General features: G+C 42.8%; 5 protein-coding genes, 1 long non-coding RNA gene and 2 pseudogenes across 25 annotated transcripts; 5 read left to right on the top strand and 3 right to left on the bottom strand.

The window, feature by feature from the left end:
* Positions 1–2,818: 2,818 nt before the first annotated feature.
* slc26a6l (solute carrier family 26 member 6, like) lies at positions 2,819–12,263 on the top strand. Its single transcript, XM_035779421.2, has 19 exons — positions 2,819–3,174; positions 4,376–4,515; positions 4,698–4,808; positions 4,997–5,172; positions 5,452–5,616; positions 6,042–6,194; positions 6,754–6,836; positions 7,197–7,344; positions 7,609–7,722; positions 7,906–7,983; positions 8,187–8,282; positions 8,788–8,894; positions 9,196–9,265; positions 9,395–9,487; positions 10,185–10,295; positions 10,532–10,966; positions 11,169–11,223; positions 11,312–11,454; positions 11,555–12,263. The coding sequence occupies exons 1-19, from the start codon at positions 3,035–3,037 to the stop codon at positions 11,579–11,581; spliced, it is 2,445 nt and encodes an 814-aa protein (XP_035635314.1). The 5' UTR covers positions 2,819–3,034; the 3' UTR covers positions 11,582–12,263.
* Positions 12,264–12,353: 90 nt separating this feature from the next.
* p4htmb (prolyl 4-hydroxylase, transmembrane b) lies at positions 12,354–29,449 on the bottom strand. 2 transcript variants are annotated; one of them, XM_035778198.2, is made up of 10 exons: positions 28,996–29,449; positions 28,301–28,707; positions 23,467–23,548; positions 23,007–23,197; positions 18,901–18,997; positions 18,582–18,768; positions 17,023–17,208; positions 16,653–16,743; positions 16,006–16,129; positions 12,354–14,964 (listed from the first exon to the last, which is right to left on the bottom strand). In XM_035778198.2, exons 1-10 carry the CDS (start codon positions 29,003–29,005, stop codon positions 14,720–14,722), a joined length of 1,620 nt encoding a protein of 539 aa, XP_035634091.1. In that variant the 5' UTR covers positions 29,006–29,449; the 3' UTR covers positions 12,354–14,719. The 2 variants fall into 2 exon arrangements, with proteins under 2 accessions (XP_035634091.1, XP_052383014.1); XM_052527054.1 differs by having other exon boundaries at positions 18,582–18,744; positions 28,996–29,446.
* A 3,252-nt stretch (positions 29,450–32,701) lies between these two features.
* On the bottom strand, positions 32,702–47,961 carry LOC118388759 (myosin heavy chain, fast skeletal muscle-like). The gene is made up of 39 exons (XM_052527053.1): positions 47,946–47,961; positions 47,674–47,727; positions 46,520–46,732; positions 46,258–46,401; positions 46,012–46,168; positions 45,882–45,909; positions 45,639–45,759; positions 44,023–44,115; positions 43,875–43,938; positions 43,683–43,781; positions 41,541–41,644; positions 41,171–41,309; positions 40,762–41,030; positions 40,504–40,674; positions 40,109–40,421; positions 39,907–39,977; positions 39,618–39,705; positions 39,412–39,529; positions 39,164–39,287; positions 38,586–38,722; positions 38,219–38,474; positions 37,860–38,102; positions 37,599–37,775; positions 37,333–37,478; positions 37,145–37,235; positions 36,650–37,039; positions 36,448–36,574; positions 36,240–36,358; positions 35,936–36,132; positions 35,660–35,843; positions 35,402–35,567; positions 34,881–35,005; positions 34,455–34,763; positions 34,043–34,372; positions 33,766–33,936; positions 33,544–33,648; positions 33,367–33,462; positions 33,011–33,145; positions 32,702–32,892 (listed from the first exon to the last, which is right to left on the bottom strand). The coding sequence occupies exons 3-39, from the start codon at positions 46,718–46,720 to the stop codon at positions 32,872–32,874; spliced, it is 5,829 nt and encodes a 1,942-aa protein (XP_052383013.1). The 5' UTR covers positions 46,721–46,732; positions 47,674–47,727; positions 47,946–47,961; the 3' UTR covers positions 32,702–32,871.
* An 18,161-nt stretch (positions 47,962–66,122) lies between these two features.
* Positions 66,123–78,687, top strand: LOC118388758 (myosin heavy chain, fast skeletal muscle-like; annotated as a pseudogene).
* Positions 78,688–91,991: 13,304 nt separating this feature from the next.
* On the top strand, positions 91,992–95,207 carry LOC118389350 (myosin-8-like; annotated as a pseudogene).
* Positions 95,208–96,376: 1,169 nt separating this feature from the next.
* Positions 96,377–140,662, top strand: kiaa1328 (KIAA1328 ortholog). 4 transcript variants are annotated; one of them, XM_035778177.2, is made up of 11 exons: positions 96,377–96,772; positions 97,349–97,378; positions 97,488–97,744; positions 99,787–99,887; positions 100,019–100,134; positions 105,488–105,627; positions 106,523–107,199; positions 109,324–109,410; positions 109,546–109,655; positions 109,785–109,905; positions 140,199–140,662. In XM_035778177.2, exons 1-11 carry the CDS (start codon positions 96,718–96,720, stop codon positions 140,422–140,424), a joined length of 1,920 nt encoding a protein of 639 aa, XP_035634070.1. In that variant the 5' UTR covers positions 96,377–96,717; the 3' UTR covers positions 140,425–140,662. The 4 variants fall into 4 exon arrangements, with proteins under 4 accessions (XP_035634070.1, XP_035634068.1, XP_035634072.1 ...); XM_035778175.2 differs by having other exon boundaries at positions 97,343–97,378; XM_035778179.2 differs by having other exon boundaries at positions 96,379–96,860; positions 97,343–97,378.
* Positions 114,087–120,907, top strand: LOC127932221 (uncharacterized). 4 transcript variants are annotated; one of them, XR_008144621.1, is made up of 3 exons: positions 114,087–114,131; positions 120,543–120,608; positions 120,650–120,907. It is a non-coding gene; the product is annotated as an uncharacterized LOC127932221 (long non-coding RNA). The 4 variants fall into 4 exon arrangements; XR_008144618.1 differs by lacking the exon at positions 114,087–114,131 and adding an exon at positions 115,567–115,618; XR_008144620.1 differs by lacking the exon at positions 114,087–114,131 and adding an exon at positions 116,303–116,347.
* A 294-nt stretch (positions 140,663–140,956) lies between the features above and the next one.
* celf4 (CUGBP, Elav-like family member 4) lies at positions 140,957–258,033 on the bottom strand. Of its 13 annotated transcripts, none has more exons than XM_035778188.2 (14): positions 257,353–258,033; positions 215,392–215,474; positions 167,546–167,594; positions 165,016–165,144; positions 159,954–160,054; positions 159,567–159,707; positions 159,229–159,370; positions 158,851–159,003; positions 155,971–156,075; positions 155,069–155,149; positions 154,790–154,867; positions 153,577–153,660; positions 148,947–149,140; positions 140,957–147,155 (listed from the first exon to the last, which is right to left on the bottom strand). In XM_035778188.2, the coding sequence occupies exons 1-13, from the start codon at positions 257,588–257,590 to the stop codon at positions 149,013–149,015; spliced, it is 1,512 nt and encodes a 503-aa protein (XP_035634081.1). In that variant the 5' UTR covers positions 257,591–258,033; the 3' UTR covers positions 140,957–147,155; positions 148,947–149,012. The 13 variants fall into 13 exon arrangements, with proteins under 13 accessions (XP_035634081.1, XP_035634082.1, XP_052383010.1 ...); XM_035778189.2 differs by having other exon boundaries at positions 154,790–154,870; positions 155,087–155,149; positions 257,353–258,032; XM_052527050.1 differs by having other exon boundaries at positions 154,790–154,870; positions 155,087–155,149; positions 159,975–160,054; positions 257,353–258,032.
* Positions 258,034–284,386: the final 26,353 nt, after the last annotated feature.

Raw genomic sequence — 284,386 nt, 5'->3', positions numbered from 1 at the left:
AAAGGTGCTTCTATAATGTAAATGAGATATTTCTGTATTTCATTTTCAATACATTTGCAAACATTTCTAAAAATATGTTTTAACTTTGTCAGAATCGGATATTGTGTGTAGATGGGTGAGATTTAAAAAAATATTTAATTCATTTTGAATTCAGGACACAACAAAATGTGGAATAAGTCAAACACAAGCAAAACAAACAACAAATGCATCCAACAAGTAGAGATGTAGTCTTTGCCCGTTAGGAATATGGGACCATATACAAAACTTTGGATGACTTTATTACACATGTAAGTGAATTTGTCCCAATACTTTTGGTCCCCTAAAATGTGATGACTATGTACAAAAAGTGCTGTAATTTCTAAATGGTTCACCTGTTGTGGATGAAAATACCCTCAAATTAAAGCTGACAGTCTACACTGTAACCTTATAGTTAGTGTGTCATTTCAAAAGTGCTGGAGTACAGAGCAACAAAACATTTGTCACTGTCCAAATACTTTTGTGGTGCCTACAGAAAGTATTCACACGCCTTCACTTTTTCCACTTTTTGTTGTGTTACAAAGTGGGATTAAAATATATATAATTTAAAAAAAAATGTTTTGTCAAAGATCTACACAAAATACTCTGTAATGTCAAAGTGAATTAAAAATTCTAACATTCAACCCCATAATTAAACACGTTAGAATCGTCTTTGGCAGCGGTTACAGCTGTGAATCTTTCTGGGTAACTCTAAGAGCTTTGCACATCTGGATTGTAAAATATTTGCTCATTATTCTTTAAAAAAGTCTTCATGCTCTGTCAAGTTGGTTGTTGATCATTGCTAGATGACCATTTTCCAGTCTTACCATAGATTTTCAAGCCGATTTAAGTAAATACTGTAACTAGGGCACTCAGGAACATTCAATGCCATCTTGGTAAGCAACTCAGTGTATATTCGGCGTTGTGTTTTAGGTAATTGTCCTGCTGAAAGGTGAATTTGTCTCCCAGTGTCTGGTGGAAAGCAGACTGAACCAGGTTTTGCTCTAGGATTTTGTAGTTGCATAGCTCTATAACATGATGCAGCCACCACCATGCTTGAAAATATGAAGAGTGGCACTCAGTGATGTGTTGTGTTGGATTTGTCCCAAACATAACACTTGGTATTCAGGACATAAAGTACATTTCTTTGTCACATTTTTTCACTTTTTTTTTTTTTTACCTTAGTGCCTTATTGCAAATAGGATGCATTTTTTTGAATATATTTTATTCTGTACAGGCTTCCTTCTTTTCACTCTGTCATTTTGGTTAGTATTATGAAGTAACTACAATGTTGTTGATCCAATCTCAGTTATCTCCTATCACAGCCATTAAACTGTAACTGTTTTAAAATCACCATTGGCCTCATGGTGAAATCCCTGAGCGGTTTCCTTACTCTCCGGCAACTGAGTTAGGAAGGTTGTGTCACGGATCCCCCCGGTACTGCTGCTCATTCTGTTCACCAGTTCCGAAGGTCGACGTCACCGGCCATCTAGACTGACTGAACTGTGTTATTACGCATACCTGGTTTCAATTCCTCGCTTATTGTGTTTGTATAAATGTGCCCTTTGTTTCCCAATTGGGCTGTGGATTATTGTTCCCACGTCCGTTGGTCGTGTGAGTACCTATGTGTTGTCTCAGCCTGTGCTGCATGTTTTGTGTATTACAGGTCTTGTGTTGTTCTACGGGGTTTACCCTCGCTCTTTTGTTTGAGTACATCCCAGTGTTTTGTACACGTGTTTGTTTTTGGTGTATTAAAAACCCAGATGATGTATTCATGCGCCTGTCTCCAAATCCTTTACACCAGCGTGACAGGTTGCCTGTATCTTTGTAGTGACTGGGTGTATTGACACACCAACCAATGAATAACTGCAACGAACAACTGTGAAATGAATAACTGCAACATGCTCAAAGGGATATTCAACGTCTGCTTTTGAAATGTTTGCCCTTCTTTGCGAACCATTGGAAAACCTCCCTGGTCTTTGTGGTTGAATCTGTACTTGAAATTCACTGCTAGACTAAGGAAACTTACAGATAATTGTGTGTGTGGGGTACAGAGATGGGGTAGTCATTTAAAAATCATATTAAACACTATTATTGCACACAATAAGTCCACACAACTTATTTGACTTGTTAAGCACATTTTTACTCCTGGGTTTATTTAGTTTTGCCATAATGATTGAATACTTACTGACTTGAGACATTTTAGCTTTCATTTTTAAAATAAATTTGTAAACGTTTCTAAAAAGACAATTCCCACTTGACATTATGGGGTATTGTGTGTATCTTAGTGACACAAAAGCTCAATTTAATCCATTTTAAATTCAGTCTGTAACAACAAAATGTGGAAAAAGTCAAGGGCGGTGAAGTCTTTCTGAAGGCGCTGTATGTACATTATGTTGTCTTCCACCTTTAAGTCAATAATAATTTCCCTGATGTTGCTTTTTCCATATCCTGTGTTTGTCTATCTTTCCACTGTACCAGATCTGCCTGTAATAGATGACAGGGCTAGTATGTCATCAGCTACAGGCTGCCTGGTGTTGTCATGGTTCATTAGCATCACTTTTGCAGTGTAAGGAATCTGGTGGAAACACCTCCTTCCTATGACTAGAGTGCAATCCGGACATCCTGAAATGGGGCTCTTGATGACCTTGAACGACCAAATATGAGGTGGAGAAATGTCTCTTAGTTAGCCATTATAGGCTATGCCCTACACACGATCAACCACTGACCCCCCACCTCACACAGACACACACATATAAAGGATGATTTATTGAATGTACCCTTATCTTTGATCGTGATAGAACCTCAGTCAATGGTAATGCCCAATGTGCTTTGGGTGAAAAAGTTAACTTTTTAGTAAACCTGTTTTATTCGGTGTTTGGAAAAAACGTCTCTTTCACCTGTCATATTGTACAAAAGGGGGACTGACAGGCACTTCACGCGGCTTACACGGGGAGGACGAAATATCCCACCCAACCTGGTTCTTATATACTGTTAAGGACATATTGGACGAGGTGGTATGGGTACGGGCCGGAAGGCTAGGGGGTACAGAGTGGAGAGGGATGTGCTGGATGAGCAGAGGCTGGAGGAGCTGGCTCAGAGAATGGACTACTCTGACACTCACCCTTCCCTGACCAAGCAGCTTAAAGAGTCCTTCAGGTAAGGCACAGACGGGGTGTGTTTGTGTGCACGCACTAGTCTAAGGTGTGTGAGTTTCTTATTTATTGCAAATAGACGGAGTAAATATTTTATGGAAGGATTTAAGCAGTAGGCTCAGACCCACGTGAACCTAACTCTAGGTTCGGATCAAAATCAAATCAAATATTATTTGTCACGTGCGCCGAACACAACAGGTGTAGACTTTATCATGAAATGCTTACTTACGAGCCCTTTCCCAACAATGCAGTTAAAAAGAAAGAAACATTTACAAAAAATAAAGGAAATAGTAACAGAATAAAATAACAATAACGATACTATACACAAGTAGTACCTGTAAAGAGTCAATGTGCAGCGGTATAAGGCAGATGAGGTAATATGTACATGTAGGTAGGGGTAAAAGTGACTATGCAATCAGGATAGATAATAAACAGAGAAGCATCAGCGTGTGTGTATGTGTGAGTGTGTGTCAATATACATGTGTGTGAGCGTATGTAGTGTGTGTATGTGTGTGTTGGAGTGTCAGTGTAGTTTGTGTGAGCGTGTGTATGTGTGTTGGAGTGTCAGTGTAGTTTGTGTGAGCGTGTGGGTAGTGAGTGTAGAGCCGGTGCAAGAGAGTCGGTGCAAATTAAAACTGGATCAATGCAAATAGTCAGGCTGGTTCAGCAGTCTATTGGCTTCGGGGTAGAAGCTGTTCAGGAGGCTTTTGGTCCCAGACTTGGCGCTCCAGCACCGATTGCCGTGCGGTAGCAGAGAGAACAGTCTATGACTTGGGTGGTTGGAGCCTTTGACAATTTTTTGAGCCTTCCTCTGACATCGCCTGGTATAGAGGCAGGGAGCTCGGCCCCAGTGATGTACAGAGCCGTATGCACTACCCTCTGTAGCGCTTTATGGTCAGATGCCAAGCAGTTGCCATACCAAGCGGTGACGCAGCCGATCAAGATGCTCTCAATGGTGCAGTTATATAACTTTTTGAGGATCTGAGGGCCCATGCCAAATCATTTCAGCCTCCCGAGGGGGAAGAGGCACCGAGTGATATGGCCACCGAGGAACTTGAAGCTCTCAACCCAATCCACTATCCACCCCGGTTAAACCTTAACCCTAACCCCAACCCTAATTTAATGTCCACATCCCAGTTTAGCCCTAGCCTCAACCCTGACCCTATCCCTCTTCTGTCTGTCACCCCACTGCCCCCCTTTTCAAGATGTACTGTACCCAGGCTGAAACGTAGTGTGGTGGGCTGTCTGCCTGTACTCTACTGGCTGCCCCGCTACTCTATCTGGGACTATGGCATGCCGGACCTCATCTCTGGTATCAGTGTGGGCATCATGCACTTGCCACAAGGTACAGTAAGACCACACCCTCATGGGTTTATCACAAAAACAAAATTATCCTCAATAACAACATGCATTTCAATGATCGTAATGTGAACAACCTGCACTTCATATACAGACCCAGTGGAAAATAGTTGAATGATTTATTGGCAAGCGAGGCTGTTTAACTAGATTTCTCGATACTCTCTGCAGGTATGGCATATGCATTGCTGGCCTCCTTGCCCCCAGTGTTTGGGCTATACACATCCCTCTACCCTGCATTGGTCTACTTCTTCTTTGGGACGTCCAGACATATTTCCATAGGTAAGTGGACAGAAATATGTAATATGTGATTGGTTGATAAGGAATAGGGTTAACACTAGGGCTGTTACGGTGACCGTATTACCAGTGGTTGATAAGGAATAGGGTTAACAACACTCCCAGTCAGTACAATTATTTTTGTGCATACAAATGTACATACACAGATGTCGTTATGTTGTGTTTGTGTGCAGGTACGTTTGCAGTGCTCAGTATCATGGTTGGAAGTGTGACAGAGAGGTTGGCTCCAGACAGGAACTTCCTGGTCATGCTGAATGGGACTAACCTGACTGAGGTGAACATCACTGCCAGGGACTCCTACAGGGTGCAGGTCGCTGCTGCTACCACCGTCCTCGGAGGACTCATCCAGGTCATCAAAATAATAGAACAGTTAGCTGCTACTGGAAAAAACTATACAATACAACATAACACAAGACAACAACAATGTACTAGACCATGCTTTAATCCAATGCAATCCAATACAACATGACACAAGACAATACAATATGTTACACTGCACTTCAATCCAGTCAATACAATTCAAGAGCTATGACACATAGCACAAATCAGGCATTCGTAGCTAATTTATCCTTACTATGACTGACAGTAGGAATATGTTGTGTTCGAATGTTCATGCTTCCACTTGTAGGTGGTGCTGGGACTGGTGAAGTTTGGGTTTGTGGGTACCTACCTGTCGGAGCCACTGGTGCGAGCCTACACAACAGCAGCTGCTGCTCACGCTGTGGTTGCTGTGATCGCACAGCTCTTTGGGCTGTCCACCACACGCTTTAGTGGGCCCTTGTCACTGGTGTATGTGAGTACCGTGTGTGTGTGTGTGTGTGTGTGTGTGTGTGTGTGTGTGTGTGTGTGTGTGTGTGTGTGTGAGAGATACTATAACTCAACTGACACTATAACTCAACTGACACTATAACTCAACTGACACTGTAACTCAACTGACACTGTAACTCAACTTACATTATAACTCAGCTGACACTATAACTCAACTGACACTTTAACACTTTAACTCAACTGACACTATAACTCAACTGACACTTTAACTCAACTGACACTTTAGCTCAACTGACACTATAACTAATTCAACTGACACTTTAACTCAACTGACACTTTAACTCAACTGACACTATAACTCAGCTGACACTATAACTCAGCTGACACTTTAACTTAACCCCAGCACAAAACCCTGAACTCATATACTATTGGTGTAACTCTTGTCCACAGACCCTGGTGGAGGTGTGCTCCAAGCTACCTCAGACCCATCTCCCCACACTGGCGGTCAGTGGTGTATCCATGGTGTTTCTCATCGCAGCCAAGGAAATCAACTCTGCCATCAGCGCCAGACTGCCTGTGCCCATCCCAGTGGAGCTCATCACGGTCAGTTACTATGATACTCTGTCCGCTGTCTCACCGTCCTGTCGCTCTGTCAGTCTCTTCCTTATGTTTCTCTACAAAAATCTATTCTTTCTTTTTCTACCTTGGTTGGTCAAAGATACATTTGAACTTCAAATATTTGACATTGGTTATATTCGTTTTGGGTAGGTCAGAGATTTCTTTCTTCTGTCTAGTCGAGTTTGTGTTGACAAGTTTTGGCTCCTGCATAGAAAAACAGAAATGTAGAACAATGGCCCTAGTCTGAAACACAAGAGCTGAGTCAACTATATGTGACCATTCCAATGTACTGTATTAGTGTCATACACAGCAGAAATAAGGGATTCATAACTAATGATTAGGCACACTTCTGGCTTCTGATTCACCTAACCTACAGTATGTTCACTAAATGATTGACGTGATGTTTTCCTTGCAACATACCCATTATTTGTCCAGTTGTATTGAGAAGATTGTGACTAAGTTGAATTGGAAAGCATGTGTTTCTATTTTGATAAAGATTGTGACTAAGTTGAATTGGAAAGAATGTGTTTCTATTTCGATAAAGATTGTGGCAGCAACGGTGATATCGTCCTACACCCACCTAAACGGCAACTACACAATCTCAGTAGTGGGGGAAATTCCCAGCGGGTGAGTATTTAAAGTGTTTGTTTTTTTACACTCAACTGTGTGTGTGTGTGTGTGTGTGTGTGTGTGTGTGTGTGTGTGTGTGTGTGTGTGTGTGTGTGTGTGTGTGTGTGTGTGTGTGTGTGTGTGTGTGTGTGTGTGTGTGTGTGTGTGTGTGTGTGGGGGGGGGATAGAGAGACAGAGAAACATGTAATAATCATTAATACCTTGTTTGTCTGTCAAATTGTAATCCTCGTGACTTTATCTTGACCTCTTCTTGTTGACCGCTTCTCTTGCTGGTATGTTGTTCATTCTTATTACCGACCCCTGCATGGTTGACACCTCTGGTACTACCCTGACCTAAATGTCCTCTGCTTTATTCAGCCTGGCTGCCCCCAGGTTACCTGATGCTAGCCTGTTTAAAGAGGTGATGGGGGATGCGTTTGCCTTGGCTATTGTGGGCTACGCCATCTCCATCTCTCTTGGGAAGACGTTTGCACTAAAACATGGCTACAAGGTGGACAGCAACCAGGTGAGACAGTCCCTCCTATCATACATTGTTCCAACACCATCAAAGCAACGGAATCCCTCACAATCTACACAAGCTGCACCATCTTCCCATGAATTCATTTGATCTAGTCGCGCCTCATAGGCCACCGTAACTGAACCGGCTCGTCAATGCAGTCCAAACAAACCTCTGTCTGTTACACTCCCTCTACACGCACTCACCTCGTCCATCCTCTCCTATCGCCTTTTCACCTGTCTTTCTCCTCTCCATCCCCTTTCCCTGCTGTAGGAGCTGGTGGCGCTGGGTCTCAGTAATGCCGTGGGGGGATTCTTCCAGTGCTACGCCGTCTGCTCCTCCATGTCCCGTAGTCTCATCCAGGAGAGTACCGGAGGCAAGACACAGGTGGGAGGAACGCTGCGGGACTCCTACTGTGCACCATTCTGAATAGTGTTTGCTATGTTAATGCCATAGTCGTGCATGTAAATGCATACACACAACGAATGTGCGAAGGTCATGTAAAAGCAGCATGAATCTATGTTTTGTGACCACTGAAAGATGCATTGATATCCAATGTCTTTACTCCAGATGGCTGGAATGGCCTCTGCTGTGATTGTGTTGGTGACTGTGCTGAAGCTCGGGCCTCTGTTCCAGGAGCTGCCAAAGGTACGGCTCTACTTCAGCTATATACCGTCTGTGTGTGTGGGACATTGTGATAGGAGACAGAATGCTGTTTGTATGCATTCGTTCTACATCGTTTACATGAGTTAGTCTGTTCGGGTGTTTTTAAAGGGTGAAGTACGAGGTTTTGAAAGTGCACGCGCGTTCTATACTTGTTGTAGCCACTCTTATGTTTGTGTGTGTTTCAGGCTGTGCTTGCAGCCATCGTCTTTGTGAACCTGAAGGGCATGTTCAAGCAGTACTATGACGTCATCACTCTGTGGAGGAGCAGCAAAGTTGATCTGGTGAGAGGAGAAAGGAACTTCCTGATACACATTACACACGTCTTCTCTGGTTGTGAATGGTCGATATAGTTGAATATAATTGAAAAACACAGTGACGCTTTGTTTGCAGGGTATCTACATAGGGGGGCGTCATCACACGTTCATAACCCATACATAACCCATGCATAACCCATTCATAACCCATACATAACCCATGCATAACCCATACATAACCCATTCATAACCCATACATAACCCATGCATAACCCATACATAACCCATACATAACCCATACATAACCCATACATAACCCATACATAACCCATTCATAACCCATACATAACCCATGCATAACCCATACATAACCCATTCATAACCCATACATAACCCATACATAACCCATTCATAACCCATACATAACCCATACATAACCCATTCATAACCCATACATAACCCATGCATAACCCATACATAACCCATACATAACCCATTCAGAAGTAGTACATAAGAATGGCCCTGTTCCCAGGTGGTGTGGCTGGTGACCTGGGTATCCACACTGCTGTTCAACCTGGACATGGGCCTTGGTGCCTCCATCACCTTCGCTGTGCTCACTGTTATCTTCAGGACCCAGCTGTAAGACTGCTCTTCCACTTCTTCAACACTGCATAGTTTTCATTTGGCTGTGTGTTTTTACAAACAAATCAAAAAGCTCAGCATCAACAGGTGCCAGGTGGCAATTCATTCTTGGCACTTTTAAACAGGTCTTTCTGGCTAAAGTCAGTGATTGATTAAAAAAAGTGGAAGCCAAAAACCAACATTTGATAAAGAATTCAGAACAACAAAAAAACTGCATCGATTTAATAGTTACACAGTAGCTCTGACTGAGAACTGGAGTGCTCTGGTGGTGAGCCAACCCTGCTGTCCTCTCTTTCAGCCCGAAGTACTCAGTTCTGGGACACGTTCCAGGGACAGAGCTCTACTTGGACATGGAGACCCACAGAGAGGTGAGACACCAGAGAATAGAATCATTCTATTTCTATGGGTGAGAGAGCAGACCTTGGGAGGCAGCAGGAAGGGAGGTGGCCCAGTCAGCGGTTAACCATAACCTTGTCGTTTGTTTGTGTGTGTGGCAGGTGAGAGAGGTCCCTGGCATCACTATCTTCCACTCCTCTGCCACCGTGTACTTCGCCAACGCTGACCTCTACCTGGAGGCTCTAAAAGGAAAGGTGCCCTTTTCCATACAACTCTGACAGTGACACTCATTTGCACTTCATGTGATACTCATTTGCACCTCATGCTCTACAGGGTGTTCGAAAGCGTTCCCCATTCAAAGGCACTTACATTTTTTTGTCTTGCCAATTCACCCTCTGAATGGCACACATACACGATCCATGTCTCCAGGGGCGCACCTTTGGTTTTAGAAGTGGGGGGGACATAATATATATATATATTTTATCCAGTCGGATAAACACTCCAAACAGCCTACCCAACCGCTCAGAGGAGTCCGCATGCTCCTAAAGCACACTGTTGCCAAGTTTTGTTACACATTCCAATGATAAAACTGGGAGGACAAAAATGCAATTTCAGAATATGAGGGGGACATGTCCCCAGTGAAAGTTGCTCCCCTGCATGTCTCAATTGTCTCAAGGCTTAAAAATCCTCCTTTAACCTGTCTACTCCCTTTCATCTACACTGATTGAAGTGGATTTAACAAGTGCCATCAATAACGGGTCATAGCCTTCACCTGGATTCACCTGGTCAGTCTAAGTCATGGAAATAGCAGGTGTTCTTCATGTTTTGTACACTCAGTGTTTAGGGAATAGGGGGCCATTTGAGACCCAGACCTTGCGTTTCGTGACTGCAGGCCTATATTTGGGGCATGTGTTGGACGTGACGATAACAGATGGAGTGTCTGTGTCTTAGAGCGGGCTTGATATCAGCAAGATGATCATCTACAAGAGAAGACAGGAGGCCAAGCAGAGACGCAGAGACAAGAGAGCTGAGAGGAGAGCTAGGAGGGAGGCCAAGAGACAGGTGAGACACTGTCGAGCCGCCATTCATATACATTTGAATAACAAATTCCAAACTACTCAGGAATCCTTCTGTACATGCATAAACTTGTACAGTATAAATCTACGTCATATCTCAACGAATCTATGCATTATTTAGATGACAGACAGCCATGGTGCTGCTCTTTCTCTATGTCTTCATAAGGCGGGTTTTACAAATGTGTTGTAAACTAACGTGTTGTCTGTGTGTGGACTGTGCAGAAGCATGCTCTGAGAGTGGCAGAGCAGAAGACCGGGGTTTTCTCCGTAGAGGAGGCGGCGGGGCAATGGAAGGAACCGGGGGGCGGAGATGGAGACAGGGAGGAGTCACTGGGAGAGGAACTAGGTTGGTGCGGCCGCGAGAATGGCACCGTGTTCGTCATGCCAACAACGCCCCGCACGCCCGATGACCAATGCAGCTGGGAGTACCTGAAGGGCAGTAAAGACCCAGACTGTGCCACCCTGGGGGCAATGTCGGAACTGCAAGACGGGGACACCACCACTCTGGGGTCCAGTAGTGAGGATACCCTGAGCCGGGAACTGGATAAGGTCTCGCTGGGATCGCTGGGCAAGTGGACCTGGGACATCCACTCCATCATCCTAGACCTCTCCACGGCTAACTTTATCGACACCGTGGCCATCAAGACCATGAGAAACGTGAGTGGGTGATGTTGACGGCATGGAAATGAGGACATACGAGAGATGGCCTTGTATTGAGAGAAGAAAATCAGAAATGTAGGCGCCCTCAATGAAAGAAAAATATTAGGATGACAACGGTTTGTTAGGTGGAGATAAAGAGTTTAGGATGTTAAAAGTGGAAAAGTACAGAAGTGCTTATCCTCCTGTCCCGTTTTGACAGATATTCCACGACTTTGGCGAGATTGATGTTACTGTCTACATGGCTGGGTGTCAGAGTAAGTAACCCCACTATCTTTAGCTAATACATGAATAGCTCATTAGTTTGAATAGGATGCGTAAATAACTGTTACTTGTTCTATCCAGTGTCTGTGGTGGAGCAGTTAGAGCTGGGAGGGTTCTTCTCGGAGTCCATCACTAAAGGACGTCTGTTTGCTACTGTCCATGATGCTGTGCTGCACTGTCTTGGCCACCAGGGAACATCAACGCCCAGCTATGAGTATTCTCTGGTGAGAGACGTGCACGTCTACAGTTCAATAGAAGATATAATATGGAAGACTGTATACTGCTTTGAACAAATGAACCATGTCTGTAAATATGTCATTGCAGGAGATGCAGTGCAGCACCAAACTCTGAGATCCCTTACTGAAGTCTGACGTCTCTGTATATTCTATTTTATGGGGCGGGGCCCTATCCTTTTGAAAAGTGACTTTCAATTGGGAATATAGTATACAGGTATATACTGTGTATATATATATGGTAACTATAATGCCTTCAAAAAATGAAAGGTACACTAAACCCCAACATAGGGTTGCAAAACTACTGATAATTTAACAAAGTTTCCGAAATGTTCTCTGGTCATTTATATTTACATAACTTTTATAAAATGTACACATATGACCTAAAAAAAATATATCTTTATATGTATTCATATTGTCTACAGGTTTCTAGTGGATAGACCATATGATTCAAGAGAAAACAGCCCAATTAATGAAAAAAAGCATCTAATCAACAATGAAATCATTTCCTATTAACTCGGCAACTCTTCCAACTTTTTACTTTTTTCACAACTGCCAAGTTTTGCCCCAAAACACATATTAACAGAGTAAAATAAGTAAAAGTGGAAAAAGATGTAAGGATATTATATGCTGAAACCCTCATATTATACACCAACGGAATTCACTTAGTTTATGGGTTATATTAAGGATAATGTTTTACAGCTTTGTCATTTAATATATTTTGGATTTTTAAATAGTTGGAAAGTATTCATTTATATACTTTACATTTGATGAAATTTCAATAAAATCCTGAAAGTTTTTATGGGTGTGCCAGTGTTGTCACGAACAGCTTTGGCAATTGGCCTCACTCGCTCCTCTGTGACTCCAATGAAATGAGAGAAATAACTCTCTATAATTCAAAATCTAAAGTAAACTTTATTTGGAGCAGAGGAAAGTGATTCAGTGCATTTGGAAACAAACACCAAACAAGGTGAACAACACAACATGGAAAGTGAAACATTTGGAATAAATAAGTAATAAATAATACTTCAAATAAATAGAAATTCAATACCTGTAGTAGGACAAGAAGTAATGGATGCAAGTGACACAAGCATACATATATACATTACCAGTCATATATTTTACATTTTAGATTTTTCAAAGTAGCCACCCTTTGCCTTGATGACAGCTTTGCACACTCTTGGCATTCTCTCAACCAGTTTCACCTGGAATGCTTTTCCAACAATCTTAAAGGAGTTCCCACATATGCTGAGCACTTGTTGGCTGCTTATCCTTCACTCTGCGGTCCAACTCATCCCTAACCATCTCAATTAGGTTGAGGTCGGGTGATTGTGGAGGCCAGATCATCTGGTGCAGCACTCCATCACTCTCCTTCTTGGTCAAAAAGCCTTTACACAGCCTGGATGTGTGTTGGTTCATTGCCCTGTTGAAAAACAAATGATAGTCCCACTAAGCACAAACCAGATGGGATGGCGTATCTCTGCAGAATACTGTGGTAGCCATGCTGGTTAAGTGTGCCTTGAATTCTAAAGAAATCACTGACAGTGTCACCAGCAAAGCACCCCCACACCATCACACCTCCTCCTCTATGCTTCAATTGGGAAACACACACGCAGATATCCGTTCACCTACTCAGCGTCTCACAAAGACACGGCGGTTGGAACCAAAAATCGCAAATTTGGACTAATCAGACCAAAGGACAGATTTCCACCAGTCTAAAGTTGCTCGTGTTTCTTGGCCCAAGCAAGTCTCTTCTTCTCATTGGTGTCCTTTAGTAGGGGTTTATTTGCAGCAATTCAACCATGGGGGCCTGATTTACACAGTCTCCTCTGAACAGTTGATGTTGAGATGTGTCTGATACTTGAACTCCGTGAAGCATTTATTTGGGCTGCAATTTCTGAGGCTGGTAACTCTAATGAACTTATCATCTACAGCAGAGGAAACTCTGGATCTTCCTTTCCTGTGGCGGTCCTCATGAGAGCCAGTTTCATCATAGTGTTGATGTTTTTTTTGGACTGCACTTAAATAAACTTTCAAAGTTCCTGAAATGTTCCGTGTTGACTGACCTTCATGTCTTAAAATAATTATAGATGGATGTTTCTCTTTGCTTCTTTGAGCTGTTCTTGCTATAATATGGATTTGGTATTTTACCAAATAGGGCTGTCTTCTGTATACCACCCCTACCTTGTTGCAACAACTAATTGAAATGCATTCCAGGTGACTACCTCATGAAGCTGGTTGAGAGAATGCCAAGAGTGTGCAAAGCTGTCATCAAGGCAAAGGGTGGCTACTTTGAAAAATGTAAAATATAAAACATATTTTGATTTGTTAAACACTTTTTTGGTTACTACATGATTCTATTTGTGTTATTTCATAGTTTTGATGTCTTCACTATTATTCTACAATGTAGAAAATAGTCAAAATAAAGAAAAACCCTTGAATGAGTAGGTGTGTCCAAACTTTTGACTGGTATTGTATATACATAAAGAATGTTGAATAAATAAACAAACTAACAAATAAAAGAATTAAGTAAATTTGTGCAACACTTAAATAACAGTTAACATGCTTCATCACATGGATGGGGGGGGTCTTTGGGTGATGACAGACATCGTCAGGCTAAAAGAAAACGAGGATTACAGCTGACAGTCTATAAAGACTATGGCTATCATGACACACTAATAATATGTATAAAGTCTAACCTAACAGCTCATACGAAGGTACGTACATGCAAGTAGTAGCATAGTCGACCCCCGCCCCCCCCTCCGCAATGTGTGTATCAGAGCGTCAGTCTCACTCACAAAAAAATATAACACTAATGTTTTGTGACACACAGAAGGTAAAATTGTGCATAAGTATATAACGTAAACAAAGTTTGGATGTATGCATGAATTCAGCTGAGTAAACACAACTAATAGTGAACAAACAAGAACATCTGAACAACAACATTAGACCCCTTCTCAGTTGCATAAATCCAAAGTTACCACAGTCCCTGAATATCAACTATCTCTCTATGTCCTGGCCGCAGATGTGTCGTCATGGGAGGTTGTGCACAGCATGGCAGAGTCAAGTTAGGTTGGGGAGGTGGGTAGAGAGGTATCTTTGTGGTAGCTTTAGGCTGAAGAAGAGGGGTGGGGGAGGTCTAGGCCCACTAACTGCAATGTCTGGACCACCCATAACTCTTCTGAGATTGGAACTAGTGTAATTAGTGGACCCAAGGAGAGGTCATTGTTTTTCGGTTTTGGCTACAGCAGTACAGCTACAGTTCCTGATGGGAGTCAGCAGTTTGCAGTTGTTCAGGGCGGGGCTGAGACTGCTCCCCCTCCCTCTCGTCCTCCCCCTCCCCCTCTTTCTCTTCCCCCTGCTGTGACACCAGCTGCTGGTAGCGAGCCTGGCGCTGGTAGTCTGGGTCGATGTTGATCCAGTTATTGGCCACCCACTTAGTGCCGCGGGTGACCACACAGCCGCCGTGCAGAGAGTACTCATCCTGCTCCCCCACCCAGCCTGTGTAACAGAAAGCAGTGAGTACAGTATTCAACAGAAGCTCTGATAACAGTAGAACTGATAACTACCATGTGGACTAGCAGGCGGATTCTCTTTCAATGTATTTCTACAACAGTGGGCCTAACCTTCATCAAAACAACACGGACTACAGTTTTTAAACAAGGACCTGAACAGCAGTGAATGAATGAAATGGGGTCAATTGCTATGTGTGTACAATAAGTTGAGTAGGCTGTCTGAGGGGCAGTAATTAAGCTGTATTAGTGTGTTGATATACTGACCTAAAATATAAATGCAACAATTTCAATGATTTTACATTAACAAGGAACAGTCACATGGAAATCAGTCAATTTAAATAAATTCATTAAGCCCTAATCTATGGATTTCACATGACTGGGCAGGGGCGCATCCAGAATTAGTTTTCCCCCACAAAATAGCTTTATTACAGACAGAAATACTACTCAGTTTTATAAGCTATCCGGGTGCCTGGTGTCAGACAATCCCGCAGGTAAAGAAGCCAGATGTGGAGGTCCTGGCCTGGTTACACGTGGTCTGCCGGTTGGATGTACTGCCAAAATCCCTAAAACGATGTTGGAGGTGGCTTTTGGTAGAGAAATTAACATTATATTATTTGGCAACAGCTCTGGTGGACATTCCTGCAGTCAGCATGCCAATTGCACACTCCCTCAAAACTTGAGACATCTGTGGCATTGTGCTGTGTGATAAAACTGCAAATTTTAGAGGCCTTTTATTGTCCACAGCACAAGGTGCACCTGTGTAATGATCATGCTGTTGAATCAGCTTCCTGATATGCCACACCTGTCAGGATTATCTTGGCAAATGAGAAATGTTCACTCAAAGAGATGTAAACAAATTTGTGAACAAAATCTGAGAGAAATAAGCTTTTTTGTGCGTATGGAACATTTCTGGGATCTTTTATTTCAGATCATGAAACATAGGACCAACACTTTACATGTTGCTATATTTTTGTTTAGTATAGAAGGGCCGTGCTATGTGTGAGGGAGTACTGTGTACAGTCTGTACCTTGTCCGTCAGAAAGGTAGTTGTACCAGAACACGGCTGTCCCTTTAGTAGGCTTTACCCTCAGGTTGCTCCTATCACAGTTCTTCCTCGTGTCCATTAGATCCACATTGTTCTGGATCAGAGACTGAAAACACAAACACAATCACTCATTAATACCGTTGAGAAAAACATATCGGTACACCGACAAACATGCAAATGTTTAATATAGATACATAAACTAATGATGGGGGGGATCGATACAATTACATATCGATTTTGTTAACGCTATATCGTATTGTTTTGACAATACTGCAATATTATTTTTGCGCTAGTTGGCTATACCTGCACTAAAACTCCAGGTTTTTTCCTTCATAGCTTGTCCTCCATCTTCTTTTTTAAATAGGGAGTCAATTTATTTCCAGCACTTTTATTTCCATGACTGATCAAAACGTGTTCTCTCATCCCTCTGCAGCAGACATATGGTTAACAATACGTTTGGAACGTTGAATCGCAATAAAATAAATGTATTGAATCGAAATTGAATTGCAATACATATCACATCGGCACCTAAGTATTGTGATAATATCGTATTGTGAGGTTCCCGGCAATTCCCAGCCCTAATATAAACACACAAGAACACACACACACACAGACAGACCATAACGCACCACTTCCTCATAGGTCCTGTTGTCTGCCACAGGGAACGCGGTCTCCCCGCCCCCCTCAACCGAGTTCAGGTAGAAGAGAACGGTGATGTACCTGGGTGTGCAACACACACATTTAATACCGACACACCATGGAAATGTAAGCCTTAGTCACAAACTACCTGATATATTGATATGTGCTAAGTTACACAAAGCCATCCACCACAGTCTATCACAAACACATCCACCTAAAGTACACAGATGTTACACTACATTATCACTCAATCTAACCATCTTAATCTGAAGGGTGTCTATCCAGACTCTCCCCTATACAGCATCGTCAAAACAAGGCCACGGACGAGGCCCTGCCTGACTCAACACAACTCTCTCTCACCTGCAGGAGGTCTCGAAGGGTGTGGAGGTGTTGGCAGCGAGGCGCGTGTGCGTGCAGGCGGTCTCAGGGTAGACAGGGCCGCTGTCGTGGTGGGCGTGGTAGTGGCCTCCCTGCTCATAACGTACCACCTGGAGGGGCTCACTCAGGTCCACCAACGCAGAGGGCATCCGGGTCAGACGGGCCACCCTATGGAGGACAAATGGAGGGGGAGAAAGAGGGACAAAAATCCTTAACATCAGATTCTGATAACCTTGGCCATGGTGTTTGACTCTGACCGTTTATTAATGTGTTTGAACACTTTACAACCATCTAAAAACAAGTGACCCCAAAACATTCCATCACACAGCTCTACAATTTCAAGAGATGAAAAGAGTCCCCTCAGCCAGCTGGTTCTGAGGCTCAGTTCACCAACCCAAACCAAACCCAAAGAGCCTCAAGACAGCACTCAGAAAATCTGGCCCAACCAAATCATCACAAAACAAAAAGAAAAATATATCACCTATTGGAAAGACACCACAAAAAAATCTAACTAAACTTCAATGCTATTTGGCTCTAAACAGACAGTACATGGTGGCAAACTATCTGACCACTGTGACTGATAGAAAACTGAGGAAAAAATGGACTAGGTACAGACTCAGTGAGCACAGTCTGGCTATAGAGACCGGTCATCACAGACAAACCTGGCTGCCCAGAGAGGACAGGCTGTGCTCACTCTGCTCCAGGGGAGAGGTAGAGACAGAGCTGCATTTCCTATTACACTGTGACAAATACTCAGACCTAAGATAATATTTCTTTCACAAAATTATAATTCAATACAAATATTTTGAAACTATAAAAGATGAAGAAAAAATCTAATATTTATTGGGTGAAAAGCCAAAATGTGCAGTTTTGGCAGCCAAATATGTGTACTCCTGCCACAACCTGAGGGACGGCCAGTGAAAAGTACAAAGTAATGTCGATAATATTTCCCATCTTGTTTTGTTTTGTCTTTCATACCACTTCATGTCATATATCTCAGTCATGTTGACACTGGTCTACTACCATTGCTTTAATGTATTGTTGTTCTCATTAATATTGTTGTTGTAGTTGTTGTTAATGGTAATCCCATGTCCACTACTACTATTATTATTGCTGTTGGTCGCACCATTTATTTATATATCAATATAAAAAATATATTTTTTTCACCCCCCGATATGTATACTTTGACAATGTAAGTAATAATGAACTTGCCATGTCAATAAAGTCAATTGAATTGAATTGAGAGAGAGAGAGAGAGAGAGAGAGAGAGAGAGAGAGAGAGAGAGAGAGGGGCCAGGAGAGAGAGAGAGAGAGAGGGGCCAGGAAAAGAGAGAGAGAGGGGCCAGGAGAGAGAGAGATGGGCCAGGAGAGAGAGAGATGGGCCAGGAGTGAGAGAGGGGCCAGGAAAAGAGACAGAGAAGGGCCAGGAGAGACAGAGAGGGGCCAGGAGTTAGAGAGGGGCCAGGAGAGAGAGAGAGGGGCCAGGAGAGAGAGAGAGAGAGAGGGGCCAGGGCAACAGTTGACAATGATGTTCTCCTCACCTCTTCTTGAGGTCTCGGAGAACCTGGTGTGCCCCCTGTCCCTGGTACAGCCAGGTGTGTCTGCTGTTCCTGACCAGCTGGCTGCTCTTCACTCCGCGCTGCTGCAAGAAACGCTGGAACGCATCACTGCCCAGACGCCTGAACTCCTCCAGGCTCAGCAAGCCTAACACAGACACAGAGATGTCACCTACAGGCACAAAGTGGGTCACATAGAGATGCAGATATCCAATATGAGCAGCCTGAAAAGATGAGCTCTGTATGCATAGAGACAGAGGTGTCTACCTATCACAAAGAGGCCCGTGTCGAGAATGACCCTTACCGTTACCGTCAGGGTCAGCCTTCAGTCCAGCATAGATCTCTTTCAGATTCTCTGGTGTCAGCCAGATCCCATCCCTCACTCGTGAATGTGTCAATATCTGTAGGAGGCCCAGGAACATGAATAAATCACACATAAAGAAAAGAATACAATACATGTTTATTGATCCATTACAAAAAAGGAACAAAATAAATGGATACATTTGCTGCTCCAGTACCACCACACTATGATTAATGATGTGTGTTCACTCCACTCAGTGGCCTTGTGGTTAGAGTGTCCGCCCTGAGATTGGGAGGTTCAGGTGTTCGTTCCCTGGCTGAGTCACAACGAAGACTGATTAAAAAAAATGGGACCCGATGAGTCTCTGCTTAGCACTCAACATTAACACGAGAACCGCTGGGCCTCGAGGGACCCCCCCTTCAAGCCATTCTGACTCCAACACTAACAGTATAATTAATAAATGTCATAAACGCTATCGCAAAAACACAATAGCATTTTCATTAGTTTATGTTACTGTAAGCTGTTACTTTTAATGTAAAAACCAAAACATTTGAGTGTTCCATTTTATTTGTGGAGAGCCTTTCTTACAACAATGAAAGAGAAAGCATGTGTGTTGGAACACAGTAACAGCTTCTTTCCATAAAGACAAAATAAAAATACCTCAACCGCGCGGTCAACTGACGAAAACACCAGTAGCTTAAACATCATTATAAGTGCGCGTGATAAATAGTGAAAATCAGCACAACAGCAAAAATGTCATTATAATGAATAGAAGTGTGGATATGACAGCAGTAAAAGAAAAAGAATAAATGATTGTCATGAGCTCTTGCTCACATGGTGTGTGTCTTCACGCAATGGCATCAGTTGGATTTAATGAACTGTTATCGCTTTTCCTAACAGTCAACACAAATCTTCGCCACTTTCACTTGCTCGACACACGTAGCACAAACACGTCGCTTGCAGGCAACACAGGTGTCTTAGATTCTGGTCTTAGTACATCAGGCCACCTGGTACTGTCTCCTCCCCTGGAGCTGTGCAGACAATTGTTAATCAACAGCGATGTCGTCTCCTGGTTTGTAACATGTAATGCGGTTCTGTACAAACTAGTTCTGAAACGTTGGCTACCATGGCGCACGTCTGTTTTCCAGGTGTCGCGTTCTTGTTTCTTTGTCTTAAAAAAAAAACGGAGGTAACGCTGAACCGATCCCGTGACATGGTTTCTCCAAAGAAAGTACTGGTCTTTTTGCCATGGTAAATTATGCATGCTCTCACTGTGTACTCCAAGTAGGCCAGTCTAGACTGATCCATCTGCTTGGATTTGGAGGACTGACACATGGCACACACCATTTTGAGATTATAATTGGAATTAGAGGTCGACCGATTAATCGGAATGGCCAATTAATTAGGGTCGATTTCAAGTTTTTCATAACAATCGGTAATCGGCCTTTTTTGGACGCCGAATATGGCCGATTACATTGCAATCCACAGGAAACTGCGTGGCAGGCTGACCACCTGTTACGCGAGTGCAGCGTCAAAAGGACCTTGTGGCTGCAATGAGCCAAGGTAAGTTGCAAGCAAGCATTAAACTTATCTTATAAAAAAACTATCCATCTTCACATAATCACTAGTTAACTACACATGGCTGATGATATTACTAGGTTAACATGCTTGTCCTGCATTGCATATAATCAATACGGTGCCTGTTAATTTATCATCGACTCACAGCCTACCCAAACGGGTGATGATTTAACAAAAGCGCATTCGTGAAAAAAGCACATTCGTTACACAAATGTACCTAACCATAAATATCAAAGCCTTTCTTAAAATCAATACACAGAAGTATATATTTTTAAACCTGCATATTTAGTTAAAATAAATGCATGTTAGCAGGCAATGTTATCTAGGGAAATTGTGTCACTTCTCTTGCGTTCATTGCACGCATAGTCAGGGTATATGCAACAGTTTGGGCCACCTGGCTCGTTGCGAACTGTGTTTCTTCCTAACAAAGACCATAATTCATTTTCCATAATTTTGCATAATTATGACATAACATTGAAGGTTGTGCAATGTAACAGCAATATTTAGACTTAGGCTTGCCACCCGTTCATCAAAATACGGAATGGTTCCGTATTTCACTGAAAGAATAAACGTTTTGTTTTCAAAACGACAGTTTGCGGATATGACCATATTAATGACCAAAGGCTTGTATTTCTGCGTGTTTATTATAATTAAGTCTATGACTTGATATTTATGGGCGGTGGAAGGCAGCAGCAGGCTTGTAAGCATTTATTCAAACAGCACTTTACTGTGTTCGCCAGCAGCTCTTAGCAATGCTTGAAGCACAGCGCTGTTTATTTATTTTTATTTTACCTTTATTTAACTAGGCAAGTCAGTTAAGAACAAATTCTTATTTTCAATGACGGCCTAGGAACAGTGGGTTAACTGCCTGTTCAAGGGCAGAACGACAGATTTTGTACCTTGTCAGCTCGGGGGTTTGAACTTGCAACCTTCCGGTTACTAGACCAACGCTCTAACCACTAGGCTACCCTGCCGCCCGGCTTGAAGTTTATGACTTCAAGCCTATCAACTCCCGAAATTAGGCTGGCAATACTAAAGTGCCTATAAGAGCATCCAATAGTCAAAGGTATATGAAATACAAATGGTATAGAGAGAAATAGTTGATGTGTCATAATTCCTATAATAACTACAACCTAAAACTTCTTAACTGGGAATATTGAAGAACTGGGAATATTGAACCACCAGCTTCTATATGTTCTCATGTTCTGAGCAAGGAACTTAAACATTAGCTTTATTACTTTCTTCTACAAAACACTGTGTTTTTGCATTATTTAATCCAAATTGAACATGTTTCATTATTTATTTGAGACTAAATAGATTGTATTTATGTATTATATTAAGTTAATATAGGGTTCATTGTTCATTCAGTATTGTTGTAATTGTCATTATTACAAATATATATAAAAAAATTGGCCGATTGATCGGTTTGGTCCTCCAATAATCGGTACCGGCGTTGAAAGATCATAATCGGTCAACCTCTAATTGGAATATACCAATACAATAGAATGACCCGCCCTGTTCTTCATTCATGATTGGTGATTACATAATTATTCATTGTTCGCTTCCCCTAACTCATCAACTCCCCCATCATACTTTACTTCATTTATTTCATCTGTTGTTTGTGTGAAATTCATTTCGGTATAGTTTCGGTTCAGTTCCAAGGCGATTATCAACTGGGCACGGCACCTTCCACTGTCGGGAGATGGAGCGAGGCAGGATATACTGTCAGGAGGAGGCAACACAGGGAAATTATTTTTTTAAATGACACGCCCTACTATAGTGGTTATAACTCCAGTTCCGTTTGTGATTTTAAGATTTTAACAATGGCAGTGTGTTATATACTTATTTAGTAAAAGTCAAGGACGAAGGGGGGAATGACTTTAAAAATGAAGGAGTAATATACAGCTCTTTGGTCTTGGCCATAGTGGAGTTTGGAGTGTGACTGTTTGAGGGTGTGGACAGGTGTCTTTTATTCTGATAACAAGTTCAAACAGGTGCCATTAATACAGGTAACGAGTGGAGGACAGAGGAGCCTCTTAAAGAAGAAGTTACAGGTCTGTAAGAGCCAGAAATCTTGCTTGTTTGTAGGTGACCAAATACTTATTTTCCACCATAATTTGCAAATAAATTCATAACAAATCCTACAATGTGATTTTCTGGATTTTTTTTCCTTCTCATTTTGTCTGTCATAGTTGAAGTGTACCTATGATGAAAATTACAGGCCTCTCTCATCTTTTTAAGTGGGAGAACTTGCACAATTGGTGGCTGACTAAATACTTTTTTGCCCCACTGTATATTTTTATTCATGAGCAGTCAAAATGACTGCTTTAATGGTTCTAGTGTTAAGGAGATCTATTGGGCTTGAGGCCTTATGATAGACTAGCGTCCTGTCCAGGGGGTGTACTACATCAAACAACCTCATGCTACAGAAACAGGATATAGGCTCCTGCTCCTATGAGCCGTTCCGGCTCGCACTTGTGCAAGACTACTACTGCTCACAGACACACATCCTCGCTTGCCCACCCACACACCTCCTGGAGTTGTAGCTGTCCGTCCTGGTTGAGGTCTAGCAGGTTGAAGATCTCCTCAGGGCTGAGGTTGAGCTGCTCCGTCAGCTCCTCCTGTCCCTCAGGCACCATCACCTGGCTCTCCATCAGGCCCTTCAGCTGGGCCAGCTGCACCACCACACGACACTCCTCTTCAGACAGGAACCCTGGGATCTCTGGAGAGAGAGGCCCACCGTAAACACCCGTTTGAATGCATGTACGCACCCAAACACACGTATGAATGCACCCGCACACACACACACACACACACACACACACACACACACACACACACACACACACACACACACACACACACACACACACACACACACACACACACACACACACACACACACCCTTGGAGAGCAATGACAGCATCAACCACTAACATGGTGCAGAGGGGTGCAATGCAGAGCAGAAGTTTAGTAGAGAGAGCTCTCACCAAACAGCAGGGGCTTCAGACTCAGGGTCCGCATCTCATGCACCTTGCCTGGCACCAGTGACAACTTCTGGACATGGCCCACCTGTGAAAAAAATAACACTGACTATAACTTCATACCATCAAGATGGCACGGAACACACCATTCACATAGAAGAAAAGCACAACAGACACTAGCCCACCGCTGAACTGTACAAACCACTACTGTCTGTAAGGTTCAGCTCTGGGCTAAACAGAGACAGAACTACACAGGAACACTTACGCATTGATCACACCGGTAGCGTCATTTCACAAAATATTACACACCATCATCTGGATATGTGTGGTGGAAAAGTTCAACATTCACCTTCTGCTACCATTTCTGTCAAGCTGTCTTCTTACACAGTTTGACGCATACGTTGAATAAATCCAATGTATTACACCACAGAACACACTGCAACTGCCTCTGCAATGCAATTCTGTTGAAGTCTGAAGTTTTCATACACCTTAGCCAAAAACACGTGTTTAAAATGTATTTCACAATTGCTGACATTTAATCCTAGAAAAATTCCCTGTCTTAGGTCAATTAGGATAACCACTTTATTTTAAGAATGTAAAATGTCAGAATAATAGTAGAGAGAATTGGTTATTTCAGCGTTTATTTCTTTAATCTCATTCCCAGTGGGTCAGAAGTTTACATACACTCAATTAATATTTGGTAGCATTGCCTTTGAATTGTTTAACTTGGGTGAAACGTTGTGGGTAGCCTTACACAAGCTTCCCACAATAAATTGGGTGAATTTTGGCCCATTCCTCCGACAGAGCTGGTGTAACTGAGTCAGGTTTGTAGGCCTCCTTGTTCACACACGCCTTTTCAGTTCTGCCCACAGCTTTTCTTTGGGATTGAGGTCAGGGCTTTGTGATGGCCACTCCGATACCTTGACTTTGATGTCCTTAAGCCATTTCGCCACAACTTTGGAAGTATGCTTGGGGGTCATTGTCCATTTGGAAGACCCATTTGCGACCAAGATAAAACTTCCTGTCTTGAGATGTTGCTTCCATATATCCATATCATTTTCCTGCCTCATGATGCCATCTATTTTGTGAAGTGCACCAGTCCCTCCTGCAGCAAAGCACCCCAACAACATGATGCTGCCACCCCCGTGCTTCACGGTTGGGATGGTGTTCTTCGGCTTACAAGCTTCCCCCTTTTTCCTCCAAACATAACAATGGTCATTATGGCCAAATAGTTCTATTTTTGTTTCATCAGACAAGAGGACATTTCTCCAAAAAGTACGATCTTTGTCCCAATGTGCAGTTGCAAACTGTAGTCTTGCTTTTTTTATGGCGGTTTGGAGCAGTGGCTTCTTCCTTGCTGAGCGGCCTTTCAGGTTATGTCGATATAGGACTCGTTTTACTGTGGATATAGATACTTTTGTACCCGTTTCCTCCAGCATCTTCACAAGGACCTTTGCTGTTGTTCTGGGACTGAGTTGCACTTTTCGCACCAAAGTACGTTAATCTTTAGGAGACAGAACGTGTCTCCTTCCTGAGAGGTATGATGGCTGCGTGGTCCCATGGCGTTTATACTTGCATACTATTGTTTGTAAAGATGAACGTGGTACCTTCGGGTGTTTGGAAATTACTCCCAAGGATGAACCAGACTTGTGGAGTTTTTTTTTCTGAGGCCTTGGCTGATTTATTTTGATTTCCCCATGATGTCAAGCAAAATGGCACGGAGTTTGAAGATAGGCCTTGAAATACATCCACAGGTATACCTCCGATTTACATTTACATTTAAGTCATTTAGCAGACGCTCCTATCCAGAGCGACTTACAAATTGGTGCATACACCTTATGACATCCAGTGGAACAGCCACTTGCATCTAAATCTTTTTTTTTTTTGGGGAGGGGGAGAAGGGGGGGTGAGAAGGATTACTTACCCTTACTTACCCTATCCTAGGTATTCCTTGAAGAGGTGGGGTTTCAGGTGTCTCCGGAAGGTGGTGATTGACTCCGCTGTCCTGGCGTCGTGAGGGAGTGTGTTCCACCATTGGGGGCCAGAGCAGCGAACAGTTTTGACTGGGCTCGGGAACTGTACTTCCTCAGTGGTAGGGAGGCGAGCAGGCCAGAGGTGGATGAACGCAGTGCCCTTTAGGGCCTGATCAGAGCCTGGAGGTACTGAGGTGCCGTTCCCCTCACAGCTCCGTAGGCAAGCACCATGGTCTTGTAGCGGATGCGAGCTTCAACTGGAAGCCAGTGGAGAGAGCGGAGGAGCGGGGTGATGTGAGAGAACTTGGGAAGGTTGAACACCAGACTTGCGGCGTTCTGGATGAGTTGTAGGGGTTTAATGGCACAGGCAGGGAGCCCAGCCAACAGCGAGTTGCAGTAATCAAGACGGGAGATGACAAGTGCCTGGATTAGGACCTGCGCCGCTTCCTGTGACTCTGCGGATGTTGTAGAGCATGAAACAGGAACGGGACACCGCCTTGATGTTAGTTGAGAACGTCAGGGTGTTGTCCAGGATCACGCCAAGGTTCTTAGCGCTCTGGGAGAGGACACAATGGAGTTGTCAACCGTGATGGCGAGATCATGGAACGGGCAGTCCTTCCCCGGGAGGAAGAGGAGCTCCGTCTTGCTGAGGTTCAGCTTGAGGTGGTGATCCGTCATCCACACTGATATGTCTGCCAGACATGCAGAGATGCGATTCGCCACCTGGTCATCAGAAGGGGAAAGGAGAAGATTAATTTGTGTTCTGCATAGCAATGATAGGAGAGACCATGTGAGGTTATGACAGAGCCAAGTGACTTTGTATAGCGAGAATAAGAGAGGGCCTAGAACAGAGCCCTGGGGGACACCAGTGGTGAGAGCGCGTGGTGAGGAGACAGATTCTCGCCACGCCACCTGGTAGGAGCGACCTGTCAGGTAGGACGTCCAAGCCCGCCGGAGATGCCCAACTCGGAGAGGGTGGAGAGGAGGATCTGATGGTTCACAGTATCGAAGGCAGGATAGGTCTAGAAGGATGAGAGCAGAGGAGAGAGAGTTAGCTTTAGCAGTGCGGAGCGCCTCCGTTACAGAGAAGAGCAGTCTCAGTTGAATGACTAGTCTTGAAACCTGACTGATTTGGATCAAGAAGGTCATTCTGAGAGATTTTCCCTGGTCTGTAGTTGTCATCGGAGGGATCGAGTGTAGGTTTTTTTCAGAAGGGGTGCAACTCTCGCTCTCTTGAAGACGGGAGGGACGTAGAGCGGTCAGGGATGAGTTGATGAGCGAGGTGAGGTAAGGGAGAAGGTCTCCGGAAATGGTCTGGAGAAGAGAGGAGGGGATAGGGTCAAGCGGGCAGGTTGTTGGGCGGCCGGCCGTCACAAGACGCGAGATTTCATCTGGAGAGAGAGGGGAGAAAGAGGTCAGAGCATAGGGTAGGGCAGTGTGAGCAGAACCAGCGGTGTCGTTTGACTTAGCAAACGAGGATCGGATGTCGTCGACCTTCTTTTCAAAATGGTTGACGAAGTCATCTGCAGAGAGGGAGGAGGGGGGAGGATTCAGGAGGGAGGAAGGTGGCAAAGAGCTTCCTAGGGTTAGAGGCAGATGCTTGGAATTTAGAATGGTAGAAAGTGGCTTTAGCAGCAGAGACAGAGGAGGAAAATGTAGAGAGGAGGGAGTGAAAGGATGCCAGGTCCGCAAGTTTTTTTCTCCATCGGCTGCCCGGAGCTGTTCTGTGAGCTCGCAATGAGTCAGTCGAGCCACGGAGCGGGAGGGGAGGACCAAGCCGGCCTGGAGGATTTCAAAGGATGCAGTAAGGGAGGAGAGGAGGGTTGAGGAGGCAGAATCAGGAGATAGGTTGGAGAAAGTTTGAGCAGAGGGAAGAGATGATAGGATGGAAGAGGAGAGAGTAGCGGGGGAGAGAGAGCGAAGGTTGGGACGGCGCGATACCATCCGAGTAGGGGCAGTGTGGGAAGTGTTGGATGAGAGCGAGAGGGAAAAAGGATACAAGGTAGTGGTCGGAGACTTGGAGGGGAGTTGCAATGAGGTTAGTGGAAGAACAGCATCTAGTAAAGATGAGGTCAAGCGTATTGCCTGCCTTGTGAGTAGGGGGAAGGTGAGAGGGTGAGGTCAAAAGAGGAGAGGAGTGGAAAGAAGGAGGCAGAGAGGAATGAGTCAAAGGTAGACGTGGGGAGGTTAAAGTGCCCAGAAATAGAGGTGAGCCGTCCTCAGGAAAGGAGCTTATCAAGGCATCAAGCTCATTGATGAACTCTCCGAGGGAACCTGGAGGGCGATAAATGATAAGGATGTTAAGCTTGAAAGGGCTGGTAACTGTGACAGCATGGAATTCAAAGGAGGCGATAGACAGATGGGTAAGGGGAGAAAGAGAGAAAGACCACTTGGGAGAGATGAGGATCCCGGTGCCACCACCCCGCTGACCAGAAGCTCTCGGGGTGTGCGAGAACACGTGGGCGGACGAGGAGAGAGATTGACTCAAATGATGTCAATTAGCCTATCAGAAGCTTCTAAAGCCATGACATCATTTTCTGGAATTTTCCAAGCTGTTTAAAGGCACAGTCAACTTACTGTATGTAAACTTCTGACCCACTGGAATTGTGATACAGTGAATTATAAGTGAAATAATCTGTCTGTAAACCATTTTTGGGAAAATTACTTGTGTCATGCACAAAGTAGATGTCCTAACCAACTTGCCAAAACTATAGTTTGTTTACAAGAAATTTGTGGAGTGGTTAAAAAACGAGTTTTAATGACTCCAATCTAAGTGTATGTAAACTTCCGACTTCAACTGTACTTGAACACACTTCTGGTGTACCAAAATGCAAAACCTTGTTTGTGTGATCAAGGCCTTAACTCACCCGTATGCCCTCTAGGCGTGGAAGGTACATATGCTGCTGAAAGCCAGAATCTGACTGTTGCTGATCGAACTCGGGGGGCTTGTGATAATTGCTTCCACCGCTTGCCTTCGGGGTGGCCAGTACCTCTCCAGGGCTGTTGTTGTAGTGCACGTAGAGGAGTAGCGCAATGACATTGATGATGTATACATGGAAAAAGACCATTACCACCATGAAGTAAGAGCGGGAGCACACGTTGCTCCTCTGCAACGGGACTCGCTCTCGTGGCATAGGGGGTAGGGTTGGTAATGGAACGGCTTCATCATGTTCATCACTGTCGTCGCAGTCCTGTGGTTCAATCATATTTGACCTGATATGATGATGGACCATAAGCTTATCACTGGTTTGTTGTTCTGAGTACCTTTTGGACCCTGGTACCGAGAAAGACGTCAATTGACGTGTTAAATAATGCAGTCGGTTCTTTCTGGTAGGTTAAGTCATAAAAGTTACCGCATGAGTGCACAATCCATACTGCACAGACTCAATCATCATCATTGCATAGTCATACAACCCACATTCTCCGCTACAGTACCTGTCAACTAGCAAATTAATGTTATTATTTTTCTGTAAAATAAATCAATAAGCGACGAAACGTGAGGCTTGGCAGTACTTTGGTTGAATTCACAGTAACGTTAGCTAGCTACACACATCACACTTACAGGACTGCATCCAATGTCTCAGGTTCACGTTGCGGTTTCAACAGTCCGAGCTGCGCACCTCCAACAATAGAGGGAAAAGACCCATATCAAAAGGTGTGCGATTTATACATTCGAAGGTTTTTGGTGCAGTGATCATCTATTTACATTGAAAAACAAAAAAAAATATTCGTCCGACTTCTCATTTCTGCCACAAATATCTTCGTGGCGTTTGTTTTGAGACGGACAACACACCATTCCCCTGACAACTACTGTACACTACTATTTTGCTAGCAGCACTAACGATAATGTCACCTCTCTATGGTAATGCGAACCACAAAAATAAAAGCCCGCATTTCCAAACATTGCAAGGTGGTTAAACTAATTTAAAATATACAGTATGTAACGGATAATTCATGAATGGAAAATAATGAACGATGTGTTCCACAACGCGCTAGCGGAGTGGTACTGACCTTCGGCGGCGTTGCATTATTTTCCAGAGAATGCATCGAGCCCCGAGTTGAATATGCCTTTATTACCATGGCTATAATTTTACACATTTGACACTATAAACGTGTTCATTCAAATGTGTTCATATTTAAAATAATTTATACAAATACACATACATATACAGTACTAGTGAAAGGTTTGGACACACCTTCTCATTCAAGGGTTTTTCTTTATGTTTTACTATTTTCTACATTGTCGAATAATAGTGAAGAAATCACAACTATGAAATAACACATATGGAATCATGTAGTAACCAAAAACGTGTTAAACAAATAAAAAAAAATATTATTTTAGATTCTTAAACTTATCCACCTTTTGCATTGATGACAGCTTTGCACACTCTTGTCATTCTCTCAACCAGCTTCACCTGGAATGCTTTTCCAACAGTTGGCTGCTTTTCCTTCATTCTGCGATCCAATTCTTCCCTAACCATCTCAATTGGGTTGAAGTCAGGTGATTGTGGAGGCCAGGTCATCTGAAGCAGCACTCCATCACTCTCCTTTTTGGTCAAGTAGCCCTTTACACAGCCTGGAGGTGTGTTGGTTCATTGTCCTGTTGAAAAACAAATGATAGTCCCACTAAGCACAAACCAGATGGGATAGTGTACTCTATCGCTGCAGATTGCTGTGGTAGCCATGCTGGTTAAGTGTGCCTTAAATTCTAAATAATTCACTGACAGTGTCAACAGCAAAGCATCCCCTCACCATCACACCTCCTCCTCTACGCTTCATGGTTGGAACCACACATGCAGAGAGTAATAATGTACTGTTGTTTCTCTTTGCTTATTTGAGATGTTCTTGCCATAATATGGACATGGTCTTTTACAAAATAGGGCTATCTTCTGTATACCACCCCTACCTTGTCACAACACAACTGATTGGCTCAAATGCAATAAGATGGAAAGAAATGACACAAATGTACTTTTAACAAGACACACCTGTTAATTGAAATACAGTCCAGGTGAATACCTCATAAAGCTGGTTGGGAGAATGCCAAGAGTGTCAAAGCTGTCGTCAAGTCAAAGGCTGGCTACTTAGAAGAATCTCAAATCTGGCTTTTTCAGTTCTGCCAACACATTTCCTATAGCATTGAGGTTAGGGCTTTGTGATGGCGACTCCAATAGTTTCATTTTTTTGTCCTTAAGCCATTTCGCCACAACTTTGGAAGTATGCTTGGGGTCATTATCCATTTGAAAGACCCATTTGCGACCAAGCTTTAACTTCCTGACTGATGTCTTGAGATGTTGCTTCCCCGTGCTTCACGGTTGGGATGGTGTTCCTCGGCTTGCAAGCCTCCCCCTTTTTCCTCCAAACATAACAATGGTCATTATGGCTCAACAGCTCTGTTTTTGTTTCATCAGACCAGAGGACATTTCTCCAAAAAGTACGATCTTTGTCCCCATGTACAGTTGCAAACCGTAGTCTTGCTTTTTAATTGCGGTTTTGGAGCAGTGGCTTCTTCCTTGCTGAGGACTCATTTTACTGTGGATATAGATACTTTTGTACCTGTTTCCTCCAGCATCTTCACAAGGTCCTTTGTTGTTGTTCTGGGACTGAGTTGCACTTTTCGCACCAAAGTACGTTCATCTCTAAGAGACAGAACGCGTCTTCTTCCTGAGGGGTATGACGGCTGCGTGGTCCCATGGTGTTTATACTTGTGTACTATTGTTTGTACAGATGAACGTGGTACCTTCAGGCGTTTGGAATTTACTCCCAAGGATGAACCAGACTTGTGGAGGTCTACCATTTTTTTCTGAGGTCTTGGCTAATTTCTTTTGATTTTCCTGTGATGTCAAGCAAAGAGGCGCTGAATTTGAAGCCTTGAAATACATCCACAGGTACAGTATACCTCCAATTGACTCAAATGATGTCAATTAGCCTATCAGAAGCTTCTAAAGCCATGACATCATTTTCTGGAATGTTCCAAGCTGTTTTAAGGCTCAGTCAACTTAGTGTATGTAAACATCTGACCCACTGGAATTGTGATACAGTGAATTATAAGTGAAATACTCTTCGTGTAAACAATTTTTGGAACAATTATTTGTGTCATGCACAAAGTAGATGTCCTAACCGACATGCCAAAACTATAGTTTGTTAACAATACATTTGTGGAGTGGTTGAAAAGCAAGTTTTAATACTCCAACCTACGTGTATTTAAACTTTCGACTTCAACTGTATATAGCTGACAATAACAATGCTTAGTCATGGTTGGTTCAACCCCTCCCATGCAGACCAAGGAGCATAATAAGCCACTCTGGGTTCATCCTGTCGTTATCTGCACGGGGCTGTTATCTTAACTTAGTTTCCCAGTTGCAAGGATGATTTTGAGACAATTAGGGGTTTTTCTACTCCTAAACTATCTCTAGTAAAACGTATTCTTGTCTATGTAATGCAGTCTTTAATTAATTTGTCAGCTCAAGCCATCTCTAGTGACAATATGCCCAGATTAGCTGCAGGGAACTTCAGTGGAGACCATATAAACACAGACACTAGTAGGACAGAAATGTCTTACTATCAGTTAAATATTTATTGTTAACCATTAATATCAAATTGATCAGGTAAATACGTATTTTTCCTCTTACACCTTCTAGAAGGTTCTCCCATCTTCACAGAGGAAGTCTGGAGCTCTGTCAGTGACCATCGGGATCTTGGTCACCTCCCTGACCAAGGCCCTTATCTTAGTTTGGCCAGGCGGCCAGCTCTAGGAAGAGTCTTGGTGGTTCCAAACTTCCTCCATTTAAGAAAGATGGAGGCCACTGTGTTTTTGGGAACCTTCAGAGCTGTAGACATTTTTTGGTACCCTTCCCCAGACCTTGACACAATCCTGTCTCGGGGGTCTATGGATAATTCCTTCGAGCTCATGGCTTGGTTTTTACTCTGACATGCACTGTCAACTGTGAGACCTTATATAGACATGGTTGTGCCTTTCCAAATCATGTCCAATCAATTGAATTTACCACAGGTGGACCCCAATCAAGTTGTACAAACATCTCAAGGATGATCAATGGAAAAAGGATGCGCCTGAGCTCAATTTCGAGTCTCATAGCAAAGGTTCTGAATATTATGTAAATAAGGTATTTCTGTTTTCTATTTTAAATACATTTGAAAAAAATGTCTAAAAACCATTTTTCACTTTGTCAAAATGTGGAAAAAGTCAAGGGATCTGAATACTTTCCGAATGCACTGTATGACTTGTAACTGAGAACGAAACACACAGGAGGGATGATAACAAGCTATTTTTATTGACTGCTGCATGCAGTGTTCACACCCAATGTGCCATTGTTCACACATAGGGTAGGCCTACTAGTTACAGTATGTAAACATTTCACAAGAAATTCATATTGTATGGTTGCTTGTGAATGTCTCGTTTCCTCCATTCCTCCAAAGCTGATCACTCCATTGTATCCTTGGACTAAAAGAAACATTTAGGGAACAATAATTAGAAATGAATCACATGAATCTAATTCCTAATCTCAGCCATATTTGTTGAATGGCAACAAAATGACCTATTAATAAACGGTTGATCGTACCTTGCCGCCAATTTCACGGTTCTTGGCTCTCATCTTGCTGACCTGTGACTCAGCGATGTCGGCACGCTCTTGAGCTTCCTCCAGCTCATGCTGTACCTTCCTGTACCTGGACAGGTGAGTGTTTGACTGCTCCTCCTGTAAGACAAACCAACTGGTCAAATGTAACATATATACTGTAAGCCTTATTATAAGACATTATAAAGTCTCAAACCTGCTTACAAGTTAAGTTATGGAGCGTTATATCCGCAGGCCATAGGTAAAGTGAAGTAAATGTTACCAAAGTAAATCTAGAATTCATAGTTGAAACTATGCCGTTTTATGGTATTTCTACGATAATACGAATTCAATTTACTTACAGCCTCCTCAGACTGTCTCTTGTAGGCTTTCACTTTCAGCTGCAGCTTGTCCACCAGATCCTGGAGCCTGTTCGCATTCTTCTTATCCTCCTCAGTCTGTATAAATTAAAGGACGATTATGGCTTCGGGGTCAAGATGACTCTTTACAGAGTACTTCTCATCAGATGTTGAAAGTACCTGGTAGCTGAGCTCCTTGACTCTCCTCTCGTATTTGCGAACACCTTTAATAGCATCAGCTGAACGTCTCTGTTCAACATCAACTTCACTCTCCAATTCACGGACCTGGAATGAAATCATTTGATTATAACCAAGTTATTACAGTGTATTTCCTTTGTCATTGGTGGAGTCATTAGTAGTCAGTGTGAATGTTTTCATTAAGATGATGTAGTTAGAGTTTACCCTAGCCTCCAGTTTCTGGAGTTGCTTCTTTCCGCCCTTCATGGCCAGATTCTCAGCCTCATCCAGACGGTGCTGCAGGTCCTTCACTGTGACCTCCAGGTTCTTCTTCATCCTCTCCAGGTGAGAGCTGGTGTCCTGTTCCTTCTTCAGCTCCTCAGCCATCATGGCAGCCTGCCACCATGGCATTTCATGTAGAAATGGATAGAGATGTTACTTATCGGCATTTACATTTTGCTGTAAGAGTTTAAGATTTATATTATATGCTATAAGGACTCACATCAGTAATAGCCTTCTTGGCCTTCTCATCTGCATTTCTTGCTTCCTGGACAGTGTCTTCCATTTCACCTTGGATCTGAGTAAGGTCAACTTCCAGCTTCTTCTTGGTGTTTATAAGGCTGGTATTCTGAGAATGCAGCAGTCCAACACGCTCACTGGCATCAACCAGCTCCTGTTCGGCCACTTTGCGGCCTCTCTCTGTCTGCTCCAGGGCAGCCCTCAGTTCTTCAATCTCAGCCAGCATCAAGTTATTCCTACGCTCCACTATGGCTACTTGCTCCTTCATATCATCTGAGGCGCGGACAGCATCATCAAGGTGCAATTGGGCATCCTGAGGTCAAAGGAAGAAAACTCAATGATATCATATTTGTTTCACAGCCTTCCCGAGTCAAGTAGATGTTTAAAATCCATACCTTGAGTGCTCCCTGGATGTTCCTCAGCTGTTTTTGGCTTTCAGCAGCCTGGCGGTTGGCATGGCTCAACTGAATCTCCATCTCATTGAGGTCTCCCTCCATCTTCTTTTTGATTCTCAGGGCATCATTCCTGCTCCTGATCTCAGTGTCCAGAGTGCTCTGCATGGAGTCCATCATCCTCTGGCTGTTCCTCTTGATCTGCTCTGTCTCCTCATCCTTCTCTGCCAGCTTCCTGTCAACTTCACTTTTAACCTGGGTTAGCTCTAGCTGAACATGGAGAATCTTGGATTCCTCATGCTCCAGCGTAGCCTTAAAATGTATCAAAATCGCAATTAAGTTATAGATGAGTAATAGACAACAGAATATATTGTACCTACTTCCCCTTCCCCTTTTTAAAAGGGGCATCTTATCTGTATTTTCTTTTACCTCTGCTTCCTCCAGGGCCGTCTGAAATTCTGACTTCTCAAGCTCCACTGTCTTCTTTCCCTTCTCCAGCTCATGGATGGTCTTTCCAGACTCACCAATATGTTCAGTCAGGTCAGCGATTTCCTCTTTGAGAAACATGGAAATAGTGGTTATTACACAAGATGGTCAATTAGATTGCTTAAAGACTATTTACTCTAATTGGAATATTTAAAGAAAATGTTAAACTGCATGTATTGTTTTATTGCATGTAGACATTAAAGTGTTCCCAGATTTCTATTAAATTTGACCTATAATTAATTACAACATGAGTGAAATAGATTTCCTTTCAATTTGTTTTAATTAAGTATGTTAAATGACAGCTTATCTGTGTTAGAATGATGTGGGCATACCCCAATAACAGAATGGTGTGGGTATATACCGGTCATTAAACATATTAATGTGAGTTGACTGCTGATTGGCCAGCTTATGGGATGTTCACTGGACAGTTACTTTAAGTTTGATTTAGAATGTTTGGAACATACGTTGCAGGTTCTTGTTCTCCCTCTTCAGTGTCTCCAGGTGGTCCAAACATTCTTCATAGGAGTTCTTCATCTTGAACAGCTCGGTGCTGAGAGAGCGGGCCTCTTTCAGAGACCCCTCTAGCTCTGCCTGGCCCTCCTCATACTTCTGCTTCCACTCTGCCAGAACCTGGAAGTGTCATTAACAGGTTCATGAATAAATTAGTGACTGAATCGGTGGATTTCATTCATTTTTCCTTGCCATCTTGTCTTTCATGGTACCTTGTCAAAGTTCCTCTGCTTCTTGTCAAGCTGGGCAGCTGAAGCATTAGCTCGCTCCACATCAATCATGAGATCCTCCACTTCACCCAGGAGTCTCTGCTTGGTCTTCTCCAGAGAAGCACACTTGGAGTTTGTTGCCTCAATTGTCTCTTGTGCGTCTTGCAGACGCTGTGCAAGCTTTTTCCTGTAAAGGTATAGAAACATGTTTGTTTTTCTCTGATGTTTGCCATTGTATGTATTTTGGTCATTATGAACATGTTCAATGTCTTTAATTACTTGGCATCCTCAAGCTCCTCAGTGCGCTGAATGGCATCAGTCTCATATTTGGTTCTCCACTGAGCCACCTCGCCGTTGGCCTTGGACAATCCACGCTGCAGCTCAACTTTGGCCTCCTGCTCCTCTTCATACTGCTCCCTGAGCAGGTCACAGTCATGGCGGGCTGATTGAACAGAATGGGCCAAGGCATTCTTGGACTTTCGGTTGATTTGTAGAGAAAGAAACCTTTCTTTAGAAATTGTTCAAAATGATTTGTACACATTTGATGCATTTCTTTGCAAACCTATTAAGTGATTCATCCTACTTTCACTTCTTCCTCGATGTGCCTCTTGAGTTCCTCAACCTGCTGTGTGAAAGCTTGCTTGCCCCTGGTCAACTGGGAAACCAGAGCTTCTTTTTCCTCCAGCTGACGCCCGTATTCACCTGATTGAAGATACAATGTAGGAAATATGTTTCTAGCAGATATATTGATGATGTTTGTTTGGGTAAGTAGTGTTTCTTTGCACACTAACCATTCTCTGTCAGCAGTCTTGCCCTTAGCACACCTATGTCATTCAATTGGCGCACATGTTCATCGTTCTTGGATTTGAGCTCACTCATTTGATCCTCAAGAGAGCGGCACATTTTCTCATAGTTTCCCTGAAACAAGTACAGTTTTAGAGTTATTTGATCACGACTTGTTCTTTGACTTCAATATAAACCTGTTGTTTTTACCTTTGATTTGGAAACAGACTCCAGGTTGCTGGAGAGGTCATCAATCTCCATTTTGAATTCGCTCTTCTCCTTCTCCAGCTTCTGCTTGACACGCTGGAGGTTGTCTATTTGTTCTCCCAGTTCTGCCACAGTGTCGGCCTGCTTCCTACGGAGTGCAGCAGCCGTGGCCTCATGCTGCAGGGTGGATTCTTCAAGATCACGACGCAGCTTCTGGAACTCAGCCTCACGCTTCTTGCTCATCTCAATCTGGACAGATGTTGCACCTCCAGCTTCTTCAAGCCTCTCACTGATCTCCTCAAGTTCCCTGGAGAGATCAGACCTCTGCTTCTCAACCTTGGCCCGAGCAGCACGTTCAGCCTCAATCTCCTCCTCCAGCTCCTCAACCCGAGCCTGAAATACATGGTCGTATATATTCAGGCCTTGCAAAGCCAACTTGAAAATATTCATTCTTATAGATTTGAATCACTTTAGTTAAGTTCTACATCTTGAATCAACCTGGAGCTCCTTGATCTTCTTCTGGAGCTGAAGACCAAGTGTCTGTTCATCCTCAACCTTGTTAAGAAACTGGCTTAACTCAAAGTCCTTCCTATGTACAGTTGAACACAAGAACAGGGAATGGAGATGAAGTTGAAGTAATTTTGGTAAAATATACGAGCTTGCTTTATTATTGGTCAGCAACTTACTTCTTAATCTTCTCCTCTGACTGCTGCCTGTCATTTTCCAGATCCATTACGGATTCCTGGGACAGTTTCAGATCTCCTTCAAGCTTCCTTTTGGCTCTCTCAAGGTCCATGCGGACTTTCTTCTCTTGCTCCAGAGATCCTTCCAGCTGTTTTAACAGAGAGAAGGCATTATTGTACTGTGGTTCCATCTACATGTGCATACGGATAATGTACTACTAGTTATAACCTCTTTTTACTCCCTCAATTCAGTTTGTTTTTTTGCTCACATCATCCACTTGCTGTTCAAGCTTGGTCTTGGCTTTGGTCAGAGTGTTGACTTTGTCTTCCTCAGCCTGGAGATCATCAAGGACTTGCTGATGCGCCTCTTGGAGGGCTTTCTTCTCCTTGGTCAACTTGGCAATGGTTTCATCTTGGGAGGCCATCTCCTCCACTAGGTTTTTAACCTAAGTAGAATCATGTAATGCTTCATTAACATGGTTGCCTGTATCTATAGAGATGCACAAAGGTTGTATTGAAAAATAGATAACCTTGTTTTCGGTGGCATGTTTCTCCTTCTCTACTTTGGCCAAGGTGAGCTCCAAGTCATCAATGTCTTTCTTTAGCTCAGAGCACTCGTCCTCCAGTTTCCTTTTCTTGGCAGTCACCTCAGCATTGAGCTCCTCCTCATCCTCCAGCCTTTCAGTTGTCTCTTTGAGTTTGGCTTCAAGCTGGATCTTACTCTTAATGAGTCCCTCACACCTTTCCTCGGCATCATTGAGGCTCTCACCTTCCTAGAGTTATGATTATATGATATTTTATTATTTGTTCCACAGTTATACTCTCAAATATAAACAAGGGTCGATGCGCATTGTACTAATCCACTCCTTCAGTTGCAGATGCTACTTACAGATGCTACTTGTAACGCCAAGGCATTTCTTTCATTCAGTATAGCAACCATCTTCTCTTCAAGCTCTTTCTTCTTGGACAATGCCTTTGTCAGATCCTCCTTTGTTTTTTCAAAGGTCTCCTTCATTTGGGCCATCTCCTTCTCAGTTTCAGCACTCTTTAGAAGAGGCTTGATCTTGAAGTACAGCTTCATCCATGGCCAGGTTTTGACGTTCATGAAGGAGCGGATGTTGTATTGGATGGCGAAAGTAGACTCTCTGTCAAAATCCAAACAAATAAAAATATAGTTGGATCAAGTCAATTATAAACGCAACAACTGTGTAAACCAATGAGGATGGATAGACACTTCTTTCCAGCAAAGCCTTTACCTCCTCTCGATCATCTTCATATACTCCCTCCTCATGAGGAAACCTCTGCACAGGGCCTGAGTCATGGTCACCAGAGAAGCCAGTTTCTCATCTCGCATCTCTTCCAGAGTACCCAACAGACCAGCTTTGAAGAACACCTGCAATTTAGTGTTTATTAGAAAAGTATTCTAAACTCAGCGGTTCAAAGAGCATTTTAACACCTTTTAAAGGAGTAATTTCGGAAACCCAGAACTAAAATATTATGTAACTGCGTCACATGCTCGATTAGGTTCTGGGGGAAGATGTACAGTATATGAGAAAAGATACTAATGAGAGAAACAGTCTCCACCTCACTAAATGGAAACTCTAAGCCAAAGCCCCCCCCCCCATTAAGAAAACGTTCCATTTGAAATCATTGCTTAAAATTATTGCTTCAAATCTCTGCCCCCACTTTCCAGTGATGGAAAACTAAAGTACCGGAAGTACCGTTGCTCGTTAGTAGTTGGATGCCACAGTCTTTTGACAGACGTTAACATTACAATACCATTTATGTTATGTAGTCTGTCAACCAGAGATTAGTAAGAGGAACAATGTTTTACCTTGGTGTGCCCAAACTTGTACTGAGTGTGGTCCACATCAATGGACCCCAAGAGCTTCTCTGAAGCCTTCTTGTTGTCCATGAACTGTCCCTCAGGGATGACTTTGGCATTCAATACTTTGTATCTGAAAGAAGAGATAGTTCAACTTCATCGATCAATACCACGCAGTATCCACACAGTGGTGTTGGATGCCACAATATCTGCAACCACTGACGATGGCTGACTTTTCAAGAGTACTGTGTAATTACCTCTGCTTGAAGTCACCATATTGGATTCGGCTGGGGAAGCCCTTTCTGCAGATTCTTATACCTTCCAGTACACCATTACACCTCAGCTGGTGGATGACCAGGAAGTTTTCCATCAGACCTTGTAGACAAATGTAATGTTTTACTCGTTTATTTTCATAAAACTTCTTCACAGGGTTAAAAACCATTTCCAGATGTTTAGCACTTACCTGGTGTCTTTGATTCATTGGGAATCAAACAGCGCACAAAGTGCGGATGAGTGCTCCTCAAGTTGGTCATCAGCTTGCCCAAGTTTTCCTGAAAGTTGAAACATATTTAAACCAACAATAAACATTTCCCTTGCAAACTCCAAACTCAATTGTTGAATCTCAAACATTTTGAACAAAAGCTATTTCAGATCCACGCACACCTTAAACATATTATGATATGAATACAATTATAATATTTCCCCTCTCCCATCATAAAGGAATATCCTCTCAATTTTTGATTAACACACACCCTGAACAGAGCAGACACTGTCTGGAAGGAGCCACCCTTCTTCTTGGCGCCACCCTTCTTGCTTGCAGCCTCTATTTGTATATTCAAAAGATACATTCCAGCATTACAGGGATGCAAAATGTGTTAGTATTTACTGAAGTAATGCCATAACTAGGCTTTATGTAAATATTTGTAAAAACTCTGTGTGAACAGTGAACACTACCATCGGCTGCTGGAGTTACATAGAGATAAGCCAGCAGTTTGACTGTAGACTTCTGGTAGAGTTGCACAACAGAGTCGTTCAGGGGGTCCTTGTTCTTGTCCAGCCAGCCTGTGATACTGTATTCTACAATACCAGCATAGTGCACAAGGGCAAAGTGGGCTTCCTTCCCTGCCTCCTTTCCTTTGGTAGGCTTTGGCTTTTGGAAGGCGGCAGTTTTGCCAAGATGCTGTTCATTCAGCTTGGTCTTGAAGGTAGTGTCAGAAGCTTTGGGGAACATGCACTCCTCTTCAAGGATGGAGAAGATGCCCATTGGCTGTTGAGAACAGAATAATTTTAATAGAGACCAGGCTTTTTTACAGTAAAATATTGATTTAAAAAAATGTTATTATGCATACCTTCTCAATAAGCTCAATGCAGGCAGCCAAGTCCATACCAAAGTCAATGAACGCCCATTCAATTCCTTCTTTCTTGTACTCCTCTTGTTCCAGTACGAACATGTGGTGGTTGAAAAACTGTTGCAGTTTCTCATTGGTGAAGTTGATGCAAAGCTGCTCCAAGCTGTTGTACTGAAGAAAAGAAAAATATTTAGGGTAGTGATTTAAGTCAGCTAGTTAGTGTAAATTGGAAGGAAAAGCGATTTGATTACCACTCACATCAAAGATCTCAAATCCAGCGATGTCCAGCACACCAATGAAGAATTGTCTGGCCTGCTTTGTGTCTAACATCTCATTGATACGGACGACCATCCACAAGAACATTTTCTCATAGACTGATTTACAGAGGGCCATAACTGAGTTGCCAACCTGTGGTACAGTCTGCCCCTTGGTCACCATCTCATTCCCGACCTTCACTCTGGGGTAGCACAGAGCTTTGAGCAAGTCAGCGGAGTTCAGGCCCATGAGGTAGGAGATTTTATCAGCCACTAAGATGGAAGGTAAAATGGTACTCTTTTTTTTTTTTACAAAGATCAGATATTTCAATCACCAGGTTGAGTAAATATTGATTTGATTTCATGCATGTAATGTACACCAGTTTGACAACGCCAGAGATTCCTGATTTTACCTTCTGTGCCATCAGGCTCGGCCTGCTCCTCACGCTGCTTCTGCTTGAACTTCATTGCCCCATGATGCATCACAGAACCAGTCAGCTTGAAGATGCCAATCTTCTCATCAGCAGTGAAGCCCAAAATGTCAATGGCCTCCTGTGATTTAAAGTAGAGGTGGGCTATGTTTACACAAAATGGACTTCCTTGAAAAGCAAGTTGATTTCCCTCTTATCCTGGAAGAACACTACACATCACTTCTTTCGAGAACACTTCCAGAAAGAAAGACACGATTCTGTGCAACATCAATCAAAATACTATCAAAATATGATTCATTATGGTAAGAACAAACAATTATGGCATGAAATAACATATGTCATTTTGACTTGCGTCAGTGGCAATGAACTCGTCCACATCACAGATACTCTTGACGGTGATTTCACCCTGACTGAGCATGGGATAGTCGTAGGGGTTGGTGGTGATCAGAAGAGCATCTGGAATATAAACACATGTTTAACAGTGACGTTATTAACCTGTTCAACTCTGCCACTCTTTGGTGGCATTTTCTAAATGACACATAATATTGTATACTACCCCTCATACAGTACATTTTGGTTACAAAACCATAAGTCTTAAGAACTGTGGGATTCTGATAAAGGTGTCAGAAACAATGTGACTATTACAGAGCCCAAGATATATTTTGTTCAATGTTGGGGAATAAAATATTTGAAAGTCTAGGTTTGACATAAAATATGTCACCAATTACTGTTCCAAAAGGATATATTTTATATTTAATTTTTATTAAAAAGTCAGATCTTTTACTTAATGTTGTCACTTCAAACATGCTCAAATTTCCATAGGAACACAGACATTTTAAAAACGCAGGACAAAGTAATCTTTCGTCTCACAGGAATCCTTTTTCGTCTTAGAGGAATGATATACTGTCACGTCCTGACCATATAAAACCTGTATTATATTTTCTATGTGGGGTTCTAGTTTTGATACTCTATGTTGGTGATTTGTATGATTCCCAATTAGAGGTAGCTGGTTACCTTTGTCTCTAATTGGGGATCATAATTAAGTAGCATTTTTCCCACCTGTGGTTTATGGGATATTGTTTATGTTTAGTTGCCTGTTAGCACTGAATTGTCGTCACGGTTAGTTTATTCTTTATTGTTTTGTATTTGTTTAAGTTTCACTTTTTTCATTAAAATATGTGGAACTCTACATATGCTGCGCCTTGGTCCACTCCTTGTAACGATCTTAATATACATAATTTATGAGGAGAAAGCTGAAGTGTCTATCTATCCAGTGTGTAAATATACCCCCTGTCTGATTCCCAGTTCGTCCACTAGATGGGAGCAAGAAATGATATGACGTATCTTGGCCACTGTTTGGTTGGTTTGGGTAGTGAGTCACAGTGCCAAAATGGCTGAACAGATTTTCAAGCCTGACATCTTACAATGACCCAAGAAATCAGGCCTTTGAAGTGATACTTAAAAAAAATAAACAAGACACAGACAGGTGAAGAAACTTCAAACTTATTTTCCCAATCACTTTTCCTATTATAAATGAGTGAACTAGATCAACGGTCAGTGGTGGAACAAGTATACTCAGACTTATGTCATACTCATGTCATACTTGAGTAAAATAATAGAAAATGACTCAAGTAAAAGTGACCCAGTAAAATACTAATTGAGTAAAAGTCTAAAAGTATTTGGCTTTAAATATACTTAAGTATCAAAAGTATAAATCATCTCAAATTCCTTATCTTAAGCAAATATTTTTACTTTATGGATAGCCAGGGGCACACTCCAACACTCAGACATATTTTACAAGCAACGAATTTGTGTTTATAAGACAGTAGTTTTGGAATTGTTCGTTAGATTACTTGTTGGTTATCACTGCATTGTCGGAACTAGAAGCACAAGCATTTCGCTACACTCGCATTAACATCTGCTAACCATGTGTATGTGACAAATACAATTTGATTTGATTTGATTTGATGTGATTTGTTTTGTGAGTCCGTTTGTCCGCCAGATCAGTGGCAATAGAGATTACCAGGGATGTTCTCTTTATTAGTGCGTGAATTGCACAATTTTCCTGTCCTGCCAAGCATAAAAAATGTAATGAGTACTTTTGGGTGTCATGAAAAATGTATGGAGTAAAATGTAAATAATTGTCTTTGGGAATGTTGTGAAGTAAAAGTAAAAGTTGTCAAAAATATAAACAGTAAAGTAAAGTACAGATACCCCAAATAACTACTAGTATTTTTTACTTAAGTACTTTACACCACTGTCAAGGGTGCATGTGGAGGATGCATACAAGGTAATGTGGATGGAGAAGGAAATGTATTGCTTTGCAATGACCATCAGGGTGTACCCTATTTGGGGGTAACCCCCAAACTCACCAGACCCAGTACAGAGACCAGAACAACTTCTCAGAGTTTAACAGGCTTTTATGTAGCCCTATTGGCATTATGTAGCCCTATCGGCATTATGAATCCCATGTCATATTTCATATTTCTCTCACCCAGCAATTGTGGCTGGTGTCCAGTCATGAGCTGATAGAAGATGTGGTAGCTTCTCTCAGCAGACAGCTGGAATGTCACTCTAGACTTCTCCAGCAGATCTGTAGTTCAAGTATAGCATGATTAAGAGTGTGTTGTATAACATACATTTTTTAGATGTAAATAAAAAGTATGAAAAAAATGAAGATACTTACAAGTTTCAATATCGGCTGAAGCCAGCTTTCCGGTAGTTCCAAAATGGATTCTGATGAATTTACCCTGAACAGTCGAGACATTGTAAGTAGTTCTTCAAGTTTTTAACAGGCAGCAAGTAATGTGAAGCGGCATTTTAACATTACTTACAAAACGGGAGGAGTTGTCATTCCTCACAGTCTTGGCATTACCATAAGCCTCCAGCAGAGGGTTAGCTGCAATGATTTGATCCTCCAGCGAGCCCTAGAGATGACATGATACAGCAAACTTTATAAATGAAGAGTTTCATTCCAAAATTCTATACAATATATACATTTTCAGAAACATTGGTAAATTCGATTTTATTGTTTAAAGAAATTATTAAAGATCTAATCATGACATGGGGTTGTTCAATGATATGTATTTGTGTAAAATCCATCACTTGGGCATCCCGGGTGGCGCAGCGGTCATGTCTGTCATTGAAAAACCCCATGCCATGGCGTCACTACAGACTCGGGTTCGATCCCAGGCTGTGTCACAACCGGCCATGCCCGGGACTCCCGTAGGGCAGCCCACAATTTCCCCAGCTTCGTCCGGGTTAGGGGAGGGTTTTGGCCAGAGGGGCTTTACTTGGCTCATCACGCTCTAGCGACTCCTTGTGGTGGGCCTGGCACCTGCAGGATGACTTTGGTCGTCAGTCGAAGGTGTTTCCTCCGACACATTGGTACAGCTGGCTTCCGGGTTAAGCAGGCGGGTGTTAAGAAGCGCGGTTTGGCGGATCATGTTTCGGAGGACGCATGACTCGACCTTCGCCTCGGCGATGAGACAAGATCGTAATTGGGTCGCAATTGGTTATCACGAAATTGGGGAGAAAAAGGGGGAGAAAATACAATAAAATAATAAATAAAAATCTATCACTTGATGGTTTCATTTCATAGAGACAAATACGTTTTTTCTTTGCTAAATGCTCTAAATCCATCTCTTAGAGAAATAAGTAGTACTGCTAGGTTTTACACAGTCAAATGTAACAAATAACTAGACTTTATTTAAGGTGCCACCAAAAATATCAAAGATTAGCCTATGTTGATGAGACAATAAAGAGGCCTTCTCTGTTTCAGTTCATTTAAATTGCACCAGTAAGTGAGCATACCAGTGAGCATGTGCTGATAGGCATTATCAGAGATAGAGAAGATGTGGGGTGGGGCCTCAATTCTCTTTTTCCTGTGCCCTAGACCCTAGAACGCAATTATGTAGATCTGAGATGCAATAAGCGACATGGTGAGACCTGGCCTATGAGAGCGCAAAATGACGCGATTACCATATGGATTACTCCTGTCAAAATGCGTAGGGTTTCGTGATCCATTTTGGATTGGGCCATGGCCTTTGAAACTGATGGGCGTTGTGGAGAGCCGTAAGTGTACAAAGCTCCCCACTGGAGCCAGGGGTTTAATCCCTGCATCCACCCTTCCCACTACATCTCCCACCTGCCTGTATGGCACTTTCGTTTCAGATACCAACACTAAATAAAGTGTCAAAATATCCTTAAAATATACATTTTTTAATGAATAAGGAAGCGCACTACTTTTCAGTTTTCTGCATTTGTACTGAAACAAATATAGACCTAAACAATATTATTTATTTTCTGAATAATACATTTAAAATATAGCAAATTTGGTCATCAGTACCCACACAAAAAAATAACAATAGCATGATGCCTCTGCCTAAAATCAACATACTTTAATCTTGACATACTGTATTTGCACAGTATATACAATAATGTGTCTCACCTTTATTTTCCCAGAAGCAGCAGCTGCTGCTTGCTCCTTCTTGCCTCCAGCCACTGCGATTGTCGCAAAGTACTGGATGACACGTTTGGTGTTCACAGTCTTTCCTGCACCGGATTCTCCGCTACGGGGAGGAAACACTCAAAATAAACACTTTACACAGTTGTTTTCTGTTCAAAATGACTGAAGACTAAAGACTCAATGAAGTTGATACGGTCATTAGGCTGCACAGACACAGGTGCTTACGTAATGAGGATTGACTGGTTTTCACGATCTGCAAGAGGGAAAAATATCAAAGATTAGCCTATGTTGATGAGACAATAAAGAGGCCTTCTCTGTTTCAGTTCATTTAAATTGCACCAGTAAGTGAGCATACCAGTGAGCATGTGCTGATAGGCATTATCAGAGATAGAGAAGATGTGGGGTGGGGCCTCAATTCTCTTTTTGCCTCTGTAAGCATTCACAACCGACTGGTCGTACACTGGGAGCCACTTGTAGGGGTTCACAGTGACACAGAACAGCCCAGAGTAGGTCTGTAATAGAGGGGAATAATGTTTGTTAACATTTCAACTCTCCATTGATTCATGTCTTGACCGCTAGATTATCTTTCATTTAAGCTCACGTAGATCATCCATGCTGCGTAACGCTCTTTGAGGTTATACAACACCGTGGCCTCATTGAGGTGGGTCATCATGGCCATGTCCTCAATTTTATCGTACTTTGGAGGGTTCATGGGGTGGATATCATCCTCTTTTACAGTGATGGTCTGTGCCAAGAAAATACACATAAAAGAGATGAATTATTAATCTAAAATGTTACTTACCTTATGTGTACTAATCCATTTTTATTAGAGTGCTGAGATGGAGATACATTATATCACTTACTTTGTTACACAGTGTTTTGACAGTGGCTTTGCCACCCTCTCTACTCTGGAGAACCCCTTTGAGGTACATCTCTTTGGGCTCAACCACAAAGAAAGCTGATTTGGCATCAAAGGGAGCGGCCTGGGCCGTGATCCTCTCCCTTTCCGGCTTGCGGAGGTAGATGGCCGCCGCGCCAAAGCACTGCATCTCTGAGTCCCCCATGGTGGCTCTTTACTATTAGAATGTAATGCATTGTTGTTAACAAAGACTCAGATACCTACAAAATATAAACAATGGAGAAATACGACTTTAGATTTTTTACTTATGATAGGTTACGTCAGTTGTACTAAGCTCATGCGGCATAAGTTATAGGCTTTTCACAGAGAATCACTGGGTTGGTGGCACCTTCATTTGGGAGGATGGGCTTGTGGTAATGACTGGAGAGGAATTGTGGAATGGTATCAAATACATCAAAAAGCTGGTTTCCATGTGTTTGATGCCATTCTATTCGCTCCGTTCCGGTCATTATTATGAGCCGTCCTCCCTTCAGCAGCCTCCTGTGGTGGGTACATTAGTTGAAATGATCATTGAACAAGGTGTTACAGATGATGCCTTTAGAGAGTTGGAATCTTCCTCATTATTAACGTCTTAACGGACTTGAAATCATTTGCCACTTTATTAAATGGAACACTAGTCACTTTAATAATGTTTACATATCTTGCATTACTCATCTCATATGCATATACTGTACTCTAAACTATTCTACTGTATTTTAGTAGATGCCGCTCTGACATTGCTCGTCCAAATATTTATGCATTCTTAATTCCATTCCTTTGCTTAGATTTGTATATATTGGGTATATGTTGTGAGATTGTTAGATATTACTTGTTAGATATTGCTGCACTGTCGGAACTAGAAGCACAAGCATTTCGCTACACCCGCAATAACATCTGCTAAACACGTGTATATGACCAATACAATTTGATTTGATTTGAACTGCAGATACACAAACTGAAGGTAACTGAAGGTACACACAACAATTATTAAATTGTAATGACAGGACCTTAGCAAAATTAGTAACTAATAATTAACATTCTTGGTACTGTATATGTGATAACACAAAAATGTAACATTTTACAACTACATGTAATGCTTGCAAAGTAAAATGTTTTTACCTTGTTAGACACCAACAGTGCAGGTAGGTCTCTGGCAGCCGTTGAACAGAATACCTAAAAAGACAAAACATTGATTTAGTATTTTACAGCTTCCTCTACATTTTAAAATGTATAATATTAAATCAGATAATGCAATATAGAGAGACTCTAATAATTAAGATATTAAGATTATAATCAAATAAATAATCGGAACGTTTCATTTAAATGTGCTTGTTATCTATGAGCGAAGCACGACTAAACTGAGGTAGCATCTGTGCTGGAGCATGACTTACCTTAGCTGGGTCCCTGTCTGTCCCGATAGGAGTGGTGTCGCATCTTATATAGAGGGACGAGTGCCCTCAGGAGATTACTACTTGATCTCATTGGCCATGTATTTTGGCTTTGTTTGGCAGTAACCTCTAGACTGCTAGTTGACGTGTGACTGCTTCATGAAATATCCCATGATTCATCTCACATATAACCATGGGCGTCAGTGGCTGTCATTGTTTTGAATGATTTATTTAATTGGTGTTGACATTAAATATTGTAGCATATAGAGTATATATATAAATCTTATTTTATATGTTTTTACAAGATATGTAAATATGTGCTTTGTGGTGTGCAGTAAAAACATTGACTCAATCTATGATGACATCTCTACAAAATGTCAAATGAGGTGTGAAAGGTTTTTTGTCAAGCATTTTTAACACTCAAGCTTTGTTTCAAGTAGTGCACAGAACATACTCGACTCAAGGTTAGGTCAATCTCTGGTTCTTACTCTTTCCTTTTTAAACGTTCACTGGCACAACAGAATATCCTCATTTAGCCGTGACATCTTGAAATGTCATTGGTATACGGTTGCAGTAGCCTTGCAAGTCCTAAATTGTTATAAAGAAATAAAATGGGTAAAAAGCCAATGAGCTTGAAGTAAAGTAAGGTGGAGGGTTCCAAGAGATTATTGTTCCACACAACAGGGCCAACAGCTGTGGTCATACCAGCTCATCACATGAAGGAGGATGAGACAACCTCCCAATACGAACCCTTCTTAAGTCATTGAGTGTTTAATCTCGTTGCGTTTCTGCTCCCTCGAGATTGAAAGGTTTTCCCTTTGCGAGTAAAGTCACATTGCACATTACGTGTTTGTTTTATTTTTGTAGGTGTTAAATCTTCTACCAAAGAGTGTTACTTTGAGACGGGGCCAGTTGTTTTTCCACTTGGCACACACTGGTTGAATCAACGTTGTTCCCACGTCATTTCAATGAAATTACGTTGAACCAACATGGAATAGATGTTGAATTGACGTCTGTACCCAGTGGGTTGTAGCAGACACTAATATTGTACTGTTGAAAATGTATCCTGTGTCTTGACAATAGATATTACAAGTAAACACAGTGGAGTACCATTATTATGCTAAGAACACACAGCTCAGAACATTAAGCTAAAATGAGATCTCAATCTGAAGATGTACTGTAGAGATTGACAGTTGTCTAAGAAAGCAACAGGGTGACCTTCCTCCCACAGTTTTGCCAAGAATGTGCCATCGGCACGATTTAAAACCAAGAGAAGGCTGCCAGAAGGATATGTTTTTTTTTTCTTCCATTGGAAAGGTGATCTGAACAGTGGATAGGAGGGTTAAGACATTCTCAAGTGGTTACCCACAGGATATAATGGTCTCCTGTATTCAAGTAGAAATGTGATACTTGATATCTCCTTTGAAACACTCATTTTTTATTAGGACATATTCCATATGGCTGTGTACTGCCAAGTTTCACATGTTTGACATTTAGAAGGTGTATTGTGTTTTCAGGGACCTTGACGTGGCTACTGTCAAATTCAGCCAATTGAGCTTCCTTGTTTGCCAAGCAGCAGCAACTGTGCACAGGGCAGCAGACCACAGTGTCAAGTAAGTAACAACAATAGCATTTTGTTAAATTATTTAGGGTTTTGTTAATCCACGTGTTATTGCTTTGAATTACCTTATTATACCTGCTTATTGTAATGTGCGATTTGAAAGTTTGACATACAGTTGAAGTCGAAAGTTTACATACACCTTAGCCAACTACATTTAAACTCAGTTTTTCACAATACCGACTGTTTAGCCCAGGTTAAGCTCTGGGCTAAACAGAGACAGAACTACACAGGAATCCTTACGCCGGTAGCGTCATTTCTCTAAATATCACACACCATCATCTGGATATGTGTGGTGGAAAAGTTCAACATTCACCTTCTGCTACCATTTCTGTCAAGCTGTCTTCTTACACAGTTTGACGCATACGTTGAATAAATCCAGTGTATTACACCACAGAACACACTGCAACTGCCTCTGCAATGCAATTCTGTTGAAGTCTGAAGTTTTCATACACCTTAGCCAAAAACACGAGTTTAAAATGTATTTCACAGTTCCTGACATTTAATCCTAGTAAATATTCCCTGTCTTAGGTCAGGTAGGATAACCACTTTACTTTAAGAATGTGAAATGTCAGAATAATAGTGGAGGGAATGATTTATTTAATCTCATTCCCAGTGGGTCAGAAGTTTACATACACTCAATTAGTATTTGGAAGCATGGCCTTTAAATTGTTTAACTTGGGTCAAATGTTTCGGGTAGCCTTCCACAAGCTTCCCACAATAAGTTGGGTGAATTTTGACAGAGCTGGTGTAACTGAGTCAGGTTTGTAGGCCTCCTTGCTCGCACACCCTTTTTCAGTTCTTCCAACAAATTGTCTATCGGATTGAGGTCAGGGCTTTGTGATGGCCACTCCGATACCTTGACTTTGTTGTCCTTAAGCCATTTCGCCACAACTTTGGAAGTATGCTTGGGGTCATTGTCCATTTGGAAGACCCATTTGCGACCAAGCTTTAACTTCCCGACTGATTTCTTGAGATGTTGCTTCAATATATCCACATAATTTTCCTCCCTCATGATGCCATTTATTTTGTGCAGTTCACCAGTCCCTTCTGCAGCAAAGCACCCCCACAACATGATGCTGCCACCCCCCTGCTTCACGGTTGGGATGATGTTCTTTGGCTTGCAAGCCTCCCCCTTTTTCTTCCAAACATGGTCATTATGGCCAAAAAGTTATATTTTTGTTTCATCAGACCAGAGGACATTTCTCCAAAAAATATGATCTTTGTCCCCATGTGCAGTTGAAAACCATAGTCTGGCTTTTTTATGGCGGTTTTGGAACAGTGGCTTCTTCCTTGCTGAGCGGCCTTTCAGGTTATGTCGATATAGGACTCGTTTGACTGTGGATATAGATACTTTTGTACCTGTTTCCTCCAGCATCTTCACAAGGTCCTTTGCTGTTGTTTTGGGATTGATTTGCACTTTTTGGACCAAAGTGCATTCATCTCTAGGAGACAGAACGCGTCTCCTTCCTGAGCGGTATGACGGCTTCGTGGTCCCATGGTGTTTATACCTGTGTACTATTGTTTGTACAGATGAACGTGGTACCTTTAGGTGTTTGGAAATTGCTCCCAAGGATGAACCAGACTTGTGGAGGTCTACATTTTGGCCTTGGCTGATTTCTTTTGATTTTCCCATGATGTCAAGCAAAGAGGTACTGAGTTTGAAGGTAGGCCTTGAAATACATCCACAGGTACACCTCCAATTGACTCAAATGATGTCAATTAGCCTATCAGAAGCTTCTAAAGCCATAACACCATTTTCTGGAATGTTCCAAGCTGTTTAAAGGCACAGTTAACTTAGTGTATGTAAACTTCTGACCCACTGGAATTGTGATACAGTGAATTATAAGTGAAATAATCTGTGTGTAAACAATTGTTGGATAAATTACTTGTGTCATGCGCAAAGTGGATGTACTAACCGACTTGCCAAAACTATAGTTTGTTCACAAGACATTTGTGGAGTGGTTGAAAAACAAGTTTTAATGACCCCAACCTAAGTGTATGTAAACTTCCGACTTCAACTGTATATATGAGTCCAGGGATGACTTAATTTATAGATACTTACAAACAAATCCACCTGTGCAGGATGCTCCAACTCTACCTACCTCCTTCAGGTCAAGATATCTGTCTCGTCTCCTCCACTGTGACAGTACTTTTATTGTTTAACTGCTTCCTTACAACTATATGATGTTGATTAGGTCAGGCATATGAAGAGATGTTCCCCAAATCAAATGGCAAAAGGAGTCGATCCCATTCCTTGACTGTCTTTAGCGCACGGTGAGTCTTTCCCACAGGCTAGTCCGCATGAACATTTCGAAGAGCTGGGGATATCCCCTTGATTTTGAATGGTTTCCCTGTTAGTGGATGGTTGAAGTTGTGCCCTTCTAGGTACTACTTTACCGTACATAGTTGCTTTCCATCCAGATACTTGATTTTTAATGTTGCACTTTGCTACATACATTTTTTTTAATTGTAAATGAATTGATTAATTGATTCTTGAAGAATTCAACTTATTAATGCTTCATGAGCTTAGGTCAACTGTCTAAACATGTAATTGTAAACAAACACTGCATATCGTCAAAACATGGCTAATCATTGGCAACTGGGTTGAACTGATTGGCCAAAAGTGTTGACCTGGTTGAAAAAATATCCGAATTGGACTGCCTGTGTAAACACAGCCTTAACTGTTGACACAAAAAGGTGGTGGGGTGGCCACTTTGTCATTGTTTGAACTGCAGATTGCCCCTCGAAAGGAGTTTGACATTGGTTTGTATGACTGAGTCCACAGGAAACTTGTTTTAATTGGCAGCGTGTATTGTATTGTAAGTCCACAAATCAACCACTGCATGGTGCTCCAGATCTACCTGACTCCTTGAGCTTCAGTCTCTCGTCTGCTCCGCTGGAACCCTACAGCCATTCAGAAATGCCTAAAAATGGGAACTCGTTCAAGACAAATATATTGATTTCCACACCAGCAGGTCATGTCTTTCATCAAGTAGTTCATTTGATTTCTTCAAGAACAAATTAGCACTTCAAGCAGATTTTTTTTAAACCCCAGACCAGGTTTCTGTGTGCACCTGATATTTCCACAAGGAACAACTAGGTAAAGGATGAAAACATTATGTTGTCATTCTATCTTAAAGCTGAAATTTGCATTAGGTGAAAAAGCGCAACACTCGTCGCCCAGCGCCCAGCGCATTGTTTTTGTTTTGTTGATGAAACGGAGGAGAGGAGCACTCAGTATCGTGGTAAGAAAATCATTGTAGTACATACTATGCTGTTATGTCGCACGTGCAATGATGTCCGAGGGATAAAAACAGTGTTCGTTGTTTGAAGTAACTTCTTTGTTCTTGTTATATACAGTAGCAAATGGACGTGGCAGTTCCATCAAATACGGATTCCAGCTTTAAGCTCTCATAAGATATTTGTGGAGAGACTTTTCAGAGGAAGATCATTCTCAAGTGCAGAGATGTAAATGTAATCTAAGATGCCATTGTCGGCTGCTTTGTGTGTTTGATGACAAGCACCTAGGTATTTCTAGGTGCTAAATTCCAGAAAATGTCAGCTTCATCCATCACTGGCATACTGTAAGCATCTATCCTGTACTGTTCTTGCTATATAAATTCTCAACCCCTTACATGACCACTATCGTAATGTTAGATGACAATTCCTGTCTGCCGTGCACTGTTTTCTATGTGAAATGTAGGAAATTGAAAGAGCGAGATGCTGCTTATAAACAGGGCAAGGTGACCGGGGACAATAGTTTTTGTTAAACAGTTCAAATATGACTTATGCAGATTGATCAAGATGGCGAAACACAAGTATAGAGACAAAGTGGAGGATCAACTCAGCAGGTCCGACACAAGGCGTATCATGGATTACAAAAAGAAAGCCAGCCACATCACGGTCACCAGATGAGCTGACCCGCCCGAGGAGAGCCCCAGATGACAACGTGGGCTACACACTTAGTCTCTACTGAGGACGTATGGAAGCCAGTCTAACGTGTTAACCCTCGCAAGTCTGCCAGCCCAGATGGCATCTCTCGCCTTGCCCTTAGAGCATGTGCAGACCAGCTGACTGTTGTGTTCTCTGACATTTTCAATCGCTCCCTAGCTCAGGCCTCTATACCCACCTGCATCAAGATGTCCACTATCATCCCTTTGCCCAAGAAAGGGAAAGTAACTGAACTGAATGAATACTGACCATCATCATGAAGTGCTCCGAGAGGCCAGTCAAAGACCACACCACCTCCTCCCTCCCCAACACACTCAACGGTCTCCAATTCGCCTACCGCACTGACAGGTCAATGGACAACAAAATCTCCATTGCACTGCACACTGCCCTCATCCACCTGGACAAGAGGAATGCATATGTGAGAATGCTGTTCATCGACAACAGCTCGGCCTTCAATACCATGGTGCCCTATAAGCTCATTATAAAGCTCACAGCGCTGGGTCTGAACTCCTCCGTATGCAACTGGGTCCTGGACTTCCTGACAGGCCGCCCCCAGGTGGTGATAGTATGCCGCATTGCCTCCTTGACACTGATCCTCAATACAAGGCCCCCACAAGGGTGCGTCCTCAGTCCCCTCCTATATTCTCTGTATACCCACGACTGCGTGGCCTCACACAGTTCCAACTCCATCATCAAGTTCGCTGACTACATGACAGTACTAGGCCTGATAACCAACAATGACGAGACAGCCTACAGGGAGGAGATAGGCACTCTGACGGTGTGGTGCCTCTCCCTCAACGTTAGCAAAACAAAGGAGCTGATTGTGGACTTCAGGAGCAAACAGGCTGGACATGCCCCCATCCTCATCAACGGGGCCACCGTGGAGATGGTTAATAACTTCACATTCTGAAATGGTCTAACCACACGGACACCGTAGTGAAGAAGGCACGACAGTGACTCTTCAACATCAGGATGCTGAAGAAAGCTGGCCTGTCCCCGAGGGCCCTCACAGTGTTCTACAGGAGCGGCATCGAGAGCATACTGCTGGCTGCACCCCAGCCTGGTTTGGGCAACTTAACTGCCGCTTATCAGAGGGTGAAACGTGCAGCCGAACGCACCATTGGTTGCACACTGCCTGCCCTACAGGACACCTAGAATATCAGATGTCACAGGAAGGCCAATAAGATAATCAGGGACACCAGCCACCCAAGCCATGCCCTGTTCCCCCTGCTTCAATCACTCAGAAGCGGGAAGTACAGGACTGGCGAATAGTTTCTACCTTTCTACCTATTCAGGCTGCTGAATAGCCACCACTAGTCAGCTACCTGCTCCCCCCCAACCTCAACTCGCTTACCTTACCTGCTACTCCCCCTATGGACATTCTTTCTCCTGTTGCTCCCCCTTCTGCTCCCCCTTCTACTCCCCACATGGACTTTCTTCCTCCTGCTGCTCCCTCCTTCTACTCCCCCCATGGACATTCTTCATCCAGCTGCTCCCTCCTTCTACTCCCCCCATGGACATTCTTCATCCTGCTGTTCCCTCCTTCTACTCCCCCCATGGACATTCTTTCTCCTGCTGCTCCCTCCTCCGACTCCCCCCATGGACATTCTTCCTCCTGCTGCTCCCCCTTCTGCTCCCTCCTCCTACTCCCCCCATGGACATTCTTCCTCCTGCTGCTCCCTCCTTCTACTCCCCCTATGGACATTCTTCCTCCTGCTGCTCCCTCCTTCTACTCCCCCTATGGACATTCTTTCTCCTGCTGCTCCCTCCTTCTACTCCCCCTATGGACATTATTTCTCCTGCTGCTCCCTCCTTCTACTCTCCCTATGGACATTATTTCTCCTGCTGCTCCCCCCCTTCTGCTCCCTCCTTCTACTCCCCCTATGGACATTCTTTCTCCTGCTGCTCCCTCCTACTCCCCCCATGGACATTCTTTCTCCTGCTGCTCCCCCCCTTCTGCTCCCTCCTTCTACTCCCCCCATGGACATTCTTCCTCCTGCTGCTCCCTCTTCCTACTCCCCCCCATGGACATTATTCCTCCTGCTGCTCCCTCCTTCTACTCCCCCTATGGACATTCTTCCTCCTGCTGCTCCCCCCCAACCTGCTCCCTCCTTCTACTCCCCCTATGGACATTCTTTCTCCTGCTGCTCCCTCCTTCTACTCCCCCTATGGACATTCTTCCTCCTGCTGCTCCCTCCTTCTACTCCCCCTATGGACATTCTTTCTCCTGCTGCTCCCTCCTTCTACTCCCCCTATGGACATTCTTTCTCCTGCTGCTCCCTCCTTCTACTCCCCCTATGGACATTCTTTCTCCTGCTGCTCCCTCCTTCTACTCCCCCTATGGACATTCTTCCTCCTGCTGCTCCCTCCTTCTACTCCCCCTATGGACATTCTTTCTCCTGCTGCTCCCTCCTTCTACTCTCCCTATGGACATTCTTTCTCCTGCTGCTCCCTCCTTCTACTCCCCCTATGGACATTCTTTCTCCTGCTGCCCTCCCCCTTCTACTCCCTCTATGTGTATTCCACCCCCAAACCTCCCACCACAATGACATGCATCACTGTAGAAGTTGTTAATATGTCTAGTATTACTTTCTTGTTTTTGTTTCATTCAATGATCATGCTGCTTCTCCCCTTATGTTCATCCCCCCCACCCCCTCAACAGTCTTTACATTGCCTCCACCCCAATCGGCATTTACTCATTCCTCACTGCCACAGTTACTATTATGTATATAGTGCTATATTTATATTGTTTTTATGACCATTTTCATTGTTTTATTTCACTGCATGTTGGAGCTCGAAGCCTAAGATTTTCACTGTCCCCTGCAATCACGCCTGCAACCCTGCAATCATGTACATGTGTCTATTAAACAATCTGAATATGAATCTGAAATGGTGCGATTGTTCTTGGTTCTGAAATGTTCTGGTCATTATGGTTGTTTCTCCGTGATTTTACACACTGTATCAGCTGGTTATCAGATAATCACCGGTTATAAAACAAAAAGGCCACCAATGTAGAACCTGCTGAAAATAAAGTCCTGTATAGATTGTATTTCCAGCCAGCGACACTCGTGGAATTACGACGATGATCACACGTCCACACTTTTAGTGTTAGTTTAATCAGCGAATGTACAAAAAGGATATAAAACACAGGAAAAACGGACTTGATTTAACTGCATAGTTCCTTTTTATGTGGCTCATTGTTTTAAACAATCTGTTTTTGGATTCCAACTCTGCCCACCACCATTGGATCCAAACAGGCTATTTACTGTGTAGGCTACTCTGGAGACCACATGACAGATCTAAGACTCTACTCCCACACATAGGGATTAAATGACACACAGGGTTTATACGGTAGATAGATAGGAGATCCTGACACTTGACATGCGACACAGATGGCACTCCTTGTCTTCACACGTAGCTAAGATAATAGATTGTTCTCTGTGGAATCCACAAAGATGGATTAGATCAGCTGTTGTGAACATTATTATGTTGAGATAAAGGTAAACATTTTTAAAACACATGTTTAAACATGTCAAAACACAAGTCAACTTGGGATTCTTTGCAACCAGTGATTACTCAGGCAAACAGCACGATATTCCATTCAGAAACAGATCAAGATGTGTCACACCGCCTTCGCCTTTAAATAGCTCATCTATTTGTATACATGAATAGTCTGTAAGAAGTGTTACACTTGTATTGACTATGATCCAAATGAAACCCTGTGATTCTAGTGGAGAGAGACTGGAATATGATAAGACTTGCATGCTAAGACCAGTGAAAGATGATAGAGGTTTCCAAACTCACTATTGCCACACGTACTGTGCAGCTAGCTTGTCCTTTTCTGCAGTCAACAATGCACTCATCATTGTCCTGTAAAACAACACAACATATTGGTTAAAACAGACTGGCACCCAGGCTCCTGGGACAGAAGAGTGGACCGTATTAACAATAAGCAATGTCTTGCTTTTTGAGATCTTTTGGCCTACTGCACTTTGTCAGACAGGTTCTGTTTAAGCGATTTCTTGATTCAACAGGTCTGGCAGTAATCGGGCCTGGGTGTGGCTAATGAAATTGAACTCAGCTTTCCAAAAAAATGTGATTAACCACAGTAAATTCATGATTTAACAAGGGGGGGCCACATAGGGCCATGAAGGTTCGGAGAGATTTTTTCCCATAATAAATCAAATGATCACTTCAAAACTGCATTTTGTGTTCACTTGGGTTATCTCTGTGTAATTATAAACATTTGTTTGATGATCTGAAACATTTAAGTGTGACAAATGTGCAAAAAAAATAACAAATCAGGAAGGGGGCAAATACTTTTCCACAGCATAGTATTTCATCTCTCTCCCCCTCTCTCGCTCCCCCCTTTCTCTCTTTCTCTCACCCCACCTGCTCTCTAGCTCTCGATCCTTTGGACCAACAAATATGTACTTCACATTGCAGGGAAGATCAGCTGTTTACGTTCACTGTCAAGTTGGAACAGAGCTATTAAAGTTTTTTTTTAAATGTCTGACAGTTAATATTTTGCTGTCATTCTATTACAAAGACATTTTATTACAACTATATTTCAGTGAAAGAACTGTTGTTTTAGCATTGGTGTTTTACTTAGCATGTCAAACCGCTTAAACAGCTCCTGGAAGATATAGTTACCGTTCAAAAAACTAAATTACCAGGAGAAACAACAATTCACATATTCCCAACCCTAAATGTGCAGCCATCACTGAGTTTGAGCCTAGGGTGTTCTACAGCTGGATAGAGAAAGGTACCTCACACTTACGTTACAGTGAGGCTCAATGTATTAGGCAATCCCAATCGTGGGGAAGCATGAAAGAGCAAGATGCTCGACTTCTCCTAATAAGAACATAAAGTGAAACTTTTATTATTGCGACTTTATGCTATGTGGGATGAGTGCACAATACTTTTTTCTACACATGATCCTATTTTGGAAAAAGCTAAAGTGCAACAGTATTATACATCTTAGCTTAAATTCCCATGAATTGTTGTCTTTTACTTGGACTGGAGTTAAGCAGTATCTAAGTGTGTGGAAAAGTTCAGGCCTGGTTAAACATGGGGAAATAGATTGAGATAATATTGTGTCAATATTCCAGGTGCATGAGCTTGAGAGTGGCATATCCCAGGAGGAGCAGGCCAACACTCTCCTGTCCAGGAACAGGAAGGTGCCGCATGAGCTGCAAGAAGCTTGGGAGCATGCCGACATAGCTTTGTCTCAAGCCGAGGGTAAAGAGCCGTAATACTGGAAAGGAGAAGTGTTACGGTTCTGTATTTATTTTCTTAGTCAACCTTGTGTTCTGTTTCGTTGTGTTCTTGAACGTAGCCCTGTTTCTTTGTGTTCTTGAACGTAGCCCTGTTTTTCATTTTTGTTCATTGATTTCACCTGTGTTAGTTACTCACCTGGTCTCCTCAGCTCCTTATTTAGTTCAGTTCATTCTGTTTGTGCCTTTGTGAGGTATTGTTCGTTTTGACTCTACTAAGCCTTTTCCTAGCTCCTTTGTTGAGAACCAGTTATAGCCTTCAGTCCTAGTAATGACTCGCCTGCCTGTTTGCCTACCTGTGTATGACCATTGCCTGCCTGTGACCACGATTCCTGCCTTCTGTGAAGGCGAAATAAACACCTGCCGCGCTCTGCGTGTGAATCTACACCTTTTTCTCCCTGAGTATTCATTACAAGAAGACACTTCTCTGGGGCGTCAAAACATATTGCTATAACTGATTCACTCAATAGAACTAGAATGTCATTTATATTCTTTGATACATTTGTATTCATATTTTATTCTAACAGATTAATCCCATTGATATGAATACTGTATTTATACCTTTAATTGAAATCATTATAGACAAATCACATGTTAGAAGCAAGCCAAAATGTATTAGTAAATAGATGTGATATTTTATATTATTTTTCAGGGCAAGGAAGCAGCTGAATGGGAGATGTGCCACAGATGAGACGCACTTCTAGGCAGTCATATAATATGATCTTCTTGTGAAATGTCAACATTGATCTCTTAAAGTCTGCTTTCAGAAAGTATTCAGCCCCCTTGGCCTTTTCCACATTTTGTTACGTTACAGCCTTATTCTAAAATTGATTAAATTGTTTTTCCCCTCATCAGTCTACACACAATACCCCACAAAGACAAAGCAAAAATAGCTTTTCAGAATAAAAAACATTTTATTACAAATAAACTGAAATATCACATGTACATAAGTATTCAGACCGATTACTCAGTACTTTGTTGAAGCACCTCTGGCAGTGATTACAGCCTCGAGTCTTCTTGGGTATGACGCTACAAGCTTGGCACACCTGTATTTGGGGAGTTTCTCCCATTCTTCTCTGCAGATCCTCTCAAACTCTGTCAGGCTGCTTGTTGAGCATCGAGGCACAGCTATTTTCAGGTCTCTCCAGTGTCATGATGTTGGCCTGGGAGGTAGGTTTATGACAGTCATAAATACCTCTTCCCCCCTTTTTCCTCTCTCTACCCTACTGAGGTTACATTTGCAAAACCCTTGGTTAACATAGAGATTCTGGGAACATCAGTGGTAGGTGGGGGAAAATGAACTATATTCTGGAAATCCGAACAATTGAACATATGCGGTGGTACTTAATGAATATGATGTCATTTCGGTTGTCATCTGAGACATTCTCATCAATGATAAGATGACATAAACTCTACAGTGGAAAGTCTACACATCAGAGTTATCGGATTCACATGGAATTGTTGTTCAATTTAAATGTTTGAATATGAAATTATTTGTGATGGGATGAAATGTGATTTTAGCTTCTAAAATGTGAGATGTGGGTTTTCATAAGATAGGGCTGCTCAATCAGTGGCCCGCTCTGTGAAGGGTCATGGGCTATAAAGCTTTTCAAACGCGCCCTCCTCTCCCTTCCTAGATAAGCCCTTGACGACAACAGAACTACCTGTTCCGGGGATGTAGGAAGACAGTCCTATGTCAGAATGGTTCAGATAATAACTACAGAATGAAGCCAACATCAGCGTGAGCTTTGGTTGCGAATGGTATGAACATTGAACTCTTATTCACTACAGAAGTGATGCCTCCTAGCCGTTGAGTTAGCAACCGCAGCTGCAAACACAGGTTAGGAAGGAACAGACAGAGTATCCCTTCTACCACATAACGACGTTACTACAACGTATCCATATGACCACCAGAGACATTCTTCAAACGACTCGGTTGGGCAACACGGCCTTCCATCTACCACCAACCTACCGAAGCGCAGCTCGGAGTAAATATTTATTGCATTTTCCTTTTCCAAATGGGCGGTAATTTAGAATGCATAAGATACTGTATTTACGATAGCACAGCTTCTTCCCTTTGTTCCTCAGTCTTCCCGCTCTTTCACTCAAACCCAGCCCCCCTTCATTTTCCTTTATGACATAATTTGTAATCAAGTTATGATTAATTGTGTGTGTGTAATTCTGTGTGATTAGTTAGGTATTTAGTAAATAAATAATTAAACCCAATTTTGTATTGCTGATTCAACTTGTTAGCCAGGATTCGTGCAGATAAAATAATTTACAACTTTCAGATGAGACTGAATTAAGGTGACGATTGATATTGACTGCTATTGATGTAAAATATTACTAGGTCTTTAAGAGTTTATTCGGAAGTTAACAGCTCTATAAATATTATTTTGTGGTGCCCGACTCTCTAGTTAATTACATTTACAAGATTAGCTCAATCAGGTGATATTAATTACAGAGAAATTATTTTATAGAATAGCATGTCATATCACGTAATCTGGCATAGCCAAAGATACGACACAGAGATGTTCGATCTGGGCTCTAGCTGGGCCACTCAAGGACATTCAGAGACTTGTCCCGAAGCCACTTATGCGTTGGCTGTGTGTCTTGGCTGTGCGCTTAAGGTCGTTGTCCTGTTGGAAGGTGAACCTTCACCCCAGTCTGAGGTCCTGAGCACTCTGGAGCAGGTTTTCATCAAGGATCTCTCTGTACTTTACTCGGTTCATCTTTCCCACGATCCTGACTAGTCTCCCAGTCCCTGCTGCTGAAAAACATCCCCACAGCATGATGCTGTCACCACCATGCTTCACTGTAGGGATGGTGCCAGGTTTCTTCCAGACATGGCGCTTGGGATTCAGGCCAAAGAGTTCAATCTTGGTTTCACATCAGAGCAGAGAGTCTTGTTTCTCATGGTCTGAGAGTCTTTAGGTGCCTACCATAAAGGCCTGATTGGTGGAGTGCTGCAGAGTTGGTTGTCCTTCTAGAAGTTTCTCCCACAGAGGAACTCTAGAGCTCTTTCAGAGTAACCATTGGGTTCTTGGTCACCTCCCTGACCAAGGCCCTTTCCCCCGATTGCTCAGTTTGGCCAGGCAGCCAGCTCTATGAAGAGCCTTGGTGGTTCCAAACTTCTTCCATTTAAGAATGATGGAGGCCACTGTGTTCTTGGGGACCTTCAATGCTGCAAAAATGTTTTGGTACTCCTCTCCACATCTGTGTCTCGACACAAACCTGTCTCAGAGCTCTACGGACAATTCCTTCGGCCTCATGGCTTTGTCTTGGCTCTGACATGCACTTTCAACTGTAGGACATTTACATTTACATTTACATTTAAGTCATTTAGCAGACGCTCTTATCCAGAGCGACTTACAAATTGGTGCATACACCTTATGACATCCAGTGGAACAGCCACTTGCATCTAAATATTTTTTTTTGGGGGGGTGAGGAGGATTACTTACCCTTACTTACCCTATCCTAGGTATTCCTTGAAGAGGTGGGGTTTCAGGTGTCAGGACCTTATATAGACAGGTGTGTGCTTTCCATATCGTGTCCAATCAATTGAATTTACCACAGGTGGACTCCAATTAAATTGTAGAAACATCTCAAGGATGATAAATGGAAACAGTATGCACCTGAGCTCAATTTCGAGTCTCATGGCAAAGGGTCTGAATACTTATGCAAATAAGGTATTTCTGTTTATTAATTTTAATACATTTACTAAATTGTCAAAAACAACTGTTTTCACTTTGTCATTATAAGGTATTATGTACAGATTGCTGAGGATTTGTATTTATTTATTTAATCCATTATAGAATAAGGCTGTAACGTACAAAATGTGGAACAAGTCAAGGGGTCTGAATACTTTTCGAAAGCACTGTATCACAAGGTGACAGGTTCTAGGTCTGGGTTGAGCAGGCAGAGTGAAGCAGAGGCAGACAACGAAGGAAATGTTTCTTACATTTATTTTAAGGCATCATTTTCCATTTCAGTTTCACATTCCAGCACATTCCAGTTTCTAATTTCCATTCAATTGCTTTGTTTTACATATAGTAATATCATTTATTTTACGTTTACTCTAAAACCATGCTAGTTAAAATCATCATACAAACCAAAACAAGGAAAACAAAGTGTCACGGGAACTGGTGCAGCCTGGAAGGTCCATTTTGTTAAGACTTCAATGTAATCTTAAATAACCTCCATTAGCCATGTACTCACCAAAACAAAGCCCTACAAGCCCTAGAAAAACCTGGGCTCCACCACACCTCCGGACTGCATTCACCTACTGTGGGCGGCCACCTAGAACACAAAAACAATTCAAATCACATGACTCAATTCTTCTTCTAGATTGCATGCAAACACGTGACAGCTGTGATAAGCCTTGGTCAGCATATTGTTACTATACTATATTGTTGACTTGAACAATATAACATTTTGAAAAGAGAGGTGTCTTGAATGACCAATGACCACTGAAGCAACACCTTAACTATTATGTTTTGTACATCTCACGCCACGAAACACTATAATTGCATATGAAGTATTTTAAATTGCTAAATAAAAATAGCACTCCTTGGGGCTCGCACGGATCTATGAAATCTTCTGAACATTAAGTCTTAATCATAATGCCACACCTAATATTACTCAGAAGACAAATTTAGCCCGCCATGAGTCCATGTGATTCCCTGTTGGCTACATATGAAATGATTGCAAAGTAGCTAATGTGCAAAGAAATCATGGTTCACCACTTGCTCAAAATAGGTCTTTGACCTGCTAACAGTCCTTGATCTAAATCCACAGAAGTGTCTAAGGCTTATATTGCTGTAATGAACTATTCAAGTCGAATTTGTAAACCCCAATCGAGAATTTACAACGCCCCATGTTCACTCCTGAGAATCGTTTTATTTCATCTGGCTTGATATCTACACTGTTGACCAATATGGTTATTTTTGATTCATTAACTCACCAGGTCTTAATGTCTTCAGCACCAAAAACCTTTCTCCCCACATGTTAGCATTTACCTGCAGAAAGAAGAGCAAATAACATAAACTACCCAACCTTGGAGTCTGTACCGTGCTTTCTCTCTCACTGCCACAACTCCCCCACACGCGTGCGCACACACACACACACACACACACACACACACACACACACACACACACACACACACACACACACACACACACACACACACACACACACACACACACACACACACACACACACACACACACACACACACACACACACACACACACACACACACTGGCGACTGCAGCTGTGGGCTAAGGCTGCTTTGAGCTGACAGATTTTATAATGTAAGAAATATCAGCTGCTGGCTTTAGCTGCCATATGACCTCTGGCATGTTTGAATAGCTTTGTCATAAGGTCAATATAACAATGGACACACTGCTAATACTTTTTCTTATGCGAATACTATATAAATGCGAATACTATATTATGTTTGACATGTTAATAATACATCATGTATTTGAATCATGTTAGGCCTGTATTAATAAGCTAATAAATAATCAATATGTTTTATTATCAAATAATTAAGACGTTACATTTTTATCATAATCATTGCTATGTATTAGCAGTATGTAAACTCTGCCCTTTAAAAACTCTGCCCCACATTTTCAAAAGGCATGCACTTTGATTAATGTGCTTACAGTGCAAGTAACATTCCAATGAAATATATAATAGATATGTGTTCTATAATCACAAATACAGGTTCATCTGCACACCGCTATGAACATAAATCAATCAATCAAAAACAATAATTGAAATAAATGCCTCCTTCCAAGTGTCAAGGTAAATAAATGAATCATACAAAACATTAAGAACACCTGTTCTTTCCATGACAGAGACTGACCAGCTGAATCCAGGTGAAAGCAATTATACCTTATTGATGTCACCTGTTAAATCCACTTCAATCAGTGTAGATGAAGGGGAGGAGACAGGTTAAACAAGGCTTTTTAAGCCTTGAATCAATTGAGACATGGATTGTGTATGTGTGCCATTCAGAGGGTGAATGGGCAAGACAAAAGATTGAAGTGCCTTTGAACGGAGTATGGTAGTAGGTGTTCCTAATGTTTGGTATACTCAGTGTATATTCACATTTTACAAAAGTGAATTGTTTGAATGACAATATCTATAAAAAAAATATGTATATTTTTCTGAACCTGAAGTGGCTACAGAGCAATCTGAGCGTATCAAATCTAATTTTATTTGTTACGTGCGCTGAATACAACAGGTGTAGTAGACCTTACAGTGAAATGCTTACTTACAAGGCCTAACCAACAATGCAGTTTTTAAAATAAAATAAAAAATACCTAAAAAAATATATGAATAAGAAATAAAAGTAAAAAATAATTGAAGAGTGTGAGCCTACATTAGTGTTCTCTAGAGTTAAATTGTCAACAATCTCAAAAGTGTCTGCATGAATGAGCTAGAGGCTATATTTATTTTAAGTCCTAATAAGAACCTAAGAGGAAGCCAAAGATATTGTGTATCACATTTCTATTGCAACTTTATCGCATGTGGGACCACTAAAGAATACTTAAGACACTGTCCCCATTTGGACATAGCGTATCGTATGAGAGCATAACTGGCATCAGATGATCTCAGGAGACCTTTGGAACAATGTCTTCCGTAAAGGTCAGTGTGTGATGATCCTTTGGGCATTCCGTTTATACCCAGTGAAAACTACTACTTATTGGAGACGCATATTTGATTCAAGGTACTTTATACACAATGAACTGTGAAAAACAAATCAAGCTTCTTATTTTGTTATCAGATATGCACAATCCCATCTTTTCAAATACCGTCAGCTATTCAATTTAAGTGAACAAACCTCCGGCTGTTACGGCACTTAACTTGTGGCACCACTCTTACTGTCGGCGAGAGACAAAACAAGCACAGCTGAGATGACAGACCTTTTGGCATCTCTCCTTCTCTTATCCATTGTGATGTTTCGTGAAACATTTTAACATGATTACAATTCAACACTGTCGTGTCACTAAAGACGAGGGTGAGACAAATGACGGTCTGCACCAATTTGACCAGTTTTGACACGTGCAAAGACCTTCAGATATCCTCCACAACACCCTCTTAGCAAATCCCATTCATCATACCATGCATCGTTAGAGGACAGGCTTACAATTGTAACCAGAATGATTTATCAATATAATTAGCTTATGTTGCACAGGTTCTAGACAACGCTGTTAACACTATTAGTTCCCATATAAACAGTGACACAACAAGTAAGGATGCTGAAGTGAGAAGGGGCAGACGTACATGACCAAATAAAGAAGAAGTACACGTCCCAAAAGGGTGGGCTGCTTCTGCTCAGTGAACACAAATCTCTCTATAAAAGAAGCCATCTATGACCACCCTTGGACTGACTGAAGGCCACCCAGCAAAGGTGAGTAAGTGCCACAGCTTTCACAACGATGTACTAGTGACCAGAGAGATGCTTATTTGCTCCTTTAGAGATACATTCTTGTCTGGTTTACTTATGGAAAAAACTCCTGCAATCACAGATGACTCATTTTGTACTAGCTTCAGTTGTGTATATTTACATTTTTACACGTTTGTCATTTAGCAGACGCTCTTTTGCAGAGTGACTTAGAGTTAGTGCATTCATCTAAAGATAGCTAGGTGAGACAACAACTCATCACAATCATATCAGGTACATTTTCCGTCCACAAAGTACTTATCAGCAAAGTCAGTGCTCGTAGGGAAAGACAAGTGCTTTAAATTACATATATAATAACGTTATGGAAACTGACAAAACTCTTTCTTTTCAAGTATCGACATCTTACCAACTTGGTCCCAGCAACATCCTACGAACTTGGGCAAAAAAAAGAGGTACATTGTGTTCACTGTATCTGGCATGTACAATGTTAGTCCGGGGAAACACTGACTGGGGAGCACTTCAATTGTTTAATACAAAATATAGCCTTTACCAAGATAAGTCAAAGGAAGATGCTTAACTAGATCTTATTGATACAATTATATAAAGAGTTCATTACATTTAGTAAAGGTTTTCAGAGAAATAAGTGTAAGTAAGAACATGGGACATTATCACCAAGATCTAAAAAATCATTCAGATTCTTGTTTGTGGAAGATAATGATTAGCATTGGTATGTGTCATTGTAGATAAAGCAACTGTGTCTTTTCTTGGCAGAGGGTAATCATGAGCACGGACGCAGAGATGGCGGCATTTGGCCCGGCGGCCATCTACCTCCGAAAGCCTGAAAGAGAGAGGATTGCAGCCCAGGCCGCTCCCTTTGATGCCAAATCAGCTTTCTTTGTGGTTGAGCCCAAAGAGATGTACCTCAAAGGGGTTCTCCAGAGTAGAGAGGGTGGAAAAGCCACCGTCAAAACACTGTGTAACAAAGTAAGTAGACGTCAACAACAGTGAGAATTCTGTAGGACGGAAAATAGGACAGTGAAAAATATTTTATTGACATATTCTAATGCGGTGATGGCTATGCTGTTTTCTAAGCTCTAAACTGTGATATGAGTTAATTAAAACCATCATCTAATTGTTTGAGTAACCAGTCATTTACAAAATGTTATTCCTGTCATAGGTTCTCACTGTGAAGGAGGATGATATCCACCCCATGAACCCTCCAAAGTACGATAAAATTGAGGACATGGCCATGATGACCCACCTCAATGAGGCCACGGTGTTGTATAACCTCAAAGAGCGTTACGCAGCATGGATGATCTACGTGAGCTTAAATGAAAGATAATCTAGCGGTCAAGACATGAATCAATGGAGAGTTGAAATGTTAACAAACATTATTCCCTTCTATTACAGACCTACTCTGGGCTGTTCTGCGTCACTGTGAACCCCTACAAGTGGCTCCCAGTGTACGACTCTGTAGTTGTGAATGCTTACAGAGGCAAAAAGAGAATTGAAGCCCCACCCCACATCTTCTCCATCTCTGATAATGCCTATCAGTTCATGCTCACTGGTACACAAATAACCATGCTACTAAAATGACTTAATGTACAGAATTGCACAATATGTTTGTAACTTATTCACACATGCTTTTCCGTTTTCAGACCATGAGAACCAGTCAATTCTGATCACGTAAGTCCAAATCAATGAGAAAATGAGGGTAAGATTATGGTTAAAAAACACAATCAACTTGCTCACTGATGGATGTTCAGTAAGTAATATTGCGGTTTAGTAAAAATAAAAAAGTCGGTGAGATTATTGAAAAGAAGAATGATAGGAGTTTAACTAATCTCTGTCTACCCACAGTGGAGAATCTGGTGCAGGAAAGACTGTGAACACCAAACGTGTCATCCAGTACTTTGCGACAATCGCAGTGGCTGGAGGCAAGAAGGAACAAACAGGGGCTGCTACTTCTGGGAAAATAAAGGTCAGAAACATTACTGTAGCCTAACATATCTAGTATAAAGGGGTTGTATGCATCAAAGATCCAGTATGTAGGCATCATCAAAACATGACTAAATGTGATGACATCTCTAGGGGTCGCTAGAGGATCAAATCATTGCAGCCAACCCCCTACTGGAGGCTTATGGTAATGCCAAGACCGTGAGAAATGACAACTCCTCACGCTTTGTAAGTATAAAAAAATGCATTTTTGTATTTGTGAGCTTTCTTGGTTTCGAAGGGTTGTAAATACTGATGGATATCTAATGAACCTTTTAGGGTAAGTTCATCAGAATCCATTTTGGAACAACTGGAAAGTTGGCCTCTGCTGATATTGAAACATGTAAGTGCTTCATGATCAGTGTATCTTTATCCAGTTGTGATTGACAAGTGTAAAAGACTCCTGCTCATACAAACACATATGCTACAGATCTGCTGGAGAAGTCTAGAGTGACATTCCAGCTGTCTGCTGAGAGAAGCTACCACATCTTCTATCAGCTCATGACTGGACACCAGCCACAATTGCTGGGTGAGAGAAATATGAAATATGACATGGAATAAATAAGGTCAACAGTAAATACATTATACATTCGTAATAGTAACTGTGCAAAATAGTTTTTTCTAATTATTGTATTCATTATTGTATTCCAGAGGCACTTCTGATCACCACCAACCCCTATGACTATCCCATAATCAGTCACGGTGAAATCGCTGTCAAGAGTATTGATGATACAGAAGAGTTCATCGCCACCGATGTAAGTTTAAATAAAAACAACAAATGTAGGAAAAACATCATTGCATGATATAACAGAATATTAGAAGCCAACGTTTCTCTAAAAAACATGAACATGTCTAAAAAGTAGATAAAAAGCAACTTGTATAAGGACTGTATGCCTTCGAAAACACATGTTAACTGATATCGTAGCTTATATTTTAATAAAGCATGACAGTCAGTTACATTGCATTCCATCAAGATTCCCTTAAACTTTTCCAAAGAACATTTTACCAATCTGTATCATTGTGTTACTGAAAACATTAATCAAACATTTCTTAAAATCTCCATAGACGGCCATTGACATTTTAGGCTTCACTGCTGAGGAGAAGATTGGCATCTACAAGCTGACTGGTTCTGTGATGCATCATGGGGCAATGAAGTTCAAGCAGAAGCAGCGTGAGGAGCAGGCCGAGCCTGATGGCACTGAGGGTAAATATCAGAATAAAATTAGAAAATTCAATGGACAACTAACCTACCTTATCTCTTGCCATATCAACTGTACTCAACTGTTGGAAGCCTTTGAAATGGTCACGGTTCATTTTCTAGGTTCTTCCAGCCTAATTTAAATAGCCTAATTTACAGGTTTAAGCAATGTATCAAAAAAATAATGTTTAAAGAGCATAACATTTTCTCTCCTAACCAGAGGCTGATAAAATCTCCTACCTCATGGGCCTGAACTCCGCTGACTTGCTCAAAGCTCTGTGCTACCCCAGAGTGAAGGTCGGGAATGAGATGGTGACCAAGGGGCAGACTGTACCACAGGTAGAATCTTTTAGACTATTCTCAATTATTGTTCACAAGGGAGATTTGCAAAAAGTAAAATTAACGTGAATTTTATGCAGGATAAAAACAAACATGTTTTTTTCTGTAGGTGAACAATTCAACTATGGCCCTCTGTAAATCAGTCTATGAGAAAATGTTCTTGTGGATGGTCGTCCGTATCAATGAGATGTTAGACACAAAGCAGGCCAGACAATTCTTCATTGGTGTGCTGGACATCGCTGGATTTGAAATCTTTGATGTGAGTATTTGTATACTGTAAATTCAGCATGTTGCTGTTCAGCTCATCCTGCTACTTGAAAACAAGAGTAGACATTATGCCTGTACAATATCTACTGATCGAAATATGAACTAGCAGCCATGTTGGGTAACTCTTGACTTTCAACGTTTCTGTATTTAAACATTAGTACAACAGCTTGGAGCAACTTTGCATCAACTTCACCAATGAGAAACTACAACAGTTCTTCAACCACCACATGTTTGTACTGGAGCAAGAGGAGTACAAGAAAGAGGGAATTGAATGGGAGTTCATTGACTTTGGGATGGACTTGGCTGCCTGCATTGAGCTTATTGAGAAGGTAGGTGAAATCTTAAGAAAGCAGACAATACAATAAAAGGCATGTCTGCTTAACAGTTTAATATTTCACATCTTGTCACCCACAGCCAATGGGCATCTTCTCCATCCTTGAAGAGGAGTGCATGTTTCCCAAGGCTTCAGACACTACCTTCAAGAGCAAGCTGTATGACCAGCATATTGGTAAAACCAAAGCGTTTGAGAAGCCTAAACCTGGGAAAGGCAAGGCTGAGGCCCACTTTGCCCTGGTGCACTATGCCGGTACTGTGGACTACAATGTCACAGGCTGGCTGGACAAGAACAAGGACCCCCTGAATGACTCCGTTGTGCAACTGTACCAGAAGTCCTCAGTCAAACTGTTGGCTATGCTGTATGTAGGAGCAGCAGCTTCACAAGCAGACGGTACATCCCATATTATCTAGAACTGCTCATACTACAAGATGAGACTATATCTACCCCTTCCCTTGTTATATAGTTTATGATTATAAAAGCATTGCGGTTGAAGTGGTAATTTGAGTTAAACTGATGGCATTGGTATTACTGGAAATCTCAGTACACTGGATTTATTTATGATTATATATACACACAATACACAATATCTACAATACAGTATTATTTAATGACCCACTGTATATAATGTACATTTGTGAGTCAATATTATTGTTCAGTCAGTGAAATCATGTAAAAGTCTAATTGGAATAAGAATATAACTGGCCTAACACATTTGTAAACAGATGCAGCACGAGGAGGAGGAGGCAAGAAGAAGAAGGGGGTTCCTTCCAGACTGTGTCTGCTCTGTTCAGGGTATCTAAATATATATTATCCTTTATTATGATGATGCACTACAGTGCAATACTTTGTCAAATGAAAATTTTGGGGGCTAGTTGGTCATTATCATCTTGTATTTCATTTTTTTGGTTATGATAAGGTAAGACAGGTGTACTGTATAACATCTCTTTAAGTTGTTCATAGTTGATATTCTTTAAAATCCATAGGTATATTTCATTCATTGAAATGACTGGACATCTTACAGAATGTGGCTTGAAATGTAAAAGTGTCAAACACAACTTTGTTTATTATAGAATCTCACAACTCACACATTTTCCAATCCCGCAGGAGAATTTGGGCAAGCTGATGACCAACTTGAGGAGTACCCATCCTCACTTTGTGCGCTGTTTGATTCCCAATGAATCAAAGACGCCAGGTCTGGGCTCATTGTCAAGTATTTTAATACACATTTATAAAGATTCGGAGAAAATAAGGCTCCTTTGTTGTACTGGTTAACTTGAGGACAGTCGTAGAACATGCTACTTTCTTGTCGTTAGGTCTGATGGAGAACTTCCTGGTCATCCACCAGCTGAGGTGTAATGGTGTACTGGAAGGCATCAGAATCTGCAGAAAGGGCTTCCCCAGCAGAATCCAATATGGTGACTTCAAGCAGAGGTAATTCATGTTCATTAAGGGAAAATGCCAACAAGATTTTCAAGTACTTCTTTCATAGGCATGATCACATCAAATACACATTTATTTGGTTATGTATTGTTTTTATATCTCCCTTAATCATAATTTCAGATACAAAGTATTGAATGCAAGTGTCATCCCTGATGGACAATTTATTGACAACAAGAAGGCTTCAGAGAAGCTCCTGGGATCAATAGATGTGGACAAGAGTCAGTACAAGTTTGGGCACACCAAGGTAGAGCAATAGACAGCACCATCACTTTTCCCACAAAAGACAAAAAAAAAACGTTGAGCTCCATCAAAAAAACAACAACTAGTTCTTTATTTTCTATAAATATAATCAAGATACATATTCCTACAGGTGTTCTTCAAAGCTGGTCTTTTGGGTACTCTGGAGGAGATGCGAGATGAGAAACTGGTTACTCTGGTGACCATGACTCAGGCCCTGTGCAGAGGTTACGTCATGAGGAAAGAGTTTGTCAAGATGATGGCGAGACGGTAGCTACACCACACATTTTAAAGAGTACATGTTATTGAGCCAGTGAAGAGAATCCCCCCCCACTGAATCCCCCCCCACTGACTTTTTTATTTTATGATTATTATTAACAGAGAAGCAATTTACTCCATTCAATACAACATCTGCTCATTTATGAACGTAAAACACTGGTGGATGAAGCTGTACTTCAAGATCAAGCCTCTTTTAAAATCAGCAGAAACTGAAAAAGAGATGGCCGCAATGAAGGAAAACTTTGAGAAAATGACGGAGGATCTGGCCAAGGCGTTGGCCAAGATAAAAGGGCTTGAGGAGAAGATAGTTTCTCTGTTGCAGGAAAATAATGATCTGCAGCTACAGATAGCAGCGGTAAGTTAATAAATTGCCTGTTTAATACAATTCTTGTTCACGTCATTTTATTGGCCTTTTGACTTCCAGTGTTGTTGCCTCATTTATGTTGTGCCTGTTGTAGGAAGAGAATACTCTCTGTGATACCGAGGAAAGATGTGAGGGACTCATCAAGAGTAAGATCCAGATGGAAGCCAAACTCAAAGAGACGTTTGAGCGGCTGGAGGATGAGGAGGAGCTCAATGCTGAGCTGACTGCCAAGAAAAGGAAACTGGAGGACGAGTGCTCTGAACTAAAGAAAGACATTGATGACTTGGAGCTCACCTTGGCCAAAGTGGAAAAGGAGAAACATGCCACTGAAAATAAGGTTTACCATTTATTATAAGCCATGATTTTTTTGCATTCATTTTAAATGTAAAAGACAGAGCATTGATGATTTGAGATTAAATTATTCAATTTAGGTTAAAAACCTGACAGAGGAGATGTCTTCTCAAGATGAGAGCCTTATCAAGTTGACGAAGGAGAAGAAAGCCCTCCAAGAGGCGCACCAGCAAGTCCTTGATGATCTCCAGGCTGAGGAAGACAAAGTCAACAATCTGACCAAAGCCAAGACCAAGCTTGAACAGCAAGTTGATGATGTAAGAGATGTGACAACCTTAAAACAGCTTAATATGACCATCACAGGAAATACAATAAATGAACAGTTAACCAAATATTGTGAAACTGTTCTTGTGTGGTCTAGTTGGAGGGTTCCCTTGAGCAAGAAAAGAAGGTCCGCATGGACCTTGAGAGAGCCAAGAGGAAGCTTGAAGGAGATCTGAAACTGGCCCTGGAGTCCTTGATGGACCTGGAGAATGACAAGCAGCAGTCTGATGAGAAGATCAAGAAGTACATTTAAAATATAAACAGTTGTTGAACCATTCTCTCAGAAGTGATCGCCTGAAACATCTTTTAATATATATGTTTTATTTCAAACAGGAAGGACTTTGAGACAAGCCAACTTCTCAGCACAATTGAAGATGAACAGGCATTGGGTGCTCAGCTTCAGAAGAAAATCAAAGAACTCCAGGTGAACTGTCGGTTCAACATACCACACTGAATAAGATTCATGGGATAGATTCACTATCTTCCGAATTGCATGTTTTAAGCAAATAAACATTTAAATACATTATATATTTCAGGCCCGTATTGAAGAGCTGGAAGAGGAGATTGAGGCTGAACGTGCTGCACGGGCGAAGGTTGAGAAGCAGAGGTCTGATCTCTCCAGGGAACTTGAGGAGATCAGTGAGAGGCTTGAAGAAGCTGGAGGTGCAACATCTGTCCAGATTGAGATGAGCAAGAAGCGTGAGGCTGAGTTCCAGAAGCTGCGTCGTGATCTTGAAGAATCCACCCTGCAGCATGAGGCCACGGCTGCTGCACTCCGTAGGAAGCAGGCCGACACTGTGGCAGAACTGGGAGAACAAATAGACAACCTCCATCGTGTCAAGCAGAAGCTGGAGAAGGAGAAGAGTGAATTCAAAATGGAGAGTGATGACCTCTCCAGCAACATGGAAGCTATCGCCAAGGCAAAGGTGGGAGATGATGTGGTTGCCAGAATATATATATAAAAAATACATAAATACACTTGTCAAAAAGCATGAAAAATTGCTCGATAACCTGTTGAACATTGTTTATAGGGTAATCTAGAGAAAATGTGCCGAAGCCTTGAGGATCAACTGAGTGAATTGAAGACAAAGAATGACGGGCATGTCCGCCAACTTAATGACATAAATGTTCAGAGAGCAAGGCTTCTGACTGAGAATGGTGAGTTTAAAATGGAAAGATTGTATTTCTGTTTGTTTTCCATAATACCAAAAAAGCTCACTTCCAACTTTCTCTGTCTCAATCAGGTGAACTTGGTCGTCAGATGGAGGAGAAAGAATCTCTTGTTTCCCAGTTGACCAGGGCCAAGCAGACTTTCACACAGCAGATTGAGGATGTCAAAAGGCAGATTGAAGAGGAAGTGAAGGTTCAATGCCATCTTCTACTATACTGCATTTTTGTGATTCATATAAATGTTATATTTGGCTTAAGTGCTCAATTTGACTCCCCCATACTGTTGACCATTAGGCCAAAAATGCCCTAGCCCATGGTCTGCAGTCAGCCCGCCATGACTGTGATCTGCTTCGGGAGCAGTATGAGGAGGAGCAGGAGGCCAAGGCTGAACTGCAGCGGGCATTGTCCAAGGCCAACAGTGAGGTGGCTCAGTGGAGATCCAGATATGAAATTGATGCCATTCAGCGCACTGAGGAGCTTGAGGATGCCAAGTAATTGAAAAACATTCTACCACTCTTCATACTCACCAAAGTACCTACAATAGCTCAAATCTGAGTTTTTTTCTTTTGACAGGAAAAAGCTTACCCAGCATCTGCAAGATGCACAGGAGGCTGTTGAAGCAACAAACGCCAAGTGTGCTTCTCTGGAGAAGACCAAGCAGAGACTCCTGGGTGAAGTGGAGGATCTCATGATTGATGTGGAGCGAGCTAATGCTTCAGCTGCCCAGCTTGACAAGAAGCAGAGGAACTTTGACAAGGTAATGTTTTGACAAAGATGTGAATGAAATACAGTAAAATCTATGCATTTAATCTTGCGTATTCATTTACTTAACTGTTTTCCCAGGTTCTGACCGAGTGGAAGCAGAAGTATGAGGAGGGCCAGGCAGAGCTAGAGGGGTCTCTGAAAGAGGCCCGCTCTCTCAGCACCGAGCTGTTCAAGTTGAAGAACTCCTATGAAGAATGTTTGGACCACCTGGAGACACTGAAGAGGGAGAACAAGAACCTGCAACGTATGGGGAAATAAAAATGACGACAACAAAACATGTCAGTGCACCGTTTATGCTGTGTGGATACAAATCTACAATGTTGTTCATTTACCTCCCCTTTTCATTTCAATAGATGAGATCTCTGACCTGACGGAACTGGTCAGTGAGTCTGGAAAGAGCATCCATGAGCTGGATAAGGCAAAGAAGACAGTGGAGAATGAGAAGGCAGAAATCCAGGCTGCGCTAGAGGAAGCAGAGGTAGACCCCACAAGAGTTGTTATGTCAACAAAGTCATCATGATGATATACATGTCATACCCTACATACCCTACATCCCTACATTACTTTGGTCATTGTTCAATTCTATTATTTAGGGCACACTGGAACATGAGGAATCCAAGATTCTTCGTATACAGCTGGAGCTCAACCAGATCAAAGGTGAAGTTGACAGGAGGCTGGCAGAGAAGGATGAGGAGACAGAGCAAATCAAGAGGAACAGCCAGAGGATGATGGACTCCATGCAGAGCACTCTGGACTCTGAGATCAGAAGCAGGAATGATGCCCTGAGAGTCAAGAAGAAGATGGAGGGAGACCTCAATGAGATGGAGATTCAGCTGAGCCATGCCAACCGCCAGGCTGCCGAAGCCCAGAAACAGCTGAGGAACGTCCAGGGAGCACTCAAGGTATATATACTTTATTTTTGTACGGAGTCCCAAATGAATTGTTCTTTCTCTTTAGATGATGTTAGAATACATTTTCCTCTAAACCTCAGGATGCCCAACTGCAACTTGATGACGCCATCCGTGTCGCAGATGACATGAAGGAGCAAGTAGCCATAGTGGAGCGCAGGAATAACCTGATGATGGCTGAGATTGAAGAACTGAGGGCTGCCCTGGAGCAGACAGAGAGAGGCCGCAAAGTGGCCGAACAGGAGCTGGTTGATGCCAGTGAGCGCGTTGGACTGCTGCACTCTCAGGTACATATAAAATATGAACTTTCTCTCAGTTACAAATCGGGAGAGGTACAATCAAGTGTTGGCATGTGATTAAATGCCCCCCATTCATTCAGAATACCAGCCTCATCAACACTAAGAAGAAGCTGGAGGTTGACCTTAATCAGGTCCAAGGTGAAATGGAAGACACTGTCCAGGAGGCAAGGAACGCAGAAGAGAAGGCCAAGAAGGCTATTACTGATGTGAGTTTCATTTTCTTCCTTCTGTATCTATTTTGTTCAGATCCATTAGAAATGTCTTGAGTAATAATTTCAATATCTCAGAATGAAATCAAAATGAGTTTGGACATTTAATTTACATACACAATCAGCAAGTATTACATACTTTACCCTTTACAAGTATTGCAGAAGTGTTCATATAATCAATCTACACAACATGTTATTCCAGGCTGCCATGATGGCAGAGGAGCTGAAGAAGGAGCAGGACACCAGCTCTCACCTGGAGAGGATGAAGAAGAACCTGGAGGTCACAGTGAAGGACCTGCAGCACCGTCTGGATGAGGCTGAGAATCTGGCCATGAAGGGCGGAAAGAAGCAACTCCAGAAACTGGAGGCTAGGGTATGTACTATACATTACAGTATATACGGATCTAGAGCAAGTTACATTATATATGAAACCTTAACTGATAAAAAAATGGAACTCCTATATGTAAGGTCCGTGACCTGGAGAGTGAAGTTGATGCTGAACAGAAGCGTGGAGCTGAAGCTATTAAAGGTGTTTTAAATATGAGAGGAGAGTCAAGGAGCTCACCTACCAGGTACAACCATGAATCTTGATAATAAAAAACAAGATATTGTATACTGCACTGGACCATTTGAAATCGAAATGTCAATCTCTTGTAAACTGTGCAGACCGAAGAGGACAATAAAAATGTGAGCAGGCTGCAAGATCTGGTGGACAAGCTTCAGTTAAAAATGAAGGCCTACAAGAGAGCGGCTGAGGATGCTGTGAGTATGATACTCAATGACAGATTTTTAAAGTAAAGGTGACATAATAAAAAAACAGAATTTTGCTACTTATTTCAAAATGTTCAAACAAATGAATAACTAACTATATGTTAGGTACTTATACGTACTTGTTTCAAGGAATCCTTAATAAATCAAGTCTGGTATTAGGTAATAATAATGTAACAGAGGAAGTTGTTACTAATTAAAGCAGACTGTAGATAAAGTAAAGTAGTGATCCTGTGCGGCTCAGTTGGTAGACCATGTCGCTCGCAATGCGAAGGGTCGTGGGTTTGAATCTTCTGGGGCCACATTTTACATATGGGTGGCCTCAGAAGATTCAAACCCACGACCCTTCGCGTTGCGAGCGCCATGGTCTATTACCTAATAGCAAACTTAATTTATAGATTGACTGTTAATTGCTTTGGATTAAAGCATCTGCGCAAAGGCATATATTATAATATTATAAATAGGCCTAGTAAAATAATGATGGAAAAAGAGATGGAGACGGAAAAGATCCAAAAGATGGAAATATATTTTGTACATATAAAATCGTATCTAAGGTGCAGCTTGCAGTAAAAACAGAAGCACAATATAAAATGGGATATGTAAAAGAATCAAGTTTACTGAGACCTTTTACCGTGTAGTTGGTTTCTGTTGTACTTTTGGTACGATCATTACTTCTTTATTTATAAGATTTTGATGATGACAAGGTAAACGATTCATAAGAAGTTTGAACTTTGCATGTTTTGCCAAATTAAAATGCAGCATCATTGTTGAAATGTGTATTTGCGAATCCTACAGGAGGAGCAGTCCAACATTCACCTGTCCAGGTACAGGAAGGTGCAGAATGAGCTGGAGGAAGCTCAGGAGCGTGCCGACATCTCTGAGTCCCAGGTCAACAAGTTGAGAGCCAAGAGCCGTGAAATTGGTAGCAAGGTACGAATACATTTAACGACAGTTATAAAAAACTGTGTTTTTGTTTGTTATCAAAGAATTTGTGGAGTGGTTGAAAAACGAGTTTTATTGACTCCAACCTAAGTGTATGTTACTTCCGACTTCAACTGTATACTGTAATACATTGCAACGCAGCAAATGGTTAATATATAAGCTATAGAAATCCCATTATGGTAAAGTATAAGCAAGATGTTTTTTTAAATTATTTTCACATTCTTTTCCAGGGGAATGTGGCTGAAGAGTGAGGGACGAAGTCCAGATGAGACACATTATCAACAGGTCATACAATATGATTTTTGGTAAAAATGTTCTCATGAATCAAAAATAAATCTGCAAACCATATCCATACCGTGTCAATTGTTTTCATAATTTATCATTGAAATGAATTGTGTCACACAAACACCTTCTTCCTCCGATATCACTGATTGAACCACTAATGCATGCCTGATGATGTCGTATTCCTCCTAAACATCGTCACACAGTTACATTAGTCAGTGCATTATCACCGCTCCTGCTGCTGTATTGACATTTGATGAATAAAACTGTAGCTATTATTGTTTTGACTTCTTGTAATTTAGCTCCACATGCATAAATTCAGCATTTGTCTTTTCATATACAGTATAACAGCCTGTGAACAACAGACCACCTGGTGTCCCTGTCAGCGTATAGCTGAGCTATGCCAATATGGGGTCTTTCTCAGTGCTTTGACAAAACGGGTATTCCTTTGTTTTCCCTCAAATATTCTGTCAAAGTATCATACATCTGTAGGTCTGGGGGAGGGGGGGTCATTTCTCCTCTAAAAACCTCAAGATAATTCGGATGTATTTTACTGCCCCCTTATTTTAACGGCACAACATATCATTCAGGAAAATATGCTCACATGAGGTTGGTTGAAGTGGCTATTGCACCTATCTGATGGTGAAAACTACACGAAGGAAGAAAGACACTGAAGAAAGGCACGGAGAGATCCTCATCATACCACAACTTGCACTACAGTCTCATCTTCCACACCACATTCTTAGTGTTATACAGTATGCACGCCTGTATGAGGCCAAGTGCAGATGCTGCAACGAATAACTGTTTCTGAAAGGAACTAACTTTGCCAACTTCATCCCATTGTTCTACTAAGTGTCATGTCAATTCCTTGGCCATGTTAAAAAAAAAAAGTTTGATAAGGTGTTTTACCAATTAATCATGCAAGCATTTGACCAAATGTTAGTCATACTGTACTCAGCGATCAAGGACATGCACTGTTTTTCTAATTTGTCATTTAATTAATTAACTGGGAAGAAATGGTCCAACACATAAATCCATTTACTTACCACAAAGCAGCATTGCAAAAGAGTGCAGGCTACCTGCAAAACTTAAACGGATAGTTTTAATACATATCTACTTGACACAAAATATAAAAATGAAAGAGGTACAACATCAAAATGAACGTGTTTGCTCAAATTTGGACTTACAGTACCGTTGCCAAGGAGGGGCTAAATCACCACTGAAGAGAGTGAGCGAGACAGTTTTATACAAAAGGTTGTAGCGAAATAAGGTTTAAAACACTTGGTGACAAATATCGAGGCTGTGAGAGCATTGCTGAGCAGGCAGCTATGTTTGTATTCCATCCTAATCAGAACACAGGGGAGGGTATAGGAGATCAATTATCACATGTTGATTGAATATATGACCTATTTTATACTGTGCAAACTCCTCAGAAGTGTTCATCTTGACGCCATCTCTGAGTCTTTGCCTGTTTAATATCATCTTTCCACAAGGAAAGAATGACACCATATCATCTGATTCCATCCTTACTTCATATGGGGAACAAACACGTAAGGAAAGGTCAGCCGGCAAGGTTAGCCTTGTCTCCAGTTCATGTATCAGGTAAAAGTAGAGCAATTGGGGGTCATTAACTCCCTACAGTGCCTTCAGAAAGTATTCAGACCCCTTGACTTTGTCTACATTTCATTGTGTCACAGTCTGAATTGAAAATGGATTAAATTGAGTTTGTTTGTCACTTGCCTACACACAATACCCCTTAATGTCAAAGTGGAACGATGTTTTTTAAATGTTTACAAAACAATTTAAAAAAATATAAAGCTGAAATGTCAATTGAGTCAATAAGAGTCAATAAGTATTCAACCTCTTTATTAAGTTAATGAGTAAAATGTGTTTAACAAGTCACATAATAAGTTGCATGGACTCTGTGTATGCAATAATAGTGTTTAACATGATTGTTGAATGACTACCTCATCTTTATGCCACACACATACAATTATCTGTAAGGTCCCTCAGTCGAGCAGTGAATTTACAGATTCAACTACAAAGACCAGGGAGGTTTTCCAATGCCTCACAAAGAAGGGCACCTATATGGGTAAAAAAAAAAGAATCAGATATTGAATATCCCTTTAAGGATGGTGAAGTTAATAATTACACTTTGGATGGTGTATCAATACACCCAGTCACTACAAAGACACAAGTGTCTTTCCTAATTCAGTTTCCAGAGAGGAAGGAAACCGCTCAGGGATGTCAGCATGAGGCCAATGGGGGCTTTAAAACAGTTACAAAGTTGAATGGCTGTGATAGGTGAAAACTGAGGATGGATCAACAACATTTTAGTTACTCCACAATACTAACCTAATTGTGTGAAAAGAAGAAAGCCTGTACAGAATACAACTATTCCAAAACATGTATCCTGTTTGCAACAATGTACTAAAGTAATACTGCAAAAATGTGGTAAAGCAATAAATATTTGTCCTGAGTACAAAGTGTTATGTTTGGGGCAAATTCAATACAATGCATTACTGAGTAACACTCAACATATTTTCAAGCATAGTGGTGCCTGCATCATGTTATGGGTATGCTTGTAATTGTTAAGGACTGGGGAGTTCTTCAGGATAAAAAAAGAAGCAGAATGGAGCTATGCGCAGGTGAAATTATAGAGGAAAACCTGGTTCAGCAGTCCTGGTTCAGATTGATTGACTTACAGATGCATAAATCAGCTGCATTGTTATGCATTATCAGAGTTTTTTTTTAAACAGTTACCTCAGAAAGGGTCACTCAAACATACAGTGTGTAGTAGCCTACAGTCTTTCATTCAGTCTGGCACACTGCCTACATACAGTCTTACAAAAAAGGTTTCCGAAAGGGTTGTCCAGCTGTCCCCATAGCATAACCCTTTTTTTGTATCAGGCATAACCCTTTTGGGTTCCATGTAGAACCCTCTGTGGAAAGGGTTCTACATGGAACCAAAAAGTGTTCTACCTAGTACCAAAAAGGGTTCTACAAAGGGTCATCCTATGGGGACAGCCAAATAACCCTTTTAAGTTCTAGATAGCACCTTTTTCTCTATGTGTATGAACACTGATCACCTTAATCCGTGTCACATCAACTGAAGTATGGGCCTTTCTCCATCCTAGATGGTTTTAGGAAGTTAATTGAGGATCCTCAAGTTCAAGTACATTTTTTTATTATAGTGGTATGTACCAGATACCCCGATGTACAATGTCCAACGAAATGCTTACTTGGAGGTCCCTTCTCGACAATGCAACAACAATGAGAAATGATAAGAAATGAATACGAACATTAAGTAAATGGCTCAGTAGAATAAAATACACATGTTAGTATAATACAGGAAGGCACAATTTATATATGATTGTTTTGGGGATTTGGGGCAAATGTTTAAATTGTGCAGCATTTAGCAATCATAAGAGTCTGGTAGCACAAGTGGTGATGTGTATGTACCATGAATATATGTGTGTGTGTGTGTGTGTGTCCTAGCTGGTATTATCACTATTCAGAATGGTGCAAAAATAATAAGAGACTGGTAGCAGAAGTTGTGATGTGTGTGTATCAGTTGTGTGTATGTGTGTGTGTGTGTGTGTGCATACAGTGGGGAGAACAAGTATTTGATAACCTGCAAAATCGGCAGTGTTTCCTACTTACAAAGCATGTAGAAGTCTGTAAGTTTTATCATAGGTACACTTCAACTGTGAGAGATGGAATCTAAAACAAAAATCCAGAAAATCACATTGTATGATTTTTAAGTAAATCATTTGCATTTTATTGCATGACATAAGTATTTGATACATCAGGAAAGCAGAATTTAATATTTGGTACAGAAACCTGCGTTTGCAATTACAGAGATCATACGTTTCCTGTAGTTCTTGACCAGGTTTGCACACACTGCAGCAGGGATTTTGGACCACTTCTCCATACAGAAGTCCAGGTCCTTCAGGTTTCGGGGCTGTCGCTGGGCAATACGGACTTTCAGCTCCCTCCAAAGATTTTCTAGTGGGTTCAGGTCTGGAGACTGGCTAGGCCACTCCAGGACCTTGAGATGCTTCAGAATGATGTTTCCACCTCCATGCTTCACGGGATGATGTTCTTGGGGTTGTACTCATCCTTCTTCTTCCTCCAAACACGGCGAGTGGAGTTTAGACCAAAAAGCTCTATTTTTGTTTTATCAGACCACATGACCTTCTCTCATTCCTCCTCTGGATGATCCAGATGGTCATTGGCAAACTTCAGATGGGCCTGGACATGCGCTGGCTTGAGCAGGGGGACCTTGCGTGCGCTGCAGGATTTTAATCCATGACGGCATAGTGTGTTACTAATGGTTTTCTTTGAGACTGTGGTCCCAGCTCTCTTCAGGTCATTGACCAGGTCCTGCCGTGTAGTTCTGGGCTGATCCCTCACCTTCCTCATGATCATTGATGCCCCACGAGGTGAGATCTTGCATGGAGCCTCAGACCGAGGGTGATTGACCGTCATCTTGAACTTCTTCCATTTTCTAATAATTGTGCCAACAGTTGTTGCCTTCTCACCAAGCTGCTTGCCTATTGTCCTGTAGCCCATCCCAGCCTTGTGCAGGTCTACAATTTTATCCTTGATGTCCTTACACCCTCTCTGGTCTTGGCCATTGTGGAGAGGTTGGAGTCTGTTTGATTGAGTGTGTGGACAGGTGTCTTTTATACAGGTAATGAGTTCAAACAGGTGCAGTTAATACAGGCAATGAGTGGAGAACAGGAGGGTTTCTTAAAGAAAAACTAACAGGTCTGTGAGAGCCGGAATTCTCACTGGTTGGTAGGTGATCAAATACTTATGTCATGCAATGAAATGCAAATTAATTACTTAAAAATCATACAATGTGATTTTCTGGATTTTTGTTTTAGATTCCGTCTCTCACAGTTGAAGTGTACCCATGATAAAAATTACAGACCTCTACATGCTTTGTAAGTAGGAAAACCAGCAAAATCGGCAGTGTATCAAATACTTGTTCTCCCCACTGTATATACCTTTGTGGCTGTTTCCTAGCTGGTACTTTCACGATTCAAAATGGTGTACAAATGCAAGAAGCTTTTACATTGACTGTGCAGTGTCATTCAATTTGCCTGCAGTAGCCTATAAATACATTAAAGGCAAAATACATTTTACATATGTTCGAAGATATTTTGTAGAAATATGAAAAGAAACTAAACAATTAAAACACCACAATGTACCAATTATGTGTATCACTTGTGTTGGCAACTTTTAAAAGGGATGAAAGCCCAGAAGATAATCACAATAATGCAAGTTGGGGTGACACGTAGCCTAGTGGTTAGAGTGTTGGATTAGTAACTGAAAGGTTGCGAGATCAAATCCCTGAGCTGACAAGGTAAAAGTCTGTCGTTCTGCCCCTGAACAAGGCAGTTAACCAACTGTTCCTAGGCCGTCATTGAAATAAGAATTTGTTTATAACTGACTTGCCTAGTTAAATAAAGGTAGAATAAAACTTTCACAATGAAGATGAAAGCTACAAAGCTTCTATATTTATCATTAACCTAAATAAGAATACAACTTTCTAACACGGCTTAGGAGAAGACCCAGATGCAGACAGTTTGAAGAAACAAAAGTTTATTACAAAAACAGGGGGCAGGCAAACGAAAGGTCAAGGGCAGGCAGAGGTCAGTAATCCAGAGCAGAGTCCGAAAGGTATAGAACGGCGGGCAGGGTCAGGGTCAGGGCGGGCAGAGGTCAGTAATCCAGAGCAGAGTCCGAAAGGTACAGAACGGCGGGCAGGGTCAGGGTCAGGGCGGGCAGAGGTCAGTAATCCAGAGCAGAGTCCGAAAGGTACAGAATGGCAGGCAGGCTCAGGGTCAGGGGAGGCAGAAAGGTCAAATCTGTGAGAACTAGAAAACAGGGACTAGAGAAAAAACAGGAGTACGTGAAAAACGGTGGTAATGACACCTAGACTCCTATCTGAATGTTTGGCATTTCTCTTGCAATTCAAAGATGATTTAACAAAACAAAAAGAATATGCATGTTTTTCTTGTTTGTATTATCTTTTACCAGATCTAGTGTTTTATATTACTCTACATTAACTTCACATTTCCACAAACTTCTAAGTTTTTCCTTTCAAATGGTATTAGGAAAATGCATATCCTTGCTTCAGGGCCTGAGCTACAGTCAGTTAGATTTGGGTATGTAATTTTAGGTGAAAATGTTTTTTAAAAAGGTACAATCCTTAGGTTAGGTCAAAGCTACATCACTTCCTATTAGGTTATATAATCTTGCCCCTGAAAAAAACACCTAAGATAAGAGGCTATTTAGAAGCAAACTTCAATTTTAGTTTTTGGTCAATTAAGTTTGGTTTCCCAACTAAATAATATTTCATTTCTTAGAATGATAGACATTTTACAAAGGAAAAGCTAGTTACAGAACATTAGATTTTAAACTAGAGTATTCTACACTATTTTGCTAAATACATGTATTACAAAGAGTACTGCCTGCACAAACTATAGCTTTAAACTATATACTGTATATACACTGTATATATCATATATACAAAACAATTCTGCAGTCCTTTATATTTCCTTTTCAAGGAGATAAGCCGTTTTCCACTGTCATGAGTTATCATCATTCTCAGAAGCCCAGCTTTGCTACTTTGTCACATCAAAGTCTTGTCACATCAAAGGATTCAGGAACAGTATGCTAGTGACATTTGAGAGCTTCTCCACAGCTAAACTGCAGTGCCAAGGTGAATTAGGGGAGACTAGTGTCAACATAAGACCAAAATAATGTCTAAACTTCAGTAACTGATATCCTTCGCAGATCAACATTTACACAACGTTAAGAAATGGTCAATCACAAGTGACCCAATTCTATAAATACATAATGAAATTCAACCCACAATTTTGGGAGGCTTAATATCCAATGTGACCAGGCCGCCATTCAATCTTCCAATACTGCATTCTGTTAGAGAACAGAGGTCTTCATCTAGAATTACATATTATTGTCAGGAATAACTTCATAGTTTACATAGTTACATTTATTAGATCATCCTTTTTGTGTTCAACAATGCTCACAATAGCTTTACTAAATGTATAAGTATTAAAACAATGTAACTGATCTCTGTGAAACCACAGAAATACCAGTGGCATGTTGAGTATCGATACGTGTTCTCATAAAATGGGAGTCATACTCATATAGCCTTGGAAGAGCCGACAGCTCAATCAGTGATGTTAGGTATTTGTATAGGTACTTTGTAGTGGCATTTTAATGTGTCTCTTTCTGCTTTTTCAGTGTCTCACACTTATCATGCATGTTTGACCTGTTGCGTACTTAGAAATGTGCCTGTTGTAGACAGACAGGGTGTCTGAGGTTTGCTCTCACAAGGTCGGTTCATCAGGAGTGGAAGGATATTGTCTGAACGCCCAGACTGTGGTTGCCAGGTGTTCTCCTCCTCTGCAGCCGGTCTCTGGGTATCTTTCTGTAACCCGTAGCGATAGTAGAAATATGCTGAGGGGGAAATACCTCGTCAGAGATTCTGACTAAACTCCACATTAAATCCTGTTTATCTGTAATCTCCTCGCTGGAGTGAATAAACATACATTCACTTAAGCTTGACTTTGTGGTCCTTAGTGGTCATTTCCACAACAATCTGGCGTGACGACCAAGGATGTGTGATTCTGTCTGAGGAAGGCATCGGTGAGGGTCTGCGAAGGAGACACCGGTGACACTCTTCGTGGGAAAGTGAAGGAAATTCCTGCCCGACCAAAGACGACTAGGACCCACCCTGACTAGACCACCACTGGAGACTACCTGGGGGGAAACACCACATTCACAAATCAGAACAGGACAACCCAATGAATTTCAGTAAGTCATTTAAATGAATTTGTAGCAAAAATAAAAGTAGTGACAAGGATCCTAAATCCCAGAGAGAGGATTTTGCGGGTCGAGTGAGAGCCCTATTGGCAGTACTGTTTATATGCATAATATAAATGTCTATGTAGCCTGAGAGCTACAAGTAGTGAAAATAGCATCAGGATAAATGCCTATGTTTAAAAATACAATTTTTTATTTTTAACCTTTATTTAACTTGTTGGGGATAGGGGGCAGTATTTTCACTTTGGATTAATTGTGTGCCCATAGTGAACTGCATCCTACTCTGTCCGAGATTGCTAATATATGCATATTATTATTATAATTGGATAGATAACACTCTGAAGTTTCTAAAACTGTTTGAATTATGTCTGTGAGTATAACAGAACTCATAGGGTAGGCAATCTTCCAAACAGGAAGTGAAATTCTGAATGTGGGTCAAATTTGACGTCATCGCCCCTTCCCTTCCAAATAAGATATGGATATGTTAGCACTTCCTACTCCTTCCACTAGATGTCCTCATTCAGTAGAACGTGGAATGGAGCCTCTGGTGTGAACTTTGACTGAATGGGAGGGGAAATAGTCATTGTCTTAGCAGAATGCAATTTCCCTGTTGATGTCACCGTCGTTCCATTTGGCTGCAGATGAAAACGTATGATCCGGTTGGAACGTTATTGGATATATATGAAAATAACATCCTGAAGATTGATTCTCTACTTATTTTGACCAGTTTATTCGACCTGGAATATATCTTTTTGAAATTTTCGTCCGAGTTCTCCTGGACCAGCGTCAGCTTTTCAGAGACAATCCCCTGACATTTTCTACAAAGAATCTACCTCAAGAAAAAAGCTTCGCCCAGGTGGGTGTGACACCTACTCCCATTTCCAGCTGCACTGCTGCTTTGATTCCACCCAAGGCGATCTGTTCACCGTCTGCTCTGGCCTGTCTTTCCCTGGTACAGGTACCCCCACCACACTCCCACCTCTCTCCCAAACTTTCACTTGCCTCCAGCAAACAATCATTGTTTGTGCGTGACTCTGAACTTACAATGACAAGCCCCGAGTCGTTATATTTTTTTCTTGTTCTTTATGCTATTTGCCTCATGACTCCTGCATGCTTTGTTGACTATGAACTTGCTTGTTGATCCAACCGTGGGACAGACTATGTGTGTTACCACACTCGGAACTCTGACTCTCTTTTGGTTACAAGGACTCTTGGCCTCCCATCCTATTCCCACCACCTCTCGCCGACTTTGTATTCATGTTACCTGATGAAATTGCTGTACAATATGATCTTTTTACCTAATGCACATTCAAATGTCATAGATCAACACTGCAGAGCTCTCCCTGTCCTCTGCTGTGCCCTGATTGTGTTACTGCTGATAATATCTGGAAATGTGCATGTACACCCTGGCCCATCTACTGTTGCTAGCCCCAATTCTGACTTGTGCTCTGATATCTGCTTCAATGATTTCGCTCTCGTAAAAGCCTGGATTTTCTGCACGTTAACACAAGAAGCTTATTACCTAAATTGGATCAATTGAACGTGTGGGTTCACAGCTCCAATCCAGATATGTTGGTCATTACTGAGACATGGTTAAGGAAGAATGTTTTCAACACTGATGTTAACCTGTCTGGTTATAACCTTTTTTGGCAAGACAGATCCTCCAAAGGCGGTGGAGTGGCAATCTTTACCAAGGAATACCTTCAGCGCTCGGTTGTCTCCACCAAGTCTGTCCCCAAACAATTTGATTTGCTGGTTTTAACAAATAAAATGTCAAATAGCTCTTTGTTGACTGTTGCTGCGTGTATCGTCCTCCATCAGCACCGGCCTGTACCCTACCTGCCCTGAGCTCTCTCCAGGCTCCTTATGCTAAATCTGAATTTGTCCTGCTTGGTGACCCAAACTGGGACATGCTTAAACCACCTGACCAAGTCCTAAAGCAATGGGACTCCCTAAATCTTTCTCAGATTATTACCAATCCCACAAGGTATGACTACAATAAAAAAAAATACTATAGTAAGTGCCTATTAAGTGCTGAATAAAGGTTTTTTTTATCTTAAATCAGCGATAAATCCCCTTCTGCTTGTTGTGTGCAACAGGCAGTGGTGTAAAGTGCTTACGTAAAAATACTTTAGAGTAGTACTTAAGTAGTTTTTTATTTTATTTAGCATCTTGAGATGGGAAAACTTGTTTTTTTATGAAGATGAACATGTGCTCTTTATGACAGAATGTTAAAAGTTGGTGAAATCCAAAGTTTTTTATGACCAAGTTACACATCTCACAAGGCACCGAATTGGTGAAACGACCCACCTAATTAGCACTCACCAATTTTGCTGTGGGTGATGAATTCAGTCTAGCATGTTTCTGCACTTAAATTCTGCTTTTGATTATGCCGATGATGATGGTGATGATGATGAGGGTGATGATGATGATGACGGTGATGATGAGGGTGATGAGGTTGATGATGACGATTATGATGGTGATGATGATTATGATGGTGATGATTATGATGATCATCATGATGATGATTATGATGATGATCATCATGATGGTGATTATGGTGATTATAATGATTGTCATAATGATGAGGGTGACGATGATCATGATATTATGATATTATGATGATTTTTATGATGATGATGCGTAGCATAATGATTATGATAATGGTGATGATGATTGTCATAATGATGATGGTGATTATCATAATGATGATTATGATGATGGATGATGATGATTAGGATGGTGATGATGATTATGATGATGATCATGATGATGATGGTGATGATGATTATGATGGTGATGATGATTATGATGGTGATAATGATAATGATGATGGTGATGATGATTGTCGTAATGATGATGGTGATTATCATAATGATGATTATGATGGATGATGATGATTAGGATGGTGATGATGATGATTATGATGGTGATGATGATGGTGATGAGGATTGTCATGATGATGATGATTATGATGGTGATAATGATTATGATGATGATGATGGATGCTGCTGCTGACCTGGTCTCAAGCATCTATTTTGCCTGTTCATTTATGAAAAGGTTATATCTACACACACACTGCCAAGTTAGGTGGTGTTTGAATGGCCTTGCTGTAAAGTTAAACTGACAAGGATATAATCTTTAACACTTTGCTTGCATGTAGTAGCACTAATAGTACTATTAGTACTACACTGACTATGAAGATGGCATAACAGAATGAATAATAATGAATCAAGCTTTGTTCAATTTTATATTTGTGATGATACAATATAGAATGTACCACATAATAATAAGGTTGATTTACATTTATTTCCCCATCCCAGAGTAAGGTGCCATCATGACGACTGACACAGAGATTGTGGTCTTTGGCACAACGACCATTTGCCTCTGGAAGCCAGAAAGGGATAGAGTTTTGGCCCAGGCTGCTCTCTTTGATGCCAAAATAGCTTTCTTTGTGGTTGAGCCCAAAGAAATGCACCTCAAAAGAGTTCACCAGGGTAAAGAGGGTGGCAAAGCCACTGTCAAAACTATGTGGGCAAGTAAGTATGGCCACCTTATGTGTTTTAATAACTAGCAAGCATTAATTTTGTAAAAATGAAGCACTGACTCTGTGATCATACTATAGAAAGAATATCTAATAAACTCTATAAATGATAGTAACATAATAAATGTTAATTTTCTTTCTGTCACAGACCATCACTGTAAAGGAGCATGATATACACCCCATGAACCCTCCAATGCATGATATAAATGAGGACATGGCCATGATGACCCACCTTAATGAGCCCACTGTGCTGTATAACCTCACAGAGCGTCATGTAGCATAGATGAGCTACGTGAGTTTAAGGCCAGGCACCACAGGCTAATAGGGATTTTTTTCTTTACTCTCATCAGACTGAAACTTTACCAGTGGAAAGTATAGATAAATACAAGATATTAATGTATTCCAACTTTTATTTATAAAAAATAATATATAATTAGCATATTACAAGAATCTGTTTTAACACATTGCTTCAAGGCAGAATGTTTTTGTTTTGTTTTATTGCGATACGACACTCAATGGACAGACTTTTACAGATCAGTTAGGGTTATTATTATTATATTATCAGTTATTATATTATCAGTTCATCAAAATATTGTCATGTCATGGAATTATTTAAAAAACACTATTCACTTGTATGACGGATGCATATTTGCATATATTTACACATAAAATGACACTTCAAATCAAAACGACACAAGTTATAAAAAAAAAACTCTGGAAAAATCTGACTATAAGACCTAAGAACCTGTGTGTGGAATAATGGGAATGAACATCCTTTGAAGGCTGAGAAAAATGAATTGGCGCCCTGGGAACATGTCATTTTGAGAAAATGGCCGATAAAGATAGGCTAATGCAATTAAAATGTACTTTCCATAAATATGACCATTTATGTCACATTAAACTTCTATTCATATATCACTTCTAAACTGACAAATAAACATTAATTATACATTTTACAAATACATTAGCACGTTTAACACATTGGTTTCAAACAATAGAGCATATGCTTTGAATACTGGTCTGATAGGCAAATATGTAGTTTTGGGCAAATTCGCATATCACTTTGCTCAATTTGTTTACATACAAGGATTTTGTATGGCTGTTGAAACGTGCAGAACAGCTATGCCTGTCCCATATGTAAGGCCCCTTTGAATTGTTACTGTTGACGCTTCACTCTCTTGACTGTGTCTTGGGACCTGCGCCTACGCTTGGCACACTCCATTGAAGCAGCATCAGCTCTCACAACTCCTCTCTGATTGCTCCAGTGTCACCAAAGTTCGGTCAAGCCACAATTTGTTCATCACATTCGTTATAGCAGTGGCTCCCTCATTGAACGTGGCTACTGCCATACTGGCTGCTCCGTCAATGCGGCTTTTGGGGCATCGCGACCATATTACAGAGTTCAGACATTCATTTGCATTGTGGGTTCCTCCGTGCTACATTCTTTTGAGGGCATTATAATTTGGCATCCTATGATATACAGGTACCATTTTCTGTGCAGCCTCTCTATTAAAAAATGTATGGCCTCCAAGGTTTTTGTGACAGGGTGGATCTTCACCATTTTCTATGGCTCGCTGGTACCAGCACCAATGCACATACCTAACCCGTAGTTGGAAGTGAATCCTCTCTTGTGCCAAGTGCCATCAAAGGATACATGGATGTCTATGATGACATCCTCATCCTCCTTCAGCAACTCTGCTCTGTCTGGGTCTATATCTGCGTATGCTCTTCTAATTATCTTTGCAGCGCTTTCCATTGACTGTAGCCCTCTGAATCTCTGCAACTAAAGTGTGTGTGTGTGTGTGGGGGGGGGGGTACTTATTATGTCTGTCGACATTACAGACAAAACTGCAGGACTAAATATCAGCATGTTACACTATGTAAATATTAGCATATCAGCATTGTATTTACTTTACGTAAAGCTAATTTCTCACTAATCGCATTAGGCTACAGCCCTATGACACTGTAGGCCTATGTGACAGTCTCATGGTATAGTTATGGTTTCCTATCACTCTGTTTTGTTAACATTGAATACATTTCATGGAGCAAGGAAATACATATTATTTTACACAGCAAGTCACCTGACAATAATGGGCTACTCTCAATTTGTATTTACCGGTCATTCTCCTGTCATGTCTCTGATATGAGCTGAGAAGCAAGGCAGGAATCCCTAGGATTTTGCTTATTCTCTTTAGGGCTGCATAACCAAGTTCAAGTTCGTGGGCTAGAACTTGGACTTCAATGAGATGGAGATTCAGTTGAGCCATGCCAACCGCCAGGAAGCTGCACGCCAGAAACAGATGAAGAACCTCCAGGGAGCGTTCAAGGTACGCTTTAGTTTATCATGGAGTAGGAATAACCTGATGATGGCTGAGATTGAAGAACTGAGGGCTGCCCTGGAGCAGACAGAGAGAGGCCGCAAAGTGGCCGAACAGGAGCTGGTTGATGCCAGTGAGCGCGTGGGACTGCTGCACTCCCAGGTAAAGTCTACAAAATGCCCAATTAAAGATGTGCTTCCCATGTATTACTTTTAACATAAGCACGTTGTCATAACTTGTTTCGAACATAAGCCTCATCAACACTAAAAAGAAGCTGGAGGTTGACCTTACTCAGGTCCAAGGTGAAATGGAAGACACTGTCCAGGAAGCAAGAAATGCAGAGGAGAAGGCCAAGAAGGCTATTACTGATGTGAGTCGACATACATTACATAACTATAAGTAGACTAGGATAGCCGTCTTGGCCATTAATGTCTCATTATTTGTCAGCACAATCAAGTTTCCCCAACAAGTGTGTGTAACAATGCCATCTTCGTTTGGAGCCAAACATTGCCAGTGCTATAATTATGTGCACATTAAGGACATTACTTTCATTTGGCAGTAATCGAGCCTGAAGAAGAAGGAGCAGGACACCAGCTATCACCTGGAGAGGATGAAGAAGAACCTGGAGGTCACAGTGAAGGACCTGCAGCACCGTCTGGATGAGGCTGAGAATCTGGCCATGAAGGGCGGAAAGAAGCAACTCCAGAAACTGGAGGCTAGGGTAAACTCCTTAGCTATGTATAGTTCATTAATTTGAAAGAAGGTTGACTCCATAATTGAAAAAGGCAACACTTTAGTTATAATTTAGTATTACCATCCCATCTGAGAACAAAACACACAAGTCTTCTATTTCAGGTTCGTGAGCTGGAAGGTGAAGTTGACGCTGAACAGAGACATGGATGCTATCACAGGGGTCTGCAAATATGAGGGAAGAGTCAAGGAGCTCACATACCAGGTTAAGATTATTTTCTTAGTAATTATAATAACAGTCTATTTATAAAGCTACACATGATATAATACCTACAGTATATTATTTTACAACCTACAGACTGAAGAGGACAAGAAAAATGTGAACTGGCTCCAGGATCTGGTTGACATGCTGAGGATGCCGTAAGTACACTACTTGGTTGACTTGACATCTTGCTTTATTGAGATGTATTTATGTAGTGTTACAAGGTGCAGAAACTTTGGCATTAGTGTATTAGTCTTTGTTTTAGCTTTATCGCAGAAGGGACAATCACTGCAAGTAGTTTCAATATATATCAGGGATGCTTCTGCAATTGAAATGATTGGGATTATTTGAATTATGTATTATTTCAAAATACAATCTTTGAGAACTAACAATCACCTAAATAAAAGCTAGGCAGTCAGAGAATATAGAAAATTCCTGAAATATTGAATTTAGCAGTATTGCTTTTGTTATTATGTTTGACCAAAGGAACACATCATTAGCCATGGCAAAATTCACAGATTTGAAGGAAATTAGCTTTAAACTGCAACATTTTCTCTGAGCTCCATAGCAAAATGTTTAGAATTACAGGAAATTGGATTAAAAATGCAAAAATCTCTCTACACCACCACTTAGCTGCTTTTAGCAATGCTAGTATTTACACACTAGCATCGTGGGAATTAGCTTGCAAAAATTTTTAATTGTCCGCTGGAAGTTAAATAAAATTGCATTTCCACTTACTATTGATTGTCTGTAGCCTTGGAGGGGGGAATGTGAAGAAAAAATAAAATTAACGGAATGTATAATTAAACAGAATTTCTAAGGGTGGGTCTGTTGTCGACCTATGCAGTATACCACAGCGAGGTCAGTTCCTCTCTACCTCATGTCAAAATAAGTCCCCCACAAGTTATTGCTTTATTGTGCAGGTATGGAGCATGTGCATGACTTATTTTGACATGAGGTAAGCAGAGAGGAAGTGGTTATACAACAGACCCAAGTGTGGAAAGTCTGTTTAATTTATTTTCGATTCAATTATTTTTCTCAATTGTTCTCAATTTCCCCCCTGCATAAGGACCAAGCCTACAGACAATCAACAGAGTAAGTTGAAATGTTATTTTATTTATGTTTTTTAGCAAGCTAATTCCCAGCACCACTAGTGTGTAAATACTAGCGGTACTAAAAGCAGATAGGGGCTGCTAAAGTTTTTTTTTTAAATTCAGCCACACTAACCGTCTGACCGCGCCCATTGCCATGCCCCCTGCCACGGCCTTTTATTTTCCGGAAAAAAAACCTGTATAAAATATAAACTCCTTCCTTTCATTGTAATGCATGCATGAGTCTCAATAAATAAATAACAAAATAGTGTAGTTATGGTACCAGATCTGTCAATCAATCACACACACTCATTACTTTGACTCTATCATTCAGTTATTCTACATGATTTTAAATGTTTTTTGTTTATTTTAATGTAATTTTATTTACATTATATGAATATTAAATAGTGTTTTGACACCCCCACAGGAAGAGCAGGCCAACACTCACCTGTCCAGGTACAGGAAGGTGCAGCATGAGCTGGAGGAAGCTCAGGAGCGTGCAGACATCTCTGAGTCACAGGTCAACAAAATGAGAGCAAAGAGTTGTGAAGTTGGCAAGGTATAATCAAATATTTTGTTCTCCGATTTCCTTAGATATGTCGACTTTAATGAATCCAGATTACAGATGAATGATGTGCAACTACATATAAAATAAACAAAAAATACATGATCCTTTTTCTTGTTAATCCATTTAGGGAAAAGAAGCTGAAAAATGAAGTGCAGCCCTGAAGAGAGACATCGACAAGGAGTCATACAATATGAGTTCCCGATGAAATGTTCTCGTATAAAATAGTCATTCAATAAAGTGAGCTGACAAAGCCTGTAAATCTCCTTGTTTTTGTGATTTCTTCTTATCATTATGCTGCAATAACGTATCGTATTGATAGTTCATGTTTTGTTTTAGCTAATGGGTTGTGTACTTGTATGCAATCTTCCATTATACTTTCTACAATGTTTATAAGTTGTGAAAAAATAAATATGGTTTTAAGGGTTTAAGGATAGGCAACACACCCCATAAAAATTATCAGTGGGAGAATCTCAAATGGTTTTGCTCACCTCACCTCCTTCCTCTCTCTGGAAACAAATGCATTTGCATGAAATGAGACTCCTCCTCTGCTCACGAGTCATCAGGTAAATTATGTTTACAGGGGTGGAATCCCAAAATAAATGTGTAAAGTGATAAATACAAATGTAGCTAGTTGTGCAAGATATGTTATAGATAAAATGATAAGTAGAGAATAATTTAAAACATGTGGATTATAAAACCATTCCACGCTACCTGCCCCAAGGATTATTTTGTACATTCCTCTGTCAAAGAAGGTCATCCTAACGAATTGCCATTCTCCTCGATCCTCAGTTTCCAGGTCATGGAGGAGAGGAGAACGGAGGAGTCTGGGAGAGCACAGACATTTTCCAATTGGGAATGTCCCATAATGTACGGAAATGCTTAGACGTTCCTTGGTTAATGACAAAACAAAAAATGGAGCACAATGCCCGGAAGACGGTTTTGCTCGATGAACTATTATATCAGACTTCTCAAAGCCATATATGAGATGTTCTGGGCTCTATTTTGTAGATTTCGATTACACTGAAGTAATATAGAAAATTCCTATCAAATACATTGGCTTATAATTTGTTATATATTTCACTGCATTCAATACCAAATGACTATTGATACTCACACACAATTCAATAGTTAAAACGTATCCATTGATCTAGGCCTGAAGAGAACGTTTTGATTTAACCAACCGCTCCCAATGATGGATTTGATGTACATAACTTTACAGATAACGACAATGTCTATTACTAAAAAATAAACTTCACCTCTTTACTAAAGGTGAGAGACAAGCATGAAATTATATGTGCTTTTTGTTTTACTTAAACTTGTCGCCTGCCTTCGCGCGACTCAGATAGTTTGGATGCAGATATGAGCATCAAGTCTCATCTACAGATGTCTGTTTACAGTCACGTAGCGCATTTGACACGCAATCACAAGGGTGTGGTACTGTTGATGTCAATGCCGCGTTTAAAACGTCAGCGATCTTCAGGTCGGAAAGACGGAGCTCTAGAAATAGTTGGAATACCGAGTTGGATAACCGTTCAAATAGATTTTTTTCCCAGTCGGAGCAGTTTTTCCCCCCGAGAACCCAGTTGTTTGGAACGCACTTGAGTCGGAAGTAGGAGCTTTTCGATTACCCAGTTGTTCTGAACGCAGCATCAGTCCACTTTCCTCCCACCCCCCAACAAGTGTGTCTTTCATCCTAACAAGAGCCAGTTTCTACGCAACTTGGCCATACTTGGCATCCTGGGAGTGGCGGTTGATTCAATATGGCCGCAGCAAAGGAAGGAAATAACAACTCAGGATTTTGGGGGACTAATGACAGTATCCTTTTACATGGTGTCCAGAAAAGACAGCCCCCCGTATAAGGAAACGTTTTGAAGTCGAAATTGTCAGTATGCTTTCGATGACGGTAGGATACGTTTTTATTAACAAGTCTGTGGAGTTGGTATGAAGCTAACAACGTTAGCTAGCTGTTATGCATACACACCGCTAACTACATGTAATTAGCTTGCTTACTAGTTGTGGAGCCTTTCTAGCTAACGTTAACTAGCTAGCTAGGGGTTCCTCACCTGGCTGGAAAACTATCATAGCGAGCTAGATTGTTTGCTATGGCCGGGGATGTTAAATACAATGTTAGCAAGCTAACTTACATTTTTGTAACTAGTTAACGGTAGCCGGATTCTCATGGGAAGTTAGCTATTCCTTAACGTACCATGTTCAAAGCAAGCCTTACCAGCTAGCTGGCTATAAAGTTATCAACACATGCCAGGAATTTGATGAACCCACTTCAGTAGCTTGCCTTAGCCAACTTCAACATGGTGCTTTTTTTTTTTTATTGAAGTGAGGGTCTTGTTAGAGACCAAATATATTTTCATAATTAAATTCACACAGCATCAGATGAAGACCAACCTGTGGTGTTAATTCCGGGTGAGGACATTATTAGACTTCTCAAAGCCATGTGTGAGATGTTCTGACCTTTTCCTATTGCTGACTGCTAACGCTACTTTATTTATCACCATGTCTCTCGCTCTCTCAGGAGTCAGCAGAGAGGGACACTTGCGGACAGCCTTTAAGTCAGAATCAGGCGCCAGCAGCAGTGAGAGAAAGGTGAAGATGAGGGCCAATTATAGTAGTGCGATCCGAAGACAGGCTCCTCTGAGCCGGGGCAATAAGAAGCAAGGCCAGCGTCTTTCCCTGTCCTCGATGGGTAGAGGGCAGCTCCAGGCCACCCCTGCACCTACAGTCCCACCCCCCAACCCAGCCACCCAGCAGCATCTCCTCACCACTCCACAGGTAGGTCTGCCAAGAAGGGCCACTCTATCAACACCAACTAGTTATTAGCTATTATAAACTGGGTGGTTCGAGCCATGAATGCTGATTGGCTGACAACCGTGGTATATCAAAACACATATTTTTACTGCTCTAATTAAATTAGTAAACAGTTTATAATAGAAATAAGTCACCCCAGGAATTTGTGATATATGGCCGGTATACCACGGCTAAGGTCTGTGTCCAGGCACTCTGCGTTGCGTTGTGCGTAAGAACATACCTTAGCTGTGGTATATTGCTTAAATAACCTCTCCAGTCGGACAGGGGCACATGCAAACACAAAGCCTGGGTACTACACAGCTATTTCTGATTGACTCCAGCCATTTATACATAATTGAAATGTACTTAGGCCTACTCCCAAGCCCACCCTCTTTTCTCAGATTTGCAATGTTTTTCTGATGCTGATCACAATCCTGATTCATTAGTGCTAACTAATTTGTGAAAAATAGGCTGAAATACAACAGGCTAGTAACACATAGAATGTCAATATACCGTACTGTTGTGCAATGCTTGCCAAAAAAATGGTCTCTCTTTTGTTCTGATTTAAGGCTTTCTATTTTGTGATAAATTAAATATCCTACACTACATGGTCAAAAGTATGTGGACACCTGCTTGTCAAACATCACATTCCAAAATCATGGCCAATAATATGGAGTTGGTCCCCCCCCTTTGCTGCTGTAACAGCTTCCACTCTTCTGGGAAAGCTTTCCACTAGATGTTGAACTTTGCTGCAGGGATTTGCTTCCATTCAGCCACAAAAGCACATTAGTAAGGTCAGGCACTGATGTTGGGCGATTAGGCCTGGCTCACAGAAGGCATTCCAATTCATCCTAAAGGTGTTTGATGGGGTTGAGGTCAGGGCTCTGTGCAGGCCAGTAAAGTTCTTCCACACCGATCTTGTCAAACCATTTCTGTATGGACCTCGCTTTGTGCACAGGGGCATTGTCCTGCTGAAACAGGAAAGGGCCTTCCCCAAACTGTTGCCACAAAGTTGAAAGCACAGAATTGTCTAAAACAGTGTTTCCCAACGCTGGTCCTCGAGTACCCCCAACAGTACAGTTTCGTTATAGCGCTTGACAAACGCACCTCATTCAACTCATTGAGGGCTTGATGATTATTTCACCAATTGAATCAGGTGTGCTTGTCCAAGGTTACAATAAAACATCTGTACTGTTGGGAGTAATCGAGGACCAGGGTTGGGAACACTAGTCTAGAATGTCATTGTATGCTGTAGCGTTAAGATTTTCCTTCTCTGGAACTAAGGGGCCTAGCCTGAGCCATGAAAAACAGCCCAAGACCATTATTCCTCCTCCACCAAACTTTACAGTTGGCACTATGCATTCGGGAAGGTAGCATTCTCCTGGCATCATCCAAACCAAGATTTGTCTGTCGGACTGCCAGATGGTGAAGCATTAGTCATCACTTCAGAGAATGCATTTTCACTGCTCCAGAGTCCAATGGAGGCGAGCTTTACACCACTCCAGCCGGCGCTTCGCATCGCGCATGGTCATTTTAGGCTTGTGTGTGGCTGCTTGGCCATGGAAACTCATTTCATGAAGCTCCCGACGAACAGTTCTTGTGCTGATGTTGCTTCCAGAGGCAGTTTGGAACTTGGTAGTGAGTGTTGCAGCCAAGGACAGACAGGAGACTCAGAAATCTTGGCGGTCCCTTTCTATGAGCTTGTGAGGTCTACCACTTCGCTGCTGAGCCGTTGTTGCTGCTAGATGTTTCCACTTCACAGTAACAGCACTTACAGTTGACCGGGGCAGCTCTAGCAGGGCAGAAATGGGACAAACTGACTTGTTGGAAAGGTGGAATCCAATGACGGTGCCACTTTGAAAGTCACTGAGCTCTTCCGTATGTGCCATTCTACTGCCAATGTTCGTCTATGGAGATTGCATGGCTGTCTGATCGATTTTATACACCTGTCAGCAACGGGTGGTACTGAAATAGCTGAATCCACTAATTTGAATGGGTGTCCACATACTTCTGCATATTTTGTTCAGGCGATCTCTGAAGTGACCCAGGCTACGAACAGGACCTCTCTGAAGGACCTCTGTCCCCAGGATAAGCGGCGCATCGCCAACCTCATCCAGGAGCTGGCCAGGTAACTGCTCATCCAACATAAGTGTCTATTTGGCAGGGATTTGGGATTTTTAGGTGTGTGGGTTTTCTCAAGAATTAAGTTAATGTACACAGTCTGCTATAATCCCTGACCCTCCATCTCTTCTTACCTAGAGTGAGTGAAGAGAAGGAGTCATCGGTACAGAGGCTGAGGGACGAACAGGAGACCTTTGAGCGCAAAATCCTACAGCTTGAGCAGCAGAACCAGCTCATTGTACAGGAGAGAGAGAGTATCCTTTTCCCCATGGACGCACACAGATATACACACACACACACAAGGGTGTCTCTTAATGACATTGTCAGCCCTGTGGTGTCATTGTCTGTCTGAAGTATCCTCAACCCCCGTCCTTGAGGCCTGCCGTGCCTGCTGATGTTTTCTTGCTTTTCCGGACTTGTATCGGTCAATGATTTATAAGACAGCCTTGAGTGGGCAGCAGGTAGGCTAGTGGTTAGAGAGTTGGACTAGTAACCGAAAGGTTGCAAGATCGAATCTCCGAGGTGACAAGGTAAAAATCTGTCGTTCTACCCATGAACAAGGCACTGTACCTCGGCCGTCATTGAAAATAATAATGTTCTTAACTGACTTGCCTAATTTAAATAAAGGAAAAAAAAAAAACCCTCAGACACTGCAGCCCTACTATGCCACTGAAGAATTTAAGGCTTTTCCTGTATTCTGGCAGCAGGGGGCAGCATTGCCTTGGGCTTGATGTCACCACTGCCAACCTCAGTGTCTGCCAGATACTCCATGAGCGTTATAACATTCACACGTACGTTCATTCCCCCCTGCTTTTTCACGATTTTGCTTCTTGGCCACATCTTGACATTTAATATGACATTTGCACTCTGTCTGAGATCACTGTGGATTACGTTGTTTGAAACCATCACCGTCTATGACGTTTTACCTTGTGGGACTGTGGCATTTGCTCTTGTCTCATGTTTTGGTAATCATGCACTGAATTTTGTCATATCTTACCTTTTTCCTGACCTGTCAAAGGCTTTCAGATGCAACTCTACCAGTTAATTCTAAACAAGCTTACTGTCTCTTCGCATGACCTGGCAGCATTCCTGTAATTCCAGCAGCATACCAGAATTACTCTGTTTCCTCCCCTTTTGCATCCCACCCCTCCTGTCGTCCTCCTTAACGATTCCGCTCAGGTCAAACCGACGTGGGGAGAGCCGTCAATTTAGGGGGGGAAACACAGCGAAATATGAAGAGTAATCGTTGGCTGGTAAATTGCACAATTGGCAGCGGAGCTGGGAAATTAGGAAAGCACAACTCAATTAAAGGCACTTAGGCTGCGAGACCTGGCATTTATACTAAACTTCCAAACTCCATTAAAACGGAATTTGAGCTGGAAAAACTCTGATTAAAGCACCTCGATGGGATAACCAGTCTTTTAAAGCGCACACACAGTCGTAAAGAGACTTCTGAGACGTAGGGTTCTGAGACGTAGGGTTCTGGACTGATCTTTTTAAGGTTAAGGAGACACCAAAGGCAAACGGGCTAAAGGGAGACTTGTAAAGTCTAATTCCATTACACCCTCTGCCTCACCTTCAGTCTTATCTACCAAGAGCCAGGTTATCAAGGGGAGGATGTATATCTCTCTGTCTAAAGACCTGAGATGAGAGAAAAGCAATTCTTGTTGAAATGTTGTCTGTCAGGACGATTTTGAAGCTCAAGTGCTGAATGAAATCTACGATTTGAATAAGGTTGTGTTTGGTTGTTTCCCCTTGGCATGTTGTTTTGGAGAGGTTAAAAGCTAAATGTCATTTCTGAGTCTGCTCCACAGATCACATTTTTTTTCATCAACCTTGGAAGTTAGTCGGCGACTTTTATACCACTGCTGTGGTTGAAATATTAAGTGACACTACCCTCCTCTCGGAGGCAATGGATAAAGGGCTAAACTTTGAGTTGACTTTGTTCTTATTGTATTTATGTTAGACCTTTAATACCATCAAAAGACAGTCAACTTTGGGCTATAGCGTTTGATGCAGCTATTTATTTGGTTGGTTGCTTGTAAACTGATTTGTCCTCGCCAGGAACATAAAGTTATGCTAACTGTCCCCTTCCATCAATTCTTCATCACCAGGCCCCACACACACACACACTGAAAGAGAGAGACTGCATACACACTCATTCACACACCCAGTCGATTTGGCACAGAGCTCATAAGGCAGGTTTTAAAATATTCCTTTCCTGCGCAAATTTGTTTCACCTTAAGGTGGATTTCATTATTTCATTTGTGCACGGCCTGACATTTTGACAGGCATTGTCTGAAGCCTCGATTGCAAACTCTTGATTTTGTATATTTTTGGTTTAAGGAGCGTACAAATTGAAGCTTTGATTGGCTCATGGCCAAGACTCAGAGAAGCGGTTTTACTGTTTTCGGTGTGTGAAGAGATCCTTATCAATTGCACTTCAGTCGCCCCTATAGATTACCAGGCGTTGAGCGTCAGGGCTGCTTTGACCCATCAACCTTTTTAATGTAAGTGTGTTTACGCTCCCACACTCTAGTTAGGTTAGGTGGTTGTGATGACTTTTGGTTGGAGCATGATGCTTGCAATACCAGATTTGTGTGGGTTACTTCGACTCCTTTTGAATAAAAGGAATCTGATGATAACCCAGAGGATATTATACTACCAACATTAAAGGGATAGTTCACCCAAATTACGCTTTATTATTTTTTTTAGCAGTCTATGGACAAGGTATGACAGCAATCCATGCTTTGGTTTAGTTTCCAAATGCTAATGTTTTAGTATTTATGGCACGAATCCCGTTCAAGTCATGGGACCGATATTAGTATTTTTCGCGCTTCATGTTCAAATCGTCTATATGTGACTTGAGCTTCACGGGTAAACTTTCGAATGATTTGGACATGATGAAAATCTAATATCTGTCTCATGACTTGATTGGGATTTGTGCCACAAATGCTCAAACATTTGGAAACAGTGCCAGGGAAACTAAACTAAAAAATTGATTACTGTCATACTTTTTCCATAGACTGCTTGCATGTTTAAGGAAACCAATATGTCATTTTTTATTTATTTTCTGACCTATCCCCATAATCCATTGACATGGAAATTGCCCCTGAAGTGTTTGGTCGATTCTGTCAAATTTTGTCATGACTGAATTCCGTCATCAAATTATTTGTCACATGCGCCTAATACAACAGGTGTAGATCTGAAATGCTTACTTACAAGCCCTTAACCAACAATGCAGTTTTATGAAAAATAAGAGTCAAGAATTTTTTAAACTAAAGTAAAAAATAAGAGCAACATCGGTACAGAGTCAATGTGCGGGGGTACCCCTTAGCCGTGCCCGAGCGAACAGTCTGACTATGGTGGCTGGAGTCTATAGCAATTTTTAGGGCCTTTGACACCACCTCTTATAGAGGTCCTGGATGGCTGGAAGCTTGACCCGAGTGATATACTGGGCCGTACGCACTACCCTCTGTAGCGCCTTGCAGTCCGTAGAGTGTTTAGTGTTTATGAAAGAAGCCTTTCTCTTCCCATGCTCTGTTTCATTTCCCAGGCTTGGTTGAACTCCTCCGACACCAAAGTGTTTTCTCCTAGCGTATCTTCATTATGGCTTCACTTTGAAAACTTTTAATTTGCTCCAAAATCGAGGACTTTTAAAAGGTGATGTGTTGAGAAAGTCATCAGCCTGGGGCTATTGCCCATCCATAAAAGGATATGGCCTGCAGCAGGGAGGTTTATGGGTGTTGGTTGGTAGGAGTGTGTTTGGGACTGTGTGTACCCATCTTGAGGAGTGACTAGAGGTGGTAATGTGTTATTGTTGGTGCAATGCAAATTCTCTGTGGGTCTACCTACAGTGCATTCGGAAAGTATTCAGACCCCTTGACTTTTCCCACATTTTGTTACAGCCTTATTCTAAAATTGATTTTATTGTTATTTTTTTATCCTCATCAATCTACACACTACCCCATAATGACAAAGCAAAAACAGGTTTTCTGAAATGTTTGCACATTTATAACAGAATAGAAATACCTTTTAACTTAAGTATTCAGACCCTTTGCTAAGAGATTTGAGATTGAGCTCTGGTGCATCCTGTTTCCATGGATCATCCTTGATGTTTCTACAACTTCATTGGAGTCCACCTTTGGCAAATTAAATTGATTGGACATGATTTCGAAAGGCACACACCTGTCTATATAAGTTCCCACAGTTGACAGTGCAAAAACCCAGCCATGAGGTAAAAGGAATTGTCCGTAGAGCTCCAAGACAGGATTGTGTTGGGGCACAGATCTGGGGAAGGGTACTGCAGCATTGAAGGTCCCCAAGAACACAGTGGCCTCCATCATTCTTAAATGGAAGAAGTTTGGTACCACGAAGACTCTTCCTAGAGCTGACACCTGGCCAAACTAAGCAATCGGGGGAGAAGGGCCTTGGTCAGGGAGGTGACCAAGAACCCAATGGTCACTCTGATAGAGCTCCAGAGTTTGTCTGTGGGGATGTGAGAGAATTCCAGAAGGACAACCATCTCTGCAGCACTCCACTAATCAGGCCTTTATGGTAGAGTGGCCAGAAGGAAGCCACTCCTCAGTAAAATTCACATGACCGCCCGCTTGGCATTTGCCAAAAGGCACCTAAAGGACTCTGACCATGAGAAACAAGATTCTCTGGTCTGATGAGACAAAGATTGAACTCTTTGGCCTGAATGCCAAGTCTGGAGGAAACCTTGAACCATCCCTACGGTGAAGCATGGTGTTGGCAGCATCATGCAGTGGGGATGTTTTTCCGTAGCACGGACTGTGACACTAGTCAGGATAGATGAACTGAGCAATGTAAAGAGAGATCCTTGATGAAAACCTGCTCCAGAGCGCTCAGGACCTCAGACTGGGGTGAAGGTTCACCTTCCAACAGGACAACGACCCTCTGCACACAGCCGAGACAAGGCACGAGTGGCTTCGGCGCAAGTCTCTGAATGTGCTTGAATGGACCAGCAAAAATTTCTCGACCTGGTTTTTGCTTTGTCATTATAGGGTATTGTGTGTAGATTGAGGGAAGAAAACGATTTAATCAATTGTGGAATAAGGTTGTAACGTATTTGAAAAGTCAAGGCGTCTGAATGCTTTCCAATGCACTGTGTATGTGATCTGATGCTTTGTTAATAAGGTAGGGGTTGCAATGGAAGTATGTTTCTACCTCACTCAGAGGCCGGTTGTGTGTACGAGCGTTGCTGTCATTAGCAGGCCCCTCATGCTCAGCAGTGGTTTTGCTCCAGATGAGCTCTCTTGTCTGGCATTCAGCCTGGCACCCAGATCTGGCATCACTGCCCAGCTCTGCTCAGCCTGGCCCGACCCAGATGGAGAAATCTGGAAAGCTCTACCCGCCCAACATTATTATCATGCTCTTTCTTTTCAGTTTTTCTTTTTCAACATCTTGAGTTGAAACTCACTGTTGTCTTTAACTTTGCTGGCTTAATGATGGGGTGGTGGGTGGGATGCTCTTTTGGGCTTATGTTATGTGACATGTCTGCAGAATGTAAATAAAAACGTATTACAAGAAAGGAAGAAAAATGGAGACTAATATGACCCTTAACCCCAGCCCCCTGTGGCCCAGGCCTGCAGCAGCAGTATCGGGAGTGTCAGGAGCTGCTTGGGCTCTACCAGCAGTACCTCTCTCAGCAGCAGGAGAAACTCAACCAGTCCATTGCCCAGCTCAGCCACATCCGCAGCTCCCACTATAACTCCCAAAGCAAGGTACTCACTGTGTGTATGTGAACGCCTGCAACATGCAGGCGTTCACATACAAGATTGTACAAGATTGTGATACAGATGCGCATCTGAGAGATGACGAAAGTGTGAATGTGTGTGAAAGAGCATATTTGTGTGTGTGAAAGAGCATATTTGTGTGTGTGAAAGAGCATATTTGTGTGTGTGCGCCCGTCATCTTCCCTAGTGAGCCATCTCCAAACAACAGCGCTGTTCACCATCAAACGCAATACCCCCAACTGGGAGAGATGCACATACACACTCACATTTTCTTTTCGAAGGACCTGTCCTAAGACTTAGACAGCACATCAAATGTCATGACAGCTAAGGAAAAGTCCACTATGACCGCGTACAGTAGCACAAACCATTTCTCAAGGTAATCATTTAGACAACTTCGTCATCCTCCGTGGCCTACGGTGGGGCTGAGTAATGCGTGTTTGCGTGCTCTGTGACCGCACACTGGATTAGTCAGTCGCTCTCTTGTCTTGCTGAAGGTGGGCACTTTTCTCTTCTCTCCTCTAAGGGTTTCTTTTTCGCTTCAGAGACCTTGGTTTCCCTGTGCTCAGCACTTTTTTTTTCCAGAATCTCTTGCCCAAACCAAATTGAAGTGAAATATTCCATACCTCTTACTTCTGCGTTGTCGAGTATATCTTGGCTTAACCATTGCTCTCTCACAGAAAAGTTGAAACGGGTAAAGGAAGGAGTGACCCCTTACTCTTAAACACTTGTAGAGATTGGAGATGAATACATGACAAGTTTCAGATTTTATTGATGCCTACTTACTGTAGCAGTTAATACAGGCTGAAATCCAGGTGCATAATATATTGACAATAGATACCAATAGAAATGTATATTTGACTGGGTGGCTCTCTTGTCTCCACAGGCCCCCAGCAGTGAGGGAGCCTTCACCAAGCTTAGCAGGGGAGAGAGGACCACCGCTTTGGACGGCTCCTACCTAGACCTGCCCACTCTTGGAGGAACGGGGACAAACAGAGGAGGAAGAGAGCGAAATGGTGGAGGAAGAGGAGCGGGAGGAAGAGTCCCATCCCTGAGTCCTGCCTCTCTCTCGGACGACCTTCACTCAGACACCCCCCCTCCCTATTCCTCCAGCGACCAATCCCAGGGACCAATGAAACCACTGGGCTGCCGAGGAGGGGCCCATAGCGAGCTTCGTCTAGCGTCTCAACGCAGCAGACCGGAAAGTCTGGTCAACGGGAGGTTCCCCCATAGGGGGGCCACAGAAGCCCCTCTACTGGGCAACACCAGCCCGCTGCTCCACAACGGCCCTGGTGAACTACTCAAAGACAGCAGAGGTCTACTTGGACCTGGAGGGTTACTACTCGGAGAAGATCCATCGGGGGAGGGAGTAGAGGCAGAGGGGGCCCTCACAGCACCCCTCCTGGGCCCGGAGGACTGGGAGGAGAGGAGGCACCAGCTGTTCCTGCAGAAGCTGCAGCTGGAGGTGGAGAGAGAGCGGCTGCAGGCACGGCTGGCCCAGCAGGAGGAGCGTCTGATCAGACAGAACCAGCATCTCCGACACACACGCCTAGACTACAGCAGGTATTAAATTGAATGACATTTTATACTGAACAAAAATATTAATTCAACATGCAACAATTTCAAAGATTTTACCAAGTTACAGTTTGTATAAGGAAATTCGTCAATTAAGGCCCTAATCAATGGATTTCACATGACTGGGAATACAGATATGTGTCTGCAACAATCTCAGAAAATAAAAAGTAAGTAGGTGTGGATCAGAAAACCAGTCGGTATCTGGTGTGACCACCATTTGCCCCATGCAGTGCGACACATCTCCTTCGCATACAGTTGATCAGGCTGTTGATTGTGGAATGTTGTCCCACTCCTCTTTAATAGCTGTGCGAAATTGTTGGATATTAGTGGGAACTGGAGCACGCTGTCGTATACGTCGATCCAGAGCATCCCAAACAATGCTCAATGGGTGACATGTCTGAGAATGCAGGCCATGGAAGAACTGGGACATTTTCAGCTTCCAGGAATTGTGTATGGGGCCGTGCATTATCATGCTGAAACATGAGGTGATGGTGGTGGATGAATGGCACTACGATGGGCCTCAGGATCTCGTCACGGCATGTCTGTGCATTCAAATTGTCATCGATAAAATGCAATGGTGTTGGTTGTCCGTAGCTTATGCTTGCCCATACAATAACCTCACCGCCACCATGGGGCACTGTGTTCACAACGGCATCTACAAACTGCTCGACCCACACGACTTCATGCAGATGATTTGTGGTTGTGAGGCCGGTTTGACCTACTGCCAAATTTTCTAAAATGACGTTGGTAGAGAAATTAACATTTTATATTATCTTGGAACAGCTCTGGTGGACATTCCTGCAGTCACCATGCATCCTGTTTCCATTGATGCTTATGTAAATGTAATATTTCACTTTTATTTTTATAAATTTGCAAACATGTCTCAACCTGTTTTTGCTTTGTCATTATGGGGTATTGTGTGTAGATTGAGGGGGACAACTATTTAATCCATTGTAGAATAAGGCTGTAATTGAACAAAATGTGGAAAAAGTCAAGGGGTCTGAATACTTTTCCGAATGCACTGTAGATCATTGATATAGGACCTGCACGTACTGCACACAGCAGGGATCGACTTTCAGGTAAATTTGCCAGTGGCACACCGGGCCAGTGCCAACTCAAAGGTAGTGGCCGGAATGGGAAGAAAAAATATATATATACATGCATACTTGCACAAGATCTGACAGGAATTGAATGATGCATGCATAATTTCAGGTGATTTTTATCTTTCGTTTGCGGGCTGAGCAAGAAGCCTATACAGGGTTCATACAGACATTGGCAAGTCAAATTCAAGGACTTTTTCAAGCATTTAATTGTAATTATTAAGGCCCTACAATGTATATTTAATTGTTGTAATATCTATAGAACCCCCCCCACACTTCAAGAATGTTTTTTTAAAGGCCTACCAAATGGCATTATGCATTGACATTCACATTATTTTTACATTCTAAAATATGTCAGAATAACGTGGGCATTGCCTGACTAAATAGACATGGTCTCGACACAAACACACTAATGGAGTCTGCATTTGGTAAATAGTCAGTCTTGCCATTCCAAGATGTTGAAGAGTTACTGAGAGGTTATTATATCATATTTTAAAACGAGAAAGCGACCAAAAATCGGGTTCCCTTTGTAATGTAACGCTTTGAATGGAAAACCAAGTTGAAGCCAAACATTGGAAGTTGTTTTGCCAATAATAACCGGGACATGGTTATCAACATAATGAACAGCTTCGAGAATCCTTCCGTTTTTAAATTATATAAAATTAAAAAAAATCAGTTATGTTGCCTAGCGTTATTAAAATATTTTTGATGGTGGTGATCGACTGGGCCAGAAGATTTCCAAAACCTCCCCAGTATGCCGAGACAGACGGGGGCATTCCCGTGCTGTACTTTCCTCTTTAGAAAGTTGGTTTAGTTTTTGGTCAATTGCACATTATGTTAATAAATCATAATGACATTTAACATTATTAACAAAAAGCGAAGTGTGAACCGAAAACGAACGTGATCAGGTGAAAACGTTTCACTGCCACAAGTCAAACGGTGCAGTATTGAAGCCTGGTCAAACATGATGTGAACAATATTTGGGGCCTGTACTTAATGTTGTGTCTTACAGGTTCCAGCAAGCCACTTTAGACCAACTCAGCCACTCAATGTCCAGAAATGGGACCGATCCTTTACCCAACAGCCGTGCACTACTCAGGTAAAGCCTTGGAACCACCTCACTCGTTTTCTCAAACAATCTTTCCTCACCATCTCTCGCTCTCTGAGTAACTGGCATTTTTGTATCTAGTAATCCAACCTTTAGCTTACAAAGCTTGACTCTGTGTCTCTGCAGTGAGATGAGAGGGTGTGACGATGCAGAGGACTTGGCAGCGGAGCAAGAAGTACCTCCACACAAAGACAATACTGCACACATCCCCCTGCAAAACTCCATACACTCCCCTGGTAGGTTGTGTGCATTTGTGTGTGACAGCTCTGTATCCATTGGCTGCCAGTTAGCCATCCCTGCTTCATAGTCTCCTTCATTAGGGTTCTGAAGTCCATTTTCTTATTTTTTTTGTCCTCCATATGCAGAGCCCTGTCATAACAAGTCCAGGAGGGATATAGCCACCTCTCCTGTGGTGCCCCAGAGCATTCTCAAAGCCACCCCAGCACCGGTGATGTCCCCCACTCTACCTAGGACCCCCCACGCTAGGTAAGCCACAGAATTTGGTGTCCCAATCACAACCCTATCCCTTACACCATTGCTGTTTCCCAATTGACTGTACTGCACCGCAACACCGCATCTTAGCCTTGATCCAAGGAGAGCTTAGCCTAGGTCATCATTATCAGCACTTTTTCAAGGTCAAAATAAAGTGTGTTGTCAATTTTCTTTGGGCTGTGATGACATGAATACGCTATTGTCCAACTTAGTGTACGCATGTCCAGGAAGTTGCAGTTGCTGGGTACACAAAGTAAACCAAAAATAGAGAATAGATCCCTGTCCACTGAGTGCTCCTGCTGGGTTGAAATGATGCACAAAAAACATTGGGAGCATTCATCAGTGTGTGGATATTTGTATTTTATTAATGATCCCCGTTATCTGTATCGATTTATTTCATATGGCTAAATTTAGAGTCTTAATTAAGCATTGAGCACTGAATAAACAAAGCGTTGTTAAAAGCTGTGCTGTATTTTCATCAAATAACATTTTGTGGGTGTGGCGAAATGCTTGTGGTGTGTTTTCTACCATATCTAGAAACATTTAGATTAGAAAAATACTATAATACTATATAAAATAAAATACTATAATACCTGTTCATTTATTTCATGAACAGGTCAGGCAGGGTGGAAGTGCAATGCAACATGTCGTCGAACGGGTGTGGAAAGAAAATAAAAAGAGGGAGGAAAGAAGGGAATGGGGAGCATGAGGCTGAGGTGGGCCTGGTCGGCACTGGGACTTGGCTTGGCGTTTGATGGGCTAAATGAAGCTTTCTCCCGGGCTAGCGGCAAGGCTGACAGGAGTCAAGCTGCGTTCCATTAGTTGTCCTAGCAGGGACCCAGCAGCAGGTGTAATTGAACAGACTTCTGTGGGGATGCACAGTCTCTGTCTCTGAGAGGAGAGAGAGAGAGAGAGGGGGGTGATTGAGAGAGAGAGGGGGGTAGTATTGATAGAGGGTGGAGCCTTGAGAGAGAGGGTGGAGCCTTGAGAGAGAGGGTGGAGCCTTGAGAGAGAGGGTGGAGCCTTGAGAGAGAGGGTGGAGCCTTGAGAGAGAGGGTGGAGCCTTGAGAGAGAGGGTGGAGCCTTGAGAGAGAGGGTGGAGCCTTGAGAGAGAGGGTGGAGCCTTGAGAGAGAGGGTGGAGCCTTGAGAGAGAGGGTGGAGCCTTGAGAGAGAGGGTGGAGCCTTGAGAGAGAGGGTGGAGCCTTGAGAGAGAGGGTGGAGCCTTGAGAGAGAGGGTGGAGCCTTGAGAGAGAGGGTGGAGCCTTGAGAGAGAGGGTGGAGCCTTGAGAGAGAGGGTGGAGCCTTGAGAGAGAGGGTGGAGCCTTGAGAGAGAGGGTGGAGCCTTGAGAGAGAGGGTGGAGCCTTGAGAGGGGGAGCTTGAGAGAGGGGGAGCCTTGAGAGAGGGGGAGCCTTGAGAGAGGGGAGGTAGATTTGAGAGATGGGGAGGTAGATTTGAGAGATGGGGAGGTAGATTTGAGAGAGGAGGTAGATTTGAGAGAGAGGGGTGGAGGTAGATTTGAGAGAGGGAGAGAGGGGGTGTAGATTTGAGAGAGGAGAGGTAGATTTGAGAGAGGGAGAGGTAGATTTGAGAGAGAGAGGTGGAGATTTGAGAGAGGGAGAGAGGGAGGTAGATTTGAGAGAGGGAGAGGGTGGAGCCTTGAGATTTGAGAGAGGGAGCCTTGAGAGAGGGAGGGTAGATTTGAGAGAGGGGGAGAGGTAGATTTGAGAGAGAGAGGGGGGAGGTAGATTTGAGAGAGAGGGGGAGAGGGAGAGGTAGATTTGAGAGAGAGAGGGGGAGAGGTAGATTTGAGAGAGAGAGGGGGAGAGGTAGATTTGAGAGAGAGAGGGGGGAGAGGTAGATTTGAGAGAGAGAGGGGGAGAGGTAGATTTGAGAGAGAGAGGGGGGAGAGGTAGATTTGAGAGAGAGGGGGGAGAGGTAGATTTGAGAGAGAGAGGGGGGAGAGGTAGATTTGAGAGAGAGAGAGGGGAGAGGTAGATTTGAGAGAGAGAGAGGGGAGAGGTAGATTTGAGAGAGAGAGAGGGGAGAGGTAGATTTGAGAGAGAGAGAGGGAGGTAGATTTGAGAGAGAGAGAGGGGAGAGGTAGATTTGAGAGAGAGAGAGGGGAGTAGATTTGAGAGAGAGAGAGGGGAGAGGTAGATTTGAGAGAGAGAGAGGGGAGGTAGATTTGAGAGAGAGAGAGAGGGGAGAGGTAGATTTGAGAGAGAGAGAGGGGAGAGGTAGATTTGAGAGAGAGGGAGGTAGATTTGAGAGAGAGGGGAGGAGATTTGAGAGAGAGAGGGGAGGTAGATTTGAGAGAGAGTGGAGGTAGATTTGAGAGGGGAGGAGAGAGGAGAGAGAGATTTGAGAGAGGGGAGGTAGATTTGAGAGAGAGAGGGAGAGGTAGATTTGAGAGAGGGAGAGAGGGGAGGTAGATTTGAGAGAGGGGGAGGTAGATTTGAGAGAGGGGAGAGGTAGATTTGAGAGGGGAGAGGTAGATTTGAGAGAGAGGGAGAGGTAGATTTGAGAGAGAGGGAGGTAGATTTGAGAGAGAGGGGAGGTAGATTTGAGAGAGAGGGGAGGTAGATTTGAGAGAGGGGAGGTAGATTTGAGAGAGGGGAGGTAGATTTGAGAGAGGGAGAGGTAGATTTGAGAGGGGAGGTAGATTTGAGAGGGGGAGGTAGATTTGAGAGAGGGAGGTAGATTTGAGAGAGGGGAGAGGGGAGGTAGATTTGAGAGAGGGAGAGGGGGAGGTAGATTTGAGAGGGGAGAGGTAGATTTGAGAGAGGGAGAGAGAGGTAGATTTGAGAGAGGGAGAGGGGGAGGTAGATTTGAGAGAGAGAGAGGTAGATTTGAGAGAGAGGGAGAGGGGAGAGGTAGATTTGAGAGAGAGAGGGAGAGGGGAGAGGTAGATTTGAGAGAGAGAGGGAGAGGGGAGAGGTAGATTTGAGAGAGAGAGAGAGGGGAGAGGTAGATTTGAGAGAGAGAGAGGGGAGAGGTAGATTTGAGAGAGGAGAGGGGAGAGGTAGATTTGAGAGAGGGAGAGGTAGATTTGAGAGAGAGGGGAGAGGTAGATTTGAGAGAGGGGAGAGGTAGATTTGAGAGAGAGGGAGAGGTAGATTTGAGAGAGAGGGGAGAGGTAGATTTGAGAGAGGGAGGGAGGTAGATTTGAGAGAGAGGGAGGTAGATTTGAGAGAGAGGGGAGGTAGATTTGAGAGAGAGGGGGGGAGATTTGAGAGAGAGGGGAGAGGTAGATTTGAGAGAGGGAGAGAGGGAGAGGTAGATTTGAGAGAGGGAGAGAGGTAGATTTGAGAGAGAGGAGAGGTAGATTTGAGAGAGAGGGGAGAGGTAGATTTGAGAGAGAGGGGAGAGGTAGATTTGAGAGAGAGGAGAGGTAGATTTGAGAGAGAGGGGAGAGGTAGATTTGAGAGAGAGGGGAGAGGTAGATTTGAGAGAGAGGGGAGAGGTAGATTTGAGAGAGAGGGAGAGGTAGATTTGAGGGAGAGGTAGATTTGAGAGAGAGTGGAGGTAGATTTGAGAGGGAGGTAGATTTGAGAGGGGAGGTAGATTTGAGAGAGGAGAGAGGGGAGAGGTAGATTTGAGAGAGGGAGAGAGGGGCAGGTAGATTTGAGAGAGGGAGAGAGGGGAGGTAGATTTGAGAGAGGGGGAGGTAGATTTGAGAGAGGGAGAGGTAGATTTGAGAGAGGGAGAGGTAGATTTGAGAGAGGGAGAGGTAGATTTGAGAGAGAGGAGAGGTAGATTTGAGAGAGAGGGAGAGGTAGATTTGAGAGAGAGAGGGAGAGGTAGATTTGAGAGAGGGGAGAGGTAGATTTGAGAGAGAGGGGAGAGGTAGATTTGAGAGAGAGGGAGAGGTAGATTTGAGAGAGGGGAGAGGTAGATTTGAGAGAGAGGGGAGAGGTAGATTTGAGAGAGAGAGGTAGGAGAGGGGAGGTAGATTTGAGAGAGGGGAGAGGTAGATTTGAGAGAGGGGAGAGATTTGAGAGAGGGGAGGGGAGGTAGATTTGAGAGGGAGAGGTAGATTTGAGAGAGGGAGAGAGGGAAGGTAGATTTGAGAGGGAGAGAGGGGGAGGTAGATTTGAGAGAGGGGGAGGTAGATTTGAGAGAGAGGGGAGAGGTAGATTTGAGAGAGAGGGGAGGTAGATTTGAGAGAGGGGAGGTAGATTTGAGAGAGAGTGGAGGTAGATTTGAGAGAGAGTGGAGGTAGATTTGAGAGGGGGAGGTAGATTTGAGAGAGGGAGGTAGATTTGAGAGAGAGTGGGGGGAGAGGTAGATTTTTGAGAGGGGGAGGTAGATTTGAGAGAGAGAGAGGGGAGAGGTAGATTTGAGAGAGAGAGAGGGAGAGGTAGATTTGAGAGAGAGAGAGGGGAGAGGTAGATTTGAGAGAGAGAGGGAGAGGTAGATTTGAGAGAGAGAGGAGAGGTAGATTTGAGAGAGAGAGGGGAGAGGTAGATTTGAGAGAGAGAGGGGAGAGGTAGATTTGAGAGAGAGAGAGGGGAGAGGTAGATTTGAGAGAGAGAGAGGGGAGAGGTAGATTTGAGAGAGAGAGGGGAGAGGTAGATTTGAGAGAGAGGGGAGAGGTAGATTTGAGAGAGAGAGGGAGAGGTAGATTTGAGAGAGAGGGGAGGTAGATTTGAGAGAGGTAGATTTGAGAGGGGAGGTAGATTTGAGAGGGGAGGTAGATTTGAGAGAGAGAGGGGGGAGGTAGATTTGAGAGAGGGAGAGAGGGGAGAGGTAGATTTGAGAGAGGGAGAGAGGGGTGAGGTAGATTTGAGAGAGGGGGAGGTAGATTTGAGAGAGGGAGAGGGGGAGGTAGATTTGAGAGAGGGAGAGGTAGATTTGAGAGAGGGAGAGGTAGATTTGAGAGAGGGAGAGGTAGATTTGAGAGAGGGGAGGTAGATTTGAGAGAGAGGAGGAGGTAGATTTGAGAGAGAGGGGAGGTAGATTTGAGAGAGGGGAGGTAGATTTGAGAGAGAGGGGGAGGTAGATTTGAGAGAGGGGAGGTAGATTTGAGAGAGAGGGGAGGTAGATTTGAGAGAGGGGAGAGGTAGATTTGAGAGGGGAGAGGTAGATTTGAGAGAGGGAGGTAGATTTGAGAGGGAGAGAGGGGAGGTAGATTTGAGAGAGGGAGAGGGGGAGGTAGATTTGAGAGAGGGAGAGGTAGATTTGAGAGAGAGAGGGAGAGGGAGAGGTAGATTTGAGAGAGGGAGGGAGAGGGGAGAGGTAGATTTGAGAGAGGGAGGGGGGAGAGGTAGATTTGAGAGAGAGGGAGGGGGGAGAGGTAGATTTGAGAGAGAGAGGGAGAGGGGAGAGGTAGATTTGAGAGAGGGAGAGGTAGATTTGAGAGAGGGGAGAGGTAGATTTGAGAGAGGGGAGAGGTAGATTTGAGAGAGGGGAGAGGTAGATTTGAGAGAGGGGAGAGGTAGATTTGAGAGAGGGGAGAGGTAGATTTGAGAGAGGGGAGAGGTAGATTTGAGAGAGGGGAGAGGTAGATTTGGGGAGAGGTAGATTTGAGAGAGGGGAGAGGTAGATTTGAGAGAGAGGGGAGAGGTAGATTTGAGAGAGAGGGGAGAGGTAGATTTGAGAGAGAGGGGAGAGGTAGATTTGAGAGAGAGGGGAGAGGTAGATTTGAGAGAGAGGGGAGAGGTAGATTTGAGAGAGAGTGGAGGTAGATTTGAGAGAGAGTGGAGGTAGATTTGAGAGAGTGGAGGTAGATTTGAGAGAGAGAGAGGAGGTAGATTTGAGAGGAGGTAGATTTGAGAGGGGAGGTAGATTTGAGAGAGGGAGAGAGGGGAGAGGTAGATTTGAGAGGGAGAGAGGGGAGGTAGATTTGAGAGGGAGAGAGGGGAGAGGTAGATTTGAGAGAGGAGAGGAGATTTGAGAGAGGGGAGAGGTAGATTTGAGAGGAGAGGTAGATTTGAGAGAGAGGGAGAGGTAGATTTGAGAGAGGGAGAGGTAGATTTGAGAGAGGGAGAGGTAGATTTGAGAGAGAGGGGAGAGGTAGATTTGAGAGAGAGGGGAGAGGTAGATTTGAGAGAGAGAGGGAGAGGTAGATTTGAGAGAGAGGGGAGAGGTAGATTTGAGAGAGGGGAGAGGTAGATTTGAGAGAGGGAGAGGTAGATTTGAGAGGGGAGAGGTAGATTTGAGAGAGGGGAGAGGTAGTTTTGAGAGAGTGGAAGGTAGATTTGAGAGAGGGAGAGGGAGAGGTAGATTTGAGAGGGAAGGTAGATTTGAGAGAGGAGAGAGGGGGAGGTAGATTTGAGAGAGGGGAGAGGTAGATTTGAGAGAGGGAGAGGAGGGGGAGGTAGATTTGAGAGAGGGAGAGGGGGGAGGTAGATTTGAGAGAGGGGGAGGTAGATTTGAGAGAGAGGAGAGGTAGATTTGAGAGAGAGTGGAGGTAGATTTGAGAGAGAGTGGAGGTAGATTTGAGAGAGAGGGAGGTAGATTTGAGAGAGGAGAGTGGAGGTAGATTTGAGAGAGAGGGGAGGTAGATTTGAGAGAGAGAGGGGAGGTAGATTTGAGAGAGAGTGGAGGTAGGAGAGAGTGGAGGTAGATTTGAGAGAGAGTGGAGGTAGATTTGAGAGAGAGTGGAGGTAGATTTGAGAGAGAGGGAGGTAGATTTGAGAGAGAGAGGTAGATTTGAGAGAGTGGAGGTAGATTTGAGAGAGAGTGGAGGTAGATTTGAGAGAGAGAGGAGGTAGATTTGAGAGGGGAGGTAGATTTGAGAGGGGAGGTAGATTTGAGAGAGAGAGAGAGAGGGGAGGTAGATTTGAGAGAGGGAGAGAGGGGAGAGGTAGATTTGAGAGAGGGAGAGAGGGGGAGGTAGATTTGAGAGAGGGAGAGAGGGGGAGGTAGATTTGAGAGAGGGAGAGAGGGGAGGTAGATTTGAGAGAGGGGAGAGGTAGATTTGAGAGAGGGAGAGGTAGATTTGAGAGAGAGGGGAGAGGTAGATTTGAGAGAGAGGGGAGAGGTAGATTTGAGAGAGAGGGGGAGAGGTAGATTTGAGGTAGATTTGAGAGAGGGGAGAGGTAGATTTGAGAGAGGGGAGAGGTAGATTTGAGAGAGAGGAGAGAGGTAGATTTGAGAGAGAGAGGAGAGGTAGATTTGAGAGAGGGGAGAGGTAGATTTGAGAGAGAGAGGTAGATTTGAGAGAGAGGAGAGGTAGATTTGAGAGAGAGGGAGAGGTAGATTTGAGAGAGGGAGAGGTAGATTTGAGAGAGAGGGGAGAGGTAGATTTGAGAGGGGAGGTAGATTTGAGAGAGAGAGAGAGGGGGAGGTAGATTTGAGAGAGAGAGAGAGAGGGGAGGTAGATTTGAGAGAGAGAGAGAGGGGAGGTAGATTTGAGAGAGGGGAGAGGTAGATTTGAGAGAGGGAGAGAGGGGAGGTAGATTTGAGAGAGGAGAGAGGGGGAGGTAGATTTGAGAGAGGAGGGGGAGGTAGATTTGAGAGAGGGAGAGGTAGATTTGAGAGAGGGGGAGGTAGATTTGAGAGAGAGAGGGAGAGGGGAGAGGTAGATTTGAGAGAGAGAGGGGGAGAGGTAGATTTGAGAGAGAGAGGGGGAGAGGTAGATTTTGAGAGAGGGGAGAGGTAGATTTGAGAGAGAGAGAGAGGGAGAGGTAGATTTGAGAGAGGGGAGGTAGATTTGAGAGAGAGGGGAGGTTAGATTTGAGAGGGGAGGTTAGATTTGAGAGAGAGGTGAGGTAGATTTGAGAGAGAGGTGAGGTAGATTTGAGAGAGAGAGGGGAGGTAGATTTGAGAGAGAGAGGGGAGGTAGATTTGAGAGAGAGAGGGGAGGTAGATTTGAGAGAGAGAGGGGAGGGAGATTTGAGAGGGGAGGTAGATTTGAGAGAGAGAGGGGAGGTAGATTTGAGAGAGAGAGGGAGGTAGATTTGAGAGAGAGAGGAGGTAGATTTGAGAGAGAGAGGAGGTAGATTTGAGAGGGGAGGTAGATTTGAGAGGGAGGTAGATTTGAGAGGAGAGAGGGAGGTAGATTTGAGAGAGAGAGGGGAGGTAGATTTGAGAGAGAGGGGAGAGGTAGATTTGAGAGAGAGGGAGAGGTAGATTTGAGAGGGGGGGAGGTAGATTTGAGAGAGGGGAGGTAGATTTGAGAGAGAGGGGAGGTAGATTTGAGAGAGAGAGGGGAGGTAGATTTGAGAGAGAGAGGGGAGGTAGATTTGAGAGAGAGGGGGGGAGGTAGATTTGAGAGAGAGGGGGAGAGGTAGATTTGAGAGAGAGGGGGAGAGGTAGATTTGAGAGAGAGGGGGAGAGGTAGATTTGAGAGAGAGGGGGAGAGGTAGATTTGAGAGAGGGGGAGAGGTAGATTTGAGAGAGAGAGGGGGAGAGGTAGATTTGAGAGAGAGGGGGAGAGGTAGATTTGAGAGAGAGAGAGAGGGAGAGGTAGATTTGAGAGAGAGGGGAGAGGTAGATTTGAGAGAGAGAGGGGGGAGAGGTAGATTTGAGAGAGGGAGAGGGGAGAGGTAGATTTGAGAGAGAGGGGAGAGGTAGATTTGAGAGAGAGGGGAGAGGTAGATTTGAGAGAGAGGGGAGAGGTAGATTTGAGAGAGAGGGGAGAGGTAGATTTGAGAGAGAGAGGGAGAGGTAGATTTGAGAGAGAGAGGGGAGAGGTAGATTTGAGAGAGAGGGGAGAGGTAGATTTGAGAGAGAGAGGGAGAGGTAGATTTGAGAGAGAGGGGAGAGGTAGATTTGAGAGAGAGGGAGGTAGATTTGAGAGAGAGGGAGGTAGATTTGAGAGGGGAGGTAGATTTGAGAGAGAGAGGGAGAGGTAGATTTGAGAGAGAGAGAGGGAGAGGTAGATTTGAGAGGGAGAGGGGGAGGTAGATTTGAGAGAGGGAGAGAGGGGAGGTAGATTTGAGAGAGGGAGAGGTAGATTTGAGAGAGGGGAGAGGTAGATTTGAGAGAGAGGGGGAGGTAGATTTGAGAGAGAGGGAGAGGTAGATTTGAGAGAGAGGGGAGGTAGATTTGAGAGAGGAGGTAGATTTGAGAGAGAGGGGAGGTAGATTTGAGAGAGAGAGGTAGGAGAGAGGGGAGGTAGATTTGAGAGAGAGGGGAGGTAGATTTGAGAGAGAGGGAGAGAGAGGGGAGAGGTAGATTTGAGGTAGATTTGAGAGGGGAGAGGTAGATTTGAGAGAGAGAGAGGGGAGGTAGATTTGAGAGAGGGAGAGGGGAGGTAGATTTGAGAGAGAGGTAGATTTGAGAGAGAGAGAGGGAGAGGGAGAGGTAGATTTGAGAGAGAGAGGGAGGGGAGAGGTAGATTTGAGAGAGAGAGGGGAGAGGTAGATTTGAGAGAGAGGGAGAGGGGAGAGGTAGATTTGAGAGAGAGAGGGGGAGAGGTAGATTTGAGAGAGAGAGGGAGAGGTAGATTTGAGAGAGAGGGGAGAGGTAGATTTGAGAGAGAGAGGGAGAGGTAGATTTGAGAGAGAGGGGGAGAGGTAGATTTGAGAGAGAGGGGGAGGTAGATTTGAGAGAGAGAGGGAGAGGTAGATTTGAGAGAGAGGGAGAGGTAGATTTGAGAGAGAGGGAGAGGTAGATTTGAGAGAGAGGGGAGGTAGATTTGAGAGAGAGGGGAGGTAGATTTGAGAGAGAGGGAGGTAGATTTGAGAGAGAGGGGAGGTAGATTTGAGAGAGAGGGAGAGGTAGATTTGAGAGAGGGAGAGGTAGATTTGAGAGAGAGAGAGGGAGAGGTAGATTTGAGAGAGGGGAGAGGTAGATTTGAGAGAGGGAGAGGTAGATTTGAGAGAGAGGAGAGGTAGATTTGAGAGAGAGGGGAGAGGTAGATTTGAGAGAGGGGAGAGGTAGATTTGAGAGAGAGGGGAGAGGTAGATTTGAGAGAGAGGTGGAGGTAGATTTGAGAGAGAGTGGAGGTAGATTTGAGAGAGATGGAGGTAGATTTGAGAGAGAGGGGAGGTAGATTTGAGAGGGGAGGTAGATTTGAGAGGGGAGGTAGATTTGAGAGGGGAGGTAGATTTGAGAGAGGTAGATTTGAGAGAGGGAGAGAGGGGAGAGGTAGATTTGAGAGAGAGGGGGAGAGGTAGATTTGAGAGAGGGAGAGAGGGGAGAGGTAGATTTGAGAGAGAGGGGAGAGGTAGATTTGAGAGAGGGAGGGTAGATTTGAGAGAGAGGGAGAGGTAGATTTGAGAGAGAGGGGAGAGGTAGATTTGAGAGAGAGGGAGAGGTAGATTTGAGAGAGAGGGGAGAGGTAGATTTGAGAGAGGGGAGAGGTAGATTTGAGAGAGGGGAGAGGTAGATTTGAGAGAGGGGAGAGGTAGATTTGAGAGAGAGGGGAGGTAGATTTGAGAGAGGGAGAGAGGGGAGAGGTAGATTTGAGAGAGGGGAAGGTAGATTTGAGAGAGGGGAGGGGTAGGTGAGAGTGGAAGGTAGATTTGAGAGAGGGAGAGAGGGGAGAGGTAGATTTGAGAGAGGGGAAGGTAGATTTGAGAGAGGGAGAGAGGGGGGAGGTAGATTTGAGAGAGGGGAGAGGTAGATTTGAGAGAGGGAGAGAGGGGAAGGTAGATTTGAGAGAGGGAGAGAGGGGAAGGTAGATTTGAGAGAGGGGGGAGGTAGATTTGGGAGAGGTAGATTTGAGAGAGGGGAGAGGTAGATTTGAGAGAGAGTGGAGGTAGATTTGAGAGAGAGTGGAGGTAGATTTGAGAGAGAGTGGAGGTAGATTTGAGAGAGAGGAGGTAGATTTGAGAGAGAGGGAGGTAGATTTGAGAGAGAGTGGAGGTAGATTTGAGAGAGAGTGGAGGTAGATTTGAGAGAGAGTGGAGGTAGATTTGAGAGAGAGTGGAGGTAGATTTGAGAGAGAGTGGAGGTAGATTTGAGAGAGAGTGGAGGTAGATTTGAGAGAGAGTGGAGGTAGATTTGAGAGAGAGTGGAGGTAGATTTGAGAGAGAGTGGAGGTAGATTTGAGAGAGAGTGGAGGTAGATTTGAGAGAGAGAGGAGGTAGATTTGAGAGAGAGGGGAGGTAGATTTGAGAGAGAGAGAGAGAGGGGAGGTAGATTTGAGAGAGGGAGAGAGGGGAGAGGTAGATTTGAGAGAGGGAGAGAGGGAGAGGTAGATTTGAGAGAGGGAGAGAGGGGGAGGTAGATTTGAGAGGGAGAGGGGAGGTAGATTTGAGAGAGAGAGAGGTAGATTTGAGAGAGGGGAGAGGTAGATTTGAGAGAGAGTGGGAGAGGTAGATTTGAGAGAGAGGGGAGAGGTAGATTTGAGAGAGAGGGGAGAGGTAGATTTGAGAGAGAGGGGAGAGGTAGATTTGAGAGAGAGGGGAGAGGTAGATTTGAGAGAGAGGGGAGAGGTAGATTTGAGAGAGAGGGGAGAGGTAGATTTGAGAGAGAGGGGAGAGGTAGATTTGAGAGAGAGGGGAGAGGTAGATTTGAGAGAGAGGGAGAGGTAGATTTGAGAGAGGGAGAGGTAGATTTGAGAGAGGGGAGAGGTAGGGAGAGGTAGATTTGAGAGAGAGGGGAGAGGTAGATTTGAGAGGGGAGGTAGATTTGAGAGAGAGAGAGAGAGAGAGAGGGGAGGTAGATTTGAGAGAGAGAGAGAGAGGGGAGGTAGATTTGAGAGAGGGGAGGTAGATTTGAGAGAGGGGAGAGGTAGATTTGAGAGAGGGAGAGGGGGAGGTAGATTTGAGAGAGAGGGGGAGGTAGATTTGAGAGAGGGAGAGGGGGAGGTAGATTTGAGAGAGGGAGAGGTAGATTTGAGAGAGGGGGAGGTAGATTTGAGAGGGAGAGGGGAGAGGTAGATTTGAGAGAGAGAGGGAGAGGTAGATTTGAGAGAGAGAGAGAGAGAGGGGGGAGAGGTAGATTTGAGAGAGAGAGGGGCGAGAGGTAGATTTGAGAGAGAGAGAGGGGAGAGGTAGATTTGAGAGAGGGGAGGTAGATTTGAGAGAGAGGGGAGGTTAGATTTGAGAGAGAGGAGGTTAGATTTGAGAGAGAGGTGAGGTAGATTTGAGAGAGAGAGGGGAGGAAGATTTGAGAGAGAGAGGGGAGGTAGATTTGAGAGAGAGAGGGGAGGTAGATTTGAGAGAGAGAGGGGAGGTAGATTTGAGAGAGAGAGGGGAGGTAGATTTGAGAGAGAGAGGGGGAGGTAGATTTGAGAGAGAGAGGGAGGTAGATTTGAGAGAGAGAGGAGGTAGATTTGAGAGAGAGAGGGAGGTAGATTTGAGAGAGGGGAGGTAGATTTGAGAGAGAGAGGGGAGGTAGATTTGAGGAGATTTGAGAGATTTGAGAGGGAGGGGAGGTAGATTTGAGAGAGAGAGGGGAGGTAGATTTGAGAGAGGGGGAGAGGTAGATTTGAGAGAGGGGAGGGGAGAGAGTAGATTTGAGAGAGGAGGTAGATTTGAGAGAGAGAGGGAGGTAGATTTGAGAGAGAGGGGGAGAGGTAGATTTGAGAGAGAGGGGGAGAGGTAGATTTGAGAGAGAGGGGGAGAGGTAGATTTGAGAGAGAGGGGGAGAGGTAGATTTGAGAGAGAGGGGGAGAGGTAGATTTGAGAGAGAGGGGGAGAGGTAGATTTGAGAGAGAGGGGGAGAGGTAGATTTGAGAGAGAGGGGGAGAGGTAGATTTGAGAGAGAGGGGGAGAGGTAGATTTGAGAGAGAGGTAGATTTGAGAGAGAGGGGGAGAGGTAGATTTGGGGGAGAGGTAGATTTGAGAGAGGGGGAGAGGTAGATTTGAGAGAGAGGGGGAGAGGTAGATTTGAGAGAGAGGGGAGAGATTTGAGAGAGAGGGGAGATTTGAGAGAGAGGGGGAGAGGTAGATTTGAGAGAGAGGGGGAGAGGTAGATTTGAGAGAGAGGGGGAGAGGTAGATTTGAGAGAGAGGGGGAGAGGTAGATTTGATTTGAGAGAGGGGGAGAGGTAGATTTGAGAGAGGGAGAGGTAGATTTGAGAGAGGGAGAGGTAGATTTGAGAGAGGGGGAGAGGTAGATTTGAGAGAGGGGGAGAGGTAGATTTGTAGATTTGAGAGAGGGGAGAGGTAGATTTGAGAGAGGGGGAGAGGTAGATTTGAGAGAGAGAGGGGAGAGGTAGATTTGAGAGGGGAGAGGTAGATTTGAGAGGGGGAGAGGTAGATTTGAGAGAGAGGGGAGAGGTAGATTTGAGAGAGAGAGGGGAGACGTAGATTTGAGAGAGAGGGGAGACGTAGATTTGAGAGAGAGGGGAGGTAGATTTGAGAGAGAGGGGAGGTAGATTTGAGAGAGAGGGGAGGTAGATTTGAGAGAGAGGGGAGGTAGATTTGAGAGAGAGAGAGGGGAGGTAGATTTGAGAGAGGGGAGGTAGATTTGAGAGAGGGGAGGTAGATTTGGGAGAGGTATTTTTGAGAGAGAGATGGGAGAGGCTTGAGAGGGGAGGTTGATTTGAGAGAGAGGGGAGAGGTAGATTTGAGAGGGGGAGGTAGATTTGAGAGAGGGAGAGGTAGATTTGAGAGAGGGGAGAGGTAGATTTGAGAGGGGAGAGGTAGATTTGAGAGAGGAGAGGGGAGAGGTAGATTTGAGAGAGGGAGAGAGGGGTGAGGTAGATTTGAGAGAGAGGGAGGTAGATTTGAGAGAGGGAGAGGGGAGGTAGATCTGAGAGAGGGGAGGTAGATCTGAGAGAGGGGGAGAGGTAGATTTGAGAGAGGGGAGAGGTAGATTTGAGAGAGGGGAGAGGTAGATTTGAGAGAGGGGAGGTAGATTTGAGAGAGAGGGGAGAGGTAGATTTGAGAGAGAGAGAGAGAGGGAGGGAGAGGTAGATTTGAGAGAGAGAGAAGGGAGAGGTAGATTTGAGAGAGAGAGAGGGGAGAGGTAGATTTGAGAGAGAGAGAGGGGAGAGGTAGATTTGAGAGAGAGAGAGGGGAGAGGTAGATTTGAGAGAGAGAGAGAGGGGAGAGGTAGATTTGAGAGAGAGAGAGGGGAGAGGTAGATTTGAGAGAGAGAGAGGGGAGAGGTAGATTTGAGAGAGAGAGAGAGAGAGGGGGGAGGTAGATTTGAGAGAGAGAGGAGGTAGATTTGAGAGAGAGAGAGAGAGGGAGAGGTAGATTTGAGAGAGAGAGAGGGGAGAGGTAGATTTGAGAGAGAGAGGGGGGAGAGGTAGATTTGAGAGAGAGAGAGAGGGAGAGGTAGATTTGAGAGAGAGAGAGAGGAGATGTAGATTTGAGAGAGAGGGGAGAGGTAGATTTGAGAGAGAGGGGAGAGGTAGATTTGAGAGAGGGGGAGAAGTAGATTTGAGAGAGAGAGAGAGAGGGGGTGGGTAGATTTGAGAGAGAGAGAGGGGATGGGTAGATTTGAGAGAGAGAGAGGGGATGGGTAGATTTGAGAGAGAGGGGAGAGGTAGATTTGAGAGGTAGATTTGAGAGGAGAGGTAGATTTGAGGAGGAGGCTAGAGAGGAATAAAGGGAGGGGGGAGGGAGAGAGGAATAAAGGGAGGGGGAGAGGGAGAGGGGGATCAGGAATAGAGAAATGGGGAGGGGATTAGGGGGAGGGAGGATATGGGGGGGGGGATAGGGAGAGGGAGGGGGAGGGGGAATAGCGAGAGCGAGTTAGAGAGGGAGAGACTGAGGGGGAGGGAGAGACTGAGGACTGAGGAGGAGGGAGAGTTTGGAAGAGGGAGAGGGAAGGAGAGAGCATGGAAGAGGGAGAGGGAGAGGGTGTGAGGGCGAGGGAGAGGGTGCGCGCGAGGGAGAGGGTGCGCGCGAGGGAGAGGGTGCGCGCGAGGGAGAGGGTGCGCGCGAGGGAGAGGGTGAGGAAGAGGTTGGAATAGGGAGAGGGCATGGAATAGGTTGAGAGGGAGAGGAGTGAGGAAGAGGTTGGAATAGGGAGAGGAGTGAGGAAGAGGTTGGAATAGGGAGAGAGCATGGAATAGGTTGAGAGGGAGAGGAGTGAGGAAGAGGGAAAGGAGTAGGGGGAGAGACAGAATTGTTACGAATGCCTCCCCATCGCTTGTGTGGAAAGGTAATGTGTGTGTGTGTGTGTGTGTGTGTGTGTGTTGCTTAGCTTGTATGAAATAGTGTGATTTCATTTTTTAAGGGAACATGTTTCCTCCTTTTTTTCCATTTTATTTCTGTTAAGTGTCTTTCTGTCTGTGCATATGAATATTACACATTTCTTCAAGTGTGAACTTAAAATGTCCTACTGGGAACATGGTCGTCCATAGCCTAGCAACATGAAGCATCAAGACAGCTTGTCTCTGACTCAGCCAGAAGGAAAGCTCTTCACAATGTTCTGACAAATTGTTTGTACATCTTAAACAATGCAATATGGTCAAAGTAACCACCACCATGCCAATCGAACCAACTCCAGCAGATGGCCATTAAAACCACTAAGGGAAATCATGGATACAGGTAATTAGTAATATGGAGTGCCTGCGGTTTTGGATTTTCTGGAATCCAACATGCTGTTGCTTTAAAAAAAAAAAAACGTAGATTTCTGCTCATGCGGGGTCTACGAGCCTCCCTCCTGCTTAGTGCTCACTTACTCGTGATGCTACCACTTGTACACAAACCAGCAGTCAATAGCGATGTAATGTTATTTTCCATCATTAACCATGTTTATGTGAGTAAAGTCACAGCGTATTTAGAAAAATATTAGCACGGCTGGGATGGAAACAGGTCGTTTCGGTACAATTTTATAAATGCAGACAGATCATTTGTGCTTTCGATATAGTGGGATCCTTTTGTGTCTGTAAAATGTATAAGGCGAGATGGGGTGTGTGTGTGTGTGTGTGTGTGGTCCTCCCACTATGACTCGGGAAACCATGCAGTTTATTAGGCTACAGGTGAAATACGTTATGATGAACTTCACAGGGTGTGGAAAGTGCACGGTGATCTTGATGCTCCTTTCCAATAAATATCGAGCCTCTTATTCTGATGACGTGATTGATGCTTGACATAATACAAATATTATGGATAAAACGTATCCATAATAATCTCAGCATGTAGACACAGCCTACCCGCACTGTATCTGCCAGCTGTTGGCTAAATTGCAGAGAGGCACATTTGCTATTTAACGCAACGTTTTGTGACCGTGGAGATCGGTAGAGTTGAAAATGCGATGGAAACACATGGACCTTTAGATGTATTTATTTGACCTCCTTTTTCTCCCCAATTTTGTGTGATCCAATTACGATCTTGTCTCATCGTTGCAACCTCCCAATGGGCTCAGGAAAGGCGAAGGTTGAGTTAAGCGTCCTCTGAAACATGAACCCAGGTCTGTAGTAAAGCCTAAAGCAGGGCCTTAGACCACTGCTCCACTCAGGAGGACCTGAACTTTAGATTTATATTAGTTACATTAAAACTTTGTGTATAAAATGTACTTTTATTTTATTTTTTATTTTTTTCTTCATATTTGCATGAAAATCTGTCAATTGGATGAACCTACAGTGGCAAGAAAAAGTATGTGAACCCTTTGGAAATACCTTGATTTCTGCATAAATTGGTCATCAAATTTGATCTGATCTTCATCTAAGTTACAATAATAGACAAACACAGTCTGCTTAAAACTAATAACACAAACAATTATACATTTTCATGTCTTTTTTGAACACACTGTAAACATTCACAGTGCAGGGTGGGAAAAGTATGTGAACCCTTGGATTTAATAACTGGTTGACCCTCCTTTGGCAGCAATAACCTCAACCAAACGTTTTCTGTAGTTGCGGATCAGACCTGCACAACGGTCAAGAGGAATTTTGGACCTTTCCTCTTTACAAAACTGATTCATTTCAGCTATATTCTTGGGATGTCTGGTGTGAACTGCTCTCTTGAGGTCATGCCACAGCATCTCAATCTGTTTGAGGTCAGGACTCTGACTGGGCCAGTCCAGAAAGTGTATTTTCTTCTGTTGAAGCCATTCTGTTGTTGATTTACTTCTGTGTTTTGGGTAGTTGTCCCGTTGCTTCACCCAATTTCTGTTGAGCTTTAATTGGCGGAAAGATAGCCTTACATTCTCCTATAAAATGTCACGATAATCTTGGGAATGAATTTTTCCGTCTATGATAGCAAGCTGTCCAGGCCCTGAGGCAGCAAAGCAGCCCCAAACCATGATGCTCCTTCCACCATACTTTACAGTTGGGATGAGGTTTTGATGTTGGTGTGCTGTGCCTTTTTTTTTCTCCACACATAGTGTTGTGTGTTCCTTCCAAACAACTCAACTGTAGTTTCATCTGTCAACAGAATATTTTGCCAGTAGCGCTGTCGAATATCCAGGTGCACTTTTGCAAACTTCAGATGTGCAGAAATGTTTTTTTTTTGGACAGCAGTGGCTTCTTCCGTGGTGTTCTCCCATAAACACCATTCTTGTTTAGTGTTTTACGTATCGTAGACTCGTCAACCGAGATGTTAGTATGTTCCAGAGATTTCTGTAAGTCTTTAGCTGACACTCCAGGATTCTTCTTAACCTCATTGATCATTCTGCATTGTGCTCTTGCAGTCGTCTTTGCAGGATGGCCACTCTTAGGAAGAGTAGCAACAGTGCTGAACTTTCTCCATTTATAAACTATTTGTCTTACCGTGGACTGATAAACATCAAGGCTTTTAGAGATAATTTTGTCGACAGATTTATTTTCTTCGAGTCGTGGTTCACATCAGGCAATGCTTCTTATGAATAGCAAACTCAACTCACATTTTTTTTTTTTTATAGAGCAAGGCAGCTCTAACCAACATCTCCGATCTTGTCTCACTGATTGGACTCCAGGTTAGCCTATGGGTTTACATACTTTTTCCAACCTAATGATGTATTCAATATAGACAAGAAAAATAAAATAATTTGTATTAGTCATTTATATATTTGTCTATTGTTGAGACCTAGATGAAGATCAGATCAAATTTGATGACCAATTTATTCAGACATCCAGGTAATTCCAAAGGGTTCACATGCTTTTTCTTGCCACTGTCGCTACTGCAAACACTGGCTAAACAGGAGGCTGACAGCTGGCTGTATGGCGGCATAACTATAAAGATTACATCACACAAAACCCAAATTGTTTTCCCCCAATACAATGTGTAGATTGTATCTTGCTTGTGCTACCGCAATATCTGTTACAACAGATGAGAAGGTTGTATCCTTCATATATATCTTTGGAACGTTTTCCAACACAAAGCTGCGACTTGAACGATGTAAATTATTGCAATAAAAATGCATGTTCGCTAACTGGACAGGCAAACTCGGCTGAGTACTAAACTGTAAACCAATGAAAACGTGTACCGTCTCTGCTGATCATTGTCTGCAATCACATTCTCCATATCTAAGTACTAAACGCAGCTGGTGACCGCTCAAAGCAAATTTATTTATATAGCCCTTCTGACATCAGCTCATATCTCAAAGTGCTGTACAGAAACTCAGCCTAAAACCCCAAACAGCAAGCAATGCAGGTGTAGAAGCTCGAGATCTCCGTCCGACAAACTGCTTTCAGGTAAAGTTTTACATTTATTTGTATTCAACTATTTATTTAGTTATAGAAACGTGATACCGTCGATGCAAGCTGTAAAATGACTCCCAACATAGAATGCAGCAACCTTAGTAATGTAGCTAGCTTGCTAGTTAGCTAACTAGTTACAACAAGTAGATCTGTTTGCTAGCTAGCAGGAGCAGATGGCTTTAATCACTAGCTTGCATGTCATTCCTGGACCAGGAGGGTTTTAATGATCAGTTTATTCCAATTAATCTACAACTACAAACATCTATAGGACAAGTAGTGTAAAGGAAATATATTCATCTAGGAAGGATTCACTGAGTTTAATTTAAACTGACAAATAAAAAAGGCCACAATATCCCTGTCAATAGTTTGGCTGTCAGGATGTTCATTTTCTAGCACAAGCTACATTCCTTTGCGGTGATTAATTTATTCATTCTTGTCTCTCCCTTTTGTCTCGTGATCTTTTCAGCTCTCCTTTGTCCTGCTCCCAGAGATCAACCTTCATGGGGCGGCAGGTAGCCTAGTTAGTGTTGGGCCAGTAACCAAAAGGTTGTTAAATCGAATCCCCGAGCTGACAAGGTAAAAATCTGCCGTTCTGCACCGGAACAAGTCAGTTAACCCACTGTTTCTAGGCCATCATTGTAAATAAGAATTTGTTTTTAACTGACTTGCCTAGTTAAATAAAGGTCAAATAAAAACCAAGTGCAATTCAACAAGCGTGAGCTGATTCCCTCCCCTGTGAGGAGAACCATCCTACTGCAGTTTGGACTAGCCCTGCTGTCTCTATTTAGACATTGGGACCACATGCTGTATGTCTTTGCCTGTTGTCTTTCTTTGTGAGTTTTGTCTTATAGTCTAGTGCATTTTAAAGTTGAAGAACACCAACTACAGATACATGTGCTTGTTTGAGCATTTCGAAGACTAAATTCAATGTATACTGAACAAAAATATAAATGCAACAATTTCAACGAGCTTAGTTCAAATAAGGAAATCGGTCAATTAAAAAAAAAAAATAATAATAATAATAAGTCATTAGGACTGACTATGGATTTCACATGAATGGACAGGGGCACAGCCATGGGTGAACCTGGGAGGACATAGGCCCACCAACTTGGGAGCCAGGCCAATCAGAATACGTTTTTCCACACAAAAGGGCTTTCTTACAGTCAGAAATACTCCTCAGTTTCATAAGCTGTCTGGGTGGCTAGTCTCAGACAATCTAGCAGGTGGAGGTCCTGGGCTGGTGTGGTTACATGAGGTCTGCAGTTATGAGGCCTGTTGGATGTACTACCAAATTCTCTAAATTGGCGGTGGCTTGTGGTAGAGAAATTAACATACATTTCTCTGACAACACCTCTGGTGGACATTCCTGCAGTTGGCCAATTGCACACTCCCTCAACTTGACAGATCTGTGCCATTGTGTTGTGACCAAACTGCACATTTTAGAGTGGCCTTTTATTGTCCCCAGCACAAGGTGCACCTGTCTAATGGTCATGCTGCTTAATCAGCTTCTTGATATGCCACACCTGTGGGGAGAAATGCTCACAGCTGCATATGGAAAATATTTGTGTTTTATTTAATGTTTGTGTATGTATTTTTGTTCAGTATAGAATCAATTTAACAGGTGACAGATTATTATACTATTGGAACCAACATTATTTTCCAATAGCTTGGTTCTGTTCAGAACTATTATTTTTTTTCATTCCGTTCCACTGTTCTGACCAGCAAAGTAAAGTTCTGAACCGGTTTAAACCGCCCAAAAGTACCGCTTTATATCGTTCCTTTCTGTTCCTTTTTAAACCTCAAATCTTTTTTTTTTTAAACATTAAATTACTTAACCAACCAGAAAGCTATGGAGTGGATAAGCAATTTAATCTGTATAGGAAAGTCATTAAGACCAAATTGTATTTAGCCTTAACTGCATGGTTTAATCATAATGAAAGACACACTGTGCTGCCAGTCACTATGGACAGACCAGTGTAGGAGCTTGAGATGCAACGGTCATTTTGCGGGTGTAGAGAGAGACAGAGTGTGACGGAAGCTTGCCTTGAAGCGCTGGATATCGTATGACATGGATCATCAAAATAAGGCCCACCGAATTATACAGTTAATTTGGAAAGTAATCAGACCCCTTGACTAAACACTTTGTTACGTTACAGCCTTAAAATGTATTAAATAAAATAATCCTCAATCTACACACAATACCCCATAATGACACAGTGAAAACAGTTTTTTTGTGTGGTTTTTTTGCACATTTTTATAAAGAATTCAACATTATTTTCATAAGTTTTCAGACCCTTTGCTATGAGACTTGAAATTGAGCTCCGGTGCATCCTTTTTCCATTGATCAACCTTGATGTTTGATCAACCTTGATTGGAGTCCTCCTGTGGTAATTCAATTAATTGGAAATTATTTGGAAAGGCACACACCTGTCTATATAAGGTCCCACAGTTTACAGTGCATGTCAGAGCAAAAACCAAGCCATGAGGTCGAAGGAATTGTCCGTAGAGCTCTGAAACAGGATTGTGTTGGGGCACAGATCTGGGGAAGTGTACCAAAAAATGTCTGCAGCATTGAAGGTCCCCAAGAACGCAGTGGCCTCCATCATTCTTAAATGGAAGAAGTTTGAAACCACAAAGACTCTTCTTAGAGCTGGCACCCGGCCAAACTAATCAATCGGGGCATTGGTCAGGGAGGTGACCAAAAACCCGATGGTCACTCTGTCAGAGATCCTCTGTGGAGATGATTGAGCCTTCCAGAAGGACAACCATCTCTGCAGCACCACCAATCAGGCCTTTATGGTAGAGTGGCCAGACGGAAGCCACTCTTCAGTAAAAGTCAGATGACAGGTACCTAAAGGACTCTGGTCTGATGAACCAAGATTGAACTTTTGGCCTGAATGCCAATCGTCACGTCTGGAGGAAACCTGGCACCATCCCTACGGTGAAGCATGGTGGTGGCAGCATCATGCTATGGGGAAGTTTTTCAGGGACTGAGAGACTAGTCCGGCTTGAAGGAAAGATGAACGGAGCAAAGTGCAGAGGGATCCTTGATGAAAACCTGCTCCAGAGTGCTCAGGACCTTCGACTGGGGAGAAGCACACAGCCAAGACAACGCAGGAGTGGCTTCGGGTCAAGTCTCTGAATGACCTTGTGTCCCAGCCAGAGGCCAGACTTGAACCCAATTGAACATCTCTGGAGAGACCTGAAAATAGCTGTGCAGTGACCCCCCATCCAACCTGACAGAGCTTGAGAGGATCTGCAGAGAAGGATGTCAGAAACTCCCCAAATACAGCTGTGCCAAGCTTGTAGCGTCATACCTACCCAATAAGACTCGAGGCTGTATTCACTGCCAAAGGTGTTTAGAAAATTGCACTGAGTGAATGTTCTGAATACTTACATAAATGTAATATGTCCTTTTTTAAAATTCAAATAATGTGCAAAAATGTCTTTGTTTTTTTTGTTGTCATGGGATAGTGTGTGGAGATTGAGGGGAAACAAAACATGTCATATTTAGATCAAGGCTGTAACGCAAAGAAAAAGTGAAGGGGTTTGAATACTTTCCAAATGAACTGTGTGTGTGTGTGTGTGTGTGTGTGTGATGGGATGTATAGACATTTTAACGGACAGTGTGGATAGAATAAATTAAATTAATAACATAGGCTCTGTCATGAGTGTCCTGTGAGGATCACAATGGGTCAGATAAGCTTGGCAATGGCTGACAATAACCAGACCCTCTCCCACCCGCAAAGGGGGAGGAGAGAACTGCTGGGTTGACGGCTCACACTCGGTTGTAAATTAAGCCGGAGAGGGCTCTCTTGCTTTTTAGTATCAATTTACAGACACTTTTGCCCGCCCAATACTCTTAACGTCCACAAGTGGATAATGGAACAGTAATTATAACATGGGGAATGTGGCTAATGGTCAGTGTTGAGATGTAGAAAACGAATGTCATATTGTTTTTCATTTTGTGATGCTATTAAAAATCTGTACCAAATACTGTAACTTGTAAAGGATACCCCCTTTATCTGTCAAGTTTCCATCCAATACAAATTATATGGAAAATGATGAAAGTATCATATCCTTTGCACATTAACTTCTTACGGCTAGGGCACCCATCGACAACATTCCGCTGAAAAGGCAGCGTGCGAAATTCAAAAATATTTTTCCCGAAATATGTAACTTTCACACATTAACAAGTGCAATACACCAAATGAAAGAAACTTCTTGTTAATCTACCCATCGTGTCCGATTTCAAAAAGGCTTTCCAGCGAAAGCACAACATATGATTATGTTAGGTCAGAGCCAAGTCACAAAAACACACACAGCATTTTTTCCAGCCAAAGCGAGGAGTCACAAAAAGCAGAAATATAGATCAAATTAATCACTAACCTTTGATCTTCATCAGATGACACTCATAGGACATCATGTTACACAATACATGTATGTTTTGTTCCATAAAGAGCATATTTATATCCAAAAGTCTCATTTTACATTGGCGTGTTACGTTCAGTAATCTTTTGCTTCCAAAACATCCACTGATTTTGCAGAGAGCCACACCAAATTACAGAAATACTCATAATAAACATTGATAAAAGATACAAGTGTTATTCACAGAATTAAAGATATACTTCTCCTTAATGCAACCGCTGTGTCCGATTTAAAAAAAAAAATATATATATATATAATCCTTGACGCAAAAAGCAAACCATGCAATAATCTACGAGAGTACGGCGCTCAGACGAAAAATCAAGCCAAACAGATATCCGCCATGTTGAAGTCAGAAATAGCATTTATAAATATTCACTTACCTTTGACCTTCATCAGAATGCACTCCCACGAATCCCAGTTCCACAATAAATGTTTGATTTTTTTCAATAAAGTTAATCTTTATGTCCAAATACCTTCTTGTTGTTAGCGCTTTCAGCCCAGTAATCCAAATTCATGGCGTACGAGCAGACAGTCAAAAAGTTCCGTTAGTCCATAGAAACATGTCAAACGAAGTATAGAATCAATCTTTAGGATGATTTGAATGTAAAACTTCAATAATGTTCCAACCAGAGAATTCCTTTGTCTTCAGAAATGCAATGGAACTCCAGCTAACTCTCACGTGAACGAGCGTCACAAGCTCATGCCAGACCACTGACTCTGAGCCCTTATGAGCCCCCACTTTACAGGAGAAGCATCAAACAAGGTTCTAAAGACTGTTGACATCTAGTGGAAGCCTTAGAAAGTGCAATTTGACCCCATAGACACTTATCGATAGGGCAAGAGTTGAAAAACTACAAACCTCAGATTTCCCACTTCCTGGTTGGATTTTTCTCAGGTTTTCCCCTGCCATATGAGTTATTTTATACCCAGACATCATTCAAACAGTTTCTTTAGAAACTTCAGTGTTTTCTATCCAAATATACTAATAACATGCATATATTAGCAACTGGGACTGAGTAGCAGGCAGTTAACTCTGGGCATGCATTTCATCCAAATGTGAAAATGATGCCCCCTATCCCAAACAGGTTAACCACACCCGAGGGAGGTCAGAGAGCTCCTTTTTACCAAGAGTGCATAAAGGCTTGGAAGAGGAATCAACCTTTAGACCAGGAAATGTGAGGTGGAGCTACGTATTTTAAATTGTTTAAACTCTGAACCTCAACACGAGGTGAAGAAGTATTCATCCCCCTTTGGCATTTTTCTTATTTTGTTGCCTTACAACCTGGAATTAAAATATATTTTTTTGGGGGGGGTTGTATCATTTGATTTACACAACATGCCTACCACTTTGAAAATGCTAAATATTTTTTCTTGTGAAACAAACAAATAAGACAAAGAAATAGAACTTGAGTGTGTATAACTATTCACCTCACCCCCCAAAGTCAATACTTTGTCCATTCTTCAAGGCAGAATTGCTCCGGCTCCATCAAGTTTGTTAGGTTCCACTTGTATACAGCAATCTCTATGTCATACCACAGATTCTCAATTGGCCCGTCAGAAAGTCCAGGACGGGGTCGAGACCCAGGGTCTCGAGCTTAATGACGAGTTTGGAGGGTACTATGATAAATGCTGAGCTGTAGCCAATGAACAGCATTCTTACATAGGTATTCCTCTTGTCCAGATGGGATTGTGTAGTGTGATGACGATTGTGTCATCTGTGGACCTATTGGGGCGGTAAGTAAATTGGAGTGGGTCTAGGGTATCAGGTAGTGTGGAGGTGATATGGTCCTTGACTAGTCTCTCAAAGCACTTCATGATGACAGTGAGTGCTACGGGGCGATGGTCTTTTAGTTCAGTTACCTTAGCTTTCTTGGGAACAGCAACAGTGGTGGCCCTCTTGAAGCATGTGGGCACAGCAGACTGGGATAAGGATTGATTGAATATGTCCGTAAACACAGCAGCCAGCTGGTCTGTGCATGCTCTGAGGACACGGCTTGGGATGCCGTCTGAGCCGGCAGCCTTACGAGGGTTAACACGTTTAAATGTTTTACTCACGTTGGCAATGGTGAAGGAGAGCCCACAGTCTTTGATAGCGGTCCGTGTCAGTGGCACTCCTCAAAGCGAGCAAAAAGTTGTTTTAATTGGTCTGGGAGAAAGACGTCGATGTCCGCGACGAGGCTGATTTTAAAACCTTTTTTAATTTTTTTTTTTTTTAAATCTGTGTTTTACTCTAGGCCCTGCCACATGCGTCTTGTTTGAGCCGTTGAATTGCGACTCTACTTTTGTCTCTATTACTGACGTGTTAACCACCTGAGCCACGGCCTGTTCACCCCTGCTATCATCCAGAAGGCGAGGTCAGTACAGGTGCATCAAATCTCAATGCTATCAGCCTGAATTTCTGAATCACTCTTGTAATGTCGTCAGTAGGCTACAGTAACCTATGCTTCAGAGGGGAGGGGCAGGTAGCCTACATACATGCACACCCACCTGGCAAAGATTTCCAGCTGGCAGGCAGAAGCCGGAATACGTTTCTGTGTGACAGTGAGGGCTTTGCATAGGCGTTTTGTTGCAATTTGTTTTTTGTGGGACTGGGAAAAAATGCCCAAAATGTAATTAACCGGTTCCCGTGCTTTTAAAATAATGGTTCTGTTCTGGGACAGCATAGATCACTTCAGTTTCTGGTTCTGATTCAGGTTATCGGTTGTTCGCTGAACCAGTTCCAACCCCTGATTGTAACATACAGTGGTGAGAATTCTATTGTCCCTGTCATGAGACCAGGCTTTTGCCATAGAATGTAGAGTTCTTGTATCTGGACCACTCAAGCTATAGATTGCATTCTGCTAAGGCACTTAGCACATTGGTGACCGTTTCGATGCATCTAGGGGGGGGCACTCAAAATGCTCTTAGAGAGAAGGGGAAATACTGAAGCATGCATTGATAACAGTTCTAGTTTAGAGGCCCAAGCGTTTGTCATAGATGGTACTGCTCTCTTTTCTGGACTGTAAGATTGTGCCCTCCATAGCACTTGATGTACATTGATTGGTAGGCTACACTATATTTAGATACTTCCAATACGGCCTGAGACACTTGTAGAAAAATTTAGACTGCCTGAGAAACCTTTGCTATTTGTCACCGTTTTCAAATTGTTAAACACCATTTGTGGTGATCTTGCATTTCGCTACACTCGCATTAACATCTGCTAACCATGTGTATGTGACAAATAAAATTTGATTTGATTTGTTTAAATGTATTTGCAGGAAACATGCATTATGGAAAATATGTCTCACACTCAGTCATAGTTAGTAGAATAATGAATGGATTGGCAAGATTTTGCCACTGTCAACTTTTAGAAAGTTAGTAGGAAAGTTAATAATCTAAACCACCAAAATATACTCGCATTCACTGAACTTTTAGTGTTTAAAACTCAAACATTTATTTCCCAACTGCTTTTTCTATAATCTTACAGGCTCTTTATGATTCTCCATACTTTATATTCCAACACATCCAACATGATGCATATTAACCAACTCAGTGGCCCTGTGGTTCGTGTCCGCCCCCGAGATTGGAAGGTTGTGAGTTCCATCCCTGGCCAAGTCATACCAAAGACTGTAAAAATGAGACCTGGTGCGTCTCCGCTTGGCACTTAACATTGAGGAGCTAGATTGGGGGTAAGGCCCTCCGGTCTGTCCTGTCTCGGGGGTGTACTTGTACATCAAGCTGTCTCACGCTACAGAATCAGGAGTTTGGCTCCTGCTTATGAACTGTTCCGGCTCACACAAGCCGAGGCCCGCGCCAGGCTACTGACTTTCTGTACACCATGGTATTGGGCAGCTCCATATGGCAAACTCTGGTATCTTATTGCAGAGCGCACTCACTGTACAACTGTTTTTAGAGAAGATTGTATTGCAAGGTTTGCCATATGTGTTGACTAATATGTATATGCAGCTGTCATACACATCTGACACACGTGACACACTCTACATGCTTTTATTTGGGTTTCTATGCAAATTTTATTATGATTGAATGTTTCTTTATACCTGCTACTTGAAATGAGAGATCCATGCCAAAACATGATTCAAAATTAAATTTGAGAGAGTGCGAATGAAACACTAGCTTCTTGAGCAGTCACATTGATGTTTACATTATTAGCTGGTTATGCTAGTCAACTGTGACGTTGGCTAGCTTTCAATACATTGGCTAAATGGTCAGGCGATTTGCATCTTCATATGATAAAGCCTATTCGTATTGCATTCTACATTTTTAAGTGCACTCACAGATATTTAACTTATTTCAGTCTTTCAGAGCTAGCGTTAGTTCCTCTTAATAAACTGACAGCGGATCTGAGGCTGTGTTTACATCATAGAAGCATACAGCGTTGAAAAAATACTTTTTCAGAAAAGATTTGCAAGAATTTAAGCTGCCACCAGATTTTACAATAATCTGAAGAATTTTTCATTGCCGTATACAGAAAATCAGCTCCTCGACGTAGATATAGGTGGTGGGCGTCGGCCCACCACCTATAATGACTGAACTTTGAAAGCATTTCATTAGGGCCTTTCTGAGAGGTTTGCTCTTAACAGCGACAAACGTGATCATTGTGATAAAGTGTTGTCTTCACCGTTCAATTTGTCTTATTATTATGAGCTTCTAGCATGTTAAAGTTTCAGTCAGACGATGTAAAACGTTATACTGTCAACTTTAGATTTTTTTATAAAAAGTTTGAACTGTCAACTGACCTCAGTTTTGGCCTCCTAAACCACTCTCCAACCAGCATAGTAGCCAAGAGTTGATTTTGTAGTCAATATTCACTGGATTTAGGAGTCCCCTTTGTTCAGAAGCAGAAGGTCGTTTGGACAAGCTTAGTAGCCAAGAGTTACCTCAAAACCCTGGTCAGAACTTCTTCTTTAATGAGGAAATGTGGAGTAAAAACACCCTCTCCTCTCTTTTCCCTTCCAACAGACAGACCGTAATCAGCCCCTCTTGCCTGCTCTGCTCTCACCTGCCCTTTAATCCAGACAATGCCAAACCCCAGCGACGCAGGGCTGCTTAGGCTAACAAGCACCGGCGAATGCTAGCTTATGTATGGACAGAAATATTTTATCGTAGTCTGCTGTTCGAGATCAGCTTCCTGCATTATTCAGACACCCAATCTGATTTTGTGTGTGTGTGGAGGGAATCAAAGAAGCATGTCATTTTAAGGGTTTTTGTTTTGCTGGGAGGTTGGTGAGGGTCGTCCTGGCCCTTTGTAGACTTTTTGCAGATGTTATGAGAGTGAGGGGTAAGCCCTACCATACCCATGCATCCCCCTTAATGTATGCCTGCCACCAACCACGGCCACTCAGGAATTCCACACTAACATTGGATGAGTGCCACGGTATAGCAAAATCTGACACACTATACTGTGGTCCTTACCCTAATGGTAAACCACCTCTTTTCATTCAGCAGCAAACCCCAACAACTAACATTTAACCAATGTATTCTTAGTTGAAAATTGCAAAATAGGGCCGGGTTAAACATGAAACGAGAAGTTAATCCCTGGCCTCCTGCGCTAGTTAGTAATCAGAGTTCCATTGCATCCTCCTGCCTCCCTCTTTCCCTCCTCACCTTGCCCGCCTGCTATTGATTGGCTGGGAATTGACATGTGCGATGTACACGCCTGCCATTTTATAGGATTTTTATCATGCTGTTTGGACTGCAAATGAAAGTGGGCGCTAGGGCGAGACGGACATCTTTAATGAGAGAAGAGCGGAACAACCTGAGGAAGTTGTGAGAAAAGGGGAGGGAGCAAAGAGTGGATAGACTAACTGCAGATCTTGGAGAGTAGAACCCAGGAATGTATAGGCTCGATATGTCTGTAGAATGTAGTGACGAGTCTGATATGGAGGGTAGCAACTTTGAGTAGCATGTTTTTCTAATGTGAAATGTATTAATTTATTTCTGTGTGACTTATCTGTGTGAGCATGTAGTCAAGCAGATTCATAAAGAGCCCCCTTGAGTGATATTAATACCTGCAGGCCATTTGCAACTGAACCTTGCGTAAAACAACGAAGGCCTTTGGTATACATGGCCCCTCCAAACCATTAGCATTCTCCCCACCCGGCCTGTTCTCTACCCATCTCCCTCTCTCACTTCCCCCTCACAACCTTTGAATTCCCCCTTTCTCAAACTGTACCCCCACCCCATCACCCCCTGTATCTTGTTATAGATTGTGACCGCCGGTAAGTGATGCATTATTCATTACGGAAATGTCGTCCGTTGATGGATGGCTGTTTGAGAGGCCTGTCCGTTAAATAAATCCACAAATGAAAATGCAAATTCTCACATTTCAAGAGGGAGCCCTGCCAACGTTTCACCCTGACACTCCCTCCCTGCACTCTGTATTTCTCTCACTCACTCTCACACATTCTCTCACACACTGTCACTCTTCTCCCCACTAACTGCTATTGACAGTCAAAAGGAGACCAAATGAAGAAGACGGATTTACTTAAGCTTCAATCTTGTTTCCCCCCCAGCGGGTGTTATCCCCTATAGGTGTCCCCTTTTTGTTTACCTACACACACTTTTGTACAGATTAATTCAAAGTCCATAGATTTTAAGAAATGGATGGAAAACTACAATGATTGTTATTTCTTAAACCGCATCGATTTGCATCTGCGCGCTTCCAAGGTTCTGAGAACCAATGGTTGGCTTACGGCGCTCGTTGGCATGTGCGTGGGTGGTCAGCGACGCTGGCTGCTGATACCCATCTTGAGTCTTTTTCTGTGTAACAAAATATTTATAGTGATACATTTTCTGTGTTTTAACTTTGTTGCTTTAAAACAAGCAGCGAATTATGTTAGCAACATCGATGGAGCGTGCTTTAAGAATTGATGTTTTGTATCTGGAATGCACTCGTCCAACTGTGTGTACACACTGAATAATTTATCAAGCAGCCAGACTGAAGGATTGAATCTCTATTAGCTTAATCTGTCGCTTTGGTTTATTTATTTCTTCCCTCATTCTTATTCTGGAAGAGAAGGCCCCTGTGCGCTCTCGATCTCTTTCTGTTGCACCTGTAACATCTCATGCCCTTCTGCTTGTCCACCCCAGGGCTTTATACATTTTACACTGGTTGTGTTACGCTTCAATGGACACTACAGAACAAAAACATTGAGTTAACAATTCATCCGTATATGGATATCCTTTCATATCTTCTGTTGAACAAATACGAGGTGCGCTACACATTTGCACTACAAGCTTTGTGCCACAGTCATGCTTTGGCCTCGTGCCTTGTCGATTTCCTGTTAAGCAATAGGATGGCACGAGTGCTGGAGAGATTCAAGAAAGGACAATATTACATAGGTAATATTGTGATTTATGTTAGCAAGTATACGTATCGTGCAGTAATCAAATGGGTTTTCATTCATTGACTCCTCTTCATCTGTGTTTTTGCTCTAGGCTGGACTCCTCATTAATTGAGTTGTTGGAGGTCTTCAGTCCCATCTCTCTGCCCGAGCGAAACAGCCCCTCCGCCTATCGAGGCAACCCTATCCGATGCCAGCCCCCCCTCAGTGTCCCCAAACCAGCCCGCCAAGCTCTCCTCTCCCACCCTGGCCCTTACCGGACCCCCCAACAGGACCTGGAGGAGAGCCAGATACTTGAAGAGATTTTCTTCATCTGCTGATTCGGGGGTCCGGAGGTAGTTACCCGAGGGGGACAAAATTACAATTCTTAATAATTTACTTGGTATTTACCATTGGCTCCTAAATTGAGTTCAGTGCCTTCTGTTTGTTTTGGTTTGAAATGTCCAAATAAGACAATCATGATTTAGGTAATTGTACGATTGTATTTTTATAATGCAATTGTTTTTATATTGATTGTTTTTTATATTAAATGTAAATAAATGTAAAGCATTTTGTGTAGTGGTCTCCACATTTTTGTGACATGGTCACTGACAATGTAGCTAAATGCACTTTAATTCTTCTCATGTGGATTTCTTATCACTTCAATGTAAATAGTACAATTCTTGTGAATCTTCTTAGTTCGTGACCACCTTGGTCACATTATCTCAGAACTGAAGGATTACAAGAACTGGGTCATATTCATTATTTTTAATATGAAATGCAATACATTTTATAACGTTTGCTGCCTAATGAATACGACCCTGGTCGAGGCGCTGTTAGAATATGCAGTAAGTTTGAGTCACAACACGGGTGTATTCTAGACTGTGCTTTATTATTGGGCTAAGCTGAGACGCATCATTCATTAAAATTACAAAATAGTCCAGGGATCAGAGAATGGTGCAGTCTGGAGAGACGAGGGCGGGAGCCTAAAGCGCACTAACCAATGAGAAGCCTACCTCATCAGACAAGGTAAAGCGCTACACGCAACATTCAATTCCCCATCCCCTTCGTGTGCTGAAGTCTTCAGAATACTTTTGAATCCATTGAAGAAGTAGAATGTAGGAATAAACCCATGATAACAGCATTGAAGGTAGACCACATGATCGGAAATTGAGTAACTGAATATTTGATGAAATAGTGCAGTTTTTGATAGGTATTTTACCCTTGATAGAACTGAACACTTGTACAACATCAGAGCTCTATAGGATGTTACAAAAAACATATGATAATTGAGACAAAATAAACAACATTTCTCTGATTAATACAGAACTCTTAACACTTCAGAATAAGGGACACATTGTATGTGGGATTTCTAAGCAGTAATTATCACTAATCAGCTAATTATGGTTTCAAATCCTACATTAGCAGCAATGTTTAGCAAGAGGGAATTCCTCTCATGGATAGACATATATTTTAGCAACCTTGTCCTAAGGAGAAGTGGTAAATATTAACCTAATGTTTATCCCATATTTCCAAGAGCTTAGATGGTCAACAACAGAGCAGTTATGAAACAGAATGACAAAACAGCGAAGGTGCATTCAAATTGTTGACCACAATCACAGCGAACAAGGTTTTTATTTTATTCTGGAAAGGTTTCATTTGTATTTTAATTTTGAAACATGAAATTACCATGTCATTGCAACCTATACGCTGCCACATTTAGCTGAATTTGGAACTTGTATGTAGAAGTTCACAAAAAAATACTGCAATTTGAATGCACTTTGTAGCTTTAATCATCTAGATCGATTGAACAGTTGAGGTGCATTGAAATATTAAGAGCGGGGAAGTGAAATGTAAAACAGTTCAGAAAACAGCAGCATAACGCTTTAAAAGAACAGTAGAGCTCTGATATTGAATAAAACCATCACAAATGGAAAAAAGAACAGATAAACCTCTGAGAAAACGTAACAAAACAAACTTGGCAAATATGAGCATAATCTCCATTTCTCAAAGAACTGTTGCAAGTTGTGATCCTGTAGACAATAAGTGGTCAACAATGTACCACAATGTAGGCCTATACATGAATATAAAAAACTATTTGGTCACATACCAACTCATAGAAAAATAATGCCATGAAATCATGCATATCATTTGTAAACAGAATAAATAAATAAATACATAAATGAAAGAAACCCAAAACACTTGTATAAAAAGGCCAATGCATGTCTATGCTCTAATTGAGTTCAATGCTCTCCCTGACTGTTTTCTGGTTAAATGCCTAGGTCAGGTCATACAGTTGTACCATATTCCTATGGACTCCTTTTTTTATTTTTTTTTATTTTTTTAAACCTGGTTTCATTGATTATTATGTTTTCGTTCATCTTTTTGAAGTAATTAAAGTTTTGTTTTATTCAGTCCTTGTAGATAGAAGTAAAAGTCCTATAAAATATGCAAACCTATGTACAGAGGAAAACAGAGCAACAAAAACATTTACAGTATATTCATTGGTTTATGTATATATTTATATATATTTATATTCAAACTTCTGCTCTGTTTCTCATTGTTTTTGAACTACTATGTTTTTTTTTTCTCAATTTATATGTAAACAGTTGCAGCTGAAAGTTATAGCATGTGAAATAGATGCTCAATTCCAGTCATTCCTCTCCCTCTGCCTTCATTCACTCAATTGGAAAGCATTGGGAAAGGTGTAAGAAATGCACTAATAGCTCTATAGCCTATTTGAAAGGCTAAGGGAGTTTCCACCAAATTGCTGACACCAATCCAGTACTCTCAGGCCTTGGAATGCGGGTTAAAGTAGGCAGAGAGAGGGGCGCAAGCAGGGAAATAAACCTAAACACAGAACAAAATGGAGAGTGAGGGATGAATTTCATTGGGAAAGTGTGACTGAGAGCGTGAGCTGAGTGAAAGGTGGCATTCGCAGAAGTTAAGGGGACTTTGAGCAGTTCTGAACCAGTTCCAACCGCCATTTTTGTATACAGAGAGCCTTGTGGATGGCGCAACATCAAATGCTGTGCACTCCGTGAAAGCTCTGGTTGTCCCGCTTCACATACTGCTCTCTGCTCTCATTGAGATGCAGTATGTAAAATCTGACACCTGATTTGCATAGGGAGTGGCACGTCACATTTTCTGGCCTATCCAAACAAAGGGTCGATTTCCTCTGGCTGTGAAACTCTCAGCTCCACTTACAATATGGTATATGAAACGGGAGCCTCGCGATTTGCAGCAAAAGCATAATCATCTCGCTGTGGTATTCTCGGATTTAAGAGCTCTCTACATGATCAAATACAAAATTATTTTGTAGAATTGAAACAAGACCACTTTGTCTTGGGTCACAGCACGTTGTGCGTTAACAGGCATTTCAATGGAGTCTGAGTTGTTCAGAGTACACTGGGCAGAAAATTGTTGTCAGTTATTTGAAATGGTGCCAGTTTTGTAGTCACTAAGTATGATCAGCTATAAGACAGGTTAATTATTATATTGAGTTGTTTATTATTTGATTGCTACCATATTTAGAAAGTATGGCATGCCATATTCTCCCACTTTTATTGAATAGGACACATTCTGTATGATTTTTTAAAATATTTCTATCATATTTGTACTGTGTACTTGAGCTTGTGTCCTCAAGAGTGACAACACCTCAGCAATTTAAAACTACTTTTACCCGGAAAGGGTAAAAGAATAAGCATTACTATGTATTGTTCATGGCCCTCTCTTGATAAATAATTACTTTTGGCTATGTCTATTTAGGCAGAAATCTAGATTTTTACATGACATTTAACTGGTTTGGGGGGACACATTGACGTGACTTAGAAGCCGAATCCGAACTTACGCACAACTTTGCATTTCAAGTAAATCATAAATTGGTTGATGTCAATGGGAAATTTGTGCAACAAGAAACCGATCTCAAGATAGGGTGGACCTTTGATAAATAATGGGGAGAGTCATTTCAGAACTTTCCTTGACAAACCCAGAGAAAGAAGGGGGTGTAAAAGAGTGTTAATGACATCTTTAGGCCTGTTTGCATTGCGGTAGACTGGGTCACAGTCTAGACCACAGACACAGACCTTGTAGCAGGGATGCAATTGAGGCTAAATCCAGGTAAACACAGTTTTGATATGATGCATAGCACAGAAATAGATTGAATAGAACGGTCTCGGAACCTCTAACCCTAGCAATTTGACTGGTAAACTTGGGTACATTCACAATGGCTGGCTGGTATTGGGATGCAATCATTTCCATAGTAATGTAGAATGTTAATTCAAATGATGTTAACTAATGTGGCTCATGCAATGGAATGTAATTTCAGTTGAGTTAAATCAACAAATCACACATATTTTAGCACATATTTTACTTCCGGCTTTGCTCCTAAGTCTAAAATATACAGGTTAAGACCACGATGTCACATCTGGGACCAGCGCCGTTGCTAACTACCAGTGCCATTGCTAACTGGTATAGCTGGTCCCATTGTTGCAAAGAGTTATGTTTTTTTTAGAATCCCATAGAGGTTAACGTTTGTCATCTTCAACCTGGCTTTGCACCTATGGGTATACTCGCCATAGCCGCCAGTCCACCCATTATGCAAACATTGACTTGAATGGGGATGTATGTTCTAGTCATTCTATTTCTATAGCATAGCAGTTATGCACCTAGTTCGCTAAATTAGCACTGTTAGCATTGCCGTTGGGAACAGCCTGGCGCTCTCGACCGGCGTTCAGTGTTTACCCACCTTTTATTTAACATTACATCCCTGTCTGTTAGTAAAGGTTGGACGCAGGCACTAGGGGAATGGTCTGGCGAGGAACAGTTAGAGAGAGCTCCATACAACAATAGCTGAATTGGCGCTGGCTGTATACATTACAAAACACTTCCTGGTTCCTTTGTGTTTTAGTAGACAAACCACTTCCTAGGTCTGCAATGTGTTAACATGAAATTTCACCTATAAGTTATAACCATACAATACGCAATGTCAGACCAAACCCAGTGGAACCAAGCCTCAAGGGTTCTTATACTTGCACAGCATTTCCAAGTGCTCCCTTTAGTTCGTACCTGTATTAGCAGAATATATAATACCCACTTTGATTTAAAATGTAATGACAAATACACATCACAATGAGTCTGTGACTGTCAGAGTACTTGATGCTAATTTCCATGTGTGAGAGGACCACAGTGAATCATCAGAACGATTCGTTAGCTTTGACATGCTTTACTGCTAAAGCTCTATGGAGATGTGAAACGACATGATGGAATGCGACTGCAGTTTTGACATCATCGTAGCGCGTTGGCTGCTTGCAGTAATGTTTTGAAAGCACAGTGCTTGATGGCAGATTCTGCAGGTGACAAGGCACACCTTGTGTTGACAGCCCATACGCTACATGCACTTACTTACTGAATGCAATTAAGAGAGAGAAAAGGTCACGGTATTCATCCATTTTGGTTCAAATGTCAAAGAGAATGTTGTTTTTACTTGTTAAGTTTGTGTAGAGTGTACTTTGAAGCTGAAAAGTTATGTTTGGAATCAAGTCAAAGATCTTTGTCCTACCTCTAAAATTAATTTAGCCTGATTCTCTTTAAGCCTGCTACTGAGAAGTGGCTTTTTTTTGCATTTTTTAAATGGTATGTACACGTACATACAGTGTATGTGAATCTTCACACATATATTCAGGAATATGTGTGTATCAGCATATATAGTTTATTAGAGAGAGGAATGCCTGCAGTTCTGGGAGCTGCCAGATTTGCGCCTCTTCCCAAGCAGAGCAGTTTTTCAAACTCCAGCTAAAATCTACAAAAAAATGACAGCTCATCATAGTCGATAGCTGTTCTATATACAGACACACATAAAATATGTGCATATACTGTAAATACATATATTGGTTTGATTAATATCTATTTATCCATATATACTGTATATATGTATATATATGAATACATTAGCTTGAATGCGTGTTATACATATACATATATATGTACTGCAAATATAAACAAGTTCATGTATTTCAAACATTTTTGATGTTCTTTTAACTATGAGGTTAGGATGTCAAGTTAGAAAAGGTAAGGCTGCAGTATGGAACAACCCTTCCCATGCACACTCCATCCCATCCCCCAAGAGAAAATGAGAAGAGGGGGAAAAAAATAAACATTTTGAATAGTTAATTGTAAACTAGCGAAGTGAGCGACCCCATTGGTCATCTGAAATAGTGTTGCCTGTATTCAAAAAGCATAACAGCAATATATATGTATATATACATATATTGTATATATATTCTAAATGTACACATCTTTTAAATGCAACTCTTTAATCGATTAACAAAGATTAAAAGAGATGCAGTGGTCCGAGTATATTAATAGAGCTACAAGTCCTCAGCAATAAAAATGTTTGGTCTTTTGGTCCCTAAAACAACTAAGGAATGACAGGTAAGACTCCCTGGAGACCGTTGCTATGGCTCTCCTTGGCAACGGTATCCCCTGGAAACCGACAGGCACTCCAAGCTAAAGATGGCCATCCCGAATCAAAGTGAGTTTGGGTCATGAAATATCGCATTCCCTACAAAGTTCTCTCCTCCTAGTCCTGTAAAAGTGTTCTTTAAAAAGTTATTTCCCCATACCCAACAACTTTACATAGATATCTCCTATGGCATTCCCCCATAAAGTATTTTTTAAAAGTTTGTTTAGTTCTTGGAACTCTTGGCATCCATACTTCCTCCATCTCTGTTCCGTGTTTTGTTTTTTTTTCTTCTTTTTTTCTTCTTCTTTTATAATACTTCCCTTGTGGTCCTGTAAGGTAGCTGTCATTCAGGCAGGTTTAGGGAGAGAGAAAGAGAGGAGGGGAGGCGATAAAGAGAGTAAGCGTCCTGGAGCTACCCAGGCTTGCATGAGTTCTCTCTGAGGTCCAAAAGGTACATCCAACAGAGGTGTCCATTACTTGGTCATTTAATTTGTTCATGTTCAGCCCAGTATATGATCCAGTTTCATACCAGCCTCAAATAATTCCTGTGGTCTTTCAGTTCAATGACGTTGTTCATTTAATCAACATGTGTTCCAGCTCAATAAAAACCTGGAAAGTAAGAATATGGTCCTTCATTCATTGCTAACAATAAAATCACATTGATCTATTTGCCCTAGCAAAACATATTTTCACATAGTCAAATACAATATATTCTTATTTGTGTATGTATGTATATATATATATACACTGCTCAAAAAAATAAAGGGAACACTAAAATAACACATCCTAGATCTGAATGAATGAAATATTCTTATTAAATACTTTTTTCTTTACATAGTTGAATGTGCTGACAACAAAATCACACAAAAATTGTCAATGGAAATCAAATTGATCAACCCATGGAGGTCTGGATTTGGAGTCACACTCAAAATTAAAGTGGAAAACCACACTATAGGCTGATCCAAATTTGATGTAATGTCCTTAAAACAAGTCAAAATGAGGCTCAGTAGTGTGTGTGGCCTCCACGTGCCTGTATGACCTCCCTACAACACCTGGGCATGCTCCTGATGAGGTGGAGGATGGTCTCCTGAGGGATCTCCTCCCAGACCTGGACTAAAGCATCCACCAACTCCTGGACAGTCTGTGGTGCAACATGGCGTTGGTGGATGGAGCGAGACATGATGTCCCAGATGTGCTCAATTGGATTCAGGTCTGGGGAACGGGCGGGCCAGTCCATAGCATCAATGCCTTCCTCTTGCAGGAACTGCTGACACACTCCAGCCACATGAGGTCTAGCATTGTCTTGCATGAGGAACCCAGGGCCAACCGCACCAGCATATGGTCTCACAAGGGGTCTGAGGATCTCATCTCGGTACCTAATGGCAGTCAGGCTACCTCTGGCGAGCACATGGAGGGCCATGACTGACGCACCGCCAAACCGGTCATGCTGGAGGATGTTGCAGGCAGCAGAACGTTCTCCACGGCGTCTCCAGACTCTGTCACGTGCTCAGTGTGAACCTGCTTTCATCTGTGAAGAGCACAGGGCGCCAGTGGCGAATTTGCCAATCTTGGTGTTCTCTGGCAAATGCCAAACGTTCTGCACGGTGTTGGGCTGTACAACCCCCACCTGTGGACGTTGGGCCCTCATACCACCCTCATGGAGTCTGTTTCTGACCGTTTGAGCAGACACATGCACATTTGTGGCCTGCTGGAGGTCATTTTGCAGGCAGTGCTCCTCCTTGCACAAAGGCGGAGGTAGCGGTCCTGCTGCTGGGTTGTTGCCCTCCTACGGCCTCCTCCACGTCTCCTGATGTACTGGCCTGTCTCCTGGTTGCGCCTCCATGCTCTGGACACTACGCTGACAGACACAGCAAACCTTCTTGCCACAGCTCGCATTGATGTCCCATCCTGGATGAGCTTCACTACCTGAGCCACTTGTGTGGGTTGTAGACTCCGTCTCATGCTACCACTAGAGTGAAAGCACCGCCACCATTCAAAAGAGACCAAAACATCAACCAGGAAGCATAGGAACTGAGAAGTGGTCTGTGGTCCCCACCTGCAGAACCACTCCTTTATTGGGGGTGTATTGCTAGTTGCCTATAATTTCCACCTGTTGTCTATTCCATTTGCACAACAGCATGTGAAATGTATTGTCAATCACTGTTGCTTCCTAAGTGGACAGTTTGATTTCATAGAAGTGTGATTGACTTGGAGTTACATTGTGTTGTTTAAGTGTTCCCTTTATTTTTTTGAGCAGTGTATATTTATACATACATCAACAAATATAAATATATACACAAATGTAAATAAATACATTAAACTATATATATACAGAATATAAATGTGTGTTAAACATATTTTCTATAATTTAGGGGTCTAATTGCAGGCGACTCCTCTCACCTGTGTTGCCCTGTGTGCAGTGACTGCCATATCCCTCAGGGCAGGGGTGGCTGATAGGGGGAGGGGCTAGTAGGGGCGGTTGGCGTCCTTCGGCCTCTTGAGCTGCACCTTGAGTCTCTTCATGCCGATCTGAAAGCCGTTCATTGACTGGATGGCAGCATGGGCACTACCTGGGTTATCGAAGCTCACAAACCCTGGGGGATGGGCCGCACAAAGAGCGAGAGAGAAAGGGAGACGGAGAGAGAGAAAATGGAAAGAGAGGAAGATGGAAATATCGTGGAAGAGAGAGAGAGAGGGGACGAGGTTAGGTAAGTGCAAGACCAAAGAGAGGACAGTATGAGTGACAGTTGAAGTTTTATGAAAGGAAAGCGTGAGATGGAAGGAAAACAAGATACAGGCAAGGGTAGGGATGAGGGGAGGGATATGAGAAAAGTTACTTCAGATTTCAAGTCGGTGACAGACAGTTCAACATGATTCTTACATTTTCCCACATTTGCAACACACAAAGAATACACTGACTTAAATTAATACTTAATCATACTGCTATCTATAAAGCACATTTTCTGCCATAGCCATTCAGTTTATAACGCTTTAAAAACACATGCCTTAACACTTCACTTCAATTGCAGTTCTCTTATAATATTATCGTGGTGGACATCTTAACATATAATGCATGTTAAAGTTACTGTACATTTAGACACAGTTTGACACATCAAATGCCCACATCAATAACAAGCCTAACGACATGCAATAGAAACACAACACCAGGTCACTCAAATCGAGGGTAGAAACCATAGAATTAGAACAGACAGAACAGACACCACTCGTCAAAACGACACTTAAATATTTGTCGGACTCTCAATAACCCAAAATAACATCACCTCGAGGGTGCAAGAATAAATACCAATTGAATTCTGCCTCTGTTAAAAGGCCCATGAAAGTTATTCATAAATATTACTGTGTTATACTTATACTATTTTGATTCCGGATATTGTAAATCTATGTTAAAGACTACTTCTCAATAAAAGATATGAACTAGTCCTATCATGATTATCACCATAGAGGGAGTGTTTATGGGTTAACACTTTACTAGTGCTCTGCATCATATATATGTCATAAGCCTGTCATTAGCATATGACATCTGTTATAAGCAGTCATTATACGTCCTTTTATGCTGCAATACATTCCTGGTAGCTTTCAGTGATATGCCAATTAACCATGGCAGTTACACTTCCTATGGATACCTTCTTCATAATGCATTATAATGCATTTAGCATATCTCATAAGGCTTTATACATATATATATATGCCTATAAAGCATTATGAAGAGGGTATTCATAGGAAGTGTTACGACTAAATTATTAGTGTCATGTATCATATTGTAGCAACCATTTGGCAACTTATTTTCAGATATCTTCGAAACTACCCACAAGCACTATTTCTCAACATCATATGGAGAATCTACTCTGCGTTAGCAAGCTCGAGATGGCTAACGTTAGCCACTAGCTATGCAGACTGAGTGTTGGCAGTGGTGAGCTACAATCCACCAATCACGAAGAGGTGTGGTTTAAACAACCAATCAGATTCCCCACATGTGGGGGATGCCTGTTTTCTGTGAAATATGCTACTAGAGTTTTTCAACCTTGGTTTAGTACTAGTGTGCTACAGTAGCTGACTGACTGCTGTTGTGATCATTTCCATCTGCCTGGAGCCTTCCTCCAATCTCCGTCTTAATCTTGACTCTTCCCTCGTCTCCTGTGCCCTCTGGATTATAGCCTCTGGAATCAATCTATTTTGGATTTACCTCAATATATCCCCATTGGATTACCTGACTCTCCCTCGGCCGGTGAAACGGCCTCTCCTTCTGAACCTCCTCTCTCCTTGACTCTTCTTTGGTAGCTAACTCAGCCATCAATCTGTAAGTCTCCGCTCTCTCTACTTTATATCTGCTGTCTTTTTTGATGTTGTGTTCTGTGGGTTTCCTGCCTGTTCTCGACTAGTTGGTGTTGTTATCTGTCTTACTACTCAGCTTTGTCGACCATGGAGGTTGGCTAGCCAGGCTAGTTAGCTGGCTAGACTAGCTGGCTAGCCAGGCTAGTTAGCTGGCTAGGCTAGCTAGCGGGCTAAAATAACAACCTTTATCTGGCTGGCTTGCTGGCTAAAATAACTGCATTTGCCGGTAACATTATTTGATAACTGGTTAGATGGGGTTATGTATTTAAAAACCTTGGTTTACTTTAATGTAGCTGTTAGCAAGGTGTTGATAGCAACTGGCTGACTCATGCAGTGCTAATGTAACGTTACCAGGCTGGTAGGGTTATTGTTAGCAGGCTAATTGGCTAGCAACCTGGTAAGCTGATTTGTAACAATTTATTCATAAAGTATTTGCTTGTAAGATGGCTGGATCCTCCATATTACGCCACGCAAAAACATTTTCCGGCATGACTTAAGTATTCTTCGGAATTCTGATCGGTTTATGTAGCTAACAACTGGAAAAATAGAAAAGTTAGGTGTAACTTTGCATTGGGACTTTTGATGTGTATACTAATGCAAATCCATTTGTTACATGTGGTTAAGTTTATGCTACCTACCCTTTGGTTCGGACCTCTTGGTGTAATAATTCACTACAATACAGTGCCTTGCGAAAGTATTCGGCCCCCTTGAACTTTGCGACCTTTTGCCACATTTCAGGCTTCAAACATAAAGATATAAAACTGTATTTTTTTTGTGAAGAATCAACAACAAGTGGGACACAATCATGAAGTGGAACAACATTTATTGGATATTTCAAACTTTTTTAACAAATCAAAAACTGAAATTATTTCAGCCCCTTTACGTTCAGTGCAGCAAACTCTCTCCAGAAGTTCAGTGAGGATCTCTGAAGGATCCAATGTTGACCTAAATGACTAATGATGATAAATACAATCCACCTGTGTGTAATCAAGTCTCCGTATAAATGCACCTGCACTGTGATAGTCTCAGAGGTCCGTTAAAAGCGCAGAGAGCATCATGAAGAACAAGGAACACACCAGGCAGGTCCGAGATACTGTTGTGAAGAATTTTAAAGCCGGATTTGGATACAAAAAGATTTCCCAAGCTTTAAACATCCCAAGGAGCACTGTGCAAGCGATAATATTGAAATGGAAGGAGTATCAGACCACTGCAAATCTACCAAGACCTGGCTGTCCCTCTAAACTTTCAGCTCATACAAGGAGAAGACTGATCAGAGATGCAGCCAAGAGGCCCATGATCACTCTGGATGCAGAGATCTACAGCTGAGGTGGGACACTCTGTCCATGGGACAACAATCAGTCGTATATTGCACAAATCTGGCCTTTATGGAAGAGTGGCAAGAAGAAAGCCATTTCTTAAAGATATCCATAAAAAGTGTCGTTTAAAGTTTGCCACAAGCCACCTGGGAGACACACCAAACATGTGGAAGAAGGTGCTCTGGTCAGATGAAACCAAAATTGAACTTTTTGGCAACAATGCAAAACGTTATGTTTGGTGTAAAAGCAACACAGCTCATCACCCTGAACACACCATCCCCACTGTCAAACATAGTGGTGGCAGCATCATGGTTTGGGCCTGCTTTTCTTCAGCAGGGACAGGGAAGATGGTTAGAATTGATGGGAATTTGGATGGAGCCAAATACAAGACCATTCTGGAAGAAAACCTGATGGAGTCTGCAAAAGACCTGAGACTGGGACGGAGATTTGTCTTCCAACAAGACAATGATCAAAAACATAAAGCAAAATCTACAATTGAATGGTTAAAAAATAAACATATCCAGGTGTTAGAATGGCCAAGTCAAAGTCCAGACCTGAATCCAATCGAGAATCTGTGGAAAGAACTGAAAACTGCTGTTCACAAATGCTCTCCAGCCAACCTCACTGAGTTCGAGCTGTTTTGCAAGGAGGAATGGGAAAAAATGTCAGTCTCTCGATGTGCAAAACTGATAGAGACATACCCCAAGCGACTTACAGCTGTAATCGCAGCAAAAGGTGGCGCTACAAAGTATTAACTTAAGGGGGCTGAATAATTTTGCACTCCCAATTTTTCAGTTTTTGATTTGTTAAAAAAGTTTGAAATATCCAATAAATGTTGTTCCACTTCATGATTGTGTCCCACTTGTTGTTGATTCTTCACAAAAAAATACAGTTTTATATCTTTATGTTTGAAGCCTGAAATGTGGCAAAAGGTCGCAAAGTTCAAGGGGGCCGAATACTTTCGCAAGGCACTGTATGTTGTCATAACCTGACATAAAACATTATGACAACTTATAACATTGGATCTGTCATACTATTGAGAGTGAGGACCTCTTCATGATGCAGTTACAGGTGTGACCCACCGCGACATTGCATTACATTTATCTGTAACAGAAGACCCACAGGGCACATTCACCCCCCATCCCACCCGCCAGGGCCCCAATTTTCAAGCAACTCCGGAATTTACAATTTCTCAAAAAAGGTTGCGTCTGCGGTAAAGAAAGTAATTAGTGAAAGAAGAATAATAAGGATAATAATGAAGAATAAATCATCTTTACAGGTGTTTTATCATTTTTACCCACCAAAGCATTTACTTTGGTTTGTCGCCCGATCCACAAACACTTTGGAGGAGATGACATTACCGAAAGGCAGGAACATCTGCATCAGCTCGCCATCCCCAAACTCCTGAGGGAGGTGGTAGATGAACAGGTTACAGCCCTCCGGCCCTGCACAGAGAGAGAGGAGAGGGGGTGGAGAGAGGAGGGGAGGGGAAGGGTGGGATGGGGGAAGAGAGTGGGAGAGAGGGAGGGGTGGGAGGGTATGGGGAGAGATTGAGAGAGGGGTAGGAGGAGAGGGAAGGGGTAGAGAGGGAGAGAGCGAGAGATGAAAGGGGTGGGAATGAGGCGGAAGAACGGGACAGGGTGGGACAGGGAGAGTGGGGGAGATAGAGTGTGTGTGGGGTGAAAGCAAAGGAGTGATACAGGTGGTGGTATAGAGGGGGAAGGCAAGAGAGAAACAAAAGGAAGGAAGAGTTTTCGGACCAACCAACATGATGAAGGAACTGAACTGATACACAACATCTGAGATCAGAAAGAATATGTAGAACAATTTCTGATCTCAGATGATGGCTGTGTCTCAAATGGCAACCCATTCCCTATACAGTGCACTACTTTTGACCAGGGCACTACTTTGTCCCATAGTGCTCTTGTCAAAAGTTGTGCACTGTGAAGGGAATAGTGTGACATTTGGGATGCATGTATAATGCCCATACATTTCATCTACACTCCACAGGGGGGAGCCAGAGTCCCAAGCCTGAGTCATCAAGCACACAGGTCAATGAGTTCTCCCTCCACGGGCTGATTCTAGCCAGTCTACCGGTGTGCTTCTCTGTCTCACTTGTTTTCTCTGGCTTTCTTCCAGGGCAAAAATGAACTGTTAAATGCAGTGGGTGGCTGTCCCATTGCCACTGAATATAGAACACTGTCTATTTCCCAACGATTCTACATGTTGAATCACCACCAGCAGGTGATCTACTGCAGACGTCCGACATTCGAGTTATGGTATGTCCTTTCCTTGTGTCCTTTCCTAGGTGATGACTCCTCTTCACATCAGTGTGGATGAAGGAAAGAACACAAGGAAAGGAAGCTATTGAGGTGCACACCTCATATAAAATTGAGGCAGATTGGCATGGAAATGCAGGTATGTCAGGCAATGCTTATTAACACACTATGAAAGACTGGTCATTTGCTAGCAATGTACGAGCCTGGAGACAAGCAAAACATACCAGCCACTTTAACACAGAATTCTATACGATTTGTATAGGCCAGGGCTGGCGTATGTGTGTGTACGCCTCACCTTCTCTCTGTTGTTGTGGGATGATGGGAGGAGGCTGGGGAAAGGCCTGGCTGATCTGGCCATATGCAGCAGGGTAGGCTGCTAAGACACACACACAAGCAGATCAGATAACACTCAAAGGCTGGAGAGCGCGTGCACACACACCTACACCCACTCTCACTCTATGCACAGAAATATGTACACACACACACACACACACACACACCAATTGATTAAATAACAGGCTCAGACACCTACGTATCACATTATGTATGTACGCACGCACGCACACACACATACCATGTGAAACTGACAGACCTGCATACTGCTGAACTCCTGTGTAAGCCTGCTGTAAGTGGTCTGCTGCAGTGGGACTCTGAGCTGTTGAGTCGGAGAGAGAGAGAGAGGAAGAGAGAGAGAGGCGGTGGAGAAAGTGGGAAATAGAGAGAGAGAGGACGAGAAGAGCAGGAAAAAAACAGTAAGGATGGGAAGGGGCAATAAAAAAGGAGGGAAATAGACAGGGGGGAGATATAAAGTGGTTAGAGAGAGACTAAGAATACTAGTAAAAAGAGGAATTTGAACTTAACTCCTCCCGTCTCTCACCATGTCCCCTCGAACGACTGAGCAAAAAGGACGGCGTCTGAGACTGACTACATTTCTACACACACACACACACACACCAGTTTGCATGGGCAGATTGAGCACTGAAGCACACCAAGGATAATGTAGATCCACCACCTCCACACAAAACTCCTGGCTTTCCTCCCCCAAAACCACAGGCATTACAGCACATCCCTGTGTGGTGCACATTTTTGGACCAAACAACATTACAGATACAGTACACAGAGACTTGGAAACATTACAGCTAAATAATAACCAACACCAATACCATGCTACTACACACACCACACACTCGTCACAACCAAGCTGTCACACACATGCATGGAAACACACACCCACATTTCCATCGTGAAGCACCACACATATAAACACACACACACAATCATTATACAGCACACATGCGCAAACACACTCTCACACACATACCACACTACCATCACCACCAAAACCATATGACCACACCGACCAATTAACACTAAGACTTAACAGGATCGTTCTGATTGAACGAATTGGGGGAAGGGCAGGCAGAATGGGTACCATTCTGATAGAAAGAAAGGGGAGAGGACGGGGGTAATGGGTACCTTCAGAGAGAGAAGAGAGGAAGCAGCCACCCTGAACCCCAAAACAACTCCGATGAGCCAAGCTGTTTTTTTCAGAGTCCTCTCTAAAAACCACCTCCTGCAACACTGGAAAGAGATTGGAGAAAGAAGCATTTCCTCCCCTCTTCACAAACCCAAGGAAGTCGACACACGTACTGGCTAACATTGGAATATGACACAAGTGCATACTATACATAAGCAACCTTTTATAGTTTATAACCTTCTCTAAACACCTCTCTTACCATTCATAACACAGCGGTTTGTTTAATTGTCATTTTTCAAGACCCGTCGACTACACAAACAAGTTTTTCTACAGAGCCAGCCCTCCTGACAAGAATCCATTGGAGCAAAATGGACCTCCTGCACAAATTACCCTCAGTCTCAGATTTGCTCCAAAGTCACGTCCTCTTTACACGTTACAATGGCCTTTGGGGACTCAGGTCTATTAGAACTTACCTGGTGTTCTACCCAGACTCATATTTATCAATGTTACATTAAATGAGTAAAATTGGGGAATATATTATGAAACATATATGATATACTGTCGTCTCTGGATCTACCAGCATACCACCCTGCATCCTACTGCTGGCTTGCCTTTGAAGCTAAGCAGGGTTGGCCCCTGGATGGGAGACCAGATGCTGCTGGAAGTGGTGTTGGAGGGCCAATAGGAGGCACTCTTTCCTCTGATCTAAAATAATAATATAATATACAGTGGGGAGAACAAGTATTTGATACGCTGCTGATTTTGCAGGTTTTCCTACTTACAAAGCATGTAGAGGTCGGTAATTTTTTATCATAGGTACACTTCAACTGTGAGAGACGGAATCTAAAACAAAAGTCCAGAAAATCACATTGTATGATTTTTAAGTAATTCATTTGCATGTTATTGCATGACATAAGTATTTGATCACCTACCAATAAGAATCACCAACCAGTAAGAATTTTGGTTCTCACAGACCTGTTAGTTTTTCTTTAAGAAGCCCTCCTGTTCTCCACTCATTACCTGTATTAGCTGCACCTGTTTGAACTCGTTACCTGTATAAAAGACCTGTCCACACACTCAATCAAACGGACTCCAACCTCTCCACAATGGCCAAGCCCAGAGAGCTGTGTAAGGACATCAGGGATAAAATTGTAGATCTGCAGAAGGCTGGGATGGGCAACAGGACAATAGGCAAGCAGCTTGGCGAGAAGGCAACAACTGTTGGCACAATTATTAGAAAATTGAAGTTCAAGGTGATGGTCAATCACCCTCGGTCTGGGGCTCCATGCAAGATCTCACCTCGTGGGGCATCAATGATCATGAGGAAGGTGAGGGATCAGCCCAGAACTACACGGCAGGACCTGGTCAATGACCTGAAGAGAGCTGGGACCACAGTCTCAAAGAAAACCATTAGTAACACACTACGCCGTCATGGATTCAAATCCTGCAGGTCCCCCTGCTCAAGCCAGCGCATGTCCAGGCCCGTCTGAAGTTTGCCAATGACCATCTGGATGATCCAGAGGAGGACTGGGAGAAGGTCATGTGGTCTGATGAGACAAAAATAGAGCTTTTTGGTCGAAACTCCACTCGCAGTGTTTGGAGGAAGAAGAAGGATGAGTACAACCCCAAGAACACCATCCCAACCGTGAAGCATGGAGGTGGAAACATCATTCTTTGGGGATGCTTTTCTGCAAAGGGGACAGGATGACTGCACCGTATTGAGGGGAGGATGGATGGGGCCATGTATCGTGAGATCTTGGCCAACAACCTCCTTCCCTCAGTAAGAGCATTGAAGCATGACAACAACCTGAAACACACAGCCAGGGCAACTAAGGAGTGGCTCCGTAAGAAGCATCTCAAGGTCCTGGAGTGGCCTAGCCAGTCTTCAGACCTGAACCCAATAGAAAATCTTTGGAGGGAGCTGAAAGTCCGTATTGCCCAGCGTCAGCCCTGAAACCTGAAGGATCTGGAGAAGGTCTGTATGGAGGAGTGGGCCAAAATCCCTGCTGCAGTGTGTGCAAACCTGGTCAAGAACTACAGGAAACGTATGATCTCTGTAATTGCAAACAAAGTTTTCTGTACCAAATATTAAGTTATGCTTTTCTGATGTATCAAATACTTATGTCATGCAATAAAATGCAAATGAATTACTTATCACATATAATGTGATTTTCTGGATTTTTGTTTTAGATTCCATCTCTCACAGTTGAAGTGTACCTATGATAACAATTACAGACCTCTATATGCTTTGTAAGTAGGACAACTTGCAAAATCGGCAGTGTATCAAATACTTGTTCTCCCCACTGTATATCCCAATGCACCAGGGCAGTAATTGGGGACATTGCCCTCTGTAGGGTGCCATCTTTCGTCTGAGATGTTAAACAGGTGTCCTGACTCTCTGTGGTCACTAACGATTCCATGGCACTTATCATAAGAGTAGGAGTGTTAACCCTGGTGTCCTGGCTAAATTCCCAATCTGGCCCTCATCATGGCCACCTAATCATCCCTAGTTTTAGCTAATTCATCTCCTCTCCCCTGTAACTATTCCCCAGGTTGTTGCTATAAATGAGAATGTGTTGTCAGTCAACTTAACTGGTAAAAAATACATGAAAACAATTCTATCCATCTACTGTATGTAGATCATTGGGTGTACTGTGTGCCTTATGGCGAGTGTGTTTCACGCAGGTAGTGAGTGTGTGTGTTATATTGTCTCTATATATCCTTAAGCAAGTGTATGTTGTGCTGAATCCAGAGCAGACTAGGTGAACAGTCTGTTGATGTACCCTTGAGCAAGGCACTTAACCCTATTTGCTCCTGTAAGTTGCTTTGGATAGGAGCGTCTTCTAAATGACTAATATGTGTGGTTGTGGGAGGCTCACCAGGATAGGGGTGTATCCCGTTGGTGTACACAGCTTCGGCAGGGGGCTGCCCGTTAGCCTGAGGGGGTGGCATTCCATTGAAACCATTCACACTGATGGGCGAGGGGATACTGGTCACCGTGGGGCCGCTGATACCAGGGGGGGTACTGCCACCTGGCAGATAGCGATGACGAAAGAGAGAGAGAGATGAGCAGGTGACATTGCTCGTTGTCAGGCCAGTTAACTGGCAGAGTTTGGTCTGACAACTGACGGTGTTCTCTACTGACAACTAAGGGAGATGTATCTCACAACTAAGTCCAGGACCCCGCCCAAGCTGATAATGTCCTAACATGGTTGCCTTACATGTGGAGAAGTTGAACCCTTGAATGCTGCCCTCACCTGAGGTGGGGGTCATGTGCCCTCCTGGGAGTCCGTTGATGGTGGCCATGTGCTGCATCTGTGCGGCGGCGAAGGCTGCCATAGGGCTGAGGTAGCCCCCCTGCCCTACTGACGCCATCAACGCTGCTTGCTGCTGCTGCACCTGCATGGGGGGAGAGGGAGCCAGGGGAAAGGAGGGAGATATGGGGAGAGTGAGAAAGAGAGTGTAACTTTATTTTGTCAAGTTTTGTCTGCACTGTTTTTGTGCTTCAGCTCATACCCTACTTTGTATGTGCGTGTGTGTGTGTGTGTGTGGGCGTACTTGCGCGTTCGTGCGTGCGTGTGTGTGTGTGTTCTACCTGTGCGTAGGCCCCGTAGGCCCCAAACTGCAGGGCCATGGGGTTGAAGATGCCCATCTGACCAGCCATCTGCTGCATGCGCCGGATGGTGCGCTCCTTATCCGTGTCGGCAAACTTCACCACCAGACTTGAGGACGCACCCTGCCGCACGCGCACACACACACACACACACACACACACACACACACACACACACACACACACACACACACACACACACACACACACACACACACACACACACACACACACACACACACACACACACACACACACACACACACACACACACACACACACACACACAGAGCGAGAGAGACGAGGAGTACATGTGTTAACACATACAAACATACACTACCGAGGACACACACTAGCTGATACACTCACCATATTGAATACTGAACTCACAGGCATTGTCTGGCTGCCGTGTAGCGCACTGATAGCTGCCTGAGCTTCAGCGTGAGAGGAATACTTTACGAACGCACAACCTGAGAGAGAGAAGCAGAGAGAGAGACAGGGCAGAGAGGGAGAGAGAGACACACAGAGAGAGATAAACCGAGGAAAACAGAGAGAGTGAGGAGAGAGAGAGAAAAGGCAATCAGTCAGACAGTCTGTCACTATCCACATAATTTAAACCCTCTTCCATAAGGAGTTGACTGATGAAGCCCAACGATAATTATTTCACTTACAGTACTATCGATAAAACTCAGTGATGAATCTGAATGATCAAGCTCAGTGATTATTGGGCGTCCCCATCGTTCCCATTCAACTCAGACAGAGTTCCCTGATGAGGCTTATTGATGAATGTGAATGATAAAGCGTACAGTATTCATTGGGCTTAGATGCAATGAAGCATATTGATTAGTGTAAGCCCGCTGATGAACAACATGAAGTAAAGCAATGAAGCGGCACTGACCAACCTAATGAGGTTTACCACTAAAGCCTGCCAATGAAGAGCACTGATGAAGGGTGTAAGGTGAAGTTGCCCCTAGACGCTGATCTTGGGTCAGTTTAGTATTTCCTTGGTGCATTGGTACCGCTTGCCGTGTGGTAACAGAGAGAACTGTCTATGACTTGGGTGGCTTGAGGCTTTGACATTTTTAGTGCCTTCATCTAACACCGCCTGGTATAGAGGTCCTGGATGGCAGGGAGCTCGGCCCCAGTGATGTACTGGGCCATACGTAGTAACGTCTGTAGCGTCTTGCGGTTGGATGCCAAGCATGTGCCATACCAGGTGGTGATGCAGCCAGTGAAAATGCTCTCAATGGTGCAGCTGTAAACCTTTTTGAGGATTTGAGGGCCTATGCAAAAATCTTTTCAGCCTCCTGAGGGGGAAGAGGTGTTGTCGTGCCCCAACACGGCTGTGTTGGCGTGTGTGGACCATGATATATCCTTAGTGTCACAAGTTACGGATTCAATTGAATATAAGAAACAACTGCAGCTATCACAAACAGTGTTGTCGATCAGAGTCTTAAAAACAGGCAAGGACACTAACTCCCCTAACTTTAATATCTTTTGAAGCATGTTCGAGGATGAAGGGGCATTATGGGAAAAATATTGTTTCCCCATCTCAGTTCTAGCCTTAGGTACCGACAAGGACAGCAGCGACTGTGAACGAAGACTGTATTGAGTGACTGATCTGGTCAATAAGGAACAGAGATACAAAAGGAGTTGTCCCATCAGTGCTTTGTAACAGTGCTTCAGCCTCCTGTTGGAGTGAAAAGTCCATTGCACAGTGATGTGTAAGTGATCTAGCATTTGTAATAAATCTTAAAACACCATGTTCCCGGAGTTTGTAAGGTATTTGCTGAGGCCTGCATAGACAATATCACCATAATCCAGTCTCTGGTGATTTGAACAAGATCCTTTCTGACTTACATTGAAAAGTGAGATTTGTTCCTAAAATATAATCCCAATTTCAAATTCAGTTTCTGAGTAAAATTATTAATGTGCTGTTTAGAATTCAGCTTTTCATCTAACCAAATCACAAGATGTTGTAGGTGGTGACCCTATCAATTTGCTGGCCTTTTATAGTTCAAATCTGCAAGTGACTCCATCTGTTTACTTTCAGGGAAGAGAAAACCATACATTTTTTTGCCTTGCATTAAGCACAAGTTTCAATTCGAATAGCTGCCTTTTTTCGTGGTATCCAATTGTTAGTAGTTAATATATTGTCTCATCGCTACAACTCCTGCGATGCAGTGCCTCAGACCACTGCGCCTCCCGGGAGGCCGAATAGCTGCCTTTTGAATAACATCAAAAGCCAACTGTAAGTCTTGAAAAGTCTTCTCAATTTTAGATGCTCTAGAATAAATAATTGTGTCACCGGCATACAGATGGGGATTTGCAGGGTCAACAGACTTCCCTATGTCATGTATATACAGTGTAAAAAGGATCGCACCTAAAATTGAGCCCTGGGGAACTCCTTTTGTAAGCCTTCGAAACTCAGATTTCATACCCTTCTGTGCTACATACTGTGTTCTGTTAGAAAGGTCGTTTTGGAACCAATCCACTGCATCAACACTTAAACCAACCTGTTCTGGCACCACACTGTCAGGTCTCTGATCTCCACCCTATAGGCTGTCTCATCATCATCTGCGATCCGTTCTGCCACCGTCATGTCGTCAGCAAACTTAATGATGCTTCTGCAGTCATGCGTGGCAATGCAGTCGTGGGTGAACAGGGAGTACAGGAAGGGACTAAGCATGCACCCCTGAAGGCCCCCCGTGTTGACGGTCAGTGTGGCAGATGTGTTGTTGCCTCCCCTCACAAACTGGGGGCGGTCCGTCAGGAAGTCCAGGATCCATTTATAGAGGGAGGTGTTCAGTCTCAGGGTCCTTAGCTTAGTAATGAGCTTGGAGGACACAATGGTGTTGAACGCTGAGCTCCAGTCAATGAACAACATTCTCACATAGGTATTCATCTTGTCCAGCTGAGAGATGGCAGTGTGGAGTGCAATAGAGACGGCATCATCTGTGGATCTGTTGGGTCTGTATGCAAATTGGAGTGGGTCCAGGATGTCTGGGATGATGGTGTTGATGTGAGCCATGACCAGCCTTTCAAAGCATTTCCTGGCTACAGATGTGAGTGCTACGGGTAATAGTTGTTTAAACAGGTTACCTATGGTGGTCTGCTCGAAACATGTAGGTATTGAACATTTCAGTGAAGACACTTGCCAGCTGGTCAGCATATGCTTTGAGTACGCGTCTGGCCCTGCACCCTTGTGAATGTTAACCTGTTTAAAGGTCTTACTCACGGTTCAGTGTTACTTGCCTTGAAGCAAGCATAGAAGGCCTTTAGCTCATCTGGAAGGCTCGCGTCACTGGGCAGCTCATGGCTTTGTTTCCCTTTGTAATCTAAGATAGTTTGCAAACCCTGCCACGTCCGACGAGCGTCAGAGCCGGCTTAGTGGGATTCGATCTCAATCCTGCATTGATGCATTGCCTGTTTGATGGCTCATCGGAGGTCGTAGCGAGATTTCTTATAAGCGTCCAGATTAGCGCCTCACTCCTTGAAAGTGGCAACTCTGGTTGGGATATGTATGTACGGTCACTGTGGGGACGATGTCGTCAATGCACTTATAAATGAAGCCGGTGACTGATGTGGTAAACTGCTCAATGCAATCGGATGAGTCCCAGAACATATTCCATTCCTTGCCAGCAAAACGGCCCTGTAGTTTAGCATCTGCTTCATCGGACCACTTCCGTATTGAGCGCATCACTGGTGAGGGAGAGCTTTGTATGCGTTTCTGTGTGTGGGGTAAAGGTAATCTAGAGTTTTGTCTCCTCTAGTTGCACAGGTGATATGCTGGTAGAAATGACGTAAGACGGATATCAGTTTCCCTGCATCAAAATCACTGGCCATTAGGAGTAACACCTCTGGATGACCATTTTCTTGTTTGCTTATGACCCTATACAGCTCGATGAGTGCAGTCTTAGTGGCAACATTGGTTTGTGGTGGTAAATAGACAGCTACGAAAAATATAGATGAAAATGTCCTTGGTAAATAGTATGGTCTACATGAGGTATTCTAACTCAGGCAAGCAGAACCTCAAGATTTCCTTGTTATTAGAGATTGGACACCATCTGTTGTAAAAAAAAAATACAAATAAAAAAGAGACACACACATCTCCCTCCTTGAGCTTACCCGACCGAGGCTGTCGTTTGATTCTTCCGATGCATAGAAAAGCCAGCTGAGTGTACTAAACATTAGGAACACCTGCTATTTCCATGTCGTAGACTGACCAGATGAATCCAGGTGAAAGCTATGCTCTCTCATTAATGTCACCTGTTAAATCCACTTCAATCAGTGTAGATGAAGGGGAGGAGACAGGTTAAATAAGGTTTTTTAAGCCTTGAGACAATTGAGACATGGATTGTGTATGTGTACCAGTCAGCCATTGAATGAGCAAGACAAAACATTTAAGTGCCTTTGAACGGGGTATGGTAGTACCGGTTTATGTGTGTCAAAAACTGCAACGCTGCAGGGTTTTTCACACTTAACAGTTTCCTGTGTGTATCAAGAATGTTCCACCACCAGAGGACATCCAGCCAACTTGACACAAACGTGGGAAGCATTGGAGTCAACATGGGCCAGCATCCCTGTGGAACGCTTTTGACACCTTGTAGAGTCCATGCCCTGACGAATTGAGGCTGTTCTGGGGGAAAAGGGGGGGTGCAACACAATATTAGGAAGGTGTTCCTCATTTTTACCGACACTCAGTGCATATTATCCATGTCCTTGCTCAGCCATGACTCCGAGAAAAATAGGATATTACAGTTCTTACATGTCCTGTTGATAGGATCGTCTCGAACGGAGCTTGTGCAGTTTGTTTTCCAGGAGGGTAGACACGGTTTATTTACTCGCCAACGTAGTTTCGTCAGGATGCCTGAACGTCGGCCTCTCTTACGCCGTCTCTTCCTTTTCCGAATCTCTGGGATTAGGGCCTTGTCCGGGGTGAGCAGTATGTCCTGGGTTGCCGAATCACTAAGGTAGAAATCTTCATCCAAATCGAGGTTAGTGATTGCTGTTCTGATGTCCAGAAGCTCTCTTCGGTCATAGGAAACGATGACAGATCAGACCACTAAATAGCAGAATTGGTCAGCGCCATTCTTGAGGGAGGGGAATCTGATCCTAGATCTGTACCTAGGGGAAACTTCACCCCGGATCCTGATGAAGAGTATGGTGACGCTTCCTAAAAGGTCATTGTTAGCCAGGCATAGGCTAAATGCCAAATAACATAAATCCCGGAAATGAAAGCACGCTAAAGTGTGATGATAGAATACAATGCATCTGGCTATTGTTAGGTCAAGGTGACAATGATTTAATTGCTTAAATCCCAACTCAAATAAATACAAATAAATAAAGACATGTTTGAAATGTCCTTAATGCTATGGTGTGATGATGAACATTACATAGCTGTGGTGGTGGTGGAACCACACACACTGACCTTTGCTGTTTCCATCAGGACCTCTAAGGATGGTGCACTCTTCAATGCTGCCAAACGACTCAAAGAGACGTCGCACATCATCTTCGGACTGCTGCTTGTTGAGCATTCCCACAAATAGTTTTCTGTCTTCTGAAACAAAGAGGAACTGGTCATGAACAGGTATGTGTGTGCACACGTGGGTGTGCACTTGTGACGAGTGTGTGTGTGTGTGTGTGTGTCTGTGAATGTTTTCAAGTGTATCGAGTTTTCAGTGTGCAAGGCTGAGAGCGTGTGTGTTTGTGTGTGTGTTTAGGGTCTGCTTCACCCTCTGCCTTTGCCTGACAGGCTGTCCTTGCAGAGTCAACAAGACTAATCTCAGCTCTGGCCTTGCACAAGGGGGAATGTTTACAAGTGTGGCTCGGAGATCAGGGATGGAGGACACACACATTGACTGCCAAAGTCTTCACAGTTCCCATGGGATGGCACCAGTAATCGTTCCATCTCTCAGAGGGAAACAATGCTTAACACAACACACTAACATATTCATTTTGAGATTAAATCAATAGGAACCAATACGTCTTTGACTCTCTAGGGCGGGGGACGTTTGAAGTGATGCAATGTTTACAGACCAAGTCTATAGGACCATAAAGAGGTATTTGACTAGAGAATGTCCATCGAACCAACTATATGGTGAGGCCGTTCTGGGGAGAGTTTCACTGTTTCCCTGACACTCCTGGATTAAAAACTATGCTCATTGGAGAATCTCCATTTAAATCCTGTTTTAGTCCAGGACTAGATTTCGGGCGATTTCACACCAAATTGGTTTGGAGCGGTTTTTCCCAACTTTGGCACGTTTTCCCTTTTTAGTTTGGTTAGTTTGGACTGGTGTGCACACTCTAAACAATGCACTGAGGTTCACTCAAAAAGGGTGGTCTCAGTCTGATTCCATTTGTGTGGTTGTGCGGTTCGCTGCAGATGAGAATGCAGTCCAGACCAAACACAGGAAAATAACAAGAGGTATTATTGGTTGTTTGACTATGAACATTTGATCCACACAGTACCATAACTTGATCTCTTTGAAACATTGTAAATCGCAGCGCATTTATGAGCGCATCCGATGCAGTTTAGGGGAGACGGGCCACTGAAAGTAGCCCATTTTAAGGTGCAGTTAGAGAGGCGCTGTTTCCTCCCGCGTGTTGTTGGAAGACCCAGAAAAGGAAGTAACATGAAGTTTGGGACATACATTTGTATTTTTTGATAATCATAGATGGATTGAATGTGAAGATTTCTCTCCAATAAACAAATGACTTGCATTTAACATGTGGTTTTGTTCAGGCATTTTAGTTCGTTTGACATTTGGCAATGTGAAACCGGCTGGACCGAATGAAAAAAAAAAAAATACAAATGTAACAAATAATCAAACTCTGATTTGAACTATTGCTCAGGACTATGTGTGAAAACGCCCTTAACCTGTGTCCAGGAAACTAGTCATGATACCTCCATTTCAAATAAGCTAAAATGCCTGAATGTGTTTTCAGGGCCTAATCAGTCCCTGGTTTGAGGGGAAGAATATAAACCAGCAGTGGTGCGAGGCCCGGATTTGAGGAAGAGGGATTTAGAGAAAGAGGGGATGATAGAGAAAGAGAAAAATAAGGTGGAGAAGAGAGAGGGAGAGAGAGACGTGGGAAATTGGGGATTGAGGGAGGTAAAGGAAGAGAGAGGGTGAGGGAGAAAGGTAAGAATCCTTCTCTAGCCCTCCCACCAATTGTTTCTCTCTCCACTCCACAGCTCCATCAATCACAGTTAGAGAGGACCGGAATAAACAGGGAGGAAGTCATGCAATCCCTCAGTAACTCTCTCTCTCTACCTCTTCTTCTCTCCTCTCTTTCTGTCCTTCTTCCCCTCACATGCTCTCTACTTGTCTCTCTCTTTCTTTCTCTCCTGCTCCCTCTCCTGCCTCCTCCCCCCATTCTCCACCTTTATCTCTCTCACACGATATGATTTTTTCCTCATTGCATGCTCTGCTTCTTTTCCTCCTCTCTCTCTCTCTCTCTCTCTCTCTCTCTCTCTCTCTCTCTCTCTCTCTCTCTCTCTCTCTCTCTCTCTCTCTCTCTCTCTCTCTCTCTCTCTCTCTCGCTGATGCTATTCAAAACTTGCTTATGCTTAATTCCCAACTAAATTGGTGTTGGACAGAGAGCGTTTATTTGAAGAGAGTTGAGCAATACAAAGAGAGAGTGTGACCAATGTTTATGTAACACATTACAAATGTTTGAGAACCCTGTGGGGGCTGGCTGGGATTCTGTCAGTTCCCGTCTAGGTAGGGCCATTAAGCGTGACATGTTGGGAGTGTGACTGTGTGTGTGTGTGTGTGTGTGTGTGTGTGTGTGTGTGTGTGTGTGTGTGTGTGTGTGTGTGTGTGTGTGTGTGTGTGTGTGTGTGTGTGTGTGTGTGTGTGTGTGTGTGTGTGTGTGTGTGTGTGTAAGAGAGGGGAGAGGGGTAATGGTGACACTGATGTGGGACGGCAGCCAAGTTTAAAGAAGTGGAGCACTACCTCCTCGACTCTCGCTGTCCGCAGGCTTCACCTGGATAGGCCTGTTCATCTGGAGAGAGAGAGAGAAGAGGGATAGGGAAAGATGTTAGGTTTGCTTACTCCACATCAAGTAGTTACACACCATTTACTAAATGTTGATGACCAGTTTGGCAAATAAGTAACACGTCTTGTAAATGTGTTTTGTATAATGTAATTGCGTAGGGTGGGAGAGAAGGACTTGAGATTTGATAGTACAGGTGCAGTAATTTAGAGAGGGAGATGAAAAAGGATGGCGAGAAAAGGGAGAGGCTTCGTTCTTACATGTTTGGCAGTGTGATGTTGTTGTGCAGGCTCTGTTTAAGTACATTGCAGTTCACCAGCCCCTATATACTGTAGATACATCATTTTGAATTGGTCTGGCTATGTCCGTCTGTCCATATATCTGCCCGTCTGTCTGTTTAAATGCTCTAGACACCCAGGTTTTCTATAAGGCCTTGTCACCCTGCATGTGAGCCTTCTTTAGCTCTCGCTGGCCAGCCTAGACACTCCTCCTTCCATTCCCCCTCGTTCCTTTACACTCCTCCTTCCATTCCCCCTCGTTCCTTTACACTCCTCCTTCCATTCTTCCACTGCCTTTCTGTCAACCCTGGCTGCTTTCCCAATGCTCTCAGTCTCAGTAATACACGCCACAAAACGCTCGCTGCCAATCAATGTTTTAATATGCCAATCGCCACGCTGCCAGGAGGGAAGGGAGAGGGGGGTGAGCAGGAACGACGTGCCACAGAGGGGAAAGAGAGAGAGCGAAGGGTGTACGTGTGTGGATGCGCGCATGTTGGTGCGCTTGTTTGTGTCTGTGTGTGTGTTGTCGGGTAGTGTACGAAAGGGTGTATGCGTCACGGTTCTTACATTCTCCCAATTTGTTGCAATTACAATGCACAGACTAACCAAAACAAAAACACTGTTGAGTGATACACCGTAATGATTTAAATTCATGGTTAGAAGACTGGCCAACACTCTGGATTAGATGGAGCTCAATAAAGCCATGTTTGGCTCTAACGTTAACGACCTGTAAACACAGTAAACAACAAGAGGTTGACAATATTAGGGGAACAATTTCGTATATTACTGTATTTTTTACCATCTCTTCCTCAGTGTAAAAAGTCCAGGCCTGCTAAATCTCTCCATGCACAATAACACTCCTTCGTCTAAGACTCAATCACCCTTTCCCCTTCTCTCTCTCCTTTCCTCCCTCTTTCATCGCCTTGCTAATGTTTTTAATGTACTTTGATGCATTATTTATATCACCCTGGCTGTTGATATCGAAAGAGAGAGAGGGAAAGCGAGAAGGAGGTGCGGAGAGAACGATAGAGGGAAAGAGTGGTGGAGAGACCGAAAGACAGAGAGAGAGAGAGAGAGAGAGAGAGAGAGAGAGAGAGAGAGAGAGAGAGAAAAGGGAGATAAAGAGTGAGGATAAAAAAAACATGGGACTAAAAGAAGACAGCTGGATGGAAGCATTGAGCAACATTAAACATCATTTAGAACAGCCTACAACTATCTAGCCCACATTCTCCATTATACACTTCCCTCAGAGAGAAAATACCATCTCCAGCTCAATTTCACAAAAAGGAGCACCATTAAAACGCACACACGCACACACTCGCATGCATGCACACACACACAGGCACACACACACACACCCTTTGCACATCCACCCACGGTGTCTTAGTGAGAAACAGACGTTGTGCGGTTTGCATGTGAGTTGAGAATTCTCTGCTTCATTCACATTTGCACACACACACACACACACACACACACACACACACACACACACACACACACACACACACACACACACACACACACACACACACACACACACACACACGCACACGCACACGCACACACACATCAAAAAACACCTTTCTGGGAGCATGCTTCTTCTCCTACTAGCAGAGGCACTCACACACACAGAGCTCAGCCCATTGTTGCTCCAGTGATGACAGTCCACTCCTGCAGCTCTTTTTGTGTGGCCTTTGAGAACATGATATACAGCCACCTTCAAAATTATTGGCACCCTTGATAAAGATGAGCAAAAAAAGACTGTATAAAATAAAGAATACAGATACTGAGCCATATTGTATGCAATTTAATGAAAAAAAATATGATTTTATACAAATACAATTTCTCAAAGAAAGAGATGTTGTTTAAAGGTCCAATGCAGCTGTTTTTATCTCAATATCAAATATTTTCTGGATAGCAATTAAGTACCTTACTGTGATTGTTTTCAATTAAAATGGTCAAAAATAAACAAAAATAGCTCCTTAGCAAAGAGCAATTTCTCAAGTGAATTTTTGCTAGGACTGTGTGGGAGTGGCCTGAGTGAGTTTACCACTGTTCCAGTGGTTTTAACCGTCTTAATTATTGCCCTAATAGTGGTAAGTGGAATAGATTATTATTATTATTATATATTTTTTTACCCATTGTTGAATTTATGAAGGTCAACCACCATTCATCTCTTTTCGTTTGTGAGTTCTTTGCCTTTCCTCAAGGTGATGGATGTAATTGCGTGTTACCTCATTTTTTATATATCCCAGTGAAACAGGACACCTTGAATAGCCACAATACAGTTCCTTAAGCTGAATGAACATACAAAAGTTGAATGTTAATGCAGATTTGACTTTGTTTGATTTTATTTATAAGAATCTTTAGGGGTGCCAATAATTTCGACATCTAACCTTTTTGAGATTTTTTTTTATGACTCTTTCTTTGAATAATTGTATTAGTGTAACATAATTTCATTTTCAGTATTTGTATTAGTCATTTAATAAAGATTAGTCTTTTTTGCTCATCTTTATTAAGGGTGCCAATAATTTTGGAGGTTAACTCCAAACACCTGAACACACAAGCAAACCGCACGCATGCACACACACACACACGGCAGGTAGCCTGGCGCTTAGAGAATTGGGCTAGTAACCGAAAAGTCGCTGGTTAGAATAGCTGAGCTTACAAGGTTAAAATCTGTCAATTTTTTTATTTTTTATTTTTTAAATGAACCTTTATTTAACCAGGCAGGCCAGTAGAGAACAAGTTCTCATTTACAACTGTGACCTGGCCAAGCAAAGCAGTGTGACACAAACAACACAGAGTTGCACATGGAATAAACAAACGTACAGTCAATAACACAATAGAAAAGTCTATATACAGTGTGTGCAAATAAAGTAAGAATAGGGAAGTAAGGCAATAAATTGGTCATAGTGGCGAAATAATTACAATTTAGGAATTAAACACTGGAGTGAAAGATGTGCAGAAGATTAATGTGCAAGAAGAGATACTGGGGTGCAAAGGAGCAAAATAAAAAAATAAAAAAACAATATGGGGATGAGGTAGTTGGGTGTGCTATTTACAGATTGGATGTGTACAGGTAAAGTAAGCTGCTCTGACAGCCGATGCTTAAAGGTAGTAAGGGAGATGAGTCTCCAGCTTCAGTGATTTTTGCAATTCGTTCCAGTCATTGGCAGCAGAGAACTGGAAGAAAAGGCGGCCAAATGAGGAGTTGGCTTTGGGGGTGACCAGTGAAATATACCCGCTGGAATGCGTGCTACAGGTGGGTGCTGCTATGGTGACCAGTGATCTGAGATAAGGCGGGGTTTTACCTAGCAAAGACTTATAGATGAACTGGAGCCAGTGGGTTTGACGACGAATATGAAGCGAGGGCCAGCCAACGAGAGCATACAGGTCGCAGTGTTGAGTAGTATATGGGGCTTTGGTGACAAAACGGATGGCGCTGTGATAGACTGCATCACATTTTTTGATAGAGTGTTGGAGGCTATTTTGTAAATGACATTGCCCGAAGTCAAGGATAGGTAGGATAGTCAGTTTTACGAGGGTATGTTTGGCAGCATGAGTGAAGGATGCTTTTTTTGCTAAATAGGAAGCCAATTCTAGATTTAATTTTGGATTGGAGATACGTAATGTGAGTCTGGAAGGAGAGTTTACAGTCTCACCAGGATACCTGGGCCAGGTCGATTAGAAAGGCCTGCTCAAGTGTTTTAGGGAGCGTTTGACCGCAGACCCATTACGCACGCAGGCATTGAGGCAGTGATCACTGAGATCCTGTTTGAAGACAGCAGTTTGAAGACAGCAGAGGTGTATTTAGAGGGCATGTTGATCAGGATGATATCTATGAGGGTGCCCGTGTTTACGGATTTGGGGTTGTACCTGGTAGGTTCCATGATAATTTGTGTGAGATCGAGGGCATCTAGCTTAGATTGTAGGAAGGCTGGTAGGAAATTAGGCTTGTAGGAAATTATATATTATATGTCGAGTTAACTTGTCGAGTTAAGCATATCCCAGTTTAGGTCACCTAACAGTACAAACTGAAGATAAATGGGGGGCAATTAATTCACATATGGTGTCCAGGGCACAGATGGGGGCTGATGGGGGTCTATAACAAGCAGCAACAGTGAGAGACTTATTTCCGGAAAGGTGAATTTTTAAAAGTAGAAGCTGTTTAGGCACAGCTCTTGATAGCATGACAGAACTCTGCAAGGCTGTCTCTGCAGTAGATTGCAACTCCACACCCCTTGGCAGTTCTATCTTGGCGGAAAATGTTGTAGTTGGGAATGGAAATGTCAGAATTTTTGGTGGCCTTTGGTGGCCTAAGCCAGGATTCAGACACGGCTATGACATGGGGATTGGCGGAGTGTGCTAAAGCAGTGAAAAAAACTAACTCAGGGAGGCTTCTGATGTTAACATATATGAAACCAAGGCTTTTACGGTTTCAGAAGTCAAGAAAGGATAGTGCCTGGGGAATAGGAGTGGAACTTGGGGTTACAGGGCCTGGGTTAACCTCTACATCACCAGATGAACAGAGAAGGAGTAGGATAAGGGTACGGCTAAAGGCTATTAGAACTGGTTGTATAGTGTGTTGGGGACAAAGAATAAAAGGAGCAGATTTCTGGGCGTGGTAGAATAGATTCAATGTATAATGTACAGACAAAGATATGGTAGGATGTGAGTACAGTGGAGGTAAACCTATGCGTTGAGCGTTGATGAGAGAGGTTTAGTCTCTGGAGGCATCAGTTAACCTAGGTGAGGTCTCCACGTGTGTGGGGTGGGACGAAATATCTATCTAAGGCATTTTGAGTGGGACTGAGAGCTCTACAGTGAAATAAAACAATAAAAACTAGCTAAGACAGCAGTAAACAAAGCCCATTGACATTAGAGAGAGGCATAAAGCAATCACAGGTGTTGATCAGGAGAGCTAAGACAACAACAGGTGATGAATGGGCAGAGTGGGTCAGTTAGGTACATACAGGACCTGAGTTTGAGGCTGGGGCCGACAGGTTGACAAAATGAGGTACTGTGTTATTGAAACAGTCCAGGGGGCATCAGCTGTGTAGCCGAGTGATCATAGGGTCAAAAGAGCAGCAATAGGTGAGTCAGGGTGCTATTTGGTATTCATTACTACGCTAGGCGGGCAGGGGACACAGCGTTCAGAAAATCTAGCGGGTCGGGGCTAGTAGATGGTTCTTCGGCAATATCGTAACAGAATAGCCTGTTGAGACCACATCGGGCGATCACATCGGCAGTCCAGTCGTGATGGATCGGCGGGGCTCCGTGTCGATAATAAAGTGTCCAGGCCTGTTTGGCGAAGGAGGTATTGTTGCCCTAGAATTAGCTGGTTTATGGGCCTAGCTTGAGGCTAGCTCAAGGCTAGCTGGTGCTTGCTTCGGGGCAGAGGTGCTAGCTAACAGTAGCCACTCGTTTGCAGCTAGCTGTCTGTGATGATCCAGAGTAATGATCGGGTGTAATGATCCAGAGCGGCAGGAATCCGGTGATATGGTGGAGAGAAGCAGTCCGATATGCTCTTGGTTGATATCACGCTGTGCAGACTGGCAGGTGATTGTCCGAGCTAAGGCTGGCTGATGCCGGGGGGAAAAGGGCGAGGACTGCTAGCTGTGGCTAACAAAGACTAGTAGCTAATTAGTTGGCTAGCTCCTGATGGAAGTTCCAGTTATAAGAAATAAAAATAGCAGATCCATACCACATTGGGTGAGGCGGGTTGCAGGAAAGTATATTTAGTTTGTAGATAGAAAGTGAGATTAAGATATATACGAAAAATACCTGCTATTTACATGGGATAAGACATGGGATAAGACATGGGATAAGACAAAGACAGATATACAAGTCCTACTGCGTTGCCATCTTGGTTAAGATGTGCCATTGAGCAAGGTACGTAACCAAAATGTGCTCCATACTACTATGGCTGACCCTGTAAAACAACACATTTCCCTGCACCTATCCGGTGTATTTGACAATAAAACATTTAAACATACAGTGCCTTGCAAAAGTATTTATCCCCCTTGGCGTTTCTCCTATTTTGTTGCATTACAACCTGTCATTTTGTTGCATTACAACCTGATTTTTATTTGGATTTCATGTAATGGGCATGCACAAAACAGTTCAAATTTTTGTGACAGTTTTGTGTCGCGCCTGCAGGGTTGAAATATGGTTTCTCTCTTTGTTTACGGAGGCTGCTATCCTCAGAAAATAGCATCGTTTGCTTTCGCCGAAAAGCCTTTTTGAAATCTGACATGTTGGCTGGATTCACAACAAGTGTAGCTTTAATTTGCTGTTTTACATGTGTGATTTAATGCAAGTTTGATTTTTATAGTAATTGTTTTGAATATGGCGCTCTGCATTTCCCCTGGCTTTTGGCCAGGTGGGACGCTAGTGAGGTTAATCAGAGAGGCAACAAAGAGACCAAAGATAACCTTGAAGGAGCTGCAAAGCTCCACAGCGGAGATTAGAGTATCTGTCCATCGGACCACTTTAAGCCATTCACTCTACAGAGTCGGGCTTTACGGAAGAGTGGCCAGAAAAAAGCCATTGCTTAAATAAGCAATGACATTTGGTATTTGCCAAAAGGCATGTGGGAGACTCCCCAAACATATGGACGAAGATACGCTGGTCAGATGAGACTAAAATTGAGCTTTTTGGCCATCAAGGAAAAAGCTATGTCTCGTGCAAACCCAACACCTATCATCACCCTGAGAACACCATCCCCACAGTGAAGCATGGTGGTGGCAGCATCAAGCTGTGGGGATGTTTTTCATCGGCAGGGACTGAAAACTGGTCAGAATTGAAGTAATGATGGATGGCACTAAATACAGGGAAATTCTTGAGGGAAACCTATTTCAGTCTTCCAGAGATTTGAGACTGAGATGGAGGTTCACCTCCTAGCTGGACAATGACCCTAAGCATACTGCTAAAGCAACACTCGAGTGGTTTAAGGGGACACATTTCAATTTCTTGGAATGGCCTAGTCAAAGCCCAGACCTCAATCCAATTGAGAATCTGTGGTATGATTTAAAGATTGCTGTACACAAGTGGAACCCAACAAAGTTGATGGAGCTTGATGCACGCTCAAGTTTTCAGATTTTTTTCTTATTTCTTGTTTGTTTCACAATAAATAATAGTTTGCATCTTCAAAGTGGTAGGCATGTTGTGTAAATCAAATGATACAGCCCCCCCCCCCCAAAAAAAAATATATATTTTTATTCCAGGTTGTAAGGCAACAAAATAGGAAAAATGCCAAGGGGGCTGAATACTGTATATATAAAACACACACATACACACACTGTCTGCTGCTGCCCTCCATTATGTAATCCAATTACACCACTCTGCCTCATTCACTGCTGCCATAGATTCACTGCTAAATAGAAACGCAGGGGTTAGTCATTTCTACATTGACTTGGATTTTTATGGGAACACACACACACACACACACACACACACACACACACACACACACACACACACACACACACAACACACACACACACACACACACACACACACACACACACACACACACACACACACACACACACACGCACACACCTACTTTTTCATCATAGCAGTAAGAAAAAAGTGAATCACATTTATGAGAAAGTCTGACACCGGAGGGGAGGTCATTTCATTATTAAAACGAGAGAGCACTGCTGGAAATTCTTACAGTGAGAAAGAGACTTACTTACTTTCATAGTCCTTCTTCAGATTGTAGCAGTAGTCTTTTGCTACCGTATTCAATTTACCTGGTGTTTACTTAGACATTGCATAATGTTATGACATTACTATTACTAATAGCTTACTTTTGGTTTCTTCTGTATTCATTGAAAGAAGTAGCACTTAAGTACCTTTTGATGCTTTAACATAACATACAATTGTATTGGCCATCAAACGAAACGTGTATTTTTGTTGTCTGTTGTTTAATCCCCACAGATACCACACGCACTGTGGTGGCAATAGTTAATTTGATTTATCCATTTTAAAACTTTACCAGAAAGTATAAATTATTACTGTTGTTTTCTAACTACCATCTGTGATGGGACTGTAAAGTAAATTGTTACCAATCCTTGCTTCCTCTCCCACCCCTCATCACGGTGGTCAGACAGGGCCAGTCATATTCTTTCACATCTCGTAAATATGGGAGAGGAGAGACAAATTCTCCAAGAATGTAATGGCCTTACCTACTTTTTTGGCCATGGATTGTGTAGCGAGTCAGTCATGGGGGAGGAAGCAAAACAAATACTGCATTAAAAAAACATCTTGATAAATGATGAATTTGCACAGTCAGTCTATGCTTCTCTGGTCGTTTCCTTGCAGCCAGCCAACTACTCAAACTCTGATATGGTCGTACACTGCTTCACTAATGAGGAGTCATGCATTTCAGGTTACATGTCCACACACACACACACACATACACACATACATACATACATACATACATACAGTGGGGCAAAAAAGTATTTAGTCAGCCACCAATTGTGCAAGTTCTCCCACTTAAAAAGATGAGGCCTGTAATTTTCATCATAGGTACACTTCAACTATGACAGACAAAATTAGAGAAAAAAATCCAGAAAATCACATTGTAGGATTTTTAATGAATTCATTTGCAAATTATGGTTGAAAATAAGTATTTGGTCCATATCAAAAGTTTATCTCAATTTTTATTTTTATTTTTTTTATTTCACCTTTATTTAACCAGGTAGGCTAGTTGAGAACAAGTTCTCATTTGCAACTGCGACCTGGCCAAGATAAAGCATAGCAGTGTGAACAGACAACACAGAGTTACACATGGAGTAAACAATTTACATTTACATTACATTTAAGTCATTTATCAGACGCTCTTATCCAGAGCGACTTACAAATTGGTGTATTCACCTTATGACATCCAGTGGAACATCCACTTTACAATAGTGCATCTAAATATTTTAAGGGGGGTGAGAAGGATTACTTTATCCTATCCTAGGTATTCCTTAAAGAGGTGGGGTTTCAGGTGTCTCCGGAAGGTGGTGATTGACTCCGCTGTCCTGGCGTCGTGAGGGAGTTTGTTCCACCATTGGGGAGCCAGAGCAGCGAACAGTTTTGACTGGGCTGAGCGGGAACTGTACTTCCTCAGTGGTAGGGAGGCGAGCAGGCCAGAGGTGGATGAACGCAGTGCCCTTGTTTGGGTGTAGGGCCTGATCAGAGCCTGGAGGTACTGAGGTGCCGTTCCCCTCACAGCTCTGTAGGCAAGCACCATGGTCTTGTAGCGGATGCGAGCTTCAACTGGAAGCCAGTGGAGAGAGCGGAGGAGCGGGGTGACGTGAGAGAACTTGGGAAGGTTGAACACCAGACGGGCTGCGGCGTTCTGAATGAGTTGTAGGGGTTTAATGGCACAGGCAGGGAGCCCAGCCAACAGCGAGTTGCAGTAATCCAGACGGGAGATGACAAGTGCCTGGATTAGGACCTGCGCCGCTTCCTGTGTGAGGCAGGGTCGTACTCTGCGGATGTTGTAGAGCATGAACCTACAGGAACGGGCCACCGCACCACCAACAATTAGCAAGTCAATAACACAGTAGAAAAAAATGATACTAATCAATACTTTGTTATATACCCTTTGTTGGCAATGACAGAGTCAAATGTTTTCTGTAAGTCTTCACAAGGTTTTCACACACTGTTGCTGTTATTTTGGCCCATTCCTCCATGCAGATCTCCTCTAGAGCAGTGATGTTTTGGGGCTGTTGCTGGGCAACACGGACTTTCAACTCCCTCCAAAGCTTTTCTATGGGGTTGAGATCTGGAGACTGGCTAGGCCACTCCAGGACCTTGAAATGCTTCTTACTAAGCCACTCCTTCGTTGCCCGGGCGGTGTGTTTGGGATCATTGTCATGCTGAAAGACCCAGCCACGTTTCATCTACAATGCCCTTGCTGATGGAAGGAGGTTTTCACTCAAAATCTCACGATACATGGCCCCATTCATTCTTTCCTTTACACGGATCAGTCGTGCTGGTCCCTTTGCAGAAAAACAGCCCCAAAGCATGATTTCCACCCCCATGCTTCACAGTAGGTATGGTGTTCTTTGGATGCAACTCAGCATTCTATGTCCTCCAAACACGACGAGTTGAGTTTTTACCAAAAAGTTATATTTTGGTTTCATCTGACCATATGACATTCTCCCAATCTTCTACAATTTTGTTTCTGGTGTCCTTTGACACCTCTTTGGTCTTGGCCATAGTGGAGTTTGGAGTGTGACTGTTTGAGGTTGTGGACAGGTGTCTTTTATACTGATAAGTTCAAACAGATGCCATTAATACAGGTAACGAGTGGAGGACAGAGGAGCCTCTTAAAGAAGAAGTTACAGGTCTGTGAGAGCCAGAAATCTTGCTTGTTTGTTGGTGACCAAATACTTATTTTCCACCATATCTCTCATCCTGTTAATATGTCTGCTCCCTTTCTCTTCAAGTTGCAGTTTGTTGAAAGTTTAAGCATCTATAAACAATTTACAGGGGACTATTCAAATAACGTGTGGCTGAACAAAAACATGCAGTCAACAGTTTGGACACACCTAGTCATTCCAGGGTTTTTCAACATTTTTACTATTTTATATATTGAAGAATAATAGTGAAGATAACAAAACTGAAATAACACAGATGGAACTTCATTTATCCTTCAAACACATTTGAAATGCAACCAGCATCATATTACAGCTAGATAATAATAGAATGTGGAGATGTGTCGTTTGGATGAGAATAACTCTACAACGCACACACACACAAGCGCGCGCACACTCACGCACACACACACACCCCACGCACACACACAGATTGCTATAAAATTAGACATACAGTATGCCGGCAATCAACAGCCTCTGTAACATTTTCATGGGGATTCTCATAATATATGCTATTTAGCTGACACTTTTATCCAAAGTGACTTGCAGTCATCCTTGCAGACGGATGTTTTGTAATATTACAAGGTAAAACGATTATTTTTGTAATTGTAATTTTTTTGATCAACGATCTACACAAAATACAATGTAATGTCAAAGTGGAATAGAACTATTAACATTTGTCAAACATTGATGATAAATGAAACACTAATATATCTTGATTGCATATGTATTCAACCCCCTGAGTCAATGTGTGTTTGAATCAACCTTGGTAGAGATGTCACGGTTTTCTAATGGTGAAGGAGAGTCGGACCAAACTGCAGCGTGTATACTGCGATCCATGTTTAATCACACAACGTAACACGAATCCAAAACACAAACTCTACAAAACAATAAACGTAGTGAAAACCGAAACAGCCTTAACTGGTGCAAACTAACACAGACTAAGGACATCAAGACACTAAGGACAATCACCCACGACAAACTCAAAGAATATGGCTGCCTAAATATGGTTCCCAATCAGAGACAACGATATGCACCTGCCTCTGATTGAGAACCACTCCAGACAGCCATAGACTTTGCTAGATAACCCCACTAGCTACAATCCCAAATACATACACACCAAAACAAAACACACCACAATACAAAAACTCCATGCCACACCCTGGCCTGACCCAATACACGAAGAAAAACACAAAATACCTAGACCAGGGCGTGACAGAACCCCCCCTAAGGTGCGGACTCCCGAACGCACCTCAAAACAATAGGGAGGGTCCGGGTGGGCGTCTGTCCATGGTGGCGGCTCCGGCGCGGGACGTGGAACCCACTCAGTCAATGTCTTAGTCCCCTCTCCTCGCGTCCCTGGATAGATCACCCTCGCCACCGACCATGGCCTAGTAGTCCTCACCCAGAACCCCACTGGACTGAGGAGCAGATCGGGACTGAAGGACAGCTCGGGACTGAAGGACAGCTCGGGACTGAGGGGAAGCTCGGGAGTGAGAGAAAGCTCGGGAGTGAGAGAAAGCTCGGGAGTGAGAGAAAGCTCGGGAGTGAGAGAAAGCTCGGGAGTGAGAGGAAGCTCGGGAGTGAGACGAAGCTCGGGAGTGAGAGAAAGCTCGGGAGTGAGAGGAAGCTCGGGAGTGAGAGGAAGCTCAGGCAGGTTGATGGATCTACCAGATCCTGGCTTGCTGGTGGTTCTGGCAGATCCTGGCTGACTGGCGGATCCTGGCTGACTAGCAGATCTGGCAGGTCCTGGCTGACTGGCGGATCCTGGCTGACTGGCGGATCCTGGCTGACTAGCAGATCTGGCGGATCCTGGCTGACTGGCGGATCCTGGCTGACTGGCGGATCCTGGCTGACTGGCGGATCCTGGCTGACTGGCGGATCCTAGCCGACTGGCAGATCCTAGCCGACTGGCAGATCCTAGCCGACTGGCAGATCCTAGCCGACTGGCAGATCCTAGCCGACTGGCAGATCCTGGCCGACGGGCACTTCTGGCGGATCCTGGCTGACTGGCACTTCTGGCGGCTCCGGCGCGGGACGTGGAACCCACTCAGTCAATGTCTTAGTCCCCTCTCCTCGCGTCCCTGGATAGACCACCCTCGCCGCCGACCATGGCCTAGTAGTCCTCACCCAGAACCCCACTGGACTGAGGAGCAGATCGGGACTGAAGGACAGCTCGGGACTGAAGGACAGCTCGGGACTGAGGGGAAGCTCGGGAATGAGAGAAAGCTTGGGAGTGAGAGAAAGCTCGGGAGTGAGAGAACTCGGGAGCGAGAGGAAGCTCAGGAGTGAGAGAACTCGGGAGTGAGAGGAAGCTCAGGAGTGAGAGGAAGCTCAGGCAGGTTGATGGATCTACCAGATCCTGGCTTGCTGGTGGTTCCGGCGGATCCTGGCTGACTAGCAGATCTGGCAGATCCTGGCTGACTGGCGGATCCTGGCTGACTGGCGGATCCTGGCCGACTGGCAGATCCTGGCCGACGGGCACTTCTGGCGGATCCTGGCTGACTAGCAGATCTGGCAGATCCTGGCTGACTGGCGGATCCTGGCTGACTGCCGGATCCTGGCTGACTGGCGGATCCTGGCTGACTGGCGGATCCTGGCCGACGGGCACTTCTGGCGGATCCTGGCGGATCCTGGCAGACTGGTGGACATCAGTCCACTAAGGACATCAAGACACTAAGGACAATCACCCACGACAAACTCAAAGAATATGGCTGCCTAAATATGGTTCCCAATCAGAGACAACGATAAGCACCTGCCTCTGATTGAGAACCACTCCAGACAGCCATAGACTTTGCTAGATAACCCCACTAGCTACAATCCCAAATACATACACACCAAAACCCCAAGACAAAACACACCACAATACGAAAACTCCATGCCACACCCTGGCCTGACCCAATACATGAAGAAAAACACAAAATACTTAGACCAGGGCGTGACAAGAGATTACAGCTGTGAGTTTTTCTGGGTAAGTCTCAAAGAGCTTTGCAAACCTGGTTTGTACAATGTCTGCACATTATAAAAAAAAAAAAATATTCTTCAAGCTCTGTCAAGTTGGTTGTTGATCATTGCTCGATTTTCAAGCCAATTTACACTACCATTCAAAAGTTTGGGGTCACTTAGAAAAGTCCTTGTTTTTGAAAGAAAAGCTAATTTTTTAAACATTCAAATAACATCAAAAGTGTCTAGTTTGAGAAACAGACGCCGCACAAGTCCTCAACTGGCAGCTTCATTAAATAGTACTTGCAAAACACCAGTCTCAACATCAACAGTGATGAGGCGACTCCGGGATACTGGCCTTCTAGAAAGAGTTCCTCTGTCTAGTGTCTGTTCTTTTGCCCATCTTAATCTTTTTCTTTTTTGGCCAGTTTGAGATATGGCTTTTTCTTTGCAACTCTGCCTGCTACAATATTAATTTACAACATTAACAATGTCTACACTGTATTTCTGATCAATTTGATGTTATTTAAATGGACAAAAAAAGTGATTTTCTTTCAAAAACAAGAACTTTTCTAAGTGACCCCGAAGTCAAAACTGTAACTAGGAGTCTGGAGGACAAAGAAATGCACACCTGTTTAGGCGAGGTGCTGGCTAACGGAGCAGAACACTTGAAAAAGAAAAGGAGAGCAGCACACTCTAGGAGCTCAGCTGCAATAATGTAATAACCTAATAACCAATGTTTCGACATATAAGATGTCTTCATCAGGGTATAATGACAAACACTGCGCGTCACTAGTTTCTATAGTATCAAAGGACACACACAGGGGTCTGTAATCATGGTCGGGTGTGGTTTGATATCATTGGTTCATTTACAGATATAAATATAACATAGAAAATCATGAATGATAGCATGCGATCATAGATACAATTTGGCGACATAGGCCTACAAACATTTACAATGAATAGCAAAATCACAATATCCACAAGAATGGCTTCAGATCAAAGTCTATGTTGAGACCGAAGGGAGCAAGGGTCTTTAAATTAAAGATCCAGGCAGCCTCTTACTACAGGGAGGTGTGCTTTTCCTCCACCCTAACCACTTTTGACCCCAACCTTTCCCATTCCCCTCCAACTCACAAGCAGGTAATACGCTTGACCTCATCTTTACTAGAGGCTGCTCACCTACTAATCTCACTGCAACCCCCCTCTAGGTCTCTGATCACTACATTGTTTCCTTTTCCTCCAACCCTAACCACTCAGCCCCTACCCAGATGGTCATGCGCCGTTGCAATCTTCTCTCTCTCTCTCTCTCTCTCTCTCTCTCTCTCTCTCTCTCTCTCTCTCTCTCTCTCTCTCTCTCTCTCTCTCTACTCTCTCCTCTATCCTATCCTATCTCCTATCCTGCCTTCTCTTCCTCAGTATCCGCTGCTAAAGCCATTTTCTACCACTAAATATCAAGCTTCAGCCTCTAACCCCCTAGGAAACTATTTTTTACCTTCTCCTCCCTCCTTAATCCTCCCTCCTCCCGCTCTGTGGACGACTTTGTCAACCACTTTGAAAAAAAGGTTGCTGACATCCGTTACTCATTCACTCAGCCTATTGGTTCCACTGGTCTCACTCACATGGAACTACCATGTGACCTTGACCTCTTTCTCCCCTCTCTCTTCAGATGACATCCTGCGACGAGTGAGTTCTGGCCGCCGATAACCTGCCCGCTCGACCCCATCCCGTCCTCCCTTCTCCAGAACATCTCTGGAGACCTACTCCTATTCCTTACTTCCCTCATCAACTCATCCCTGACCACTGGCTGTGCCCCCTCGACTTCAAAATGGCCCGAGTTGCTCCCTTCCTCAAGAAACCAACACTCGACTCATCTGACGTCAAAACCTATAGTCCTGTATCCCTTCTTTATTTTCTTTCCAAAACACTTGAGCGTGCTCTGATCTCTGATCAACTTTCTTGTTATCTCTCAGAACGATTTTCTTGACCCTAATCATTCAGACTTCAAAACAGGTCACTCAACCAAGACTGCTCTTCTCTGTGTCATGGAGGATCTCCGCACTGCCAAAGCTGACTTTCTCTCCTCTGTTCTCATCCTGCTAGATCTATCTGCTGCCTTTGACACCGAAAACCATCAGATCCTCCTCTCCACCCTCTCAGGGCTGGGCGTTTCAGGCTATGCACACTCTTGGATTGCATCCTACCTGACAGGCTGCTCCTACCAGGTGACGTGGAGAGGATCTGTGTCTCCTACCAGGTGACGTGGAGAGGATCTTGTTCCACATTTTGTTACGTTACAGCCTTTTTTCCCGTCATCAATCTACACACAATACCCCATAATAACAAACCAAAAACAGATTTTTAGAAATGTTTGCTAATTTATTTAAAAAAATATATAAAAAAAAATATTCAAACTCTTTAGTCAGTACTTTGTTGAAGCAACTTTGGCACCGATTACAGAATTGTGTCTTCTTGGGTATGATGCTACAAGCTTGGAACACTTGTATTTGGGGAGTTTCTCCCATTCCTCTCTGCAAATCCTCTCAAGCTCTGTCAGGTTGGGTGGGGAAGCATGGGCTCTGTCTGGGCCACTCAAGGACATCCAGACTTGTTCCAAAGCCACTCCTGCATTATCTTGGCTATGTGCTTAGGGTCGTTGTCCTGTTGGAAGGTGAACCTTCGCCCCCCATTCTAAGGTCCTGGGCGCTCTGGAGCAGGTTTTCATCAAGAATCTCTCTGAGATTCTTAGAGTCTTTAGGTGCCTTTTGGCAAACTTCAAGCAGGCTGTCATGTGGCTTTTACTGAAGAGTGGTATCCATATGGCCAATCGACCATAAAGGCCTGATTGGTGGAGTGCTGCAGAGATGGTTGTCCTTCTAGAAGGTTCTCCCATCTCCAAAGAGGAACTCTAGAGCGCTGTCAGAGTGGTCATCGGGTTCTTGGTCACCTCCTTGGTCACCTCCCTTCTCCCCCGATTGCTCAGTTTGGCCGGGTGGCCAGCTCTAGTTAAAGTCTTGTTGGTTCCAAAATTCTTTCATTTAAGAATGATGGAGGCCACTGTGTTCTTGGGAACCTTCAGTGCTGCAGAAATGTTTTTGTACCCTCTCCCAGATCTGTGCCTCGACACAATCCTGTCTCCGTCCTCTACGGACAATTCCTTTCGACCTCATGGCTTGGTTTCTGCTCTGACGTGCACTGTCAACTGTGGGACCTTATATAGACAGGTGTGTGCCTTTCCAAATAATGTCCAATCAATAGAATTTACCACAGGTGGTCTCCAATCAAGTTGTAGAAACATCTCAAGGATGATCAATGGAAACAGGATGCACCTGAGCTCAACTTCCAGTCTCATAGCAAAGGGTCTGAATACTTATGTAAATAACGTATTGCTGAGGGGGGAATATTTAATCAATTTTTTAATAAGGCTGTAATGTAACAAAATGTGGAAAAAGTCAAGGTGTCTGAATACTTTCCGAAGGCACTGTAGGCCTTCTTTTCTTCTCTCTACACACCAAGTTACCTGGCTCTGTCATATACTCACATGGTCTCACCTATCATTGCTATGTGGATGACACTCTACTACTTTTCTCCTTCACCCTTCTGACACCCAGGTTGCGACACGCATCTCTGTATGCCTGGCAGATATCTCAACTTCGATGTCGGCCCACCACCTCAAGCTCAACCTCGACAAGATGGAACCGCACTTCCTCCTGGGGAAGGCATGCCCGCTCAAAGACCTCTCCATCATGGTTGACAACTCTACAGTGTCACCCTCCCAGAGTGCAAAGAACCTTGGCGTGACCCTGGATAACAACCTGTCTTCTATGCAAACATCAAAGCAGTGACCCTCTCCTGCAGGTTCATGCTCTACAACATCTGCAGGTCCTAATCTAGGCTCTCCTATCCCGTCTGGACAACTGCAACTCTCTGTTGGCTGGGCTCCCCGCTTGTGTCATCAAACCCCTGCAACTTATCCAGAACGCAGCAACCCGCTTGGTTTTCAACCTTCCCAAGTTGTCTCATGTCACACAGCTCCTCCGCACACTCCACTGGCTTCCAGTTGAAGCTCACAGTCACTACAAGACCATGGTGCTTACCTACACCATAGCAAGAGGAACTGCCCCTCCCTGCTTTCAAACTATACTCAAACCCTACACCCCAACCCGAGCACTCCATTCTGCCACCTCAGGTCTCTTGGCCCTCCCACCCCTATTCTTTGTCCTGGGACCAGAGTCCCTGCCCATCTTCTGAAAACATGTCTCCATTATAAGGTGCACCTGTGTAATGATCATCCTGTTTAATCAGCTTCTTGATATGCCACACCTGTCAGGTGGATGGATTATCTTGGCAAAGGACAAAATGCTCACAAACAGGGATGAAACATGGGACCAACACTTAACATGTTGCATTTATATTTCTGTTCAAGATATAAATAAGCTTTGTATAAGAAAGGCAGAAGGTGTTGGAGATGGAAGTTGAGCATGAGAGGAGGGAGAGAGAAGAGAAGGAGAGAGCAGAAAGAGAATATGACCGTGTTAGAAAGTAAATTGGTGTGAGAAAAGTGTAGATAAGGCCAAAGAGAGGTGTTTATTGAGAAGTGTGTGTGTGTGTGTGTGTGTGTGTGTGTGTGTGTGTGTGTGTGTGTGTGTGTGTGTGTGTGTGTGTGTGTGTGTGTGTGTGTGTGTGTGTGTGTGTGTGTGTGTGTGTGTGTGTGTGTGTGAGAAAGAGAGGGTGTTGTGTGTGTGTGAGAAAGAGAGGGTGTTGAGTATTTGCAGGGCCTCTTTCTAAACCCATTGACACAGAATGCATAGGCTTTGCAGTGTCGATTGGATGGCAAGAGAAAGCTATAAATTATATTTTCTCTCCCCAGAAGTGGACATAAATCAAACAGTGTGTCATCACTTGATTTTACTTATCTAATGAAAAAAAAGCATTCCAATTTGGAACTGGGAAAAGTCTTTCTCTTCCTCCCTCCCTCTCTTTGTCCCTTGACTAGCCATCACTGAGGTAGAGAGAGTGGGAGGAGTGGTCTTTTGGTAATTGCCCCAAGGGTATTTATGAGCTTCATAGACTGAGTTTTGTGTCATAATCCAGGGCATCCATGCATCCATACATGCGCAGGTCACCGGTGATACAAGTCAGTATTTGATGTTGATCCATGTCTGAGGAAGTCAGGAGAAGACTTGGAAACCAGCCACTAGGGGCAACAGTGAGCACTGTTACCTTCATGTAGGTTTCAGTTTCACTTATTTAACTAGGCAAGTCAGTTAACTTTTTAGGGATAGGGGGCAGCATTTTCACTTTGGATGAATTGCGTGCCCATAGTGAACTGCCTCCTACTCTGTCCCAGATGCTAATATATGCATATTATTATTACTATTGGATAGAAAACACTCTGAAGTTTCTAAAACTTTTTGAATTATGTATGTGAGTATAACATAACTCATATGGCAGGCAAGCTTCCAAACAGGAAGTGGAAATTCTGGGGCTGGTTGATTTTCAACTCATCGCCTATTCACATCCCAGTAAGATATGGATCTGTTCGCACTTCCTACGCCTTCCACTAGATGTCAATAGTCAGTAGAACGTGAAATGAAGCCGCTAGTGTGATGTGGGACCGGATGGCAGCTATCTGAGTCAGTGGTCTGGCAGAATGCCAGTTCCTGGTCAGGCGCATTTGTCATGATATTGCCATGCGTTCCATTACTCTGTAGACAAAAATGAATGCTCCGGTTGGAACGTTATTGGATATATATGATAATAACATCCTAAAGATTGATTCTCTACTTAGTTTGACCAGTTTATTCGACCTGGAATATAACCTTTTGAAGATTTCGTCCGAGTTCACCTGGACCGGTGCCAGCTTTTGGACATGTGAACTAAACGTGCTAGCAAAAGTAGCTAATTGGAGACTAGTAATAGACACTATCGAACAAAACAATGATTTATTACTGTACTAGGATTCCTGGCACTGCATTCTGATGTAAGATCATCAAAGGTAAGGGAATATTTAGGATGTCGTATTTCTGTTGACTCCAACATGGTGGAGATATGTTGTGTATTTCTGAGCGCATCTCAGATTATTGCATGGTATGCCTTTTTGGTAAAGTTAAAAAAGAATCTGACACAGCGGTTGCAATAAGAACATTTGTATCTTTAATTATATGTAAAACGTGTATAATTATATGTAAAACATGTATCTTTCATCAAAGTTTATGATGAGTATTTCTGTTATATGACGTGGCTCTCTGTAATTACTCCGGATATTTGGAGGCATTTCTGAACATGGCGCCAATGTAAACCGAGATTTGTGGATATAAATATGCATATTATCGAACAAAACATACATGTATTGTGTGACATGATGTCCTATGAGTGTCATCTGATGAAGATTATCAAAGGTTAGTGATTCATTTTATCTGTATTTCTGCTTTTGTGACTCTATCTTTGGCTGGGGAAATGGCTGTGTTTTTCTTGGATTTGGTGGGGATCTAACATAAATATATGTTGTGTTTTCGCTGTAAAACATTTAAAAAATCGGTAGCGAACCTGTGTCCTAGACAGGTTAAGAACACATTCTTATTTATAATGGCAGCCTACTGGGGAACAGTCGGTTAAGTGCCTTGTTCAGGGGCAGAACAACAGATTTTTACATTGTCAGCTCAGGGATTCGTCCCAGCAACATTTCAGTTACTGGCCCAACGCTCTAACCACTAGGCAACCTGCCACGTAGTAGTTAGCCTAGTTGTCTGTTGTGGACGGGGATGCAAGTTCAAATCCAGCGTTAGAAAGTAGTTTTTGAGATTTTTGTTAATCTGCCTCTGATTCCAAAGTGTACAAATTCGAATCCAGCGATGGAAAGTTGTTTTTGACATTTTTGTTTTAATCCTTATCTTAACCATTCGGAGTTAATGCCTAACCTTAAGATTTTGGATTTAATGCCTAAACTTAACCTGAAACACTTAGAAATTTGACATTTGCAACAATTTAGAAATTTGACATTTTGAGACCCATGGATGAATGTCTAATTCTGATGTAAGACTGAGAGCTACTTTCTGTCTCGGGATGTTAGAGTGCGTGAGGGAAGGGTGTGGTAATGACCTGTCAGTCAGTCACCATGCCCTTGTACTGCTCCTCACACTACCACAGAGAGGAGAAAGACAGAGGGAAGAGAGAGGAGAAAGACAGAGGGAAGAGAGAGGAGAGAGAGAGAGTGAGGGATAACTACCAGTGAGGTGCAATTCATGTCATTAATGGCCGAGTAATGCCCACTGGAGTTATGTAATGTTCAACCTCCATCTTTCTCCAAACTCCCTGCCCCAAGTCGCTCAGCACCTCAAGAGAGTGGGGGGATGAATAGTCCAATACTGTAGATTGACAGCTCTCTTTTCCTCCCCATTTTTCTCTTTCTCCAAATCTCTCTCTCTCCCCTCTCCTCTCCCTCCAGTCCTGGAGACAGAATGCTCAAGTGTCACTTTCAGAAAGGGAGGGCAGATCTGAGGCCTATGACCGTAGGGACAATTTACTGCTGTAAGTAATTACTATAGCAGGGAACTGCCTACTCTCTGGCTGGAGTACACACACACACACACACACACACTCACACTCACACTCACACATATGCTCATACACTTCTCAAACTTCTCACTAAAACCGAACATCCTGAGACATTCACAAACACAGACAGCCCAGACACACCCTCTTCCCTCCTGACCTCATCTCATCCTCCTCTCCGATCACATAATCACCCTTCCCTCTCTCCCTGGCTGATTAAATATAGAACATGGAAGAGAGGAGGGGGAAAGAGAGGGGAAGAGAGGAGGAGGGGGTGTGATACTGCCAAATCTGTTTTTGGCTAAGAAACAACATTGATGCTTTCAGTAAGCCATCTCCATCTGCCCAAATGTTTGATGAGAAATATAGGTGAGAAATCTCCCTCTCCGTCTCCCACACATCAAACACTTTCATCATCATAATGCCTTTGCAAACTGATCACTGTAACTTAGTCTGTGTGGAAAGCAACTCACAGACACACTTCTTAAAAGAGTGTACACATTTTCAGGGAACCTTTTTGTTTCCATAAAAAAATGCTCTCTCTCTCTCTCTCTCTCTCTCTCTCTCTCTTCCAGGAACAATTCTCCACCCTTGCAAAGTGTCAAGGACAGGCAAGTGCATCTGTCAATCATACTCCTCTATCCCTCCTCTTTTTCTACGTTTCCACGTTCTTGCCTTTATTCCGTTCTACCGCTTCAGCTATTTACCCCTCTAACAACAGGGCCCCTTAATGAGCAGCTCGCCACCATCTTCTCAGTCCCACAAAAGAATGAATAGAATCATTTAAAAACTTCCATCATTCCAAATGCAATTCCCGAGACAGAGAACGAGAAAGAAAGGAGACAGATGAGGGCGGTTGCGCCGCTGAAATTAAACCGGTGGCTCCTAATTTGCTCTTTGAACAAAGCTGAAATATGTCCGTCCCCCCTGAGGTGGGATGTAACATTAGCAAGCCCACCACCGCTTTCCTCCCTGCACCTTCATTTACTCAATTTACTAGGGCTTCATTTGTGGACACCTTGGAGGACGTGGTGAGGGCAGCCTAACAAAAAGAAAGGAAAGCAAAGCTGCAGCAATAACCCTCCATCTTAGAGCGTGAATCGTCTTCAGTATTAATGGAGAGAAAATGATCTGAGGGTGTGTCCCAAATAGCACCCTATTCCCTATACTTTTTTATTTTTTTTTATCAAGGACCCATAGTACCCTTTAATTGCTCCCGGAAATATCTCTCCCATGTCTAGCATGGATACAGAGGGAAGGAACTTTATCAGAAATCAATGCTCCAGGGTGACAACTTTTTTTATACTAACAGATTCCTAGAAAATGTAGATAGTATACATAATTTTCAACTACAGGTGGTAATAATGTAAGACTTTATGAGGAAAGATTACACAACCATCTCCTCCATTGTTTGGTGCCCCGTGTGAGGATTATGTCCATAGTTGGTGCCCCGTGTGAGGAATCTCTATCTAAAGGTGCTTTAGGAGGACATAGTATAACTTGTCCTTCAGTAACGATCTCATTGTCTGCATCCCAAATGGCACACCTTTCCCTATTTAGTGCACTACTTTGTCAAAAGGGTGCCATTTGGGACACAGTCATAATCCTTATGTGGCATTACCATGTATATAATGATAGTTTTGCTGAGCTACTGTTAATATGTTATACGTTGAATAAGTTACATAAGTTACAAAGGGAGTAGGGTTTATTTTCATCCACCATTATTAGCTATTGTAATATTTTATGACTAACAGTAGGTAAGAAGTCAGGTTCTTTCAATTGAGTGCATCCATCTTTGTTGCTATATACGGTATCTAACATAAACATGTAACTGTGTTACGGCCAGCTTAACATTTTGTATGGGTTTCTATCTCTACCAGACCAAGGCTGTGTCCCAAATGGCCCATAGGGCTCTGGTCATAAGTAGTTCACTACATAAGGAATAGGGTGCCATTGGGGACACATCCCAGTCTCTTCCTCCTGGTAGAGAAGAGGCCTTTGTTGGCCTATGGGACTGGCCTGTCAGACTCAGAGAATGTCCTGCTGGGGCTCCTTCTCTGCTGGGTTTTTACAGCTCTCTCCTTGGGGTCTCGCGCACCACTTACCCGGTGAAGCAAAAATCAATAGCTTAATGATCCAAAACGGGTAATAGAATGAAAAAAATAAACCCTAAAACAACAAAATGTATTTTGGCATGGGCCACTTTTCCGGGCCACAGTGTGTGGGTGGTGGGTGAGTGGGACTGTGTTAGGTGTGTGAGAGTGAGAGGGAGAGAGAGTGAGAGAGTGAGCGAGAGAGGCTTAGTGGCGTAAAACATATTGATTTATTGATTGCCTGTTTCACCCACTCGCCTCCTCTCTTTCTCTGTCTATCTCTTTTCTCGCTCTCTCTTCATGCCCACTGTGGTGGCTCATGGGACTTGAAAGCAGAGGGGTCTGGGAAGGCAAGGCAAGGGAGGGGGCAACGAAATGGTCCATTCTTACAGGTGATCCACAATCCTTTTAACCAAGGCTCCTACATCATCGAAATTTATGAACTTGGGTCATGACCACATCAAAAACTTGACCTATCTGCAAGGCAGGATTTATAAGCACCTTGTAGGAGCTTGCACATGGTGCCTTGGCAGGGGATAGCTTTCATATTACAAGCCCTTGCTCCCCTGCAGAGAGCCTCCCGTACTGACATGGATAAGGGGTGGGGGCAGCAGTAATTTGTGATTAGCAGACAGGTTGTAGTTTATGATACACTCCCATGCGGCTCCCAATGCAAGATCAAAACAGTATCATCATATCCTTCAATACAAATCATTGTCTTGTAAGAGTACTGCAGTGCAAAAAACCTCAGTGCAAACACAAAGGGGAGGCAGCTTTTTAGGATCCAATTTTTTTTTAAAGAAACTAGGCAAGTCAGTTAAGAACAAATTCTTATTTACAATGACGGCCTAGGAACAGTGGGTTAACTGCCTTGTTCAGGGGCAAAACGACAGATTTTTACCTTGTCAGCTTGGGGATTTGATATTGAGCATTCTTTCGGTTACTGGCCCAATGATCTAACCACTCGGCTACCTGCCGCCTCAACATAGAAGTTTAGTAACACAAGGAAGTGCTGACTAGTCCCTGGAACATTACGACAAATTGTAAATGATCCCCAACAACCCGAGACATGTTCATCTGCGACCCTTAAGATACTGTGACAACAACAAATGATGAGGATCTGCTCTTGACGCAGCCAAAACATATTGTCACCATTGATTTGTCTCCTAGATTGCTTATAATTCATACTAGTGCGTCCCATGTTACCACATTGTCCTATCCTCAGCCCAGTGCCTCCATAAATTATAAAGGAAGTGAAATACGAGCCCCATTTCAAAGCACTTCATCTCGACCTCCCCTGGCGACTCAACACATGTAACATTTGGTTCAGCTTTGTCCCTTTTAGAGGGGGAGGTGCACATGCACAACAAACAAAACAAAATTGCAGGACAGAAACTGCAAAGTCAGTGAGAGGCGGAGTGGCCCTTCCATGCAACCCCGGTTGTCATGACGACTTGTTATCCTGAGTGCTCTCCCTGAGGCAGCTGGGAAATCAGGAGGGGAGGGTGGCGAGGACCGAAGGCTATTCTTAAACACACAGCAATTGGCAAATGCAATTACAGACCCAGGGAGACCCAGGCCTAATCAAATAAAGCAGGGGGCCTGTCGGAAGCCTGTCACTCGCCTGAAACAGCACACCTAGGAACAGAGCTCTGTTCACCCCTCATGGGGCACTGAACGACCCCTAACCCTGGGGAAGGGGGTCAAGGGAGGTGGGAAAACGCTAACAATTGTAATGAAAATGTTTATAATTGTCTATTTCACATCAGTCATAGCATTTATAGTCACGTGTCACGGCTAAACGGCGATAATCTGTCAAGACTCACAAATAATTATGAATACATTTGTAGCTAGCTACGGTGAAATCAACTCAGACTGATGGTGGATTTATAGCATTTTGTCAACTTCCTCAATCAGATGGATAGCGAACAAATATATTTGTTTTCCCTCAGATCTAAAGCACCCTGATACAGATGGAGAGTTGATAGTAAAGTAGGATGAATGATACAGCTAGCTAGCTGCAACGGCAATGCCAATGGCTAGCCAGGAGTTCATCTGAAATGTAGACTTAACGGTGAACAACGGTGTGCTCTTAGTCCACTGCCAGTCCTATCAACTGCTTGCTGAACACAGTTGCTTGAAAGACATTTCTCCACACATCTCTAGATGTATTAACCTTTTGCCATAGCCAGCAAGTATGTTAAAATGTCTCCTTTGCCATTCAACAGTTTTAAGCACAACTGTTCCAGTGGCTTAAACAACAGAATGGAATGGTCACTGCTAAGATTCGAAATAGCTGTATTGAAAACATATTCACTCACTCCTTCCATGTTTGCTGCTTCACGCATGTTCACATGGATCATAAACATGGGTGAAATAGGCAGAAGCGAGGGATTTGGCTGAGAGTTTCATTTTGCGAGGAAGAAGACGTTGCTTCCTCCTTCAAACAAAGGAAATCGCAATTGTCAATGTCATTCCTCCCAGAAGTTCAACGGGAAGTGACAACTTTCGCAAGGATTTTAATTCTGCGTAACTGAGATTACATTTATATAAACATACAAATGCAGTTCTACAATGAGGAGGGGGGTATCCAGTCATGAAAAGCAGTGGTGTAAAGTACTTAATTAAACATACTTTAAAGTTGTCTTTTGGGGTATCTGTCCTTTACTTTACTGTTCATGATTTTGATTACTTTTACTTCACTACATTCCTAAAGCAAATTATGTACTTTTACTCCATAACTTTTCCCTGACACCCAAAAGTACTCTTTACAATTTGAATGCTTAGCAGGACAGGAAAATGGTCTAATTCACGTACTTATCAAGAGAACGTCCCTGGTCAACTCTCTTGCCTCTGATCTGGCGGACTCAAAGCACACATGCTTTGTTTGTCAATTATGGCTGAGTGTTGGTGTGCCACTGGCTATCTGTAAATAAATAATAAACAAGAAAATGGTGCTGTCTGGTTTGCTTAATATAAGGAATTTTAAATTATTTATACTTTTACTTTTGATACTTAAGTATATTTAAAATCAAATACTTTTTGACTTTATTCAAGTAGAATTTTGCTGGGTGACTTTCACTTTTACTTGAGTCATTTTCTTTTAAGGTATCTTTACTTTTACTCAAGTATGACGATTGGTTACTTTTTCCACCAGTGGTGAAAAGTAAACCAGTCTAAGCGACTGATTTGAGACTTGAGTTGACTTGAGTGCACTATATAGGGAATATGGTGCCTTTTGTGACGTGTCCAGTGTAGTGGAGGTGTTCCAGTGTAATGGAGGTGGTCGGCTTGCTTAGCGACTAACTGCAAATCAGTTTGTTCACAGTGTAGTGGATGTATTCCAGCTATGCGACTGACTTCAGTTAATTCTCTTCATCTCCTCTGGGGGTTAAGGAGGCTGTCTGATTGGTCTGGTTGGGTCTTGGCATGGTGCATCACTAATGCCAGCCAACTCTCTTACAAATTAGAGGACCTCTGATTATGTTGACAACTGCCAATTTTCACTAATTAAAATCACAATGCTCTAAAATGCTGCGACACTAGCATGGTTCCACTCGAGGACATCCTCTTCAAATCCCCCCAAAAGCAAAGAGTGTAAAAATTACTGTAGCTAATGCAACAGTATTACTATAGCACAACTATACAAACTATACAATTTAAAACTTAACATAACTTAAAAGTATGCTATGTAAAAACAATGGTACCTTGCTTAAACCCTCACTCATGATGTAAGATATCTTATTGACTGTCATGATATCTGAGGTTAAACGCTATAGCCTAACCCTATCATGTTGCATGCAAGCAGAATGCAGGCTAGCCCTGTCTAGCTTGTTAGCCAGCTATACTGCTGCATCTGTCATGACTGTCAGATAAGCTGACATAGTGAGATATCCTTTAAAATGACTGCGTATGACAACTTCGCTAGGTCGTGTCAACCTCAAAACAGCTTCATGACAAAGGGTTCAAGTGAACTGTAGCTCACGAGAGAACACATTTTAAGCCAGCTAGCACAAGGTACACTTTTTTCTTGTTAGCTTGTGAGAAAATTAAAGGTCTAGCTAGATAATGGAAGAACACAGTGAACTGCACTCTGTGTTGCCTCTTTAGAGAGTTAGTTTCCCGATCTGAGTAAGGAAGGAAGGGGGTTTAATTATATTATTTAACCTGGCATTCTGAGGCTCATTTCATGGAGGAACTGTAATCAAGACTCGTGTGGAATGGCACCATATTCCCTTTAAAGTGCACTAATTTTGACCAGGGCTGATAGGATGGGCCTGGTCAAAAGTAGTGTGCTACATGTATAAAAGGAATAGGGTGCTATTTAGGAGGCACCGAATTATTACAAATGGTTGTGGGCTTATGGAGATGAAGAGAAGAGCACAGCAGAGCAAAACTCAGAGGAGAGATAGCAAAAAGCAGAGGGAACAGAGACCGCAGTTCACACCGAAGTAAGGATGACACCAGATTATATATGCATCTTAATAATGGAGAGAGAGAACAAATGGAGAGAGTGAAGAACAGTCTTCATTTTATTTCATTTCTGAGATAATAGAGAAACACTGTCACAAGCTATAAAAATTGGTAACAATGAACTGACTTGAATACTATTTCACATGGTTTGATAAGCAGCCCATATGACAGAGTGATAAAGTTAGATTTTTATGGCTCTGTTGCAGGTAACAGCGGGTACTGTACTTCCTGTGAGCTACTTACTCCTCATTGTTCAATAGTTAATTAAAAATCCCCAGTGTTGATTGACGCATCCGTGTGTCAATCTAATTAACACAATTACAAAAATCTCCGTCATAACCATCTGTTAAAGCTAGAGATATTTTCTGCATGGGCTACATCTCAATCCACCACATCCGCCTTTGTCGGCCTTCCGCATGTTTGTCAGACCAGGAGACATACCGGAAACCTGAATTCTCACGAAAACATCTGTGGCGTCCAAACTGTTTGGCCTACAAACTAATATGACCGCACTATGGAAAGGGGAGACTCTAATGAACATAATAATGGTTCTCCGTTTTGTTCTACAACCACCACAAGTGTCACGGGACTCGTCTGAAGGTAACTCGGTACTGGTTAAAAAAATGAATGGAACTAGTTTGTGCCCCCCCCAAACAAGAGATTAAATATGCACAGACACTATTATTTTTTGACTATGTTTGGCCATTTATGAATGTGTTTGTTATTCAATGCTTTTTTATGGGCTATAGCAGTAAAGGCCAAATTTAGTATTTTATCAAATACTTTTAAATATTTTGTTATATACCTAGACAGGTCCTAAAATAAAACATCTAATAGCTAAATCATATGACCCCCCCCTCCATTTTATGAATGGAAATGCTTCATTTTTACAGTCCAAATCAGCTTAATAGAAGCCTATAATAATGCATATAAGTGTTTTATATCAGGCATGGGATGCTTATATTCTTTGCAACAGCCTCAAATGTTGTCTGCATCCTAAATGACACCCTATACCCTATATAGGGCAATACTTTTAACCAGGGTCAAAAGTAGTGCCCTATATAGATTAGGGAGCCATTTGGGATGCAGATATTGTTGACTGGATGTGAAGAGAAAAGCCAATGGCTACAATGGAAGCCAAGCTGCCAAAGAGCTCTCATAACATTTCAGCCAGACGAGATGAGCAGGTTCACTTGGAAACCTGCCTGGACAGATCGAGTGTAAGCATGTAAGGTCTGTCTGCCAACCAATAAAGAGACCAGAGAGACTGAACTCCTGTCCTTGATGATGACCATTATGTATACAGGAGTACATGCAGTAAGCTAAGCTCTGTGGTCTCTCCCCTCTCTAAAAGTCAGTTTCTGGGGCCCTGGCCCTGGCCCTGTGTGGCTCCCCCTCTCCTCCCCCTTTGTAAATATTGTCAAAGCAACAATGAGAGAGAGAAGTCAGAGATAGCGTTATAGAATAAGAGACAGAGAGAGGGAGTGGTATAGGATTACTATAGTACCACGTATGAAAATAAAAGCAATGTAGTACCCACGAGACTGCATAGTTTCCATACTGAGAAACCCCCAAAATAGCGCCTGACTGGAAGTGGGCAGCAATATCTCCTTGCTCGCTACACAACATTATGTGATCCAAAATGTCTATTGATATTCACGCACTTAGCTACCGGCCACCCTGAAAACACCTGTAAACTGTGACCCATGACTCATTGTCTATAGTAAATGTTTATTAAATATTAAAATAAAACCCACCTTGTCTCCCCTTACCTAAGTTATTGTTGTTGTATATTGACACAACCGATTACAACGGGTGCTTAAATATAATGTGCATGAGATATCCAGCCAAAAAAGCTCAATAGAAGGTGCTTCTTTATCACCAGATAGACACACATAGACACATTTTCAGCATTAAAACATTCAGAGAGCTTTGCCCCAACATGTAAATAAAGAGCTTAGTTGGAGCCACATTACAATTGACAAAGAACAGAAATCTTGTAACATTGGCCTGGGGTGGTCTAGCGCAGGGGTTTCTTGGCCAGGGCCCCCCGCCCTGGCAAACCGGCAACCCAGGGACTCCAACCATATGTCATACAAAATATGTATATATATTGTCTTATCTTCAGGTGAAAAATAATGGCAAGTAGAAGTAATCAACAATTTAAAAATGAATAGATTTTGTAGACAGTTTAATTATTTTGACCTCCCCACAGTTCATTAGAAGAGGAAGTGTAAAAACACTAAATAGTCTATTAGCTTGAAAGGTAACTTGACAACGTAGCGAAAATGTTATTGTTGTAAAATCACATTTTCTGCAAGTCTACACATTTTTCCATTGAGCTGTTTTTTTTGTTGTTGTTTTGTTATTGTTGCAGTTTTAAGCTAATTTACAGCAATTATATGCTTCTTGCCATTGCTAATGCTGTGTTCCTCAAACATTATAAGATAATCTATGGGCATGTGACCTGAATGCCCGTTTTTCGATTCTCCCTGACTGTCTAGCTTTTATTTGATTGTTAGTTCTCAAAGATTGTGTTATTTTAAAATACATATAGTTCAATATATTTTCTGCATGCTTTCTATTTGGTTTTGGTCATTTAATTTCGCACTGAAACAGTTTTTCCGTCCTGAAAATGCGCATTTAGACGATCCACCTAAGAATTTTCTATACATAAAAAACCTTGTAATTAGCTCCAATTACTGTAATTTTCTCTATATTAAAGGGATAGTTCTGGATTATCACAATAAAGCCATTCATCTACTTCCCCAGAATAGGATGAACAAGGAACAGCTAGCATGCTAACGGTTCCTGTAGACTTCCAGTCATTGCGCTAATGCTAGTTAGCATTGGCTCAAGAAACTACCTCTATCTTCTTTCATACTAGGTATTCTGTTGCAGCTAAATTCTTGTGGACCCCCTGCAGTACCTCACAGCATTGGCCGCGAACCACAGTTTGAAAACTCCTGGTCTAACCATTAGGGCCAATGCCGTGTTGGCATGGGTTCAAATCTGAACCATGCCCATCTAACATAAACCGTCTTCCGACTTTCCTGCCTCTCTCACAGTATATCCAATGAAGAAAAGCCTTGCGTAACTTACCATGATGAGTATGACTGAACACTGCCACCAACATACAGCAGCCCAATGGAGAAGAGCTAGCTACGGAGGTCTAATTAGCAGGATTTAGTGTTGTGCATAATAAAGCTAAGCTAATAACTACACAATTATGAATCTGTAATAGCATTATGGAGACTTGAGGACTGTGGTAATGACATGCAATTAGAGCATAACAGTTATCACCAGGATCATAGCATCAATAATTCAACATGGCCACATCTCAGCCCAGTTGCAGAGTGAGGATGACATCTAGCCAGTAATAAGAGAGACTAGAGGAGATGGCTGGCTCTATCCGGAGCCCACATGGTAAAGGCTGATGCCATATAGTTGAGCTCCCCGGCAAATATATGATTAAATATATTATTCAGGGTGCTAAGGATGTTCCAAGAACAAATGCAAAAATTCCAGCCAAATATTCATAGAAATGAATTGGTTCTCGTTTCCAAACAGTTGTTCGTTCTGCTTTCGAAATCCCATGCCATTTTTCATTTCCATAACAGACCATGAGCCATGAGTTCTGAGATGCTGTTGTTTCGTACTGGTGTGATTACAGTTTTGCCTTCTAAAAAAATATTCAAACAAAGTTTCAGAAACAGTCATGTCATGTAACAAAAATGGTAAGGAAATGTGTAGTCTAGTAAAAGGTATAAGCTGATGCACACCCCACATTTTTTTGTAGAGGTGCTGACTAACGGAGAGTAAACTATAAAAAGAAAGAAAGTTGTACACTCATTATGCTCCCAAACATTTAATGTGTCTAGCAACCAACATTTTTGCATGCAGTGCCTGGTGGCAGCATAGCCAGCGACTCCCTCAAAGAGATTTGTTTATCCACATTTTTTTTTACCTCACTCCCAGGGTAATGTTATGTAAGTCTAACAACCAAAGGCTACTGGAGTCGACGTGACAGCTTTAGTCATTTGAAGATAAAAATATGACTGTTGGTTAAAATTGTGTTATTGTGCAAAAAAAAACCTAAACAGCCAAACTGAATACACTGACCCATAAAAACTGTTTAAATATCAATCGACTTAGTGAAAGATGAAAACAACTTTTCCAAAGTTTCATTAAGGCATTGGAACATCTTCATAGAAGTCAACTGCGATTCTCAACATCTGGGCTCCTTTGAAACCCCCGACAGCTTGCCTGCTGATCAGAGAGCTGCCAGATAGCTCAATGGTCCGCCCTGTTGGTGTGAGACAGGCAGAACAAATAAATGAAAAACATACTTCCAGGACCTCAGCATGATAGAGAGAGAAAAGGGAGAGAGAAAATGAAATAGAGAGAGCGAGAAAGAGATCGGAAGATTGAGAGAGGTGAAGAGAGAGAAACTGAGAGAGACAGGGAGAGAGAGAGATATGCTGTGGCCAACTGTGTTTTTACTGTGGGCACAGCACTCAATAACCACAGGTGCACACACGGACACAAATGCATGCATAGATGCAACTGGCCGATATTTGACACTCTCATGCCAACTATTACTGGTGTAGCAACAAAACTGTCCCTGGACCAGCACTTAAGGGCCTAATGCACTGACACTATAATAATAATATAATAATACACCACTAACTCCCAGCTGTTGATGACCTCTGATGGATGTTGGGTATGTAAAGTTAAAGACAATGTGTCTAAGAAAAACTTAGTCCCTAGCTCAATCACTTCTGTTTGCCTTATAGCTTAGCAGGCACCTTCAACCAGGGCCACATGAAGCTCATATGTTTGGGGATGATCTATCTGCTCTATCTAATCCCCTGCATAGTTTATAAGGAAGGTTAAGCACATCCTTTCCCAGGAGTGTGTTAACAGGACCTCACTGTTTTGTGCTAGCTACACAATAGTGATGAATGAGATGAGATACCCTCATGGAATGTAAATAACTTGACACAGTGAAATTAGCTTCATACCTACCGTAAATGCAATCCACTTTGGTGTAAAACACCCCAACTGTCCTTCTTCTGTGGCTCAGTTGGTAGAGCATGGCGCTTGTAACGCCAGGGTAGTGGGTTCGATTCCCGGGACCACCCATACGTAGAATGTATGCACACATGACTGTAAGTCGCTTTGGATAAAAGCGTCAGCTAAATGGCATATATTATTATTATTATATTATTACTGATTTGCGTGATATCTGGAACAGTAGCAACACAGTAAACAGTGGCCACATTGCTGAGTCTACCTTTAACAATAAATACTGAAAACTAACTCTAACTTGCCTTCCTCCAATGTCTTTAACTCAAAATGAGCCTTGAACAACTACAGCTAACACATACTAACATAGCCACTGTTCAAAAACTCAAATATTCTATTATGCAGCCGGTGCAAATTCATTTGTCGGTCTAATTTTGCAGGTGCCCTTAACGCGTCGATCAACAACAGGCGGCTCGCCGTGAACAAGCGGCGCCATCTGTGTGTTCTGGAGCGCCAGTCACCATGGAGTCATCCCTCTATGCCGCGGCAACACTAAGGCTGTGTCCCAAATAACATCCTAATCGCTAAATATTGTAGTGCACTACTTTCAACCAGGGCCCACAGTGCTCTGGTCAAAAGTAGTGCACTACGTAGGGAACAGGGTGCCATCTGGGGCGTAGCCTGAGACTCCATTAAGAACCGCGGGTCCATGCATCTTCGGCCATCATTTATTAGGCAAAAGGCAATTAGGAAGCCCCCAAAGACACCATGTGTGGTAAGGACCAAGTCTCCCCTCTTAATCACTTGTAGTAATTAGTTTCTCAGAGATGTATCATTAGGTATCAGAGCCTTTGCAATCTTCCCAGCCAGCACGTCAGAGATGACAAAAGGAAGGAAGAAGAAGAATAAAAGGTGGAATCATCACAATAACTGAGGTTCTGGGAGAGTTGGGGGAAATGTCCAAAAACGTTACAAGGTTGTCCTACAAGGAGTGTAATCCATCAAAGTGATTTTCCCCCCCCTCCTGTTCCAACGGCCTGTCTCCTTTGCAACTTAATAATTTTCCTCTCACAGTGTGACATTCATAAAGGATGCTGTGGCTGGGCTGGTACTGCGTCTTGCCAAACTTCGGGAAGCTAATAAATGCGTCTCTGAAGTGCGCCTACTGCTGAGGCCAGGGGTGTCTTCCCTTCTCTCCCCATGCGACCCTGTTCCAAAACTCTCATGATGCTGCCTTCCTTCATTCTCTTCCTCAAGAAGGCTTTTATCTATACAGTCTTCTCAGATCAAAGCTCTATTCATTGACTATAGCAAGGAAGAAGGAAAGCTGTTTGAAGAACGTGGCGAGAACATGCAACGGTGTGAGTCAACGGTTAGTTCAAAAGTCAGGGTGATTTGAACCCTGGGAAACCCCTTCCTGACCTGAATATACACAGGGGGATCTGATCCTCTGGCGGTGGATGTGACAGCCTAACATACCTGATCAGTCAATCCAGCTCAATTCTAGACAGCGTAATTTGCTCTTTGCTAACGTGAAGGAAAAGCTATCTCTGAATGGTTTCACACCCCATGCTTCTGCAAGACTCAAGCAAACATATAGGACAGTGTCTTTACTTTATGGCAACTTAAACAACAAATTCACTTTTTTCATCTTTATTTTGGACTCGAGTGATACTTCTCCGTGTCGCCGCATGCACACATGGAAAAGTATCGTGGGCTACATTGTCGCAAAAAAATTGAATATTTACGTTGCGGATAAAGCTTGGAATGACACCATTTCATAAAGCCCTGCATCACTGTACTGAGAACGTTGCCATTTCTAAAACAATGTATTTGGGTGTTTTTGGATCCTTTGTTCATGTTTTACCTCTGCCTCTGTAATGCAGAATGAGCATGAGTGTTTTTCAAATCTGTCGTTCTGCCCCTGAACAGGCAGTTAACCCACTGTTCCTAGGCCATCATTGAAAATAAGAATTTGTTCTTAACCTGTTGAATCTAGGGGGCACTCTTTTCATTTTTGGAAAAATAATGTTCCCAAAGTAAACGGGCTATTTTGTCAGGACAAGATGCTAGAATATGCATACAATTGACAGCTTAGGATAGAAAACACTCTAAAGTTTCCAAAACTGTAAAAAATATTGTCTGTGAGTATAACAGAACTGATATTGCAGGCGAAAGCCTGAGAAAGCTCTGCGTTCCTATGCGTCCCTATTGAGCAGTGAATGAGATATCAACCAGATTCCTTTTTCTATGGCTTCCCTAATGTGTCTAGTGTAACAATAAAAGTTTCAGGCTTTGATTTTGAAAAATGAGCCTGAACGTCAACATTGCGTCAGTGGTCAGCTGGAGTCTCTCAGAGTGTTTTGTGCGTAAGAGACAAATGCGGACATTGTTTCTCTCTTTCCTACTAAGAAGCCACCTGTCTCGGTTGATATATTATCGAATAGATATTTGAAAAACACCTTGAGGATTGATTATAAACAACGTTTGCAATGTTTCTGTCGAAATTATGGAGCTAATTTGGAATATTTTTTCGGCGTTGTCGTGACCGCAATTTCCGGTCGAATTCTCAGCCAAACGTGAAGAAGAGTTATTTCGGCTACAAAAATAATATTTTTGGAAAAAAGGAACATTTGCTATCTAACTGGGAGTCTTGTGAGTGAAAACATCCGAAGCTCATCAAAGATAAATGATTTAAGTTGATTGCTTTTCTGATTTTCGTGACCAGGTTGCCTGCTGCTAGCTAGGCATAATGCTATGCTAGGCTATCGATAAACTTACACAAATGCTTGTCTTGCTTTGGCTGTAAAGCATATTTTCAAAATCTGAGATGACAGGGTGATTAACAAAAGGCTAAGCTGTGTTTCAATATATTTCACTTGTGATTTCATGAATATTAATATTTTCTAGTAATATTTATGTCCGTTGCATTATGCTAATTCGTGTCAGTTGATGACAACACTCCCGGATCCATGATGGGTAGGCGAAAATAATATATCAACCGGGACAGTTGGTTTTTCAGTAGGGCCGGGAGGAAAAATGGCTTCTTCTCTCTTTTACGCAAGAATCACTCTGAGAGCCATCAGCTGGCCACTTACGCAATGTGTTCGTTTACGCTCATTCTTCAACATAAAGGCGTGAAACTATGTCTAAAGGCTGTAGACACCTTAGGGAAGACATAGAAAAAGGAATCTGGTTGATACCCCTTTCAATGGGCAATAGGGATGCATAGAAAGACAGGGGTTTCAAAATAAGGGTCACTTCCTGATTGGATTTTTCTCAGGATTTCGCCTGCAATATCAGTTCTGTTATACTCACAGACAATATTTTTTACAGTTTCTGAAACTTTAGAGTGTTTTCTATCCTACGCTGTCAATCATATGCATATTCTAGCATCTGGTCCTGAGAAATAGGCAGTTTACTTTGGGAACTTTCTTTTTCCAAAAATAGTGCCCCCTAGCTTCAAGAGGTTAATAGGGCATTGGGCATGTATTTTAGAGGTGTCTGGAACTCTATCGGAGGGATTGCGACACCATTCATGAGAAATTCCATAATTTTGTGTTTTGTTGATGGTGATGGAAAATGATGTTTCAGGCACCGCTCCAGATTCTCCAATTAGTGTTTAATTGGGTTGAGATCTGGTAAATAAGACAGCCATGGCATATGATTTACATAGAATGTTATGCTCATCAAACCATTCACTGACCGCTCCTGCCCTGTGGATGGGGTCATTGTCATCTTATGTAGGCATTGCCATGGTAGCCAAAATAATGACCTGCCCAGCATTTTGACCCTAAGCATGATGGGATGTTAATTTCTTCATTAACTCAAGAACCACAGTTGTGTGGAAGCACCTGCTTTTAATACACTTTATATACCTCATTTACTCAAGTGTTTCCATTATTTTGGCAATAACCTGTATGTCGTTCCAAAAGCTCAAGCCTTCTCTTAAAGAAATCTCAGAATTACACATTTGCTTAATAATTAACTACTTACTTCTCAGAATCCTAACATTGTTTGCTTAAAATGCCTCCCAAAGCTAATTCCTGTGTCTCTCTCTTTTCCCAATACTGTCTTGACTACCTACGACTGTATCTCAGATTCTGCTGATGCGCTCACCCAGTACATGTCAAAGCACTTTACCAAACATGTAGACTGAGGAAAAACACAGAATAAAGAGAGAGAGGGGGATGGGATTGGGGAGGGAAAAAAATCTAACAGTTTGTGGTGAATTTGGCTCGGACAGCAAGATTCTCTTTGAATCTGAGAGTGTGTCGGAGAAGAGAGGAGAAGCGAGGATAGAAAAGAGCGATTGTTCTTCCATGTAGAAAGGTGGCACAAAGACGCATGAGCAGACCTTCCAGTGGGAGGGGTGTGAGAGAAAGAGAGAAAAAATACATAGTAAATAAATAAAAGGTAAAAAGATTATTGATGGTAAGGAAGCTAGCTAAAAATATTATAGTAGAGTAAATAATGTTACAGCTCTAATAAACACAATTGTTTTCACCAAAAAGTATTGAAATATTTATGCAATTTGTAAACATATAAAACACAAGCTTGCAGACTCTCCATCTCTCCATCTCCCTTTCTCTCTCTCTCTCTCTCTCTCTCTCTCTTTCAATACAATCCAATTTAAGGGCTTTATTGGCATGGGAAACATATGTTTACATTGCCAAAGCAAGTGAAATAGATAATAAACAAAAGTTAAATAAACAGCAAAAAGTTAACAGCAAACATTACAGTTCCAAAAGTTCCAAAAGAATAAAGACATCAAATGTCATTCTATGTATATAAACAGTGTTGTAATGATGTGCAGTCTCTCTCTCTCTCTCTCTCTCTCTCTCTCTCTCTCTCTCTCTCTCTCTCTCTCTCTCTCTCTCTCTCTCTCTCTCTCTCTCTCTCTCTCTCTCTCTCTCTCTCTCTCTCTCTCTCTCTCTCTCTCTCCCCAATTCAATTCAATTCATGGGGTTTTATTGGCATGGGAAACATATGTTAACATTGCCAAAGCAAATGTGAAGTAGATAATATACAATGGTTCCTCCTTTAAAGGTTGCATCATTCTCCTTGAGGGCTGCTGCAGCATTCTGTGGCACGTTATCTATTTGTCAGCCATTTTTTCTGTTAATGCAAGTTATTGCTATTTTGAACAGTTTTGATTATTATTTTGAACTATTTTGATAGTATTCCGTATTTGCTTTACCAGAGAATTTAATGTTTTTATAATAACATGGTATATGGGATTGATTTTAAGAAATTTGGCTTAATTCATTTGATTAACCTCTTCAACCTATGTTGACCTATGTCATTATTGGATAAAAAGACTTGCCCGTTTTAAGTGCAATATTTTGTCACGAAAAGATGCTCGACTATGCATGGAATTGACAGCCTTGGAAAGACAAAACTCTGACGTTTCCAAAACTGCAAAGATATTATCTGTGAGTGCCCCAGAACTAATGCTACAGGCGAAACCAAGATGAAGTTTCATACAGGAAATGCCCCAGATTCTGAAGGCGCTGTGTTCCAATGTCTCCTTATATGGCTGTGAATGCGCCAGGAATGAGCCTGCCCTTTCTGTCGTTTCCCCAAGGTGTCTGCAGCATTGTGACGTGTTTGTAGCCATATCATTGGAAGATTGACCATAAGAGACTACATTTACCTGGTGTCCCGCCCGGTGTCCTGTGTCGAAATTATTGCGTAATCTCTAGGTCCATGCGCGTTCCATTTCTTCAGAAGAGAAAGTCAACTGCCACGATGGATTTTATCGTCGATAGATATGTGAAAAACACCTTGAGGATTGAATCTAAACATCGGTTTGCCATGTTTCTGTCGATATTATGGAGTTAATTTGGAAAAAAATTTGCGTTTTAATGACTTAATATTTATTTTTTTTCCTTACCCAAACGTGATGAACAAAACTGAGCGATTAGTCGACACAAATAATATTTTTTGTAAAAACGGAACATTTGCTATCTAACTGAGAGTCTCCTAATTGAAAACATCTGAAGTTCTTCAAAGGTAAATGATTTTATTTTTATATATGAATTACAAATCAGCCTTTACTTAAATCATGTTTCTAGTCTATTGCATAGTTACAATGTGTAATCATTAATGTCCCAGGAGCAGGAGTGGTAAACACGTGTATGATTGTAACACATACATGCAGACACAGCATCATTCAAATAATGTAGTTTGAAACACCTGGTATTGGATATGACTGAAAAAAAACTTGCTAACTAGCGGTTTTCGTAAATTAACTTTATGACAAAAGAATATGCACAGTCATTTGTCTCTACATTAACTAACATATTCCTCTCAATTGTAAATGTTTTGCTTGACTCCTTATGACGTTATAATTACTTAAATGTTTTTCAGCCATCTTTACTGAAGAAAGTCACCAGGGTCGGGTGTCTCGCGTCATATTCGTCATTGGAACCACTTGACATGATTGGTGAAATAAAAACCTTCGAACCCAAATGCATAATGAGTGCTCTAACTCCCCCTTGTGGTGGTCTGGAGCAATGAATCCGTGACACTGGGTACCTCTAGGTCCCGCGGTGTAAGCTCGCAACTTATAAAGGAGGTGAAATAAACAATAATAAGGAACAGTATACATTACACCCACAGAAGTTCCAAAATAATAAAGACATTACAAAAGTCATATTACGTATATATACAGTGTTGTAACAATGTGCAAATGGCTAAAGTACAAAAGGGAAAATAAATAAACAGAAATATGGGTTGTATTTACAATGGTGTTTGTTCTTCACGGGTTCTCTCTTTCTCTCTCTCTCTCTCTCTCTCTCTCTCTCTCTCTCTCTCGGTCACACACTGCTCACAGCAGTGGAATACAGTATCAGGGCATAGTATACCGAAGGCTCATTGAACGCAGTCTGGCAGTCTGCAAAAGCACACACAGAACCGCCAGCCAGGTTATAGGAAAGGACAGAACGTTCTGGGTGTTACAGCAGAGTGAAGAAAGACACTCTCCACAGCGCCATAGAGTCCATAAACAGTGATGGATGGCCCATCATAATTTACCTCTTTGGTGACTTTTCAACAGCGTCACACCCCAGGAATCACATGCAAGAGGTGAGCAAGCAGACAGTACAGACAGAGCAAAAGTCAGGGCACAATAGAAAGGCAATGCAGAGAAAATGAGGCCCAAGTGAGAAAGGGAAAGACAGAGATATATGTAGAAAGAGATAAAGAAAGAGAGATGAGAGGTGAGGAAATGTCTTTGACATCAGCTTGACTAAACATTCCCACACATACAAGCAAGTGAACACGCAGGCACACATGCACGCGCACACACACACACAAAATGCTCAATTGGACCCTCTGCCCCCCTCCTGTCCTTGCTTCCCTCGATGACTCCATCCCACACACACTGTATCTAGAGCATGAAAAATCCACTGTCTCCTCTACTCACCTCTCCTCCCCTGCCAATGCAGAGAGAGAGAGAGAGAGAGAGAGAGAGAGAGAGAGAGAGAGAGAGAGAGAGAGAGAGAGAGAGAGAGCCAGATGCAGCAGGAAGGAAAGAGAACAAGGATGACACAGCGATAGTGTGTGACAAAGAGAGGGAGGGCAAAAGGGATATTGTAGCGAGAGAGACAGAAAAAGAGAGAGCGAGGGGGAGCAAGAGAGAGGGCGGAATTAATCGCTTTCTCTAAGGCAACGAAAAAGAAAGTCAGAAAAAAAGCAATTGCCACATGTACAGTATGACACAGAAGAGCCAAAGAGAGAGAGAGAAGGAAGTAAGTGCACCTAGAGAAAGTAAAACATTTACTTACTCTTTTCACCAGGGAGAGGGCAAAGTAAACTACATATGACAGTTTCCTTTCACCCATGGGAGATGTGAAATTGGGACACTCAAGAGATGGCAAAATGAGAGCCTGAGTTACCTTGTTATTCCCATGACATAATAGGTCTTGAGAGTATCACAGCAACACATTGTGAGATTCAGTAGTATAGCAATCGCAGTGTACCAAGTTAAAGATAATCATCGAATGATCAGTTGTGTTTCGGTTAAACAACGACAACATGTAATGGAATGACCAGTTCTGTTGAACTTGTTTGTGTCTGTTGTTAGGTAGGCAAGTCAGAGGACGCCTGAACATGCTTAAGGATAACTGGGAGGCTGATAAGGCAGCGCCAAACAGCATCGCTGCCTACATCGTGCAGATGTGAGACAAGCTGGACAGTCTGAAGGAGATGCATCATTAACAGTCACAACAAAAGATAGTTTGTGTGTATGCATTGGTATGTAGGCTACGTGTGCCTTTTTAAAAATGTATGTAGTTCTGTTCTTGTCGATTGATGTTCTGCATTATGTCATGTGTCATGTTTTGTGTGGACCCCAGGAAGAGTAGCTGCTGCTTTTACAACAGCTAATGGGGGATCCTAATAAAATACCAAATACCAAAACGTAGAAGGTTTGGTATGAGAACGGTCCATGGAGGGTGAATGACCCATCACTGCCTCAGCAGTGCAGTAGATGATAACTGAGGGCTGTCAATTAAATCGCAGGTTAATGTACATTGATGAACGAGCCCACATTCCTCCTGAAGAAACAGGAAACCGTTCTACTTTAGAATAGTGATTATAACCCACTATGAAATGTATGAATTGAAAAATACTATGTGTCATATTGTGCTTGCAGCTGAATATTACATACAGTACATATAAAAACAACATTATTAGATAAAAAAAACGGTCTGCCTGCCTGCATACAGTAGAGAGAGAGAGAGAGAGTCTGGACAGCCCCTATTGATCGCCACCCGGCACACATCACCGCAACTTTCACAAATTGCTATTGAGAAGTGACCTGTAATGCAATTACTGCCCAATCCGGGGCCTAGGCCACCATCAATTATTAAAAGCTGCCGAGCCACGGCCTGGCTGATACTGTTCCGCCTCCACTCCCTGTGTTGTCATTATCACGTCTGTCCACAACTGGCCAGCTGTTGCACCACGTACCACACAGGCACCGGAAATAAGCTTTAGGACCAATGCTTCCCCTGGATAAAACTAAGTATTACGGCTATGGGATGTATGCATACCTATCCTTGACCCAGGTGGTTGCTACTCATTGGTGATGGTGGATGAGGTGAGTTTCACCCCTTAACAAGGTTATGAAAGCTCTTTTGGACCTAGTGGAAAACGTTTTTATGAATGCAATACGTTACTATTCAAATTGAAGTCCTGTCAAGTGAGAAGATGAGGACAGGAAGCTTAAACGCAGGTTGATATTTATTGAGTCTTGTCCTGGAGGCAGAACTGAGCGATATCTCCTTAGATAGGCCAGCTGCAAAGTCAAAATGGGCTCTATTGTAAAAATGTATGAAAACAAAAAGGAGCTTTTTTTGTCTTAATTTAAGGTTAGTGTTAGGCATTAGGGTTAGCAGTGTGGTTAGGGTTAAGGTTATGGTTCAGTTTAAAATCAGATTTTAGGACTTTGTGATTGTGCTTGCTAGTGACCACTCTGCAGAACTGCCTCCAGAACACGATACATGATGAAAAACGCTAACGCACAGCTTCAACAGTTGAGACATGGGCTCCTTCAACAAATTGCACCCTATTCCGCATAAAGTGCACTACTTTTGACGAGAGCCCTACGCACTTCATAGGGAATAAATAGATGGGGCTCTGGTCAAAAGTAGTGCACCAAATAGGGAATAGGGCGCCATTTAGGATGCATACATGGCTCAGACGTGCACTCCACCTTAGTCCCACCTTCTCTCCTCCCAGCCACACTCATAAAACCCCTACCTCACCCAGAGAGCCAGGAAGTTATTGACCAATGAGGCGGCTTATTGAGAAAAGCTGCCATGAAAGTGGGTCATGTAGCCAATCAATGCCATGGATTTTTGGACCCAGTCATTATCTCTCCTCGAGAAAAAAAGTAACAGACACAAATCAGTGGTATGGAGACACCTTGCCTACACCTCCTCTCTCTCTCTCTCTCTCTCTCTCTCTCTCTCTCTCTCTCTCTCTCTCTCTCTCTCTCTCTCTCTCTCTCTCTCTCTCTCTCTCTATCCATCCCTCTCTATTCCTCCCTACATCCCTCCCTCTATCACCCAGCTCCCTTTCCACCTTTCCTTTTCTTCTGTTTTCTTGTCCCCGGGTTGAAACGGGTGTCAGGGAGGGAAAGAGTGAGGGAGGGAGGGAAGGAAGGCAGGGAGGGAGGGAGGAAAAGAGGGATGGCAGAACGGTGCTGGGCTGTGTGTGTATTTGAACACGCTCTGAAATGACTCATTGATTCACGAGCTTCTATGTTTTCTCATCTGACTTTGCGCTATTACAGTGTGAGTCGGCCGGCACTACATTTCTGTGTGTGTATGTTACGCTGCTTATTCAGTGTGGAGGAGAATGCGTTTGTAAAAGTGTGCTTATTCAGTGTGGAAAGATCTATGAATTTGCGATTCTTCTTCTTTTTGTCCAAGTCCTTAAACATGAAAATACAATTTATAATACTGTGTCTTTGTGTGTGTGTGTGTGTGTGTGTGTGTGTGTGTGTGTGTGTGTGTGTGTGTGTGTGTGTGTGTGTGTGTGTGTGTGTGTGTGTGTGTGTGTGTGTGTGTGTGTGTGTCTGGGTGTGTATGTCTGTATATGTCTGTATATGTATGTGTCTGTGTCTGTGTGTCTCTGTGTGTGTGTGTAGTCTGTGTGTCTGTATGTGTGTTTAATGCTCACGGCTTTACACAAGTGTAATAGTATGTCTTGTGTGATGAGAATGTGTGTTTATGAGTTTGAGCGAGTATTTGCGCGTAGGTGTGTACACACACTGTGCCGGCTAGTCGTGCCCCCTCTCCTCCTTCTCCCTCACCCCCTGCTAGGGAGGCCTTGTGCCAAAATCAATAGATGCTTTCTGATGCATCATGCTGTTGTATGAGTCTGAAACACGAGAGGATCATAAATATGGCATCCAAAGGCACACATTTGAGACAGGTCCCATTTTATACCCGTCTTAAACCTCCCCGGTGAATCATGTTATAGACGCACACTTTGAATAAACTAATGCAACATTTGTTATGTTTAGTTTTTGTCTGGCATTGGTTTGACCTCTGGTTAAGTTCTTCTCTGTAAAAGGAACTTTAATGGATTTCTGTTAAAGATAACTATAATGGAAGAGCAACCTAATAATGTGCCAGCACCTGTGAAATCCTGAAGTAGTACACTATCTATACAAAAGTATGTGGACACATATGAGTGGATTCGGCTATTTCAGCCACAACTGTTGCTGACAGGTGTATAAAATCGAGCACACAGCCATGCAATCTCCAAAGACAAACATTGGCAGGAGAATGGCCTTACTGAAGAGCTCAGTGACTTTCAACGTGGTACCGTCATAGGGTGCTCCCGAGTGGCGCAGCGGTCTAAGGGACTGCATCTCAGGGCTAGAGGTGTCAATACAGACACTCTGGTTTTGATTCAAGGCTGTATCATAACCGGCTGTGATTTGGAGTCCCATATGGCGTCACACAATTGGCCCAGCATCGTCCAAGTTTGGCAGGTGTAGGCCGTCATTGTAAATACGAATGTGTTCTTAACCGACTTGCCTAGTTAAATAAAGGGAAAAAATATATTATAATAATACGTTAATTCCAACAAGTCAGTTCCTCAAATTTGTGAAGTGGAAACGTCTAGGAGCAACAACGGCTCAGCCGCGAAGTGGTAGGCCACACAAGCTCACAGAACAGGACCGGCGAGTGCTGAAGAGCGTTAGGCGTAAAAATCGAGCGTAAAAATCGTCTGTCCTCAGGTGCAACACTCACTACCGAGTTCCAAACTGCCTCTGGAAGCAACGTCAGCACAATAATTGTTCGTTCAGCTTCATGAAATGGGTTTCCATGGCCGAGCAGCTGCACAAAAGCCTAAGATGACCGTGCGCAATGCCAAGCGTCGGCTGGAGTGTTGTAAAGCTTGCCGACATTGGACACTTCACCATCTGGAAGTCTGACGGAAGAATCTGGGTTTGGCGGTTGCCAGGAGAATGCTACCTGCCCCAAAGAATAGTTCCAACTGTAAAGTTTGGTGGATGAGGAATAATGGTAATAATAACACTTTTGAGATTAATTAGACCGCCGACTGCGAGCCAGGCCTAATCGTCCAACGTCAGTGCCTGGCTTCACTAATGCTCTTATGACTGAATGGAAGCAAGTCCCCTCAGCAATGTTCCAACATCTGGTAGAAAGTCTACCCAGAAGAGTGGAGGCTGTTATAGCAGCAAAGGGGGGGACCAAACTCCATATTAATGACGATGATTTTGGAATGAGATGTTCGACGAGCAGGTGTCCACATACCTTTAGTCATGTAGTGTACACAAGTACACAGTCTACTCTAATCAATGTCAATCACTAGTGACTATGATACATAAAAACAAACAATTATCATATCCTACTAAAATACAAATTAGTAGTTTACTGTATACCATAGTTGATTCCACACAAAGGCCTGGTCCATTTCCAATAGCATTGCTACGTTGTCCAACAATTCCAGCCATGATATTCTGAATGTTGCTAGATAACCAGCTAAACATTTTAAAATGCTTTGGAGAAAATGTCAACACGCTAGTGAAGTGGAAAATAATTTCTAAAAGGGGAACTATCACTTTAAGATATCCCAGTAGGTCAGGGATACATCCGATCTGGAGCTCAAGCTCAGTTACACTTCTGATTTTCATGTTTACTTGATAGTTAAGTGCACTCGCAGGGTCCCCCGGCTCAAATTCAGTCCCCAACTAAACGCCAAGAAGGAGCATCAGCAGTGGAATTGGGCTCAAGCTCCCGATTTAAGTATCCCTGCAATAGGTATATCAATAAGTCATTTCAAGGTGCTTGTATCATGTCAATTCCTAGTGCCTTTAGGAGCACGTTCAGGGTATGTTCACTATGGAATCCAAATCCTCTCAGTTTAGGCGTCACCTGGGCATAAGCTGAGCTAGGCACAACACTGCTTTTCAAAACTTTCCAACACGAGGGAACAACTTTGAGAAGAAAGATGCCAAGTGAAGTGAAAATGGTGGTGGGGGGAGGGGCGATAATTGTTTGAAAAGAGAAGAGAAGAAAAGAAGCAACGTGCGGATAAAAAGGTCCTACTGCCTTTACTCATCTCTCCGCCAAGTCCCTGCTCTTTCCCTAATCAACTCATTTGTTGTGTTTCTCTGTCTTCACCTCTGTAAGGCTTCAAAGACCGCGTCTCCCAGACTCCTCTGCTTCTTTACGGTTGGCTGCTCATACCAGAACTGTCCTGGAGAATTATACTTGTTTACTTAGCATTCACAATGAGTCGACAAACCTAAGCAATCACCGGCGGCCCGATCTGGGATTGGCTAATTAGCATTTCTTATTAAACGACGGTGATGGGTAGTGACTTCAATTAAATTCATTTGCTGTGGGTTCCTCAAGATTACCACGATGACGCCACTGCCGCCGCCACTGCCGCCTCCTCACAACATTTACACAAGCTACAGGGACTGCTCGAGTCGCCACAAAGCTTTCAAAAAGTACGGATCGCTCGATTAAAAAAGGGCCCTTTACTGACAACATAGATGTCGTACCACGTACTGTAATACAACAACGCTCAATAAGGCAAAATCTTCATTGTGAACAGAAAATCACATTTTTGTTTTGGCCAAATATTATATGTATCTTCTTTTTTTGGTGTGTGACTGCGCCATTCCTGCTCGGGGGGATGAAAGCAGAGAGAGAGAGAGAAGGATCCACAGCGGCAGAGGCAGCGCGCGACTCCTCTCTTCCGCACTGCACATCTATGATGTCATAATCACTCACATCAAAGGCTTTCTGCTCAACATGGCGACTGTCAACCTCCCTGGAGGCGTCATTAAAAAACGAACAGGCCCAACCAAGCGAGCCCTGACAGAGACGCATCAAAACTCAACGCACACACATACACACACAGACACACACATATGGGCACAGATACACAATGTTAAAGCCCTGCAACATAGTGCTGGGTTAAAAAATAATAATAATATATTAAAGTATACATTGGATCCAGATAGTGTAGGAGTTGTTGCTTGCAATCATATTGTACATACAGTATGGTATACAGGTAACTGCCAAAATAAAGGAAACACCAACTTAAAGTATTCAATCATTTGGTGTTTGTCCATAGTGGTGAAAAACGCTGTCTCAGGCGCCGCTCCAGAATCTCCCATAAGTGTTCAATTGGGTTGTAATCTGGTGACTGATACACACACACACACACACACACACACACACACACACACACACACACACACACACACACACACACACACACACACACACACACACACACACACACACACACACACACACACACACACACACACACACACACACACACACACTTTCGAAACATGCACACACACACCCTTTAAACCCCCATTTGCTCCTTTGAGACCACTGTTTCAAAGTCACTGAGGTCTCTTTTTCTAGCCATGGTAGCCAAAATAATGGGCAACGGGGTATTTTTATACATGACCCTAAGCATGATGGGATGTTCCACCTGTGTGGAAGCACCTGCTTTAAATGCACTTTGTATTCTTCATGTACTCAAGTGCTTCCTTTCTTCTGTATGTACGAACATAATGTTGTTAGACACGTTAGATATACTGTATGTATATTTACAGTATATTGTTGGCCCTACCACAGAACACACACATACACACACACACTGCAACTATAAATAGGCCTGCTCTGATGGGATGCTATGTGGTTTCTCCCCGTGGGTTTGTGTGACTGTCAGAGGGAGAATGAAAAGGCGAGGGAGGGGGAGAAAGAGGGAGAGGGACGCATGGAGAAAAAGAGGGAGAACAAATGGGAAAAGAGGGTGGTGTGTTGTTGTGTGTACAGTATGTCAACAGTAAAGACATTGTGTGGCACCTTTGAATGGAAACACATTTGTGTGGCAAGGTGTGTGCGTTGTGTGTGTATGCCTTGCTGTGTGTGATCTTTATGGGTGTCGGAATAATTTATTTGTCTGGGTGCATGTTAAGGTGCTTGAGGGGCCATAAAGTACAAACAGTATGACAGTGTGGTGGTAAACTTACCCCTGGCAGGGTCTTCTGCTCATGAAGAGCATTCTGAGCTTTCAGGGCCGACTCTCTGGCACAGTAGGTAAGGAAGGCACAGCCTGAGAGAGAGAGAGACCGAAAGAGAGAGAGACATAGAGAGGGGGTAGGGAGAGGGAGAAAAAGGATAATGACGTTAGCATACTGGGGCAGACACTGAGAGACAGCGAAGGAGGAGACCACTCAAACTCGTTAGAGACAAAAATCCAAGAACACAAACTAACACAAACAGAGCCGTCCCTGGGAGAGAGAGGGAGAGAGAGAGAGAGAGAGATCAAAGAGAGAGAAAGAGAACGAAAGAAAGAAAGTGAGAGAGGGAGGGAGCGAAAGAAGGAAAGAGAGAGAAAGATGGAGAGAGAACGAGAAAGAATGAGAGAGAGAAAGAATGAAAGAGTGAGAGAGAGAAAGACTGAAAGAGGGAGAGAGTGAGTGAAAGAAAGAGAGAGATGGTTAGCCTGCAGCTAAAGAGTACTATCTCCGAAGCGCTACCTACATGGCCTACTATACAACGTTAGGAACACCATCCTAATATCGAGTTTACTTTATAAGGTGTCAAACGTGTTCCACACGGATGCCGGCCCATGTTGACCCCAATTCCTCCCAGAGTTGTGTCAAGTTGGCTGGCGGTGGACCATTCTTATAATACACACGGGAAACTGTTGAGCGTGAAAAAAACACCAGCGTTGCGGTTCTTGACACAAACCGGTGAGCCTGGCACCTACTACCATACCCCGTTCAAAGGCACTGAAATCTTTTGTCTTGCCCATTCACCCTCTGAATGGCACACATACACACCCCCAATCCATGTCTCAATTGTCTCAAGGCTTAAAAAGCTTTAACTTATCTCCTCCCCTTCATCTACACTGATTTGAAGTGGATTTAACAAGTGACATCAATAAGGGATCATAGAGTTCACCTGATAAGTGTATGTCATGGAAAGGGCAGGTGTTCATGCTGTTTTGTATACTCAGTGTATGTATGCTAAACTGTTACCATGTTATCACTTCTCGTGTGGCAGAGATTCATAAACGTGTGCAAGCTAATCTAGCTATACTAGCTACTTTCTCCCAAAACATGTCAAATCTTATGTGGCTCTCCTCTCTCTCTCTCTCTCTCTCTCTCTCTCTCCCTCTCTCTCTCTCTCGCTCTCGCTCTCTCTCTCTCTCTCTCTCTCTCTCTCTCTCTCTCTCTCTCTCTCTCTCTCTCTCTCTCTCTCTCTCTCTCGCTCTCGCTCTCTCTCTCTCTCTCTCTCTCTCTCTCTCTCTCTCTCTCTCTCTCTCTCTCTCTCTCTCTCTCTCTCTCTCTCTCTCTCTCTCTCTCTCTCTCTCTCTCTCTGCAAGTCTGCAGTTATCCAGTCGACCATCAGTGTGCGTCGGTCCTCACTTTGCTGTGACAAGGCAGACATTTCCCTGACAGTCTTTCTTTCTGCTCCATATGTTCCCACAATCCCCTGTTTCCCTAGCACCTGGGCTGACATGAGGGGGCTGCCAGGGAGATGCCGGAGACTCAGGCAAACTAAGAGAAACCACAGGAACATGTCACTCACAGGCCCCCTTGACAGGAAGCCTATGTAGTGCTGTCATAAGACTGACATAGTGTTGGCTAAGGAGAATCTTATTTAGAACTGTCCAACTTTTGACTGTGAATGTTATTATGGAGACCCTCCATGAACAGGAACATGTAACACAGAAACCCTGGAACCATGTTCGGAGGACATTTGAAAACGTTATGCCAACATTCCAGGACCCCAATAGATATCGTCTGTAGGGCCTGTTTACGCTTCAACATCACATTCTCCCCACAGTCAATTTGTAACATGCGTCGTTACCATGAAAGCATGAAGTGAAAATGAAATGAAACATTTCCTTTAAAAGAAATGAAAGGATGAACATATGTCAATGTATGAACACAAATATGTTTACACAATGTACTGGTGATGCTTATTAGGCAGTTCGCCATCAAGGCATAAGTAGTTGATTGGTGTGACATTTTTTTGTCTTTTTTCGTTTTTCTATTTAGACTTGGACTTTTCTTTCAAAGACTCAAAGATGTAAGTTCTCCAATCTTTTATTTTTGTCAAGTTTACAGTTTGTGTCTGTTTATTACAAATTCAAACCCCAGAATGTTTTCGGGCACTGTAAAAACATCAGGTTGACTCCCCTCACAGGACTGTCATAAAGACAGTTCACACTGTCCTAGAGACTGTACATATACACAGTTTTAAAAATATAATGAACAAACTAAAAGCCGTCTGCGAGCTGCGAGTAGCATTTTGCAATCAAAAAGACTGTGTAAACTTTCAAAACGCCGGTTTAATACAGCGGGCAGAAGTCAACAACAGAACTAAACAAGGATGCCTGAAGAGTAGATCTCGTATCTTTCTAGCTCTATGCCTCACGCTCTCATTCTTTTGTTCACATTCAACTTGTCAACATCCTTTTTTAATGTAAGGTTATGTCATTAATAGCTGTGGTATCTGGCTATTTACATATTGACATGTTATGGGCAGAGAGAGTGGGGGCCAGACGAGCTGCAGCATGTATGAAGAGCAGGGCTAACTAGTGTGCCTGGGGAGCTGTTCTCAGTCGCTGTGTGTGCTTGGCTCTGTGTCTTTAACCCTGGGCTGGTCTGATGGCGGGCCGCTGGAGAGCTCACTCCGCCTGTTGCTGTTTTTAATTAATGCCATGCTCATTAGCCCGAGTGGGAGCTCACTGCTGACAGCCTGCTACCTCCTACCTACCTCCTCCCTGTCATGTTACGCTACATGCCAGCTGCCTCTCCCAAAGGAGGAACACGCGTGTGTGTGTGTGTGTGTGTGTGTGTGTGTGTGTGTGTGTGTGTGTGTGTGTGTGTGTGTGTGTGTGTGTGTGTGTGTGTGTGTGTGTGTGTGTGTGTGTGTGTGTGTGTGTGTGCAAGCCTGGGCTTCACACACATCGCTCATACAGGGGTACACAACACACACACTTTGGTTTTACTAGCCAAGCTGGGACCAAAAAATGGATTCCTATTCAAAATCCTATTTTCCCTCACCCTAAACATAAACCTCAACATAACCCTAACCCCAACCTTAACCACAAATCACTAACCCTAAAACCAAACCTAACTCCTAACTCTAATCCTATCCTGAAAAGCCTAACCCCAATTGTAACCCTAACCCTAATCCTATCCCTAAACCCTAAGCCTAAAATAGATTTTTTCCTTTTAGGGACTGCCGAAATGGCCGCATTTGTCAAAGTTTCCTTGATTTACTATCGTTGATTTACTATCACACACACACACACACACACACACACACACACACACACACACACACACACACACACACACACACACACACACACACACACACACACACACACACACACACACACACACACACACACACACACACGTTTGAGTAAGCAACACTCAACAAACACCCCAGTCATAGTCAGGCTCAGCTCGGATCTTGCTGTGTCTGGCTCTAGCTAGTATCTGGCTAAAACACACACTGGTAGGAGCAGTGGATAGACATTAATCTTTTGTTGCCTTGCATTGTTTTACAATGCTATAAATTCAAATCAACAACAGTGCAGAGAAGAGAAAGAAGAAGAAAAGAGGCAGCGAATGAGAGAGAAATGGAGAGAGAGAGGGGAAGATGAGGGAAAGAGCAAATGAACAGTAGAAAGCAGGGGTGGAGAAGGGAGAAGAAAGCGGTGCAGAGAAAGAGGCTAAGCGAGAGAGAGAGAGAGAGAGAGAGAGAGAGAGAGAGAGAGAGAGAGAGAGAGAGAGAGAGAGAGAGAGAGAGAGAGAGGGAGAGAGGGAGTAGAGAGAGGGGAGAGAGAAAGGTAGAGAGAAAAAGGTAGTGAGAGAAAGGTAGAGAGAAAAGGGTAGAGGTAGGTAGAGAGCGAAGATAAGATCACCTTGCTGTGAACACCATCCCCCTGTGTCCTACACTCGCCTCTTATCTCAACCACTGCAGACACCCTAAAGTGACACACATCCACCGACCTAAAGGGACACACACCCACCGAGAGAGAGAAAGAAAGAGGGAAAGACAGAAGGGAGTAAAAGAGAGAGAGAGAGAGAGAGAGAGAGAGAGAGAGGAATCAGGATTGAAAGAGACAATGTCTAAAAAGTAGGAAAGATAGGTTGGAAAGACACCACTACTTTCTCCATCTACGGCAGGTAGCCTAGTGGTTAGAGCGTTGGGCCAGCAACCGCAAGGTTGCTAGATCGAATCCCTGTGCTTACAAGGTCAAATTCGGTTGTTCTACCCCTGAACAAGGCAGTTAACCCACTCTTCCTAGGCTGTCATTGTAAATAAGAATTTGTTCTTAACTGACTTGCCTAAATGAATCTTACCAGTGATTTGAGAAGAAGCTGTCGGTGACAGCCAAGTGGCCAAACTCTCTTCTCTTCTGTTACAAGAGATTCCAATTGCAAGATGTCTAACTGAAGATTTTCTGGCATCAATTAAGCCCGTACCTCTCATGAAGTCCAATTATGACTTAACAAATGTGAGATCATGAGACTTGGTATTATCATTGCATTGTAATCATGGATGCCAAGAGAAGCCAGTCTTCCCAAATAAATTTACCAAGGAAAAGGGCAAAAACATATCAAATCCTTTATCTTTCATCTCTCTGTGTTTTTGTCATATTCTGTCAATTCGCAAGAGGCTGAATGTATCTTACCAGAGAAAGCATCCAAGCGAGCAAACAGCGCCCCTCTGTCTCTGTATGTGTAGGCCATCTAGCTGATACTGTCTGGTCAAAAAGAGTATGACATTGTTGCTGCCCGTAGCCTTGAATGCAAGGGAAGCCAGTGAGCATTTGGCCTCCCGTGATAAAAAAGTATAAAATAATTGCCTTTGTGTTGAGCTAAACTGAGTGAGCTGAACTGTGAATGGTCCTGGCGCACCAATAAATAAAGTGTCAAGAAGCCAGTTTGAATTTTGCTTCACATTTATCACATCTCCTCAAGAGAAATATGTCTTTGACAGAAACAACTTGAATTGTTGCATATTGTTGTGTTGTTGTACTCCGGTGGCTAGCTAAAATCGTCCCTTTCCTAAATTAACCATGGATGGAGATAGGGATTTGGACTTGTGGTTTTACTTAATTCTCAGTACTGGCAAATGACTATAACCGCGATTCTGATCAACCATTAATTCATACCTTGTTGTGCCCCTGGCCTGAGAGGATGGAATTTAAATATGTAGCTAGATGTAAAGAAGGATCATTTTAACTAACTAACGTTACCCAAGAAAGGAAGTTAGGCTAGCGAGCAAGCATTTTAGCCAGGTAGCCGAGGACAACAAAAACTAAAAGAGTGTACTGTATGACAGAGTGATAGACTGTTTCGTCAACATGAAAGAGAGGAGAATGGCATTGGCGTTTCTCTACAAGTAGGTTGAGTCAACATGTTTTTTCTACTTGCACGAACACACGCACGCACACACATACACACAAACATCAGAACCATTGACAGCTACATCATATTTATCTTACATTGATTGGACTAAATTATTTTTGGTATTTTTTAGTTGTAACTCTATTAGAGAAAGCATAGGCGATTTTATTGTGTTGAAATGTTGAAGTTGAAATGGTGCTAGAATAGTGGAGGTGTCACGCCTTGATCTGTTTAACCTGTTCCTGTGATTGTCTCCACCCCCTCCAGGTGTCACTTATTTTCCCCAGTGGCACTCTCTGTGCCAGTTCGTCTGGTATGTTAGTCAAGTTTACCAGCGTGTTTTTCCTGTACTCCTTTTGCTGTTCTCTTTTTGCTGTTCTCTTTTTGCTGTTCTCCTTTTGCTGTTCTCTTTTTTCTGTTCTCCTTTTGCTGTTCTCCTTTTGCTGTTCTCCTTTTGCTGTTCTCTTTTTGCTGTTCTCTTTTTGCTGTTCTCCTTTTGCTGTTCTCCTTTTGCTGTTCTCTTTTTGCTGTTCTCTTTTTGCTGTTCTCCTTTTGCTGTTCTCCTTTTGCTGTTCTCCTTTTGCTGTTCTCCTTTGCTGTTCTCCTTTTGCTGTTCTCCTTTTGCTGTTCTCCTTTTGCTGTTCTCTTTTTGCTGTTCTCCTTTTGCTGTTCTCCTTTTGCTGTTCTCCTTTTGCTGTTCTCCTTTTGCTGTTCTCTTTTTGCTGTTCTCCTTTTGCTGTTCTCCTTTTGCTGTTCTCCTTTTGCTGTTCTCCTTTTGCTGTTCTCTTTTTGCTGTTCTCTTTTTGCTGTTCTCTTTTTGCTGTTCTCCTTTTGCTGTTCTCCTTTTGCTGTTCTCCTTTTGATGTTCTCTTTTTGCTGTTCTCCTTTTGCTGTTCTCCTTTTGCTGTTCTCTTTTTGCCAGTCTTCCCGGTTTTGACCCCTGCCTGACTCTGGACTACTTTCCCGCCTGCCTGATCATCCTGCCTGCCCTGACCTTGATTCTGCCTGCCCTTCAGTACCTTTTGGATTCTGAACTGGTTTTGACCCTTTTGCCTGTCCACAACTATTCTCTTGCCTTACAATATGTATTATTCCAATAGGGTAAGACTCCAACCATCTGCCTCCTGTGTCTGCATCTGGGTCTCGCCTTGTGTCATGATAGGAGGCAGCTCCAGTTTTCTTTGCAACTTGCGGAAACTCTCAGTGGTTCTAAATAAATATTTGTTTAGTAGTCGGAAAATGTCAGAAACATGAACTTGGTTGATCATGCTGTAGGTCACGTTACTGTTTGTTCCATGCACCAGGTTTTGTGGACCTCGCCGGACAGAGGTTGCTCTCCTGCTTTGTGATGAAACAAAGGTGTGGTTCAATTTATTCTGCCACTGTGTTTTCTTATTGTCTCGGCCTTAGGTCTATATATCACGGTGTCAAGGCACATGAACTAACAGGTTATAGAGCAAACAACACAATTATCACAATACATACAGTTGAAGTCGGAGGTTTACATACATTTAGGTTGGAGTCATTAAAACTGGTTTTTCAACCACACCACAAATTTCTTGTTTTAAGAGATTATACATTTGGCAAGTCGGTTAGGACATCTATTTTTCCTGTAATTGTTTACAGACAGATTATTTCACTTGTAATTCACAATTCACAAATCACAATTCCAGTGGGTCAGAAGTTTACATACAGTAAGTTGACTGTGCCTTTAAACAGCTTGGAAAATTCCAGAAAATTATGTTATGGCTTTAGAAGCTTCTGATAGGCTAATTGACATAATTTGAGTCAATTGGAGGTATACCTGTGGATGTATTTCAAGCCCTACCTTCAAACTCTTTGCTTGACATCATGGGAAAATCAAAAGAAATCAGCCTAGACCTCAGAACAACAATTGGAGACCTCCGCAAGTCTGGTTCATCCTTGGGAGCAATTTCCAAATGCCTGAAGGTACCACGTTCATCTGTACAAACAATAGTATGCAAGTATGAACACCATGGGACTACGCAGCCGCCATACCGCTCAGGAAGGACACCCGTTCTGTCTCCTAGAGATGAACGTACTTTGGTGTGAAAAGTGCAAATCAGTCAACAGCAATGGACCTTGTGAAGATGCTGGAGGAAACAGGTACAAAAGTATCTATATCCACGGTAAAACGAGTCCTATATCGACATAACCTGAAAGGCCGCTTAGCAAGGAAGAAGCCACTGCTCCAAAACTACCATAAAAAAGGCAGACAATGGTTTGCAACTGCACATGGGGACAAAGATTGTACTTTTTGGAGAAATGTCCTTTGGTCTGATGAAACAAAAATAGAACTGTTTGGCTATAATGACCTTTGTTATGTTTGGAGGAAAAAGACGGAGGCTTGCAAGCCGAAGAACACCATCCCAACCGTGAAGCACGGGGGTGGCAGCATCATGTTGTGGGGGTGCTTTGCTGCAGGAGGGACTGGTGCACTTCACAAAATAGATGGCAACATAAGGTAGGAAAATTATGTGGATATATTGAAGCAACATCTCAAGACATCAGTTGGGAAGTTAAAGCTTGGTCGCAAATGGGTCTTCCAAATGGACAATGACCCTAAGCATACTTCCAAAGTTGTGGCAAAATGGCTTAAGGACAACAAAGTCAAGTTATTGGAGTGGCCATCACAAAGCCCTGACCTCAATCCCATAGAACATTTCTGGGCAGAACTGAAAACGTGTGTGTGAGCAAGGAGGCCTACAAACCTGACTCAGTTACACCAGCTCTGTCAGGAGGAATGGGCCAAAATTCACCCAACTTATTGTGCGAAGCTTGTGGAAGGCTACCCGAAATGTTTGACTCAAGTTAAATAATTTAAAGGCAATGCTACCAAATAATAATTGAGTGTATGTAAACTTCTGACCCATTGGGAATGTGATGAAAGAAATAAAAGCTGAAATAAATTATTCTCTCTACTATTATTCTGACATTTCACATTCTTAAAATAAAGTGGTGATCCTAACTGACCTACGACAAGGCATTTTACTAGGATTAAATGTCAGGAATTGTGGAAAAACTGAGTTTAAATGTATTTGGCTAAGATGTATGTAAACTTCTGTCTCCAACTGTCGGTTGTAATATGGATTTTTTTTCTGTCTTGGCTTTACCGATCATTTTACCCACGCACTGCTACTGGCTATTATCAGTCATGGCTCCCTCTACTAAAAAGTGTTATTTTATTCCCCAAAATATGTCAGAACATTTCAGCTATAGTCTTCAAAGAGTCCATTGCATGAAAGGGCTCTATAGCCTTGCACATTAGCAACTCTGAAAGAAAATCCTCACCTTTAAAATGTTATTCAGTCAGTCAATAAAAATCTCCAGATCTCTCACCTCTGTTTTGTTAGCACTTATCTGGACCTGAAAGGTAGGACCAAGTACAGCCTTTTCTCCATAAACAAAATATGTTTTCACTTCAGTTTAAAGATTGATTTTAAGAGATGAAAAACGTGACAAGATTACTTTGCAAGGTCTCAGCGCTCTGTGAGCTTTACTAAAGAGGAATTCCAGCCACATTTGTTATAACAAGGTGCTATGAACCCTTTACAACTAGGGATGTGCGTCTCTCCTTTCATGAACGATTTGATAAGCATTTAGATACATTACATGGGTTGTCACTCAACTAATAAAGGCTATGGTTTGACATTGCGAAAGCCATTTTACAAGCATCTGAATGCTGAAGGTTCCGTGCAGATGGACGAATAGCCTATTAGAACCACATAGGCCAACCTCTCCCTGGCGCGAGCATCTGTGTCCCCCGCCCTGTGCGCCCTGTTAATATCTGACAGTCATATGCAGTTACATGCATAAAAGTTCAATAGGCTACTGAACTGAAGGAGAGGACGCATCAATTAATTCAAAACAGGTAAGAGGTATTTTCCTAATAAAACAAGATTGAATCTTTTTTTTTTTTTATCTGACCGATGCATGCTTAATTTGGATCGATGCACTAGTATCTTTAACATTGGAACCGGGACCGATGCATATTGGTGAATCGTTACATCCCCGTTTCTAACTCCTGTGTAACTCTGGCATGAGACTTAATGACACACTAATGCACCATAAACTATTCTGTATGCAATAGCAGCACAGTCACTTGTTGGAAGGGTAACAAACCAACCTAATCAAACCATGTCTTGCCATGTCTGACAGACTTTGGAGGGAACTATTCCTGTAACGTTAATGAGGAAGCCCTTGGCTGTGTCCATTTATTCTTCTAAAAGTCCTTACCACCTTTCCTTCAAGACCACTGGCAGGTGAATGGACTGGATAGGTTTCCACCATATCACATTCACCCGTCATGTGCGTTCAGATCTGTGCTCATGGAGTGAATGAGATGAGGAAAGGGGGCTATCTTAGAGTATGGGGACACAGAGTCAAGGTCTCCGGAAACATTTCCATGCAGGTTCTACCCCCATATCATTTAGAAATATGTAATTGAATGCAGTAAACCCTTGATTAAATAAGAAGGCACTTTCAAGACCGCAATATGAGTTGGGAGAATAGTACGCAAAAAGAAAATCTTCAATTACTGTGCAGAGACCACGTCAGGGCTTTTTTGTTCCGTAAAATAGGCCTTAAAAATTCAGGAGCTGTTTCATGGACTAATGAATTCTCGTCTTGAGTGTGATATTATTCTAGCCGAGTGAAATAGAACTGAGTGCCAACATACATAAAAGGGACGGTATGCATTCATAATGGCGTGTATTACCCCAGACCTCCTTTACCATACCGATCCCACAGTGCTAACACAAGGTAGAGACAGAGAGAAAGAGAACGAGAAAGAGAGAGAGAAAGAGAAAGAGAGAATGAAAGTAATCACACACCTGTGCAATCTCTAACTACTTGACATGTATTTAAGTCGCTGAAGAATTAGACAGTAACATTCCCACCCACATGAAAGAATACTACAGTACTTGGAATTATATAGTAAACTGTAGTATACTGTAGTATATTGTAGAATACTATTCTACACACTGTAGTATCCCTCGATCATGTGTAGTACTTACTATAGAATGTTGTAGTATACTGTTGAATACTATAGTGAATACTACAGTATTATCTGCAAAAAAGCACTGTAGTAAATACTACAGTAATGTCCTCAAAAACACTACAGTTTTTAAACTATAGTAAATACTACAATACTATTCAATTTGCATACTCCCTGCCCATTCCCCTCCCCATATCACAATTTATGCCACCCCATAAGTGAGAAAAATGCATGCCAAGTATAGAACATATATTGTGTTCCCTAAATCAAATCAAATGTTATGGGTCACATACACATATTAGCAGATATTATAAAAAAGAGCAGAAACTCTGAACTATCCATTCAGACCCCAGTCCTACCTACCTACAGGTTATGGGAAATGTGCTCTTTTAGTATTTCTCCAGTAAATTCCTCAAAGATAATACAATGAAAACACTATAGTAAATACTACAGTACACTACAGTCTGCATAAACACTACTGTAAATACTACAGCATACTAGAGTCAGCAAAAACACTACAGTAAATAATACAGTACACTACAGTCTGTATAAACACTACTGTAAATACTACAGCATACTAGAGTCAGCAAAAACACTACAGTAAATAATACAGTACACTACAGTCTGCATAAAGACTACTGTAAATACTACAGCATACTAGAGTCCGCAAAAACACTACAGTAAATACTACAGTACACTACAGTCTGCATAAACACTACTGTAAATACTACAGCATACTAGAGTCAGCAAAAACACTACAGTAAATACTACAGTATAATACAGTCTGCAAAAACACTAAACTAATTAATATAGTACATACTACAGTTTTCTTTTACTACATTATTTATACTAGAGTTAACTGTAAATACTACAGTAAATACTACAGTATTTTCTGTAGTGTTTTTGTAGACTTTAGTCTGCAAGTAAAGTCTGCAAAAACACTGCAGTGAATACTATAACATTTATAGTAAATATACGGTAGTATTTTGTCATTATGAGCACAAATCCATCACAATACACTTACAGGTGCTTGGCGAAAAAACTAAAGCAAACCTAAAAAAACAACATGGTCTCTTTTCTTTATAGTAATAGTGACAACCTTTCAATCCCAAATGGATCTTGGTCGGGACAAAACCTTTAAAGGTATAAAGTATAACAAAAAGGATCATTAAAACATCACGACACTGTGTGTGCATTGTGGAAGTCAGCGAATGCACCACGTTCCACTGTAAGCCTGTGTCTCAAATCTCACCCTATTCCCTATACAGTGCACTGCTTTTGACCAGAGCCCTATGAGACCTGGTCAAAAGTAGGACCCTCTACAGGGAACAGGGTGCCATTTGGGAGGCAGCCTGAACTCTCGCTAATCGATTGGCAGATGAGGAAAAAGGGCCGGCTTTAATGTGTTGCATGTGAAGGATTTACTGGAGAGCAGAGCCACTGAATCAATGGAGTAGAAAATGCATCATTAGGACAGTGTTGTTGTCGTCGTCCACCTCTCCTCGTGCTCCCCAGAGAGATGGGGACTGTACACCCACACGCTTGCGTGCACACGTTTGAGCACACACGCAGGCCCGCACGCAGTTGAGAATTCCCTGCTACATTCACACTTGTAAAGGCACACACGCACGCGCACACACACACACACACACACACACACACACACACACACACACACACACACACACACACACACACACACACACACACACACACACACACACACACACACACACACACACACACACTTTATTTGTATTATCCTTTAACAATACTAAACAGCAGTGTGCATTTACAGTATACCACTTCCACTTCCACACTCTTCCACACTTCCAGTCCGATTCCACACTCATTATGTTCTGTAAATTCTCTTATTACTATTAATAATGAAGTTGATCAATTTAACCTGGTCCCTTTGATTGGTCCCTTGTTTACAACAGTTGTGTGTTGTTGCTCCCTAGGTAGCAGATTTGGTGCAAACAAATATTTCAGTAACACTTCAACCTAATGTTGTAGTGTAATCCATTCTATCTCAAAGGCCTTTCACAAAAGAGGAGAAAACCAACCCCCCCCAAAAAGAGTCAATTGTCGTGTCAAAATCACCTTGGGGTGGTTGACAAAAACAGGAGCAAGGGTCTGACACTGAGACACGGGGTTTAGTCTGCCCTCCCATTACAACACTTTCAGCCCTAAACACCATCATTAATATTCCTCTCCTCTCATTCCCCCTTTCCTGTCCTATTATCCCGCCTCGGCGGAGGGATGGCGGCTGAGAGACGCGGTGTCCTGTCCTATCCCGTCCTCCACAGGGGAGACGAGATGAGGGGACATCACAAACAGGGGGGGGGGGGGAACATGAATCATTACAGTTCCTGTTGCGTCCCAGGGAAGGGAAGAAAAGGACGTTCCTCTTGGGCCGATTGATTCCAGAGAGTTAATTGGCTTTATTAGCCAAGACGTTGGGCCCGCGAGGGGCTTCTGTTCTATGCCCAGAGCCCCCCCCCTCTTCCAATCCAATTCCTGCGAAGGAGAAACCCTGCGTAATTGTTTTCCCTCCATCTTCCGTGTCATTGTCAGATGGGTCCTGCGGGATTATTAGCAACCCCAGGTCCCTCAATAATTCATCCTAAACTATTTATACACAGATGGAGAGTCCTCTAAAGTCTCCCCCAGTGAGCTTATCTGCCTTTCAGACAGAGTGACTGGGGGAAGAGGAGAGAGAAAGAGATTTGGAAAAACAAGAGGGGGAGAAATTTAAAGAGTGAAAGAAAGGGAGACAAGGGGCAGACTGAGCCGGAGAGAGGGATGGGTAGTGGCAGTAAGAGACAGAGGCACAGAGGAGGGAGATGGTGCGTGTGATTCTGTGCAAGAGAGCGAGAGAGAGGCAGAAAAGTGTGCTCCCTTTTCTTTGGTAGAGGGAGGCACAATGACCCTGTTTCATGGTGTGCTTTCAGCTTCAAGGTGAAGCCGCTCTTTCTCCCCCGCTTTGCCAAAGTGAACAAAAGCACCATCCGGGGAATAGCAGCCTCCCCACACAACCCTCATTAATGACGTTTAATCTGGCCCTTTTTTCCCCTCCATTTAACGCAATTAAGATGTTTGCAAAGCTAGCGTAGAGCGTCAATCGCTGAAGGAAGGGCGCATGAAAGATGCACTGGGATTTCCATATTTTCCATCGACTCCATGCAAACACAAGTGGCAATGGATAGGATCAACAAACACACCACTGACTCATTCCACCATTCCTTCATAAACACGTAATCATATGATAACATAAGATATTAGCATATTAGCATTAGCGCATTAAGAGGCTTTTTTTTATCCTAAATAGGGAGCAGTGCAGTTTGAGAAAAAGGCTGTATAACTTGTTTTTAATTGCCTAGTCGCAGATACCTGGGTTTTCCTCCCGCCCCGCCTCGGTGGGGAGACATTTTGTTGTCGTCCAACTAATGAGGCTTTTGGCGAAGGCAGTTGATTTTCAAAGTCCTTTTTATCAGCTCTGGAGCTACAGATAATTTTAAATATTTAGCCATTTGGCAGACGCTTTTATCCGGCTCACTTAGAAAGCTGCAACTCCCTCTTGAACAAATTGGGACATTGAAATGCAGATTGGAACAGAGTTTTCACATTTTGCATTGGAGGCAAATGAGGGGGGAATGAACAAATGGAACTCTGGGAAAGGCCTTGTTTGCAAGATCAAAACACTGGTCAGCTCAGATGTCTGATCCTTTGCAATATCGTAGACCATGAATATACAACACGACTTGACCATAGGAGCAGACATCTGGGCTGGTCGTAGGTGTAACAAGTGACTTAAAATGTATGTATTGCGATATAGATTTAGTTTTTTTTACTGGCAAATAAAAGCAATCAATCAATTGCATTTAATACTGTTTAGTACTGTGCAAGGTAATGTTACATCTGACCCTTTCATTTGGATCTGTTTTGCTATTTTAATCGCAAGCAGGTCTCAGTCAGATCAGTGCTCAGTGGCAAACTCTGTCCAGAATGTACTGATGGAGGATTCTCACAGTCGGGCCAATATCAATCTATACCAGCCTCTGCTCTTTGCCAGGGAGGATTGGGTCCGCTACTATTACTTAGCCGGTGCTGACACACGCACACGCACACACACACACACACACACACACACACACACACACACACACACACACACACACACACACACACACACACACACACACACACACACACACAATTTCCTCTCTCTTTTTATCTCTCCAGAAACCCTATGGAAGAACACCAAAACCGAAACCGGCCACTAGGGACAACAGTGAGCCCTGTTACCTTCAAGTAGGTTGGTAAAATCTAAGCATCTTCCTCTGATTCCAAAGGTTGCAAGTTCGCATCCAGCAATATAATGTTTTATTTGTATTTATTTTTTTGCCTATCCCAAATCTTTAACTTTCTTAGGGATAGCCCCCTTTTAAAAATGTTTCACCTAAAATGACATAGCCAAATCTAACTGCGTGGAGCTCAGGTCCAGACTCAAGGATATGCATATTCTTGGTACCATTTTAAAGGAAACACTTTGAAGTTTGTGGAAATGTGAATTAAATGTAGGAGAATATAATTAACACAATAGATCTGGTAGAAGAAAATACAAAGAAAACAACAACTTTTTTTCTTCTTTTTTTCTACCACCATCTTTGAAATGCAACAGAAAGGTCCCACTTCTAGCCATAACTCTGGTTGTAATTCCTATGGTGTCCACAAGATGGCAGCAGTGTATGTGCAAAGTTTCAGACAGATAACGTGAAGTATGAGCAAACCACATGACATCTAGTGTGAAGTCACCCAGGTACATTTGGGAAGATCGTGGAGACATTTGCATTCATGTTACATTTTTCTGCAGGAATATCGTCAAATCTGTATACTTGGACTTTGATTTAGCTTTTCCAGTATTAGTAGCCATATTATAAGTTAAACATTTGCAAAACAACCAGATTTCAAAACTTCATAACTGAATATTCTTATAATTTTTGTTCAAAAGGAAAAGGCATGCTGTTGCACAACGTTAGCAGCTACATTATGCGACAGATACAGGGTTACTCCAGTGAAGCCCATCTCATTGGCTATCTAGCTAGCTTTGTTTTACCCTGATTGGTGCTTATTTGACAAAGTTAGAGTTGATCAAGTGAAGACTGCCCGCGTCATCGGCGTGCCATGAATGCGTCACTCTTTGACCACATTTGGTGTCCTATAGGATATACTACACCCCTAATGATATAGTGAAGTCTGGTTACATTCTAGGATCTCTGAGGAATACATACAAACGTCATTTGACTGGTTGAAACAACATTTAGGGGTAGATTTTCACAGATTCCTTTCTTGGCAAATTGAATGACTGGAAATACAACATCGATTGTGCATGCTATATGGACCTTTTTAGGATATGAAAAATGATTTTATCTAACAAAACGACACTTCATCTTCGGCACTTCACTTCATCTCTGGGACCCATTGGATGATAAATCAGAGCAAGATTTCAGAATGGAAGTACACCTTTCACCTTCAGTGTTGAATTTATCAGACATATCTCGATGAAAAAAGTGTTTTGTTGTTAGGAGCTCTCCTCAAACAATAGCATGTCATTTTTCTCAGTAATAGCTACTGTAAGTTGGACAGTGCAGTTATATTAACAAGAATTTGAGCTTTCAGCCGATATAAGACACTTATATGTACCGAAATTAGTTGTTTCTCTAAAATCGCGACCGTGATTTACAACTGTCCTGTTGACGGGATGCCTATCCCTAACTTAACCAATTGGAATGAATGCCTAACCTTGAGAATTTGGAGATAATGCCTGAACTTAACTCTAACCTTAACCATTTGGAGTTAATGCCTAAACTTAACCTTAAACACTGAGAAACATGGATGAATGTCTAATTCTGCTGTGAGACTGTGAGAGCTGGTAGGACTGTGTCAGGGGACTGGGATGGGTTTGGATAAGATTCCCATCCTCTGTAGTGATAAAAAAAAATCTAGGCTCTGACTCGTAGGGAACCTATACGTAGGCCTTAGAAGTCATTCAATTGCAAATCTGTAATCATTTGCTGAAGGATTTCTGTCCAAATAATTTCCAGACTGATTTGTTCATGGGGTTATGCTCTGAATGGCCAAGCAGAGAACCAGCTGAGCTCACGAGCCACTGAGCCAAGTATTTGATTGCAATAGACACACACTCGCACAAATGCTAGACACACACACACACACACACACACACACACACACACACACACACACACACACACACACACACACACACACACACACACACACACACACACACACACACACACACACACACACACACACACACACACACAAAGTCATATGCTTACAGACAGATCTATACTAAGGCAGAGGCCACAAATCGTAATATTGATGTATCATGTGACATTTGTGGTATTGAGGTGTTAATTCATGTACACATATCATGTATATATTTTGAACTACACTATACACAAAGTATACAAAACATCATGAGCACCTGCTCTGACATAGACTTACCAGCTGAAAGCTATGATCCCTTACTGATGTCACTTGTTGAAACCACTTCCATCAGTGTAGATAAGGGTAGGAGACAGGTTAAAGAAGGATTGTTAAGCCTTGAGACATTTGAGACATGGATTGTGTATGTGTGCCATTCAGAGGAAGAATGGGCAAGACAAAATAATTAAGTGCCTTTGAATGGGGTATGGTAGTAGCTGCCATACCCTGTTCAAAGAACTGCAACGTTGCTGGGTTTTTCACCTTTATTATCCAGATTAGTCTCATTGAGAAAAAAGATTTTTCAACAGGGGAATGCAATTCAATATTAGGAAGGTGTTCCTAGTGTTTATATATGCCATTTAGCAGACGCTTTTATCCAAAGCGACTTACAGTCATGTGTGCATACATTCTACGTATGGGTGGTCCCGGGAATCGAACCCACTACCCTGGCGTTACAAGCGCCATGCTCGACCAACTGAGCTACAGAAGGACCGTTTCATACACATCCCATTGCCTCGACAACTGAAATCCACATTTTTAAAAAGGAAGTGAACCTGCAGAAAATATATTTACATTTACATATTTACATTTAAGTCATTTAGCAGACGCTCTTATCCAGAGCGACTTACAAATTGGTGCATTCACCTTATGACATCCAGTGGAACAGCCACTTTACAATAGTGCATCTAAATCTTTTAAGGGGGGTGAGAAGGATTACTTTATCCTATCCTAGGTATTCCTTAAAGAGGTGGGGTTTCAGGTGTCTCCGGAAGGTGGTGATTGACTCCGCTGTCCTGGCGTCGTGAGGGAGTGTGTTCCACCATTGGGGAGCCAGAGCAGCGAACAGTTTTGACTGGGCTGAGCGGGAACTGTACTTCCTCAGTGGTAGGGAGGCGAGCAGGCCAGAGGTGGATGAACGCAGTGCCCTTGTTTGGGTGTAGGGCCTGATCAGAGCCTGGAGGTACTGAGGTACCGTTCCCCTCACAGCTCCGTAGGCAAGCACCATGGTCTTGTAGCGGATGCGAGCTTCAACTGGAAGCCAGTGGAGAGAGCGGAGGAGCGGGGTGACGTGAGAGAACTTAGGAAGGTTGAACACCAGACGGGCTGCGGCTTTCTGGATGAGTTGTAGGGGTTTAATGGCACAGGCAGGGAGCCCAGCCAACAGCGAGTTGCAGTAATCCAGACGGGAGATGACAAGTGCCTGGATTAGGACCTGCGCCGCTTCCTGTGTGAGGCAGGGTCGTACTCTGCGGATGTTGTAGAGCATGAACCTACAGGAACGGGCCACCGCCTTGATGTTAGTTGAGAACGACAGGGTGTTGTCCAGGATCACGCCAAGGTTCTTAGCGCTCTGGGAGGAGGACACAATGGAGTTGTCAACCGTGATGGCGAGATCATGGAACGGGCAGTCCTTCCCGGGAGGAAGAGCAGCTCCGTCTTGCCGAGGTTCAGCTTGAGGTGGTGATCCGTCATCCACACTGATATGTCTGCCAGACATGCAGAGATGCGATTCGCCACCTGGTCATCAGAAGGGGGAAAGGAGAAGATTAATTGTGTGTCGTCTGCATAGCAATGATAGGAGAGACCATGTGAGGTTATGACAGAGCCAAGTGACTTGTTGTATAGCGAGAATAGGAGAGGGCCTAGAACAGAGCCCTGGGGGACACCAGTGGTGAGAGCGCGTGGTGAGGAGACAGATTCTCGCCACGCCACCTGGTAGGAGCGACCTGTCAGGTAGGACGCAATCCAAGCGTGGGCCGCGCCGGAGATGCCCAACTCGGAGAGGGTGGAGAGGAGGATCTGATGGTTCACAGTATCGAAGGCAGCCGATAGGTCTAGAAGGATGAGAGCAGAGGAGAGAGAGTTAGCTTTAGCAGTGCAGAGCGCCTCCGTGATACAGAGAAGAGCAGTCTCAGTTGAATGACTAGTCTTGAAACCTGACTGATTTGGATCAAGAAGGTCATTCTGAGAGAGATAGCGGGAGAGCTGGCCAAGGACGGCACGTTCAAGAGTTTTGGAGAGAAAAGAAAGAAGGGATACTGGTCTGTAGTTGTTGACATCGGAGGGATCGAGTGTAGGTTTTTTCAGAAGGGGTGCAACTCTCGCTCTCTTGAAGACGGAAGGGACGTAGCCAGCGGTCAGGGATGAGTTGATGAGCGAGGTGAGGTAAGGGAGAAGGTCTCCGGAAATGGTCTGGAGAAGAGAGGAGGGGATAGGGTCGAGCGGGCAGGTTGTTGGGCGGCCGGCCGTCACAAGACGCGAGATTTCATCTGGAGAGAGAGGGAGAAAGAGGTCAGAGCACAGGGTAGGGCAGTGTGAGCAGAACCAGCGGTGTCGTTTGAATTAGCAAACGAGGATCGGATGTCGTCGACCTTCTTTTCAAAATGGTTGACGAAGTCATCTGCAGAGAGGAGGAGGAGGGGGGGGGGAGGAGGATTCAGGAGGGAGGAGAAGGTGGCAAAGAGCTTCCTAGGGTTAGAGGCAGATGCTTGGAATTTAGAGTGGTAGAAAGTGGCTTTAGCAGCAGAGACAGAGGAGGAAAATGTAGAGAGGAGGGAGTGAAAGGATGCCAGGTCCGCAGGGAGGCGAGTTTTCCTCCATTTCCGCTCGGCTGCCCGGAGCCCTGTTCTGTGAGCTCGCAATGAGTCGTCGAGCCACGGGGCGGGAGGGGAGGACCGAGCCAGCCTGGAAGATAGGGGACATAGAGAGTCAAAGGATGCAGAAAGGGAGGAGAGGAGGGTTGAGGAGGCAGAATCAGGAGATAGGTTGGAGAAGGTTTGAGCAGAGGGAAGAGATGATAGGATGGAAGAGGAGAGAGTAGCGGGGGAGAGAGAGCGAAGGTTGGGACGGCGCGATACCATCCGAGTAGGGGCAGTGTGGGAAGTGTTGGATGAGAGCGAGAGGGAAAAGGATACAAGGTAGTGGTCGGAGACTTGGAGGGGAGTTGCAATGAGGTTAGTGGAAGAACAGCATCTAGTAAAGATGAGGTCGAGCGTATTGCCTGCCTTGTGAGTAGGGGGAAGGTGAGAGGGTGAGGTCAAAAGAGGAAAGGAGTGGAAAGAAGGAGGCAGAGAGGAATGAGTCAAAGGTAGACGTGGGGAGGTTAAAGTCGCCCAGAACTGTGAGAGGTGAGCCGTCCTCAGGAAAGGAGCTTATCAAGACATCAAGCTCATTGATGAACTCTCCGAGGGGACCTGGAGGGCGATAAATGATAAGGATGTTAAGCTTGAAAGGGCTGGTAACTGTGACAGCATGAAATTCAAAGGAGGCGATAGACAGATGGGTAAGGGGAGAAAGAGAGAATGACCACTTGGGAGAGATGAGGATCCCGGTGCCACCACCCCGCTGACCAGAAGCTCTCGGGGTGTGCGAGAACACGTGGGCGGACGAAGAGAGACCAGTAGGAGTAGCAGTCTTATCTGTGGTGATCCATGTTTCCGTCAGTGCCAAGAAGTCGAGGGACTGGAGGGAGGCATAGGCTGAGATGAACTCTGCCTTGTTGGCCGCAGATCGGCAGTTCCAGAGGCTACCGGAGACCTGGAACTCCACGTGGGTCGTGCGCGCTGGGACCACCAGATTAGGGTGGCCGCGGCCACGCGGTGTGGAGCGTTTGTATGGTCTGTGCAGAGAGGAGAGAACAGGGATAGACAGACACATAGTTGACAGGCTACAGAAGAGGCTACGCTAATGCAAGGAGATTGGAATGACAAGTGGACTACACGTCTCGAATGTTCAGAAAGTTAAGCTTACGTAGCAAGAATCTTATTGACTAAAATGATTAAAATGATACAGTACTGCTGAAGTAGGCTAGCTGGCAGTGGCTGCGTTGTTGACTTTGTAGGCTAGCTGGCAGTGGCTGCGTTGTTGACACTACACTAATCAAGTCGTTCCGTTGAGTGTAATATTTTCTACAGTGCTGCTATTCGGGGGCTAGCTGGCTAGCTAGCAGTGTTGATTACGTTACGTTGCGTTAAAAGAACGACAATAGCTGGCTAGCTAACCTAGAAAATCGCTCAAGACTACACAATTATCTTTGATACACAGACGGCTATGTAGCTAGCTATGTAGCTAGCTACGATCAAACAAATCAAACCGTTGTGCTGTAATGAAATGAAATGAAAATGTGATACTACCTGTGGAGCGAAGCGGAATGCGACCGGGTTGTTGAGTGCGGAAGTTCTATTCAGTAGACGTTGGCTAGCTGTTGGCTAGCTAGCAGTGTCTCCTACGTTAAGGACGACAAATAGCTGGCTAGCTAACCTCGGTAAATTAAGATAATCACTCTAAGACTACACGCTCTAAACTACACAATTATCTTGGATACGAAGACAGCAAAGACAACTATGTAGCTAGCTAACACTACACTAATCAAGTCGTTCAGTTGAGTGTAATAGTTTCTACAGTGCTGCTATTCGGTAGACGGTGGACGTTTGCTAGCTGGCTAGCTGCTGGGCAGATAGCAGTGTAGACTACGTTAGGACGACGAAATACGAAGTTGCAATAGAAGTGCTGACTGTTTCACTTTGTTGTCCTCTTTCTTTTCCTTTTTCTTCTGTCCTTCTTTTGTCCTTATTTTGTCTTCCTTTCTTCTGTTAACTAGATATTTTTGTTGTTATTCTTTGTAAGCTAGCTAGCTTCTTCCAGGAGAGTCCCGAGCAACTGCTTAGCAACAAGTAAACAATTCTGCTAGCAATTCAGCTAGCTAAGATAACTGTACAATTTTATGAAAAATAGTTAATTTTTCAAAAGCCTGTCTTTTTTGGTTTGTTCCTTGTTTTGTCTTCTATTGAGTCTTGCAGTTTTCTCTTGATTTTTTCGATGTACTTCACTCTAAAAAAACATTTAAATCTCAATATATACAGGAGCTCATTTTTCAGCAGCTGCTCAATTTAGAACTCCGGAACAATACAATATATGGTGGTCGACGGCAGTATGCAAACCCAATGTTCCATTTTATGCCTTTCCCGTACCCTAACCCTTAAGTAAAACCTCTCTGAAACTATACATTACCTTAACCTCAACCCACCCCGTGTTCCTAAACCTAACATTAACCCTAACCTTAATTTATTTACACCACTGTGTCTAAACTAAAAAAATATATGCCAGTCAAATATCCACTTCCTTCTTTAAAACGCAGACAATATTAATAACTGATAAGAGTTCACATAAAGTGTAGCAGTGAAAAAAAGCAGTCACTTATATAGGCACAACAACGACAACATTAACACGTTGTCAAAAATGTCTGCCTACATCGGAAAGCGCTCACTTATTCACCCCTGGGGGCGGCTTTTAAGCGGCGAGGCCTAATTCTGCTGCTATTGCAGGAAGGTCATTTTCTTTCCAGGGCCATGATGGCCACAGACTAGTGCTTAAATCTCACAAAACGCAACCTATAAATTACAACAAAGGACAGAGGGGTCAGAGCCTAGCATGGAATGGAGCCAGGAGCCATCAATCTGCAGGGAGTGGGACATCTGTCTCTGGGAGTCCCTCGTTCTCTATCTGCCCCACTCTCACTTTCTCAATCTCTGTCTCTCTGCCTCTCTCTCTCACTCTCTCCCTCTCTCTCTCTCTCTGCCCCTCTCTCTCTGATTTACTCTCTCTCTCTCTGCCTCACTCTATCTCGGCCTCTCTCTCTGCCTCTGTCGCTCTGCCTCTCGCTCTGTCTTTCTCTCTGCCTCGCTCTGCCTCTCTCTCTGCCTTTGTCTCTCTGACTCTCTCTATCTCTGCCTCTGCCTTACTCTCTCTGTCTCTCTATCTCTGCCTCTGCCCCTGTCTTCCCCTCTATCTGCCTCACTCTATCTATGCCTCTGTCTCTCTGACTCTCTCTGCTTCTCTCTCTTCCCCTCTCTCTGCCTTACTCTCTCTCTGCCTCACTCGATCTCTGCCTCACTCGATCTCTGCCTTTGACTCTCTCTCTGCCTTACCCTACTTCATCTTATCACTTTCTTCACGCACTCTCTTTATTTCAGTCTTTATGTTTTTCTCCCCCTGCCCCTTACAAATGCACATCACAAGTTAGCATTTGGTTCATTGTAAGTTTGGTTGAGACTTAATCTTAGTAGTAACAACTCGTACACCCCCCTCAAAACTGCCCCCGAACACTCGGAAACATCCCCATGACTTATTCATAGTCCTTTTTCCATTTTCTGAATCAGACTTTGTCTTGAATAATTAAGGAGATATTTCCAAAAGCCTTAACCCCCCTCCCAACTCCCTTTTACAGGTATTACAAGTTCATCCAGAGAGCTAAATGCATATCTGACCTCACATAATGACACGTTTTACCTCTTTAGACTTTTGGATCAACAGCATATAGGGAGTTGACCAGTAACCAAAAGGTCACTGGTTCGAATATGTGCGAAGGTGAAACATCTGTTCATGTGCCCTTGAGCAAGGCACTTAAACAGATTTGCTCCAGGGGCGCCGTACTACTATAGCTGACAGTGTAAAACAGCACATTTCACTACACCTTTCCGGTGTATGTGAGAATAAAATATGTAAAAAAAACATTAAAAATTGTTATAGAATCAACAATGGAAAGTAACACTGGCTATAGTTCCAGAATCAACAGCATAGAGGTACACTGTAGCTAGCTCTAGGACCAACAACATAGTTACACTGTAGCGAGCTCTAGGACCAACAACATAATTACACTGTAGCTAGCTCTAGGACCAACAACATAGTTACACTGTAGCTAGCTCTAGGACCAACAACATAGTTACACTGTAGCTAGCTCTAGGACCAACTGTAGCTAGCTATAGGACCAACAACATAGTTACACTGTAGCTAGCTCTAGGACCAACAACATAGTTACACTGTAGCTAGCTATAGGACCAACAACATAGTTACACTGTAGCTAGCTGTAGGACCAACAACATAGTTACACTGTAGCTAGCTCTAGGACCAACAACATAGTTACACTGTAGCTAGCTCTAGGACCAACAACATAGTTACACTGTAGCTAGCTCTAGGACCAACTGTAGCTAGCTATAGGACCAACAACATAGTTACACTGTAGCTAGCTCTAGGACCAACAACATAGTTACACTGTAGCTAGCTATAGGACCAACAACATAGTTACACTGTAGCTAGCTGTAGGACCAACAACATAGTTACACTGTAGTTAGCTGTAGGACCAACAACATAGTTACACTGTAGCTAGCTCTAGGACCAACAACATAGTTACACTGTAGCTAGCTCTAGGATCAACAACATAGTTACACTGTAGCTAGCTCTAGGACCAACAACATAGTTACACTGTAGTTAGCTGTAGGACCAACAACATAGTTACACTGTAGCTAGCTCTAGGACCAACAACATAGTTACACTGTAGCTAGCTCTAGGATCAACAACATAGTTACACTGTAGCTAGCTCTAGGACCAACAACATAGTTACACTGTAGCTAGCTCTAGGACCAACAACATAGTTACACTGTAGCTAGCTATAGGACCAACAACATAGTTACACTGTTGCTAGCTCTAGGACCAACAACATAGTTACACTGTAGCTAGTTTTAGAATCAACTGCAGTGAGTTACATAGTTCTGTAGCTAATAGTTCTAGGATCAACAGCAGATCAACAGCAGTTCTAGGATCAATAGCAGATAAACAGCAGTTCAAGAATCAACAGCAGATCAACAGCAGTTCAAGGATCAACAGCAGATCAACAGCAGATCAACAGCAGTTCAAGGATCAACAGCAGATCAACAGCAGTTCTACGATCAACAGCAGATCAACAGCAGTTCAAGGATCAACAGCAAATCAACAGCAGTTCTAGGATCAACAGCAGACCAACAGCAGTTCTACAATCAACAGCAAATCAACAGCAGTTCTAGAATCAATAACAAATCAACAGCAGATCTAGGATCAACAGCAGATCAACAGCAGTTCTGGGATCAACAGTAGCTACTCCTATGGGCCTTGTTTCAATATTGATCTTAACCAGATCTTTTTCGTATCCACTAAAAGCTTTTGATCTATTTTGATTTATACCTGTGCAACTGTTTCTTGTCACCCATGCTTATAAGATCCTTGGCTTGCTCACTATTCACGATATGGAACTAATGTATCCTCATTTAATGGCTGCTTTTATTAACTTTCATTTGATGGATTTTCTGTTGTCCTAATATTGCTTTTATTGGATATGGTGTGATGAATCCCACAGGTTCCCGCGAAAACATCTCACGAGGGTTATGAAGAAGAAAAAAGAAAAACAAATCTCCACCATTTCATGTTCCCAGGAATCTTTGAAGTGCTATGATATCTGTTATTCCAAACAATAAATATACTATGATAAAAAAAAAATGTAGAAATGTATAATTACAAAAGCATAAGACAGTGAACAATTGTGATATTAGGCTTAATGCCGTCATGTCTTTGTCTGACTAGAGTACATGTTTCAAGCCCTCTTGGCTCTCTTCTGGATGCGAGTAACCTGATTTACTATTCCCATTCCTGCCATGTGATTCCATTCGGCCACCTAAACCACAAGACAGCATGGAGGCAAATCTCACACACACACACACACACACACACACACACACACACACACACACACACACACACACACACACACACACACACACACACGCACACACACACGCACACACACACGCACACACACGCACACACGCACCCGTACACACGCACGCACACACTACAGCATTAGAAATAAAGGCCTAATGGCTGAACACACACACAGTCTGCTAATAACCACTTTATTGTTATTAGCAACAAGCACTATAGTACAGGGCTATATAATCACTGGACCTATAGACAAAGGAACGTGTACCTTGCTCTATAATTATATAGCATGGATGTGTACCCTGTAATTACACCTACACAGTATAGATGTGCGGTATGGCAATGAATGGCAGAGAGATTGCCTGCATTATGAACAAACAATAGAGAGGATTGTAATTCACTATCATTATGGTACAAAGCATGCAGCACCACAATATGGAGATAATTCTCATTCAGGAGACCTTTTGAGCCCTGTGTTGAATTCGCTCCTGTTCTCAGCCTGACCTACATGTTCCATTGATCTCTAAGAAGTTGAACTTCTAAATGTCAGTAGATGTGTGCATCAGACCTACAATGGAATATAAACCCGAGCCAGAATGTTGCAACGCTTTATCCTCACTAACCCTCTAACTGGTCCTGTAGGATAAAGTTGGGGATGGGGGAGAATTGTGGTTGTTTTCGCTGGCTCAGTTGGTTGGAGAACGGTGCTTACCTCACCGGAGTTTATGGTTTGATTCCTGAATGGAAACCACACAAACAAATGCACGCACGCACACTGTTCACAGGGAGCAATAGCAGAATGTGAGGATTAGCATTTTCTGAGGGCAATATCGCTGTAAAATTGAATAAAGAGGGGTGACTACACAACAACCCCCCAAAAAATGAAATGTATTAATAAAAGCTGTATAAACAACAGAAAGTTTCCTATATTTTGAAAGTATTGCATTCTCTCACTCCGGAACAGAGGCTTTATCTGAAACCTCAGGGGAACAAGCAGATGGATCGAACAGAACCAAAGCGTCAGCCTCTTTAAACATTGAACATGGACCACAATAACACTTCCATGATGCAATTGCCTTGAAAACAGTAACTATTTAACCCTCTAAGGAGCCCTTGTCAAAACAGTGCTAGAGTACGCTTTCAGGCACTTAAAATCGCCATAGCAATAACATGGCAATAGCAAAAAAAAAACATAAAAACAACATCTTAATATGAGGAAGGAGGATGTTGTACTTCTGGCATTTTATTTATTAAGCCTCTTTTAGGGTAAACAACAGGTTAAGCTGATGAAAGTTTAAAGGCTGACCAAGTTAAGCATACCTTTGTGCTTCACATTTAGGATTGTGTATACAGTTAACATAAATCTTTCAGGGAAATATTATATATATACATTTTTTAAAATTAGTTTGACCCTGCATTTTTAAACCGTATTGTGCTGACGATTTCTTATTGAGCAAAAAGCCTTTAAGGCTACGGGTATGGGTGTGTATAGAGGCGTGTCCAACCCACATGTGCCATCTTCAATTGGTAGTCAATGGGGTGATGTCACCCGAAGCATCCCCCTTAGCATTTACCATCTTGAACTAGGCTGAAGGCCCATGGTTTGAAGGGAGCCTAGCGTTGTTCGCTACAATAGTATCTTTGTCTGAAGGAAAAGATCCCCATGCTATGTCTCGGCAATGTAAGTACATTGTGAATTTCCTGTCGTCTCAACGTTGTGCCTATGTAAATCTGATGCATGTGTGCTATCTGGTTAAGAGTAGTTGTTTGTTGGCTAAAAATAGTCATAGAAAGTATAGTTGTTCCAAAAAAGGTGTAGTCCAGTACTGTCAGAAGGGTTGGAGGTGCTGGTCTTTCTTGACTGGCTGCTTGGGTCAGGTGAGGCTGTACAGGGTGAACATGCATGCTTGCATTGCACCACTATAAAACCTCAGGGGCCTCACAAATCTGTGCCTAAACCTTGCGTGGGATCATGTCCATGCAATGTGTGAGATTTATCAATATGAACGTTTACTTGAGAATGTGCGTAGATTGACGCACAGCCATGACCATGCGTACGCACAGTGCCAAGTGGTGGAATAAGGGAACTGCTTGTCAAGCATGGCTGAGTGAATGGTGAAAATATACGTTGACCATTTGTGAAATGATGAGAGTAATAATTCAATCATTTTTCAATTTCGTTGTAATTCCATTGTGAATTCATGCAACATATCTTGACAGGCTATATTATATAATTTGACCACTTCAGAGCATTTTTTTTTACAACAAAAAGCCATATAAAGTGCAGTAATTTGTTAAATTAGAGGCATATGTGAACATTAAACCATTGTTCAAATACTATAAAACTGAGATAATGGGAAATTGAATGAGAGATGGCTAATCCTGATCGGTTGGAAGATTTGGCACAAGCTGCATTTCGCAGAGAGTGTGTTTTTAGAGACAGGTGTGACTTTTTTTTGCAGAAAGTACAGATTGGCTCATCAGATAGATTTTGTGAAACTGTCATCTAGGATTTTTGCTAGGATTTAAGACCTACTTTAGAAAGGCAAACACATGCCATTCCGGTGCATTTCCAAGTGCTCTCCAGCCTCAGGTTTTCGGGCAACGGGCACTTTTCAGAGGGAGCTTACAGATCAAAATCTCATAGACCTCGATGAGCCCATGGGTTGGATGCAATCATCACCAAAACGAACGGTTGCATACATTTTCCATACACCACAACAGGTTGAAGTCAAGAGGGGTTTCTTTTCCATCATGGTTCTCAAATACGATTTACATTTAACATTTCAGTCATTTAGCAGACGCTCTTATCCAGGGCGACTTACAAATTGGTGCATTCACCTTATGACATCCAGTGGAACAGTCACTTTACAATAGTGCATCTAAGTCTTAAAAGGGGGGTGAGAAGGATTACTTATCCTATCCTAGGTATTCCTTAAAGAGGTGGGGTTTCAGGTGTCTCCGGAAGGTGGTGATTGACTCCGCTGTCCTGGCGTCGTGAGGGAGTTTGTTCCACCATTGGGGGGCCAGAGCAGCGAACAGTTTTGACTGGGCTGAGCGGGAACTGTACTTCCTCAGTGGTAGGGAGGCGAGCAGACCAGAGGTGGATGAACGCAGTGCCCTTGTTTGGGTGTAGGGCCTGATCAGAGCCTGGAGGTACTGAGGTGCCTCCAGAGCAATATATATATATTTTTATTTTTTTATTATTTTTTTAACCTTTATTTTACTAGGCAAGTCAGTTAAGAACAAATTCTTATTTTCAATGACAGCCTAGGAACAGTGGGTTAACTGCCTGTTCAGGGGCAGAACGACAGATTTGTACCTTGTCAGCTCGGTGATTCGAACTTGCAACCTTTCAGTTACTAGTCCAACGCTCTAACCACTAGGCTACCCTGCCGCCCCAGATGACACCCACATCGCCGTAAAAGCGCCATCCCAAAATGAGTTCAACTACGTGAACAGAGAAGGCTTCCACCCACTTCATTTACGTGGAGGTGATAGGTCATGTGGTGCAAAAGACGCTGCTGAATGTGGTGGCCAAGGTGGAACGCACGAATCGTTCACTCTGCAGAACAGCAATGTTGGCCTATGCAAACAAGAGACGGGAGCTGTTGAGGATGGATGGCTTATTGGGGAGTGTTGTCTACTCGTTTGAAGGATATTTGCCGTTGCTAAATAAACTTGATACGTCCTAATGGTCCTCTCTTTTGAAGCTTTGATTTTATTTTGACTGGTCAAGGCATAACTGAGCGAGACATATAACACCTTTTTGTTATATTCAATCTCTGACACGAGCAACTCTATTTCAGTCTTTGAATTGTGTAATTTGTTTGTTTGTTTAGCTCTTCTTGGGTACGCCACTGTATTTCATGGTACGGCATTGTATTTTACCCACAGGCTTTATTAAAGGGACGATTTTGAAATGCAAATACCCAAGGTTGTGCACAAGCCCTGAGGCTGAGAACAATTTATATTTATCAATGGTGATCTCCTAGCAGTGTGCGTATGATGATCGTAGGATTGTTTGATAAATCCCACTATGAATACAAAACATTCTAAATTACGTTCCTAAGTAAGTATTTTAGAATAGTTTTGACGCAATATTGACAAATGCGGCCGCTGGAATATTGACGCACACTATTCTTATATACAACAGTTGCTTGAATGTCCTTTTGAGATTACTCAAAAAAGCCTGTAAGCAAATAGTACAAGAGGTATTTTATGTAGTTGTGTGTACGACCCAAGTGATTTCAGATAGAAATCTGTGTTATATAGATCTGCCATTCTCATTGAAGTCTGACAAGCAGTATCCCCGTTCCATGTGCAATCCTTCTATGCTTCCCCTCTGTACATTTAGCTCCCCTAAGATTGCTGAGGTCAGCAGCTCCTCTGACCTAAGGGATGAGTCCCTTCCCTCCAGGTCAGCGTAGCAATAATCCCCTGGGCCTTACTGTGTGGATAAATTAACGACATCCTAATACAAGCATATATGCGCGGAGTTGACCACATTTTGTCACATTAATGTCATATTGAAAATTCAGTTGTCAATCAATGACCCAGTTACAACATGTTATGACTCGGTTACAAAGTGTTATGACTCGGTTACAACGTGTTATGACTCGGGTACAACGTGTTATGACTCGGTTACAACGTGTTATGACTCGGTTACAACGTGTTATGACTCGTTTACAACATGTTATGACTTTGTTACAACGTCTTATGACTCGGTTACAACCTGTTATGACTCGGTTACAACGTGTTATGACTCGGTTACAACATGTTATGACTCGGTTACAACATGTTATGACTCGGTTACAACATGTTATGACTCCGTTACAACGTGTTATGACTCGGTTACAACGTGTTATGACTCGGTTACAACGTGTTATGACTCGGTTACAACGTGTTATGACTCGGTTACAACATGTTATGACTTTATTACAACGTGTTATGACTCGGTTACAACATGTTATGACTTTATTACAACGTGTTATGACTCGTTTACAACATGTTATGACTCGGTTACAACGTGTTATGACTCGGTTACAACATGTTATGACTCTGTTACAACGTGTTATGACTCGGTTACAACGTGTTATGACTCGGTTACAACGTGTTATGACTCGGTTACAACGTGTTATGACTCGGGTACAACATGTTATCACTAGTTTACAACGTGTTATGACTCGGATACAACGTGTTATGACTCGGTTACAACGTGTTATGATTCGGTTACAACGTGTTATGACTCGGTTACAACACGTTATGACTCGGTTACAACGTGTTATGACTCGGTTACAACACGTTATGACTCGGGTAAAACACGTTATGACTCGGTTACAACACGTTATGACTCGGGTAAAACACGTTATGACTCGGTTACAACACGTTATGACTCGGGTAAAACACGTTATGACTCGGTTACAACACGTTATGACTCGGGTACAACATGTTATGACTCGGTTAAAACATGTTATGACCCGGTTACAACATTTGTTACGGTGTTGTTACGGTGTTAAATCATGTTCTGACAACGGTTCCACCAAAAGTAATTTGACAGGAATGAGGATACATGTAAAAGCAAGAGACATCCTGTATGATGAGAATCTGTTCTTAATATATAATAATAATAATAATAATAATAATAATAATAATATATGCCATTTAGCAGACGCTTTTATCCAAAGCGACTTACAGTCATGTGTGCATACATTCTACGTATGGGTGGTCCCGGGGATCGAACCCACTACCCTGGCGTTACAAGCGCCATGCTCTACCAACTGAGCTACAGAAGGACCACTGGGACACTGAGCTACAGAAGGACTTACTGCAACATCAGTCAAACAATTTCTCTTTTGCTTTCACATTTCCCCCCATGTTATTAGCTATGTGGTGTGTGTGTGACGTGTATGTGCAAAGTGCCACTTCCTGTGTTTTACTGACACTTCCATATACCTGTACAGTGTCTGTCAATCTCCTAAACTAACATGAGACTGCGTCCTCTGCCAGAACGTCCCCATTCCTTCATGATGATAAAGGTCACAGGCTTTAATGAGTCCAATGAGGAGGTCACAATAGCAAGAGGTCTCTTCCCCCCTGACAGCAATCATAACTCCCGACCTGCAGTTAGCATGCTAATCATCTAGTCTTTGATCCCCTCACCATTTCCCTTCTCCCTCCCCCATTCCTCTCCTCCCTACATGACCATAGCTCACTGTAAGTAACTAGCTCTCGGGGCTAATGATCCCGGACAATCATAATGGACAACAGCATCCGAGGCACCTTGACAACTGTCCCCACTGACAGATTAGGCAAATTAGGCACGTCTCACGTTCTCCTCCCTATTTTTCGTCTTGAGGCTCGGATGTTTTTAGACACCAAGAGGTGTGCGTGGGGCGGTTGAGCTGGTGGGAGGATTTTGGCGACACGCGGCCTCGTCGGTGACACATGTTGCCCCTTTTCCCCAACAAAACACTCAACATCGATCGCTGCACGTCGTCATAGAAACAGGGCACGATGTGGTGCCTGAGTGTGCATTCCGAACGGAGCTGAGTGGAGAATTCTGGGCAGGGAATGAGAGAGGGAAGGAGGGGTACACACACACCCCAAACCAACGACGTGAGGAGAAAAACAGCCCACAGAGGGGATGATGCAACAAGAGTGAAATCCTGCGGCCAAAACGCTTGGTGCATTAACGCAGCCCGGTAGAAAAACACCCCCCCGCCCCCCGCCTCTGTCTTGCTCTCTCTCGCTCTTTCTATCTCTCTGTCTGTCTCTCTCTCTGTCTGTCTCTCTTTCCTTTTCCTTGTTGAAAGGCTACATTGGTTTCAGCGCCTCGCTGCCTGTCAGGAGGAACTTCCAATGCGGCAACCTGTAACACCTTCCCCGAGTGCCACAGGGTATTATTACATTTACGATACTGCAGTGCCTTCAGACATTATGTCCATTGACGATGTTCCCAGTTTCAGCTAGTTTTCAAAGCAGTCAGTATCCAGATTTGATGAATTCTTAATGAAAGAAGAGATTTTTTAAATATTTCATGAGGATTTCCATTGCTTCTCTAAGAAGAAGGGTCCCTATGTGGACCAACAGGTCTAGAACTACGCTACCAGGGGCTGTTTCCCAGACCCAGATCAAACTGCCAATCAACACCCTGTACAGTGTACCACTCGCTCCATCCACAATTAAGTTACAGCAGGTTAACTGTCCTCTCTTAACCCCCTAAAGTCAACGCTGCTCCTAAATTGAATTAGCATAATGAAACAATCCCCTTAATCTGTCTGTTTAAACTAGATATATCTGTTGTTTTTGCTTGGGCTGTTTCGCTATCCACCGCATCTGCCCGATGTTGTCCTTCCGTGTCTGTGGTGGAAGGTGGCAGAGCTACAGTGGTGTTTGTCAGATCAGGCGATCAGGAAACCTCCCGAAAATCCCGGTCTTCTCGCGAAAACCGTCCTTTGATCTGGAAACGAACATGGAAAGCGGAGACTCGACACGAACACGATGGAAGTGAATGAATGGAAGTGAATAAAGGCATTTTTTTTGCCTTCTTATATCTCTCATACACTTCAAAACATACTTAATTTCGATTTGGGTTTTGGCTGTATGTTTAAGTAATGTTTACATATTGATGTTTGTGACATGTCTACTTTTATAGGCGACATTTGGGGATCATAGGGGATCTTGAAAGGCATATTTTTTTTAGATAGGATTAATCACCCGTGATAATTTATCTACACCACCTGCCAGCCAGCCTGCCCAGTCAGTATCTAGGACAAAATAAGGTGAGTGCAGAAGCCCAACGGGAGCATCTCTGTCCGCCTTTCAATTGAATTGGTCAAAAAAACACCTGCAGATATCAATGTACCTATTCCTGGTGTTTCTCTCACTTTCAAAGGACTCCTAGGAAAACCCCAAAGCAGAGCTTCCGAAGGCAACTCTGACAAGAGAGGACATTTTCGTTGATCTTTAACAATACATGCAATTACTCTGTTACTACATATGCATTACACTGTTATTACACCAAAACATCTGATGATAAAGCACACATGCATTGTTGACACTTGACAGTCATACATGCTAGGAGCGCCTCATTGACCCAAGGTGAATTCCGAGGGCGACTGTCTCTGGCAGTCACCTGGTTGGTAGTGTACTTCCATATCTCCACCCTCCCTCCCATGCTGCATTGCAAAAAAAGAGAGAAAGTGGCCCGTCTTTGTGCCGGCGTCCCTCTCAGCATGCACGGCGGCAGCTGGTGACTGTTATAAATGGCCTCTATTAGTACGGCCCAGTCGCAGAGGGGAGAGAAATAAAATCATTGGGAGAATATAGGCCTAGTGTTGTCACCTCTGTGCCCGTTCCCTTCCTTCCTCAGTCTCCTCTATCCACCCCCTCCCTTTCAAGGGGCCGGCAATTTAAACACTAGATTGCTAGTGATACATGGGGTCATTATTGGGATGGTTATGGCAATTTTATTTATTTATTTGTTTATTTGTCAGGGAGCATGTACAACATGCCATTGCACCAGATTTGGCTCATTTTCATCTGTAGTCGCTGGGCAGAAAACAAACAACATGAATACATCAATACAATGCTACAATATAACAGACTATTAAAATCTCTATCTATCTATACTGAACAAAAAATATAAATGCAACATGCATTCAATTGGGCCTAATCTGTGGATTTCACATGACTAGGAATACAAATATGCCTCGGTTGGTCACAGATATAATATATATATATATATATATATATATATATATGACATGACTGGTTTGCCTTTAGCCACCTTTTCAGGTTATGCCTTGAAACTAGCAAAGGTACTGCGCTCTCTCACAATGATTGGCAGGGTGTTCATAATCCAGACGCTCTGACTGAAAAAGACGTCTGGTCAAATTTGGTGGACCTAAACTGAGTTGAGCAGACTCCTCTGGTTGAAGCTCTTGTTGTCCTGGTATTGTCCTTGCAATAGGTAACAAACTGCTTAAGAGGTGGTGGGGCAATGTCACGAGTGATCTTAAACAGCAGAGTGGTGTTGGCATAAGAAGCTCTTAAAGCTCAGTAGGTTGTATTTCTTAATGATATTGTAGTGGGGACAGCTGTTAGATTTTTTTGTCCAGCACTTTCAGAGTTTCTTTATAGAGCTTTTAAAGTGGTTTCGTTGCTGTGATACTAGCTCGTGACCAGGTTGTGACACAGTATGAGAGAAGGGACAAAATCATTGAGTGCAATGTACGACTTAGCAGCATCTGCTGACATTTGGCTCCTGAAAAATGAGACATTTACCAGGTTGCGTTCGACTGTTACATTTACTTCTTTTTTTCCCCCGTTTTTTAAGGACAGGTTAGAGTCACAATGGTATAGTAGAGTAGTATCCAAGGAATGTGAGACAATGGGCAATGTAGGAGGCTGTCTATCAAACTATTATAACATGTCACTATAACATTAGTAATAGCATATTAATAGCATCTCTAGGTGGTGTTAGTTGTTAACACAGAGCTTTATTGGACAATCACACAAAATCACACTAATCTTTGTTAAAAGTATTTTCATATGTCCAAACCAGCCAAAATCATTTAATTTGAGAGTTTTTTCAATAACAATGGTTTGTCCATCAGGTCAAATAAAGGGCAGTGTTGTGAAACAGGGGAGAAACCCTTCACAGCAGGAAAATAAAGAGGAATAGAGCATATGGAAGGAGAAGTAGTAAAGGTGTGGATACTCAACTTTTGACTACTTTATTTATAAGAATCTTTAGGGGAGTTAATCATTTTAATCCCTTTTTTTGGGGGGGGATTAATTGACTTGTTAAAACCCCCCTAAGGTCGATGTCTGCACCCCTGTGGAGATCTAATTTGCATAATTATAAAATCCCCATGAAAATGTGTCAGTTTAAGCTAGAGATATCTTCTTTTTTTTTGTTGCATTTGATGCATCCGCCTATGTAACACTGAAAGGTGACAGAGCTACAGTAGAGCTGTGTTAATCAGAGCATAAGACAACCTGAAAATCGGTCTTCACACAAAATCGCCTGTAGCATCTGAATGGTTTGGCCTACAAACTATTATGACCCCTCTATGGAAATATGAGACTCTCACGAACACGATGGTGTTCTCCGACCGCCGCAAGCATTTTGGGACTCGTCTGAAGTCGGTACAGCCAATCTGCCAACTTCTTTGTGTAGTATCCGAACAGTTTGGGCTATACACTAATATACACGTACCTGTCGGCTGTTTTGCTCTAGGATGCCCACAGGCCTCACAAGACTCGTCTGAAGGTCGCCCGTTGACAGTCTAAAAAAATGTATGGAGTATATATGGACTCTTTAGAGACAAAAACAAGCGGTTAAATACATGTAAAAAAATAAATGTGTCCCGATCTTCCTAAAAGGATGGACACTTCAGAACAAACTTCCTTCATATGTTTTTTTTTGTGGACTATTTGTTGTTGTGTGTTTGTATGGGCTAATAGCAGTAAGGACTGTCTGTTGTTCAATGTGTTTGTATGGGCTAATAGCAGTAAGGACTGTCTGTTGTTCAATGTGTTTGTATGGGCTAATAGCAGTAAGGACTGTCTGTTGTTCAATGTGTTTGTATGGGCTAATAGCAGTAAGGACTGTCTGTTGTTCAATGTGTTTGTATGGGCTAATAGCAGTAAGGACTGTCTGTTGTTCAATGTGTTTGTATGGGCTAATAGCAGTAAGGACTGTCTGTTGTTCAATGTGTTTGTATGGGCTAATAGCAGTAAGGACTGTCTGTTGTTCAATGTGTTTGTATGGGCTAATAGCAGTAAGGACTGTCTGTTGTTCAATGTGTTTGTATGGGCTAATAGCAGTAAGGACTGTCTGTTGTTCAATGTGTTTGTATGGGCTAATAGCAGTAAGGACTGTCTGTTGTTCAATGTGTTTGTATGGGCTAATAGCAGTAAGGACTATCTGTTGTTCAATGTGTTTGTATGGGCTAATAGCAGTAAGGACTGTCTGTTGTTCAATGTGTTTGTATGGGCTAATTATTAGCAGTAAGGACTGTCTGTTGTTCAATGTGTTTGTATGGGCTAATAGCAGTAAGGACTGTCTGTTGTTCAATGTGTTTGTATGGGCTAATAGCAGTAAGGACTGTCTGTTGTTCAATGTGTTTGTATGGGCTAATAGCAGTAAGGACTGTCTGTTGTTCAATGTGTTTGTATGGGCTAATAGCAGTAAGGACTGTCTGTTGTTCAATGTGTTTGTATGGGCTAATAGCAGTAAGGACTGTCTGTTGTTCAATGTGTTTGTATGGGCTAATAGCAGTAAGGACTGTCTGTTGTTCAATGTGTTTGTATGGGCTAATAGCAGTAAGGACTATCTGTTGTTCAATGTGTTTGTATGGGCTAATAGCAGGACTGTCTGTTGTTCAATGTGTTTGTATGGGCTAATTATTAGCAGTAAGGACTGTCTGTTGTTCAATGTGTTTGTATGGGCTAATAGCAGTAAGGACTGTCTGTTGTTCAATGTGTTTGTATGGGCTAATAGCAGTAAGGACTGTCTGTTGTTCAATGTGTTTGTATGGGCTAATAGCAGTAAGGACTGTCTGTTGTTCAATGTGTTTGTATGGGCTAATAGCAGTAAGGACTGTCTGTTGTTCAATGTGTTTGTATGGGCTAATAGCAGTAAGGACTGTCTGTTGTTCAATGTGTTTGTATGGGCTAATAGCAGTAAGGATAAATAATTTATTTCATAAAATAATGTTTTTATTTTCTTTTGTTACTTCAAGGAGTCTTAGAATTCAAATTAAACTAGCACAATTATCCTTGGTATGGCCTTCTTAAAACTATTATATATAACTTAGTAGATCCCCCCCCCCCTCCTCTGGTGGCTTAGACAGGGCTTAGACTGTTTAGTGCCTGCTTAGAGTAAATACATGTAAAATATAAATATCTCTCAGACATAGAACAAACACTTCAGAAAAAACTTCCTTTTGTTTTTTGGGTGGCACTATCTGTTGTTCCATGTAGTGAATCTGTTATTGGGCTAATAGCAGTAAGGACACAAATATTTTCTCATCAAATATTTTTTTTTATATCAAACAATTCCATATAGCTTAGTAGTACAAACTCAAAACCCCAACAAAGCAATAATCAATAACAATGTATTACTAGAAAAAAGCACACGAGAAGTAAGAATATGAAATACTTTATTGTATAAATAAGTAAGCATACTATACACAGGAAATGTAAAAAGTCCGTTCCAATACCATATTTACATGTGCAAGGATACTGGAGCGATGGAGGTAGATATGTATAGGGGTAAGGGGAGACTAGGCAACAGTGGTGTAAAGTACTTAAGTAAAAATACTTTAAAGTAGTACTTAAGTAGTTATTTTGGGTATCTGTACTTTACTTTACCATTTATATTTTTGACAACTTTTACTTCACTACATTCCTGAAGAAAATAATTTACTCCTTACATTTTCCCTGACACCCAAAAGTACTCGTTACATTTTGAATCCTTAGCAGGACAGGAGAATGGTACAATTCACCTACTTATCAAGAGAACATCCCTGGTCATCCCTACTGCCTCTGATCTGGAAGACTCACTAAACACAAATGCTTTGTTTGTAAAGGATGTCTCAGTGTTGGAGTGTGCCCCTGGCTATCCATAAGTACATTTAAAAAACAGGAAAAGGTGCTGTCTGGTTTGCTTAATATAAGAATTCTTACTGGGAGACTTTCACTTTTAGTTGAGTCATTTTCTTTTAAGGTATCTTTACTTTTACTCAAGTGTGACAATCGGGTACTTTGTCCACCACTGCTAGGCAACAGGATATAAGATAAACAAAATAGCAGCAGCTTGCATGTGAGTGTGGGTGTGTAGGGTCCGTATAAACATATGTGCATATTATGTGTGAGTGTTTGTCTGTGTTGGAGTGACAGTGTGTGTGAATGTGTAGGGCCCTGTGAGTGTGCATAGAGACAATGTAAAATACTGTGCATAGAGACAATGTAAAATACTGTGCATAAAGACAATGTAAAATACTGAAATAAAAGGTCAATAAAGATACAAGGGAAACTCTGTCCATGTAGGTATTTTCTTAGCTATTTATCAGTCGTATTGCTTGGGGATAGAAGCTGTTCAAGAGCCTGTTGGTGTCAGACTTGATGAACCGGTCGGTACCTCTTGCCATGCGGCAGCATAGAAAATAGTCTATGGTTTGGGTGGTTGGGGTATTTGACGATTTTCCAGGCCTTCTTTTGACACCGCCTGATATAGAGGTCCTGCATAGCAGGGAGCTCGGCCCCAGTGATGTACTGGGCTGTCTGCACAACTCTCTGGAGCGCCATGCGATTGAGGGCGGTGCTATTGCCATACGAAGCAGTGATGCTTCAATGGTGCAGCTGTAGGATCATTTCAGGATTTGAGGGCCCATGCCAAACTTTTTCAACCTCCTGAAGGTGAAGAGGCACTGTCGCACCTTCTTCACGACTGTGCGTGTGTGTCTGGACCATTTGAAGTCTTTAGTGAACTTGAAGCTGTATACCTGCCCCACTGCCGCCCCATCGATGTGGATGGGTGGCGTGCTCACCTCCCCGTTTCCTGTAGTCCACGATCAGCTCCTTGGTCTTGCTGACGTCGAGGGAGAGGTTGCCGCTCCAGCACCACACTGCCAAGTCACTGAACTCCCTGTAGGCTGACTCATCATCGCCGGTGATCAGGCCTACCATCGTCTTGTCGTCAGCGAGCTTGATAGATACTCACTTAGTGAAGACTACAGGTCTGAATTCCAGCAAATTCAACAACCATGTTTCTGTCACTATAGAATACACTAATGGGTGGTAACTACAAAACAATCAAAGGGCAAGGCACACTGGGAAATACACAAGTTGAATTATATTCAATCAACGTCAAATTAAAAGTTGAGCGAACATAGAATTCAACTTAAGAATGTATGTTGGTTCAGTTAATATGCTCAAAAAATGGGCACACTATAAATCGTGTTGAAGCTGGATGTCTTGATATTTTAAGTTTCATCAACTTCAATGCTATTTTGTTGAGCAAACTAGAAATTGTATTTGCAGCTGGTTTGCCTTGATTTTTTTTAGTTGAGTCAACACATTTCTTTCTTACAGTGTGGCAAAAGGCTGCAAATATTCTCAGACCCGAGTGTTGTTCACTTTTCTTGTAGTTTTAATACCAATAAAAAGCCAAGAACATTCTTCAACCCTAAAGTTGTTTAAAGATCAACATTGTCCTTGTTTGATATACATCTATTGGACTACATTTTGTACCACAATTGGAAAACGTTGCCATTCACACGTTTTGCCAGCTTGTAGATGTATCCAAAATAGGATGAAAACAATGACATGTTGTTAACCATGCTATGACACCGACTGTATAGGGGGTAGTCAAAATGCAAACCGCTACCTCTGTCAAGACAATGGTTACTTGACATGAGGTCATGACTGGACATGACACCTTACGGCAGGTTTTATAACACCTTCATATCTATGACACTGTCAAATATTATAAGCAGGCTAATAACATATTATAAAGGCTTATAACAAGTAACAAACATTATACCTGTTAGCTGTAAGTAAAAGGTTACCAAAATATTATTTACTCAAGTTAACACATTCAGACATAACCTGACAGCAACTTCAAAGTAACAAACCCCCAACATTCGACAAACATCCTGTTTGCGGGGAGGTGTAGGGTTATTGGTCTGGCCGGGAGAAGGAGTGTGTATATATAACGTCTTGGCCAACCAGCTAGCCAGTGAGAGGGCTAGCACCTCCAGCTAGTTAAAATATGAGAGCGGTGCTGCGGAGGGGGGCTCACTAATGAAGGGGGGCTGCCTGTGAGGCCAGGCCATATATCGCTGTGAGGAGACAGTTCCTAGAATCACCCGGCGTGGCCGCCCATAGTTCACGGGCCACGCATGATTAACCGTTAGACAGGGAATCGCTACTACAGCTGGGCTATTAATAAAATATATACCCTCCTCCCTCCCTCCCTCTATCTCCTCCTTCTCCTCCTCTTCACCCTTCACACGCTTCTCTTTGGTTCCCCCTTCCCCGGCAATCTCCTCCTCCCTCCTTCCTGCTTTATTTTGTATTTCATCATCATGCAAAATGCCACGTTGTTAACAGAGGATCGGGGGTGGTCGGGGATTGGGGGATACTACCAGGATTGGAAAGCTGAAACACTAGCTCTGTTTGTACTTTACCATCCCCATGTGAAGTGAGCCTACGGAGTCTGAAAATGCCCTCCAGGTGTTGCAGATCAATTGACCCCTTCAATCGAAGAACTATACATGTGCTTTTTTTCATTTTCAGATGATTACCGATTACTGATTTTGTTCACTGTAATGTCCAGTAATGTCCAGAATTGTCAACCCACATGGGATGTATTGTTCGTGTTATCTATTGATAGTTTTTTTTGTAATATCAATACTCTGGATCAACAACTTGATCATTACCATAATACCAAAGGGTTGACAAGCTCTCAAAGGGTATAGCATATCAATAGGTAGGATACGATCTCACACTTGCACACGCGAGCGAGCGAGCGCGCGCACGCGTGACTAAACACACGCACAGTCCTCCAGTCCTCGCTCTATGTACAAGCTGGTTGTTCAAACACCTGTCTCCAGAAACACAAAACATCTCCATGCATGATGCCAGGCACTAGACTAGAGCATAACATCAATGACATATGGTAGGTAGGCGGGTGGACCACATCTAATTGATTTAGGTAGGGAATACTGTAGAACGCATTATGTAAAATCTCAAATATTGGTCACATTTGCTCAGAAAATCTTACAGAAGCCCGCGCGCACACGCACGAGCTCGCACGCGCGCGCACACACACATACAATTCCCCTCCCTCCCTCTTTCCTGTTGCAGGAAACTTGCCATCACGCGCAACAGAGTGCAAGGTGCCGTGGGCAATAAGCCACGGGCTCCACGGGTATATTCGAGAAATGTTTTAACATCGAAGCAGGGTGATTCTGCACTTGTGAATGAATGCACAACGACTATATGTGTGACTCGTTACTCTTAACAAGTAGCATACACTTCGAAAGATACAAGAGAACGGCACTTTCTCTTAATATTGTTACATAATATTAGCTGTCGTGATTCGTGCCAGCGCTGTATGCCTGGATAACTCAGAACATTAATACATGGATATGTTAGTTGAAATGTCTCAATATTCATGACGGAATCCAGACTATAGCAATGGACTATTCCTTTCCGATAACATGAAACCTGTCGAGAGTATACTACAATAGTAAATGACACAAAAAGACTACTATAAAAATACCAACTATTACTATGCAACAACCACACGTGTCCAATACATGTCAGTCCTGTCTCCCGAACCAGGGGGAACAAGACTGCAAGCCATGGACAGACATTCGTGAAAGGCAACGGCGACGGAAGCCGAGGAGAAAAGAGAATGAAGATGGGAATCCCGCTCTCTCTTTGACCGAGTAGTAGGCTCAACCCACCTTTGTGCATGCCCGTAAAGCGGTCCTTGAGCACGGTGAGCTCGTAGATCTTGCCGAACTCCTCAAAGAGCGGTCGGAGGTCCTTCTCGTCCAGGTTGCGTGGTATCTGCCCGATGAACAGTTTGATAGCGTCGTGGTCCTTCATAGGGATGGTGCCCCCGCAGCCCGCTGGACTGTGGCTTAATCCGTTCACCAGCCCGTTTGTGCCATCCACCTGTCCGTTCGTTAAAGTTGCCATCTTCGGACCGGCAATGAGTTGTGGTAACAGCGGCGGCAGCAGCAGCGCAATCTTGGTGGCCTTGTGTAGAAGCTTCCGAAGTATTGGTCAAAAATGTTATTCAAAAAAGCCTTGCTGGTCCTACTTCTAGTCCTACCAAGGTAAATATGTACATGGATAAGTATACATATGTATCATTGGGCTAAAACGAATATCAAAGACTTGGAGCTGTCTGCTGGTCCCGGCGGAGGCGTGATTCCTTGTATTTATGTCCTAGTTAATAATTCATTCATTCATTTAGTAAAATAGATGAGAGGAATAGAGAGAGAGAGAGAGAGAGACCAAGAGCTTTCGCTTTCTATTTACACCTTTCGTTCCCCTAGTCCCTGCTTCTGGGTTCCCTTTTATTTTTTGCATTGAGAAGTCGGTATGGGTGTTCTCGGTTTAAACGAACGGGGCCAGCTCAAGAGCTGCAAGGACTGCGGGGAGGTATGGAACAAGGGGAACCACTATAACTCGATGTTTTTGTTACACAGCCTTTTCTCTACCCCTTCCCGTTGGTACGTTCCACCAAGAGAAAGGGGGTTTATAAATAAAGAAAAGAGTGAATTTGTACGGTTCTTTGTGCAATAGTCAACCAAGTGTAAATCACGCCACGTTTGCAGGGAAATAATAGGCATAATAATAATAATAATAATATTAGTATGCTATTATATATATATATACATCTAGTAAAAAGCATGAGCTGACGCACACCCCAATTCTTTTGAAGAGGTGTTGACTAACGAGAATCGTACACTCTCTCTCACTCTCTCGCTCTCTCTCTTTCTCTCATATATATATATATACAGTATCTACCATATGTTCCTTTCAAAATATACCCCAATAGGCAACCAACACTGTTGATTGAAAACCATTTTGATTTGGAATGAAAGGCCATTAAAGTGGTGTAGAACCATTCGAATAATTATTACCGATAGCAGGCACTTGAACGCTTGAATAGCGGGTAGGTGGACAGTGCCTGGTGCTGAAATCTTCGAGCCGAGTTAAAAGGCAACATCGGTGGCTAAAATATGTTTCAGGGAATGTTAGGATGTGTCAGTCGAAGAAATATCGCACAGTATATCCTATAGCTCGAGGAGCAATCTATTCTGTTCAGATTCTGATGTAGATCTATTTGAACAGAAGGAAGTCTGGGAGCACCGCCGAGCAGGATCGACGGGCACATCGGAAGGGGCAGCAAAGAGAGAGGGAAGGCTACAACATTCGAAACAGCTCCAGGATCCACTTATATGTGCCAATCTGATGCCATCGACTAAGTTCAATGCTGGGATATATCCTGACAAACAAACAAACACACACACACACACACACACACACACACACACACACACACACACACACACACACACACACACACACACACACACACACACACACACACACACACACACACACACACACACACACACACACACACACACACAGTGCATTCGAAAAGTATTCAGACCCCTTGACCTTTTCTACATTTTGTTACATTAAAGCCGTATTCTAAAATGGATTAAATAGTCCCCCCATCAATCTACTCACAATATTCCACAATGAAAAAGCAATAACAGTTTTTTTAAAGAATTATTTGCAAATTTATACATATATATAAAAAAATAGGTATTTACGTAAGGTTTCAGACCCTTTAATCAGTACTTTGTTGAAGCCCCTTTGACAGCATTAGAGCCTCGATTCTTCTTGGGTGTGACGCTGTAAGCTTGGCACAACTGTTTCTCCCATTCATCTCTGCAGATAATCTCAAGCTTGTCTGGTAGGATCGGGAGCATCGCCGCACAGCTATTTACTGTTCTTTCCAGAGATGTTCGATCAAGTTAAGATCCGGGCACTGGCTGGACCACTCAAGGACATTCAGAGACTTGTCCCAAAGCCACTCCTGCATTGTCTTGGCTGTGTGCTTAGGATCGTGGTCCTATTGAAAGGCGAACCTTCACCCCCGTCTAAGGTCCTGAGTGCTCTGGAGCAGGTTTTCATCAAGGGGCTCTCTGTACTTTGCTCCGTTCATCTTTCCCTCGATCCTGACTCGTCTCCCAGTCCCTGCCACTGAAAAACATCCCACAGCATGACGCTGCCACCACCATGCTTCATCACAGGAATGGTGCCAGATTTCCTCCAGATGTGACACTTGGCATTCAGGCCAAATAGTTCAATCTTGGTTTCATCAGACCAGAGAATCTATTTTCTCATGGTCTGAGAGTCCTTTAGGTGCCTCTTGGGAAACTCCAAGCGGACGGTCATGTGCCTTTTTACTGAGAAGTGGCTTCCGTCTGGCCACTCTACCATAAGGGCCTGATTGGTGGAGTGCTGCAGAGATGGTTAACCTTCTGGAAGGTTCTCAAATCTCCACAGAGGAACCCTGGAGCTCTGTCGGAGATATCATTGGGTTCTTGGTCCTTTCTGACCAAGTCCCTTCTCCCCCGATTTCTCAGTTTGGCTGGTCTGCCAGCTCTAGGAAGACACTTGGTGGTTCCAAACTTCTTTCATATAAGAATGATGGAGGACACTGTGTTCTTGGGGACCTTGAATGCTGCAGACATTTTTTGGTACCCATCCCCAGATCTGTGCCTCGACATATCCTGTCTTGGAGCTCTATGGACAATTCCTTTGATGTCATGGCTTGGTTTTGCTCTGACATGTACTGTCAAGTGTGGGACCTTATATAGACAGGTATGTGCCTTTCCAAAGCATGTCCAATCAATTGAATTTACCACAGGTGGCCTCCAAACAAGTTGTAGAAACATCTCAAGAATGAAAAATGGAAACAGGATGCACCTGAGCTACATTTTGAGTCTCATAGCAAAGGGTCTGAATACTTACAGTACCAGTCAAAAGTTTGGACACACCTACTCATTCAAGGGTTTTTCTTAATTTGTATTATTTTCTACAGTGCAGAATAACAGTGAGACATCAAAACTATGATATCCCACACATGCTGAGCACTTGTTGGCTGCTTTTCCTTCACTCTGCGGTCCAACTCATCCCAAACCATCTCAATTTGTTTGAGGTCGGGTGATTGTGGAGGTCAGGTAGTGCAGCACTCCATCTCTGATGCAGCACTCCATCACTCTCCTTCTTGGTCAAATAGCTCTTACACAGCCTGAAGGTGTGTTGGGTCATTGTCCTGTTAAAAAACAAATGATAGTCCCACTAAGCCCAACCAGATGGGATGGCGTATCACTGCAGAATGCTGTGGTAGCCATGCTGGTTAAGTGTGACTTGAATTCGAAATAAATCACAGACAGTGTCACCAGCAAAGACTGCCCACACCTCCCCCTACATGCTTCAAGGTGGGAACCACACATGCAGAGATCCTCTGTTCACCTACTCTGCGTCTCACAAAGACATGGCGGTTGGAACCAAAAATCTCAAGTTTGGACTCAACAGACCAAAGGACAGATTTCCACAGGTCTAATGTCCATTGCTCATGTTTCTTGGTCCAAGCAAGTCTTTTCTTCTTATTGGTGTCCTTTAGTAGTGGATCTTTGTAGCAATTTGACCACGAAGGCCTGATTCACACAGTCTCCTCTGAACAGTTGATGTTGAGATGTGTCTGATTCTTGAACTCTGTGAAGCATTTATTTGGGCTGCAATTTGAGGTACAGTTAACTCCAATTTTATCCTCTGCAGCAGAGGTGACTCTGGCTCTTCCTTTCCTGTGGCGATCCTCAAGAGAGCCTGTTTCATAATAGCGCTTGATGGTTTTTACGACTGCACTTGAAGAAACGTTCAAAGTTCTTGAATCATTCCGGATTGACTGACCTTGATGTTTTAAGGTAATGATGGACTGTCAATTCTCTTTGCTTATTTGAGCTGTTTTTGCCATAATATGGACTTGGTCTTTTACTAAATAGGGCTATCTTCTGTATACCAGCCCTACCTTGTCACAACATAAATGATTTGCTCAAATGCAATAAGAACAAAATAAATTCCACAAATGAACTTTTTAACAAGGTACATCTGTTAATTGAATTGCATTCCAGGTGATTACCTGCTAGCTGGTTGAGAGAATTCCAAGAGTGTGTGAAGCTATCATCAAGGCAAAGGGTGGCTACTTTGAAGAATCTCAAATATAAAATCTATTTTGATTTGCTTAACACTTTTTTGGTTACTACATGATTCTATATGTGTTATTCCATAGATTTGATGTCTTCACTATTATTCTACAAAGTAGAAAACAGTAAAAATAAAGAAAAACCCTGGAATGAGTAGGTGTGGCCAAACTTTTGATTGGTACTGTATGTAAATAAGGTATTTCTGTTTTATTTTTTTTAATTTTTTTTTATTCATCTGCAAACATTTCTAAAAACCTGTTTTTGCTTTGTTATTATGGGGTATTGTGTGTAGATTGATGAGGAACCTTTTTAACGTAACAAAACGTGGAGAAAGGGAAGGGGTCTGAATCATTTCCGAATGGACCCCCCTAAAATGAACCCCCCTAAATGTAATGATAACCGTGTCCGTTGTATACTATTAGTAATCAAGCAATTGACTGAGGAATTGACAGATTTGAAGTAGGCGGCTATATGATGTGCACCTACATTTCGTGTTCAGATCTCGAGTAGAGTTCGTCAGTTAATTGATGGTGATTATGACAGCTGTGGCTGGACTTATAGTCTGACCTCGCTTTTTTAAATCTGCAGGCAAAGACATGTTAGCATGTTGTTAATTAAACTCTGAAGTAATTAGGCCTAATTCAAGATCAACCACCCACTTCATTTTTCCCCCTTATACCCTGAAAAACTTCCAAATGAGAACTGAACTAAGCAAAGCCCAAGTGCATTTCACGCTGACAGTGCAACTGTTGCACGTGAGCAGCCAGCCCACGCACAAACACATCATGCACACACACTGCTGCATTTTCATGTGACACACAGTTGTCAAACTGCAAACACCTGCTTATGAAGACTGTGGGAGGTTCCTCCCACACATCTCTATTGTGCGTTTGATCAGTGAGGTGAGAAGAGAAAACTAATGTTGTTAAATGGCAACACAGGACCACATATAGGCAGAAACAGCAACACTAACAAACAGAAAACCATCAGGTGGACGTACTGTAGGCATATCTGTTTATGGTTGCCTCTATGGGCTTTGGTCAAAAGTAGTGCCATTAGGGACACACTCTGTATGATATGTGAATAGACTACTCTAACCTTGTTCTAATACTTTTTAAGCATCCTTCCTCTCCTTCATGTATTCACTGATCTACCTGTGGCTTTTAAAATAAACAGGGTTTTCAGCCTGGTGCTTTCACCGTTTAAGCCCAGTCAGAGGAACTTAGTAAGAGCTTTTGAGAATTGCTCATGCAGATGTGCAGCTGTCTGTGAGAGAATCACACCATTCTTTAGATTCCAAGTTCCAGTCCCCATCTTAGTTACAAAAGATTGTGCTCTCCTACTCACTGTAAACTAGCGTTATGTAGCTGCTGTCCATAGTGCTGAACGCAGACTCAGCTAGGCACATACCCCCAGTGCGGTGTCGCTGTCGATCGCACCGAAACAGGTGGCAAAGCCCATTGTGTCCGTTGTAGGAGTCGGCTTGATGTCCTTGGTACAAAAATAGTTAAGTCTTTCAGGACTAAACACGGTCATGTGCTACACAGTAGACAACATTAGTACAATATAAGGTGAGTGTTCCCACCTCTCTTTGTGGTTCAATGTCCTCAAATGAAAAAGCCGACATAGTTCAGTGACTTGGCCTAATAGGTCTATGTGTATACATGCAGTAGGTCTACGTCTGTGACATCCAATGGGTTTGTGTCGCCCGATTTGTTTTCATTATGTGTCTATCATGCATGGACCCTCCACCTAAACGTTAGCCAACCATTAAATAACAAAGGCGACACAGGCAGTTCCTCTCGTACTTCCCGTGCTTTCGCCCCTGCTCTAATGGCCCATTAATATAATCTCACACTCACGGCAGGCATGGCCGGGGCCCGGAGCAGGGAGGGAGGGAGCGAGTTGGCTTTCTTTGGCGTGACACCACGGTCTGTTCTCCAAGCGTCCCCCGGGACGACACTCCATTCACGGCGGCAGCGGCCCTCCCTGCCTCGCGCTCATACACGCCTGACTTGCCTTCAGCAATGTTTTTTTTAATACAAGGGCGAATTGGGAGAGCACAAATCATTGTAATTATGTTCAGTGGGGTAGTATCGCGATGATTATAGAAGGTATGGTGCCATTATCGTCCCTCGACGGTCTTCCTCTCCTCACACACCTAGGCCTACTTGCACGGCTGCACTGACATTCTCTCAATGCACCGCGTGTCGTCCTGAGTGAAACGCTTCCACCGAGCGAACCCATCGGACTGATAATAATAACACTCAATTAACCAGCAATTTATGGAACAATGTGTCTTTGCCCTCACATGATTGTAGTTATTTCAATCCGTTAGGGGACAGTCAAATATGACAATATGGCCCTGGCAATTCCACTGATGGTCAATTCAAAATGCAAACGACTTGCTGAGAAAATCTCAATCCACCACAGGAGCTTTGAAATGGGGGTTAAGTTAGACTGATTTGCCATTGGTCCCACACAGTCCTTGAAACAAACAACCCCACAGAACAGACATTCCTGCGTGCCTACATCGCCTGTCTTAAGTATATTGTATAAGCTTACATAACTGCACGAAGTGGATTTAGTCTACTGTAGCATATAGCCAAATAGTAGGCTACACAAACCTGAGGACTTTGATAATCAACACATTTGTTTTACAGCTGTTAGTGATTCACATGACATCCTTTACATTTCAAGTTCCCTATCCTCTCCTTTCTTTCATTTACAAAGGATTGTGCAGTTCCACTTAATTCAAGCTAGAGTAGTGCAGCTGCTGTCCATGGAGCTGAAGGCAGACTCATTTAGGCCTATGTGTGCAGTGAGGTCGCTGTCCAGGGTACTGAAAGACTGCAACGACCACTGTGTCCATTTTATGAGTCGCTGGCCTTGGTTAAGACTAGTATTGAGACCCATAATGTGACAAATCAGCAACTAGTTACAATACATATTGAACTCAATCCACAATGTCCACCATATGTCGACATGGACCATTTATCGACAAGAGTATGTATCCTTTTTCAAGATGCACTATCTCTGTGTATCAAAACCTCATTCAATCATCCAACCGCTGGTCTTTTAACGCTCTAATCAAGTTGCAGGAGAAGATTGACTTTTTTACCCTTGGAAGATTGCTTCCTGTCTGCATGGGGCTTCCAATTCCGTCCCAGCACTGAAACGGGTTGAGGAAAGGCAAATAAACTAAAGGTAAATGAAATCCTTTCCATGCAATTTACAACACAAATAGATTGATAATCTGCATGGGTTAGTCATAAAGAGGATCTGCGTTTAGATATTACCTATTCTGCATAGTAATGTCTTTTCTCACCTCACCTTCATCCGGGACAATGTTCTAAATCTTCCAGAGCCTTGAGTCAGTCAGGCTGTATATCACTTCTCTGTAATTTAGGGGGACGAGTGGAGAGGAAAAAGGAAAGGTTGCAGGCATGACTAAACACTCTGAAAGTTTGAAGGGATGAGGTAGGAATGTCCTCTTGAACTTTTAGGCTATTGCAAAATATTTTGGGGGTAAGAGGGGGAATGTGCTGTTAAATAACACAATAAACATAAGGAGACAAAGAAACATCTGCAAATAAACAAATATTAATGTCATAATTGGAGGTCTTTGTTTCCTAAGGGGGTCTCTTTGTTTTGGGGAGTAGAGTGAAAAACACACACAGATATTGGGAAAGGGTTGTATAGCCAATGCTGAGGCAACAGTTGGCCGACATCTTCATCCTCAGCGCAAAACATAAACAGAGCTTTAGACCAAGGTTTTCCCAACTGCGGGCCGAATTTAGTTATACTGCCACCCCAAGTTTTCAGAGCCAAATTTATTATTTATTTATTTTTTATTTTTTATTGTTGGACATAAAGTACTGTAAAAACACCAGGAAATGAGCTCCAAGTGATTTTAATTTAGGAATGTTCCCAAGTATTCCCATGCATATAATAGAGAGATGCGTGATCGTAAACGAATGTAAACAAGGTTTGAAATGATTAAACAGTCAAGCATCATATCTGTTCGGGCTTCTTGCAGTCAATTTGCAGTCTACAAATGATTTGTAATTATAAACTGGGTGGTTCAAGCCCTGAATACTGATTGGCTGACAGCCGTGGTATATCAGAACGTATACAACAGGTATGACACCTTTATTTTTACTCCTCTAATTACTGTACTTTGATAACCAGTTTATAATACTAATAAGGCACCTTGTGGCTTTGCGTTATATGGCCAGTATCCAAGAACTCCGCTTTGCGTCGTGTATTAGAACAGCCCTTAGCCATGGTATAACGGCCATATACCAAACCCCCCCCTGCCTTATTGCTTAATCATTTTCTGTGGCCCACCAAGTATCCGGCTGAATCTAGTTGATGATCCCTGCTTTAGACCTTCACTGGGTTGCCCAATTTGACAGTAACTTACAGAGGGCAAAGAAGTTACTGTATTTCATATTGCAGTACACCTACTGTAATGTTAATACACTATCAAAGAAAGTAGAATTGGCTGTAGTGATGCCTCTCACACTGAGATGCAGTGCGTTAGACCGCTGAGCCACTCGGGATAGTGAATGAATGAAATTCATTGAGGGGAGAGGGGGTTTGTATTTCACAGTAGTTTACAGTAAATACATGGGAATGGTGCAAACAGGTTGGCTGTTAAGTAATGTGTTTACACATTTCAGCATATCAACAAATATTTTGTATTTTGCATCACATGCACTTCTGGAGGCCCTAAAGGGGCAATCCACAGTTAAAACAATAACAAAGCAGGCACCCAGCCTTTGTTTTGGTAAAAGAAAAAGCTGAAGGATGGGCCTGGAGAAATCTAACCACTCTCAAATTGATGGTCAGAGCTATGGATGCAAGGATTGACCAACCAAGGTATAATAATGTATGTTTTTAGCATTTTTTTTAGGCTATACAGCATTTGTTTACATTTACACTGTTTACAAACATGGGAGTTAAACAAGCTTATATTTTGGGTTCTGATGGGGTACACAGTTGAACTGAGCTCATGAGGCATCAATGTGAAAATATGATTAATTTATGAATTAAAAAAATTGCATAGCAACTGCAGATTGGCCCTTTTAACAAAGGCTTCCAAACTGGCAACGACTACAGGGCAAAACAGACCGAGTGACTTGCTGCCACTCCAATCTGTCCCCTATACATTTTAAATTAATGGGGGACTATTACCACATACAGTACCACATACAGTACCTTAAATTGGTACACCACTGTCACTAACACGTGCAACAAATGTAGACTCTTACAAGGCAAGCCTCAAAATATGTTAATGAGCAAGAAACAACAATACCATGCACCCACTAGTTATCAAAAGGGTTTTAGCGCACCAAAAATACGGTACGGTCCTGTATTCTGTAGGATGGAATTACAGTACCATTTTAAATAGAGCAATTCATACCCCGCACACAAAATGTTCCCACAATCCACCATAATTTATAGTATGATGCAGTAAAACTTTTCACGGTATTTTACTGTTAATAATGCCCTAAATTACTCTATAAATTACAGTTTTCTGTTACCATCATAGTATAAAAGTATATATTTATGACAGTGTTTAGGTACTGCTGCACTGCTTGCTTGATTGAACCTTTTATTTGTGCCATAAGTTTGTGCATTGTTTTTGTTTCCTGGAAATAATGCGACGGTTACCTGGAGAAATCAGTGCTCTGACACTTGACACAGGTGGGTGTCTCTTTTCATGCCGAGTCCCACCAGAGAACCATCCAGACAGGTTCCCTACATGACGGATGAGCTTCCCTGAAAACACAGCCATCCAACGAACAACAACACACACACACACACACACACACACACACACACACACACACACACACACACACACACACACACACACACACACACACACACACACACACACACACACACACACACACACACACACAGCAGGAAACACAGAAAGAGGGGGAGGCAGACCCGACCCAGACAAACTCGCTCTTTTCTTATTGTGGCTCTGTTTTAATTTGCATTTCACCTGTCTTGAAACAAGGTTCAAAACGTCTTCTCGCGGGGCTCCTTGTCAGTCAAAACAGACATCTTTAAAGCAGAGGGAGGGAAAGTATCTCTCTGACTGGTCACATCCCAAGTGGTACCCTTTTCCCGACAGTGCACTACTTATGTGGATCCTGGTCAAAAGTAGTGCACTATATATCAAATATATTGGAAATTTTGGGAAAAACACATTTTCTTTAAAGTGGTGGTAGGAAGGTAGAGCTATCTATCTACAGTGCATTCAGAAAGTTTTCAGACCCCTTGACTTTTTCCACATTTTGTTATGTTACAGGCTCATTCTAAAATGTATAAATCTTTTTTTTCTCTCATCAATCTACACACGATACCCAATAATGACAAAGCACATTTAAAAAATGTAAAATGTAAATATGACATTTAAATAAGTATTCAGATCCTTTACTCAGTACTTACAGCCTCGGGTTTTCTTAGGTATGACGCTACAAGCTTGGCACACCTTTATTTGGGGAGATTCTCCCAATCTTCTCTGCAGATCCTGTCTTGTTCTGTCAGGTTGAATGGGGAGTGTTGCTGCACAGCTATTTACTGGTCTTTCAAGAGATGTTCGATCGGGTTCAAGTCCGGGCTCTGGCAGTTGTCTTGGCTGTGTGCTTAGGGTCGTTGTCCTGTTGGAAGGTGACTCTTCGACCCAGTCTGAGCAGGTTTTCATCAAGGGGCTCTCTGTACTTTGCTCCGTTCATCTTTCCCTCGATCCTGACTCGTCTCCCAGTCCCTGCCACTGAAAAACATCCCACAGCATGACGCTGCCACCACCATGCTTCATCACAGGAATGGTGCCAGATTTCCTCCAGATGTGACACTTGTCATTCAGGCCAAAGAGTTCAATCTTGGTTTCATCAGACAAGAGAATCTCTTTTCTCATGGTCTGAGAGTCCTTTAGGTGCCTTTTGGCAAACTCCAAGCAGGCTGCCATGTGCCTTTTACTGAGGAGTGTCTTCGGTCTGGCCACTGTCCCATGAAGGCCTGATTTGGTAGAGTGCTGCAAAGATGGTTGTCCTTCTGGAAGGTTCTCCCATCTCCACAGAGGAACTCTGGAGGTCTGTCAGAGTGACCATCGGGTTCTTGGTCACCTCCCTGACCAAGGCTTTCTTTCCCCAAATGCTGAGTTTGGCCGGGAGGCCAGCTTTAGGAAGAGTCTTGGTGGTTCCAAACTTCTTCCATTTAAGAATAATGGAGGCCACTGTGTTCTTGGGGACCTTCAATGCTACATACCTTTTTTGGTACCCTTCCCCAGATCTGTGCCTCAACAAAATCCTGTCTCGGAGCTCTACGGACAATTCCTTTGACCTCCGTTGTCAACTGTGGGACCTCATATAGATAGTTCTGTGCCTTTCCAAAACATGTCAAATCAATAGAATTTACTACTAATTTACGACTAAATCAACTTGTAGAAACATTTCAAGAATGATCAAAGGAAACAGGATCCACCTGAGCTCAATTTAGAGTCTCATGGCAAAGGGTCTGAATATTTATTTAAATAAGGTATTTCTGTTTTTATTTTGAATAAATGTCCAAACATTTCTCTAAACCTGCTTTCGCGACATCATTTTTGGTATTGTGTGTAGATTGATGAGGAGACATTTATCCATCTACCTCTCTACCTATCTACCTACCTGGCCATTCCAAATCCCATTTCACCACAACAGATCAATTCCAGGGATAGGTCACAGACTATCACAACCTCTGACACTGCGGCTGTCTCCGAGTGGCTGTGACCTGGGTGTCAGGCGGCTGCACCGCCCCAGGCTTGATGGCAGCCATGTTGGTGTCTTGGGGTCCCTGACCCCACACTGCATCTAATTGCTTTGGGAGGGAGAAGAAGGTGATTTGGAGAGAGTGTGAGGATGCACCGCCACCTGATTCTATTTTTGATTGTTGTCCCAAGGTGGAGGATGAGTGTGAAAGGTGTTGGGTATTTTGTGAGTGTGTGTTTTGGGGGAGGGGAGGGGGGTTGTGTGGATGTGTGCACTTTGTTATTTGTTTTGATTGTTTGCGTGCTGATTCCTGGAGGTGCTTCAACATACACACACGCACGCGCACGCACGCACGCACGCACGCACATGCACACGCACTGAACACGGTTTGTGTGTGTGAGTAACTCCAAAAATCGACAGATCGTCTCTCAAACATTAGTGGAGGCCCCTGAATGACAAATAGCATGTTTTCCAAGAGAAAACCCTACATTAACATAAAGATTAACAAGACATGTTTATGTGCAGGTGGAATATAGGGCCAAGAGGACTAGCAGAGGTGGAAGTAGGGTGACCACATTTAAAATACCCAAAATGCGGGTGTACGGGATGATTTGCGGGACAGTGTAGCCTACATTAATATGTTTTTGAGACCACTTGTGTGGCTCTTAATAAATATCTAGGCATATTTGGCCCTAGGAAACATTTCTGGTTGGTTAATTTGGGTGGCAGGTAGCCTAGTGGTTATAGCTTTGGGCCAGTAATCGGAATGTTGCTAGATCAAATCCCTGAGCTGACAAGGTACAAATCTGTCGTTCTGCCCCTGAACAAGGCTGTCGTCATTGTAAATAAGAAGTTGTTCTTAACTGACTTGCCTAGTTAAATAAAACAATTGTCCTCTCCAACTTTAGATGGAACTTAGCCCAAAAGGATTTGCCAAATGTGATTGGTTGACAATATGTCATTGGCCTCTGTCTTGTCACGCTGTATAGAATATCAGACCTCTTCAACGATTGGACATGTGTTATCACCAGTACTACATCCTTGTGATATACAGTATATCCTGTCATAAGCGCAATGTGACTGCAAAAGAGATAGGAATATCAAATGAATGGGAAGTCCAGATGAAATAAGGGACAAATTAACCTTTTTTTGTACGTTGATAAAGTTGATCAAATGCGGGACATGATTGTTTGTTGGTGGGACGCGGGACAAAGGGCCAAAATGCCGGACTGTCCCACACAATCCGGTACATGTGGTTACCCTAGGCGGAAGCTTCTTTGCATGCAGAGCCCCGACAGAACGACATTGAATGTCATCCATCACTGTAGTATTAGTATTTATAGTGTTTGTCTCTATAGCATTGAAATGCTATCAGCTCTTCTGACTCTCCCTCCCTATTCTCTCTATCTGAATAGCTAATTCCTCTGGCTTTAGTGTGGCTTTTCAAAGCATTCGTCCTTGGGGGAATTGTAGAGGGCAATTGTTGCATTACTGTACAACTCAACCCCTTGGGCCACGGTGGACACAAGCCCTGGTCACAGAGTACAGCGTGATTACAAAATAGACTATGTAGAACCAGAATAGAGCCAACATAGATTGATAGTAGATTGATATATTGCTGGGCAGAGAAACAGACAGAAGAACAGTCAGAAGGACAGATGTATGTAGATAAACAGACAAACAGAGAGATAGATTATAATATTCAGATGTTAGAATTTGATTGTGTGAGTGCCTTTCAGAGTGAATGTCACTTGTCTGTGCAATGTATAATACAGTACTGCAGGTGTGTCTGAATAGTAGAGTTTGAGTGAGTGCATATGTACCACACACACACACACACACACACACACACACACACACACACACACACACACACACACACACACACACACACACACACACACACACACACACACACACACACACACACACACACACACACACACACACACACACACACACACACACACACACACACACTGGGCAAAAACTGGTTGAATCAATGTCGTTTCCAAGTCATTTCAACCCCAGAAGTTAATGTGATCACTAAAAGGTAATTGGATTTCCAGAACGCCATCAACGTAAGGGCATTAGGTATTTTTTTAACCAAACTTTTAACCTAAATCAGGTGACATTGGGATTTTTTTTGTTGAATTCACATTAGTTGACAACTCAACCAAATGTAAATCAAAACTAGACGTTGAGTTGACGTCTGTGCCCATTGGGACTCCTCCATCCGCTTGGTTGATCTTTAAGAACATTAGCATCAGAATGGGTGTGATGAGATAGCTGGCACTAAATGCCAGGCGATTGGGAGACCATGCTTCCTCACATTGCCTGTCTGACTATCTGAACGTATCCCAAATGGCACCGTATTTCCTATATAATGCACTATTTCTGACCAGAACACTGTGAAAGCTGTTCAAAATAGTGCACTATATAGGGAATAGGGTGTAATTTGGGAGGCAACCTTTTTCTGTGCCACACGCGCCTGGCTCTGCTTAAGGATTCAATGGGATTCAGTTGGAGCGCGTTTGAAGAGGCAAAGCCAGACAGAACAGGCAGTGTAAGTTCCCACAGAGACAGTTTCCATCATCATTCTTAAAGAAAAGAAAAGTCTGCTGTTGGGTCTGAACTGGGTCTATTGAAAGTTTGTCAACTCAGTTCCCCATAATGCCCTTTGATGACTCTTGAACTGTAAATTGAAAGTACCCTTAATATTCAGCTGCACATAGTAACTGCAGATAAGATCCATAAAACAATACTGAATTGGAATGTAAGGGCCGAATAGGGAACATTCTGTTTTTTTAATGAATTGTTGTATATTGTGTAAGAAATTGAAATTGCATATGAGGTGCCTTTGCAAAACAACGTGCCTTATGGCCTTACAGTCAGTCGAGGATCTTCTGATGGGCACAAACACTCTGGCCTGTTTCCTGTTTGATGACAGCTCTGCGCATCTATGAAAGGTCATTAATAATGAATACTAAATCAGCATTTGAAAAAGGTTACCGTCTCCAGAGCACATGTCTCTTCTTTGTACATCTCCTTTTAACCACGTACAATACCCTTTTCAGTTCCAGCACACTGTCACCTCTTTTGTCAGGAGAACTGTAAAGCTATGGCTTCTGTCTTCTCACTGCAGAGCAGGGAGGAAGTGTGTGTGGGGGCAAAATGTACCATGAGCCATTCGAACTTGGATGTAGTCTGACGGCTGAATGCATGAGTGGCATGGGGGGATTCTGGCTTCTGGCTGTGATGCTGTGGCTGGGCTTTGTCATAAACATCTCATTCAGGTGGTGATGTATGTAATTACTGTTCTCCCCTCTGAGGTACAGGGCTGTAGGGGTGCTACACACACACACACGCACGCATGCACACCAGAGGAGGATGGTGGGAGGAGTTACAGGCGGACGGGCTCATTGTAATGGCCGAAACAGAATACATTGAACGGTATCAAACACATCAAACATATGGAAACCACATGTTTGACTCCGTTCCATGTTTTCCTTTCCAACCATTACACACACAGACACACACACATGCACACCTGCAATTCTGCACATTTTGACATGGGGCAAAGAATACATGTTGCGGTTTTAAAGCAAGTTTGCTGCATTTCTTCACATTTTGCATGGGGCGGAGAGATGATTTTGCTATTTTATTAGTAATTTCATTCAATTCTACTAATTTCTCCATGGGGTGGAGGGAAACATTTGCAGTTTAACACCTTGTGTATTCTATTATTTTCACTCTCAACAGTAAGTTGAGACCCCGAGAGAGTAAATAAAAAATATATACAATAATAATATTAACTATATACAGTGGGGAGAACAAGTATTTGATACACTGCCGATTTTGCAGGTTTTCCTACTTACAAAGCATGTAAAGGTCTGTCATTTTTTATCATAGGTACACTTCAACTGTGAGAGACGGAATCTAAAACAAAAATCCATAAAATCACATTGTATGATATTTAAGTAATTAATGTGCATTTTATTGCATGACATACGTATTTGATACATCATAAAAGCAGAACTTAATATTTGGTACAGACACCTTTGTTCGCAATTACAAAGATCATACGTTTCCTGTAGTTCTTGACCAGGTTTGCACACACTGCAGCAGGGACTCCTCCATACGGACCTTCTCCAGATCCTTCAGGTTCCGGGGCTGTCGCTGGGCAATACGGACTTTCAGCTCCCTCCAAAGATGTTCTATTGGGTTCAGGCCTGGAGACTGGTTAGGCCACTCCAGGACCTTGAGATGCTTCTTACGGAGCCACTCCTTAGTTGCCCTGGCTGTGTGTTTCGGGTCGTTGTCATGCTGGAAGACCCAGCCACAACCCATCTTCAATGTTCTTACTGAGGGAAGGAGGTTGTTGGCCAAGATCTCGCAATACATGGCCCCATCCATCCTCCCCTCAATACGGTGCAGACGTCCTGTCACCTTTGCAGAAAAGCATCCCCAAAGAATGATGTTTCCAACTCCATGCTTCACGGTTGGGATGGTGTTCTTGGGGTTGTACTCATCCTTCTTCTTCCTCCAAACACAGCGAGTGGAGTTTCGACCAAAAAGCTCTATTTTAGTCTCATCAGACCACATGACCTTCTCTCATTCCTCCTCTGGATCATCCAGATGGTCCTTGGCAAACTTCAGATGGGCCTGGACATGCGCTGGCTTGAGCAGGGGGACCTTGCGTGCGCTGCAGGATTTTAATCCATGACGGCATAGTGTGTTACTAATGGTTTTCTTTGAGACTGTGGTCCCAGCTGTCTTCGGGTCATTGACCAGGTCCTGCCGTGTAGTTCTGGGCTGATCCCTCACCCACCTCATGATCATTGATGCCCCACGAGGTGAGATCTTGCATGGAGCCCCAGACCGAGGGTGATTGACCGTCATCTTGAACTTCTTCCATTTTCTAATAATTGCGCCAACAGTTGTTGCCTATTGCCTATTGTCCTGTAGCCCATCCCAGCCTTGTGCAGGTCTACAATTTTATCCCTGATGTCCTTACACAGCTCTCTGGTCTTGGCCATTGTGGAGAGGTTGGAGTCTGTTTTATTGAGTGTGTGGACAGGTGTATTTTATACAGGTAACGACTTCAAACAGGTGCAGTTAATACCGGTAATGAGTAATAAAATAATAATAAAATAAAATAATAAAATCACTTCAGTTAGTCAGTGTGCAACAGATGAAAAATACATTCAGGGGTAACAAAACATACCAGAATTCTCAGCAAGACAAGTAAACTGTATTTGGAGGGCTTCTTAAAGAAAGCTGTGAGAGCCGGAATTCTTACTGGTTGGTAGGTGATCAAATACTTATGTCATGCAATAAAATGCTAATTAATTACTTAAAAATCATACAATGTGATTTTCTGGATTTTTGTTTTAGATTCCGTCTCTCACAGTTGAAGTGTACCTATGATAAAAATTACAGACCTCTACATGCTTTGTAAATAGGAAAACCTGCAAAATCGGCAGTGTATCACATACTTGTTCTCCCCACTCTATATGGGGGGAGATATACAGTATGTCAACTCCATATATATATATATATATACATACATACATACATACATACATACATACATACATACATACATACATACATACATACATACATACATACAGTTGAAGTAGGAAGTTTACATACACTTAGGTTGTAGTCAATTGGAGGTGTACCTGTGGATGTATTTCAAGGCCTACCTTCAAACTTAGTGCTTCTTTGCTTGACATCATGGGGGAAATCAAAGGAAATCAGTGAAGACCTCAGAAAAAAAGTCTGGTTCATCCTTGGGTGCACTTTCCAAACGCCTGAAGGTGCCACGTTCATCTGTACAAACAATAGTACGCGAGTATAAACACCATGGGACCACACAGCCGTCATAACGCTCAGGAAGGAGACTCGTTCTGTCTCCTAGAGATGAACGTACTTTGGTGCGAAAACTGCAAATCAATCCCAAAATAACAGCAATGGACCTTGTGAAGATGCTGGGAAAAACATGTACAAAAGTATTTATATCCACAGTAAAACGAGACATAACCTGAAAGGCCGCTTAGCAAGGAAGATGCCACTGCTACAAAACCAAGTGGTCGATAAATTGTACACATTTTCGATAGGATTGAGGTCAGGACATTGTGATGGCCACTCCATTACCTTGACTTTGTTGTCCTTTAGCCATTTTGCCACAACTTTGGAAGTATGCTTGGAGTAATTGTCCATTTGGAAGACCCTTTTGCGACCAAGCTTTAACTTCCTGACTGATGTCTTGATGTTGCTTCAATATATCCACATCATTTTCCTGCCTCATGATGAGTTGGACCACAAAGAGAAGGAAAAGCAGCCAACATCTGCTCAGCACATGTGGGAACTCCTGTTGGAAAAGCATTTCAGGTGAAGCTGGTTGAGAGAATGCCAAGAGTGTGCAAAGCTGTCATCAAGGCAAAGGGTGGCTAATTTGAAGAATAAAAAAAAAATGTTTAACAGATTTTTGGCTACTACTTGATTCAAGATGTGTTACTCTACACTGTAGACCATAGTAAAAATAAAGAAAAACCCCTAGAATGATTTGCTGTGTCCAAACGTTTGACTGGTACTGTATATAATGTATTTTTTTTTCAAAAAAATAAAAAATGGTTTCGCCTGCCTACAAAAGGGAGGGCCTCCAGTTTCCCATCCTTTCTCTAGACAGTCAATTCTGCTTATTCAATCAAAAGGGAGAAAATGTGTATTAAGAAAGACCAAATAAGGGACAAAGCAGAGGGCAGAAAGAAAGAGAAAGAGGGAGAAAAGAGGAGAGATTGTAAAGCAGCCCTCAACAATCCTCCTGCAGAGTAGTTGAAGGCTAATTACTGTGTAGATGGTGTTCTCTCTAAGAAATGACAGAGTTACAACTGCAGTCCATTTCAAACCTTTTCAAACTCCTACACATTGAAGGAGACCGACAGTTCACCATGACATTGACCCCGTTGTCTTTGTAATACAGCTTTGGCATGAGCTGATTTCAAATCCCTGCATATTTTTTATATACTGCTTTCTTTTCGTACACATTTCAAGGACTGTAATGCGCATACAGGTTGTCTGAATCACTGCTGTAATTCAAACAATGTCATGTGTCTGCACATTATACTCGGTGCTAAACTGAGTCAATGGCAATGGCTTTCATGTTGATATCACCTTAAGTTTGATTCACTTTTTGTTGGTATAAAGCTTGGTCGCCCTCCACTTTTCCAGCGTCGTGTTGTTGGTTGTTTGAGCTTCCATCATTAGATGTATTTCCTTACAATGTTGATATGATGTGGTTGCTACAGTTTCCTTATTTGAATGTACTTTACCGCGAGTTACTCAGCTGAAGTTGACAGTATTATTTTGCTGCCTTGGGAAAGAACCGTACCAACTTAGGGCCCTGTTCAATTAAAACTGCTAGGCGAATCGTTCATGGTTCATTTCATGCAGTATGCAAAACGTTTGAATAACCGCAACACCCATTTGTTTGGTTTTTGTTTCACATAACAAACACTGTGTTTGTACTAAGAGGAATGTTACCCTGGAAAACATCTGAAGGCAGATTTTGGTTGAAAACAAGATGTTCTCCTGAAGGACAATTGTTATCATACAGTTTGGTTGACCTTCCACCATGCAACAACCCACCAGGTGATATCCCTTCACCTCCTACCCTTCTGTGGAAAATGGGCGTTGCGGTGTTGTGATTTGAATGGCTTCCTAACAGGAGGTGGGGATTAGTTTGCTGAAGCGCCTGCCGTCTGTTTCTGTACCCTAGGAAACCATTCACAGATAAGGCCATTTTCACAGAGGGAGGTCCAGATATTATGTTAATTCCCATTTTATTAGAGGGATAACGTTAGTCTGCCTCTCTCTCGGCCTGTGACGAGGCAGTTGGAGAATGGTTTTTGCCACTGGTTAGAAGCTTTGAAAGGCTACTCATTCCTTTTTGTGTGTGTTTATTCTCCTTTTCTCCTATTCTCCTCTCCTTTTACCTTAAATACAAGAACCCTCAAGTCCAGCTTGTTTTGATGTTTAGAGGAAGGAATGGAAGGACCCCGTAGCACTGACTGAATGTAATGCCGCAGCCGAGAGGCCTGCCTGCCTGCATGCTGTGTGTGTGTGTGTGTGTTTGTGTGTGTATCGCCCCTGTAGCGTGTGGAAGGCAGAGAATGCTTTCGTATTACATCTCACAATTAAAACTTTAAGTAACGCTCCATTACAATGGCATTAAACCATAAGAACATATTTATTATTCACACACACACACACACACACACACACACACACACACACACACACACACACACACACACACACACACACACACACACACACACACACACACACACACACACACACACACACACACACACACACACACACACACACACACACACACACACACACACACACCTGCTCTCTGCCAAGGAAAGTGTGGTTATCATAGAGGGTACTTCCATGAAGTTACCGTGACAACATCTCAGAAATGCATTGCCCTAAACTATTTCCTAATGAACTATGGGTTACCTGCCAGTAACATTTGGGAGGTCATTAAAAATGAATGAATAGAATAAAGGAAGCTGAAACAAATACATTATATCGGCATCATAAAAAAAAAACATTTATCTGTTACGAGGAGAGTTCAAATGATCTGCCACACAAGGAACGGCACTATAAAGCAGTAATATAAACACAGTGAAAATGCAAAAGCTGTAGGTGGACAGTCCCTCGCCCTGACTTCCTCCCAGCTGAACTTGGTTGCTTTGTATGCAGTGCAAGCCGGCTCCATAGCAGCCTAGGGGTCTCTCTCTGTGAGCGAGCTCATTGTGTTGAGTGACCAGAGCCCCATGTTCAGCTCCCTGGTAGAGCTAGGGCCTGTGGCTGGACGTGAGATAAGATTCCTGGGTGGGTTGGCTGTGGGCGCCGGGCCGGCCACTGGGGCACAAGCCTGTGGGCATGGAGAAAAGAGGATGGGAGGAGAGAAGAAGCGGACAGCGTTATCAGGGCATTGCAGGGCTAGGCAGAGGGGCAGGTTGGGAATTCCATGACTGCCCCGCTCCCCATCCCCCTCTTCCTCAGAGAGAGAGAGAGAGAGAGAGAGAGAGAGAGAGAGAGAGAGAGAGAGAGAGAGAGAGAGAGAGAGAGAGAGAGAGAGAGAGAATGTAGAGCACACAGTGCATTCGGAAAGTATTCAGACTCCTTGACTTTTTCCACATTTTGTTACGTTACAGCCTTATTCTAAGATGTATTACATTTTTTCCCCTCTCATCAATCCCACAATGACAAAGCAAAAACTTTTTTTTTTAAATAAATGTTAGAAAATGTATTAGAAATTAAAAGCTGAAAAATCATAATTACATACAGTACCAGTCAAAAGTTTGGACACACCTAGACATTCAAGGGTTTTAATTTAGTTGTACAATTTTCTACATTGTAGAATAATAGTGAAGACATTAAAACTATGAAATAACACATATGGAGTCTCATAGTAACCAAAAAAGTGTTAAACAAGTCAAAATATATTTTATTTTTGAGATTCTGCAATCTTGATTACAGCTTTGCACACTCTTGCCATTCTCTCAACCAGATCAAAACTCCAAACCTACTACCTAATTTTGACCAAAATTAACCGTAGAGATTACTGCTTCCAAGGTTTTTTCCCCCAAGCTATATGGAGGGTGCTCTAGCAAACAAACAGCAGAGACCTGAGGACACCATCCAACGGAATTGGAATTGAGTGAGTGGTGTTTGGTCTGATGCTATTTTGAAAGCCAATAAAAAAAAAATTAAAAAAAATAAAGTACATTACAATGATATATTTGATGTTATGGGGACTGAATACTGTGTTAAGGCTCCCAGGCTTGCAAGGACAGACCAGATACAAATTAAATTAGCACTAAGGTGGGAAGTAAAAGGTGCTGAGGCCTTTGGGCCCAACAAGTAGCAGGAGTCTTTGAATCGCCCTCTCCTGCTGTTCAAAGACCATTCACTGGCATTTTCTGCAAGAAATCTGCCTCCAGAAATAAAAGCTTCTCCCAAGTAAGTGGGTGTGACACCTACTCCCGTTGCCTGCTGCGCTGCTGCTTGAATTCTACCTGACGATCTGTTCACCGTCTTCCCGGGCCCGTCTCCGCCTGTCTGGTACAGGTACCCCTACCACACTCACCCCTCTCTTCCGAGCTTTCGCTCGCCTCCAGCAGTCACGCACTGCTGGGTCGAGTGACTATGAACTTACAATGGCTAGTTGCAAGTCGTTTTTTAAAAATTATTGTGCATTAAGCTATTTTGCAATTTGCCTCATGACTCCTGCATACTTTGCTGACTACAAACTTTCTTTACCCAACAGTGGAACAGACTATGTCTGTTCCCACACTCGGGACTCTGACTCTCTTTTGGTTACACAGACTCTTGGTCTCCCATCCTATTCTTACCACCTCTCGACGGCTTGGTATTCATGTTACCTGATGAAATTGCGGTGCAAAATGATCTTGTTGCCATCTGATGCACATTCAGATGTCATAAATCAGCAGTGCAGAGCTCTCCCTGTCCTCTGCCGTGCCCTGATTGTATTACTGTTGATGATATCTGGAAAAGTGCATGTACACCCTGGCCCATCTACTGTTGCTCGCCCTAATTCTGACGAGCTCTGATATCTGCTTCACTGATTTTTGCTCTCGTAAAAGCCTGGGTTATCTGCACGATAACACCAGAAGCTTAATACCTAAAATGGATCAATTGATAGTGTGGGTTCACAGCTCCAATCCAGATGTGTTGGTCATTACTGAGATGTGGTTAAGGAAGAGTGTTTTGAATACTGATGTTAACCTGTCTGGTTATAACCTTTATCGGCAAGACAGATCTTCCAAAGGTGGGGGAGTGGTGATTTTGACCAAGGATCACCTTCAGTGCTCGGTTGTCTCCATCATGTATGTCCTCAAACAATTTGATTTGCAGGTTTTAAGCAGTAAACTTTCAAATACCTCTTTGTTGACTGTTGCTGGGTGCTATATCGTCCTCCATCAGCACGAGCCTGTACCCTACATGGCCTAAGCTCTCTCCTGGCCCTTTACACTAAGTCTGAATTTGTCCTGCTTGGTGACCCAAACTGGGACATGCTTAAACCACCTGACCAAGTCTTAAAGCAATGGGACTCCCTAAATCTTTCTCAGATTATGACCAATCCCACAAGGTATGACTCCAAACACCCAGAAAAGGCTACTCTCCTAGATGTTATTCTCACAAATAATCCTGATAGGTATCAGTCTGGAGTTTTCTGTAATGAATTAGTGATCATTGTTTTACAGCCTGTGTTCGTAATGGCTGCTCAGTGAAACAACCTGTCCTGATTTGTCATAGATGCTTGCTAAAAAACTTTAACGAGCAAGCCTTCCTTCATGAACTGTCCTCTGTAAAATGATATAGAATCAGCTGGATCCCCTCTGTCGAAGATGCTTGGACCTTCTTTTTTAATATATTTAGTGTATTTGTTAACAAACGTGCCCCCATAAAGAAAATGAGAATTAAAAACAGGTTCAGCCCCTGGTTCGACCGTGATCTTGCAGAGTTACAATAATTGCATTTGCGAAAGGCTCGGCACACTCATACAAAGGCTGACTGGCTATTGTTCAGGCAAATGAGTTGTAAGTGCACTCAGGGTATCCGGAAGGCCAATGTTAGTTACTTTAAGGAGCAGTTCTCTCTCTGTGGGTCTAACCTCAAGAAGTTCTGGAAAACGGTTAAAGACCTGGAGAATAAACCCTCCTCCTCTCAGCTGCCCATGTCCCTTAATGTTGATGATGTGGTTGATACTGACAAGAAGCACATGGCTGAGCTCTTTCATCACCACTTCATTAAGTCAGGATTCCTATTTGACTGAGCCATGCCTCCTTGCCCGTCCAAAATTTCCTCATCTCCCACCCCATCTAATGCGACTAGCCTCGATGCCTCTCCCTATTTTACCCCTGCCCCGGTCCAAAGTTTCTGCCTTGCAGGCAGTCGCTGAGTCTGAGGTGCTAAAGGAGCTGCTTAAACTTGACCCCAAAAAAACATCTGGATCAGATGGTTTAGACCCTTTCTTTTTTAAGGTTGCTGCCCCTATCATCACCAAGCCTATTTCCAACCTTTTTAACCTGTCTCTCCATTCTGGGGAGGTTCCAATTGCTTGGAAGGCAGCCACGGTTCGTCCTCTTGAAACTAGGGGGCACTATTTTTATTTTTGGAAAAATAACGTTTCCAAAGTAAACCACCTATTTCTCAGGACCAGATGCTAGAATATGCATATACTTGACAGCTTGGGATAGAAAACACTCTAAAGCTTCCAAAACTGTCAAAATATTGTCTGTGAGTATAACAGAACTGATATTGCAGGCGAAAGCCTGAAGAAAATCCAATCAGGAAGTGCCTCTTATTTTGAAACCGCTGTGTTCCTATGCACCCCTATTGGCCATCGAAAGGGATATCAACCAGATTCATTTTTCTAAGTATTCTCTAAGGTGTCTACAGCATTTTGACGTAGTTTCACACCTTTAAGTTGAAGAATGAGCGTAAATGACTACATTGCGTAAGTGGCTAGCTGAGGGCTCTCAGAGTGATTCTTGCGTAAAAGACAGAGGTAGTCATTTTTCCTCTCGCTCCTACTGAAAAGCCAATTGTCCCGGTTGATATATTATCGAATAGATATTTGAAAAACACCTTAAGGATTGATTATAAAAAACGTTTGCCATGTTTCAGTCGATATTATGGATATAATTTGGAATGTTTTTCGGCGTTGTCGTGACCGCTATTTCCGGTGGATTTCTCAACATAATGTGACCAACAAACGGAGGTATTTTGGGTATAAAAATAATCCTTATGGAACAAAAGGAACATTTGTTGTCTAACTGGGAGTCTCGTGAGTGAAAACATCGGAAGATCATCAAAGGTAAACGATTAATTTGATTGCTTTTCTGATTTTCGTGACCAAGCTTCCTGCTGCTAGCTGGACATAATGCTATGCTAGGCTATCGATAAACTTACACAAACGCTTATCTTGCTTTGGCTCTAAAGCATCATTTCAAAATCCGAGATGACAGGGTGATTAACAAAAGGCTAAGCTGTGTTTCACTATATTTCACTTGTGATTTCATGATTATGAATATTTTCTAGTAATATTTTTTGACCGTTGTAGTTAATGACAATTCTCCCGGATCCGGGATGGGTAGTTCCAAGAGGAGAGATCCGGCTGATCCTAACTGTTATAGGTCTATTTCTAGTTTTCAAAATTCTTGATGTCTATAGTATTCTCTCTGGTATGCAATCTGGTTTCCGCTCAGGTTATGGATGTCACTGCAACCTTAAAGGTCCTCAATGATGTCACATTGCCCTTGATTTTAACCTCTTCAGTCTACCCTCTACTTTTTCGAACATTCTGTTAAAAATCGCGTAACATTTCAGAGCCCTGCTACTCATGCCAGGAATATAGTATATGCATATGATTAGTATGTGTGGATGGAAAACACTCCGACGTTTATAAAACTGGTTAAATCACGGCTGTGGCTTTAACAGAACGTGCGTTTCATTGAAAAGTGCAGGAAAATCTGATCACTGAAAGTGGAAAAATATATCCGTCCGCCGCTTCAACCCATTGTTATGGGCGAAAGACATTAAATATGGCTGAGGTTGCAGTACCTACAGCTTCCACACAATGTCAACAGTCTTGTCATTTGCCTAGGATTTGTTTCTTGGTCAAACGAACAAGCGACAGCACATTTCTTCCGGTCTCCGACCGGATATTTTGGTTGAGAAATACACGGACAGTATTTCAAGATGGACCCCTATAGAAAACATTTCGTCTCGTGATTAATTTGATCGCTTATTAACGTTTACTAATACCTAAAGTTGCATTACAAAAGTATTTCGAAGTGTTTTGTGAAAGTTTATCGTCGACTTTTTGAATTTAAAAAAAATATTTTTTTCCGTTTATCACACAGTCTACATAGAACGATATCTAGGCTATATATGGACCGATTTAATAAAAAAAAAAGACCCAATAGTGATTATGGGACATCTAGGAGTGCCAACAAAGAAGATGGTCAAAGGTAATGAATGTTTTATATTTTATTGTGCGGTTTGTGTAGCGCCGAATATGCTAATTATTTTGTTTACGTCCCCTGCGGGTCTTTTGTGGTGTTACATGCTATCAGATAATAGCTTCTCATGCTTTCGCCGAAAAGCATTTTAAAAATCTGACTTGTTGCCTGGATTCACAACGAGTTTAGCTTTAATTCAATACCCTGCATGTGTATTTTAATGAACGTTTGAGTTTTAACTAATACTATTAGCATTTAGCGTAGCGCATTTGCATTTCCAGAGCTCTAGATGGGACGCCTGCGTGCCAGGTAGGAGCAAGAGGTTAACAGCCTCCACTATTCTGGGAAGGCTTTCCACTACGTGTTGGAACATTGTTGTGGGGACTTGCTTCCATTCAGCCACAAGAGCATTAGTGAGGTCGGGCACTGATATTGGGTGATTAGGCCTGGCTCGCAATCAGCGATCCAACTCATCCCAAAGGTGTTTAATCGGGTTGAGGTCAGGGCTCTGTGCAGGTCAGTCAAATTGTTCCTCACCGATCTCAACAAACCAATTCTGGATGGACCTTCCTTTGTTGCATTGTGCATTGTCATGCTTCTCCAATCTCCACCAGATTTATTATGCTGCTATTTTTGTGCTGCTATTTTTATTGACTTGGCCAAAGCTTTTGATATGGTAGAACATTCCATTCTTGTTGGCCGGCGAAGGAGTATTGGTGTCTCTGAGGGGTCTTTGGCTGGTTTGCTAACTACCTCTCAAGAGTGCAGTGTATAAAGTCAGAAAATCTGCTATCTCAGCAACTGCCTGTCACCAATTAGATTACCCCAAGGCTCGATCCTAGGCCCCAC

This window comes from Oncorhynchus keta, chromosome 10 (genome assembly GCF_023373465.1).
Source record: "Oncorhynchus keta strain PuntledgeMale-10-30-2019 chromosome 10, Oket_V2, whole genome shotgun sequence".
NCBI lineage: Eukaryota > Metazoa > Chordata > Actinopteri > Salmoniformes > Salmonidae > Oncorhynchus > Oncorhynchus keta.
The sequence above is the reverse complement of the archived record's forward strand: the minus strand, read 5'-3'. Positions and strand labels throughout refer to the sequence as shown.

Coding starts and splice junctions, on each gene's coding strand:
- kiaa1328 (XM_035778175.2), top strand. CDS start 96,718: ATGGCCGCAGCAAAGGAAGGAAATAACAACTCAGGATTTTGGGGGACT. Junction 99,888..100,018: donor CTCATCCAGGAGCTGGCCAG/GTAACTGCTCAT, acceptor CTTCTTACCTAG/AGTGAGTGAAGAGAAGGAGT. Junction 105,628..106,522: donor ACTATAACTCCCAAAGCAAG/GTACTCACTGTG, acceptor TTGTCTCCACAG/GCCCCCAGCAGTGAGGGAGC.
- slc26a6l (XM_035779421.2), top strand. CDS start 3,035: ATGGGTACGGGCCGGAAGGCTAGGGGGTACAGAGTGGAGAGGGATGTG. Junction 4,809..4,996: donor GTCCAGACATATTTCCATAG/GTAAGTGGACAG, acceptor GTTTGTGTGCAG/GTACGTTTGCAGTGCTCAGT. Junction 10,967..11,168: donor CCATCAAGACCATGAGAAAC/GTGAGTGGGTGA, acceptor CCGTTTTGACAG/ATATTCCACGACTTTGGCGA.
- p4htmb (XM_035778198.2), bottom strand. Junction 23,198..23,466: donor TCTGAAGCCCCTGCTGTTTG/GTGAGAGCTCTC, acceptor CTCTCTCTCCAG/AGATCCCAGGGTTCCTGTCT. Junction 16,744..17,022: donor CCCTTCGAGACCTCCTGCAG/GTGAGAGAGAGT, acceptor TTGCACACCCAG/GTACATCACCGTTCTCTTCT.
- LOC118388759 (XM_052527053.1), bottom strand. CDS start 46,720: ATGGGGGACTCAGAGATGCAGTGCTTTGGCGCGGCGGCCATCTACCTC. Junction 39,978..40,108: donor TGTAACTCCAGCAGCCGATG/GTAGTGTTCACT, acceptor ATATACAAATAG/AGGCTGCAAGCAAGAAGGGT. Junction 39,706..39,906: donor CAGTGTCTGCTCTGTTCAGG/GTGTGTGTTAAT, acceptor TTCAACTTTCAG/GAAAACTTGGGCAAGCTGAT.
- celf4 (XM_035778180.2), bottom strand. CDS start 257,590: ATGGCAACTTTAACGAACGGACAGGTGGATGGCACAAACGGGCTGGTG. Junction 165,145..167,545: donor GGACAGCGAGAGTCGAGGAG/GTAGTGCTCCAC, acceptor TCTTTGTTTCAG/AAGACAGAAAACTATTTGTG. Junction 156,076..158,850: donor CGGGATACACCCCTATCCTG/GTGAGCCTCCCA, acceptor ATCTCTTTCCAG/TGTTGCAGGAGGTGGTTTTT.